Source organism: Aegilops tauschii, chromosome 7 (assembly GCF_002575655.3).
Source record: "Aegilops tauschii subsp. strangulata cultivar AL8/78 chromosome 7, Aet v6.0, whole genome shotgun sequence".
NCBI lineage: Eukaryota > Viridiplantae > Streptophyta > Magnoliopsida > Poales > Poaceae > Aegilops > Aegilops tauschii.
Genome location: NC_053041.3, coordinates 71,933,668 through 72,190,845, shown reverse-complemented (window position 1 = coordinate 72,190,845; position 257,178 = coordinate 71,933,668). Strand labels below are relative to the sequence as shown.

At 45.6% G+C, this 257,178-nt stretch overlaps 1 pseudogene; it reads right to left on the bottom strand.

Moving 5' to 3' along the window:
• Positions 1–24,014: 24,014 nt before the first annotated feature.
• Positions 24,015–202,242, bottom strand: LOC109753290 (very-long-chain 3-oxoacyl-CoA reductase 1-like; annotated as a pseudogene).
• Positions 202,243–257,178: the final 54,936 nt, after the last annotated feature.

Below are 257,178 nucleotides of genomic sequence, written 5' to 3'. Positions count from 1 at the left end.
AGCCACCTTAAGTTAACCATTAATTAACAATCTCACATCTGTCATGGATACACTCAAACCCAATGCACGTCTACGAGCATAACATAGCAGTATTAAGCATAACGTTGAAGTAACTCCCAAGGGTTTGGTAATAAACATGACAATAGGTACTACCTCATCTACTTCCCAAAACCCACATGTTAATCAGATCCTAACCATGCAATTATTTGAGGGTAAAACTAATGAATAAAAATTGGGCATGAAAGGGATATGATCAAAGTGTGAACTTGCATGTACTATTGATGAAGATGAATTGCACTCAATTCCTGATAGTTCTATTAGTCACACTCTGTTCAATCTATCGTAAGCAAACAATAGTAACCACACCTAAGCAATCACTCAAAAGATCGGAAAGAACGAACACAACAATTCGGAAAACTTGCAACCGAAAACAATTTCTAACAGTACCAAAATTAAGTGAATTTGGCCTTATCAGAAAGTTTAGGTCAAGAGCTTCGATTTGCAAAAAGAATCAACTCAAACGGAGCTACGAAACTCAAGTGACGATCAAAAGAAGATTCAAATACAAATCTATTTGAATTCAAATTTTAAGACATTCAAAAACAGATTTGAGATTGATTACTGGATAGAGGGGATCATAACGAAGAAGTGGGCGTTGGTTTCGTTTAATTCCGACTAACGAGCAAAAATTAGTGTTCGTTTTAAAACTAGGGACTAATCTGTAAATAAAATAACTGCAACTAGGCCCCTGGCTACGTGGCAGAAATCTATTGGTTAAAAACCGTTCACTGCGAAGGCAAAGCAGTGAACGTTCACTAAGTAAAGAAAAACGATTCGAATAAAATAAAAATAAAAATGAAAAACTAATCTAATCCTATCCATCTAACCTAGATTGGATGGACGAGGAGCACCGGCGGCTTACCGCGGCGGCGATGGCGAAGAACAGTGGCGGCGGGGCATCTGGTCATGGTCGGGGCGGCTTCTCCGGAGGTCCTCCGGCTCAGGCGAACCCACGGGGAGGCGCGGCGCGACGAGGGGACTACGGTGGTGGTGGCGGCGTCGGGCGTAGGCGGCGGTGGAGCACGAGGCAACGGCGGCAGATCTCGGCGGAGCTCGCGAACTCCAGCGAGTACGCGTGGGGCGTGGGGAGGCGAGGGCGGCTGCGTTTCGAGGCGAAAACGGGGCCGGGGTTGAGGGTTTAAATAGGGGGGATCGCCTTGGGCGAGGGGCAAGGCGAGGGAGGCGTCCGGTTTGAGCACGGCGTCGGCCGGCGGAGCGTGCGCGTGCGGGACTCCGGCGAGAGGTCGGGGATGAACCCGACAGGTGGGTCCCACCTGTCGGTGGCTGAGCGAGGCGGCGGCCGATCGCAGGCACGAGCGGGCGAGCGGAGCGGAGCGGCTTCGGGCGCGGCTGGGCTTCGGCTGGGCATTGGGCCGTGGCCTGGCCTGAGAGCTGGGCCGGCCCAGTTCGGCAGAAGGGATTTTTTTTCTTAAAAAAAAACATCTTTCCAGACAAACAAAAGTAATAAAACCAAACAAATAAAACTATTATATAGGCATATAATATATCAAAATTTTCAGAAAAAGATTTCCTACAAGATGAACATCTATTATATATAAAAAGTACTTGGCGGGTTATCCAAAAGAAAGAGAATTATGCTAAAAAATCCACGTTAGTCAGAAAATATTGACCCTCGATCGGATAGATCAGTTATTATTTTTATTAATCTCTATCCGTTTGATCTGCTTACCATAATATGGTGGTCCAAACCAAGTTGACACGCATATAGATTCATGCCCATGATTTAGATCTTTCACATGCATGCTCGTTAAAAAAATATCCCACCGCAAAAAAGATACCAACTTGGTCATGTTTACTCATCCATGCACGTAAAAAAAGAGCGATAACCTAAAGAATCGTGACCAATTTTGGCAGGTCAACTCATGCAAGCACGTCACCCCACAAAAAAAACTCATGCATGCACGTCAAAGAAAAAAAAGGATCTGTGACCTAAAAAAGGATAACCAACTTGCACGTTAACTACCTCTTCCACATATTTCGCATGCATGCATATTTTTTTGACACATTTATGTATTCAAAGAAAATAAATATCTTACCCGGAGAAAATAGCCAAGAATTTTTTGGACAGGGATCCTGCATGTGTGATCGACTCCAAGAATTTTTCATCAATATTTTCCCACATAAAAACATTTCATCAACAGATGGTGCTTGACTGCTTCGGCAAGTCTATTTCGATCAATACTCCCACGTACATAAGGCATCAGAAAATAAATTAAAATCACAAATACCTCATGTCACGAACGCTTTCCTGCTCGACATGCTAACATTATATTCCGTCCTATGAGGCACGACAACCAATAGCAGCGGCATAGTGTACTATGTCCACGAGCCATGTACATGTTAGAAACCAGCACCGTCTAGGCGTGCGACTAGCATCGAGAGCCGGAACATAGATAAGGCATGCGGTGCACTCCAGAAAAAAGAGAAATAGGCTAGAAAATCCCATAAAAATTTAGAGAAATCCAACCATTCAATTTCTGGAATAAAATATGAGGGCCGTTAGATTAGTTTTAAGTGGAAAAATTACCTACCAATTCCATTAAAAAAAGAAACCATTTCATTCACGTTTCCCTATAATAAAGAGAACTAGCATGGGAACAACTAACACGGGACTGTTCTCTCAAAAAAACTAGCATGGATCTACTATACAATAGAAAAAACAACAGCATGAAAAAAATACTAGGGTCGAACTTTTCCTATTCGATAGAAAAAAAGTGGGACTCTCCCTAGAAATAGCTAGCGTGGAATCTTTCCTCAAAAGAAAAAACTAGCATGGAACTACATGAAAAAAAAAACATCGTGGTACTAGGATGTGCTACTAAAACAACTAGGGTACTAGGCGGGCAAATGCATTCAACTAGCGTGGGACTCTTTCCTCGAAAATGCATAGCGTGGGACTCCACGCAAAGAAAAAATAGATAGCATGGGACTAGGACGAGATGGTAAAAATATAGGTACTATGTGGGAAGATACCATGATGTATATGCATGCATGTATTCTCCCATGAAATATGGACGCATGAAAAAAAAGCAGGCATCATGTTCCATTATTCCTTGGGCCCTATTGCCTATTAAGAGCTACATCTTTCTAACATCTAGCGGAACGACCAAACTAAAAGTACGCGCTCGTGTGACCAGGCCAAAACCTACTAAGAGGAACTGACTAATTGGCCCCACGTCCTTTCTCCTTGTGACATATTCCATGGAAAGGAATGTGCCAAGCAACACACAGTTTGGCCTCATGGGGGTTGAAAGGCAAAGTATGTAGTGTCAACAATAACCACAAGTTGAAGCACCTGCTTGATCTATTCTAAAATCATCTAGGACTCCCATCATTGCATCTTATCCTTGCATGTGCATGCCTTCCTTTTAGTATTTAGTCAAGAGGACACATGAGTAAAGGTTGATATACAATGCCTACTCGAATCACATGTTTACGCACCGACATGAACTTCCATTTCATAGACAAAAAAGTTAATGGTATCATTGTAGGTAAAAAACTAAATCCGTTTTCGAGGGAAAACTATTGGTTTCTACCACATGGTACCCATAAAATGAGACGAAAGGCGAATCAACATGAGCACAAAAATATTGGTTCCTGCTTGAGTAATTAATGATGGACTTAGCAACCCATAAAGTTGATTGGTTCCACAAATATTTATTATGATTAACCTGTTTGGCTTTATTCCATTGTAGATGGCTGTAAACAATGGTGGTTCATGCTATGGAGCAGGATCGAGAGACATAAGAAGATAAAGTGAAATGTGGATGAATCACAGAGTAATCATTGGAAGATAAAGTTTCCACAGTATTGCGTCATATATGTATCATGGTGCGATGCCGCCAATAAATAAGTCAACTTTTTCTTGTGCCATGGTGACTTGAGGCGATGAGTGAGGTTTCAATATCTGATGGAGGCGGAGCCAGATAGTTCATTTCCTTGATAAGAAAAAAAAAACAAATAAGAGCGTATTTGTTTGTTTTTAGCTGCATTGTACTCTGTGCGCCCTATTGGTTGATTTGGAGCACTCAAATGAATCATGGTGAGCACTTGCATATAAAGCTTAACATGAGTTGTTGCCCCCCATATTATTTACAACTTCAAGTAGTTTTCCCTTTCCTATGTTTGCTTATCTAGACTATATGTGTTTTGTAAGTGAGTTATCCTTTTCCGGTATCTTGATTGTTTGCTTCCGAATACTGGACAATGGACATCTCATTGTGCTTGCACTCCCAATATATCCAATAATGTACAGATAAAAAATCTACGAAAATGTGCATACCAGCATGCCGTTTGAATGCCCTTACTAAAAAGGCTTGATAAAAGTTGATATGGCTTTGTTGGCATGGTACATATTGCATACGTATTGTTTTCAATGTGCAGACATTTACATTTATTCGGCTAAGCTAATATTCACTATCTTTTAATTCCATTACTCATGAATAGAATATTCAAGTACCTAGGTATTACAACGTTTAGTTTTCATTTAGGAATTGTCTCTTCCTATGTTTACTAATATATAAGCATTATTTGAGAAGTTAAAAATTTCATATCTTCTTTTAGTTATTTTCTTACTCTCACTAAAAACAGGTCATGTTAGTTATTCTTTGGCTTCTCAAATTGACAAAAGAGGACCGACATAATTGGCGAATATTATACATACACAAATGTTCAACTAAAATATAATATGTAAATCCTACACAACATTAGAAAATATACATATCACTATCTTGGTTTAAATAAAATAATTAGAAAAATAAACAAGATGAAAAGGCAACAAAATGATACGCATATGTACTGCAAAATAGAACAAACTATGATAAGTTAGTATATCATACATAACAAGTAGATATATGCATGCTTAATTCATAAGATATATATGTATATACCAATAAGAATACCAAACATACCTAAGGCACAACTATGTTAGCAAAAGTCTCATATTTTTTAATATGAACATTTGGTTGCAATAATTTCTTTAGAAAATCAAATTAAATGTTCTCAACTTTATAAAATTCTAGCCCGTGCATCGAGCAGGCCATTCTGCTAGTTTTTCTAAAGTCAAATAAAATCCACAAAAATTCTAATAATTCAAACAATGCTACTGCTACAATAAAACCCAATAAAAATTATTTTTAAAATACCAAAATTAATTCATATTTATTTCTCTCCAATTTTCTGATGTAGGGAATCATTTTACCCTAATTTCTATATATTTTATTTTTGGAGAAATATAATTTGAATAAAATCCAAATAACTCCAAATTGAAAATAATTTCCAAAAGGACTTTAAATTTGATCCTTTTAAACTCCCAACTCATATTTCATATGTTTTGAAGAAGTCATTTTATCTTCTCTCATGAAAATCATTGAGTTGCATAAAGTTTCTGAATTTGAAATAGTTCCAAATAAAATTCAAATATTTTCAAATACCCTTTTCATTTAATTAAATGGAAGAAGTCATATCATCTTCACTCAAGGGTTTTGTGATGAAAAGAATTTGAATTCATGGAGATCATAAAAGAAAGATGAAAGTTTGAAAAAGTCCATTTATTCCCTCTCATTTAACTTTCAACAGTTTCAAATCTCACTCAACTTCACACAATCAATCAAACAATCAACCAAAACTATCTATATAATATAACATTCCAAAATTTAGAATTTTGGGATGTTCCAATATTTTCAACAAACTTTGTAGTTAAATAAAATATATTTCTTTGTTGTAGGGAAAAACTGGCTTTATGGAAAAAAAAACTTAGAGCTTTCCACCAGCCAAATATGCATGTAGTGATAGCTATTATTCATTATTTATCCTATGGTGTGAATTTGCCGGTACATTCAATGTACTGACCCTTTGTGGCTGCAACGTCTCATGTTGCAGGATTCTTACGACGAGTAAGTGATATGTTAGGGTTACGATTCCTACACTCAACTTTGCCGTTGGTGTTGATGGGAATCCACGACCTTGTTACTTCCGCTATTTGGATTGAGGTAATAGTATTTACGTTACTTTATACATGTGATTTACCTCTGTTATAAATACTCGAGTACTGTGTGTGTCAGCATACCGATCCAGGGATGACACTTAAACACAGAGACTTGACCGTCTGAGGTCGGGTCGCTACAAGGTCAAGATATTCCATTCCAACCACATAAAACTTGATCTCTAGCCTTCCCCAAGTTGCTTTCCACTCAAATCATCTTTCCACCAAATCCAATTCTATGAGAGAGAGTTGAGTGTTGGGGAGACTATCATTTGAAGCACAAGAGCAAGGAGTTCATCATCAACACACCATTTATTACCTTTTGGAGAGTGGCGTCTCCAAGATTGGTTAGGTGTCACTTGGGAACCTCCGTCAAGATTGTGGAGTTGAACCAAGGAGTTTGTAAGGGCAAGGAGATCGCCTACTTCATGAAGATCTACCCGAGTGAGGCAAGTCCTTCGTGGGCGACGACCATGGTGGGATAGACAAGGTTGCTTCTTCGTGTACCCTTCATGGATGGAGCCCTCCGTGGACTCGCGCAACCGTTACCCTTCGTGGGTTGAAGTCTCCATCAATGTGGATGTACGATAGCACCACCTATCGGAACCACGGATAAAAAATCTCCATCTCATCATTGCGTTTGCTCCCTCCAAAATCCTCCCTTTACCTTCATATGCAATTGTTTTACATTCCGCAGCTATACTCTTAGAATTGCATGTGTAGGTTGATTGCTTGACTTGTGCAAAGTTGCTAAAATCTGTCAAGAATTAAAATTGGAAAAATGCTAGATTTTTATTTGGTCAAGTAGTCTAATCACCCCCCCTCTAGACATACTTTCGTCCTACAACACGACGCATTCTGTTGCGTCCCCATGAACACGACGACGACGCAGTTTCTTCGTTCTGACCCAGCCATGTACACGAGCCCTGGCCATACGTATGCGTGAGTAGGTGTTCGAGACCCCTCCCGTATGTACGTATGTGGACGTATTTTCTTTCTTGCACACTGACCGTTGTACGTATGTGTATATGCTACGTGCGCGTCTCTACTACGACACGTGCGCGCCTCTACATCGACCAGTATTTACGTACACGTTCGCGACCAGAATGAGAACGCTACGTACGCTTCGACCAGGTGGGTCCCGACTGTCAGGCACTTCCTTCCGCGCGAAGATGTAGGTAGTGGGTCCCAACAGTCAGGGGGCGAATCATTTTTTTTGCCCGGACGCACTTCCCAACTAGTGGACCCAGCTGTCAGCCTCTCCACGCATAGTCTACTTCCGATGGTGTCGTTTGTTGACCATGTTCACCACTCCGTGCCGAGCGCATCCAAGGTGGTGGACGACGGCGAGGCCCCAGACAACAACGAGCCGGCGATGGGAAGACACGGGAGTAGAGTCGCAGACGGAGAGGTGTACGAGGGTTAACTGGTTCTGGTGCGGTGTGGTTCAGCAGTCGGTGGAGAAGAACAGGAGGTGTGGAGGGGTGGAGGGATGGCCTGGCCAACGGTGGAGTAGTGCTTCACAGCGAAGCGTGCTAAGCAGAGCTGCTAGCAGCAGGAGGCGGGAGCAGGTGGTCCCGGCGGCGCTGGAGGAAGATGACGAGAGATTGAAGATGGATGCCGGTCGTTGGATGTAAATCCAATGGCTAACCATGTCAGAATCATTTGTTGACTAAGTTGACAACGACTTGCGTTGGCTTCGACCTATTGGCCCACATTTCAGCCTCCAAAAATATGGCACATATTCAACCCATTTTTCAGAATTTACAGTCTTTTTTTTTGCGGGGTAGAACAGTCAATTTGATATTTTTTTGAATTACAGTCCATTAGCTGGGCTGGGTGAACAAATAATGTAGCGTCCATGCGGCCCATTTATGTTTTTCCTAAAAAATTACAGGCCATTTGCACTTTCTCGGAATACACGATTTTGCTGGGTTGATTCTAATTATAATGTTGGGGTGGGTGCAGCAATGTTATCAAAAAATAAACAGGGGTTGAGCATTTTGTTATATATATATATTTAAATAATAAGTGATTTATTATTACATTGGTCCTTAAATCTTACCAAGCTTTTATACACAATCACCAGGATTTTCGTTGCCAAAAAAATCCAGGATTTTATTGTTAAGAAATTATTTTTATAAGTTAATAAGATGTGGGATATTGTTTTCTTACATATGTAAGTATCTGTTAAATATATGATGACAATAACAATAATATATAATAACATATAAAACAATTTAAATATATATAATATAGTTAGAAGGGAAACATAAGTTGGACCAGGCGTTCCTATTTTTATATAGAAAAATAGAACAAACCTCTACGTTTTCTTCAGAAAAAACATAAATTGGGCTGCCGATGTTTCAGAAAAAATAAAACCTCGGATGGGAGGTCCATAGGCTGGTTGATACATGACGGTCCTCAAGAAAATACAAACAGGCCTATGGACCTCCCAGCCGAGGTCGTGGGCTGCGCATGTTAAAAAAGAAAGCCTAGACGGGGCAGCCCAAAACCCAGCTGATACTTGCTGCCCCATTGATAATAAATGATACCTTCCAGCTCCCCGGCTTCGTTGTGAATTTATCTCCTATAGTAACTACGTTGAAGCACCTAAAAAAATATAACTATGTTGACAAACCCATGGGCCCCAACGTCAGTGTAGCATTAGGAGGAAGTATTTTTTTCGATGAGGCACTTGCTTGCGTACGGCCAAAGACCTGGTGGGTCCCGACTGTCCGCCTCTCCACTTACAGTCCTCTCCAGATTCCTCTCGTTTGTTCAGCATGTTCACAACGGCAGACAGCGGCGTCGCGGCAAGCGCACAAAGGCACAGGAGGAGATCCGACCACCTGAGGAAGTGCCTTATTAGTAACAAAACAACTGAACTAGCCTAGTGGCCGAGTGACACTACCCGACAGCTGTTCCGTCCGGGTTCAATTCCACCTGTGCAGAGAAAATATCTCCAAATTTTTTGCTTCTTCCTTTATTGACATGTGGGTCCCAATTGTCATCTACTCACACCACGTCCAACACTTGCCAAAACTTCGTTTCTCGTTTTCTCTGTTTTTCGCACACTCGACATTGTGTGGGCATTTTGAAAATAGCATATCTTTTTGACTGTGCATCATATGAAGATGTGCTATGCATGAATATTGATCAGCATGATGTTAATTGGCTGGTAGTTCCAGTTTTAACCATGAATAAAACTTCCAACATGATCTTAACACTGTTTGAAAAGGCCGTGTTAATATAAATGCTTTGCCTCTGAAAGTTGCAGTTTCTTTTCTGAAACTGAAATTGGAGTTTCTTATCTGAAACTGAAACTTGCAGTTTCTTCTCTGAGAATCACATTGTCTGCACTTTTATACTCCTATGAAACTAAATTTTTAAGTGCTAAAAATAGATCTCTAGAATTCATAAAATACTTCATATGCTCAATACTGCAAATCTGAAATTCAAAAGACATTCATATCTGAAAGTACTCTCAAAATACACAACGCAAAACACAATTCACAACCTGCAAATACTGACAACCCCAAGCTCCTCCTGACAATTCACAACCTGCCCGACTACTGGGCTGGGGGGGGGGCAGTCCCTCCTATTCCTTGGCGGCAGACAGCCGCCCCGTGAGACGATGTGAACGAGGAGAGAGAGGATGGTGGGGAAGCATCGTCGGACCAACTATTTTTCTCCTCTTGCAGTTGGGTTCGGTCGACGAAGACTCCACCGGCTCGCTCTAGCATGACACCCTCATAAACGGCACCCTATAGATGCTCGATCCTTCAATCTCTGGTGGATGCTCCATCTGGGATCGATACTCCCACCACCGCTCCCTCACGATCCGATTCGATGAATCTGTTTGCTCCATGGCGCCGAGGAGCAGCTCTATGTACTCCCGCGTCACTCCCTCCGGGAGTATCGCCACCTTTTCGCTCTGTTGCAGATATTTGGCCATGGATGTCGCCGTCGCCGCTAGTTGGTCCTTGTTGTCACACCAAGACTGTATCTCCAACATCCTAGCTAGCTTCACAGGGTCGCCGTCGCCGCTAGTTGGTCCTTGTTGTCAAACCAAGACTGTATCTCCAACATCCTAGCTAGCTTCACAGGGTTGCCGTCTGCGATCCTCACGTATCGGTTGTACTCCTCCATCGAGCTACTTCTCCACAGCACCTTCACTCGCCGGCCGTGGTTTTTGAATGGAAGAGGAGAGGAGCAGCGCTGGTTTTGGATTAGAACGGGAGAGGAGCGACGCTGGTTTTGGATTGGAACAGGAGAGGAGGGGCGGTGGTTTTGAATGGAAGAGGAGAGGAGTGGTGCTGGATTTAGATTGGAACAAGAAAGGAGCGGCGGTGGTTTAAGAGGAGAAGAGTGGAAGAGCGGCGCTGGTCTTGGAAGTATTTTTTTTTATTTTGTGTATTTTGGGTCAAAGTTTGACCACGTACTGTATTTGACAAGCAAAATGTGAATGCATGTCACCAAAAATTGTATCGTTTGGTTCGTATCTGAATGTACTTTCAAATTATATTATTTTTGCAACGTATAACATATATTTTATTTGCCAAAATCATGGTCAATTATGACCCAGAATAAAAGGGAGACTAGTTAATGTGGGGTCGCTTTCTTAATTGAAGGGTAAATTGATTTTGATTTTGATCTAGTCACAGCGCGCCGGCCCTCTTGTCCAATCCTAAATCGTTGCCGCACGCTCCTCTCCATCTTCTCCATTGCAAAACCACCTCCTCTCCTCTCCATCATCTCCATTCAAAAACCACCGTCTCGCCTCTCCCTCTTCTCCATTTCAAAACCACCTCCTCTCCTCTCCATCATCTCCATTCCAAAACCATCGTGTCGCCTCTCCCTCTTCTCCATTGCAAAACCACCTCCTCTCCTCTCCATCATCTCCATTCCAAAAACACTGTCTCGCCTCTCCCTATTCCCTATTGCAAGACCAACATCTCTCCTCCCATCTTCCAAAGCTAGCACCAGACCACTTAGAAGGACATTTATGGAGAGGATGCAGCAGCGAATCAGGCAGATCGCCGGCGGCGTCCAGGCAAAGTTAGCCATGTTGAAGGAGATCCTTCTTTGGTTTGACAATGAGTGGGAGATTTCGAGGACGGTGAGGGACATGTGGCAATGTATGCGAAAGAGCGAGACGGCGACGATGAGGGCGGTGATGTACATGTACTCCTCGGCGGCAGTCACGCTGCAGTCCTTCGAGTTCATCGAGTATCTCCTCTGGGCGATGGAGCAGACAGATTCGCCTGAGGCGAAAGTCAGGCGGAGGTGGTGGGCGTACATGTCGAAGGTTGAGCACCCAGAGGATAACGAATCGATCAAATACGGTGTGCCGTTCGTGAGGGTGCAGAGCCAGCCGGAGCCACAGGAGTATTCGTTCTCCCACCGCAAGAGGAGGTCGGATGGCGTGACGTCGCTTCCCCGCCGTTCTCCACGGTTCCCTCGACGCTCGCCTCGTTTCAACGATGGTGGTAGGGTTTAAGGTAAGCTTCGCACTAACCTAATCTTCCACCTGCTCATGCTTACAATCAGTGTGACAGCTAATGAAAATCATGCTTACAATCAGTCTCCGAGTACTACGCCAATCTCCATTAAATAGCTCGGACCTTTGGGTCAAAGTTGTGACACTGTGTACCAATAAAGAAAAATAGATTGGTGCTTCTTTCAGAAAAGAGTACTCCCTAGAAAACTGCCAATATAAGCTACTAGTATTTGGTTAGAGGATTTGCTGCCGAGAAAGATGCGTCCACAGAGAGCGCCACACATCCCATTGGTGGTGGTGGATGCCAATGTGTGCATGGAGCATGGTTGGTGTCGGTAATTTTTACTTGGCACACCTTGCACTCTGCATATATGCCGGTTTCATCCGCACATTTGTGCAGTTCCACCAAAATGCAGCTGAATAACCCTGTTTGCACAGATAATGAAAAAGCGTGATTACATCATTGTGGCACTAGTTGATGAAACATGCAAAATAAATAGAAGAAAATATTGCGATAGTATCATAGTATGCCATGCTGCGAGGGCGAGCTGGGCCCTGCGACGCCTCATACTAGAAATCGTCCCAAGTCTTCCCGATACACCTTCTGCCAGTGATGAACATCAGTGTACAGCGGTAGTACAAGGAGGGTCCTTGAGACATTCAAATCTCTATTTTTGTGCAGATCAACTAAAATTAAGCACCCTAGTTTGCAGAAACGCTTAAACATTAACAATGGCACTAGTTGATGAAACATACATTAAAAAAGAGAAGCACTTTCTTTATCTACATTGGAAATGAAATGATAGAGAGGACACTCGCTCTATTTTAATTGTATCATTACTTCATTTTATCAGTGACACTAGGGTCGAGCAGGTGGCAAACAAGGTGTACCGTGCGTCGTAAGGATGAAGGCCGGGGGTGCTTAGACTGGGATGTTGAAGCTGGCTCTTTCAGTCGCTATCTTTCCCCTGATGTTTCTGTGGTAGCATTTGGATTGTAATCCAAACTTGGTCGAGCTGGTGTTGCGTCCCCCTACATGCCAAGCTTATGTGGCGAACTTGTCTCCTGCTAGTACTCAGTCCGTTCTAGTAGTAGTTGCATAACTGCCCATTTACACTGAGATGTTGTCGGATAATGGTTCTCTATTGTTGGGTTTCTTTAATGAAATCAGAGGGAACCCCCTATTTCGATATATAAAAAAACAGTGGCACTAGCGGTGCCAAAACATTGCCTCAAATTAATAGTGCCACTAGATTAAGGTGCCAAATAATAACATTACTGCTTTATCATGGCAGTGCCAAAACAGTAGCAAAAGAGCAGGATCAACATGCAGGATCTTTGGCAAACGGTCAGATGAAAAAAGGAACATAACTCGTGATGGGAACCATATCTGCAGTGAACGCCATCGTAGAAGGGATGACACCAGTCACCAACATGGATGATTCAATTCATGGGACCTTTTGGTGCAGTTCACCTAAAATGAAGCAATGTCCCATGAGCTAGCAGCTTCTTCTTCTTCTTCTTTAAGAAAAGGGCTCCAGCCCCAGTTCCATTTCCATCAGAAAACGAAACCCAGAGAGCTTCTTCTTCATTAGTTGAAATAAAATTGACCAACATCAAGGTTGGTCTTGAAGCTCCTAGAATGTTCAACTATAATTTTGATATCATTTGTGCAGCTCAACTAAGATCAAGCGTGAAATGTATATCTCTGTTTGCACAAAAAAAGGTGGAAAGGAGGGTGACTAACAAGTGATGAAACATGCATCAAATGAAAAAAGCATGTTCCTTATCTGAATGACAATCGTACAGGGACAATAGCAATTTCTAGCAGCATTGCTAGATATTAGTGTGGGCATTAGGATTAACTATGACAACCATTAAATACGACATTACTTTAATGGTGTCATGGCTTCATTTTACCAGCAACATTACATTAACAGCTGCTACAGAGTCGGTATTTGGGCACGGGAGAGTAGGCGGACCAGGACAGTTGCATCTCTAACGAAAAGAAGCAACTTATCTTAATGAGAAATTTAGCAGGACATGAAAAAAGTGCCATTGATTCATATTACTGGAGGTATTACATTGAAAACAACATTGGTTTAACGTGTCCTTACTTTTAACAATGCGACTGCTACATTTTACCAGTGGCATTACATAAGAGCGGCTCAGGGCAACAAACATCAGAAGTGGATATCTGGGTTGGTCCCATTTTTGTTCGCTATATAGCCACCTTATACTGTGTGAGGCTAGCAAATCTAGTGCTGGACTTACTCTGTTGACTGGTCCCCCAGTCTCCACTTTCTTTCCTTTTTCAACCAATAGATCGGGTTTATATTGAGTTTGTACCGCGTTCCCTTTATTTCCCTATTAGACCTAGAGACCAGTTGGATAGCCAGTCTCTGCTACTTTTTGCCCCCATTATTTCCTCTTTCGACCAAGTCCTAGATTCAGGTAACAAATCTTCCCCCACCCCCACCCCCTTTCTTCCTTGTTTGAACCAAGTAGTACTAGATTCGAGTGCATGAACTAGTTTTACCTCTTAACAGTAAAAAATTAGTTGGTTTTCGAACAGCCGATCGATCCTATCTACGAGGGGGGCCAGAGAAATAGTAAAAGATACAAATGCAGCGACGTCAGGAGCTCGGGAAGTAGAGCAAGGCCAGTTTCGAAGAAATTTATACCTGAGGGTTGCCGGGATGTCGCTAGGTGCGGGCGGGAGGCCGGATCTGCCCACACTACGGCATCGAGGAAGAAGGGGTGGGAGGCCCTCCCTCGCCAGCGATGCTTGGGAGAGAACGGCAAGGCACGCTGATCGGGACGCGCCGGCAGTGGGTAAGAGCCGTCGCCGAGGACAACCGCGTGAATGTTGCACCTTCTCACCTTCCCCGGCGGAGAGGATCCGACTAGATCTGTGACCAGCGGTGAGCAGAGAGAGAGAGAGTGTGTGTGGCTGAGGGAGTCCTGAACTAAGGGGTCCTCGGGCGTCCGACCTGTTAGCCATGGGCTGGACTAATGGGCTGTGAAGATACGAATACCGAAGACCGCATCCGTGTCCGGATGGGACTCTCCTTGGCGTGGAAGGCAAGCTTGACGACCAAATATGTAGATTCCCTTTCTTGTAACCGACCTTGTGTAACCCTAAATCATCCCGGTTCCTATATAAACCGGCGGACTTAGTCCGGAGAGAGAGATACTCATTACCATAGTCATACAGGCTAGATTTCTAGGGTTTAGCCATTACGATCTCATGGTAAATCAACTCTTGTAGTACTCATATGCATCAAGATCAATCAAGCAGGAAGTAGAGTATTACCTCCATAGAGAGGGCCCGAACCTGGATAAACATCGTGTCCCCTGTCTCCTGTTACCATCAACCCTAGACAACAGATCTACAGGGCAACAACCTTACATTCATCTAATGTCAGCTAAACTGCCAGATCTCCAGGGACAGAGACGAATCGAACATGAAACAGGGCAACAGCCTTACATTCATCTAATGTCGTCGTCGCTGCCGACTCGCCGCTGTTGTTTGTGGTAGTCCAGAGCTTGGAGTTCGACGCCTTGGTTGGCCATCTCGCAGGCGTCGATCCAGTCATGGTAGACGTCGACGGGCTCGGTGAGATAGTGCGCGGTGGTGTGGTAGACCTCCTGGCAGACGTAGCAGACGGCGGTGATGACGTAGAGCTTGAGGTCGATGGTGCAGGCGACGCTGTCGGGGTGGTTGCAGAAGGGGCAGCAGTCCTCGACGCCATCTTGGAGCTCATCGACTTGCGCTTCGCCATCTTCTTCGATCACCACCAGATCTCAGGTGGATTCTTGTGGCAGCACAACTTGCGATCACGAGAGGATGTGTGTTGGTAGGGAAAGCGTTGGGCGTGCTTATAAAGGATGTGCCAACTCCGACTCCGGCTCCCCGTCGGCGGCAGCAATGCATATGCATATGCATTGCGTGGTGTGGCGGACTGGCGGTGCAATGAAGCCATTAACGAGTCGGAGCCGGATTCTGGCGCCCAGTCGAAATGGCCGCAGTCTGCCTGAGCTACGCACGGTACGTATTGTCAGCGGTGGGAAAACTAGGCGCTTTTTTTTCCTTTCTTGTTTTGGGGGAAAACAAATCAAATGATTTAAAACCACATGCGTCCTCAAGGTAGTTCTTAAATATTTGGGAAACGCTTGCTTCCGTTGACCTGCTTACTTTTCGGCCAGTCGCACTGCTCCACTCATCGCGCAGGTAGTGTCCACATGGGTTCATAAAAAATACACTTTGGTTCCTGGTTGTATATACATCTTATATAGAATTTTTTAATAATTAAACAGAAAGTCAAAATAGTGAAGAACTATTTTTAAAATAAATTTGACTTACTTGCGCACTAGTATACAAATTTTCACAAAAAAAAAACCAACGTTGACTTCACAGCGGAAAGGACAAAATTTATTTGCTATTATAAGTCACTATTCACGCTATTTTGACAAAAAATTTATCTTTTTTGAAAAGAAGTCAAAGAGGAATTTTCTTTTTTGGAACTTTTCCCATGAGTACAATGGAATGTCAAGTTTATTTCAAAAATATTTTCAGAAATTTTTGACTTTTTTGTTGAATTACTAACTTTTTTGCATATAGGATACATATGTACCTATAGACTAAACGTCCGTGTCCATGGGTCGAAGCACTAGTTGAGGTCTCTAGTCCACTCGTACTCTTCGCGTATCCTCTCTTATCCTCTAATTCCTCTGCCTCTGGTCACTTCATCCGAGCTCCTTTTTCTTCCATCCCTGCCTTTTTATTCGATCACCGCCGATGAGCTGTTGTCTCCCCTACATCGAGCGCGCCATGAGCCCACCCCACCCTGGTTTCACTCCGGCTAGCCGGCGTTACCCAGTACCAGTTTGTTTCTAGCCATCCCACCTGCCATGGCTACACACCGCGAGTGGTGGAAATCATGGCGGCGCCCTATGCTGAGACGGTTCGCAAGGGAGTTGCGACGGGGCGGTGCCTGGTGCTGCAACCGGCGATGCTTCAATCAGCAGGCAATCTGCTACAACCGATGGAGATATTTTGCTACAACCAGCTCAATTGTGAAATCTGCTACAACTAATGGCAGCACACGGCGGAGCTGCATCCGTGATGCAAAAATGCTAGGACTGGCACTTTTTTTGCTGGAACCGGTCAAGCGTTGGCCACAAGCGTCGACGCATCGGAGCTGCATGCACGACGGATTTTTGTTTGCAATTTGCTACAATCGGTGTTTTGGTTGGCTGGAACCAGCTCCTATTTTTGCTACAACCGTCGTTTCTGCTTTGATGGAAGAATGCCCAATTTTGCATTTTTGCTACCAATGGCGTTTTGGTTTGCTGGAACCCACTTCAATTTTTGCTACCATCGCGATTTCAGTTTTTTCTAGAACATCGCCCTATTTTGCATTTTTGCTTCCACTGTTTTTGGTTTTGTTGGAACCAGCACAAAAGTTTGCTACCACCGCTATTAGCTGCAAGCCATGGCGGTGTCGCCATTGAATCTGTAGGGGGGCGAGGGTGAAGGAAATATGCCTTAGAGGCAATAATAAAGTTGTTATTTATATTTCCTTACATCATGATAAATGTTTATTATTCACGTTAGAATTATATTAACCGGAAACTTAGTACATGTGTGAATACATAGACAAACACACTGTCACTAGCACTAGTAGAAAAAGGGTCAAATGTGAAGCACATTAGTCCCGGTTTGTAACAGAACCGGCACTAATGTGACCATTAGTGCCGGTTCAAATGGCTAGGCGGGCGGAGATCTATAGTACCGGTTCGTGGCGAACGTATAGTACCGGTTCATCCCACGAACCGGTACTAAAGAGGCTGTGGCCCCACCGTCCCCCTTTAGTGCCGGTTCGTGCTACGAACCGGTACTGAAGAGGTTGTGCCAGGCTGTTTTTAGTCCCACCTCGCTCTCTTAACAAGGTTTTTACCACCTTAAATATGTTACTTCTCAAACTATCGCAAGCACTTGGTCTTCATTGAACTCTATGTGTAGAATTTTTGACCGCAATGTAAGTCTTCACCAGTTTACAAACCGTTAAGGACTCATATTGACAATTCAGATTGTACACAAAAAGATCATTGATGATCAAAGTATTTTCGATGTATTTCTCTGTAAAAATATAAGATCATGATCTAAATGCTCTTATAGTTTCTTTACAGAGGGGTATATTTTTACATGTTTACACATAGCATTTAGATCAATGTATTTTTGATGTATATTTTTATATGTTTACATAATCTGTTTCGAAGTATTAGGGTTTAGAACGAAAACGCATCTGTTATAGACAAAGGCATGGCATCATCGTTTCACCCACATAGCATGTGCAAAAAAGTAGCGATGGTTACGACAAAAACTGGATGCACTTCGTGTACAAACTGGACAATCTCTTTCGGAGTATCAGGGTTTCGGACGAGAACTCATCTGTTACATGGGCACTTCATTTTTCTATACTTATTTGAACTCTAGACTTTTTTGCGTTCCGTATGCACCATTCAAAGCGACGTCATCAATTTTCAACCCATTCTGACATCATTTGCTATTTTTCGGTCATTTATCGATTTGTTTAGAGAGCTAAATGACTGTGAAATTGAAAATCACTACAAAATGAACTCTGAAAATGTTGAAATTTGGCATGGTATCATCGTTTCACCCACATAGCATGTGCAAAAAAGTAGAGAGGGTTACGGCAAAAACTGGATGCACTTTGTGTACAAACTGGACAATCTCTTTCAGAGTATCAGGGTTTCGGACGAGAACTCATCTGTCACACGGGCACTTTATTTTTCTAAACTTATTTGAACTCCGGAATTTTTTGCGTTCTGTATGCACCATTCAAAGCGACGTCATCATTTTTCAACACTTTCTGACATCATTTGCTATTTTTCACTCATTTACCGATTTGTTTAGAGAGCTAAATGACCGTGAAATTGAAAAACACTACAAAATGAACTCTGAAAATGTTGAAATTTGGCATGGTATCATCATTTCACCCACATAGCATGTGCAAAAAAGTAGAGAGGGTTACGGCAAAAAGTGGATGCACTTCGTGTACAAACTGGACAATCTCTTTCGGAGTATCAGGGTTTCGGACGAGAACTCATCTGTTACATGAGCACTTCATTTTTCTATAATTATTTGAACTCTAGACTTTTTTTGCGTTTCGTATGCACCATTCAAAGCGACGTCATCAATTTTCAACACTTTTTGACATCATTTGCTATTTTTCAGTCATTTACCGTTTTGTTTAGAGAGCTAAATGACTGTGAAATTGAAAATCACTACAAAATGAACTCTGAAAATGTTAAAATTTGGCATGGTATCATCGTTTCACCCACATAGCATGTGCAAAAAAGTAGAGAGGGTTACTGCAAAAACTGGATGCACTTTGTGTACAAAGTGGACAATCTCTTTCAGAGTATCAGGGTTTCGGACGAGAACTCATCTGTTACACGAGCACTTCATTTTTCTAAACTTATTTGAACTCCGGACTTTTTTGCGTTCCGTATGCACCATTCAAAGCGACGTCATCAATTTTCAACACTTTCTGACATCATTTGCTATTTTTCAGTCATTTACCGATTTGTTTAGAGAGCTAAATGACCGCGAAATTGAAAAACACTACAAAATGAACAAAGAAAATGTTGAAATTTGGCATGGTATCATCATTTCACCCACATAGCATGTGCAAAAAAGTAGAGAGGGTTACGGCAAAAACTGGATGCACTTCGTGTACAAACTGGACAATCTCTTTCGGAGTATCAGGGTTTCGGACGAGAACTCATCTGTTACACGGGCACTTCATTTTTCTAAATTTATTTGAACTCCAGACTTTTTTTGTGTTTCGTATGCACCATTCAAAGCGACGTCATCAATTTTCAACACTTTTTGACATCATTTGCTATTTTTCAGTCATTTACCATTTTGTTTAGAGAGCTAAATGACCGTGAAATTGAAAATCACTACAAATGAACTCTAAAAATGTTGAAATTTGGCATGATATCATCGTTTCACCCACATAGTATGTGCAAAAAAGTAGAGAGGGTTACGGCAAAAACTGAATGCACTTTGTGTACAAACTGGACAATCTCTTTCAGAGTATCAGGGTTTCGGACGAGAACCCATCTGTTACACGGGCACTTCATTTTTCTAAACTTATTTGAACTCCGGACTTTTTTGCGTTCCGTATGCACCATTCAAAGCGACGTCATCAATTTTCAACACTTTCTGACATCATTTGCTATTTTTCAGTCATTTACCGATTTGTTTAGAGAGCTAAATGACCGTGAAATTGAAAATCACTACAAAATGAACTCTGAAAATGTTGAAATTTGGCATGGTATCATCATTTCACCCACATAGCATGTGCAAAAAAGTAGAGAGGGTTACGACAAAAACTGGATGCACTTCGTGTACAAACTGGACAATCTCTTTCGAAGTATCAGGGTTTCGGATGAGAACTCATCTGTTACACGGGCACTTCATTTTTCTAAACTTATTTGAACTCCAGACTTTTTTTGTGTTTCGTATGCACCATTCAAAGCGACGTCATCAATTTTCGACACTTTCTGACATCATTTGCTATTTTTCAGTCATTTACCATTTTGTTTAGAGAGCTAAATGACCGTGAAATTTAAAATCACTACAAAATGAACTCTGAAAATGTTGAAACTTGGCATGGTATCATCATTTCACCCACATAGCATGTGCAAAAAAGTAGAGTGGGTTACGGCAAAAATTGAATGCACTTCGTGTACAAACTGAACAATCTCTTTCGGAGTATCATTGTTTCGGACGAGAATTTATTTGTTACACGGGCACTTTATTTTTCTAAACTTATTTGAACTCCAGACCTTTTTTGCGTTTCGTATGCACCATTCAAAGCGACGTCATCAATTTCCAACACTTTCTGACATCATTTGCTATTTTTCAGTCATTTGCTATTTTTCAGACATTTTCTTCTTGACATCACAGCGCGCCTTTAGTACCGGTTTGTGGCTCTAACCGGTATTTAAGGGTGGACTTTAGTACCGGTTGGAGCCACCAACCGGTACTAAAGGTGGCCGCTTCCTGCCGCTTGGCCTGGCCAAAATAGACCTTTAGTACCGGCTGGTGGCTCCAACCGGTATTAAAAGCACTTCCTGTATATATAGCACTTACGAAAAATTTAGTTTCATCTTCCCATCTCCAACCTCTTCGCGACATTGCCGCCGCTCCCGTCCCGCGCCGTCGCAAATCGCTGTCTCGCCCTCACCGCCCGTCGTCGCCGTCCCCGTCGTCGCCGTCTCGTGCCGCCGCCCCATACGCCGCCGCCCGTCGTTGCCGTCCTCGTCGTCGCGTCTCGCGCCGCCGCCCCGTACGTCCTCGTCTCGCCCCCGCCGCCCGTACGCCCCCCCCCCCGTACGCCGCCGCCCCCGCTCGTACACACACACACATACACACACACACACAAACACGTACACGCGCGCGCACATGCACACTTTTTTTTACTTATTTTCCGTTTTCTGTTTTTTTATTAATGCATGTCAAATTGTTAATTACATGATCGACTTGGACGAATTACCTTGATAAGAATGTTAGATTAATGTCGAATGTTAGATGAATTAGATAGAAAAGTTAAATATTAATGTCAATTGTTAGATGAATTAGCTATATATTAATTAGTGTTAATTAGATGAGTTAGTTTTTTATACTTATACTTAAAGATGAATTAGCTATATCAATGTTAGATGAATTAGTAAGTGCTTAGTTGAATAGTAAGAAAATTAATAAGTGCTTAGTTGAATTAGTAAGTGTTTAGTTGAATTAGTAAGAAAATTAATAGAACTAGTTTATTTTTAGTAAGAAAATTTAGGTATATGAGATTTGATGAGCTAATTAAAATATTACTATATAGAACTAGCTACTTTATATATTTTAGTAAATGCTTAGTTGAATTAATAGAACTAGTTTATTTTTAGTAAGAATATTTAGGTATCTGAGATTTGATGATCTAATTAAAATATTAACATATAGAACTAGCTATTTTATTTTTATAAGAAAATTAATAAAACTAGTTTATTTTTAGTAAATGCTTAGTTGAATTAGTTGAATTAATAGACTAATTTATTTAGTTGAATTAATAGAACTAGTAGGTGTTTAATGTTTCACCCATGCATATGAACATAGGAAATGTCGTTTGACGACGAAAAAGATTTCATTATGTGCGAATACTGTGAAGACCAGCGCGGCCTGTGCGACAGAAATTTCCTTGTTGATGATAGGCGCTTCAGCATCAAGCTAGATGAGACCTTTGAAGTGGATACAGTAAGTCACAACGACAAGTCTTTTTTCGTAATTAAGCATGACTTATGCTTAATTTGCTTGAACTTATAATTTTAAATTTTCACTATTCTACTAGCGTATCCCCTGCCATCCAAGATTTTTTGTCTTGGATAAGATAGGTTTCAGTGCTAAGGAAACTATGGAGGTAAAGAGAGTTTACTTGAAGACCGAGCATGGTTATACTTTCGACGTCAAATTATACAATCCAGACACATACACCTATTTTGAATGCAAAGCTTGGCAAGCACTATGCAAGGCTTATGCATTTGAGCCTGATATGGTTATCACCTTTGATATTCGTCCGGAAGATGATATTGAAGGTAATAGAGACATCTGGGCCGATGTGCAGACGCCTCCAGTTCTACCATTATGTGAGTTTCTCAACCATATTTATGTCTGCGATATTGTTTATTCAAAAATAGTTGACAACTAATTTCTATGGACAACTTATTTTCATTCAAGCAAACATGTCCGGCGCTTGGTAGACAGGACCGTCCACTGTCCTGGGGCTGAACTAAACTGCGAGGAGATAAGTCATTATGTTTCATGGCTTGAGGATCTTGATGCTATCAAGAGAAATTATTTTCCTGAATTTGAAAATCTTAGTGCTCAAAACGTGCGACCAATAGTGATCGTATTGAACTACGGTCACATCTATTTAGGAAAGATGGTAAGATTTTTATTATTTGTCCTCAGTGCATATTTTGCATTCATTATTTTTAAGCTAAATTAAACTTTCATTGCTAAGTATATTACTATACAATGTTCTTCAACAGGGACTCCCGATGACAGTTGTGCCTCAGTGGATCGAGACTAAAGGTCGCATGTCAATGGTTAGCTTACGTCCAAGACATCGTACATTGCACATGAGTGCATTCATGATTTCTAAAAGCGAGGAATGATTAATAGTGAAAGATTGGAGCAAAATTGTTAACAATCGCATAGAAGTATTAGGGGGCACCAAGAAGAAGCGCAGCCCATGATTAGGAGACAGGTTCATCTGCATGCTCCAATATGATGATTGAGGAGAGCTATACATGTTCTATGCTATTTTACCCGAGAGAGCAGCAGGAGTGATTAGCTAGTTCATGCTCTTAGTATTTGTCCTCTCATGTCCGTGTTCTTCATCCTGAACTTAATCTCAAAGAGTGATTTTCTTTTGTGGTGTTATGAATGCTTATAATATCATGACCATGTTGAACTCGATGATATCTTTGCTTCTGGTACAAGTGAATGTTTCTTTCTTAAGCTAGTGTTGGTGGTGATTAGATAGCGGTAATGACTATGATGATTAAATAGTGGTAATGACGACTATATATGATGATTTTTAGTTAGCATTATACTGTTGTTGGTGATGATATGATGCAAGAGTTTTTATACTAATATGATGATGATGAGTTATTATATCATTTATGAAAGAAACCGCAGATTAGTTTCAACTGAATGGATCCTAGCTAAGTGATCAAGTATATGACATATCCATATTACCTTGATCACCTAATTAAGTGATCAAGTAATATGGATATATGGCATATACTTGATCACTTAGCTAGCTAGGATCCACATGCATCCAGTCGAAACTAATATGCGGTACTTTCACCTAATGATTTAACAACTCATTATAATGATCCTAACTAAATTAAAGGAAAAACAAAAAATAAAACTAACCCCCCAAACATTTAGTACCGTTTGGTGTTACCAACCGGCACTAATGGTCTACCCGCACCCGGGCCTGTCTCGTGCCACGTGGTGGCACTTTAGCGCCCGTTCGTGCCGAACCGGTACTAAAGGGGGGGGGGGGTTTAGTCCCCACCCTTTAGTGCCGGTTACAGAACCGGCACTAAAGGCCCTTACGAACCGGCGCTAGAGCCCGATTCTGCACTAGTGAATTAGTAGCTTACCATTATAATTTCCATCTCGAAATTTTCAATGTGGCGCTTGATCAAATTATTGTTGAGTTGAATTGTCATTTTGCTACGAGATGTTCTCAGCTGAGGTGCATATCTTGATCCGAAAAATCTTTTGCCAACTATGACAATGACAAATTAACGGAACTTGCAAGTGTATATTATTGAGAAGGGCGTTGGAGTTCAGCCATGTTCATCATGCCCAAATCCTGGGTCCGCCGCTACACGCACGCAGCCATTCAGCACTCAACTGAGGCAGGCGCTAGTGCATGTGTAGCTTACTAGGACGTCCCGAATCCCGGCTGGGGCACGCGGCAACGCACTCATCCTCCGTAGTTCCTTCCTCTGCCAGAGGTGCTCACTCAAGAGGAGCCCCTCGAGCAACCAGTCGGGCACGACGTAGGCTATGAACCACACGATCTGGTGCATCAAGTTGGGCACACAGAGCGCTCCGTGGCCGATCCAGCGCACCGCTGCGCGCGCATAGTCGTCGGGCGTCGGTGTCAACGGCTCGAATAGCTTGGCCTCGGAGAAGCCCGACGCCATCACGGCGGTCACGAAGAACGGTGCCTACACATAGGATTGTTATTAGCGGCACCGTGGCAGTGCATGGGAGGTGAATTTACTTTACCTGGCATTGCACATCGATTCCTTTGCTTCTATACTCGACGTGTAGACACTTGGAGAACCGAGCAACGCAGCTGCATGGTATGGGAACGAGTGAAACAAAGTCGCTTCATGAGTACTCTTCTGCCATGGAGTACGTACGTGCATATGCTTAGCTAGTTCTACTTGGCAGTTGGCGCACCGTACCGTTTAGTGGCGGCGTACATGGTGTAGAGTGGCAAGGAGGGGAGGGCCTCCGATGACATCGAGCCGAAGTTCACCACAGCTCCCCTCCCACGCTCCACCATGCCCGGAATCACCGCCGCCGTCACCTCGGTCAGCGCCAGCAGGTTCACCCGTATCATGTTCACCCACGCCTCCACGCCGGCGCCGTGCAGGAACGCCGCGGGGGGCTCCAGCACCCCGGCGTTGTTCACCAGCACGCCCACGTCCAGCTCCTCCACGGTCTGCCGTAGCCGCCGCATCGCCTCGTCGCCTGCCGGATATTCATTTTAGTAGTACATCAGATGAGCTTAGATGAGTGATGGATGCATGCATTCTTGTGTGCGTAGTGTTAATTTCTCACCCTGAGCGGTGGAGACGAGCGACAAGTTGAACATGACGGTCTTGGTCTGGACGGCGGGAGCGGCCTTGGATATCGCCGCGGAGATGTCCCGGAGCTTGGCCGGGTTGCGGCCGACGAGGACGAGGTTCATCCCCCTATTGGAATTAACCACGACGTCCTAGTCCGGCTTGGTCAGGAAATAGTCACCGAGTAGGTTTGTATAGGGGCAGGGTAGCTTCTTTATATACCTATGTAACCCACGCTGTAAATCACCAGATCAAAGCAATACAAAGTAAAGCAAGGCTCGATACGAGCCTCTGGCCAGCGATCAGTTTTTCTGTTCACTAAAGCTACGTCGAGACGTTCCGCCGAGGCCGCCGGCCAGGACAAGTTCACGTATACGTCTAGTGAGGTGCTTGAGAATCAATCAAGCTGCCTGCTTGTCTAGCTAGCTTTGCACTACACGTGCACAGTTCCTGGGTGGTTTTGATCTAGCCAGTTTAAAAACCAACAATTGGTATGTAGTACACTCCGGTGAGTATGCGATGTTCTCCTGTGAGACCCTCGAAGAGGACAGATCCTTGCCCGCAAATCTCCACATCCGAACCATCACCGAACTTGACCGAGCCTTGAACATCATATTCCAGCTCGAGGAATTTCTCCTTGCACCCCGTCATGTAGTTACTGGCACCCGTGTCTAGATACCACGACACGTTCTGGCTCCCGGATAACTTTGGTGTTACCTTTTCCTCATGAAGTAGCACCTTCCGGTTTGGTTTCACAACCTCTGTTTGGACGAGATCACAAACTTCGGCCATCAGAAGACCTGGACGTTCGTCTTCCTGCTTCGCCAAATTTGCTTTGATCTCCCGCTTGTTAGGCTCCGGACAATTCTTCGCAAAGTGACAGAGACAACGATGCGCACGACACGGGTGGAGATCTCGACAACGAGGTGCATAGTGACGATGACAATCAAGATGATGGTCACAGTCACGACGACTATGCCGACGACGAGGATGCCAACGATCCGGCATCTACCACGCCCGAGACTCAACGGTCTTCCTCAAGTGCATCAACGCCGACACAATTTGTGTCGCCCCCTTCGCAAGCCACAACGGATTCTTCCGGGCCTCGTCGCTACAAGCCCCTCAAGAAAGTCTACAAGTACGCAAAGCCAGTTACACTCGAGTACTCCGATTTGTGTTTACGCGGAGTTGAGGAGCTGGCGAACTTCGTAGAGGCGGGCAAAAGTTCAAGTTGGATGCACGCCATGGATGAGGAGATGAAGGCGATCTAGAGCAATGGCACGTGGACTTTGGTAACCCGACCTCCAAACCAAAAGGCCATAGGTTTGAAGTGGGTTTACAAGTTAAAGAAGGACACAAAGGGTGCCATTGTGAAGCACAAGGCAAGACTCGTCGCAAAGGGCTACGTACAATGTCAAGGAGTTGACTATGAGGAGGTGTTTGCACCAGTTGCTCGAATCGAGACGGTGAGAGTGCTACTAGCTTTGGCAGCACAAGAGGATTGGAAGGTTCATCATATGGATGTGAGACCCGCTTTCCTCAATGGTGACCTCAAAGAAGAAGTGTTCGTGGAACAACCCCTCGGTTACGAGAAGAAAGACGAAGAAGGGAAAGTTTACAAGCTCAAGAAGGCACTTTACGGGCTGAAGCAAGCGCCAAGAGCTTGGAACGCAAAGTTAGACCGAAGTTTGTTCTTGCTCGGGTTCAAGAGATGTCCCCTCGAGCACGCGGTCTATACAAAGAACTCCAAAGGATCAAACCTGCAAGTTGGAGTTTATGTGGACGATCTGATTATCACCGGAGATAGCGCGCAAGAAATTGAATGTTTCAAGGCGCAGATGAAGAAAAAGTTTAGTATGAGCGATCTGGGATTACTCAGCTATTACTTGGGCATCGAAGTGAAGCAAAGCTCCGGAGAGATTTCCCTATGTCAATCGGCTTATGCGGTCAAGTTATTGGACAAGTGTGGCATGACAGATTGCTACGAGACACAAGCTCCAATGGACCAACGACACAAGTTAAGCAAGCGTAGCTCAAATCCGCCGGTGGACACCACAATGTATCGAAGCGTTGTGGGCAGCCTAAGATATTTGGTGCATACCCGACCTGACTTGGCTTATTCAGTCGGGATCGTGAGTCGTTTTATGGAGAATCTGACAACCGAACACATGAGTGCGGTCAAGCAAATCTTGCGCTATGTGAAAGGCACTATTAATCTTGGCTGCACGTACCGAAAGGGAAAGGAAGGATTGATCCTTCGTGGATACTCAGATAGCGACATGGCAGGTGATGTGGATGACCGGAAAAGCACAACGGGCATGATATTCTATCTTGGCCCAAATCCTATCAGCTGGAATTCTCAGAAGCGAAAGGTGGTTGCTCCAGGGCCGTGGACCGCCCCATGCCGGATGTTGGCCCGGTGATGACGGCCCACGCGCCGTAGCGGCGTCGGAGGTCCTTGGGCCGGCTCAGGCAGAGGGGGAGGTGCGAGAGGAGGGGAACGCCAAGGCAGCTACTACGTGGAGGGCGCCAAGAAGGGCGAGTGAGGCGAACCATGCCATCCCTCTCTCGACTCTCGACCTCGAATGAGGACCAGCTCGTCCCTCAACTCCTCGTCTCAATTGGAGACACAGCACCTGCCTTATAGTACGTCCCGCCAACAAGCCATGGTACTCCTATATATAAGTCATAAAAAGAAAACATGGTAGTACATACCTCAACCATTTATTAGGTTTGATTCTATATGACCGACAACCCTCACCAATAAGCAAGACCTATTAACTGTATGGCATTCTCAGACGATATTAATTGGAATTCTAGTACAATTGGATCTTTATTAAGGTCTTTAGTTTTCTTAGGGCACCTACAATGCGGGCACTTAGGCAAGGGCCGTAGGGATTAAATCCTGGTCGTTTTGGCAGTCTTCGCGTTGTATCAACTCTTTGATTAAATCCTGAGCAGGTCAGCATGCACAAACGTCCGGCGCTAACAGCTATATTTTGTAGGCATTTTTTAAAGCTTCAACTCCTTCAAGGGCCGTAGAGGCCAATGATGTTGCACACCTGGCTAATGTGACAAAAATTATGAACCTGAATGTATGGGTAGAAAACGCACCCCTTTCACCTACTAACTTTGATTGGTAATGAATTGTGATGGAAGGTCTCACATCATCTTACTTATTGATTGTGACATAGTTCTTTATCTCCGCATTTCCAAATGGTTAGCGACGGGTCTTTTGTTTTCTGGGCGAGCTGCAGAGGTACTTTAAGTTCTAAAAAAGGCTTTAGTTACCGATCTGAACCGAGCATAGTTCTCAATTTTCACCACAACCTGTCGGTGTCATGCGAGGGCATCATGTGAAGTTTCATGCTTTTCGGACTTCGTTTGCATTTTTTGAAATGAAAAAAAAACAATAAACTCCATTTTCTGGGTTGACTCTTGAGATCCTTATGTTTGAAATTCCTTTTATTTTCTTGGATAAGGCCTAAACATGGACTCAAGAACACAAATATGATTTATCAACCCAATTTTACCAATCTTTTCTTGCATTTGATGTTAAAATTAATATTATATTCACTAACAATCTAGTCATACACTTAATGTCTTATAACTATAAAAAAAGGAGCATGAAAGATGCCAAATTTTGACATGGATCATGTAATGACGTGTCCTGCGTGTATTTTTCTAAGGTCAATAGATGAATTATCGGTTGTATCGCCTTGAACCCAACTCATTCCCTCTTGAAACCATGTCTCTTGAAGGTGGTCCTGTTTTTTAGCAGTGTACGTCACAACTTTTGCAAAATCTTCTCAATTTTTACCATAGCCTTTAGGTGTCGTGCGAGAGAACCATATCAAATTTCATGCTTTTTGGACTTTATTTGTATTTTTTGAAATTAAAAAACTAATATACTCCATTTCCTGGTTGAGTCTTGGCATCCTCATGTTTGAAGTTCCTTTCCTTTTCTTGGATAGGGCCTAAACATGGACTCAAGAACACAAATATGATTTATTAACCCAATTTCGGCCAATTCAAATTTTAATTATATTCACTAAATGTCTTATGTCTACAAAGTTCACTTAATGCCTATAAAAGAAGATAGGGAGGTTGGAAGAAAGTAAAATAAATGATGTAGAAAGAACAAAACATAGAGAAAAAATAATGCACAAAAGAAAAGAAAACAAAAAAAAAGAAGTGTTTGCCTAGTGAAAAAAGGCACTTGCCAAAGAGAAAGAAGAAGAAAAAGAGAGAGAAAATAAGCATTTGCTGAGTGCAAAAATAACGACACCCGGTAATGCAAAAAACAAAATAAGACTCTCAGCAAAGAATTTTATGCCGAGTGCGAAAAAAATGCACTCGATAAAGAGTTGTTTGCCGAGTGAAATGTTTACCTACTAGTGCCCGATGAACTGCACTCGGGAAACAACCTGATAGTACTGGGCAACGTTTCAAATTCTGGTTAATCAAAGATGGTTAAGTTTACTAGCCATGGACAAGAGTTGTCATTTGATGAACGGGATCACATCATTAGAGAATGATGTGATTGACTTGACCCATCCGTTAGCTTAGCACTATGATCGTTTAGTTTATTGCTAATGCTTTCTTCATAACCTATACATGTTTCTATGACTATGTGATTATGCAACTCCTGAATACCGGAGGAACACTTAGTGTGCTATCAAACATCACAACGTAACTGGGTGATTATAAAGATGCTCTACAGGTGTCTCCGATGGTGTTTGTTGAGTTGGCATAGATCGAGATTAGGATTTGTCACTCCGATTGTCGGAGAGGTATCTCTGGGCCCTCTCGGTAATGCACATCACTATAAGCCTTGCAAGCAATGTAACTAATGAGTTAGTTATGGGATGATGCATTATGGAACGAGTAAAGAGACTTGCCGGTAACGAGATTGAACTAGGTATTGAGATACCGATGATCGAATCTCGGGCAAGTAACATACCGATGACAAAGGGAACAACGTATGTTGTTATGCGGTTTGACCGATAAAGATCTTCGTAGAATATGTGGGAGCCAATATGAGCATCCAGGTTCCGCTATTGGTTATTGACCGGAGATGAGTCTCGTCATGTCTACATAGTTCTCGAACCCGTAGGGTCCGCACGCTTAACGTTCGTTGACGATCTGTATTATGAGTTTATGTGTTTTGATGTACCGAAGGTTGTTTGGAGTCCCGGATGTGATCACGGACATGACGAGGAATCTCGAAATGGTCGAGACATAAATATTGATATATTGGATGACTATATTCCGACACCATATTAGTTCCGAAAGTCACCGGATATATATCGGAGTGCCGGAAGGGTTATCGGAACCACAGGAGAAGTAATGGGCCTTATTGGGCCTAGGGGAGAGAGAGAGAGAGGGGCTGCCAAGGGCTGGCAGCGTGCCCCCCCATGGGCCTAGTCCGAATTGGACTAGGGGGAGGGGCGGCGCCCCTCCTTCCTTCTCTCCCCCCTCCTTCCTTCTTCTCCTAGTAGGACTAGGAAAGGGGGGAGTCCTACTCCTACTAGGAGGAGGATTCCTCCCCCCTTGACGCGCCTATGAGGGTCGGCCGGCCTCCCCCTTCCTCCTTTATATACGTGGCGAGGGGGCACCCTAGAACACATCAAAGTTGATTCTTAGCTGTGTGCGGTGCCCCCCTCCACATATTTCCACCTCGGTCATATTGTCGCGGTGCTTAGGCGAAGCCCTGCGTCGGTAACTTCATCATCACCGTCACCACGCCGTCGTGCTGACGAAACTCTCCCTCGAACTTAGCTGGATCTAGAGTTCGTGGGATGTCACCGAGTTGAACGTGTGCAGATCGCGGAGGTGCCATGCGTTCGGTACTTGGATCGGTTGGATCGCAAAGACGTTCGACTACATCAACCGCGTTACTAAACGCCTCCGTTTTCGGTCTACGAGGGTACGTGGACACACTCTCCCCACTCGTTGCTATGCATCTCCTAGATAGATCTTGCCTGATCGTAGGAATTTTTTTGAAATACTGCATTCCCCAATAATGGCATCCGAGCCAGGTCTATGCGTAGATGTTATATGCATGAGTAGAACACAAAGAGTTGTGGGCGATAATAGTCATACTACTTACCAGCATGTTATACTTTGATTCGGCGGTATTGTTGGATGAAGCGCCTCAGACCGACATTACGCGTACGCTGACGCGAGGCTGGTTCTACCAGCGTGCCTCGCACACAGGTGGCTAGTAGCACTACGAAAAAAGACACATCCGTGACATTTTGGGCCGAATGAATGTTTTTTCTGTCATACTTATGACACTTCTATGACGATAATTGTGACAAAAGCTGGTATCATCATAGATGTGGTGGACTCCTACTTCTATGACAAAAAATCATGACAGAAAGTGGGCTTTTCGTCCTGGGCGGGCCGGAGACACAGCTGCATGACATTCTTTGGGCCGTCCATGACGAAAAAACCGTGGTAGAAGCGAGGGCTAGGAAAATATCGGGGTGTTCCCTGTTACGGTGGGTGGTCGGGGCCGAGCGATGCACGTTTCTCTCGTACACGCACGCGCGTGGGTGCGAGGCGTTGGGCTCTAACTGAACCCGAGCGAGGCGTTCGCCTACTGAACCCGAGCGATTGCACTGCAGGCTACGCGTTACTGAACTCGAGCGATCGATCGATGGCTGCTGACTGAAACCGATCGAGCGATTCCTTCGCTATTGCTGCTAACTAAAGCCGATCGATGCTGCCTCTGGATGAACAGTGAGCGTTGCTGGCGGGTTTGGATGAACAGTTCCCGGTGGGGGTGGATGAACAGGACCCGTGGTGTTGCCTCTGGATGAACAGGACCCCGATCGATGGAGCCGCTTGGGGCTGGATGAACAAGACCCCATGGAGTGCTGGATGAACAGGACCACCCTGTGGAGGGCTGGATGAACAGTAGATGGTGGAGGGCTAGATGAACATTAGCCCGTGGAGTGGTGGTTGAACAGGACCCCGTGGAGAGCGCTGGTTGAACAGTAGCCGGCGGAGTAGCGCGCGGTGGAGGCTGGATGAACAGGAGCCCGTGGATGAACAGTCACAGGTGGAGGCTGGAGGAGGTCGACGGTGGATGAACAGTAGCCTGTGGAGGCTGGAGGGGGTCGACGGTGGAGATGAACAGTATCCCGTGGAGTCCCGTTTTGCGGTATGCCACACCCCTCTCGATGAACAGGACCCCCGTTTCGACCATAGCGCTCCAACACAAGTCCGTTTCCTCTGTTTTGCGGTACACCACACCCCTCCCGATCAACAGGACCCCGTTTCGACCATAGGAGGTCCATTTCCTCCGTTTTACGGTACACCAGACCCCTCCCGAGGAACAGGATCCCGTTTTGAATGTGGCCGGTCGAACACAAGGCCGTTTCCTCCGTTCTGCGGTACGCCAGGCCTCGTTTCCATCGGCTGTTCCGTCCAAGCCGGTTGGCTCCCACGCGTTCCGTTGCCTCCCGATGAACACGTGAAAGTGCAACTATCCCTGGGTGGTTTTGGTAATTCCTAACAACATAGAGCTCATTGAGCTAATGCTATTTCAGGATAAACATTACAGGAAAGCTTAATGATTGGCATGGCAGGGGTTAAGAAAGTGGACCCCTCAAAATGCTAAGGACTAAAGGATTGGTTCAAGCTCAAAGCACAAGACTCTACATTTTATTTTTAGTGATCCAAGATCAGGTTGAGTCCATAGGAAAAGCCAATACTATTAAAAGGGGGTGAGGTGTTGCTTAATTAGTTTCTTGCTCAAAATGCTTAGTGATATGCTCCAAAGCCCTCAACCACTTATGTCCCAAACCAAAAGTCAAACTCGGCCCCACCGATTTGATCTATCCGGCGCCACCGAGTTCACTTTACATAGCCACTTCCACAAACCCTAGTCTTTTCGGTCTCACTGATAGGGATCTCGGTCTCACCGAGATGGGATTATAATCTCTCTGTTTCCCTTCGTAACGTTTTGGTCCAACCGAGATGAGCGATCGGTCCCACCGAGATTGCAATGCAAACTCTCTGTTTCCCTTTCGTAACGTTTCGGTCCAACCAAGATGAGCGCATCGGTCCCACCGAGTTTGCTTGACCAACTCTCTGGTTAGTCTATTACCAAAATCGGTCTCACCGAGTTTGTGTAATGGGTCTCACCGAGATTACGTTATGCCCTAACCCTAATGAAATCGGTCCCACCGAGTTGACATGTCGGTCCCACCGAAAATCCTAACGTTCACATTTTGAACTAAATCGATCTGACCGAGTTCTCTGAATCGGTCCCACCGAGTTTGGTAAATTCTGTGTAACGGTTAGATTTTGTGTGGAGGCTATATATACCCCTCCACCCACTCTTCATTCGTGGAGAGAGCCATCAGAACATGCCTACACTTCCAACATACATTTTCTGAGAGAGAACCACCTACACTTGTGTTGAGGTCAAGATATTCCATTCCAATCACATAAATCTTGATCTCTAGCCTTCCCAAGTTGCTTTCCACTCAAATCATCTTTCCACCAAATCCAATCCTATGAGAGAGAGTTGAGTGTTGGGGAGACTATCATTTGAAGCACAAGAGCAAGGAGTTCATCATCAACACACCATTTATTACCTTTTGGAGAGTGGTGTCTCCTAGATTAGTTAGGTGTCACTTGGGAGCCTCCGTCAAGATTGTGGAGTTGAACCAAGGAGTTTGTAAGGGCAAGGAGATCGCCTACTTCGTGAAGATCTACCTGAGTGAGGCAAGTCCTTCATGGGCGACGACCATGGTGGGATAGACAAGGTTGCTTCTTCGTGGACCCGTCGTGGGTGGAGCCCTCCGTGGACTCGCGCAACCGTTACCCTTCGTGGGTTGAAGTCTCCATCAACGTGGATGTACGATAGCACCACCTGTCGGAACCAGGGATAAAAAAACTCCGTGTCATCATTGCGATTGCTCCCTCCAAACTCCTCCCTTTACCTTCATATGCAATTGTTTTACATTCCGCTGCTATACTCTTAGAATCGCATGTGTAGGTTGATTGCTTGACTTGTTCAAAGTTGCTAAAATCTGCCAAGAATTAAAATTGGGAAAAGGCTAGATTTTTATTTGGTCAAGTAGTCTAATCGCCCCCCTCTAGACATACTTTCAATCCTACAAGTGGTATCAGAGCTTTGGTCTCATTTGCTTTGATTTACATAGCTTTTGGTGATCATAGCCTTGGTTTCACAACCTAGGAGAGTATGGCGTCTAGCAAGGGAAATTACCACCGTAGAGGTCCTTACTTTGATGGTACAAATTTTGCTAGTTGGAAGCATAAGATGAAAATGCATATCCTTGGACATAACTCCGCCGTTTGGGCTATTGTGTGTATTGGCTTGCAAGGTGAATTCTTTGATGGGAGAGAACCGAACCGTGAAGCTACCGCGGAAGAGTTGAAGATGCTGCAATACAATGCTCAAGCTTGTGATATTCTCTTCAACGGATTGTGTCCCAAAGAATTCAATAAAATCAACCGTCTTGAGAATGGAAAGGAAATTTGGGATACTTAAATTGATATGCACGAAGGTACCGACTCCGTCAAGGAATCCAAATTGGATGTGCTTCAAAGTCAACTTGACAAGTTCAAAATGAAGGATGCTGAAGGTGTCCCTGAAATGTAATCTAGGCTTGCTCTCATCACAAATGAGATTGCCGGCTTAGGAAGTGAAGAGATGACCGATAGATTCATCATCAAGAAGATCCTAAGAGCCTTGGATGGAAAAGATGATACCGTGTGCACATTGATCAAAATGATGCCCAACTACAAAGATCTCAAGCTAACGGAAGTCATTGGAAGAATTGTTGCTCATGAGATGTCACTCAAGGATAAGGAAGAGCTCCACAACAAGTCAAGTGGTGCTTACAAAGCCTCATGTGAAGCTCCCACGTCATCAAGTGAGAAGCAAACCTTCAATGAAGAGTTGTGTCTAATGGTGAAGAACTCCAACAAATTCTACAAGAGTAGAAGCAAGGAAAGAAGCTCCAAGTCAAGGTCCTACAATGACAAAAGATCTTCTAGTCGTGAGCATAATTGCTACAATTGTGGAAGACCCGGACACTATTCCAATGAGTGTACGACTCCCTACAAAAGAAGAGAAGATTCTCCCAAAAGAAGGAGTAGGAGAGAAGAATCACCACCAAGAGAGAGAAGGAGTAGAGATGGTCGTTATGAACGAAGACCCTCTCGGAGAAGCAAGGATTCGGAAAGGAAGGGCAAGTCATCATGGAGCTACACAAAAAGAAGACATCGAGCTCATGTTGGTGAATGGGTATCCGGTTCCGACTCCGACCATCACTCCGAAACAAGTTATCACTCCGACTCCGAATATACTCAAGATGAAGGTGTTGCCGGTCTAGCACTTGTGTCAACCAACTCCTACGACATATTTGACTCACCAAATGAAGGAATTGGAAGATGCTTTATGGATAAAGGTCCAAAGGTAACACACCCCGAGTATGTTGATTTCAATAGTGATGAAGATGATTTGCTAGGAGATGATGATTTAGTTGTTGACAACTCTAGTTATGAAAACTATGATGAACTTGCTATTAATCATGATAATCAAGATAAAACGAATGATGATGATAAGAAGGAGATTGAGCGTCTAACTAAAGAACTAAACACTCTTAAGTTAGCTCATGAAACTACCTTGGAAGATCATCGAGAACTTTTAAAGACTCATGAGAAGCTATGCTTTGAAAAGCTTAACCTTGAGCAAGAGCATGAGTTCTTAAAAGCAATCAATGATGATCTTTGCAAGAAAAGTTCTTCTTACATTGCCAAGTGTTTACTCTTGTCTAGTTACATGCCACAAGTTAAATCTAGCAACAAGAACAAGAAAGATTCTTCCTCTAGTAGTAACAACAATCATGCAAAATCCAATATTGTTGCTTCTAGTAGTTCTCTTGATTCCACTAATGATTCTCTTAGCCAAGTTACACTTGAGCAAGAAAATAGCTTATTGAAGGGAATTATAGAGAAAGGTGTTTACAAGAGTCTTGCCGGAAGTAAGCAATTTGAGGAAATTGTACGCAAGCAAGGAAGACACCGGAAGAATCAAGGTGTTGGTTTTGAACGAAAGTTCAATGCCAATGGAGTTGAGTGGGAAGAAGATCAATACCCCAAGACGAAGTTTGTTCCTCAACAAGAGAAGTATGATCCTACTTCTTTCCAAGGAACACAAGCTCAAGATGATATTCCACCACAAGACCACAAGCAAAAAAGCAAGGACAAGCTTCAAGAGGAGATTGATGCATTTGAAGAAGCTCCTAAGGCCTTGGTCAAGTGGGTTCCCAAGACTACATCAAGTTCTACTTCATCAAGTACGACAACAACTCCAAGGATTCCCATCAAGATGGTGTGGATCCCAAAGAAGAAGAACTAGAGAGTTCTTGAGGGTGACTCCGCCAACATACTTCACTCTTATCATTTTGGCAATGACAAGTGCAAACAACTTCCATATCTTGCACTAGTTCAAGGAGTCACGAACCCTCTTGTTGGTAAGACAAGGGACAAGATAACCTAATGTTTTCATGGACATCATCTTGTGTGAACATCACTCTATGTCTATGGATATCCTTGTTTGTTCCTTGTGGGACTAACCCGTATAGGTATTGAAAGTGCAACTCACTCCAAAGGATTGCTCCGAATGATCCACATCAACATTGAGCACCAACATCTTCAACACCTACATGAAGTCATCATCGACAAAACCCAAGGTTAGTTCATCCCTCTTAGGGGGGATATCACATCTAGGGGGAGCTTTACTCTAATCAATTGAGCTAAAGCAACTCTAATGGTGTGAGCACAACAATGCTTTATGTAAAAGTGGTAACCCCACTTGTGCTTAAACGGTGAGTATGACCTATGATCAAATGTTCTCATTTGACTCCTAAGTCAATATACTCATATATAGATGACCTAGTCATCGCCAAATTGCTTGATAGATGCTAGAGTGTTTGTGCATGCTTTGTCACATATTTCATTTGGCATTTTATTGTGTGAGCATGTTGGATGCATATTTTACTCATTCGAGGACATCCATTTGTAGCTTTGATTGTTTGGCTTTTTCTCTTTTGCCAAATGGATGGACAAAAATGCCTAAGAACTCCCTCTAGCTATCTATGCTTTCCTCGTCTCAAACTCTATTCATGCTACATCACAAAGTTTGATCAAGTCAGATTCGAACCACTCTGTGTGAGGAGCACTCGGAGTCCCCGATTCATCATAGACTTAAACTTCCAAAACATCTTTGTGCATTTCGGTTTGACCGATTCATCCTTTTCGGTCATACCGAGATCACTAAGTTGATCTAGGTTGTCAATCTCGGTGCAACTGATTAGAACTCTTCGGTCACACCGAGTTGCAGTAACTGCTCGCAGTTTTGCATCTCGGTGCCACCGAGTTGTTCCACTCGGTCACACCGACAGGGTCAGGTTATATATTCTGACGGGTCAAATTTTGGAAATTTTTCCAAAACCTTTCACCCGCGCGTGACCTACTCTGCCTCCTCGGGTCTCCGGATCGTCCTCTCACCGCCAGCGACCTCCTGCCGCTGGTCTCCGCCGCCGTCAATGGCAATCTGCCCCGCCGTTGCCGCCGTAGCAAGTTCACCGCCGAACTAGGGTACAAACTTGATCTTTGTGCTATTCCTTAACTCTAATTCTTAGCACATTGCTTTTCCATGATTCTTGCCATGTATGAAATCACTCTATCCACTGAAAATATCCCGTAGATTAGATTTGATTTGGAAATTTAGGGTTAGGTCTCCGCCGAACTCATCTCGGACCGACCGAGTTGTAGAAATCGGTCTCACCGATTTGGCTTACGCCATTGCACATGTGTTTTCGGTCTGACCAAAAATCGCAAATCGGTGTGACCGAGTTCGATTCTCTGTGAAACCCTAGCAGTCTCGGTGCCACCGAACTGTGACTCGGTCTGACCGAGCTCACTAGTTTAGGTTCTAAAAGGTGCTTCGGTATCACCGAGTTTACAAATCGGTAGATCCGAAATGCTTTCTGTGAAGAACTAAAACTATGTTTTTAAGTCATTTGTTTTGCAAAAACTCTGCACTTTGTGATGCTCATCCACTCTACCTCATCTATATCTGTTCACAGGGTCTGCTGCCAGTTAGTTTGCAGAGATGTCTGATCAAAGTGACAGCCAGAATAAGTCTGAAGAGCAGGTTCAGTTGAGTGAGGGCACTAGTCCCTCCAGCAGCTATGATGAGGGCAGCAGGAGCACACCTAGTAACTTGCCAAAGGCAGCCACCAGGACAAGGAAGAAGAGAACCTTAGATTCTGAGGATGAGGATTATGTGGCTGTTGAGGATGAGGGCACTTCAAGGAAAAAGGTGCTGAAAAAGGAGTATGGCACAACTGCTGCAACAAAGCCTGGAATGAAAACAAAGGCTCCAGCAAGAAGAGTTCCTATGTCTAAGGCCAGAGCCTCTACTCAAGAGACAATGGAGTTCACTCTTGAACCCAAAGAAGGAGGTGAAGGCAAGAAGAGGAAAGAAAGTGTCAAGAAGACCATTGCCAGAGTTATTGAAAAGCCCTCCATGATGAGAAATGATGATGAAGAGGAAGAGGATGCTGCACCAGCACCCAAAGCTCAGAAGCTTATGGGAGATGCAATCAGATCATGGGCTGCTCCATCTAAGCCCAAGTCTGCTCCCAAAGCTCCAGCTCAAAAGTCTGCACCCAAGAGGAGGACCAGGAACATCCCTGCTGAGGAGAAGAACAAGGCCCCAGTGCCTGAAGCTGCTGATGATGAGGAAGATGATTCACTTGTTTTAAGAAAGTTGAAGCCCAAGATCCCTGACCATAATGATGCACATCCTGTTGCAGAAGATATGAGGATCAGGAAGGATTCAGGACTGAGATTGTGGAGACAGTCTGATCCATATGCTGTCAGGAGGAGAACCGCTGTGGATTACAGGTTCCACACAAAGGAACAACAAGATTTCTATGAGACTATCCTGCTTGACAAGAAGCCCATTGTCTCTGACATGAGATGGGTTGACTGGGAATACATTAAAGAAAATGAAGATCATTTTCCAGGAGTTTATGATAGCTTCAAGGCTTGTGAGGTTGACAAGTTTGTTGGCCAAAAGCTCACCAAGTGGAATGATGAGCTGATCATGCAATTCTATTCGACTGCTTATTTCTATCCAGATGGAAGGATTGTATGGATGTCAGAGGGTAAAAGGTACCAATCTACAGTTGATGAGTGGGCTAGTTTGATCAATGCTCCAGAAGCTCATGAAGATGATTTGGATGTCTATGCCAAGAAGAAGAAGGATCACAACTCTATGGCACACATGTACAAGGAGATTCCTGATGCAGACCTTGAGACTCACATGTTTGGTTCTGTAAAGCACTTGCTGTCAGGCCTGCCTACAATCAATTGGATCCTAAGGCACACATTGCTACCAAAGTCAGGTGATCATAGGATGATCAGAGGACACTCCATCAACTTGCTGCATATATTTGATGTTCCTCAAAAGTTCAATGTGATGAGTCTGATTGTGGAAACAATCAAGAGGACAGCTGCAGATCAGAAGAGATCTTGTGGGTATGCTCCACAAATTCAGGAGCTCATCAACTCCAAGATGGGCACAGGCAAATATCTATTGGACAAAGAGCATTTACCCCTCAGGCTAGACTTTGAGGACAACATTGTTGTCATGACTGAGGAAGATCCATCTTCAGTGCAGGCACATGAGAAGAGAGAGAAGGCAAGGGCAGAGAAAGCTACAAAGATGCCAACTGCTGAAGAGGCATCTCAAATGTTCTTGAAGAGCAAGCAAGACCAGCTTGCATATCTGACCCAGTCTACACTGAGGATTGAGAAGGGCTTGGCCACCTTGACTCAAAACCAGGAGAGCTTGGAGAGGATCATTGAGCAGAAATTCTATGATGTTGATGTCAAGGTAACTGAGATTCAGACAGCAGTTGAGCAGCTCCAGGAGGAAGCAGAGGAGAAGAGGGCAAGACAACTAATGATGCATTTGAGCGAGTGCCTAGAGGACAGAGGTCTGCTGCAGTGCCAGTGAGAGATTCTAGAGCTGCAGCTTCAGCACCAGCAGCTACAGCTCCAGTGCTACCTCCAGCAGCCACTCCACCAGCTCTAACTACATCCACACATGCCTTTGTCCTTGGAGTTCTATCTACACCACCTCCCGAAGATCAAGCCTGAGAGACGTTTAGCACTATGCATTTTTGAACTTTTCGGTAACTTGTTGCCAAAGGGGGAGAAAAATGTATAGATCATAGGCTTCGAGAGGGAGTGTTGCTTTTTATCTCTCGTGCTATTTTGGTTGAACCTTTTTATTGTGTGCTTGTGTGAGATACTTTATGTCCTTATGAGATACTTGCCTGATCATGTGTTTGATCATATGCTACCTTAATGCTTGTTTGGATGATACTATTTTTTACACCTCATATATGATCATTCACTTGCTTGGTGATGAGCGGATGCTTTTAATTTCTATCATTTTGAGCGCTCCACCATGATGTATGTGACATGGAAGAGTAACTCATGATCCTAATCGATTGTGCATTTGCATTCAAAAGAAAATCTTAAGTAATCCACAAATTTAGGGGGAGCTCTTGCTTATCACATACTCCTCAAAATGCTAAGGACAAAAGGATTGGCTCAAGCTCAAAGCACAAGGCTCTACATTTTATTTTTAGTGACCCAAGATCACATTGAGTCCATAGGAAAAGCCAATACTATTAAGAGGGGGTGAGGTGTTTCTTAATGAGTTTCTTGCTCAAAATGCTTAGTGATATGCGCCAAAGCCCTCAACTACTTTCTCATATCCACTTATGTCCCAAACCAAAAGTCAAACTCGGCCCCACCGATTTGATCTATCCGGCGCCACGGAGTTCACTTGACATAGCCACTGCCATAAACCCTAGTCTTTTCGGTCTCGCCGATAGGGATCTCGGTCTCACCGAGATGGGATTGTAATCTCTCTGTTTCCCTTCGTAACATTTTGGTCCAACCGAGATGAGCGATCGGTCCCGCCGAGATTGCAATGCAAACTCTCTGTTTCCCTTTCGTAACGTTTCGGTCCAACCGAGATGAGCGAATCGGTCCCACCGAGTTTGCCTGACCAACTCTCTGGTTAGTCTATTACCAAATTCGGTCTGACCGAGTATGTGTAATCGGTCTCACCGAGATTACGTTTTGCCCTAACCCTAACGAAATCGGTCCCACCGAGTTGACATGTCGGTCCAACCGAAAATCCTAACGTCCACATTTTGAACTAAATCGGTCTGACCGAGTTCTCTGAATCGGTCCCACCGAGTTTGGTAAATTGTGTGTAACGGTTAGATTTTGTGTGGAGGCTATATATACCCCTCCACCCACTCTTCATTCGTGGAGAGAGCCGTCAGAACATGCCGGCACTTCCAACATACATTTTCTGAGAGAGAACCACCTACACTTGTGTTGAGGTCTGTAGCGACCCGACCTCAGACGATCAAGTCTCTGTGTTTAAGTGTCATGCCTGGATCGGTATGCTGACACACACAGTACTCGAGGATTTATAACAGAGGTAAATCACATGTATAAAGTAACATAAATACTCTTACCTCAATCCAAAGAGCGAAAGTAACAAGGTTGTGGATTCCCATCAACACCAACGGCAAAGTTGAGTGTAGGAATCATAACCCTAACATATCACTCACTCATCGTAAGAATCTTGCAACATGAGACATTGCAGCCACAAAGGGTCAGTACATTGAATGTACTGGCAAATTCACACCATAGGATAAATGATGAATAATAGCTATCACTACATGCATATTTGGCTGGTGGAAAGATCTCAGTTTATTTTTGCATAAAGCCAATTTTTTCCTACAACAAAGGAATATATTTTATTTAACTACAAAGTTTGTTGAAAATATTGAGAAGGTAAACCCCAACTCAATCCCAATTAAAAGTTAACAACCCAACAAATTAATTAAGTAACATGATGAGATCAACATGATAATTCAAGAAACTAGATACTAAAAACGTCCATAACCGGGGACACGGCTAACCATGATTAGTTTGTACACTCTGCAGAGGTTTGCACACTTTTCCTCACAAGACTCGATCTCCTCCATTGGATTTCTCGCACTACATGGTGTTTGAGAAACGGATGACCGAGACACACTCTTGCAGAAGCGTTAGCACCTTACGATGGGTAGACAGTACCACCTACATCCCCTACATCTGCTAGTCTACCACTATAAGAGTTCACACGACTTAATCAACTATGCTAGAGCCCATAATAGCTTGTGGCTGCACACGGAAGTTTCTAGCATGAATAATCTTATGATCCCTTTGAGCCTGGGTGGCGGTCCGTAGGAAAATCACACGGAACCCCGGGATTTCCAAAAAAACAGGCAACACTGGATTCCCCAGGTGCCTCAGTCCACCCAGATGTTTATTAAAGTAGCCACCTTAAGTTAACCATTAATTAACAATCTCACATCTGTCATGGATACACTCAAACCCAATCCACGTCTACGAGCATATCATAGCAGTATTAAGTGTTGGGAATCGTAGCATAATTTAAAATTTTCCTACGCTCACCAAGATGCATCTATGGAGTCTACTAGCAACGAGGGGAAGGGTGTGCATCTACATACCCTTGTAGATCGCGAGCGGAAGCGTTCCAATGAACGTGGATGACGGAGTCGTACTCGCCGTGATCCAAATCACCGATGACCGAGTGCCGAACGGACGGCACCTCCGCGTTCAACACACATACAGTGCAGCGACGTCTCCTCCTTCTTGATCCAGCAAGGGGGAAGGAGAGGTTGATGGAGATCCAGCAGCACGACGGCGTGGTGGTGGATGTAGCGGGTCTCTGGCAGGGCTACGCCGAGCTTCTGCGAGACGGAGAGGTGTAACAGGGGGAGAGGGAGGCGCCCAAGGCTATTGTGTTGCTGCCCTCCCCCCCTTTATATAGGCCCCCTGGGGGGGCGCCGGCCCTGGAGATATGATCCAAAGGGGGGGCGGCGGCCAAGTGGGGGGGAAGGGGTGCCTTGCCCCCCAAGGCAAGGGGAAGCTCCCCCCCTAGGGTTCCCAACCCTAGGCGCAGGGGGAGGCCCAAGGGGGGCGCCCCAGCCCACTAGGGGCTGGTTCCCTTCCACTTTCAGCCCACGGGGCCCTTCGGGATAGGTGGCCCCACCCGGTGGACCCCCGGGACCCTTCCGGTGGTCCCGGTACAATACCAGTAACCCCCGAAACTTTCCCGGTGGCCGAAACTGGACTTCCTATATATAATTCTTCACCTCTGGACCATTCCGGAACCTCTCGTGACGTCCGGGATCTCATCCGGGACTCCGAACAACTTTCGGGTTTCCGCATACATATATCTCTACAACCCTAGCGTCACCGGACCTTAAGTGTGTAGACCCTACGGGTTCGGGAGACATGCAGACATGACCGAGACGCCTCTCCGGTCAATAACCAACAGCGGGATCTGGATACCCATGTTGGCTCCCACATGTTCCACGATGATCTCATCGGATGAACCACGGTGTCGAGGATTCAATCAATCCGTATGCAATTCCCTTTGTCAATCGGTATGTTACTTGCCCGAGATTCGATCGTTGGTATCCCAATACCTTGTTCAATCTCGTTACCGGCAAGTCTCTTTACTCGTACCGCAATGCATGATCCCGTGACTAACGCCTTAGTCACATCGAGCTCATTATGATGATGCATTACCGAGTGGGCCCAGAGATACCTCTCCGTCACACGGAGTGACAAATCCCAGTCTTGATCCGTGCCAACCCAACAGACACTTTCGGAGATACCCGTAATGCACCTTTATAGTCACCCAGTTACGTTGTGACGTTTGGCACACCCAAAGCACTCCTACGGTATCCGGGAGTTGCACGATCTCATGGTCTAAGGAAAAGATACTTGACATTGGAAAAGCTCTAGCAAACAAAACTACACGATCTTTTATGCTATGCTTAGGATTGGGTCTTGTCCATCACATCATTCTCCTAATGATGTGATCCCATTATCAATGACATCCAATGTCCATAGTCAGGAAACCATGACTATCTGTTGATCAACGAGCTAGTCAACTAGAGGCTTACTAGGGACACTTTGTGGTCTATGTATTCACACATGTATTATGATTTCCGGACAATACAATTATAGCATGAATAATAGACAATTACCATGAACAAAGAAATATAATAATAACCATTTATTATTGCCTCTAGGGCATATTTCCAACAGTCTCCCACTTGCACTAGAGTCAATAATCTAGTTACATTGTGATGAATCGAACACCCATTGCGTCCTGGTGTTGATCATGTTTTGCCCTAGGGAGAGGTTTAGTCAACGGATCTGCTACATTCAGGTCCGTGTGTACTTTACAAATATCTATGTCTCCATTTTAAACACTTTCACGAATGGAGTTGAAGCGACGCTTGAGATGCCTGGTCTTCCTGTGAAACCTGGGCTCCTTCGCAGGGGCAATAGCTCCAGTGTTGTCACAGAAGAGAGTCATCGGGCCCGACGCATTGGGAATCACCCCTAGGTCGGTAATGAACTCCTTCATCCAGACTGCTTCCTGTGCTGCCTCCGAGGCTGCCATGTACTCCGCTTCACATGTAGATCCCGCCACGACATTTTGCTTGCAACTGCACCAGCTTACTGCTCCTCCATTCAAAATATACACGTATCCGGTTTGTGACTTCGAGTCATCCAGATCTGTGTCGAAGCTAGCGTCGACGTAACCCTTTACGACGAGCTCTTCGTCACCTCCATAAACGAGAAACATATCCTTAGTCCTCTTCAGGTACTTCAGGATATTCTTGACCGTTGTCCAGTGTTCCTTGCCGGGATTACTTTGGTACCTTCCTACCAAACTTACGGCAAGGTTTACATCAGGTCTGGTACACAGCATGGCATACATAATAGACCCTATGGCCGAGGCATAGGGGATGACACTCATCTCTTCTATATCTTCTGCTGTGGTCGGGCATTGAGCCGTGCTCAATTGCACACCTTGCAATACAGGCAAGAACCTCTTCTTGGACTGATCCATACTGAACTTCTTCAATATCTTGTCAAGGTATGTACTCTGTGAAAGACCAATGAGGCGTCTTGATCTATCTCTATAGATCTTGATGCCTAATATATAAGCAGCTTCTCCAAGGTCCTTCATTGAAAAACACTTATTCAAATAGGCCTTTATACTTTCCAAGAATTCTATATCATTTCCCATCAATAGTATGTCATCCACATATAATATGAGAAATGCTACGGAGCTCCCACTCACTTTCTTGTAAACACAGGCTTCTCCATAAGTCTGTGTAAACCCAAACGCTTTGATCATCTCATCAAAGCGAATGTTCCAACTCCGAGATGCTTGCACCAGCCCATAGATTGAGCGCTGGAGCTTGCATACTTTGTTAGCATTCTTAGGATCGACAAAACCTTCCGGCTGCATCATATACAACTCTTCCTTAAGGAAGCCATTAAGGAATGCCGTTTTGACGTCCATCTGCCATATCTCATAATCATAGTATGCGGCAATTGCTAACATGATTCGGACGGACTTCAGCTTCGCTACGGGTGAGAAAGTCTCATCGTAGTCAACCCCTTAAACTTGTCGATAACCCTTAGCGACAAGTCGAGCCTTATAGATGGTCACATTACCATCCGCGTATGTCTTCTTCTTAAAGATCCATTTGTTTTCTATGGCTCGCCGCTCATCGGGCAAGTCAGTCAAAGTCCATACTTTGTTTTCATACATGGATTCTATCTCGGATTTCATGGCTTCTAGCCATTTGTCGGAATCCGGGCCCGCCATCGCTTCTTCATAGTTCGAAGGTTCACCGTTGTCTAACAACATGATTTCCAGGACAGGGTTGCCGTACCACTCTGGTGCGGAACGTGTCCTTGTGGACCTACGAAGTTCAGTAACTTGATCTGAAGCTTCATGATCATCATCATTAACTTCCTCCCCAGTCGGTGTAGGCACCACAGGAACATCTTCCCGCGCTGCGCTACTTTCCGGTTTAGAAGGGGTGACTATCACCTCATCAAGTTCCACTTTCCTCCCACTCAATTCTTTCGAGAGAAACTCCTTCTCTAGAAAGGACCCGTTCTTGGCAACGAAGATCTTGCCTTCGGATCTGAGGTAGAAGGTGTACCCAATAGTTTCCTTAGGGTATCCTATGAAGACGCATTTTTCCGATTTGGGTTCGAGCTTTTCAGGTTGAAGTTTCTTGACATAAGCATCGCATCCCCAAACTTTTAGAAACGACAGCTTAGGTTTCTTCCCAAACCATAATTCATACGGTGTCGTCTCAACGGATTTCGACGGAGCCCTATTTAAAGTGAATGCGGCAGTCTCTAAAGCATAACCCCAAAATGAGAGCGGTAAATCGGTAAGAGACATCATAGATCGCACCATATCCAATAGAGTGCGATTACGACGTTCGGACACACCATTTCTCTGAGGTGTTCCAGGCGGCGTGAGTTGTGAAACTATTTCCTTAAGTGTGTACCAAATTCGTGACTTAAATATTCTCCACCACGATCTGATCGTAAGAATTTTATTTTCCTGTCACGTTGATTCTCAACTTCACTCTGAAATTCCTTGAACTTTTCAAAGGTTTCAGACTTGTGTTTCGTTAGGTAGACATACCCATATCTACTTAAATCATCAGTGAGAGTGAGAACATAACGATATCCTCCACGAGCCTCAACACTCATTGGACCGCACACATCGGTATGTATGATTTCCAATAAGTTGGTTGCTCGCTCCATTGTTCCGGAGAATGGAGTCTTGGTCATCTTACCCATGAGGCATGGTTCGCACGTGTCAAATGATTCGTAATCAAGAGACTCCAAAAGTCCATCTGCATGGAGCTTCTTCATGCGCTTGACACCAATGTGACCAAGGCGGCAGTGCCACAAGTATGTGGGACTATCGTTATCAACTTTACATCTTTTGGTATTCACACTATGATCATGTGTAACATTACGTTCGAGATTCATCAAAAATAAACCATTGACCAGCGGGGCATGACCATAAAACATATCTCTCAAATAAATAGAACAACCATTATTCTCAGATTTAAATGAGTAGCCATCTCGAATTAAACGAGATCCAGATACAATGTTCATGCTCAAAGCTGGCACTAAATAACAATTATTGAGGTTTAAAACTAATCCCGTGGGTAGATGCAGTGGTAGCGTGCGACGGCGATCACATCGACCTTGGAACCATTCCGGACGCGCATCGTCACCTCGTCCTTTGCCAGTCTCCGTTTATACCGTAGTTCCTGCTTTGAGTTACAAATATGAGCAACCGCACCGGTATCAAATACCCAGGAGCTACTACGAGTACTGGTAAGGTACACATCAATTACTTGTATATCACATATACCTTGGGTGTTGCCATCCTTCTTCTTGTCCGCTAAATATTTGGGGCAGTTCCGCTTCCAGTGACCACTTCCCTTGCAATAAAAGCACTCAGTCTCGGGCTTGGGTCCATTCTTTGACTTCTTCCCGGTAACTGGCTTACCGGGCGCGGCAACTCCCTTGCCGTCCTTCTTGAAGTTCTTCTTACCCTTGCCCTTCTTGAACTTAGTGGTTTTATTCACCATCAACACTTGATGTTCTTTTCTGATCTCTACCTCAGCTGATTTCAGCATTGAATATACCTCGGGAATGGTCTTTTCCATCCCCTGCATATTGTAGTTCATCACAAAGCTCTTGTAGCTTGGTGGAAGCGACTGGAGGATTCTGTCAATGACCGTGTCATCCGGGAGATTAACTCCCAGCTGAGACAAGCGGTTGTGCAACCCAGACATTCTGAGTATGTGCTCACTAACAGAACTGTTCTCCTCCATTTTACAGCTGAAGAACTTGTCGGAGACATCATATCTCTCGACCCGGGCATGAGCTTGAAAAACCAGTTTCAGCTTCTCGAACATCTCATATGCTCCATGTTTCTCAAAACGCTTTTGGAGACCCGGTTCTAAGCTGTAAAGCATGCCGCACTGAACGAGGGAGTAATCATCAGCACGTGTTTGCCAAGCGTTCATAACGTCTTGGTTCTCAGGGATTGGTGCTTCACCTAGCGGTGCTTCTAAGACATAATCTTTCTTGGCTACTATGAGGATGAGCCTCAGGTTCCGGACCCAGTCCGTATAATTGCTGCCATCATCTTTCAGCTTGGTTTTCTCTAGGAATGCGTTGAAATTGAGGACAACGTTGGCCATTTGATCTACAAGACATAGTGTAAAGATTTTAGACTAAGTTCATGATAATTAAGTTCATATAATCAAATTATTTAATGAACTCCCACTCAGATAGACATCCCTCTAGTCATCTAAGTGAAACATGATCCGAGTTCAACTAGGCCGTGTCCGATCATCACGTGAGACGCACTAGTCAAGATCGGTGAACATCTCCATGTTGATCGTATCTTCTATACGACTCATGCTCGACCTTTCGGTCCTCCGTGTTCCGAGGCCATGTCTGTACATGCTAGGCTCGTCAAGTCAACCTAAGTGTATTGCGTGTGTTCCGAGGCCATGTCTGTACATGCTAGGCTCGTCAACACCCGTTGTATTCGAACGTTAGAATCTATCACACCCGATCATCACATGGTGCTTCGAAACAACGAACCTTCGCAACGGTGCACAGTTAGGGCGAACACTTTCTTGAAATTATTATAAGGGATCATCCTACTTGCTACCGTCGTTCTAAGCAAATAAGATGCAAAAACATGATAAACATCACATGCAATCAAATAGTGACATGATATGGCCAATATCATCATGCTCCTATGATCTCCATCTTTGGGGCACCATTATCATCTTTGTCACCGGCATGACACCATGATCTCCATCATCATGATCTCCATCATTGTGTCTTCATGAAGTCGTCACGCCAACGATCACTTCTACTTCTATGGCTAATCCGTTTAGCAACAAAGTAAAGTAATTTACATGGCGTTATTCAATGACACGCAGGTCATACAAAATAATAAAGACAACTCCTATGGCTCCTGCCGGTTGTCATACTCATCGACATGCAAGTCGTGATTCCTATTACAAGAATATGATCAATCTCATACATCACATATCACATCTTCTGGCCATATCATATCACATATATCACTTGCTGCAAAAACAAGTTAGACGTCCTCTAATTGTTGTTGCAAGTTTTTACGTGGTTTGTAGATTTCTATCAAGAACGTTTCTTACCTACGTATGACCACAACGTGATTTGCCAATTTCTAATTACCCTTCATAAGGACCCTTTTCATCGAATCCGTTCCGACTAAAGTAGGAGAGACAGACACCCGCTAGCCACCTTATGCAACTAGTGCATGTCAGTCGGTGGAACCTGTCTCACGTAAGAGTACGTGTAAGGTCGGTCCGGGCCGCTTCATCCTACAATGCCGCCGAAACAAGAAACGACTAGTAGCGGCAAGAAGAATTGGCAAACTCAACGCCCACAACTGCTTTGTGTTCTACTCGTGCATAGTAACTACGCATAGCCTGGCTCATGATGCCACTGTTGGGAATCGTAGCATAATTTAAAATTTTCCTACGCTCACCAAGATGCATCTATGGAGTCTACTAGCAATGAGGGGAAGGGAGTGCATCTACATACCCTTGTAGATCGCGAGCGGAAGCGTTCCAATGAACGTGGATGACGGAGTCGTACTCGCCGTGATCCAAATCACCGATGACCGAGTGCCGAACGGACGACACCTCCGCGTTCAACACACGTACGGTGCAGCGACGTCTCCTCCTTCTTGATCCAGCAAGGGGGAAGGAGAGGTTGATGGAGATCCAGCAACACGAGGGCGTGGTGGTGGATGTAGCGGGTCTCTGGCAGGGCTACGCCGAGCTTCTGTGAGACGGAGAGGTGTAACAGGGGGAGAGGGAGGCGCCCAAGGCTGTTGTGTTGCTGCCCTCCCTCCCCCTTTATATAGGCCCCCTGGGGGGGGGGCGCCGGCCCTGGAGATCAGATCCAAAGGGGGGGCGACGGCCAAGTGGGGGGGAAGGGGTGCCTTGCCCCCCAAGGCAAGGGTGAAGCTCCCCCCCTAGGGTTCCCAACCCTAGGCGCAGGGGGGAGGCCCAAGGGGGGCGCCCCAGCCCACTAGGGGCTGGTTCCCTTCCACTTTCAGCCCACGGGGCCCTCCGGGACAGGTGGCCCCACCCGGTGGACCCCGGGACCCTTCCGGTGGTCCCGGTACAATACCGGTAACCCCCGAAACTTTCCCGGTGGCCGAAACTGGACTTCCTATATATAATTCTTCACCTCCGGACCATTCCGAAACCTCTCGTGACATCCGGGATCTCATCCGGGACTCCGAACAACTTTCGTGTTTCCGCATGCATATATCTCTACAACCCTAGCGTCACCGGACCTTAAGTGTGTAGACCCTACGGGTTCGGGAGACATGCAGACATGACCGAGACGCCTCTCTGGTCAATAACCAACAGCGGGATCTGGATACCCATGTTGGCTCCCACATGTTCCACGATGATCTCATCGGATGAACCACGGTGTCGAGGATTCAATCAATCCGTATGCAATTCCCTTTGTCAATCGGTATGTTACTTGCCCGAGATTCGATCGTCGGTATCCCAATACCTTGTTCAATCTCGTTACTGGCAAGTCTCTTTACTCGTACCGCAATGCATGATCCCGTGACTAACGCCTTAGTCACATTGAGCTCATTATGATGATGCATTACCGAGTGGGCCCAGAGATACCTCTCCGTCACACGGAGTGACAAATCCCAGTCTTGATCCGTGCCAACCCAACAGACACTTTCGGAGATACCCGTAATGCACCTTTATAGTCACCCAGTTACGTTGTGACGTTTGGCACACCCAAAGCACTCCTACGGTATCCGGGAGTTGCACGATCTCATGGTCTAAGGAAAAGATACTTGACATTGGAAAAGCTCTAGCAAACGAAACTACACGATCTTTTATGCTATGCTTAGGATTGGGTCTTGTCCATCACATCATTCTCCTAATGATGTGATCCCGTTATCAATGACATCCAATGTCCATAGTCAGGAAACCATGACTATCTGTTGATCAACGAGCTAGTCAACTAGAGGCTTACTAGGGACACTTTGTGGTCTATGTATTCACACATGTATTACAATTTCCGGACAATACAATTATAGCATGAATAATAGACAATTACCATGAACAAAGAAATATAATAATAACCATTTATTATTGCCTCTAGGGCATATTTCCAACATTAAGCATAACATTGAAGTATCTCACAAGAGTTTGGTACTAAACCGGAAAATAGGTACTACCTCATCTACTTCCCAAAACCCACATGTTAATCAGATCCTAACCATGCAATTGTTTGAGGGTAAAACTAATGCATAAAAACTGGGTATGACAGGGATATGATCAAAGTGTGAACTTGCCTCTACTGTTGATGAAGATGATTTGCACTCAATTCATGATAGTTATATTCGTCACACTCCGTTCAATCTATCGTAAGAAAACAATAGTAACCACACATAAGCAATCACTCAAAAGATCGGAAAGAACGAACAAAACAATTCGGAAAACTTCAAAACCAAGAAAATGACTCTAGCAACCGAAAACAATTTCTAACAGTACCAACATTAAGTGAATTTGGCCTTATCAGAAAGTTTAGGTCAAGAGCTTCGATTTCCAAAAAGAATCAACTCAAACGGAGCTACGAAACTCACGTTACAATCAAAAGAAGATTCAAATTCAAATCTGTTTGAATTCAAATTGTAAAACTTTCAAAAACTGGTTTGAGACGGATTACTGGATAGAGGGGTTCATAACGAAGAAGTGGGCGTTGGTTTCGTTTGATTCTGACTAACGAGCAAAAAGTAGTGTTCTTTTTAAAACTAGGGACTAATTTGTAAATAAAATAACTGCAACTAGGTCCCTGGCTACGTGGCAGAAATCTATTGGTTAAAAACCGTTCGCTGCAAAGGGAAAGCAGTGAATGTTCACTAAGTAAAGCAAAACGATTCGAATAAAATAAAAATAAAAATGAAAAACTAATCTAATCCTATCCATCTAACCTAGATCGGACGGACGAGGAGCACCGGCGGCTTACCGTGGCGGCGGTGGCGAAGAACAGCGGCGGTGGGGCGTCTGGTCATGGTCGGGGTGGCTTCTTCGGAGGTCCTCCGGCTCAGGCGAACCCACGGGGAGGCGCGACGCGACGACGGGACTACGGTGGTGGTGGCGGCGTCGGGCGTAGGCGGCGGTGGAGCGCGGGGCAACGGCGGCAGGTCTCGGCGGAGCTCGCGAACTCCGGCGAGTTCGCGTGGGGCGTGGGGAGGCGAGGGCGGCTGAGTTTCGAGGCAAAAACGGGGCCGGGTTGAGGGTTTAAATAGGGGGGTCGCCTTGGGCGAGGGGCAAGACGAGGGAGGCGTCCGGATTGAGCACGGCGTCGGCCGGCGGAGCGTGCGCGTGCGGGACTCCGGCGAGAGGTCGGGGATGAACCCGACAGGTGGGTCCCACCTGTCGGTGGCTGAGCGAGGCGGCGTCCGATCGCAGGCGCGAGCGGGCGAGCAGAGCGGAGCGGCTTTGGGCGCGGCTGGGCTTCTGCTGGGCACTGGGCCGTGGCCTGGCCTGGGAGCTGGGCCGGCCCAGTTCGGCAGAAGGGATTTTTTTTCTTAAAAAAAACATCTTTCCAGACAATCAAAAGTAATGAAAACCAAACAAATAAAACTATTATATATGCATATAATATATCGGGATTTTCAGAAAAAGATTTCCTACAGGATGAACATTTTTCTAAAGTCAAATAAAATCCACAAAAATTCTAATAATTCAAACAGTGCTAGTCCTACAATAAAACCCAATAAAAATCATTTTAAAAATACCAAAATTTATTCAAATTTATTTCTCTCCATTTTTCTGATGTAGGGAATCATTTTACCCTAATTTTTGTATATTTTATTTTTGGAGAAAAATAATTTGAATAAAATCCAAATAACTCCAAATTGAAAATAATTTCCAAAATGACTTTAAATTTGATCCTTGTAAACTCCCAACTCATATTTCATATGTTTTGAAGAAGTCATTTTATCTTCTCTCATGAAAATCATTGAGTTACATAAAGTTTCTGAATTTGAAATAGTTCCAAATAAAATTCAAATATTTTCAAATACCCTTTTCATTTAATTAAATGGAAGAAGTCATATCATCTTCACTCAAGGGTTTTGTGATGAAAAGAATTTGAGTTCATGGAGATCATAAAAGCAAGATGAAAGTTTGGGAAAGTCCTTTTATTCCCTCTCATTTAACTTTCAAAAGTTTCAAATCTCACTCAACTTCACACAATCAATCAAACAATCAATCAAAACTATCTATATAATATAACATTCCAAAATTTAGAATTTTGGGCTGTTACAAACCTACCACCCTTAAAATGAATCTCATCCTCGAGATTCGGAAAGGCTAGCAAGAATTAGGTTAGGTTTGGGGTCTTCTCAAAATCCATCAATCATCTCCGGGTTCTCGGGTGCTACCAACCTTAGAAGCATGGTTACGGTTCCATCAAAACTCATATACTCCGTCCTTATTGCTGACAGTGGCGGTCTTCTCAGATCTTTAGGATAATTCCTTCTCTGGGCTCTTCCGGTAGTGGAATTACCTTTTCCCTCAATTCTTCTGTCCTTTCATCTTGGTACGGTTATTCCGAGACCGGGTCTTCTTAGCTGACGGGTCTGGCGCCAATACTAAACAACTATCGATATCTCATGGTGGTCAACAATTTATTGTTTTTCCTGCAGAAAACGGGTCTGGGTTAAACCTCACCGTATGTCCTACGATTGGCAACAACTGCCTTGTACAAGGAAAAATTTGTGATACCATTCTAAGGTTCAAACAAGGTCTTGATCGTCGTCTCTCTACTATGGGTAAGTCACTCAGATTTACCACCACATATAACAAGACGAATAATAAGAGTAAGTCGGTATGGTGATCAATCCATCTCGCACCCAAATCATTATCTTGTATATGGTTTAGCGAATCTCGCATTCTATCTCTCGGTCATCCTCACAAACATTGCAGAATTTCTCTTGTCAACGAACCAAGTTCGGGTAAATCCATTGACTCTGCAAGCCAAACAAACATCTATTGGTTCTTCACAACTCTCAGGTTTTGCCTTGCTCCTATAAAATCGTCTATTAATAAATTCATAACTTCGCCCAGGGTTTTTTCCTTCAGCAAGAATGTGCTTGCTTCTTGGCAGGTCCTGGAGCCTGTGGGTTATGGCCCATCTCATCACTTGTAAATCTTGAACTCTTCTTCGGGGGCAACTGATCATTAATCCAACATCTAGCTTCCTAGCATTCTTAAATCCATCCAATTGTACTATCTCCCTTCCTTCTATTGGTACCAAACTAAGACATGATTACTCAGACTCATCATGGAGTTACAATTGCTCCATATTTCCAACGTCATACCTCCTTTATATCCAATTGTACTTCATCCCTTCATATTCTCGGGGTATCCCACATATCGAGATAAAACTTGTACTTACTTTGTCCGAAGTCCACTCCGAACATCATTATCTTTTCCCATGGGTCAAGTGTCCTCACAGGGTTCTACCACCCTTGAAATACACAAATTCTTCCATAGACCATATTTCTCATATCATCGAAAATGGTCAAAATCTTCCTTCATAGTCACTACTCATAAAATCCAAATCAGTAACGATGATGCTAACTTTATTGATTCTCAAATACTTACAATCTCCATTACTTCTGACAAGTCTCGAGGTTTCCTTATGATTACATAGCCTCTTTGGGTCCTCATCTACCTTTTTGGGCAACCACTGAAGTAGTGCCCTGACTCCTTGCACCTTAAACAGGTGATATGGCTCAGGTCCTTCCTGGAATCCAATCTATTTCTCTTCCTGGACTTTCCCGTGCTAATCAGGGCTTCTATTCCATGTGGGTCATACTCTACTTCCTTTGTCGGGAATTCTACTAGATGCCCATTCAGACAATTTTGGGAGATGTGTCCTTCTCCACATAATAGAATGACTTGGTGCAAGGTTTAATTGGTTCTTCTTTGGGTGTGTCCTCTACCTCTTCCTTCATCACTGGCTCTTCTAAAATTTCCATGAGGGCTCCTTTCATTGCTTCTTTCTTTTGCTGGATGGTTCGTTGTACCATGGGGTAAATGTGACACTGAGCAGGGTAGTGGGTAGTCCCTTCACACAAGAAACAAGTAATCTGCCTAGTTGGGCATCCTTCAGCTGGGTGACTTCCTTCACAATTAGGGCATTCATCCTTGTGTTCTTTATGGTTGTGTCCCGTTTCTCCACAAAGCTTGCAGGCACAAGGTTTCTTCATATCATTTCCATAAAGCTTCAAATTCGGGGACATAAGACGAGATTTTAGCAAAGTTAACTTAAATTCCTTCCAAGTGGTTACTCCTTGCCATCCATTGATGGTTTGGTACATCCTCCACGAAGTAGCAGCACCTCTTTCAAAGCGCTCAAGAGCATGCTGGGCCATATCTTTTCCGGCTAAAGGGTTATTCTTCATGTGATCCTCCATGTTCTGAATCCATCGGCCCGTGTCCAATTGACTCGTCGGTCCAGAAAATATAAGCTCATCTCCATTCGTCCTCTATTGGGTCCATGGGTTTGGGGTGTGATAAGAGAGATAGAGAGGGATGCACACAATACAAACAAAAGTTTTGAAAAGGCAGATTTTATCTTGTGGCTGTCGGAAAACAACAAACAAATGACAGCTCACAAACGTCGCATCTAACGTGGGCATATAACAGGGGTTTGGTCTTCTAAAGGTCAATAAATCTTCAAAGTCGCCAAACTCTTCAACTCTTGTTCAGGTCTCCGCTGGCTTCTTCCGATCGTGCTTGTCCTTCTCAAGTTCTTTTGCCAGACCAACTCTGTTAACGCGAAGTCTCTCATGTCATCCTTTAATATTTTGGAGATGCGTTCCAAACTTCTGGGTTTCAACCTCCTTGGCATGAACCCTGGTCCTACTGTACTTTAGTTCCTGACGAATTCTTCGGTATCTTGAGGATTTGCTCCTCCAGCTTGGCTACTTTCAGCTTGTGGGTCCTGAGTTCTTCACGAAATGCTCCTTGTCAAATATAGCTTCCTGCAGGTCCATCTTAAGGTTCCGATGTAAATCTCCAGATCCTGGTGATACACCAGCTAAGGTTAAAACTCCAACATTTGCTGATAGATGCTCCATCAGCCTTCTACCATCCAATCCTTCCATGCATCTACATGCTTAACTCTGCGCGGTGACAATAGGATAAGCGTGCAATAACACCATGGTTAGTCGTGTCTATGCCCATGTTACTGCCAGGAGCTTTCATTCCATAATTGATATCTCCTGTCTTAGGGTTTTCTTGACAAAACTTTGTGTTCTAATGCTCTATGTTCCGGTCTTTCTCCAATACACCTTAATCTCGGGTATTGACAGCTTCATTAGTCTGCCAAGTTCCATAAGGGGTGCCTTCCTAGGTCATACAAATCTGGAAAATTCTACAGGGCCTTCAAATTGTCCTAGTCTTCGGAGTCTTCAACAGTTGTAGTTTCCATTATTATAATGCACGGTAAAATCCTCTTCATTCCGAAGTGGACTTAGTTGTCCGATATCTTGTACTTCTTGGAGTGGTCTTATCAGTCGTATCTTCGTATGGTCAAAAGGGGAAAGGGGTATGGTCTAACTAAAAGGGAATATTTGATAAATCTCATAAAAGAAGAGAGGTAAAAGATCTTTTTGAAAATAAAGTTTTTAGAGAAAATCTTTCCTATGGGCTTGCCAGTCTCTAGGGTCACGTCCTACAGTCAACATGTGCTCTGGTACCATCTTGTAGCGACCCGACCTCAGACGGTCAAGTCTTTGTGTTTAAGTGTCATCCCTGGATCGGTATGCTGACACATACAATACTCGAGGATTTATAACAGAGGTAAATCACATGTGTAAAGTAACGTAAATACTATTACCTCAATCCAAATAGCGGAAGTAACAAGGTTGTGGATTCCCATCAACACCAACGGCAAAGTTGAGAGTAGGAATCGTAACCCTAACGTATCACTTACTCGTCGTAGGAATCCTGCAACATGAGACGTTGCAGCCACAAAGGGTCAGTACATTGAATGTACTGGCAAATTCACACCATAGGATAAATGATGAATAATAGCTATCACTACATGCATATTTGGCTGGTGGAAAGCTCTAAGTTTATTTTTGCATAAAGCCAGTTTTTCCCTACGACAAAGGAATATATTTTATTTAACTATAAAGTTTGTTGAAAATATTGAGAAGGTAAACCCCAACTCAATCCCAATTAAAAGTTAACAACCCAACAAATTAATTAAGTAACATGATGAGATCAACATGATAATTCAAGAAACTAGATACTCAAAACGTCCATAACCGGGGACACGGCTAACCATGATTAGTTTGTACACTCTGCAGAGGTTGGCGCACTTTTCCCCACAAGACTCGATCTCCTCCGTTGTATTTCTCGCACTACATGGTGTTTGAGAAACTGATGACCAAGACACGGTCTTTCAGAAGCATTATCACCTTACGATGGGTAGACAGTACCACCTACATCCCCTACATCTGCTAGTCTACCACTGTAAGAGTTCACACGACTTAATCAACTATGCTAGAGCCCATAATAGCTTGTGGCTGCACACGGAAGTTTCTAGCATGAATAATCTTATGATCCCTTTGAGCCTGGGTGGCGGTCCATAGGAAAATCACACGGAACCCCGGGATTTCCAAAAAAACAGGCAACACTGGATTCCACAGGTGCCTCAATCCACCCAGATGTGTATTAAAGTAGCCACCTTAAGTTAACCATTAATTAACAATCTCACATCTGTCATTGATACACTCAAACCCAATCCACGTCTATGAGCATAGCATAGCAGTATTAAGCATAACGTTGAAGTAACTCCCAAGGGTTTGGTAATAAACATGACAATAGGTCCTACCTCATCTACTTCCCAAAACCCACATGTTAATCAGATCCTAACCATGCAATTGTTTGAGGGTAAAACTAATGAATAAGAACTGGGTATGAAAGGGATATGATCAAAGTGTGAACTTGCCTGTACTATTGATGAAGATGATTCGCACTCAATTCCTGATAGTTCTATTCGTCACACTCTGTTCAATCTATCGTAAGCAAACAATAGTAACCACACATAAGCAATCACTCAAAAGATCGAAAAGAACGAACAAAACAATTCGGAAAACTTGCAACCGAAAACAATTTCTAACAGTACCAAAATTAAGTGAATTTGGCCTTATCAGAAAGTTTAGGCCAAGAGCTTCGATTTGCAAAAAGAATCAACTCAAACGGAGCTACGAAACTCAAGTTACGATCAAAAGAAGATTCAAATTCAAATCTTTTTGAATTCAAATTTTAAGACTTTCAAAAACAGATTTGAGATGGATTACTGGATAGAGGGGATCAAACGAAGAAGTGGGCGTTGGTTTCGTTTAATTCCGACTAACGAGCAAAAAGTAGTGTTCGTTTTAAAACTAGGGACTAATCTGTAAATAAAATAACTGCAACTAGGTCCCTGGCTACGTGGCAGAAATCTATTGGTTAAAAACCATTCGCTGCGAAGGCAAAGCAGTGAACGTTCACTAAGTAAAGAAAAACGATTCGAATAAAATAAAAATAAAAATGAAAAACTAATCTAATCCTATCCATCTAACCTAGATCGGATGGACGAGGAGCACCGGCGGCTTACCGCGGTGGTGGCGGTGGCGAAGAACAGCGGCGGTGGGGCATCTGGTCGTAGTCGGGGCGCCTTCTCCGGAGGTCCTCCGGCTCAGGCGAACCCACGGGGAGGCGCGGCGCGACGAGGCGACTACGGTGGTGGCGGCGGCGTCGGGCGTAGGCGGTGGTGGAGCGCGGGGCAACGGCGGCAGATCTCGGCGGAGCTCGCGAGCTCCGGCGAGTACGCGTGGGGCGTGGGGAGGCGACGGCGGCTGCGTTTCGAGGCGAAAACGAGGCCGGGGTCGAGGGTTTAAATAGGGGGGTCGCCTTGGGCGAGGGGCAAGGCGAGGGAGGCGTCCGGGTTGAGCACGGCGTCGGCCGGCGGAGCGTGCGCGTGCGGGAGTCCGGCGAGAGGTCGGGGACGAACCCGACAGGTGGGTCCCACCTGTCGGTGGCTGAGTGAGGCGGCGGCCGATCGCAGGCACGAGCGGGCGAGCGGAGCGGAGCGGCTTTGGGCACGGCTGGGCTTCGGCTGGGCACTGGGCCGTGGCCTAGCCTGGGAGCTGGGCCGGCCCAGTTCGGCAGAAGGGATTTTTTTTCTTAAAAAAAACATCTTTCCAGAAAAACTAAAGTAATAAAACCAAACAAATAAAACTATTATATAGGCATATAATATATCAAAATTTTTAGAAAAAAATTCCTACAAGATGAACATCTATTATATATAAAAAGTACTTGACGGGTTATCCAAAAGAAAGAGAATTATGCTAAAAAATCCACGTTAATCAGAAAATATTTTTAATCTCTATCCGTTTGATCTGCGTACCATAATATGGTGGTCCAAACCAAGTTGACACGCATATAGATTCATGCCCATGATTTAGATCTTTCACATGCATGCACATTAAAAAAATATCCCACCTCAAAAAAGATACCAACTTGGTCACGTTTACTCATCCATGCACGTAAAAAAAGAGCGATAACCTAAAGAATCGTGACCAATTTTGGCAGGTTAACTCATGCAAGCACGTCACCCCACAAAAAAAAAACTCATGCATGCACGTCAAAGAAAAAAAAGGATCTGTGACCTAAAAAAGGATAACCAACTTGCACGTTAACTACCTCTTCCACATATTTTGCATGCATGCATATTTTTTTGACAAATGTATGTATTCAAAGAAAATAAATATCTTACCCGGAGAAAATACCCAAGAATTTTTTGGACAGGGATCCTGCATGTGTGATCGACTACAAGAATTTTTCATCAATATTTTCCCACATAAAAACATTTCATCAACAGATGGTGCTTGACTGCTTCGGCAAGTCTATTTCGATCAATACTCCCACGTACATAAGGCATCAGAAAATAAATTAAAAATCACAAATACCTCATGTCACGAACGCTTTCCTGCTCGATATGCTAACATTATATTCCGTCCTATGAGGCACGACAACCAATAGCAGGGGCATAGTATACTATGTCTACGAGCCATGTACATGTTAGAAACCAGCACCGTCTTGGCGTGCGACTAGCATCGGTAACATAGATAAGGCATGCGGTGCACTCCAGAAAAAAGAGAAATAGGCTAGAAAATCCCATAAAAATTTAGAGAAATCCAACCATTTAATTTCTGGAATAAAATATGAGGGCCGTTAGATTAGTTTTAAGTGGAAAAATTACCTACCAATTCCATTAAAAAAAGAAACCATTTCATTCACGTTTCCCTATAATAAAGAGAACTAGCATGGGAACAACTAACACGGGACTGTTCTCTCAAAAAAACTAGCATGGATCTACTATACAATAGAAAAAACAACAGCATGAAAAAAATACTAGGGTCGAACTTTTCCTATTCGATAGAAAAAAACGTGGGACTCTCCCAGAAATAGCTAGCTTGGAATCTTTCCTCAAAAGAAAAAACTAGCATGGAACTACATGAAAAAAATAAAACATCGTGGTACTAGGATGTGCTGCTAAAACAACTAGGGTACTAGGCGGGCAAATGCATTCAACTAGCGTGGGACTTTTTCCTCGAAAATGCATAGCGTGGGACTCCAGGCAAAGAAAAGATAGATAGCATGGGACTAGGACGAGATGGTAAAAATATAGGTACTATGTGGGAAGATACCATGATGTATATGCATGCATGTATTCTCCCATGAAATATGGACACATGAAACAAAAAGCAGGCATCATGTTCCATTATTCCTTGGGCCCTATTGCCTATTAAGAGCTACATCTTTCTAACATCTAGCGGAACGACCAAACTAAAAGTACGCGCTCGTGTGACCAGGCCAAAACCTACTAAGAGGAACTGACTAATTGGCCCCACGTCCTTTCTCCTTGTGACATATTCCATGGAAAGGAATGTGCCAAGCAAGGAATGATGCAACACACAGTTTGGCCTCATGGGGGTTGAAAGGCAAAGTATGTAGTGTCAACAACAACCACAAGTTGAAGCATCTGCTTGATCTATTCTAAAATCATCTAGGACTCCCATCATTGCATCTTATCCTTGCATGTGCATGCCTTCCTTTTAGTATTTAGTCAAGAGGACACATGAGTAAAGGTTGATATACAATGCCTACTTGAATCACATGTTTACGCACCGACATGAACTTCCATTTCATAGACAAAAAAGTTAATGGTATCATTGTAGGTAAAAAACTAAATCCGTTTTCGAGGGAAAACTATTGTTTTCTACCACATGGTACCCATAAAATGAGACGAAAGGCGAATCAACATGAGCACAAAAATATTGGTTCCTGCTTGAGTAATTAATGATGGACTTAGCAACCCATAAAGTTGATTGGTTCCACAAATATTTATTATGATTAACCTGTTTGGCTTTATTCCATTGTAGATGGCTGTAAACAATGGTGGCTCATGCTATGGAGCAGGATCGAGAGACATAAGAAGAAAAAGTGAAATGTGGATGAATCACAGAGTAATCATTGGAAGATAAAGTTTCCACAGTATTGTGTCATATATGTATCATGGTGCGATGCCGCCAATAAATAAGTCAACTTTTTCTTGTGCCATGGTGACTTGAGGCGATGAGTGAGGTTTCAAGATCTGATGGAGGCGGAGCCAGATAGTTCATTTCCTTGATAAGAAAAAAAACAAATAAGAGCGTATTTGTTTGTTTTTAGCTGCATTGTACTCTGTGCGCCCTATTGGTTGATTTGGAGCACTCAAATGAATCATGGTGAGCACTTTCATATAAAGCTTAGCATGAGTTGTTGCCCCCCATATTATTTACAACTTCAAGTAGTTTTCCCTTTCCTATGTTTGCTTATCTAGACTATATGTGTTTTGTAAGTGAGTTATCCTTTTCCTGTATCTTGATTGTTTGCTTCCAGAATACTGGACAATGGACATCTCATTGTGCCTGCACTCCCAATATATCCAATAATGTACAGATAAAAAATCTACGAAAATGTGCATACCAGCATGCCGTTTGAATGCCCTTACTAAAAAGGCTTGATAAAAGTTGATATGGCTTTGTTGGCATGGTACATATTGCATACGTATTGTTTTAAATGTGCAGACATTTACATTTATTCGGCTAAGCTAATATTCACTATCTTTTAATTCCATTACTCATGAATAGAATATTCAAGTACCTAGGTATTACAACGTTTAGTTTTCATTTAGGAATTGTCTCTTCCTATGCTTACTAATATATAAGCATTATTTGACAAGTTAAAAATTTCATATCTTCTTTTAGTTATTTTCTTACTCTCACTAAAAACAGGTCATGTTAGTTATTCTTTGGTTTCTCAAATTGATAAAAGAGGACCGACATAATTGGCGAATATTATACATACACAAATGTTCAACTAAAATACAATATGTAAATCCTACACAACATTAGAAAATATACATATCACTATCTTGGTTTAAATAAAATAATTAGAAAAATAAACAAGATAAAAAGGCAACAAAATGATACGCATATGTACTGCAAAATAGAACAAACTATGATAAGTTAGTATATCATACATAACAAGCAGATATATGCATGCTTAATTCATAAGATATATATGTATATACCAATAAGAATACCAAACATACCTAAGGCAAAACTATGTTAGCAAAAGTCTCATATTTTTTAATATGAACATTTGGTTGCAATAATTTCTTTAGAAAATCAAATTAAATGTTCACAACTTTATAAAATTCTAGCCCGTGCATCGAGCATGCCATTCTGCTAGTTTTTCTAAAGTGAAATAAAATCCACAAAAATTCTAATAACTCAAACAATGCTACTGCTACAATAAAACCCAATAAAAATCATTTTTAAAATACCAAAATTAATTCAAATTTATTTCTCTCCAATTTTCTGATGTAGGGAATCATTTTACCCTAATTTCTATATATTTTATTTTTGGAGAAATATAATTTGAATAAAATCCAAATAACTCCAAATTGAAAATAATTCCCAAAAGGACTTTAAATTTGATCCTTTTAAACTCCCAACTCATATTTCATATGTTGAAGAAGTCATTTTATCTTCTCTCATGAAAATCATTGAGTTGCATAAAGTTTCTGAATTTGAAATAGTTCCAAATAAAATTCAAATATTTTCAAATACCCTTTTCATTTAATTAAATGGAAGAAGTCATATCATCTTCACTCAAGGGTTTTGTGATGAAAAGAATTTGAATTCATGGAGATCATAAAAGCAAGATGAATGTTTGGGAAAGTCCTTTTATTCCCTCTCATTTAACTTCACACAATCAATCAAACAATCAACCAAAACTATCTATATAACATAACATTCCAAAATTTAGAATTTTGGGATGTTCCAATATTTTCAACAAACTTTGTAGTTAAATAAAATATATTTCTTTGTTGTAGGGAAAAACTGGCTTTATGCAAAAATAAACATAAAGCTTTCCACCAGCCAAATATGCATGTAGTGATAGCTATTATTCATTATTTATCCTATGGTGTGAATTTGCCAGTACATTCAATGTACTGACCCTTTGTGGCTGCAATGTCTCATGTTGCAGGATTCTTACGACGAGTAAGTGATACGTTAGGGTTACGATTCCTACACTCAACTTTGCCGTTGGTGTTGATGGGAATCCACGACCTTGTTACTTCCGCTATTTGGATTGAGGTAATAGTATTTACGTTACTTTATACATGTGATTTACCTCTGTTATAAATCCTCGAGTATTGTGTGTGTCAGCATACCGATCCAGGGATGACACTTAAACACAGAGACTTGACCGTCCGAGGTCGGGTCGCTACAAGGTCAAGATATTCCATTCCAACCACATAAAACTTGATCTCTAGCCTTCCCCAAGTTGCTTTCCACTCAAATCATCTTTCCACCAAATCCAATCCTATGAGAGAGAGTTGAGTGTTGGGGAGACTATCATTTGAAGCTCAAGAGCAAGGAGTTCATCATCCACCCACCATTTATTACCTTTTGGAGAGTGGTGTCTCCTAGATTGGTTAGGTGTCATTTGGGAGCCTCCGTCAAGATTGTGGAGTTGAACCAAGGAGTTTGTAAGGGCAAGGAGATCGCCTACTTCGTGAAGATCTACCCGAGTGAGGCAAGTCCTTCGTGGGCGACGATCATGGTGGGATAGACAAGGTTGCTTCTTCGTGGACCCTTCGTGGGTGGAACCCTCCGTGGACTTGCGCAACCGTTACCCTCGTGGGTTGAAGTCTCCATCAACGTGGATGTACGATAGCACCACCTATCAGAACCACGAATAAAAAATCTCCATCTCATCATTGCGTTTGCTCCCTCCAAAATCCTCCCTTTACCTTCATATGCAATTGTTTTACATTCCGCTGCTATACTCTTAGAATTGCATGTGTAGGTTGATTGCTTGACTTGTGCAAAGTTGCTAAAATCTGCCAAAATTAAAATTGGGAAAAGGCTAGATTTTTATTTGGTCAAGTAGTCTAATCACCCCCCCTCTAGACATACTTTCGATCCTACAACACGACGCATTCCGTTGCCTCCCCATGAACACGACGACGACGCAGTTTCTTCGTTCTGACCCAGCCATGTAGACGAGCCCTGGCCGTACGTATGCGCGAGTAGGTGTTCAAGACCCGTCCCGTATGTACGTATGTGGACGTATTTTGTTTCTTGCACACTGACCGTTGTACGTACGTGTATATGCTACGTGCGCGCCTCTACTACGACACGTGCGCGCCTCTACATCGGCCAGTATGTACGTACACGTTTGCAACCAGAATGACAACGCTACGTACGCTTCGACCAGGTGGGTCCCGACTGTCAGGCACTTCCTTCCGCGCGAAGATGTAGGTAGTGGGTCCCAGCAGTCAGGGGGGCAAAACATTTTTTTTGCCCGGACGCACTTCCCAACTAGTGGACCCAGCTGTCAGCCTCTCCACGCATAGTCGACTTCCAATGGTGTCGTTCGTTGACCATGTTCACCACTCCGTGCCGAGCGCATCCAAGGTGGTGGACGACGACGAGGCCCCAGACAGCAACGAGCCGGAGATGGGAAGACGCGGGAGTAGAGTCGCGGACGGAGAGGTGTACGAGGGTTAACTGGTTCTGGTGCGGTATGGTTCGGCAGTCGGTGGAGAAGAACAGGAGGTGTGGAGGGGTGGAGGGATGGCCTGGCCAACGGTGCAGTAGCGCTTTACAGCGAAGCGTGCTAAGCAGAGCTGCTAGCAGCAGGAGGCGGGAGCAGGTGGTCCCGGCGGCGCTGGAGGAAGATGACGAGAGATTGAAGATGGATGCCGGTCGTTGGATGTAAATCCAATGGCTAACGATGTCAGAATCATTTGTTGACTAAGTTGACAACGACTTGCGTTGACTAAGTTGATATTTTTTTGAATTACAGTCCATTAGCTGGGCTGGGTGAACAAATAATGTAGCGTCCATGCGGCCCATTTATATTTTTTCTAAAAAATTACAGGCCATTTGCACTTTCTCGGAATACACGATTTTGCTGGGCTGATTCTAATTATAATGTTGGGGTGGGTGCAGCAATGTTATCAAAAAATAAACAGGGGCTAAGCATTTTGTTATATATATATATATATATATATATATATATATATATATATATATATATATATATATATATATATTTAAATAATAAGTGATTTATAATTACATTGGTCCTTAAATCTTACCAGGCTTTTGTACACAATCACCAGGATTTTCGTTGCCAAAAAAATCCAGGATTTTATTGTTAAGAAATTATTTTTATAAGTTAATAAGATGTGGGATATTGTTTTCTTACATATGTAAGTATCTGTTAAATATATGATGACAATAACAATAATATATAATAACATATAAAACAATTTAAATATATATAATATAGTTAGAAGGGAAACATAAGTTGGACCAGGCGTTCCTATTTTTATATAGAAAAATAGAACAAACCTCTGCGTTTTCTTCAGAAAAAACATAAATTGGGCTGCCGATGTTTCGGGAAAAATAAAACCTCGGATGGGAGGTCCATAGGCCGGTCGATACATGATGGCCCTCAAGAAAATACAAACAGGGCTATGGACCTCCCAGCCGAGGTCGTGGGCTGCGCATGTTAAAAAAGAAAGCCTAGACGGGGCAGCCCAAAACCCAGCTGATACTTGCTGCCCCATTGATAATAAATGATACCTGCCAGCTCCCCGGCTTCGTTGTGAATTTATCTCCTATAGTAACTACGTTGAAGCACCTAAAAAAATGTAACTATGTTGACAAACACGTGGGCCCCAACGTCAGTATAGCATTAGGAGGAAGTATTTTTTCAATGAGGCACTTGCTTGCGTACGGCCATAGACCTGGTGGGTCCCGACTGTCCGCCTCTCCACTTACCCGAGCGCACAAAGGCACAGGAGGAGATCCGACCACCTGAGGAAGTGCCTTATTAGTAACGAAACAACTGAACTAGCCTAGTGGCCGAGTGACACTACCCGACAGCTGTTCCGTCCGGGTTCGATTCCACCTGTGTAGAGAAAATATCTCCAAATTTTTTGCTTCTTCCTTTATTGACATGTGGGTCCCAATTGTCACCTACGCACACCACGTCCAACACTTGCCAAAACTTCGTTCCTCGTTTTCTCTGTTTTTCGCGCACTCGACATTGTGTGGGCATTTTGAAAATAGCATATCTTTTTGACTGTGCATCATATGAAGATGTGCTATGCATGAATGTTGATCAGCATGATGTTAACTGGCTGGTAGTTCCAGTTTCGACCATGAATAAAACTTCCAACATGATGTTAACACTGTTTGAAATGGCCGTGTTAATATAAATGCTCTTCCTCTGAAAGTTGCAGTTTCTTATCTGAAACTGAAATTGGAGTTTCTTATCTGAATTTGAAACTTGCAGTTTCTTCTCTGAGAATCACATTGTCTGCACTTTTATACTCCTATGAAACTACATTTTTAAGTGCTAAAAATAGATCTCTAGAATTCATAAAATACTTAATATGATCAATACTGCAAATCTGAAATTCAAAAGACATTCATATCTGAAAGTACTCTCAAAATACACAACACAAAACACAATTCACAACCTGCAAATACTGACAACCCTAAGCTCCTCCTGACAATTCACAACCTGCCCGACTACTGGGCTGGGGGGGGCAGTCCCTCCTATTCCTTGACGGCAGACAGCCGCCCCGTGAGACGATGTGAACGACGAGGGAGAGGATGGTGGGGAAGCATCGTCAGACCAACTGTTTTTCTCCTCTTGCAGTTGGGTTCGGTCGATGAAGACTCCACCGGCTCGCTCTAGCATGACACCCTCCCAAACAGCACCCTATAGATGCTCGATCCTTCAATCTCTGGTGGATGCTCCATCTGGGATCGATACTCCCACCACCGCTCCCTCACGATCGGATTCGGTGAATCTGTTTGCTCCATGGCGCCGAGGAGCAGCTCTATGTACTCCCGCGCGACTCCCTCCGGGAATATCGCCGCCTTTGCGCTTTGTTGCAGATATTTGGCCATGGATGTCGCCGTCGCCGCTAGTTGGTCCTTGTTGTCAAACCAAGACTGTATCTCCAAAATCCTAGCTAGCTTCACAGGGTCGCCGTCTGCGATCCTCACGTATCGGTTGTACTCCTCCATTGATCTACTTCTCCACAGCACCTTCACTCGCCGGCGGTGGTTTTTGAATTGAAGAGGAGAGGAGCAGCGCTGGTTCTGGATTAGAACGGGAGAGGAGCGACGCTGGTTTTGGATTGGAATAGGAGAGGAGGGGCGGTGGTTTTGAAATGGAATTGGAGAGGAGCGGTGCTGGATTTAGATTGGAACAAGAGAGGAGCGGCGGTGGTTTAAGAGGAGAAGAGTGGAAGAGCGGCGCTGGTCTTGGAAGTATTTTTTTTGTTTTGTGTATTTTGGGTCAAAGTTTGACCACGTACTGTATTTGACAAGCAAAATGTGAACGCATGTCACCAAAAATTGTATCGTTTGGTTCGTATCTGAATGTACTTTCAAATTATATTATTTTTGCAATATATAACATATATTTTATTTGCGAAAATCATGGTCAATTATGACCCAGAATAAAAGGGAGACTAGTTAATGTGGGGTCGCTTTCTTAATTGAAGGGTAAATTGATTTTGATTTTGATCTAGTCACAGCGCGCCGGTCCTCTCGTCCAATCCTAAATCGTTGCCGCACGCTCCTCTCCATCTTCTCCATTGCAAAACCACCTCCTCTCCTCTCCATCATCTCCATTCAAAAACCACCGTCTCGCCTCTCCCTCTTCTCCATTGCAAAACCACCTCCTCTCCTCTCCATCATCTCCATTCCAAAACCACTGTGTCGCCTCTCCCTCTTCTCCATTGCAAAACCACCTCCTCTCCTCTCCATCATTTCCATTCCAAAACCACCGTCTCGCCTCTCCCTATTCTCTATTGCAAGACCAACGTCTCTCCTCCCATCTTCGAAAGCTTGCACCGGACCACTTAGAAGGACATTTATGGAGAGGATGCAGCACCGAATCAGGCAGATCGCCGGTGGCGTCCAGGCAAAGTTAGCCAGGTTGAAGGAGATCCTTACTTGGTTTGACAATGAGTGGGAGATTTCAAGGATGGTGAGGGCCATGCGGCAATGTATACGAAAGAGTGAGACGGCGATGATGAGGGCGGCGATGTACATGTACTCCTCGGCGGCAGTCACGCCGCAGTCCTTCAAATTCATCGAGTATCTCCTCTGGGCGATGGAGCAGACAGATTCGCCCGAGGCAAAATTCAAGCGGAGGTGGTGGGCGTACAGGTCAAAGGTCGAGCACCCATAGGATAACGAATCGATCGAATACGGTGTGCCATTCGTGAGGGTGCAGAGCCAGCCGGAGCCACAAGAGTATTCGTTCTCCCACCACAAGAGGAGGCCGGATGGCGTGACGTCGCTTCCTCGCCGTTCTCCACGGTTCCCTCGACACTCGCCTCGTTTCAACGACGGTGGTAGGGTTTAAGGTAAGCTTCACACTAACCTAATCTTCCACCTGCTCATGCTTACAATCAGTGTGACAGCTAATCAAAATCATGCTTACAATCAGTGTGACAGCTAATGAAAATCATGCTTACAATCAGTCTCCGAGTACTACGCCAATCTCCATTAAATAGCTCTAGACCTTTGGGTCAAAGTTGTGACACTGTGTACAAATAAAGAAAAATAGATTGGTGCTTCTTTCAGAAAAGAGTACTCCCTAGAAAACTGCCAATATAAGCTACTAGTATTTGGTTAGAGGATTTGCTGCCGAGAAAGATCCGTCCACAGAGAGCGCCACACATCCCATTGGTGGTGGTGGATGCCAATGCGTGCATGGAGCATGGTTGGTGTCGGTAATTTTTACTTGGCACACCTCGCACTCTGCATATATGCCGGTTCCATCCGCACATTTGTGCAGTTCCACCAAAATGCAGCTGAATAACCCTGTTTGCACAGATAATGAAAAAGCGTGATTACATTATAGTGGCACTAGTTGATGAAACACGCAAAATAAATATAAGAAAATATTGCGATAGTATCATAGTATGCCATGCTGCGAGGGCGAGATGGGCCCTATGACGCCTCATACTGGAAATCGTCCCAAGTCTCCGCGATACACCTTCTGCCAGTGATGAACATCAGTGTACAACGGTAGTACAAGGAGGGGCCTTGAGACATTCAAATCTCTATTTTTGTGCAGATCAACTAAAATTAAGCACCCTAGTTTGCAGAAACGCTTAAACATTAACAATGGGACTAGTTGATGAAACATACATTAACAAAGAGAAGCACTTTATTTATCTACCTTGGAAATGAAATGATAGAGAGGACACTCGCTCTATTTTAACTGTATTATTACTTCATTTTATCAGTGACTCTAGGGTCGAGCAGGTGGCAAACGAGGTGTACCGTGCGTCGCAAGGATGAAGGCCGGGGGTGCTTAGACTGGGATGCTGAAGCTGGCTCTTTCAGTCCCTATCTTTCCCCTGATGTTTCTGTGGTAGCATTTGGGTTGTAATCCAAACTTGGTCGAGCTGGTGCTGCGTCCCCCTACATGCCTAGCTTATGTGGCGAACTTGTCTCCTGCTAGTACTCAGTCCGTTCTAGTAGTACTTGCATAACTGCCCGTTTACACTGAGATGTTGTCGGATAATGGTTCGCTATGGTTGGGTTTCTTTAATGAAATCAGAGGGAATCCCCTATTTCGATATAAAAAAAAGTGGCACTAGCGGTGCCAAAACATTGCCTCAAATTAATAGTGCCACTAGATTAAGGTGCCAAATAATAACATTACTGCTTTATCATGGCAGTGCCAAAACAGTAGCAAAAGAGCAGGATCAACATGCAGGATCTTTGGCAAATGGTCAGACGAAAAAGGAACATACCTCATGATGCGAACCATATCTGCAGTGAATGCCATCGTAGAAGGGATGACACCAGTCACCAACATGGATGATTCAATTCATGGGACCTTTTGGTGCAGTTCACCTAAAATGAAGCAATGTCCCATGAGCTAGCAGCTTCTTCTTCTTCTTTTTTAAGAAAAGGGCTCCAGCCCCAGTTCCCTTTCCATCAGAAAACGAAACCCAGAGAGCTTCTTCTACATTAGTTGCAATAAAATTGAGCAACATCAAGGTTGATCTTGAAGCTCCTGGAATGTTCAACTTTAATTTGGATATCATTTGTGTAGTTCAACTAAGATCAAGCGTGAAATGTATATCTCTGTTTGCACAAAAAAGGTGGAAAGGAGGGTGACTAACAAGTGATGAAACATGCATCAAATGAAAAATAGCATGTTCCTTATCTGAATGGAAATTGTACAAGGACAGTAGCAATTTCTAGCAGCATTGCTAGATATTAGTGTGGGCATTAGGATTAACTATGACAACCATTAAATACGACATTACTTTAATGGTGCCATGGCTTCATTTTACCAGCAACATTACATTAACAGCTGCTACAGAGTCGGTATTTGGGCACGGGAGAGTAGGCGGACCAGGACAGTTGCATCTCTAACTAAAAGAAGCAACTTATCTTAATGGGAAATTTAGAAGGACATGAAAAAAGTGCCACTGATTCATATTACTGGAGGCATTACATTGAAAACAACATTGGTTTAACGTGTCCTTACTTTTAACAATGTGACAGCTACATTTTACCAGTGGCATTACATAAGAGCGGCTCAGGGCAACAAACATCAGAAGAGGATATCTGGGTTGGTCCCATTTTTGTTCGGTATATAGCCACCTTATACTGTGTGAGGCTAGCAAATCTAGTGTTGGACTTACTCTGTTGACTTGTCCCCCAGTCTCCACTTTCTTTCCTTTTTCAACCAATAGATCGGGTTTATATTGAGTTTGTACCGTGTTCCCTTTATTTCCCTATTAGACCTAGAGACCAGTTGGATAGCCAGTCTCTGCTACTTTTCGCCCCCATTATTTCCTCTTTCGACCAAGTCCTAGATTCAGGTAACAAATCTTCCCCCACCCCACCCCCTTTCTTCCTTGTTTGAACCAAGTAGTACTAGATTCGAGTGCATGAACTAGTTTTACCTCTTAACAGTAAAAAATTAGTTGGTTTTCAAATAGCCGATCGATCCTATCTACGAGGGGGACCTGAGAAATAGTAAAAGATACAAATGCAGCGACGTCAGGAGCTCGGGAAGTAGAGCAGGGCCAGTTTCGAAGGAAGTTATACCTGAGGGTCGCCGGGATGTCACAAGGTGCGCGGCGGGAGGCCTGATCTGCCCGCACTACGGCAGCGAGGAAGAAGGGGTGGGAGGCCCTCCCTCGCCATCGATGCTTGGGAGAGAACGGCAAGGCACGCTGATCGGGACGCGCCAGCAGTGAGTAAGAGCCGTCGCCGAGGACAACCGCGTGAACGTTGCACCTTCTCACCTTCCCCGGCGGAGAGGATCCGGCTGGATCTGTGACCAGCGGTGAGCAGAGAGAGAGTGTGGCTGAGGGAGTCCTGGACTAAGGGGTCCTCGGGCATCCAACCTGTTAGCCATGGGATGGACTGATGGGCTGTGAAGATACGAAGACCGAAGATCGCACCCGTGTCCAGATGGGACTCTCCTTGGCGTGGAAGGCAAGCTTGGCGACCAAATATGTAGATTCCCTTCCTTGTAACCGACCTTGGGTAGCCCTAGATCATCCCGGTGCCTATATAAACCGGAGGACTTAGTCCGGAGAGAGTGATACTCATTACCATAGTCATACAGGCTAGACTTCTAGGGTTTAGCCATTACGATCTAGTGGTAGATCAACTCTTGTAGTACTCATATTCATCAAGATCAATCAAGCAGGAAGTAGGGTATTACCTCCATAGAGAGGGCCCGAACCTAGGTAAACATCGTGTCCCCTGTGTCATGTTACCATCAACCTTAGACGCACAGTTCGGGACCCCCTACCCGAGATCCGCCGGTTTTGACACCAACATTGGTGCTTTCATTGAGAGTTCCACTATGCCGTCCTCAAGAGGTTTGATGGCCCCTCAATTGTCAACAACGATGCCGTCTAGGGAGAAACTTTCCTCCCCAGACATATCTTCATGTTCGCGGCTTCGCACTGCGGGCCAACTCGCTTGGCCATCTGGAGCAGATCGACAGCTACGCCCCTGGCCACCAGGTCGGATTAGGAAGCTTGAACTACATTACAGACATCCGTGGAGACTTGATCTTCGCTGGATTCGAGATCGCAGCAGCCGCTCCCTGTCACACCGATGCACACGATCTAAATCTGTCATCGGACCACACTCAGAAGATTGCTCCCGTAACTGCACTGGCCTTACATTCAGAGCAGATCATGCCATCTGAGGATGGGAAGCTCAAGCCCACCACGGAGGCCACGGATTCCACGGCATCATAGCCGCACACAGACTCCAACTCATGGGACATCCGCGTCACCGGAACTCCGGACTCGACTCCGGCTATAAATTCCGAACCATGTGCGCCCGCGGACGCCGAGCTTGATCGGCTATCGATCTTCGAGTTCAACGCCACAGATATCTTCCAGCACTCGCCGTTGGGCGATGTGCTAAACTCATTAAAGAGCCTATCCCTGGCGGGAGACTCACAGCCGAACTATGTCCGGTGCGAACTAGCGCCTGATGATAGAGAATTTTGCTTCCCACCCGCCACCCACTTCGTAGCCACTGTCGGGTATCTAACCGACATGCTTGACTACGACTCCGAAGACATCGACGGCATGGACGACGATGCCGATGAGGAGCAGGGCCAAAACCCTCCATTTACTGGACGCTGAACGACCACTTCTTCGTATGATGTGTACATGGTGGATACACCCAAAGCAACTAATGACGACTGCTACCTCTTGAGCATGCGTTAGTTTTCTCTTGAAGAGGAAAGGGTGATGCAGCAATGTAGCGTAAGTATTTCCCTCAGTTTTTGAGAACCAAGGTATCAATCCAGTAGGAGGCCACACGCAAGTCCCTCGTACCTACACAAACAAATAAGAACCTTGCGACCAACGCGATAAAGGGGTTGTCAATCCCTTCACGGCCACCTGCAAAAGTGAGATCCGATAGAGATGATAAGATAATATTTTTGGTATTTTTATGATAAAGATTAAAAGTAAAGATAGCAAAATAAACGGCGAAAGAAATAGCTTGTTGATGGGAGATTAATATGATAGAGAAATAGACACGGGGCCATAGGTTTCACTAGTGGCTTCTCTCAAGATAGCATAAGTATTACGGTGGGTGAACAAATTACTGTCGAGCAATTGATAGAAAAGTGCATAATTATGAGAATATCTAGGCATGATCATGTATATAGGCATCACGTCCACGACAAGTAGACCGACTCCTGCCTGCATCTACTACTATTACTCCACACATCGACCGCTATCCAGCATGCATCTAGAGTATTAAGTTCATAAGAACAGAGTAACGCATTAGGTAAGATGACATGATGTAGAGGGATAAACTCATGCAATATGACATAAACCCCATCTTTTTATCCTCGATGGCAACAATACAATACGTGTCGTTTCCCCTACTGTCACTTGGATCGAGCACCGCATGATTGAACCCAAAGCTAAGCACTTCTCCCATTGCAAGAAAGATCAATCTAGTAGGCCAAACCCAACTGATAATTCGACGAGACTTGCAAAGATAACCAATCATACATAAAAGAATTCAGAGAAGATTCAAATATTGTTCATAGATAATCTTGATCATAAACCCACAATTCATCGGATCTCGACAAACACATCGCAAAAAGAGTTACATCAAATAGATCTCCAAGAAGATCGAGGAGAACTTTGTATTGAGATCCAAAGAGAGAGAAGAAGCCATCTAGCTAATAACTATGGACCCGAAGGTCTGTGGTAAACTACTCACACATCATCGGAGAGGCTATGGTGTTGATGTAGAAGCCCTCCATGATTGATGCCCCCTCCAGAAGAGCGCCAGAAAAGGCCCCAAGATGGGATCTCACGGGTACAGAAGGTTGCGGTGGTGGAATTAGGTTTTCATGGTGCTCCTCGATGGTTTTGGGGTACGTAGGTATATATAGGAGGAAGAAGTAGGTCGGTGGAGCTACGAGGGGCCCACGAGGGTGGAGGGCGCGCGCAGGGGGGTAGGCGCGCCCCCCTGCCTCGTGGCCTCCTCGTATGTTTCTTGACATCCACTCCAAGTCCTCTGGATCACGTTTGTTCCAAAAATAACTCTCCCGAAGGTTTCATTCCATTTGGACTCCATTTGATATTCCTTTTCTGGAAACACTAAAATAGGCAAAAATAGCAATTTGCACAGGGCCTTGGGTTAATAGGTTAGTCCCAAAAATAATATAAAAGTGTATAAATAAGCCGATTAAACATCCAAAACAGAATATATAATAGCATGGAGCAATCAAAAATTATTGATACGTTGGAGACGTATCAACGACGACAAAGAAAATCCAGTTGAGAATAAACCTCCTAAGACACACCCCAAGCGCCGGCTTCCTTGGTGCCGCTCTAAGTCACGTCGTTCCAAAGACAGCAATACTGGCACCGGAGAAAATAATACTCCGGACGATGCCAAAAACAATGAAGACCCCGTCGAGGTAACCTCCGAACATGAGGAACGGGAAAATGGGCAAGTTAGCCCTGATGAACAGGCCATACATGACGATTCGGAGGACGATAATTATCTTACACTCTCCGACGATGAGGTAAGCCTCGGCGACGAGGATTTCATCGTGCCCGAGGAACCTCTCAAGCAGGAGCGCTTCAAGCGCAGGCTAATAGCCACTGCAAGGAGCCTAAAAAAGAAACAACAACAGCTTCAGGCTGACCAAGATCTGCTCCATGACAGATGGACTAATGTCCTGGCAGCCGAAGAATACAACCTCAAGCTCCCAGCCAGGAGTTACCCGAAGCGCAAACTGCTGCCCCAGTTTGATGAGGAGGCGCCAGAGCCCATACCTCACTCGCACAACGCGGCTGACCGACCACAGCGCGGTCGGGACAATGCAGCAGGCCGACCACAACTTGGTCGGGATAAAGAGGCAATTCAAGCCGAACAACAACCTGCCCCACTGCCATGTAAAAACAGAAACAACACAGCTCGGGGTGATACATACGACCTTCGGGAGGACCTGGACAGTAAAGCAGGACATACCAGATCGATCTACGGATCGCGGGGACGTACCGCGACACGCGGCGATGGCTATCTATTCGGGCGCGACAAACCTAGTCACGCCCGGGCCGAAAACTGCAGACGGACTCCATCGGAGCTACGTCGCAATGAGGCCCGATATAGAGGTGCCGCACACCCTCTTTGCTTAACTGATGGAGTAATGGATCACGAGTTCCCAGAAGGGTTTAAACCCGTAAATATTGAATCATACGACGGAACAACAGATCCCACGGTGTGGATTGAGGATTTTCTTCTCCATGTCCATATGGCCCGCAGAGACGACCTTCATGCCATCAAATACCTCCCGTTAAAACTCAAAGGACCAGCTCGGCACTGGTTAAATAGTCTGCCTGAAAACTCAATTGGCAGCTGGGACGTGTTGGAAGATGCCTTCCGCGATAACTTTCAAGGTACATATGTCCGGCCACCGGATGCCGATGACCTAAGTCACATTGTCCAGCAGACCGGAGAGTCCGCCAGAAAGCTCTGGACTAGGTTCTTAGTTAAAAAGAACCAAATTGTCGACTGTCCGGACGCCGAAGCCCTCGCGGCCTTCAAACACAGCGTCCGGGAAAAACCAAAGTCTATGTCAGCCCTTACCGCTCTGATGACCCGCTTTTGCGCGAGAGAAGACAGCTGGCTCGCCCATAGAAGCAATAGCGCCAGCGATCCGGGCACCTCCGAAGTGCGGGATGGTAATGGAAAGCCACGACGCAATAAAAACAAACGTCGCAATAATAATGAGGGCACGCAGGACATAGCGGTCAACACTGGATTCAGCGGCCCCACACCCGGCCAACGAAAAAAGCCATTTACGGCAAAGACAGACCGTCCAATTTAGACAAAATATTGGATAGGCCACCCCAATAAACCAGCTAATCACACCAACAGAAGCTGTTGGGTCTTCAAACAGGCCGGCAAGTTCAATGCCGAACACAAGGGGAAGAGGCCGCCCGGCGATAGCGACGACAAAGAGACTCACCAACCGAACAACGGGGGTCAGAAGCAGTTTCCCCCTGAAGCAAAACCAGTAAACATGGTATACGTGAAACACACCCCTAGAGGTGAGTGCACGGAACACTCCCTCCATACAGGAGATCATACTACTGCTACCTCAGCCGAACTACACAGCGGCCTTATCACGCTGCATACCACGTCGTCCATCACGCCGCCGGTCTCCATTCAACATGACCGATCAATGTCCATATTGGACTAGCAATTCGGCTTTCGCTTTTCGCCTAATACGCCATCGAAGTGGGTACCGCGCATACATAATTATGCACTTGAAATACCCTGGGCACTGGCGGAAGCACAATACGGGTGTGCCTGCAACCCCCCTACTTTTCTAACTGCCTTTTTTCCTTTTTATTATCCCCTCGACGGGTAGCTCAAGGGCCAGTCACCCCGAGGACTGTACCAGAGTTCGGGTTCATACAATCATCCAAGGGTTATTCCTGTCAAGGAATCCCTTAACCGAGGACAGGCGGCGCACACGCGCGACAGGAGGTCCAAAATAACTTTTTGTAGACCGCGCTCTCTATTCCGGGTCGATAAAGTGCCTTTTTCCTCAGCCTTGGACCCCTGGCATGTCAAATAGCTAGGGTTGCGGCTTTGTTATCTATATAATAATTGGCATATCACTCAGCTCCCAGTAAAAGTAACCAGTTTCCAGTATTGACTTTTTCCTAATCGATCCGAATTTTTGCTCCTGTGGTTGTTTTACACACACACCTCGGCATAACTCGCCAGGGGCTCGGTATGGGAACAAATGAGTTGCTGGCAAGTCCGAACAGCTTTATAGCATACTTCGGCGTCGCGAGTTTGGCCTTATATGCATCATCTCCGAATCATGTCTTGGGTCAATAGTTGGGTTGCCCGGCTCCTGTGCTTGCTACCCTATGTTCTGCTCTATCGGCTAGGGTAGTAAAGGCAGAACTACTGCGATTGTGCTTCCGGTTCATCTGGTCAAGCACCTCAGTAGAAAAATCCGAAAACTGACCGTCATGATGCGGCGAGAGCTGGTCAACCACTCGACGGCTTATCAGAATCTTTAGCGATTCTCTCTTTGTCATACAAAGGATCTTTTTCAGATCATTTTTGCAATGCATCATATTAAAAATAAGTCGCGTACACACCAGGGGCTATATCATAGACCCACCATAAAACTCCTATGGCTAAGTGAAAGTGTTAACGCCCTATAGTCTGATTGCCTGGTTCGCCGCATTGTCACCTCCTTCATGGACCAAGACGTTGGGTCAAGAGTGATCAAATGCTTTTCCAAACACCCCCGTACTTCCTACAAGGGGGCTGAAGCCGACGACTGGAAAACTTTCAGATTATATAAAAATGGCTGCACAGGAGGAACAAAAGCTTTCGAGCAAAACATAAAAATGGATTAAATATAAAATTGTCTTCTACAATTCCCATACACCTCACTCGAATATTATGTCTTTCGAGCATTGACCCTCTATCAAGCGGGCAACCTCTAAGACGTGCTGAAAATAATGCTCCGGTGCGTGATGGTCCTTTCCTTTGGGTGGACTCTTCGCCGCAACATCGATGGCCTTCATCTTCCCCCGGTATGTCTTGACACGGGCAAAAGCCATCCGTGCACCCTCAATGCATGTCGGCCGCTTAACTGCGTCGATACGTGGCACTGCATCAACAAGCCGCTGCACCAAGCCGAAGTAGCTATTCGGAATAGGCTCAGTCGGCCACAGCTGGATTATGACGTTCTTCATGGCAGTGCCGGATATCCTATGGAGCTCGGCCCATTGGGACATCTATTCATTCAGCAACAGAGGGCGCTTTGATGCGCCAAATTGTGACCATAAAAGATTCTCCGTTGCATACCCCTCTCGCGCTTTGTAAAACTGCGCCGCATCGGAAGAACTCTTCGGCAAGTCTAAAAACTCGTCTAGAGAACTCCACACCTGGTTAAGCTTAGCATAGTTTGGATCGCCGAACTTAGTCTGTAGCAAAAAGGGCTTACCAGCCGCAATCTCCCCAGCTTGCCGGATCTCCTCACGGGCTGCTCTGGATTCAGACCGCGCTTCTCTCGCCTCTCGCAAGGCCTTGTCAAGTTCAGTCGTTTTGGCTTCATTCTCCTTCTCAAGAAATTCACAGTGGCTAGTAGCATTTTTTAGTTCGACCACCATCGTGGATATTTTCTCCTCGTCTTGGCGCCGAGCAGCTTGTTCGGCCTTTAACTTAGCCGATGCCTTTTCGGCAGCCACATTACTAAACCAGGCCTACTCCTTGGCCCGGGCTAGCTCCTCCCGAAGAATCTCAGCGGCGGCGGCACCATCTGTAGTGCATATCCCTGTATGCAACTTTCAGCGTCACGCCTATTACAAACATGTATGTGTAAGGACTGCTCCGAATACATACCTTGCGACTTGTCAAGATGCATATTGATTAATGCAATGTCATCCCCTGCCACATCAAGCTTCCGCTGCAGCTCGGCAAAATCCGTAGTCAGGGAAGTAGCCAGGGGGGAAGCAGCCTGTGTTTCAATTAACCAGATTAGTGCTTGAGTGTTTCTTCTTGATCCTCCATTCGCCTCCCATGGGAAGCCAACCCAAGTCTTAGGGGCTACTACCTATACACAGGTGCATTTTTGCAAATAAAATATAGTTGAAAATATTACATCAAAAAGCTTGAAGCCTCTTAGCAGGCTCATGAAGGCTTCATTCAATCCGCTGTTCGTGGATAGAATCTTCTCAACCACTATACCCATCAAGGTATGCTGTTTCTCCGAGACAGATGCTTTTCGCAGCATATCCCTCAACATATCTGCCGCCGCCGGGTCTCCGGAAGCCGCTGTAGGAGCACGACCATCATTTGAAGGAACCTGTTCACCCGTCTCCAGAATCATCGTTGGCTGAAAACCGGATAGTCCGGGACCTTCATTGTTGGCCCACGAATCCCGGACGGTCGGAGGTTCACCTTCGGGTACTGCCTCTTTCATCGCCCGTGCCGCTTGTTGATCAAGAAAAACCCTCCGAGATGACACTTCGGAGTCGTCCGCATTATTGGGCGAGGAGGTCGGGGGAGGCGTCTCGCTTTCCATCATCTCTGGGAGGAGATCTCCCAAAGAAGAGGATTGCCCAGGAAAACTCTATGTCGAACTGTAAAAATACACAGGCACGTTACATGTCTCTTCGGTAACAGGAAAGGAATGGCATGCGATCAAAGCACCCCGGATTCACTTACGATTTGGTCGAGGGCTTGTCCTCACGACGGAGTTGTTCAACGGCGTCGCCTTCCAATCCTGAGGGGCCCGACGGTGGCATCTTGCCCCTCTTGGGAGACCGCCCCTCCCAACCTTCGGAGGCGGCCCTTTTCTTCCTGAATGGAGAAGGGATACTTGCTTCCCCTTCGCCTTTGTCTTCAAGCGAAGAAATGTCGATTTCCCTGGACGCGATATCTAATTTACCTCCGGAACGAAGGTCATCCTGGGTCTTCCCACTTTCCACCTTGCCCTCCTCTACCGGTGCCTGGTATGGTGCCGGTACCAGCATCCTTGTTAACACAGGGTCCGCTGAGTCTTCGGGAAGAGGGGCCGGACACCTAATCCGTTCCGCTTTCTTTATCCAGCCCTGGAAAAAGATTGTTTGCTTAGTGTCTTACCACATGATACCTGATTAGGAGGTGTTCGGCAGACGGATACTTACCGTGGTGTCCAGATGGTTACAGTCAAGGCCAATGTCTTTGGTAGTATCTTACCACTGTTTTCATTTCCCAAAAAATAATTTCCACATCCCTTTGTGCGTAGTGCCGAAGAAGTGTTGAAGTGTCCGCGGCCCTTCAGGATTAAACTCCCACAGGTGGAGAGGCCGCCTTTGGCACGGCAAGGTCCGACGAACTAGCATTACCTGAATAACGTTGACAAGATCAATATCCTTCTTAAGGAGGCTTCAGATGCGACTCTGTAGAGTCTGCACTTCATCAACCGATCCCCAGTCCAACCCCTTATTAATCCATGATGCAAGCTGAATTGGGGGGCTGGATCGGAACGCAGGCGCAGCTGCCCACTTGGAACCATGGGGCTCGGTGATATAGAACCACTCCTGCTGCCATAAGTCGGAATATTCTGTGAAGGATCCTTTTAGCCAAACAGTGCTGGTAAGCTTGCTCACTGAGGCACCACCGAACTCCGCCTGCTCCTCCTCTATCACTTGCGGCTTCACATTGAAGGTCTTGAGCCACAAGACGAAGTGTGGAGGAGTTCGGAGGAAGGATCCGCACGTGATGATAAACGTCGAGATGAGAAGAACAGAGTTCGGGGCGAGATCGTGAAAATCTAGTCCATAATAGAACATGAGTCCCCGGACGAATGGATTAAGGGCGAACCCTAATCCTCAGAGAAAGTGGGAAACGAACACGACCCTCTCGCCGGATCTGGGGGTAGGGATAACCTGCCCTTCCGTGGGAAGCCGATGGAGGATTTCTGCGGTCAGATATATTGCCGCCCGAAGCTTCGCAATATCCTCCTCTGTGACAGAAGACGCCACCTACCGGCCTTGACGGCTAGATCCGGACATGACTGAGGCTTGCGGCGATTGACACCTGAGTGTTGGAACTCGAGGTAGTAAGGGTTGAGGAAGAAGCAAGCGTGGAGAAGAAACACGGGTCTGTACCCCTTTATAAAGGCCGTGAATATCGAACGCCTCCTCCCGGGCCTTAAAGCTTGCATATTCCCAAGGAGTTGTACTCTAAAGACGGTTGGGTTACCCACGTCCGTGTCGATAAAGAATCCCTTAATAAGGGGACATGATCTCTGCTTGGATAAGACGTGCCAATGACAACCGCGTCTCAGAACGTGGGGCAGCAGGCGAAAAAACGGTTCGAAATATTGACCGGACTGATGTGATGCCATGTTGCCAGAGGATTGGACTTATAAATTATTATGCCCTCTATGGAAGTATATGCTACTTGTGTTGCAGAGCGGAACTCGATCGTCCGAAGACCATTGTGAAGTATCCGAAAAGGGGGGAACCCGCCTTGCAATGCCGAAGACAAATCTACGCGCCGGACTCCTCGTCATTGAAGCCAGGTTCAGGGGCTACTGAGGGAGTCCTGGACTAAGGGGTCCTCGGGCGTCCGGCCTGTTAGCCATGGGCCGGACTGATGGGCTATGAAGATACGAAGACCGAAGACCGCACCCGTGTCCGGATGGGACTCTCCTTGGCATGGAAGGCAAGCTTGGCGACCAAATATGTAGATTCCCTTCCTTGTAACCGACCATGTGTAACCCTAGATCCTCCCGGTGCCTATATAAACCGGAGGATTTAGTCCGGAGAGAGAGATACTCATTACCATAGTCATACAAACTAGACTTATAGGGTTTAGCCATTATGATCTCGTGGTAGATCAACTCTTGTAATACTCATATTCATCAAGATCAATCAAGTAGGAAGTAGGGTATTACCTCCATAGAGATGGCCCGAACCTGGGTAAACATCGTGTCCCCTGTCTCCTGTTACCATCAACCTTAGATGCACAGTTCGGGACCCCCTACCCGAGATCCGCTGGTTTTGACACCGACAGTGGCCGCCGCTGTCGTCTTTAGATCTGGAAAGGACGAGACAATGTGAAGAGAGCAACACTAGCAAGCAAGCGCGGAGGCTCCTACCTATATAGTGGAGTACTAGTTTTATTTTGTCTACCGGCCGGAGCCGGCTTGACCTCGGCAATGACTGTTGAGAAGTCTTCATGCACGTGCCCCGGAGGCGCAGTTGTCATCATTTTGATTTGAAGCACTGGATTATAACATATAACACGAAAAAATGCCACATGACAAGAAATCATAACCTCACTGCCCAAAGGAAACAAGATGAATCCCAACGGACAAACTAGACAAGGATGAAAGCTCAAATTAAAGATAAACTCGTAGAAAAGGGGTCCTTCGATAGATGTCCTAATTAACATAGCCGGCTTGACCTAGATGGCAGCCGAGTAGTCTTCGTGCATGTGCCCCCAATGACTAGCCCAACTCACTTGTCGCTGTTTAACCCTCGCAGTGATCCGTAGCACATGAAACCTAATTTTGCGAGATGACAAGAAAGCTTTTTTTAGATTTCTCACCAGAACTACAACCCTGTACAACACAGCCTGCACGATATGTAGACGATAGCCAATCTAGGCGTGTCTGCTGGAGTCTGGTCACATGCATGGACGAACTGATCTTCCGTGTCTTGCAGGGATCATCCAGGTACCAACGTATGTACTCCTACAACACTTCTCTAGTAGTACTATCGCTCGTCTCTCTCTTATATTAACTCACCCGACTTGCGGGGGCCGGGGAGTGTGCCTATTGTCGGTTCTCAATTGCGGTCCCACATGTCTGTGCAAACGCAATATGACGCGCGTTCCATTCGGAGAGCGGCGTGCCAGACCGACCGACCGTCTGGGGTGCGACGCGAACGCGATGGGCGTGTTGTATACTCCGTACATGTGTACCGCCGTTTTCTTGAGGCTTTGCTCCAGGGCGCAATCCATGGATACAAAATTAGTATACTGTACTATTTAAAAGTTGAGGGCGGGGCTTTTCCTGCGCGGTAGGCGGGGCAGTTCCGGCTAGTCGGTTCGACAGAGACGCGAGAAGATGAGGGAGTAGGTTGCTGCAAACGTAGGGCTGTGTGATTTGACAGCGAGCTACTGTTGGACAGGTGTGGCCCGTGATTTGACTTGCCATTATCATTTTAACTGCGGCACTACGACCGGCGTGAGTCTCCCAATTCCTGACCACCTCCATAAAGGTACCTCTCCCAATGCTCCACCATGTAGAGGCTGGCTCTTGCATGAGAGCCCACTCCTCCACTTTTTCCTTGCCTCTTTCCTCCACATATGCAAAAATGCCATGTAAAGCGGGCTTATAGCCCACTATTGTACAGTACTTACTTGCTCCTACAGGTGCTAAGCTTGCCACAGAGGCATAAAGTCTGATGTGGCAAGTTAATTAAGAAGAGAGAGACTAGTTTGGTGACCCAAGGAAGAAACGGTGCTAAGCGCGTGTACCTAGGTGAAAAGACAATTTGGAGTCTATAGTTAATTCAATGAAGCAAACTTAGCAACAAAAAACTAAGCACCTATGCATTGGGGACTTGATTGCTAAGCCATGTAATGCCCTTAGGACCTCATCTAAGCACCATTTCATTGAAAGAGGTCACTCCTTGGCAAATGCAATAAATACTATGAAGAAAGAGATAGAGAGAAGTAAAAAAATACTCTTATAGCCAACCTTATAGCTAACCTTGTTGTAGTACGAGTGACTAAGTGATGACTATGTATGACATCCAACATCAGATAGCCTAACGCACCCTGTTAAATCTCCAAGGGCACGACCGCGCGAGCGAGGCGACGGTCGTGGTAGGCGGCGCGACCATGATACGGGCTGCTGGCAGCCCTTGGATCTGAGATCGAACGGTCACATGCTAAGTTGCTGAAAATTTGCAGAATAACCCTCCAGGATAGGATATTCACCCATACGTCTAGAATCACGCCATGCAACCGTTCGATCTCAGATCCAAGGGCTCTCGGAAGCCCGTATCATGGGAGAATGGAAAGCTTCGTATCACCTGTAATTTTCCCGACGCTTGACATGACATCGAAAGCCATTTAATTGGGCGTCGAGTAGACATGACATCTAATTGGGCCCCCATAGCACTGTGCATGAAGCCATTTATCCAGCAGGCAAGCCACTACCCTACCGTTCACATGCCCCACGCAGCATTTTTACAATCGAAAAACCGGTGGCAGTTCCCTCCTACTCGTCCCCGGACGTCCTTTAACATTACGACAGTTCGCTCCTAGTCGTCCCATCCTTTCACATTACGACAGTTCCACTAATCCTAACCCTCCTCTCAAATTCATGGCGTCCCAAATTTCCATGATCGGCGGTGAGTACAAGGTTAGAACCATCACCGGCGATGAGTTCGACGTCATCTACACCCGTTCTTCTGCGACGGTGAAAGGATGCCTTGCTCGCTTTAGTCGCATGTTCGAAAACTCAAATGATGAGTGGGTCCCTGGGCTAGATGTTGAGTACACCACAGTCCTGGGACAAGAGAAGGATCTAAAGGAGGAAGAGAAGAAGAAGCCTGCCGTGATCCAGGTTTGCGTGCATGACTTATGCTTGGTTTACCACATATGCCATGCCGATGTTGAGTGCGAGGAATTTAAGAACTTCCTCAAGGGCGGCCTAGTCAAATTCGTTACTGTAGACTTTACTAACGACAAAAGAGTCCTGGGTCGGATAGGCCTCATTGTAGGCAACCCCTTTGACCTCTAGAAGAATCGGCTGCTGCCCTCCCATGGTCAGCCATCAATGCTAACCCTGGCAGGAGCCATGGTTCATCCTTCGTACAGTAAACTAGAGAAACCTCCGTACATGTTTCATCGTCATGCATGGCAGTGGAATGTACTAGATATAGACCACATCCACTACGCTGCAATGGATGGCTACCTTTGTTTCAATATCTACAAGGGTTGGATGAAGAGCAAGAGACAAGTGTGCGGTTCAAGCAAAGAAGTATCGGCCAAGAGGAAGAGGGACAAGGAAGAAGTCGAGGACGTGGACGAGGACTCCGAGTAAGGTGGCAGTGTCGGTTCTCATGGTTGTTCTAATGCAGTGTCTACCGGATTAGTTGCATAGTTTAATTTCAGGTGTGCTTAGTTTAATTTCAGGTGGTTGTGCTGAGCCCCCAGCAGAAGTGTGTTATGTTTCTTCTTGTTATATTTCGTACATTTCATCTTTTAGTTGGTATAGTACTACCACTCGTTTCTTCACATTATATATGCACAATATATATGGCCAACATCATATAGCCAGCAGTTTAGTTGTCAAAGAATTTCAGGGTGCTTAGTTTTGTCAAAGAATTCCAGGGTACTTAGTTTTATTTGAGGGGTGTGTTGTGCTGGACACCATTAACTTATCATTGTGAGAATCGGCTTATTTTCGTCCTGTAACATGGTCAATGGGTTTGACGTGAAAATTACAATGTCTAATGGCATTTCTGAGCAAACATCTAACATAACAATGGCATCTTTTAGATATCTAATTGCATTTTTAGCAGGCATCTCATGGATCGATGGCATTTTTGAGTAGTTGTAACTTCTAATGGCAAAAGTGAGTAGTGATACACAACTAGTGCCATAAATAATAGGAACCCAAGAATTAAATAGGTATGCTAATTTCTTTATTTCTTTATTTCTTTATACCTTTGTGTGTGAAACAATATACCCTGCCTCCCCCAGATTTTCTTTACAGAGGCAACATAGAACTATATGAGTGCCCTGTTAAATTTGGAATTATTCCGCGTTCGTATGGCCTTTTTTATACATTAATTGAGTTTCTGGACATTTAATGTGCATAATCCAAATTTGAACTGCAAGCACATGTTCCGGTGCACCAAAGTTGGTTGAAAAATCGCTTGTGTGTCCTTGGGTGAATTTCTAGGTCCCATGCAAGAAATGGGAATGAAATTCAAACATCTGGGCGTCGTGACTCGGCCGAGAACATCGAGAAACTTGGTTTTTAAATTCATGTAAATCCAAAACTCGCCTAGAAATCATGAAACTTGGCATGGTGTCATGTCATGGCACTAACATGCTGTGGTAAAAAATTGGGCCGATTTGGAACATGTGTTGGTATAAGCTTCTTGCAAACCGGAGCTTCTCTCAAGAAACCTTTGTGTGCATAATTCAAATTTTAAATACAAGCACATGCTCCAGTGCACCAAAGCTGGTTGAAAAATCACATGTGTGTCCTCGGGTAAATTTCTAGGTCCAATGCCAGAAATGGGAATGAAATTCAAACATCTGGGCGTCATGGCTCGGCTGGAAACATTGAGAAACTTGGTTTTTTAATTACTGTAAATCCGAAACAGGCATGAAAATCATGAACCTTGGCTTGGTGTCATTACATGGTACCAACATGCTGTGGTAATTTTGCTGTCTGATTTGCGAAGGCACACACATTAACAATCAACAAAGTCATTTTGGAACAAGTGCTGTCACGTTACAATCGGAAACACAAGTATTATTGAAACTGTGGGCGTTCTATTTACCATTTACGTGCCACCACGCGTCCCCTTTTTTTATTAGCTAGCAGGCGCCATGCAGGGTAGCTATTTGAGTACGGGAGGCGTGCGATCAGACCCCAGCGCGTGCTTATCAGGAGGAGAGCTCTTTGACCTCCATCTGTCGTCTACCCCTCTCCCAAGGTCTCCATTAATGGCGCCGACACTCTGTTTAATGGCGTGGCAATGTCTCACTCGACTGAGATTTAAGAGATAAAAAATAAAATCTAAAAAGAAATTTTTGCACAGATCTTCATGTAAGACCCGACGGACCTATATAGCATCTACTGCGACTTATAGCAAGACTGATGAATATGTATAAGGACGCCGAGAGTGGATAATAATTTTCTTACATAATTAGGAAGATAATTAAAAAGCCACATGGGGCTACGCCCAAAATACACAAGGGCAAAAGAAGAAGGAAGACACATACAACGATCTGGCTGGCTGATCTCTACTTTCTTTATGCGCTGCAGGTCGCGGAGACTAGTTCTCGTCCACCAGCCCGGTGCGCTCGATGCGGAGCATGGCATTCGCGTCCATAAGTTTCTTGATGATGACACCCGTCCTCTGCAACTAGGCAGCAGTCTCCTCCTCCTGCTTCGCCCTTCCAGCGATCTTCGCCCTCAGCAGGTCGCGCTCGCCCCGGAGCTTCGCATTGCCCTCCCCTGGTTGCCGGATGACGCCGGTAGCCTCGTCTTGCAACCTCGCCCAGCCGGAGATCTGATCCATCTGGCTATGGACCATCACATTTATGCGCCTGTAAGAGTCCTCGCCTGCCCGCGAGAAATTTTCCCAGGCCGTCGCGGTGCGGTGGGACCTCCGTGCTGCTTCGGTGGCGCGGCGGGACATCTCTGCTGCTTCTGCGGCGTGGCCGGACCACTCTGCTACATCGACGGCGCGGTGGGACCTCCGTGCTGCTTCGGCGGCACGGCGGGACCTCTGTGCTGCTACTGCTGCGCGGCTGGACATGTCGGCTGCTTTTGCGGCGAGGCGGGACATCTCTCGTGCTTCCTCTTCCATGCTCATGTCTCCTTGGTGTAAATCTCTCGACCCAGAACTCACACTGGCCATGGCTTGATTGACTTGATTATTTTTTGTGGATGAGGAGTTGAGGAGGAATGTGCAGTCATCTTAGCATAGTAGTATTTATAACCGAGTACTACTAATACGCTCCTAAGTGGGAAACCGTTTAGGTTGTGATCGGTGTGAACATGTTTGCAATTAAATATAGCATGGTAGTAGTAGTAATTTGGAATGTGACGAGACGCGCTCAAAATTTATTGACGGTTCTAGTTTCGAAGTGCGGCACTATTCCCGGATGGCGTAACGTCGGCACGTTTTCTCGGCCGTGGTGTAGCATATGACATGGTACTAGTTCTTTTTCTACTCCTGTGTACGTGCGAAAACCGGCACCGTCGGATACATATCTTACGCTTGGCGTTCGACAGGAATAGCCTCGCGGCGAGCTATAGACTAGTCTTTTTTTCAAACGCATTACACCTATCTCTCGGGACTTCTTGCACGCACCATCACTGCTCCCTAGGTCGATGCCACCCACATACACTTGTACTCTGAGAAGAGGTGCATGCACGCAGTCGTCCTCTCTCACACACGCATCTGTAGCTACAAATTGTAGTGTTCTCAACCGTCCGATTGGCTCTATCATAGGTTTCATGTTGCTCCTTGGCCTTGAGATTGAGAAGTTTAAAACGTGGAGGCTAAGATGGAGGCGTGAGGTTTTGGTTAATGTGCGGGCCGCACACGGCAACAACACGACACGAGCTTCGTCTGCCTGGTGCGCATGCAGTCGGGTGAGTTGTCCAAGTATAGACACAACCAGGCCCTCGTTGGTATCCGCGCCTCGACTTTGGCTGGTCATAGTGGAGAGTAACATAGACTAGTTACTAGTCTGTGTTACTAGTACCTTCATGGTGGGTAGTGTCATATATATATGCATAATTTGGCGACGAGCGCTCTCTATATGTACCAGCTTTTTTCTTTAATTTCATCTTGTTAGTTTTGCTCCATGGCGCAATCCATCGATACTACTACTGTACAAATGTATACATTTTTTAAAAGGCTAGAGGGCGGGGCAGTCTAGCTTGGTCCTTTTCACGAGAGGCGAGGGCCTTTGTGATTTGACGGCTCATTACTGCTGGAAGGCGGGGCCTTGTGATTTGACTGCTCGTATAAATGTGCCGACGACCTGAGGAGGAGCGAAGAACCGTGCGATATACTCAAGTTTTCCACTAGAGTATTACTACGGCGGAGGAGCATGAAACACGGAAGCCCAATGCCATATGGCGATAAAAAATGATCTAATTTGCTAGTCATCTCATTGTTAGCATTGTTCTATTCATGCCTCGCAGATAACATGACACGTGTGGCGAAACACCCGAAGCAAAAGAAGAAACACAGGGGCAAAAGAAGAAGGAAGATTATCACCCCAAATGATCTAATTCGCCGCGGAGTCGTAACTGCTTCTTCATCGCCTCCACGACCTCCATCTCCTTGCGCGTCTCCTCTGCCATCTTCTTCATTCTGTCCATGACGTGGGATTTCTCGACGCGAGCCTTCATCATCTGTTCCACGGCCGCATTACGTACCTTGACAGCAGCCGGGTGCTCGATGCGGAGCTTCGCCAACTCCTCCTTCTGTTCCATGACGAGGGCCTGCAGGATCTTCATCGAGGAACTACTACTCTCATGCAGCTTCTTCCAGTCGGCGTTCTTCCCCTTCAGCAGGTCGAGCTCATGGCAGAGCTTCGCCTTGTCCTCTTGAAGTTGCAGGATTTCGCCGGTCGCCTTCTTCTCCAAGGCAATGCTCTTCTTCGGCAGCATCACCAAGCTGGCGGTCAACTCCCCCTGCTTATTTAGCTCAGCGGGCATGTCGTCGAGGCTCTCCTTCAGCAGCTCCACCAAGCCGTGAATGGACTTCTTCTGCTTATTGAGGTGCTTATTGAGCTGATCGGGCATGCCGTCGAGGGATAAGAACTCCAGTGCCGCTAGCTCGGCATGTTTGCCTCCGCGGCTGTGGCGCTCCTGGGAGCCATCGCCAGCCCGTGAGAGATCTTTCGAGGTCTCTGCGTGGCAGCGAGCCCTCTCTTTTTTTCCGCAGCCTTGGTTGCCGCTCCCTTGTTACGAATAGTTCTCGACCTAGAGCTCTGCGCACCGGACATGGCAAGGACGAACGAAGAAGAAGCACTTATGAGGGGGAAAGGTAGAGTAATTTTCGGTTAGGTAGTTCCCCTTTTTATAACCTAAGTTCTAGCACTAGTACTAATACCTTCATAGTGGGAACATGTTCAGGTTTGGTACGTACTAGTAGGTGTGAGCAGGCTTGCACTTAATTCTTGCACTAGTACTTTCGAATGTGATGGTAACAAGGTAAAGATAAATTGATGGGTTTTGGTTTCGAGGCCCGAAACGGCTCTTGATGAGTTTAGTGGAACATAAATTTCAAGTAGACTACACTGGTCAGACGCGTAAATATTCTGTTACTGTAAAAAATTGGCACAAATACGAAGGAGACCAATGGAAGTACTACTAGCAACCCATGATTTAACTACTCACATGCGCGCAGTGGAGTAGTAATGTCTTTCTTCCGCCCTCATGTCCACTCAATTTGCATGCGCTGTATTAATTGACCATCAATGAAGTGAAGGACTTTACACGCGTCAAATTATAACATGAGGTGGATCTTGGTACAAAATTGCGTCCGCCCGTGTACCAGCATGGGCGTGCGAGGGAATGAGTGCGTGCGTGGCGTGCGTGCACATCTTCGCTTCGTGCATGTACTGCCAGTGTGGCTCAGGGAGGACGAGTACATTCTTCTGGAACCAGCAGCGGTCATTGTGATCAATCCACACAAGGATGTCGTGACAACGCCTCCACATGTGCCACGTGGCTTCATGAACTGTAAGAGAGACACTGTGTAGCGTGCCATTGTGTTTTGCACATACTCGAAGTACTAGTAAGGTACACGTGCATTGCACGCGTTGCAACCAAATTATGAATAAATACCACACTATAGCATGTAAGCTTTGAGTCATATATTCCTGATGTAGACCTTCGTTTAATTCTTATAGTTCATCTCATTCAAAATCAATTGGTTTTATAAAAAACCTAGGGCCTCTTTGATTCGTAGGATTTCCAAAACGCGGGAATAGGGAAAACATGGGATCAGAGTGGAATGTAGTCTTGAATCCTACAGGATTGTACGAGTGTTTGATTGTGCATAGAAAAAACGCAGAATTCTTTGAAAGAGGTTTGAGTGGATGGGATGTTTCCTATGAAATCTAGTGCAAATGAATCATATGGAAAAATTCCTATGGTTTACAATCCTACGAATCAAACAACCAAGATAGGAAAAATTCCCAAGGATTAGAATCCTCCAAAATTCCTTTGAGAATCCTTTGAATCAAAGAAGCCCTTAATCTATTTTATGATTCATGGAATTATGCGTTGTAAAGCATAAAGTAAAAACAAATAGTGGCAATTCAACTAGAAAAAAAGTTTGGGCAGTTATGATACGGAAGATTCTATAACAAAGGAGAACCACTGTTGTTTTGAGATTTGTGCATTATGCTTAAGTTCAACCATGGAGTCTGCTAGATTGTACATGTGGCCAAATCCGGTGGGGGGCTAGAAGATGGTGCGAGGGGCCCAGTGGAGGGAGACTATGAAGGAGTGCACAACTGCGAGATCGATATTTAGAGAGAGGGGGCGAGAACGCGCGCTGTTGCGCGCAATGGCGGAGCCATGAAAAATGTCCCATGAGCTAGGGGGCCAAGCATTGCTAATCCTTTACGAGGAGGGCCAATTCAGTAACTTAAACCATTTTTACCAGCAATTGTCTAATGATCACATTCATATTATCCTCGATATATAGTGATGTTAGGGGGGCAGGGCCCTTGCTGCCCGCTGTCTTCGCCATTGTGCGCGTGTCTGAGAGATGAAGCGGAAGGCATGGATGATGAGAGGGGGCCTTTGGATATATAATTAATGTGGGTGTATTAGCTATATATGTAATCCTATATAGAGAGGTATAGATTGATCTATGTGGACGTGGGAAAGAGGGTGAGACCTCACTAGATATATAGATTGATCGGTTTATGTGGAAAACTATGAAAGACCTAGTTATATACACACACACACATAGAGGAAGATCGACCGTTGCGCATGCACGTGAGAGATAAAGAATGCCCGATATGATGGAGAGGGGGATGTGTGTGTGTGCGTGTGTGCCTTAATGGGAGACCGACTTGAAGAAAAAGATTGCATGTGTGCGATGGATAATGCCGACTGGTAGTGTGTGTGCATGCATGTACGAGAGAAAGTTAGTGGTACAGTGATAAAGAGAAGACCAATGTGTGGGTGTAAAAGACTAGGTGAGGTCATAATCAATGTAAAGTTGAATTCAAATATTTGAATAAGAGATCATGATGTTTGAAACCCATGCATGCATGAATATAACGGAGATCTGCGCGGTGTGGTTTGGAAATGAGCATGTTGTAATGTATACACATTGAACAAGGTCAGACTAGTTTGAATTTAAGATACCAATGGCAGACATCGTTTGGCCACATTGCATCCGTGCATGGACACACTATTCTAATTGGAGATGATGGGTGGCTTTCGCATCACATATCTATATCTATACCCCTATATATATATATATTATATTTTTTATATATTGTGCGGATAACTTTAACTTTGAAAGATGGTCATTGGATGAGGCCAATCCGATGGTGCAGAGCTAGCAAATTTGAGCACTACTAGCCGTTGGATATCATCTTGATTCCACCAGATTTTGCCACATGTACAATCTAGAAGACTCTATAGTTGAACTTAAGCATAATGCACAAACCTCAAAACACAAACACTTATTCTTTGTTCTAGAATCTTCCGTATCAGAATTGCCCAAATGTTTTTCTACATGATTTGTTTTTACTTTATGCCTTACAACACACAATTCCATGAATCTTAAAATAGATTATCTTTCTTATAAAAACTAGATGATTTTGAATGAAATGAACTATAAGAATTAAACGAACATCTACATCATGCATATATGACTCAAAGTTTACATGCTATAATGTGGTATTTATTCATAATTTGGTTGCCAAATCTCATGCGTGCAATGCACGTGTACCTTACTAGTCTAAGTGGTGTCTGTGTGTGTGTTGTGCGTGTTAAACACAATGTACATAGTATATCATACTAGTCTAAATTGTCTTTTTTTTGGTACACGTTAAGCTTGTTCTCTCGAAATTTCAAGCCGCGCCTTGTTATGCCGAAATTTCAAGCTAGCGTCTCTGTCTATCTTGCTGTGAAACTCCTGCCTCTTCAACTCGCACCTTCTTACCCCGAAATATTTAACATAAATCTTTGTCTCATTGTGCTTCGACAACTCCCTCCATCTCAACCCGCGCCTTGCTATTCCAAAATTACAACGCGCGCGAAAACTCCCACCTCCTGTGAAATGCCGACACACGAAATGCCCGTGCTACCCCTGAACCGAAAGAACCGCCTCAAATCGGTGGGGGTACTTTCATAAATTACCCCACAATTCGGACAAGCGCGTCCCTAAGCCATGGTTCCCGACTCCCATCCCATCCGCCCACCCGTTCGTACACCGAGGCCGGGAAAACCCGCGAAGCCCCACACCCTCCTCCGTCCGCCACCCAGCCGGAGCCTCTTCCCCGACGACTTCGTCCATAGTAGCACCTCGACGTCCCTCATCCACCGTAGTGGATGAGGATCCATCGTCGATTTGGTCGTCCCGCCGGTTCAGCCACCCTGTCCTCCACCTCCAAGGAGATGTCCCGACGTTCCCCTCGTCTTTCGCGCCACCTCCATTCCCACACCACCGTCTTCACCTGCACCACCGGAAGAGCAGCATCATCACCGTTTCTTCGGATGAAGCTGCGGCCTAATTGGCGCCACCAAAGAGGTTGTACACTAATCACCGCATTTTCTTCTTTATTGGATCTCACGATGCTGCCGGCGCTTGGTCCCGAGCCGACACAACGCCACTCCATCCACAGCGGCGTCGCCAGCCACTTCCTCCACGGTGTTGCTCCCTCGGCGGCGACGTCCACATCAGTAGGAGCTGCTGCTGCTTTAGCTCACGCTCGCGCTGCTGCTCTGCTCTTGCTCTCGGTCCCCTGCCTGGTCTGCTCTTGCTCTTGCACTTGCTCGTGCTGCTGCTCTCGCTCTTGCTCTTGCTTGCGATGCTGCTCCAATTTAGCTACACTTCAGTCGACTAAATCAACTTTTGGGTTAGTCGATTTTCAGGGGGTTGGGGGGCTCGCCGGAGTTAAGGAAGAACCAGCCGCAGCGGGGAGGGGGCTCGCCAGAGAGGTACCCTACTATCTATCTTAGGGTTCAGGGTGGGGGCGGTGGTTGCCGGCGGTGGTGGGGCGGTTGGGTGGGGATCGCTGGAGAAAAAGCTCGACACGGGGGGCCTAGAGGGATGGCTGGGGCGGCGGTGGACTGGCGGCGGGGAGTGTTTTCGGGGTGTGCGGGGCGGCGCACCGCCGGCCGCGGGCGGCGAGGGGCGGCTGTTTGGCCGGTGGTGGCTGGCGGCTCAGGGGGTGGAGGTTGAAGATGAACTGCAGGCTCTTCATTTCGTATCCAATGGCGGCAAAATCGACTGACCAGAGATGAAAAAGTCAGTCGACTGACGTGTAGCCTCACCTCTACTGCGTTCAGCTTCGACAGTAAAATTCAGTCACGACAGCAAAATTCAGTTTCGACAGTTAAGTTCAGTTTCGACAGATAAATTTGATTTCGACAGTTAAGTTCAGAGATGAGCGGCTGATGTATTTTACATCTAGCACTTTGTGGTTATGTATTTTACGTCATCTATTGGAGATGCTATTAGAATTGCACTCAGGTTAACGTTGTCTCTCTTGTCCTGCTTCAGCCTCGGCGTCGTACAACTCACTGGAGCTGCTCCAACGACGAAACCCTCCATCATAGCGGAGCAGTACCTCGGGCTCCATCTCCAAACGCCTAAGATCTTCTTCCCCTCCTCCGACAGCCAAGTCAGCCGGAGCATCCTCACCGGCCAACCCAATCACGATGAGATCGACATGACTTCGCCAAAGAGGTTGTACACTTGTTGCATCTCTTTTTTACTCTACATGTTATATATATTGTCCACTGAGCACACGGAGTAACGGGAAATACGATTATTTTATCCTACTATATGACAAGCATTGAGGTACCTGGCAACTTAGCTATCCGTGATGGACTCTCTTGAACGCCATCTTTATTTATCTCTGCGTGTTTGAGCCGTGCATTTGTCGATGGCCCTGGGAGTTGAGCTAGTAGGGTAGTGGCCTGGGTCCAAAGTAATAGAAGTAGCACAAAAACATTTTTTTTAGTGTAGGATTTTCCTTGCTCAAGCCTGCCTACTAGAATCGCCAGTGCTTGAAAGGAAAAGTGAATGAAAAACATAGGAATTGGAAAGTTTCCTATGGTACTACTTTTCGTAAATTTGGTGCAAAGGAATGGAGCAAAGGAAAACTGTAGGATTTGTTCCTTTAGTGTCTCCTTGAAAGAAAAACCCTAGGAATTTTAATTTCCACTTGTCCTCCTTTTCAAATTCCTATTCATGAAGCAGAAGACTAAGAGATAGTAGCATAATAGCATTATAACCATACATTTTCTTGTGGTTTGACTTAATCTCACCATGCTTCTTTGCATCCTTTGATCTTCCAATTCTTGTGAACCAAACACCAAGATTGGCAGAAATCCTGTGTTTTTAAATTCTCTGTTTTGCACGTGCATTCCTATCCTATTCCTGTCTATTTCCTATCCCTGCATTGTTAGAATCCTCAAATTCAAACAAGCCCTTACACAATTACTTCTTCCCCGCTGCCGGCAGCCACGACAACTGCATTACCATCATCAACTGAGCAGATGACCTTGAGGACTACACGAGTACGCAAGTGAGGTCGCACTCTTCCGTGTCTGCTTACGTTATGCATCGCTGAATATGATGACATGCTACTTTATCGTCATGTTCACCTATTAGACTCCGAGTCAGGTCCAAACTTATGCTGAAACTTGAGTTTTTAAATGGTTGTGGGGTACATATTGGGGCAGCAATCAGTACTATCTGTCTACTACCTGGTTAATCTCGGGTGTCTACTATGAGTTTCATGTTGGGTGCAAAAAAACATTAAAGGAGCCATTATCTGTATTTTTTAACTAAAGCTATTATCTACCTGCTATCATTGGTTTTGGGTCTATCCACAGTTTGCTGCCAGAACACTCTGGATTTGTGCATGCACTCTTTACATAATCTCACTATGTTTTATTCCTATGCATGTCAGTTATTGTACACAATGGAACTGAACATGTAGAGCAAAAGAGACGAGCCTTGCGTGGCAATAAAATTTCATGCAGACGTCGCTCCATGGTGGGCGCAAAGGCAGCCCCCCTCCACCAATTTCGGATCGTAATCAAGAGGAAGATAACTGTTCTGAGGGGGATTCAGAAGCAGAAGACCACTCCTATTTACCCCATGAGGTATTCGCTCTAACTTGGCATGCTGATGTTGGTAATATCATGCATATGGTGCCTTGCATTGCTTACCGTATACATCAAAGATGTCATCTCCTTAGTTTAGACATGCTTTGTGTCAATGCCATATGTTTAGTTTCTTTATCGTATATGTGAATCGTGCAATGCCATCTTGTTTAGCCAGGCATCACATATGTGAATTTTGCAATGCCACCATGGTTAGCCAGTCATCTTATATGTGAATTATATCATGACATCATTTTTTTATTACGTGTTAAATTTGTCAACAATTTTAGTACATTCAGTTACTCTTCCTGTGCATCAGCCATTTGGCACGGTCATGGAAAACTCTGGAGTGGAAACAAGGTCTTCAGAGCAGACAGTGCTATCTGACGAAGCGCATGTCTTGCTAGTTACAGATAGCTCATCAGAGGAGGATTCAGAGACAGATGACCAGTCCTATCCCCCCCAGGTGCATGCTCTAACTTGGCAGGGTTATGTTGCATTGCTATGTCATTTGCTTAGTTTAGACATGGTTTGTGTGAATGCCACCTGTTTAGTGTCTAATTACCATACATGTGAATTATGCAATGCCATCTTGTTGCAAGACATTATATATGTGAATTATGCAATGCTATCTTGTTGCAAGGCATTATATATGTGAATTATGCAATGTCATGCTGTTTAGCCAAGCGTCATATATGTGAATTATATCATGCCATCCTTTTTTTGTATTTCTCATTGCTTTTGTCGATATTGTTTGTATATTCAACTGCTCTTCCTGTGCATCAGCCATTTGAATTGGTGATGGAGAAATCTGGAGTGAAAACAAGGTCTTCAGAGTAGACAATGCTACCTGCTGAAGCAGATATCTTGCTGGTTACAGATAGCTCTTCAAAGGAGGATTCAGAGGCAGATGACCAGTCCTATTATCCCCCTGAGTTGTATGCTCAAACTTGGCAGGGTTATATTACACATATCATGCATATGTTGTATTGCAATGCTTAGTTTTTACATCATATACAATGCCATCTCCTTAGTTGACACATCATATATGCGATTGCCCTCTGCTCACTTACTTAGTATATAAATCATATATTTGAATTATATAATGCCATGATGTTTACATAGACAGCATGTATCTGAATTATGGCATGCCAACCCATTTTCTAAAGACATAATATACTTATATCATCTTATCCTGTTTACATAGTCATCATATTTTGAATTATGTCATTCTATCCGTGAATTATATCATGCCATCATGTTTCCGTCGCCGGCATGTTTGTGATTATGGCATGCCAACCACTTTAATAAACACATCGTATAGTTATATCATGCCATCATGTTTACATAGTCATCATATTTTTGAAGTATGTCATTCTATCCTGTTTAGTTAGCCATCATACATGTGAAATTGTGTCATGCTATCCTATTTAATTAGCCATCATATATGTGAAATTATGTCCTGCTATTCTGTTTGGTTAGACAACATAAATGTGAATTATTTCATGCCCTGTTTTCTTCCCTACTATCCATTGCACCTGTCTATCTTACAATGTCTGTACATTCAATTACTTTTCTTATTTATCAGCGATTTCAATTGGAGGGGGTGATGGCAGTATCTGTAGGACTAAAAACACGGTCTTCAGAAAAGATCGTGCTACCCGTCGATGGAGATAGAACCACAGTTGTACTTGCCCAAGAACCAGCCCCACCACACATAACCCAGACTCACGCAGATTGTACCCCTACCCAGTTGGACAGAGAACTAGTTTTTCCTACTAATAATTCTAATTACTGTCTATGCTGCTTTGTCTTAAATAGATATGATTCGAACTATATCTATCTTGATTTGGCAACATAAACTAGAATTATATAGACCATACAGTGACCATACTACATAGATATATGCTTGTTTCATGTTGTTATCCTGTCCGCCTTACTACTGAACTGGTTTACCAAAATGAGTTTCATATACTATATTGTAAACCTGTGATGTGTTTGTTTTTTCTCTTTTAGAACACAGATAAAATATTGGCGAAGAGTACCCCGTTATGCAATGGTAAAGGAAGTAATGCAGATAAGGTTCAAGATAGTGAGATATCCCTGTTGGTCTCCAAGAAAGCTAATAAAAACTATATTGAAGACACTGAGACAACCCCAAAGTCCTGTCTTGATGTAGTGTTCGAGTTACTAGCTACTACTGCTGGCACCAGCTCTTCGAACTCGCTGCCTGAATCAGTTCGGCTTCTTGAGTCCCAACTTCAAGTTGAAAGACATCGATCAGATGTTATGCGACAGGAAGCCGAAGGACTGAGGAAGTCCCTGCAGAATTCAGATGCATACTTTCTGGTGCAACAACAAGTGCTGGAGGATTTAAGCGCCAAACAAGAGAAAGTTAATAAGCTTGCTAAGCATCTTGCCAGCATTATGGGTACCCAGGATATTGTTTCTTGAGCTCTTCTGAAGTGGTTTCAGTTCTGGACTTGTTTTGCTGCGGCGTTTATATGCTGCTTTGTTCCCTATATTTGCACTGGTGGCGAACTTTGATGCCCAGTGGATGTAATATGTGTAATAGCTGTGATAGCCTAGCGTAAGTTGCTTGCTTATTTATTTTCTTATTGTCTTGTTTATTTGTTTTCTTGTAGTCAGTGCAGTTCTTTTTGCGCAGTTTGCTAGTGGCTGCAATAACCTATTTTAAAAACTAGGCCACAATAACCATGGGCTGCATATTTACTATAGTTAACATGGGCCTCCTGAGGACCATAGAAACAATGCGCCTTCTAAGGGCCATAGAAACAATGGGCCTTCTGCGGCTACGGGCCGCAGACACATTGGGCCTTCTACGGGTCGTATCATCAATGGGCCTTCTACGGGCCGTATGATCGCTTGGCCAAACATGGGCGAATAACAGACCACATTATGGCCGTAAATGGGCTAGAGTTGAAATCGTCCGTTCATGGGCCGACCATAACGGGCCGTCGTTAATCGGCCGTATTTGATGACGCTATGAAAACGGCCCAACGTATTAACGGGCCACAAACGGGCCGACTGAAACCACGGGTTGAATTTGGCCCACAAGCAGAAAATGACAGTAATGGGCCGTAAGTAAACGAATGCTGGAAATGAGACCAAGAATAAATGGGCCCTGAGAAGGCCGAAAGATAACATGGGCTAGAAACCGCCCAATGGAATAATGGGCCATTAATGGGTATAAAGTGATACACTGTTCATTGCGGGTCAGTTTCACCACGTGCCGTTAATGGGTATAAAGTGATACACTGTTCATTACGGGCCAGTTTTACCACGGGCCGTTAATGGGCCGAGAGTTACTAAGGGCCTCATATGGGCCGAAAGATGTCATGGGCCATATATGGGTCGGAAGTTAAAGCGGGATGGAATTATATTGGACGGCCCAGATGACGCTACTGGGCCTAATTCGGACAGGCCGTAAACAGGCCCTGGGTTAGCGGGCTGTAAATGGGCTATATGCGAACAGGCCGTTAACAGGCTTGCCGTGGGCCGGCCCGCCACCTTTTAACCAAGTCAAACGGGCCAGCCTTTTCACAGGAATGGGCCTCTATTGGGCCGTGCCACGTGTTGATGTATCATAGACGCTTTGGGTCCAATGAGTGGATGACATCTGTCCCAACGGTGAGGCGACACGTGTTTCCTCCAGCCAATGATGATTTTACACGTGGAAAATCCCCATTGGTCGGGACTGTTAACGGGTTATCGAATCCAAAACCAGACCCGATAGCTTAACGGCGTTCCGTTACAGTGGATGCCACGTGTTAGTCACCCTTGATGAAAGCACTTCTGTGACGCGCGATTTATCATCATGAAAGTGGACACTTCGGTGATGATAATTTTGGTAATGTCATGGAACACTTCTACGATAGCACAGGCATGACTATCTTGATTCTGTCATAAATTTGTCATGGATGTACATGCATGACAGAAAACGTGACCAAGGTTGTGAGAATCGCGATTCTGTTATGCGATTCTATGACTTTACGATCCAAACTAACGCCTATGATTCTATGATTTTAGTTCATAGAATCTACGTTTCTACGATCTTGATAGTGAAGATTCTATGATTTGCGATCCTACCGTTGGAGCTCCGATCCGATTCAAAATCGCGATTCTGACAACCTTGACGAAAAATCGTTGTGGTTTTGATGCGTAGGTAAGAACGGTTCTTGCTAAGCCCATAGCAGCCACGTAAAACTTGCAACAACAAACTAGAGGACGTCTAACTTGTTTTTGCAGGGCATGTTGTGATGTGATATGGTCAAGACGTGATTATATAAATTGTTGTATGAGATGATCATGTTTTGTAACACAATTATCGGCAACTGGCATGAGCCATATGGTTGTCGCTTTATTGCTTTACTTTATCACTAAGCGGTAGCGATAGTCGTAGAAGCAATAGTTGGCGAGGTGACAATGATGCTTCGATGGAGATCAAGGTGTCAAGCCGGTGATGATGGTGATCATGACGGTGCTTTGGAGATGGAGATCAAAGGCACAAGATGATGATGGCCATACCATATCACTTATATTGATTGCATGTGATGTTTATCCTTTATGCATATTATTTTTCTTAGTACGGCGGTAGCATGATGACCCACAAGTATAGGGGATCTATCATAGTCCTTTCGATAAGTAAGGGTGTCGAACCCAACGAGGAGCAGAAGGAAATGACAAGCGGTTTTCAGTAAGATATTCTCTGCAAGCACTGAAATTATCGGTGACAGATAGTTTTGTGATAAGGTAATTTGTAACGGGTAACAAGTAACAAAAGTAAATAAAGTGCAGAAAGGTGGACCAATCCTTTTTGTAGCAAAGCACAAGCCTGGACAAACTCTTATATGAAGGAAAACGCTCCCAAGGACACATGGGATTTATCGTCAAGCTAGTTTTCATCACGCTCATATAATTCGCGTTTGTTACTTTGATAATTTGATATGTGGGTGGACCGGTGATTGGGTACTGCCCTTCCTTGGACAAGCATCCCACTTATGATTAACCCCCCTTGCAAGCATCCTCAACTACAAAAGAAGTATTAAGGTAAACCTAACCATAGCATGAACCATGTGGATCCAAATCTGCCCCTTACAAAGCAACGCATAAACTAGGGTTCAAGCTTCTGTCACTCTAGCAACCCATCATCTACTTATTACTTCCCAATGCCTTCCTCTAGGCCCAAATAATGCTGAAGTGTCATGTAGTCGACGTTCACATAACACCACTAGAGGAGAGACAACATACATCTCATCAAAATATCGAACGAATATCAAATTCACATCACTACTTATAGCAAGACTTCTCCCATGTCCTCAGGAACAAACGTAACTACTCATAAATCATATTCATGTTCATAATCAGAGGGGTACTAATATGCATAAAGGATCTGAACATATGATCTTCCACCAAATAAACCAACTAGCATCGACTACAAGGAGTAACCAACACTACTAGCAACCCACATGTACCAATCTCAGGTTTTGAGACAAAGATTGGATACAAGAGATGAACTGTCACGACCGGTTTTCCAATAAAACATTTATTGAGAAACCGATCCCTTTTACGGACCAGTAGAGAAGAATTCCTTCTTACTGGTAGACAATTTCTTGATTACAGAAATATCCAGGAGTACTAAATATAATACAAGGTTGAGCGGAGGCTGCTCAACAATTTATTACAAGCATGCCGATAATAAAGATAAAGGTGGATATGGTGGCATAACTACTGACTCGTAATAAAAGTGGTGGTGGATATGTCACAGTGAAGTGGGTGACATGACTCCTAAATCTTACAGCTCTTCGAGCGTCGGAGTGAGGCTCGAGGATTCTTATTGTGGGTGGCGGAAGCGTATATAATACAAGTGACCAATATCCAGGATCGCACGGGACTGATTGGGACTCCTCTAGGCGTCGGACTCACTATCAAACTCTTCATCCATGAGATCGCCTTCGTCAACATCTGGCCAAATCAACAAGCCAGGTGAGTACTATGAAAGTACTCGCAAGACAGTTTGGACATGAGATATAACAAATGTAAACATGATGCATATGAATAGATTAATAATGCGCACTCAGATAATGAGATAGTAATGCATGGGAAATAAAAAGGAAGTCGGGCGGTAGTCCTCCCAAAATCCCAAAGTAATACTGAAGGCCAATCGAGTGTCTGAATGACTCCTCGAAAGGAAACAAATAAATTAACAATGCCGCAGTCGGGCGTCAGGGCGACACCACATAAAGGGCTTATAATGGAATATAAGTGACAGTGCGTGCCGCAGTCGGACGTCTGAGCGACATCACATAAAGGGCTTATATTAAAAGTAAATGACAAGAGTGCCACAGTCGGACGTCTGAGCGACATCACATAAAGGGCTTATATCAAAAGTAAATAACGAGCGTGCCACAGTCGGACGTCTGAGCGACATCACATAAAGGGCTTATATTAAAAGTAAATGACAAAAGTGCCACAGTCGGACGTCTGAGCGACATCACATAAAGGGCTTATATCTCATAACTTGATATTTCAGTAGCTCATGAAGTTAAATCGTTTCAAGGAAATACTCAGGTATGATATAATAAAAAGGTTAGACCATCCACAGGAATAACGTTCAACCGGGTTTACCACTCAAGCTTGTTCACCGGGGATTTCCACGGAAACTGACACAGGGACTGACATGGATATGGATATGCTGGCCACGGTCTTTGACCATGGACACGATGACTCGGAAAGATTTGACTCTGCAGAGCTTGTACTATTTAACCACAGCCAACGGATTTCAGTAGTCACAAGGGACTAGTTCCGTTTACGGTGTTTTAGGAGAAACACGTCTAACCAGTACACACCCATTCAACATTCCGTTGCCAGGAATCACCCCAAGCAACGTTCAAGAAAAACCTTGAGACGGGGAGGCTACAACCTTGCGTAGCATGGGATCAAATTTATACCGCGTGCTCTAAGGGGTGCCCCCCTCTCGGTCCCAACCGGAAACACCCATGCCCCCTAACCGGATGACTGGCTTTAATCCAGGGCCATGGAACCCTCATCCCAGCCCCTCTATTTGGTGTGTACAAGGAAAGAGGTTAGCAACTTACTAAACCGTATTCTTTGCAGAAAACATGTGGCAGCACGAAAGGGGAAGAACGGTAACGTGTCTCAGTCCACGTTAGCGTCGGAGTTCATCAGATGACATAAGACTGGCATGCTACAACAATACCATCTTAATACCTCTCATGTCACCACATGATCAGGTCATCTCTCATCAAAGATCACAGTAAACTTCGAAGCACACGGTTAGTTGCCTTGCATGCAACGTAACACTCACCGATGCTCATATGCCATGCACAAACCATTCAAGCAAACATGAAAAACACTCATCATATCAAAGGTTCATACATGCTTGCCTGGTTCGGAGAAGTCGGAGTCTAGCTCGGCGAAGTTCGTGGCTCCGTCACCTCCTCCGGAACCTACGGTATAACGAAACCGCATACTAACGTGAAAACCGTTGCGTGTATAAAAATTGTTCCAAATTTTTTCCAAATAAATACTATAAAAAACTAGACAAAAATATAAGACTGATAGAAAAAGAATCAATCAAAAAGCATCTTTTGTTTAAAAGATATAAGGGTTTTAGTCCAAGGACTGATCTGTGATGAAACATAAAAGATCCAGGGACTTGTTTGAGAAAACAGAAAATGGTTCGGTAGGAAATACGTTAGCCCAGCGAGAAAACACATTTTGCCCGAAGGCGCTTTCAGAAAACGGTTCGAAGGGGGAAAGAAGAGTGGCTGGCGGGGGGTCCCACCCGTCAGGTTCAAAACTTCCAACGGAGCTCGCCGGCGCCCGAAGGCTGCGGTGGTCGCCGGCGTTGAACCACGGCGAGGCAGAGTGATCGGAGGGTACCTACGGGTTCAAGGTGTTCTTCCGCGTCGATGGGTGGTGAACTTGACCGTCGGGGAGCACCACGTCGACGGCGACCCTCTCTCCGGCGGACGGTGGTTCGGGCGATGGTGGAGTACTCCGGTGGGTGCTGCAAACTCCAAATTGATGCGCTGGTCAGAGAGGTGGATGCACCAGGAGACTACTGGCATGAGTTGAGAAGTAGAGGTGCACGCACGGGAGTGAATCGCGCTGGATCCCGAAGCGGGTCGAGGCGGCCGGAGTTGGGGAAGAGGACTTCCTCGGGGGCTGCCCAGTGGCTTAGCGTGGTACTAGTGGTGTGTAGAGATGGTGCGGGTCCGAGTTCGAGCTCGGGGCCTCCTTTTATAGGCGATCCGAGGGGGTGGCCGTGAACGGGATAACGCCGGCGAGAAATTACGGCGAGGCAGAGGTCGGGCAGGGGGTTTAGGTGGCTAGGCATCATCGTGGTGGATAACTGGCGCCGTTTCTCTGCTCAAACCTCGGTCGGGCTTGCGTAATGCACTGGCCCTCGACGGAACGGCCGTACGGGCACGGCGGCGGCAGGGAGCGCGCTCCACGCCTACCAGTTCACGACGACGGACCTGCAGCATGCACAGGTCCGTGGAGGGCCACGCGGTGGCCTCTGGTGGCTTGGGCGGCACTGGACGGCGCCGTCCGACGCTGCGCCTCTCTGGCACCCGCAAAGGGCGCTGCTGCCGTCGCTCACGGGGAGGAGCACCTCCACCTGCTCGTCGCCGACGCCCGCAAGCTTCCAGGCGATCGTGCGGCGTAGGGATAAGAAGGAGGCACAGGGCGCAAGGCGCCACCGCGGTCACTGGCGAGATCGAGGAGAGGTTCTGAAGAAAACGACAGCGGCTCACTGAAACTGTATACTGAACTTTCTGAACTTTACAGTAATAGTGCACGCCAGGTGTTTGATGATATGATTTGGCATGAGGAAAAAAATTTCTGGAGCTGGGGCTTGGTGAGGTGACCTCTCGATGCATCCAGAGGCTGCCTGAATTTACTCAGATTTTTAGGAGGAGAAAACAAATGAATTTCATCAAATTTGGCAAATGTGGTCCAAACTTGCAGCAAGCACAATTTGAAATATTTGAATTGGAGACCAGTGGATCTTCATGGATCTTGGTTGAGGGCTCTAAGGACTAGCCAGGGAAATTTGTTTGGAGGCAAAACTCAAAGTAGAAATGGTAGTTCCTTTGTAAACCTCCAAGGATCAAAATAGAAGGCAGAAAATATTTTTGATAAGAAATAAATGGAAACAAAAACATGGGGGAGTTCAACTTGATGGATTTGAAGTTTATTTTGACACAAAGATGGGGAATGGCTTTTGGGAGGGGATTTCCACTTAGGTCATGGCAAGAGGAGATTTTGAAAGGGGAAAGGATCACTCCAAATGCCATAGGGCTATTTTAAAAAGAAAGATATTTTCAAAAAATTTTCCAAGGAAAAACACTTGTGTTGAGCCAACATAAGATGAACAACCTCCAAGACCAAAGATCAAGTCTTGGGTGAAACCAAACAAAATACTTGTCATAAAAGAATTTTTTTGAGAAGGAGAGTCCTTTAGAAGAAAATTTTAAATAACCTCCCTCAAATAAAATAAAAGTTTGATAAAGCCAAATAAAAGTTTTGGGTGTCACAACACCTACCCCCTTAGGAAAAATCTCGTCCCCGAGATTTCAGCTGATCCTCAAATGGATGTGGGTACTCTGCCTGAAGAAAATCCTCTCTTTCCCATGTTGCTTCATCCTCGGTGTGATTGCTCCACTGAACCTTGAAAAAATTAATCGTTTTCTGACGGGTCCTCCTTTCAGACTCTTCCAATATTTTTACCGGTCGCTCTCCGTAGGTGAGGTCTGGCTGCACGTCAATGCCCTCATGAGATACGTGCTTTTCCGGGTTGCTCACACATATCCTCAACTGTGAGATGTGGAACACGTCTTGGACGTCTGACAGCTCTTTGGGTAGGTCTAGCTGGTAGGCTACTGTGCCTCTTCGTGCAACTATACAAAAGGGTCCAATAAATCTTGGGGCTAGCTTCCCTTTAATTTTGAACCGTTGCAGGCCCCTCATAGGAGACACTCGTAGGTACACATATTCACCGGGTTCAAAGCTGACCTCACGATGTTTTTGATCGTAATAGCTCTTTTGTCGGCTTTGAGCTGTCTTGAGTCTGTCCCTGATCGGTTTAACTTTCTCCTCGGCTTCCTTGAGCATGTCTGGGCCGAAGATACGACTGTCACCTATTTCTGACCAATTTTGTGGGGTACGACATCTCCGTCCGTACAATGCTTCAAAAGGTGCCAGTTGTAGGCTGGCTTGGTAACTGTTGTTGTATGCAAACTCGGCATACGGCAAACTTTCTTCCCAACTGGATCCATAGGTGAGAACACAGGCTCTCAGCATGTCTTCTAGGATTTGATTCACGCGTTCCGTTTGTCCATCCGTCTTGGGGTGGTACGCTGTACTGAAAGCTAGTTGTGTGCCCAGAGCTTGTTGTAAGTGATCCCAAAATTTAGACACAAATTGAGTGCCTCGGTCGGATATTATAGTCTTTGGGACTCCATGCAGACAAACTATACGGGAGAGATAAAGCTTAGCAAGCCTTTGAGTGGAGTAGGTCGTCTTCACGGGAATGAAATGTGCTACCTTGGTTAGCCTATCTGTGATGACCCATATAGCATCATTTCCGCATTGTGATCGAGGTAGTCCGACGATAAAATCCATTCCAATTTCGTCCCATTTCCACTCAGGTATTCTGTTTGGTTGTAGCAGCCCTGCTGGTTTTCGATGCTCAACCTTAATGCACTGACACGAATCACAACAAGCAATGAATGCGGCTATATCCCTCTTCATGCCGTGCCACCAAAATCTTTCCTGAATGTCTTTGTACATTTTGGTTCCTCCAGGGTGGATCGAATATGGGGCGGTGTGGCTTTCGGTTAGGATTTGTTGCTTGAGTTCCTCAATATTTGGTACGCAAAGTCTGTCCCCGTACCATAATATTCCCTCATTGTCTGTGACGAACTCTGAAGCCTTGCCAAGGCTCATTTTTCACTTTATACCTTCGACGCTGGGGTGTCCATGCTGAGCCTTCTTAATTTGTTCCATTAGGGTGGGCTGTATCTCTAGATTTGATACGTTGCCCTCAGAGACTATCACCATGTTGAGTTTAGCGAACTCCTGCTGAAACTCAGGCCTCAAGTTCGGTGGACTGTCGTTGCCCGAGCTGGGGTTCCGACCAAGAGCATCTACCACTACATTTGCTTTCCCTGGATGGTAGTGAATGCCGACATCATAGTCCTTGACTAATTCCAACCAGCGTCGTTGTCGCAAGTTGAGTTCTGGTTATGTGAAAATATATTTAAGGCTTTTATGGTCCTTATATATTTCACAACAATTTCCCAGCAGAAAGTTCCTCCACTCTTTGAGTGCATGGATGACTGCTGCTAGCTCCAAGTCATGAGTAGGATAATTTTCCTCATGCTTCCGTAGTTGCCTGGAAGCATAGGCGACAACTTTGCCGTCCTGCATCAATACGCACCCGAGGCCCTTTCGGGATGCGTCACAATACACTTCAAAACTCTTGTGTATGTCCGGCACAACCAAAACCTGTGTTGTTGTTAGTTTCTTTTTGAGCTCTTGGAAGCTTTTCTCGCACTCTTCAGTCCATACAAATTTCTTGTCTTTCTTGAGCAACTGTGTCATTGGTTTTGCCACAGTGGAGAATCCTTCAATAAACCTTCGGTAATATCCAGCCATTCCTAGGAAACTCCGTACATCTGTTACGTTGGCTGGTGGTTTCCAGTCAAGTATGGCTTTGACTTTTTCTGGGTCTACGGCCACGCCTTCTTGGGTTAATATATGGCCTAGAAAACCAACTTGTCTTAGCCAAAATTCACACTTGCTAAATTTGGCGTACAATTGATGTTTCCTTAATTCTCCCAATACAATTCTGAGATGTTCAGCATGTTCTTCTGGTGTCCTTGAGTATACCAGAATATCATCAATGAACACCACAACAAATTTGTCCATAAATTTCATAAACACTTTGTTCATGAGGTGGACGAAATATGCGAGGGCGTTCGTCAGTCCAAACGGCATTACTGTGAACTGATATAATCCATATCTGGAGGTGAATGCTATCTTAGGGATATCTTCTGTCCGTACTTTTAATTGATGATATCCCGATCTTAAATCAATTTTTGAGAACACCTTGGCTTGTGCGAGCTGTTCAAACAAATCATTTATCCGTGGCATCGGATATTTGTTTTTGATGGTAACCATATTGAGAGCTCGATAGTCTATACACAATCTCACTGTCCCATCCTTTTTCTTGGCGAATAATACTGGTGAACCCCAAGGTGAGGAGCTGGCTCGAATAAATCCTTTGTCCAGTAATTCTTTTATTTGCTTCTTCAATTCCACCAACTCGGAGGGTGCCATTCTATAAGGTTTCTTATAAATGGGGGTGGTGCCAGGTGCTAGTTCAATGCTGAACTCTATCTCTCGGTCTGGTGGCATGCCTGGTAGTTCTTCAGGAAATACGTCGGGAAACTCGCACACCACTGGAACTTTTCTCAATTCTGAAATGTCCACTTTGTTCAACTTTGGTTGCCGTGACCGTGGTCTCTCTTGAGCTGTAACTTTTATTGTCTTGCCGTGATGGTGATTGAGGATTACAGTCCGATTGAAGCAGTCAATAAATCCCTTGTTGGTGGCTAGTCCATTCCTAGGATAACATCCAGTCCTTTATTTTCCAACACGATGAGATTTGCCTGAAACTTTAGTCCTTCAAACTCAATAATCACTCCTTGGCAGTAACTCTGAGTGATCTGCTTATTTTCGGGGGACTTGATGATCATAGACTTTTCCAAATAAAGTATCGGAAAACCATGTTGCAAAACAAAACTCTTCGAAATGAACGAGTGAGAAGCTCCAGAATCAAACAAAACCGTGGCAGGTATTGTGTTGACAGGGAACGTACCGAGTACGATGTCTGGGGCATTCTGTGCTTCTCCCTTGGTCACATGGTTCAGGTGACCCTTCCTGTGATTGTTGTTGGGATTGAAATTGTTACGCTTGGGGGCTGGATTAATTCCACCATTGTTCGGCTTGGGGGCCGAGTTCCTCGGCTTTGGGCACTGCTTGGCATAGTGCCCTTCCTATCCACAAGCATAGCAAGTGACCCCTGGACAGTATGTAAAGTCCTTGTCCCTTGAATGAAACTTTCTGGTTGGCCTTAGAGCAATAGTCGTGGATTTTCTTGCTTCATTCCTCTGAACATCAGTCTTGCTCCGGTTGTTGCGAGCAAGAGTCGTCTTGTCCCTTTTTCGCTTACGAATATCCTCCAGACTGCGGCGCTCATTCTCCAACGTAATGGCCTTGTCAACCAGAGTTTTGAAATCTGGGAAAGTGTGTACAACCAGTTGGCATTTTAGTGTTGGCGCCAGGCCGTCCAAATTTTTTTCCATCCTTTTATTCTTAGTCATATGCTCGTCATAGGCATAACGAGATAGTTGAGTAAACTGACTGTTGTATTCAGTCACTGTCATGCCTCTTTGCTTGAGGTCATCAAACTCCCTTTTCTTGATCTTTATGATGCTCCTAGGGATGTGTGCCCCACGAAAGCCTTCCTTAATCTCTTCCCAGGTTATGTTATGTTCACTAGGGTGCATGTGTAGGAAATTTTCCCACCATGCGGCAGCTGCTCCAGTGAGGTAGTGAGGTGCATAAAGCACCTTCTCATGATCCGACCATTGAGCAATAATAACCTTCCTTTCGATGTCTCGAAGCCAATCATCGGCTTCAAGCGGCCTATCAGTGTGAGCGAACGTTGGAGGGCGTGTCTTCTGTAGTTCAGACAACTTGGAGTGTGGTTGGTATGGCTCACGGTGATTTCCCATATTGATGACGTGATTCATCATTTCTTGGTGTTGCTGTTGGCTTTGTTTGAAAAGGCGGCATACTTGAGATAATGCTGCCTCGCTATCCTGCTGACTAGACTGCCCCTGTGTGAAGTTGTTGCTTGTCTGTGTTCCATAAACTTCTTCTGGTGGATTTGGCATGGAACGAGTCCACGGACAAGACATTTTCCACTCTGGGGTATTATTTTGCAAAACTCATGAGAAGAACTGTGTGGCACAAGGAAAATTTTGCAAAGGCAAAAATTTAAAAGACCTCAAGATTTTTCAAGAAAATATTTGATTGCGCACGGAGAAGGACTGCTCAGTACATATCTTACACACGATACGTAATCATACGATACAGCACTCAGGATGTGCGTACACATTCCTGACATGTTATTTAGGCTAGTGCACTTCTCCGGGTCCTACATGATGCGCACACAAACTACTACAAACCTATGTACATATAAAACATATCATACAAGTGGGTACATCACACGGCTGCTAGGCGCACTCAGTCGGAGATGGTGAGGATGTCCTTCTGCCTGCCGAGGATAAGACCCAGCGGCGCAGGAGACTCAACCTCCACCTCCTCCCTAATAGGCTCTAGGCGCGTAGCACTGTGCTGAGGAGAAGGCGCGGGTGCGACAGGCGGTGTAGCTTTGACTGGAGTGGGAGCAATGACCTGGTCGAACTCCTCAGTGGTAGGCAGACGGTGAGCGGTGGTCAAAATGGTAGGTGAATAGGATGCTGAGGACGAGACGAAAGTCAGTGGCGGTGCCCTGTGGAGAAGCTCCCTCCTGTTGGCAGAACAGCCCCGAACTAAGTCCATGCAGGCAGCCACAAGATCGTCCACGAGGTTGTCGAAAGCTGCCTCCACAGCTTTGAGATACTCAACAAGCATCTCGATAGCTTCATCCCTCTCTCCCCTATGGCAGGCGAATGCATAGTGACAAGTATATGGCACATGGCATGGGAGGTAGCGGTAGCGACGAGTCTTCATCGTAGGAAGAATATCCCGAAGGCGAGCTATTGCCTCACGGGCGGCCATCTGCATGGAATGCCTCTCCGTAGGCATGGCCCTTCCCACAAAACGGAAGTGGCGAGATGCAGAACGTCCTCCCTTGAATTGCACCACGGCCTGGTGCATAGACACGTCGTCGCTGAGCTTGTGCTGGTAAAGCGTGAACTCCGGACGAGTCGCTGGCCCGATCGTGAGCATGGTGATGGAGATGAGGAGTTTGAGAAACCCCTCGGGCACATTAGTGAACACCCGAGTCTCGCAGTCGCTGCCAGCCATCTACAAAAGTAGGCAAAAATTCTGAGTAGTCAAATCATAAATTTATGATGACCAATAGAAAATAGCTACATTTGCAAAATGCTGAAAAAGCACTAAAAACGCTAATAACCGATTAGCGATCGCACCTAGTGGCTTCCTACAGTCAGCCTGGCTCTGATACCAAGCTTGTCATGACCGGTTTTCCAATAAAACATTTATTGAGAAATCGATCCCTTTTACGGACCAGTAGAGAAGAATTCCTTCTTACTGGTAGACAATTTCTTGATTACAGAAATATCCAGGAGTACTAAATATAATACAAGGTTGAGCGGAGGCTGCTCAACTATTTATTACAAGCACGCCGATAATAAAGATAAAGGTGGATATGGTGGCATAACTACTGACTCGTAATAAAACTGGTGGTGGATATGTCACAGTGAAGTGGGTGACATGACTCCTAAATCTTACAGCTCTTCGAGCGTCGGAGTGAGGCTCGAGGATTCTTATTGTGGGTGGCAGAAGCGTATATAATACAAGTGACCAATATCCAGGATCGCACGGGACTGACTGGGACTCCGTTAGGCGTCGGACTCACTATCAAACTCTTCATCCATGAGATCGCCTTCGTCAACATCTGGCCAAATCAACAAGCCAGGTGAGTACTATGAAAGTACTCGCAAGACAGTTTGGACATGAGATATAACAAATGTAAACATGATGCATATGAACAAATTAATAATGCGCACTCAGATAATGAGATTGTAATGCATGGGAAATAAAAAGGAAGTCGGGCGGTAGTCCTCCCGAAATCCCAAAGTAATACTGAAGGCCAATCGAGTGTCTGAATGACTCCTCGAAAGGAAACAAATAAATTAACAATGCCGCAGTCGGGCGTCAGGGCGACACCACATAAAGGGCTTATAATGGAATATAAGTGACAGTGCGTGCCATAGTCGGACGTCTGAGCGACATCACATAAAGGGCTTATATTAAAAGTAAATGACAAGAGTGCCACAGTCGGACGTCTGAGCGACATCACATAAAGGGCTTATATCAAAAGTAAATAACGAGCGTGCCACAGTCAGACGTCTGAGCGACATCACATAAAGGGCTTATATTAAAAGTAAATGACAATAGTGCCACAGTCGGACGTCTGAGCGACATCACAAAAAGGGCTTATATCTCATAACTTGATATTTCAGTAGCTCATGAAGTTAAATCGTTTCAAGGAAATACTCAGGTATGATATAATAAAAAGGTTAGTCCATCCACAGGAATAACGTTCAACCGGGTTTACCACTCAAGCTTGTTCACCGGGGATTTCCACGGAAACTGACACAGGGACTGACATGGATATGGATATGCTGGCCACTGTCTTTGACCATGGACACGATGACTCGGAACGATTTGACTCTGCAGAGCTTGTACTATTTAACCACAGCCAACAGATTTCAGTAGTCACAAGGGACTAGTTCCGTTTACGGTGTTTTAGGAGAAACACGTCTAACCAGTACACACCCATTCAACATTCCGTTGCCAGGAATCACCCCAAGCAACGTTCAAGAAAAACCTTGAGACGGGGAGGCTACAACCTCGCGTAGCATGGGATCAAATTTATACCGCGCGCTCTAAGGGATGCCCCCCTCTCGGTCCCAACCAGAAACACCCATGCCCCCTGACCGGATGACTGGCTTTAATCCAGGGCCATGGAACCCTCATCCCGGCCCCTCTATTTGGTGTGTACAAGGAAAGAGGTTAGCAACTTACTAAACCGTATTCTTTGCAGAAAACATGTGGCAGCACGAAAGGGGAAGAACGGTAATGTGGCTCAGTCCACGTTAGCGTCGGAGTTCATCAGATGACATAAGGCTGGCATGCTACAACAATACCATCTTAATACCTCTCATGTCACCACATGATCAGGTCATCTCTCATCAAAGATCACAGTAAACTTCGAAGCACACGGTTAGTTGCCTTGCATGCAACGTAACACTCACCGATGCTCATATGCCATGCACAAACCATTCAAGCAAACATGCAAAACACTCATCATATCAAAGGTTCAACCATGCTTTCCTGGTTTGGAGAAGTTGGAGTCTAGCTCGGCGAAGTTCGCGGCTCCGTCACCTCCTCCGGAACCTACGGTATAACGAAACCGCATACTAACGTGAAAACCGTTGCGTGTATAAAACTTGTTCCAAAATTTTTCCAAATAAATACTATAAAAAACTACACAAAAATATAAGACTGACAAAAAAAGAATCAATCAAAAAACATCTTTTGTTTAAAAGATATAAGGGTTTTAGTCCAAGGACTGATATGTGATGAAACAGAAAAGATCCAGGGACTTGTTTGAGAAAACAGAAAACGGTTCGGTAGGAAATACGTTAGCCCAGCGAGAAAACATATTTTGCCCGAAGGCGCTTTCAGAAAACGGTTCGAAGGGGGAAAGAAGAGAGGCTGACGGGGGGTCCCACCCGTCAGGTTCAAAACTTCCAACGGAGCTCGCCGGCGCCCGAAGGCTGCGGTGGTCGCCAGTGTTGAACCACGGCGAGGCAGAGTGATCGGAGGGTACCTACGGGTTCAGGGTGTTCTTTCGCGTCGGTGGGTGGTGGACTTGACCGTCGGGGAGCACCACATCGACGACGACCCTCTCTCCGGCGGACGGTGGTTCGGGCGATGGTGGAGTACTCCGGTGGGTGCTGCAAACTCCAAATTGATGCGCGGGTCAGAGAGGTGGATGCCCTCGGAGACTACTGGCATGAGCTGAGAGGTGAGGTGCACACACGGGAGTGAATCGTGCTGGATCCCGAAGCGGGTCGAGGCCGCCGGAGTTGGGGAAGAAGACTTCCTCGGGGGCTGCCCAGTGGCTTGGCGTGGTACTAGTGGTGCGGGTCCGAGTTCGAGCTCGGGGCCTCCTTTTATAGGCGATCCGAGGGGGTGGCCGTGAACGGGATAACGCCGGCGAGAAATTACGGCGAGGCAGAGGTCGGGCAGGGGGTTTAGGTGGCTAGGCATCATCGTGGTGGATCACTGGCGCCGTTTCTCTGCTCAAACCTCGGTCGGGCTTGCGTAATGCACTGGCCCTCGACGGAACGGCCGTACGGGCACGGCGGCGGCAGGGAGCGCGCTCCGTGCCTACCAGTTCACGACGACGGACCTGCAGCGTGCACAGGTGAGTGGAGGGCCACGCGGTGGCCTCTGGTGGCTTGGGCGGCGCTGGACGGCGCCGTTCGACGCTGCGCCTCTCTGGCAGCCGCAAAGGGCGCTGCTGCCGTCGCTCACGGGGAGGAGCACCTCCACCTGCTCGTCGCCGACGCCCGCAAGCTTCCAGGCGATCGTGCGGCGCAGGGATAAGAAGGAGGCACAGGGCGCAAGGCGCCACCGCGGTCACTGGCGAGATCGAGGAGAGGTTCTGAAGAAAACGACAGCGGCTCACTGAAACTGTATACTGAACTTTCTGAACTTGACAGTAACAATACACGCCAGGTGTTTGATGATATGATTTGGCATGAGGGAAAAAATTTCTGGAGCTGGGGCTTGGTGAGGTGACCTCTCGATGCATCCAGAGGCTGCCTGAATTTACTCAGATTTTTAGGAGGAGAAAACAAATGAATTTCATCAAATTTGGCAAATGTGGTCCAAACTTGCAGCAAGCACAATTTGAAATATTTGAATTGGAGACCAGTGGATCTTCATGGATCTTGGTTGAGGGCTCTAAGGACTAGCCAGGGAAATTTGTTTGGAGGCAAAACTCAAAGTAGAAATGGTAGTTCCTTTGTAAACCTCCAAGGATCAAAATAGAAGGCAGAAAATATTTTTGATAAGAAATAAATGGAAACAAAAACATGGGGGAGTTCAACTTGCTGGATTTGAAGTTTATTTTGACACAAAGATGGGGAATGGCTTTTGGGAGGGGATTTCCACTTAGGGCGTGGCAAGAGGAGATTTTGAAAGGGGAAAGGATCACTCCAAATGCCATAGGGCTATTTTAAAAAGAAAATGAAATTCAAAAAATTTTCCAAGGAAAAACACTTGTGTTGAGCCAACATAAGATGAACAACCTCCAAGACCAAAGATCAAGTCTTGGGTGAAACCAAACAAAATACTTGTCATAAAAGAAATTTTTTGAGAAGGAGAGTCCTTTAGAAGAAAATTTTAAATAACCTCCCTCAAATCAAATAAAAGTTTGATAAAGCCAAATAAAATTTTTCGGTGTCACATGAACTAGGGTTTGAGAGGAGATGGTGCTGGTGAGGATGTTGATGGAGATTGACCCCCTCCCGATGAGAGGATCAATGGTGATGACGATGGTGATGATTTCACCCTCCCGGAGGGATGTTTCCCCTGCAGAACAGCTCCGCCAGAGCCCTAGATTGGTTTCGCCAGGTTCCGCCTCGTGGCGGCGGTGCTTCGTCCCGAAAGCTTCCTCCTTATTTTTCTAGGACGAAAGACTTCATATAGCAGAAGATGGGCACCGGTGGCCTGCCAGGGGGCCCACGAGACAAGGGGGCGCGCCCAGGGGGTAGGGCGCGCCCGCACCCTCGTGGCTAGGGTGGGGGGCCCCTCTCGTTGATTCTTTCTCCAGTATTTTCTATATATTCCAAAACATGCCTCCGTGAAGTTTCAGGACTTTTGGACTTGTGCAGAATAGGTCTCTAATATTTTCTCCTTATCCAACCCAGAATTCCAGCTGCCGGCATTCTCCCTCTTCATGTAAACCTTGTAAAATAAGAGAGAATAGGCATAAGTATTGTGACATAATGTGTAATAACAGCCCATAATTCAATAAATATCGACATAAAAGCATGATGCAAAATGGACGTATCAACTCCCCCAAGCTTAGACCTCGCTTGTCCTCAAGCGGAAGCCGATAACGAAAAATATGTCCACATGTTTAGAGATAGAGGTGTCTATAAAATAAAATACAGACATGAGGGCATCATGATCATTCTTATAACAGAAACACACACACACACACACACATATATATATATATATATTGTCATATGATTTCTTATGCTAAAGTAACAATCTATTCACAATGTAAAGTATGAATCAGAAACTTCATTGAAAACTAACAAACTATGATCTCGGTCATTGAGGCAATTGCAATTTAGCATAACATAGGTAAGAGTCAATATAAGAGCTTTTCAGAAAGTCCACATACTCAACTATCATTTAGTCTTTCACAATTGCTAACACTCATGCAATACTTATGGTTATGGAGTTTTAATCAGACACAGAAAGATAGGGGCTTATAGTGTTGCCTCCCAACCTTTTACCTCAAGGGTAATGCCAACAATAATAGTTCATGCTAACTTACATCCAATTGGATATATATATATATATCAGGATTTTTCCAACACAATGTGCTTGCCAAAGGATAAAATATAAAAAAAGGAAAGGTGAAGATCACCATGACTCTTGCATAAGGTATAAGACAAAAGCAAAAGATAGGCTCTTCGCAGAGGGAAGTAGAGGTTGTCATGTGCTTTTATGGTTGGATGCACGAAATCTTAATGCCAAAGAACGTCACTTTATATTGCCACTTGTGATATGGACCTTTATTATGCATTCTGTCGATTTTATTGCGTCCACATCAAGAGATCTTATAAAGATTATTTTCTCCACACTAAGAAATCATACATATTTAGAGAGCAATTTTCATTGCATGCAACGATGACAACTTACCTGAAGGATCTTACTCAATCCGTAGGTAGATATGGTGGACTCTCATGGCAAAACCGGGTTTAAGGATATTTGGAAGCACAAGTAGTATCTCTACTTGGTGCAAAAAAATTGGCTAGCATGAGGGGGAAAGGCAAACCCAACATGTTGGACGATCCATGACAATATACTTTATTTCGGATATAAGAAAACATAACCCATTACGGTTGTCTTCCTTGTCCAACATCAACTTTTTAGCATGTCATATTTTAATGAGTGCCCACAATCATAAAATATGTCCAAGATAGTATATTTATATGTGAAAACCTCTCTTTCTTTATTACTTCCTATTAATTGCAACGATGAACAAAACTATGTTTGCCAACTCTCAACAACTTTTATTCATCATACTCTTTTATATGTGAAGTCATTACTCTCCATAAGATCAATATGTTCTTTTTATTTCTTTTTGTTCTTTCTTTTATTTTTATTCCCTCAAGATGATAGCTATATAACCAAGCCCTTGACTCAAAACTAATCTTTATTATATATAGCTCATGGACTCGATTACATAGAAGGATCGTAAAGCAAAACTCAAAACTAGATCATACTAAAACTTTATTCTACTAGATCAAGATATTACCAAAAGGATCAAAGTAAGAAAAATGGTAAAGATAGGAGTGTGATGGTGATACGATACCGGTGCACCTCCCCCAAGCTTGGCAGTTGCCAAGGGGAGTGCCCATACCGGATACTCAGTTCTCCTTTGCTAGTGAAGAAGATGATGGTGATGATGGATAGTTGCACATCAAGCGTAGGAGATCCTCAAATTTGCGGATAATGCCCTTGAGTGCGGTGATATGTTCCTTCAACAAAATATTTTCAAGTGTGAGATACTTATTTTGTATGCGAGCTAACTCAACATCTTGAAAGCTTTAATCTCCGTTGGGGTAAGAAGATTGTAATGAGGTTCAAGGATGTCTTCGTCTTCTACTGTCGGAGCTTGATCCTCCACGGCCTTCTTGATCCCATCATCCTTGTTGATCTCCCCGGGTTCTTCTCTCTTCAGCTCTATCTTCATTAGCCAAGCACCGTTGCCCTCATTGTTGGAGGAGGGGGATGACATGATGCCTGGCCTTGACAACTCTGGCAGAAAACAGCTCGAAACAAAAACAGAGGATATTTGTGTGGAAGGTTGGTCAAAACCTTCGGGAGATTATATAATCAATTTTTACCGACCAAAAGAAGTATCGTGCAAGAAAACGGAGTCCGAAGAGCACACGAGGTGCCCACGAGGCAGGGGGGCGTGCCTAGGGGGTAGGGCGCTCCCTCCACCCTCGTGGACGCCTCGTGTCCTTCCCGGACTACTTCTTATTTTCCTATTTTCTTAAATATTCTAAAACAGAGAAAAATTGCTATTAGAACTGTTTTTGGAGTCGGTTTACTTACCGTACCACATACCTATTCCTTTTCGGAGTCTGAAACATTCTGGAAAGTGTCCCTTTATGTACTCCTCCGGGGTTACGGTATCAGTAACATTAGTTCCAACATTTATGGGATTACCTGAGATATAATGTTTGATTCTTTGACAGTTTACCACCTTCGGATTTGTGCCTTTGAAGTTATTGATTTTTATGGCACCGGAACGATAGACCTCCTCAATAACGTAAGGACCTTCCCATTTAGAGAGAAGTTTTCCTGCACAAAATCTTAAACGAGAGTTGTATAGCAAAACATAATCACCTACATTAAACTCACGCTTCTGTATCCTTTTGTCATGCCATCTTTTAACTTTTTCTTTAAACAGTTTGGCATTCTCATAGGCCTGGGTTCTCCATTCGTCTAGTGAGCTAATGTCAAATAGTCTCTTCTCACCGGCAAGTTTGAAATCATAATTGAGCTCTTTAATGGCCCAATATGCCTTATGTTCTAGTTCGAGAGGTAAGTGACATGCTTTTCCACAAACCATTTTATACGGAGATAAACCCATAGGATTTTTGTATGCAGTTCTATAGGCCCATAATGGATCATCAAGTTTCTTGTACCAATTCTTTCTAGATCTGTTAACAGTCTTTTGCAAATTAATTTGAGCTCTCTATTACTAAGTTCAACTTGACCACTAGACTGCGGGTGATATGGAGATGCAATTCTACGATTGACATCATACTTAGCAAGCATTTTACGAAAAGCACCATGAATAAAATGTGAACCACCATCAGTCATTAAATATCTAGGGACTCCAAACCTCAGAAAAATAACTTCCTTAAGCATCTTAATAGAGGTGTTATGATCAGCAGTACTAGTTGGAATAGCTTCTACCCACTTAGTAACGTAATCAACAGCAACTAAAATATGTGTATACCCATTAGAGGAAGGAACTGTCCCATATAATCAAAGCTACAAACATCAAATGTGTAACGCCCACGATGCGGCTATATCTCCCACGTGTCGAGGCACGACTTAGAGGCATAACCGCATAGTGGTTTTGTCGCAAGAAGGGTCATCTTCACACAATCCCATGTAATGAACAAGAATGGGATAAAGAGTTGGCTTACAATCGCCACTTCACACAATACATAAATATTAAACATACATCATCCAAAATACAATCATATAGACCGACTACGGTCAAAATCCAGATGAAAATAAGACAACCCCAAATGCTAGATCCCTGATCGTCCCAACTGGGCTCCACTACTGATCATCAGGAAAAGACACATAGTAACGGCCACGTTCCTCGTCGAACTCCCACTTGAGATCGACCCCATCGTCTGCACTGGCATGGTCGGCACCTGCAACTGTTTTGGTAGAGTCTGTGAGTCACGAGGACTCAGCAATCTCACACCCGCGAGATCAAGACTATTTAAGCTAGTAGGAAAGGATGGTGTAATGAGGTGGAGTTGCAGCGGCAAAAGCATATATGGTGGCTAACTTGCGCAAAAGAGAGCGAGAAGAGAAGCAACGGAACGGACGTCATCTAGCAATGACCAAGAAATGATCCTGAACACCTACTTACGTCATACATAACTCAGACCGTGTTCATTTCCCGGACTCCGCCGAGAAGAGACCATCACGGCTACACACGCAGTTGATGTATTTTAATTGGGTCAAGTGACAAATTCTCTACAACCGGACATTAACAAATTCCCATCTGCCTCATGACCGCGGGCACGGCTTTCGAAAGATAAAACCCTGCAGGGGTGTCCCAACTTAGCCCATCATAAGCTCTCACGGTCAACGAAGGATAAACCTTCTCCCGGAAAGACCCGATCAGTCTCGGAATCCCGGTTTACAAGACATCTCGACAATGGTAAAACAAGACCAGCAAAGCCACCCGAATGTGCCGACAAATCCCGATAGGAGCTGCACATATCTCGTTCTCAGGGCACACCGGATGAGACATCCTACGAGTAAAACCAGACCTCGAGTTTCCAGGAGGGGGCCCCGCAGTGTGCTCAGTTCGGACCAACACTCGAAGGAGCACTGGCCCGGGGGGGTTAAAATAAGATGACCCTCGGGCTCACGAAAACCCGGGGGAAAAAGGCTTAGGTAGGAACTGGTAAAACCAAGGTTGGGCCTTGCTGGAGGAGTTTTATTCAAGGCGAACTGTCAAGGGGGTCCCATAAATCACCCGACCGCGTAAGGAACGCAAACTCAAGGAACATAATCCCGGTATATCAGTAACTAGGGCGGCAAGAGTGGAACAAAACACCAGGCATAAGGCCGAGCCTTCCACTCTTTACCAAATATATTGATGCATTAATTAAATAAGAGATATTTTGATATCCCAACATATCCATGATCCAACATGGAACAAACTTCAACTTCACCTGCAACTAGCAACGCTATAAGAGGGGCTGAGCAAAAGCGGTAACTTAGCCAAACAATGGTTTGCTAGGAAAGGATGGTTAGAGGCTGACATGGCAATATGGGAGACATGATATAGCAAGTGATAGGTAGCGGAGCATGGCAATAGAGCGAACAACTAGCAAAGCAAAGATAGAAGTGATTTCGAGGGGTGGTCATCTTGCCTGCAAGGTTCTCAGAGTTGTCAAAAGCTTGATCCTCGTAAGCGTACTCGACAGGTTCCTCGTTCACGAACTCGTCTCCCGGCTCTACCCAAGACAAGAACACAAACAAACGGAACCACAATCAACCACGAGAAATGCACAAGCAACATGATGCAAAACATGTATGATATGCGAGATATGTTATGCGATGCATATGCGTGCTCCGGAAGGAAAATGATGAATATGGCAGTAACTTGGCAAACCAAGCATGCCACTGGAAAGATGAGATGATTTCGGTCGAAATCGATATAAAGATCACCGGGAACGGATGCACGGTTTGCAAATGGCAAGCAAAACAAGAATGACATGAATCTGCGATAAACAGCAAGATAGCACTTAAAATGCAACAAGCAACAATGCTACAGCACCGCAACATAGCAACAAAGCACATGGAAGTAATCTACAGGAGATGCTTGACAAAAGAAGAACACTGAGCTATGGCTAGTTCACAACATATCAAGCTCAAACAAGCATGGCAAAAGTGCAAAAGATAACAGGATCACAGACTTGATGAAAAACTGGACATGGCAGTAAACAGCATCACGTAGCAATGTTTAGAGCACGAAATCAACATGCTACAGGAACTTAAAATAGCAAAACAAGGCATGGCAGTGATCTACTAAATGCACATGACAAAAGTCCCTTACTGACCATAAGCCAAAAAGGATCAGAAGATATGATGGCAAGCATGTAAACATAGCAAGTTTCGATATGATGGCAGAAAACAGAGCATGGCAGAAATAATAGTATGTAAGCCACTTTGTGAGCTTGATGCACTCCCTACAGAGCAATGCATGACAAACCAAGCATACCTACAGCAAGATAGAATATTTATGAAGCTATCCATGGCAAGAACAAATACATAGCATGTATGGATCAACGACAATAAGCTTGGCAAAATTGCATATCATGTTAAGAATCTGCCAGAAATATTTTATAGCAAAAGTAGAGCAAGCTTGAGTCATTCTATGTCACTCCATAATTTCAAACAATTGCAGGAATGGATCAATTACAGCTATAGCTACAAAACATCCTTAAAGAACATCTCCAAAATATGCATGGATCTCTCTGTAGCACCAAGTTTACATGGCAACAAAATTACAGCAGACAAGGACTTAAAAACACATGTAGATCTCATGCCCATAAGATGCACAGATTAAATGATTCAAAAATGACAAATCTCCAAGTTCTGATAAGAACCAGAGAATAACAGCAACTAGCCCTCTTCCAACGGAGATTTGGGCATCAAGATGACCTCTAATGAACATGGTGCAATTGAACAAAATGAAGAGCATTACGAGACGAACAATTTTACATATTACACACGCGAATCGGAGCTACACGCAAGGAGTTATGGAGCTATGAACATGGCAAGATGCTGAGAAAATCCAACACTTGGAAAATATTTCCGGGGGGTACGAGGAGAAAGTCAACGGGGCTACCTTACGGGATCGATCGGATCTGGCCGGGCTCGATGGCGCTCGGGTGCTCGCCGGCCGGAGAGGAAGGAGGGAGAGGGATGGCGGCGCCGGCGAAGGAGAGGGTGGCCGGAGGGCGGCGGTCGCCGGCGGAGGGAGGCGGGCGCCGGAGGGCGCGGGCGCCGGCGGGCGCAGCGGGGCCGGCGGCGATGCCCACGGCGGCGGCGGCGGCGAGCAAGGCGGCGGCGGCGCGGACGCGGAGGAGGCGGTAGGCGCGGGGCGCGGGGCCCGAGCGGCGGCGCGGGAGGAGGCGGGCCTGGAGGGCCCGCGGCGGGCTGCCCGGGCCGCGGCGGCGGCGGGGTACGACCCGTGACGTGGCGCGGGCTGATTCGCCGGGCGCGGGCGGACGTTTTCCGGCGGCGCGATGTGGAAGATGCTAGGGTTTAGACTGCGATTTCGTTTTCGGGGGAGATGCAAATAAATAGGCAGAGGGAGCTAGGAGGCTCCAAATGAGGTGCGGTTTTCGCCCACACGATCGTGATCGAACGACCTAGAGCATGGAAGAGAGTTTGGTGGGTTTTGGGCTGGTTTTAGAGCGGGGTTTTGCTGGACACTCAAATGGACATTGCGGATGCCCGGTTAACCGTTGGAGTACCAAACGACCTCCGAATGGAACGAAACTTGACCGGTAGTCTCCGGGTGGTATATTAAGACCACTTGACAAGCCTCGGTCCATTCCGAGAAAGTTTGACACACGCACACGAAAGAAAACAAGAGGGGTGCACCGGAGGAGATAGGAGCGCCGGATTGGAAAACGGACAACGGGGAAAATGCTCGGATGCATGAGACGAACACGTATGCAAATGCAATGCACATGATGACATGATAAGAAAATGCATGACATGACAAAATACAAAACAAAAGACAAAACCCGACAACGGAGGGAAAATCATATCACAAAGCCGAAAATGGCAAGAGTCGGAGTTACAAATATGGCAAGTTACATCCGGGGTGTTACAACACTCCACCACTACGAGAGGATCTCGTCCCGAGATCTAGGACTGAAAGAACTCCGGATATTCAGAACAGAGATGGTCCTCGCGTTCCCAGGTGGCTTCCCGATCGGAATGGTGCGACCACTTCACTTTCAGAAATTTGATTGACTTGTTGCGAGTCTTGCGCTTAGTTTCTTCAAGAATAGCAACGGGGTGCTCATGATAAGACAAATCTTCTTGGAGGTCAATCTCTTCGAAGTTGATAGTGCGCTCAGGCATCTTGAAGCACTTGCGGAGCTGTGACACGTGGAACACATCGTGCACGTTCGCGAAGTTGGAAGGAAGCTCAAGTTGATAGGCGAGGTCGCCTCTTTTACCAATGATCTTGAAAGGACCCACGTATCTAGGGGCAAGCTTCCCTTTGATACCGAAGCGATGAGTGCCTTTCATTGGAGAGACGCGGAGGTAGACATGGTCTCCGATCTCGAAAGCCAAATCACGATGCTTACTATCATAGTAGCTCTTCTGACGCGATTGGGCGGCTTTGAGATTTTCACGGATGACTTTACACATTTCTTCAGCTTCAGTGATTAAGTCATTGCCAAGAAGTTGGCGTTCACCAGTCTCTGACCAATTGAGAGGAGTACGACACTTTCTGCCATAGAGAATCTCGAATGGGGCCTTGCCCGAACTCGCTTAGAAGCTGTTGTTGTAGGAGAATTCAGCATATGGAAGACAATCTTCCCATTTCATGCCAAAGGAAATGACACAAGCCCTGAGCATATCTTCAAGAATTTGATTGACTCGCTCGACTTGGCCACTAGTTTGAGGATGGAAAGCTGTGCTGAAGCGAATGTTTGTGCCCATGGCCTTCTGGAAGGAGTCCCAGAACTTAGAGGTGAAGATGCTTCCACGATCTGAAGAAATCAATTGTGGAATGCCGTGCAAAGAGACAATTCTGGAGGTGTAAAGCTCTGCCAGCTGAGCTGCTGTGATGGATTCTTTGATTGGGAGGAAATGAGCCACTTTAGAGAGCTTGTCAATGACAACGAAGATAGCATCATTTCCACGCTTGGACTTGGGAAAACCAGTCACGAAGTCCAGTTCGATATGATCAAACTTCCATTCCGGGATAGCAAGAGGTTGGAGGAGACCAGCTGGTCGTTGGTGTTCTGCTTTCACTCTTCGGCAGACATCACATTCATTCACGAACTGAGCAATTTCTCGCTTCATTCGAGTCCACCAATACGACTGCTTGAGGTCATGATACATCTTCGTACTTCCAGGATGAATGGACAGGAGAGAATTGTGCGCCTCGTTCATAATGACTTTCCTTAGATCACCTTTAGGAACCACAATCCGATCCTCGAAGAATAAAGTGTCTCTATCATCAATGCGATAGCACTTGTATTTGGAAAGACCCTTGTCGATACCACGTTTCACCTTCTTCACCATGGCATCAAGGAGTTGTGCCTCACGAATTTGATCTTCCAAAGTAGGAGATACTATGAGGTTGGCAAGAAAGCCTTGAGGAACAACATGGAGATTCAGCTTGCGGAAAGCTTCACAAAGATCCGGTTGGAAAGGCTTGAGAATTAAGCTGTTGCAATAAGCCTTCCTGCTTAAAGCATCTGCAATGACATTGGCCTTGCCTGGAGTATATTCAATACTCGGATTGTACTCTTGAATCATTTCGACCCATCGAGTCTGCCTGAGGTTGAGGTTGGGCTGAGTGAAGATATACTTGAGACTCTTGTGATCGGTGAAAATGTCCACTTGTCTTCCCAACAAGAGATGTCTCCACGTTATTAATGCATGGACAACTGCCGACAAATCAAGATCGTGAGTGGGGTAGTTCTTCTCGTTGGGCTTCAACTGACGAGAGGTATAGGCCACAACTTTCTTCTCTTGCATTAACACAGCACCGAGACCTTGGAGAGAAGCATCACAGAAAACTTCAAACGGCTTGGATTCATCAGGAGGAGTCAAGACAGGAGCTGTGACTAGTTTCTCTTTGAGAGTGTTGAAAGCAACGTCACACTCAGGAGACCAGACATATTTCACATGCTTCTGAAGGAGGTTGGAAAGGGGCTTTGCAATCTTGGAGAAATTCTCAACGAATCTTCGGCAATAGCTTGCAAGACCAAGAAAACTGTGGAGCTGCTTGACATTTTGAGGAGGTTCCCAATCCACAACTGCGGACACTTTCTCGGGGTTAACAGCGATGCCCTTGGCAGAGATGATGTGACCAAGGAAAAGAACTTCATCGAGCCAAAACTCACATTTAGAGAACTTCGCATAGAATTGATACTCTCTGAGCTTGTCGAGCACCAATCGCAAATGTTTGGCATGATCCTGCTTATTCTTGGAGAAGACCAAGATATCATCGAGATACACCAGGACGAATTCATTGGTATAGGGGTTGAAGATGTAATTCATCATCCGAGAGAACACCGGAGGAGCATTGACAAGGCCGAAAGACACGACAGTATATTCATAAGAACCAAAGCTTGTTCTGAATGCTGTCTTGGGAATATCTTCTTCACGAATGCGAATCTGATGATAACCCATACGAAGGTCAAGCTTCGAGAATACTTTAGCACCTTTGAGTTGCTCAAATAGCTCATTGATGTTGGGAAGTGGGTACTTGTTCTTGATTGTCTTCTTGTTCAATGGACGGTAGTCGACACAAAGTCGGTCCGTGCCATCCTTCTTCTTAACAAAAAGACCACCACAACCCCATGGAGAAGAACTCGGTCTGATCAAACCCAGACGCTCTTGTTCATCGAGCTGGTTCTTCAATTCCTTCAGCTCGTTAGGTCAAAGCTTGTATGGATGCTTGCAAACAGGTTCAGTGCCAGGCTCTAGTTCGATAACGAACTCAACTGGCGATGAGGAGGCATACCCGGAAGCTCTTCTGGAAAGACATCTTGATACTCGCAAACGACTGGAATTTGAGAGATGGCATTCAATTCGCCCTTCTCATTGAGAGAGAAAAACCGAATGGTTTCATCACGAGCGGCAAAAATAATCACATCCTCAGAAGAGTGTGTCAATTGAATTTCCCTGGCAGCACAATCAAGTTGAGCCTTGTGCTTAGAAAGCCAGTCCATCCCGAGAATAAGATCAATATCCGAGTCACCAAGAACAATTGGAGAAGACTGAAATTCATAGTCGCCCATCTTGATGGAAACATCGGGAGCAACCAAACTAGAAGACAAAAGCTTACCCGGAGAAGCAACTTGCATAACTTTGGATAAAATCTCTGTGTCAACATTGTGCTTCGATGCAAATGGGTATGACAAGAAAGAATGCGATGCACCAGTATCAAAAAGAACTTTTGCAGGAATATCATTAACTGAGAGATTACCCATTATCACATCAGTAGATTCCTCCGCTTGAGCTGCATTCATCATGTTCACCTTAGCAGGCTTTGGATTATGCTTGACCACTGCATTGCTGGAAGATCTGACAGGAGGAGGAGGAAGACGCCTTTGGTTGAAGCACTTGTTAGCATAGTGACCTTTCTGCTGACATTTGTTGCAAGTCACCTCTGAGAGTGGACGGTGATAAGGAGCATTGGACTTTGGAGCTTGATTCTGAGACTTGTTCTGATAGCCAGAGTTGGAAGAACCATGGCCACCTTTGTTCTTCTGCTGATAAGGCTGACAAAACGGAGGAGGAGGAGGCAACCAGAACTTCTGTTGCTTAGCTGTCACAAGTGAGGAAGAAGAAGACTGAACTCCGTCTCTGACTCTCTTCTTTGAAGCCTCACACTTGAGCTGAGCAGCCTCTTGCTTCAGTGCCATATTGTAGAATTGATCAAACTGAGTAGGCTCAACAAGAACGAGAGCTAACTGCAGATCCTCTTTAAGGCCACCTCTGAAGTGATAGATCATGCTTCTCTCATCAGGAACGTCTTGTTTAGCGAAGCGAGCAAGTTTCTGAAACTGAATGTTGTATTGATACACAGACATGTTGCCTTGCTTGAGATTGCGGAACTCCTCACGCTTGCTCTCAACAACACTTTGTGGAATGTGGTGCGCTTTGAAGTCCCGACAGAAGTCAGTCCAAGTGATCACACGACCTCCTCTGGAATCTTTGTATTGTTGAAACCAATCAGCAGCTTGGTCCTTGAGCTGGAAAGAAGCGAACTTGACATAGTCCTCAGGCCTGACATTGCTACATTCAAAATGCTTGTTGATGTCCACGAGCCAATCATCGGCATCCGTGGCCTCGGCACAGTAGCTGAAAGACTTGGGCTGATTTGCGAGAAACTGGTTGAGGGTGGCAAAGTGAAACTGATTGTTGCCTTGACCTTGATTGCCTTGATTGCCTTGCCCTTGAGTACGTTCTTGCAAGAGTTGCAGAATCATCTGAGCATTGGCGTTGGTGGCTGCCATGATTGCTTGCCATGCCTCCGGAGGTGGAGGTGGTGGCGGAGGGTTCGCTTGACTCCCTTCATTGCGATCCGGATTCTGACGCGTTGGCAGAGCCATCCTGAAGAGGGTGACATCCGTTAGCATCTTGATAGACAAATAGATAAGTAGAATCAACGGATAGAAATTGCAACATATAGTCCTCACAATAAACATTCGAACGAAGATGAACGAATGAATTCCGTAGTAAATCATCACACTTCCATAAGTTGAGAAGCCACTTGAAAGAGATATGGAATGAACATATGAATTCGAAGCAACTCGAATACCACAATACAAAACAAAACAAGTATTGGCTTGCAGAATAAGCCGGAACACACATATGATAGAGGTTTCGTCCGAAGTTTTCGTGGTGGGGCCCACACGGGCTCAATCGTACAGCACCATCATGTACAAGGCTGTGCACATGACATACGAAGCGTCCCCGAGTCGGCATAGCCATGGACTCTTTAAGACACTACGATACCACTGTAAAATCAACCGTGTACAGGCGGACCACTAGACGTCGAACCCCAATCTTATATCATGCGTCTGTCGGAAAGATATCCTAAGGCTACTTGAATTCCCACTTATAAACTCCCGAAACTTTCTGGTTATGCAATCTGGTGTAGGGGATACAGGGGACACAAAATATATCACCCAAACTAGCAATCCCTAGATCCAGCTATATCCATCCGTCAACACATAACCAACAAATCTTCGGAAATGGTTTACCTCAACCTTCGAAAAACATCCGTTATACAAGTTATGGCAATACTCCCGAACTCCCACCCCAGTACTGGGTGGCGTCGAGGTGATCGCACCAACCACTGCATAAAAGAGATTTCGATGTCGGCGAAACTCAGGTATTCCAGAACTGCAACGATAAAATTGTGACGACAACACCTCGGAGCTCAACTCCCCGGGACACTGCCACAACCCCTAAATGTCAGGAGGCACCAAGAACAATGTTCTCGTCACAAAACCATCGGAACGATTCCAAGATACCCGCGTGATCCTAAAAAAAAATTAGTGAAATTTGAGGAGAGAATAGTCAAAACTTCTACGTCAGGAGACCTCACCAGAGCGACGAAGGGACTGAGGAGTAAAAAGAATCCTACTCTCCGATATATATAATCCTAAGACTCAAAACATTTTGTTCTAGACTCAACAACGCCAGCGATTCGATCAAGCAGGGGGCTCCTAAGTCGGGCAAGGCTCAGATTACCAACTTGTAACGCCCACGATGCGGCTATATCTCCCACGTGTCGAGGCACGACTTAGAGGCATAACCGCATAGTGGTTTTGTCGCAAGAAGGGTCATCTTCACACAATCCCATGTAATGAACAAGAATGGGATAAAGAGTTGGCTTACAATCGCCACTTCACACAATACATAAATATTAAACATACATCATCCAAAATACAATCATATAGACCGGCTACGGTCAAAATCCAGATGAAAATAAGACAACCCCAAATGCTAGATCCCCGATCGTCCCAACTGGGCTCCACTACTGATCATCAGGAAAAGACACATAGTAACAACCACGTTCCTCGTCGAACTCCCACTTGAGATCGACCCCATCGTCTGCACTGGCATCGTCGGCACCTGCAACTGTTTTGGTAGAATCTGTGAGTCACGAGGACTCAGCAATCTCACACCCGCGAGGTCAAGACTATTTAAGCTAGTAGGAAAGGATGGTGTAATGAGGTGGAGCTGCAGCGGCAAAAGCATATATGGTGGCTAACTTGCGCAAAAGAGAGCGAGGAGAGAAGCAACGGAACGGACGTCATCTAGCAATGACCAAGAAATGATCCTGAACACCTACTTACGTCATACATAACTCAGACTGTGTTCACTTCCCGGACTCCGCCGAGAAGAGACCATCACGGCTACACACGCAGTTGATGTATTTTAATTGGGTCAAGTGACAAATTCTCTACAACCGGACATTAACAAATTCCCATCTGCCTCATAACCGCGGGCACGGCTTTCGAAAGATAAAACCCTGCAGGGGTGTCCCAACTTAGCCCATCATAAGCTCTCACGGTCAACGAAGGATAAACCTTCTCCCGGAAAGACCCGATCAGTCTCGGTATCCCGGTTTACAAGACATCTCGACAATGGTAAAACAAGACCAGCAAAGCCACCCGAATGTGCCGACAAATCCCGATAGGAGCTACACATATCTCGTCCTCAGGGCACACCGGATGAGACATCCTACGAGTAAAACCAGACCCCGAGTTTCCAGGAGGGGGCCCTGCAGTCTGCTCAGTTCGGACCAACACTCGAAGGAGCACTGGCCCGGGGGGGTTAAAATAAGATGACCCTCGGGCTCGCGAAAATCCGGGGGAAAAAGGCTTAGGTAGCAACTGGTAAAACCAAGGTTGGGCCTTGCTGGAGGAGTTTTATTCAAGGCGAACTGTCAAGGGGGTCCCATAAATCACCCGACCGCGTAAGGAACGCAAACTCAAGGAACATAATCCCGGTATATCAGTAACTAGGGCGGCAAGACTGGAACAAAACACCAGGCATAAGGCCGAGCCTTCCACCCTTTACCAAATATATAGATGCATTAATTAAAAAAGAGATATTGTGATATCCCAACATATCCATGATCCAACATGGAACAAACTTCAACTTCACCTGCAACTAGCAACGCTATAAGAGGGGCTGAGCAAAAGCGGTAACTTAGCCAAACAACGGTTTGCTAGGAAAGGATGGTTAGAGGCTGACATGGCAATATGGGAGACATGATATAGCAAGTGATAGGTAGCGGAGCATGGCAATAGAGCGAACAACTAGCAAAGCAAAGATAGAAGTGATTTCGAGGGGTGGTCATCTTGCCTGCAAGGTTCTCAGAGTTGTCAAAAGCTTGATCCTCGTAAGCGTACTCGACAGGTTCCTCGTTCACGAACTCGTCTCCCGGCTCTACCCAAGACAAGAACACAAACAAACGGAACCACAATCAACCACGAGAAATGCACAAGCAACATGAGGCAAAACATGTATGATATGCGAGATATGTTATGCGATGCATATGCGTGCTCCGGAAGGAAAATGATGAACATGGCAGTAACTTGGCAAACCAAGCATGCCACTAGAAAGATGAGATGATTTCGGTCGAAATCGATATAAAGATCACTGGGAACGGATGCACGGTTTGCAAATGGCAAGCAAAACAAGAATGACACGAATCTGCGATAAACAGCAAGATAGCACTTAAAATGCAACAAGCAACAATGCTACAGCACTCCAACATAGCAACAAAGCACATGGCGGTAATCTACAGGAGATGCTTGACAAAACAAGAACACTGAGCTACGGCTAGTTCACAACATAGCATGTATGGATCAACTACAATAAGCTTGACAAAATTGCATATCATGTTAAGAATCTGCCAGAAATATTTTATAGCAAAAGTAGAGCAAGATTGAGTCATGCTATGTCACTTCATAATTTCAAACAATTATAGGAATGGATCAATTACAGCTATAGCTACAAAACATCCTTACTGAACATCTCCAAAATATGCATGGATCTCTCTGTAGCACCAAGTTTACATGGCAACAAAATTACAGCAGACAAGTACTTAAAAACACATGTAGATCTCATGCCCATAAGATGCACAGATTAAATGATTCAAAAATGACAAATCTCCAAGTTCTGATAAGAACCAGAGAATAACAGCAACTAGCCCTCTTCCAACAGAGATTTGGGCATCAAGATGACCTCTAATGAACATGGTGCAATTGAACAAAATGAAGAGCATCACGAGACGAACAATTTTACATATTACACGCGCAAATCGGAGCTAGATGCAAGGAGTTATGGAGCTATGAACATGGCAAGATGCTGAGAAAATCCAACACTTAGAAAATATTTTCGGGGGGTACGAGGAGAAAGTCAACGGGGCTACCTTACGGGATCGATCGGATCTGGCCGGGCTCGACGGCGCTCGGGTGCTCGCCGGCCGGAGAGGAAGGAGGGAGAGGGATGGCGGCGCCGGCGGAGGAGAGGGAGGCCGGAGGACGGCGGTCGCCGGCGGAGGGAGGCGGGCGCCGGAGGGCGCGGGCGCCGGCGGGCGCAACGGGGCCGGCGGCGATGCCCGCGGCGGCGGCGGCGAGCAAGGCGGCGGCGGCGCGGACGCGGAGGAGGCGGCAGGCGCGGGGCGCGGGGCCCGAGCGGCGGCGCGGGAGGAGGCGGGCCTGGAGGGCTGATTCGCCGGGCACGGGCTGATTCGCCGGGCACGGGCGCGGGCTGATTCGCCGGGCACGGGCGGACGTTGTCCGGCGGCGCGAGGTGGAAGGCGCAAGGGTTTAGACTGCGATTTCGTTTTCGGGGGAGATGCAAATAAATAGGTAGAGGGAGCTAGGAGGCTCCAAATGAGGTGCGGTTTTCGCCCACACGATTGTGATCGAACGACCTAGAGCATGGAAGAGAGTTTGGTGGGTTTTGGGCTGGTTTTAGAGGGGTTTTTGCTGGACACTCAAATGGACATTGCGGATGCCCGGTTAACCATTGGAGTACCAAACGACCTCCGAAAGGAACGAAACTTGACCGGTAGTCTCCGGGTGGTGTATTAAGGCCACTTGACAAGCCTCGGTCCATTCTGAGAAAGTTTGACACACGCACAGGAAAGAAAACAAGAGGGGTGCACCGGAGGAGATAGGAGCGCCGGATTGGAAAACGGACAACGGGGAAAATGCTCGGATGCATGAGACGAACACGTATGCAAATGCAATGCACATGATGACATGATAAGAAAATGCATGACATGACAAAATACAAAACGAAAGACAAAACCCGACAACGGAGGGAAAATCATATCACAAAGCCAAAAATGGCAAGAGTCGGAGTTACAAATATGGCAAGTTACATCCGGGGTGTTACAAAATGGTTCAATGACAAGTGAATAGTTCATAGGCATTTCATGACGTCTACTAATATTACCAATTCTTTGACATTCATCACAAGACAAGACAAACTTACGGGCATCTTTGAAGAGAGTAGGCCAATAGAAACCGGATTGCAATACCTTATGTGCAGTTGTATCTCCAGCTTGGTGTCCTCCATATGCCTCGGAGTGACACTTGCATAGGATCTGTTCCTGTTCATTCTCAAGTACACAACGTCTAGTAACACCATCTACTCCTTCTTTATAAACTTTGGGTCATCCCAGAAGTAATGTCTTAAATCATAGAAAAACTTTTTCTTTTGCTGGTATGTGAAACTAGGTGGTATAAAATTAGCAACAATATAATTAGCATAATCATCATACCATGGAGCAGTACGAGAAGCATTTATGACAGCTAATTGTTCATCAGGAAAGCTATCATCAATTGGTGGTGGGTCACCAAGAACATTCTCTAACCTAGACAAGTTGTCTACAACGGGGTTCTCAACTCCCTTTCTATCAATAATATGCAAATCAAATTCTTGTAGCAAGAGAACCCATCTAATAAGTCTAGGTTTAGCATCTTTCTTTTCCATAAGATATTTAATAGCAGCATGATCAATGTGAACTGTTACTTTAGAATCAACAATGTAAGGTCTGAACTTGTCACAAGCAAATACAACTGCTAAAAATTCTTTTTTAGTAGTAGCGTAATTTCTCTGGCACTGTCTAGAGTTTTACTAGAATATTGGATAGCATTTAATTTCTTATCAACTCTTTGTCCTAGAGCAGCACCTACACCATAATCACTAGCATCACACATAATTTCAAAGGGTAAATTCCAATCAGGTGGTTGAACAATAGGTGTAGAAATCAACACTACTGGAATCAGCTAATTTGCCATCTGCCAGCTCTTTGCCGTCTGCTAGCTGACGGCAAAGAAGCTCTTTGCCGTCTGCCAGCTCTTTGCCATCAGCTACCCCAAAGCAGACGGCAAAGAAGCTCTTTGCCGTCTGCCAGCTCTTTGCCGTCGGCCAGCTGACGGCAAAGAATCTTTGCCGTCCGCTGGCGGACGGCAAAGAGTGAGGTGGCCCCCACCCCCCGCCCGTTTTTGAAAAACTTAACGGGCCACCTCTTTGCCGTCCGCTAGCAGACGGCAAAGAGGCAAAAAAGCGGACGGCAAAGCGGGGCGGACGGCAAAGAGCCTACTACCTAACGGCCCGTACCCCCGCCCGTTACTCGCTTCTTCCCTCTCCCTCCCACGCCGCCGTTTCTCTCCTCCCACGCCGCCGCCCGCCGCGCGCCGCCGCCGCCCCGTCGCCCCCGCCGCCCCGGCTCGCCGTCGCCCCGGGGCCCCGTCGCCCTCACCGCCCCGGCCCCCCGCCGCCCCGCGCCCCCCGCCGCCCCGTCGCCCCTGCCGTCCCGGCTCGCCGCCGCCCCGGGGCCCCGTCGCCCTCACCGCCCCGGCCCCCCGCCGCCCCGCGCCCCCCGCGCCCCCCGCCGCCCCGTCGCCCCCCGCCGCCCCGGCTCGCCGCCGCCCCCAGACCGCCTCCTCCACCGCCCCGCCCCCTCCTCCACCGGCCTCCTCCACCCCCCAGGTGAGCCCCCATTTTTCAGTTTTTTTCTGTTTTTTTCTTTTTTTTCCTTTTTACTTTTAGTTTTGCTTTAGATTTAGTTTTAGTTGTAGTTTTAGGTTTAGTTTTAGGTTTAGGTTTAGTTTTAGGTTTAGGTTGTAGAAGAAAAAAGAAGAAGAGGAAGAAGAAGAAGAAGAGAAAAAGAGGAGAGGAGGAGAAGAAGAAGAGGAAAAAGGAAAGGAAGAAGAAGAAGAGGAGGAGGAGAAGAAAAAAGAAGAAGAGGAAGAAGAAGAAGAAAAAAGAGGAGAGGAGGAGAAGAAGAAGAGGAAAAACGAAAGGAAGAAGAAGAAGAGGAGGAGGAGAAGAAAAAAGAAGAAGAGGAAGAAGAAGAAGAAAAAAGAGGAGAGGAGGAGAAGAAGAAGAGGAAAAACGAAAGGAAGAAGAAGAAGAGGAGGAGGAGAAGAAAAAAGAAGAAGAGGAAGAAGAAGAAGAAAAAAGAGGAGAGGAGGAGAAGAAGAAGAGGAAAAAGGAAAGGAAGAAGAAGAAGAGGAGGAGGAGAAGAAAAAAGAAGAAGAGGAAGAAAAGGAAGAATAGGAAGAAGAAGAAAAGGAAAAAAGAGGAAAAAACCCCGACCCGACACGGCACCCCGACCCCAACCCGGCACCCCGACACGACACGCCGACCCCTAGACCCCGACCCCGACACCCCGACCCCGAGCCTGACCCGACACCCCGACCCCGACACCGACACGGCACCCCGACCCCGACCCCGACCCCGACACCCCGACCCCGACCCCAACACCCCGACCCCGAGCCTGACCCGACACCCCGACCCCGAGCCTGACCCGACATCCCGACCCTGACACGGCACCCCGACCCCGACCCGGCACCCCGACCCGACACCCCGACCCCGAGACCCCGACCCCGACACCGACACGACACCACGACACCGACACCCTGACACCACACCCACCCTTACCCCGACACCGACACGGCACCCCGACCCCGACCCGGCACCCCGACCCGACACCCCGAACCCGAGACGGCACCCCGACCCGACACCCCGACCCGACACCCCGACCCGGCACCCCGACCCGACACCCCGACCCCGAGACCCCGACCCCGAGCCTGACCCGACACCCCGACCCCGACACCGACACGGCACCCCGACCCCGACCCGGCACCCCGACAAGACACCCCGACCCCGAGCCTGACCCGACACCCCGACCCCGACACCGACACGGCACCCCGACCCCGACCCGGCTCCCCGACCCGACACCCCGACCCCGAGACCCCGACCCCGACACCGACACGACACCCCGACACCGACACCCTGACATCACACCCACCCTTACCCCGACACCGACATGGCACCCCGACCCCGACCCGGCACCCCGACCCGGCACCCCGACCCCGATACGGCACCCCGACCCGACACCCCGACCCGACACCCCGACCCGGCACCCCGACCCGACACCCCGACCCCGAGACCCCGACCCCGAGCCTGACCCGACACCCCGACCCCGAGACCCCGACCCCGAGCCTGACCCGACACCCCGACCCTGACACCGACATGGCACCCCGACCCCGACCCGGCACCCCGACAAGACACCCCGACCCCGAGCCTGACCCGACACCCCGACCCCGACACCGACACGGCACCCCGACCCCGACCCGGCACCCCGACCCCGAGACCCCGACCACGATACCCCGACCCGGACCCCGACCCCGACACCCCGACCCCGAGCCTGACCCGACACCCCGACCCCGACACCGACACGGCACACCGACCCCGACCCGGCACCCCGACCCGACACCCCGACCCGACACCCCGACCCCGAGATCCCGACGCCGACCCCGACACGGCACCCCGAGACCGACACGACACCCCGACCCCCGACACCTCCCGAAAAGGTGTTCTTTGGCCTTCCAAAAGCCGACGGGGTCATATATTTGTGAATTATTAGTTAGGTCATATATCTTTCGATTTTGTTATGAAAAACATCATATATAATTGTGTTGATCTTGTAATTTTAAATGTGCAGTTGTTTCATCGCTGCGAGGTTTGGTGTTCGACGACATCACCGTGCGTTTGACGAGCTCTGCCCCTTCGTTCGTGGGTGAGCACAAATGACATGTCCTCCTCCCCCATTAATTATTTGATCTATTCGGATGAAACTTGATAGCTAGCTACATATGTGTCTTGAATCATCAGTATGCGTAACCAATATGTGTCTCCCGTTCGAAAGCGTCATAGTTATAAATATGCATGCATTTGCATATTTATAACCTTGATTCTTTCGAATTGTCCAACGCTATCCATGGACAGCCCGAGTATGTTTAGATTGGGTTCCTTTTCCCATATGCTTTGCTCCGGATCCGACGCATAAATTTCGTCAGTGCCTCCCCTGTTGTTCTCCGGGTACACATCCTCTCTGTTTATTGCAGAGACGTGTATCAGGAGAACAGCGGGGAGGTGCTGCCGAAATTTTGCGTAGGATCCGGAGCATAGCATGGGAAAATGAACCCAATCTAAACATACTCGGGTGGGATTAGGACCTATCATTACCTATTAGAGTGTAGGTTGCATGGACGTAATAAAATTGACAAAGTAGATCAACTGATGAATACATACATGGTGAATTATATATATATATATATTTGTTGTGTGTCTAGTAGCTCTGAAAGTCAAGATGAGTGATCGTGCGTGGATGTACACCGGTCACACTGGTCAGAACAAATGGAGCATTGAATGGTTCACAAAAACCAAGGGGTTTGTGCGAGCCGCATTTGCAAATGGCCAGAGGAAAACCTGGTGCCCCTGTTTACGGTTGGGCAATTGGGAAAAGAGGACAGAGGCTGAAATGGGCAAACACCTGCAGAAGAGTGGTTTTACGCCCGATTATACGGTGTGGACATTTCATGGTGAGTCTGCCCAACGTGACCGAGCTGAGGTGGATCGTCGTCGCACCGACGAGCATGGTACCGGGATGGAAAACATGGTGCAAGACTTTGATGATGCTCGGGATTCGGACGAGGAGATGGAGGAATCTGCAAAGGCCTTCAATGAAATGTTGGAGTCTTCAAAACGTCCGCTCCATGAGCACACTGAGCTTTGTCAGTTGGATGCCATCTCACAAGTAATGGCTCTGAAGGCTCAGTTCAACTTGGGCAGAGAATGCTACGATGCAATGATGACAGTATTTGGACGCTTTCTACCCAAAGGCCATGTAATGCCTGCAAACCTATACCAGTCGGACAAAATCCTCCGTGCACTGAAGATGCCCTATGATAAGATACATGCCTGTGAGAAAGGATGTGTCTTGTTTAGGCTTGACTATGCGGACTTGAACTATTGTCCCATTTGCAAGTCTTCCAGGTATGTTGTGGTAGACAACGGTATGGGTGAGAAGACACAGACCAAAATCCCCGTTAGTGTTCTTAGGTATATGCCAATCGTACCAAGACTTCAACGTCTTTTCATGGTCGAAGAGACGGCCAGACAGATGACATGGCACAAAACGGGCAAAAGAACCGAACTAGATGCAGATGGGAATCTGATGATTGTACACACATCGGATGGTGTTGCGTGGAAAAAGTTTGATGAATTACATGGTGACAAAGCGGCAGATCCGAGGCATCCTCGAGTCGGTATCAGCACGGATGGGTTCAGTGTGTTTGGTATGACGGCAACCCAATACAGTTGTTGGCCCGTATTTGTCTTTCCACTCAATCTCCCCCCCGGACAGATTATGCAAAGAAAGAACATTTTCCTGACGTTGATAATTCCAGGGCCCAACTATCCGGGGAAAAATATGAATGTGTACATGCAACCGCTTAAGGACGAATTGCAAGAAGCCTGTGATAATGGGTTCAAGACATACGATGCCTATAGCAAACGGAACTTCATAATGCGTGTCTGGTACATGTACTCGACGCATGACTTGCCGGCGTATGCGCTATTCGTTGGCTGGTGTGTGCATGGAAGGTTCCCGTGCCCCACATGCAAGGGAGCTCTTGAGTTTCGGTGGCTTCAGGCCGGTCGCAAGTTTTCTTGCTTCGACATGCATAGAGAGTTCCTGAATCCTCGCCATAAGTTCAGGAAAGACAAGAAGAACGTCATCAGAGGTAGAGTTGTCAAAAACTCTGCACCACATGCATTGACAGGCCAACAGACCCTGGATCAGTTAAACGCTCTCGAGCCAGATCCCGAGCGTCCAGGGTACTTCAAGGGGTATAATTCTAAGCACGCCTGGACTCACAAAACATGCTTATGGGATCTGCCTTACTTCAAAGACCTCCTTTGCCCACACAACATCGACGTGATGCACACTGAGAAGAATATCGCCGAGGCACTTTTTGGTACATTGTTCGGCATAGATGGGAAGTCAAAGGATAATACTAAGGCTAGAGTCGATCTGGAGGCGCTATGTGATAGGCCGTTACAAAACATGAAAGAACCGAAAGGAAAGCAGAACTGGACGAAGCCAAAGGCATGGTTCAATCTTGGAAGGCCGGCTATGAGGGAAATTATCTTGTGGGTGAAAATGCAGTTGATGTTCCCCGATGGGTATGCAGCGAATCTACAGAGGGGAGCCAGTCTTGATAAATTGAAGATATTTGGTCTCAAGAGTCATGATTGGCACATATGGATTGAGCGGGTAATGCCGGTGATGTTGCGTGGCTTCATCCCTGAGGATGAATGGCTAGTACTAGCAGAACTCAGCTATTTCTTCCGTGTTCTTTGTGAGAAAGAACTATCGCCTGGCGTGCTAGAAGAAATGGAAGAGTTGGCGCCGGAGTTGATCTGCAAGTTAGAGAAGATCTTTCCACCGGGCTTCTTTAATCCAATGCAACATTTGATTTTGCATCTCCCGACCGAGGCAAGATTGGGGGGGCCCGTGCAAAATCGTTGGTGCTACCCAACTGAGAGGATGCAGAAGACGCTTCGACAAAAATGTAAAAATAAACGTAGAATTGAAGCATCGATGGCTGAGGCATTCATCACTGAGGAGGCGGCAAACTTCGTGACAGCACACTACGAAGCCAAAAGTCGTCATTTGCATAATCCGAAGCCTCGGTACAATGCTGACGACCCTAAAAAGGGTGGATCCAACCTCAGCCTATTCAAAGGGAATCTCGCACCAGCCAGTGTTTCAAATCCAGTATCTTTGGATAACGAACAATGGCGGACCATTTCGTTGTATATCTTCAACAACCTGATAGAAGTGCGGCCGTACATCGAGTAAGTTCTCGGTACATAGTTTCGCAACTTCTATTTCCTTTGAACTGCTCTTATTCCTGGATATTTCATACAGTCGATACGTCGCCTTATTCTCGTATGGAGCGGTGATCCAAAAGGATTCTGTCGAAGAGTATGAGCTTCTCGCAAAGCAAGGTGGCGGCTATCCCGGTTTCATCTCTTGGTTCAAACAAATGGTAATTTCTATTAGACTTGTAGGCTAATTTGTAGGCGGCTATCCCGGTTTCATTCGCTAATTTGTGCGTAATGCAACAATCCTTTCATATTAAACTTGTAGGCTAATTCAGAGTCTATGGACGCCGAATTGAGACAAGTCGCTAATGGTTTTGACTATAAGGTCCGTTCATTTGACAAATACGACATCAACGGGTATCGCTTTCGTACCTATGGCAAAGAGCTATCTATGGCCGACCGAAAGTCTACAAATTGTTGTGTATCTGCTATCGGCGAAGGAGGTACCGAGTATTATGGGAGAGTTGAAGCAATTTATGAACTTCTATTCTATGGTGAAAACCCACCGAATGTCGTAGTCTTCAAATGTTATTGGTTTCAGCCGAAGGAGACTAGAAGAACTTATGAACATATAGGGCTAGTTGAAATCAACCAAAGCACCCATTTAGATGTTCCTGATGTCTATATTACGGCTCAACAGGCGACCCAAGTATTCTATCTACCGTGGGCCTGCCAAACTAATCCAAATCTGAAAGGTTGGGATGTCGTTTATGAAGTGCCGCCACGTGCTAGACTATCTCCCCCAAAGGAAGAGGATTATGAACCTCACATTAACCCAGACACATATGAAGGAGAATTCTTCCAAGAGACACGTCTTTCCAAAAAGCGTTTCAAGAACCGCTAAACTTCACCCCAAAACATTGAAGTAGACAGCGACAGTGAATCCGACATCACCCCAGAGGAGGAACAAGAAGAGCCGGAACAAGAAGAGGTTACTGCTGCGGATGACCTGTCATTGCTTGACCGATTACGTCAAGGTGGCCTTGCACATGTTGATGCCACTGAACCCTATGAGCCCGTCATTGATTATAGTGATGATGATGATTATGCATTTATTGATGATACTGATCGAGATTATTAGTAGTGTCAGGTATTAAATTTTTTAATGTTGTACTTGATGATGATACACTTAAGTGATACACATATTATTATTCATGTCGGTCTTTTTTTTATGTTGTACTAATTTCGTTTACTGTTTGTCATGGCAGGTGTTGAAAGATGGTGGGCGCTGGTCGGGAGCGCGCCAAGGCCCCTTCTTCCTCGGCGCGTGGTCTGAGGTCTTCGATTCCAGACGTACCTCTTCGCCGAGCGTTGCTGGACAGTATGTCCACACCGCCGGGCCCTTCTTCGTCCACCGCGGTGCCCAGCAGGGGACGAGGTAGGAAGAGAGGAGGTGGGGCACGTGGTCGCGAGAGAGGAGGTAGGGTGACTCCTAGGGCGCCTTCCTCGCCGCCACCCCCAGCTGTTTCACCCGAGCACGTGACTGCTAGGGTGGACTCATCCGAGGAGGAGGCTACACGGACTCCGGTCCACGAGCCTCCGGTCCACGGGTCTTGGGCCCACGAGCCTCGGGTCGACTGGCCTTCGGCCCATGAGAGTTCGGCCCCCGAGACCCCGGAGGAGCACACGTCCGGATGGGGTACCTGGCTGGATCAGCCCGAGGAGCCGAATGGCCATGCTGATGATGGCGGGGAGCCGACTGATCTTGAGGAGGAGGGTGGCACCGTCTACCAGCGTGGTGCTACACGGCTCCCGTCCGTGCCGGCGACCCGCGAGCAGAGGTGGTTGATCTTCCCTGATGGGGAGAGGTACGTAAGTGCATTTAATATTTTTGTACCTTCTGCATTCACGTTTCTTCAAATAACTAATGCGTTGGCCTTGTCATGCTGCAGGGGTTGGGACCACCATCATAGTGTCCGCCGGCCCAACTCCGTCCTTGGAGTTCTTTGCCGGCAAAACTTCCCGGGGTTTGTCACGTTGCCTGGTGAGGGTCGGCTTCCAGAGCTTGGGTTGAGCTGGGAGCACTACGTGGCTGCCCCGGCCCCGCCGGATGTCATTATTGACGGTGTCGTGTGCGACACAAGGGCAGACATGGTGATCAGGACGTTCTGGGTAATTTCTCCTTTACACATTTCAAAATCTTCAACTAGCTAGTTATTAATTGTACTAATCAATATTGTCTCATTTGATTGCAGAAATTCTACAGGTGTGAGGAGGGATACGAGGAGGACTGCGCAAATGTTATCCAGAATGTCTGCAAGCGCCTACTCCAGAACTTACGGCACGAGGCTCGGGTGCAGGCTGTTCGAGACTACTACGCCTTGCGTGGTATCAAGAAGACCAAGCCGGCGTGCCGCGATAAGTTCCTGAGTAAGGAGCAGTACATGAAGGTAATTCTTAAGGCCTTCTACTTAAGTTCCTTCATTTAGTAATTCTTAGCCGTAGCGCTCAAGTTTCTATTTGCTAACTTAGGCGCCTCCGAGATGGTGTGCGGATCGGATGGATTGTTGGGAGGTGTTGGTCAATGAGTGGTGCTCACAAGAATGGCTAGCCCTCCACAACTAGGCCAAGGACAAACGTGCCCAAATGGAAGGTGTGCCACACCATCAAGGCAGCTCCAACTTATATCAGTTCGGGCGCAACTGGGTATGTGGTTTGCTTCATGATTCATGCAATTCATTCATCATTCTAGCTTGAGCCCTTTAATTACTAATTTTCATTGTTTCTCTCTTTCAGGCACGCCACAATAAGGCGGATAAGGTGCCAGAGGTGTACGACCTGTATGCCATGGCCCACACTGGCTCTTACAAGAAAGTCAAGGCTTTCTCTCAGTCTGACCTCGATGATGCAAACAACTTCACCAACATCTCCTCCCACAACAAGCTCGTGAGATATAGAGATGAGGGGAAGGCGAGGACTTTAACCCGAGCCAGGGTCCCATTGATCCAGAGCTGGTGATGATATCTGGTGGCGGGAGGTCCCATGGCTCTATAGCCATTGGAGATGGACTTATCCGTTGTCCTAGCACTCTCCCAGAGATCAAGGCGCGCCAGTCGAGCTCCGCTCCTGAGATAAGGCCTCGTGAACGGCCAGTGCAACTCGCCATCAAGGTTAGTGATACGTACTCAGTTATCTTTCTCCATTACATTGTGTGCGCTTCCATCAATGATTACAAATGGTCATGTGAGTGGTGTTGCAGGCTGCTATACAGACTGAGAGAGATAGAACGGAGAAACTTCTGGCGGAGGCGGCGGAGAGGCAGCGGGAGATGGAGGAGAGGACGGGAAAGATGATGGAGGAGGAGAGGGCACGGAATGACATGCAGGCAAGGGCCATGTACGAGCTCCTTGTGGTAAGTTTCTTCTGCAGATTACTTGCTAGTCTTAACATTTGAGTCTCATTACTAACTAGTATGAGTCTGTTCTGAAAACCAAATGTGCAGTCTGTGTGCGAGAAGTCCGGTCAGCCCGCTCCGCCGATGCCAGTGATTGCTCCTGGGAGCACGGTGAGTTTAGTTTGAATGGACATTACTTGGTAGTCTTAACATTTGAGTGTCTTAATGCTAACGAGACATTGGAAATGATCTTTGGTGCAGCTTAACTCCAGAAACGCATCGCACGATCCTTCTCCAGGTAGCGGCACTAGCCACCCCGCTCCTACACCTCCCTGATCACGGTAAGTTTCTCTAGTGTTTTGCTTAACAAATGCATAAAGACCTAGACTTAGCTTTATTTCCTCCAATATGCTTACCATAATGACCTAGAGTTAGCTTATTTTCCTCCAAAATGACCCATTTTATCTAGGTAAGCTTATAAATGATGCAGTTCATCCAAGTTAGCTCAGAAATGACCCATTTTACCTACATTAGCTCCTAAATGATCCATTTTACCTACGTTAGCTTTAAAATGGCCCATTTCACCTAGGTTAACTCCAAAATGACCCATCTTACCTAGGTTATCTCATAAACGATCCATTTCAACTAATTTAGCTCATAAACGATCCATTTGACCTAAGTGAGCTAAAAAACGATCCATTTCACCTAAATTAGCTCTTAAATGATCCATTTCACGTAAGTTAGCTCAAAAAGATCCATTTCAACTAAATTAGCTCTAAAATGATCCATTTCAACAAAGTTAGCTCAAAACCGATCCATTTCAACTAAGTTAGCTCAAAAACGATCCATTTGACCTAAGTGAGCTAAAAAAGATCCATTTCACCTTAGTTACCTCAAAAACGATCCATTTCACCTTAGTTACGTCAAAAACGATCCATTTCTAACTTTCTTATTTTGCCATTTTGCAGATTTCATTATGTGCTGGATGGAGTGCTTGTTCTACTCTTCTTCTTCTTGACTTCTCATTCTTGTCTTCTCATTCTAGTCACCTTAGCTATGGAGTGCTACTTTATGTATGGATGGAACTTCTTTATGTATGAAATGATGGATGGAACTCGTTTATGTATGAAATGATGGATGGACCTCGTTTATGTATGAAATGATGTATGAACTTGTTTATGTGATGAATGCATGTTAAATATATCTATATGTCATATATATTTTCTGTGCAAATTGTGGGATTTAACAAAAAACAGAAAAAATAGACAATATGCAGGCTCTTTGTCGTCTGCCACCGACGGCAAAGAGCTCTTTGCCGTCTGCCGCGGACGGCAAAGAAGCCACGTGGCAGCCAACTGTGCTTCCTGGGAGCTGACCCATTTGGTCAGTTTGCCTACAGTGGCAGACGGCAAAGACTTTGCTGTCCGTGGCAGACGGGAAAGAACCTGCACTTTGCCATCAGTGGCAGACGGCAAAGAACCTGCCATCTAGTGACGTGTAGATGACATCATAAGGCGGACGGCAAAGACCAAAGGCTCTTTGCCGTCTGCGGCGGACGGCAAAGGTCTGCCGTTAGCCACTTAACGGACTGACAGCGCAATTGTTGCCGTCCGCCCTCTTTGCCGTCCGCCGCAGACGGCAAAGAGCCTTTGCCGTCCGCCGCCAGGAAGCAGACGGCAAAGGAGCTGTTTACCGTAGCGTTCTTTGCCGGAGCCTTTTGCCGTCCGCGGCTGACGGCAAAGGTCTTTGCCGTCCGCGGCTGACGGCAAAGGTCTTTGCCGTCCGCCTTTCGAGCCTTTGCCGTCCGCCATGGCAGACGGCAAAGTAGTTGTTTCCTGTAGTGCAAGGCTCTCTTAAGTATTTCAAATGCTTCTACACAGTCATCATCAAAGACAAAAGGAACATCTTTTTGTGAGAGATTAGTCAGAGGCCTAGAAATTTTAGAGAAGTCATTAATGAACCTCCTATAAAAACCGGCATGACCAAGGGAACTTCTTATACCTTTAATGTCCTTAGGTACGACATTTTTTCAATAGCATCAACTTTGGCTTTATCCACTTCAATACCTCTTTCAGAAATTTTATGCCCCAAGACAATACCTTCATTAACCATAAAGTGGCACTTCTCCCAATTCAAGACAAGATTAGTTTCTTCGCATCTCTGCAAAACTCGACCAATGTTGCTTAAGCAATCATCAAAAGAAGTTCCATATACGGAGAAATCATCCATGAAAAGCTCAACAATCTTTTCACAAAAGTAAGAGGCTTTTCACAAAAGTAAGAGAATATAGCAGTCATACATCTTTGAAAGGTAGCAGGTGCATTGAATAAACCAAAAGGCATACGTCTATAAGCAAAGGTACCTAAAGGGCAAGTAAAAGTGGTTTTTTCTTGATCCTCTTTTGACACAGGTATTTGAGAGAAACCAGAATAACCGTCTAGAAAGCAAAAATGTGTATGTTTGGATAATATTTCTACCATTTGATCAATAAAAGGTAAAGGGTAATGATCCTTTTTAGTAGCTTTATTTACTTTGCGGAAATCAATTACCATTCTATAACCTGTAACAATTCTTTGTGGGATCAATTCATCTTTACCATTAGGAACAATAGTAATACCTCCCTTCTAGGGACACAATGGACAGGACTTACCCACTGACTGTCAGCAACAGGATAAATTATACCTGCCTCCAGGAGCTTTAGTATTTCTTTTCTTACCACTTCTTTCATCTTAGGATATAACCGTCATTGGTGATCAACAACTGGTTTAGCGTCATTCTCCAATTTTATTTTGTGCTGGCATAGAGTGGGATTAATGCCCTTAAGATCATCAAGAGTATATCCAATAGCAGCACGGTGCTTCTTTAGAGTTTTCAATAATTTCTCTTCTTCTGGCTCTAAAAATTTAGCACTAATAATAACAGGATATATCTTCTTTTCATCAAGATAAGCATATTTAAGAGTATCAGGTAATGGTTTAAGCTCAAACACGGGATCACCCTTGGGTGGAAGAGGATCCCCTAGAATTTCAACAGGCAAGTTGTGTTTCAAGATAGGTCCTTGTTTAAAGAATACTTCATCTATTTCCCTTCTTTCATTCATAAACATGTCATTTTCATGGTATAGCAAATATTGCTCTAAAGGATCATTAGGAGGCACGGCAATAGAAGCAAGACCAATAATTTCATCTTTACTAGGCAATTCTTTATCATGGGGTTGTCTAAGATATTTAGCAAAATTAAACTCATGAGACATATCCCCTAAACCAATAGTAACAACATCCTTTTTGCAATCTATCTTAGCATTAACAGTATTCGAGAAGGGCCTACCAAATATAATGGGACAAAAGTCATCTTGTGGGGAACCAAGAACAAGAAAATCAGTAGGATATTTAACTTTCCCACACAAGACTTCAACATCTCTAACAATCCCAATTGGTGAAATAGTATCTATATTGGCAAGCTTAATTGTAACATCTATCTCTTCTATCTCAGCAGGTGCAATATCATGCATAATTTCTTTGTATAAGGAATGATGTATTGCACTTGCACTAGCACCCATCTCACACAAGCCATGATAACTATGATCTCCTATTTTAACAGAAATAACAGGCATGCCAACAACAGGTCTATGTTTACCCTTAGTATCGGGTCTAGCAATTCTAGTAGCTTCATCATAGAAGTAAATAACATGCCCATCAATATTATCAGCCAAGAGATCTTTAACCATAGCAATACTAGGTTCAACTTTAATTTGCTCAGGGGGTGTAGGTGTCACTACAAAACCACAATTGAAGCTTTAGCATGAACCTTTATTCTAACAGGGAAAGGTGGTTTCTCGATATAAGCGGTAGGAACAATAGGATCAACATTATAAGTGATAGTATTTTCTTCAACTTTAATAGGTTCAACTACTTTTACTTCAATGGGAGCATGATATTTAAACCACTTCTCCTCAGGGATGTCAACATGAGTATCAAAGGATTCACAGAAAGAAGCTACTATCTCAGAGTCAAGTACATATTTAGTGCCAAATTCACGGAAAACATCGGTATTCATAAAAGATTTAACACAATCAAACTTAGGTGTTATACGTGACTCCTTACCTTCATCGAGATCCCAGTCTTCAGAGTTGCCTTTAATTCTTTCCAATAAATCCCATTTGAATTAAATAGACTTCATCATAAAGGAACCAGTACAAGAAGTATCGAGCATGGAGCGATTATTGAGAGAAAGCCGAGCATAAATTTTTTGAATAATAATTTCTCTTGAGAGCTCATGATTGGGGCATGAATATAACATTGACTTAAGCCTCCCCCAAGCTTGAGTGATGCTTTCTCCTTCGCGAGGCCAAAAATTATATATATAATTACGATCACGATGAACAAGATGCATAGGCTAAAACTTCTGATGAAATTCCAATTTCAATCGGTTGTAGTTCCATGATCCCATATCATCACACAGCCTAAACCATGTCAATGACTTTCCCTTCAAAGTGAAAGGGAAGACCTTCTTCTTGATAACATCCTCGGGCATACCTGCAAGCTTAAATAATCCACCAACTTCATCCACATAGATTAGGTGCAAATCGGGATCTAATGTTCCATCTCCTGTAAAAGGATTAGCTAGCAGTTTCTCTATCATACCCGAAGGAATTTCAAAGAAAACATTTTCAGTAGGTTCAGTAGGTTGAGGAGCAACTCTTTGCCCTACTGGTCGGGGTGAAGATACCTCGAACAAGTCCCTCAAAGGATTACTTTCCATAGTAACAAGTGACAGTAAATTTCAGCACACTATATAAGTTTTTTCCTTACCAAAGGCGCTTCACTCCCCGACAACGGCGCCAGAAAAGAGTCTTGATGACCCATGATGACCGACAAGTATAGGGGACCTATCTTAGTCCTTTCGATAAGTAAGAGTGTCGAACCCAACGAGGAGCAGAAGGAAATGACAAGCGGTTTTCAGTAAGGTATTCTCTGCAAGCACTGAAATTATCGGTAACAGATAGTTTTGTGATAAGGTAATTTGTAACGAGTAACGAGTAATGAAAGTAAATAAGGTGCAGCAAGATGGCCCAATCCTTTTTGTAAGAAAGGACAAGCCTGGACAAACTCTTATATAGAGAAAAGCGCTCCCGAGGACACATGGGAATTATCGTCAAGCTAGTTTTCATCACGCTCATATGATTCGCGTTCATTACTTTGATAATTTGGTATGTGGGTGGACCGGTGCTTGGGTACTTCCCTTTCTTGGACAAGCATCCCACTTATGATTAACCCCTATTGCAAGCATACGCAACTACAAAAGCAGTATTAAGGTTAACCTAACCATAGCATGAAATATATGGATCCAAATCAGCCCCTTACGAAGCAACTCATAAACTTTGGTTTAACCTTCTGTCACTCTAGCAACCCATCATCTACTTATTACTTCCCAATGCCTTCCTCAAGGCCCAAACAATGGTGAAGTGTCATGTAGTCGACGTTCACATAACACCACTAGAGGAGAGACAACATACATCTCATCAAATATCGAACGAATACCAAATTCACATGACTACTTATAGCAAGACTTCTCCCATGTCCTCAGGAACAAACGTAACTACTGACAAATCATATTCATGTTCATAATCAGAGGGGTATTAATATGCATAATGGATCTGAACATATGATCTTCCACCAAATAAACCAACTAGCATCAATTACAAGGAGTAATCAGCACTACTAGCAACCCACAGGTACCAATCTGAGGTTTTGGGACAAAGATTGGATACAAGAGATGAACTAGGGTTTGAGAGGAGATGGTGCTGGTGAAGATGTTGATGAAGATTGACACCCTCCCGATGAGAGGATCATTGGTGATGACGATGGTGATGATTTCCCCCTCCCGGAGGGATGTTTCCCCGGCAGAACAGCTCCGCCGAAGCCCTAGATTGGCTCCGCCAAGGTTCCGCCTCGTGGCAGCGGTGTTTCGTCCCAAAAGCTTGTTTATGATTTTTTCCAGGGTAAAAGACTTCATATAGCAAAAGATGGGCACCGGGAGCCTGCCAGGGGGCCCACGAGGCAGGGGGCGCGCCCAGGGGGTAGGGCGCTGATACGTCCATTTTGCATCATGCTTTTATATCAATATTTATTGCATTATGGGTTATTATTACACATTATATCTCAATACTTATGGCTATTCTCTCTTATTTTACAAGGTTCACCATGAAGAGGGGGAATGCCGGCAGCTGGAATACTGGCTGGAAAAGGAGCACATATTGGAAACCTATTCTGCACTGCTCCAAAATTCCTGAAACTCCATGAAACCTCTTTTTGGAATTTATAAGAATTATTGAGCGGAAGAAATACATCAGGGGGCCCACACCCTGGCCAGATAGGTGGGGGCGCGCCCACCCCTACTGGGCGCGCCCCCTGTCCCCTGGGCCCCCTGGTGGCCCCCCGGTGTCCATCTTCTGCTATATTGGGGCTTTTACCCTGGAAAAAATCGTGGGCAAGCTTACGAGACGAAACTCCGCCGCCACGAGGCGGAACCCTGGCGGAACCAATCTAGGGCTCTCGCGGAGCTGTTCTGCAGGGGACACTTCCATCCGGGAGGGGGAAATCATCACCATCGTCATCACCAACGATCCTCTCATCGGGACGGGGTCAATCTCCATCAACATCTTCACCAGCACCATCTCCTCTCAAAACCCGAGTTCATCTCTTGTATCCAATCTTGTATCCAAACCACAAATTGGTACCTGTGGGTTGCTGGTAGTGTTGATTACTCCTTGTAGTTGATGCTAATTGGTTTACTTGGTGAAAGATCATATGTTCAGATCCTTAATGCATATTATTACTAATCTGATTATGAACATGAATATGCTTGAGTAGTTACATTTGTTCCTGAGGACATGGGTGAAGTCTTGCCATTAGTATTCATGTGAATTTGGTATTCGTTCGATATTTTGATGAGATGTATGTTGTCTTTTCCTCTAGTGGTGTTATGTGAAAGTCGACTACATGACACTTCACCATTATTTGGGCCTAGAGGAAGGCACTGGGAAGTAATAAGTAGATGATGGGTTGCTAGAGTGACAGAAGCTTAAACCCTAGTTTATGCGTTGCTTCGTTAGGGGCTGATTTGGATCCATACATTTAATGTTGTGGTTAGGTTTACCTTAATACTTCTTTTGTAGTTGCGGACGCATGCAATAGGGGTTAATCATAAGTGGGATGCTTGTCCAAGTAAGGGCAGTACCCAAGCACTGGTCCACCCACATATCAAATTATCAAAGTACCGAACGCGAACCATATGAACGTGATGAAAACTAGCTTGACGATAATTCCCATGTGTCCTCGGGAGCTCCTTTCTCATTATTAGAAATTGTACAGGCTTATCCTTTGCTACATAAAGGATTGGGCCACCTTGCTGCACTTTATTTACATTCATTCTTTGTTACTCATTACAATTCATCTTATCACAAAACTATCTATTACCTACAATTTCAGTTCTTGCAGAGAAAACGTTACTGAAACCCGCTTATCATTTCCTTCTGCTCCTCGTTGGGTTCGACACTCTTACTTATCGAAAGGACTACGATAGATACCCTACACTTGTGGGTCATCAAGACTCTTTTCTGGTGCCGTTGCCGGGGAGTGTAGCCCTTTTGGTGAGTGGAACTTGGTAAGGAAACATTCATATATTGTGCTGAAATTTTCTGTTACTTGTCACTATGGAAACTAATCCTTTGAGGGGCTTGTTCGGGGTATCTTCACCCCAACCAGAAGAGCAAAGAGTTGCTCCTCAACCTACTGAACTTTATGAAAATATTTACTTTGAGATTCCTTCGGGTATGATAGAGAAACTGCTAGCTAATCCATTTGCAGGAGATGGAACATTGCATCCCGATTTACACCTTATCTTTGTGGATGAAGTTTGTGGATTATTTAAGCTTGCAGGTATTCCCGATGATGTTGTCAAAAGGAAGGTCTTTCCTTTATCTTTGAAGGGAGATGCATTGACATGGTATAGGCTATGTGATGATACGAGATCTTGGAATTATAAGCGATTGAAATTGGAATTTCACCAGAAGTTCTATCCTATGCATCCTGTTCATCGTGATCGTAATTACATATATAATTTCTGGCCTCACGAAGGAGAAAGCATCGCTCAAGCTTGGGGGAGGCTTAAATCAATGTTATATTCATGCCCCAATCATGAGCTCTCCCGGGAAATGATTATTCAAAAATTTTATTCTCGGCTTTCTCTCAATAATCGCAACATGCTCGATACTTCCTGTGCTGGTTCTTATATGCTGAAGACTATTGATTTCAAATGGGACTTATTGGAAATAATTAAACACAACTCTGAAGATTGGGGTTCCGACGATGGTAAGGAGTCAGGTATGGCACCTAAGTTCGATTGTGTTAAATCTTTTATGGATACCGATGCTTTTCGTGGATTTAGCGCCAAGTATGGACTTGACTCTGAGATAGTAGCTTCTTTCTGTGAATCTTTTGCTACTCACGTTGATCTCCCTAAAGGGAAGTGGTTTAAATATAATCCTCCTATTGATGTGAAAGTAGTTGCACCTATTACAGTTGAAGAAAAGACTATCACTTATAGTGATCCTATTGTTCCTACTACTTATGTTGAGAAACCTCCTTTTCCTGTTAGGATAAAGGATCATGCTAAAACTTCGACTGTTGTTCGTAAGAGTAATACTAGGACTTATACACCTCTTGAGCAAATCAATGTTGAACCTAGTATTGCTATGGTTAAAGATCTCTTGGATGATGATTTAGATGGGCATGTTATTTATTTCTGTGATGAAACTACTAATATTGCTAGACCAGATACTAAGATACATAGACCTGTCGTAGGCATGCCTGTTATTTCTGTTAAAATAGGAGATCATCGTTATCATGGCTTATGTGATACGGGTGCTAGTGCTAGTGCAATACCATATACCTTATATAAAGAAATTATGCATGACATTGCACCCGTTGAATTAGAAGACATTGATGTTACTATTAAGCTTGCTAATAGGGATACCATTAAACCAGTTGGGATTGTTAGAGATGTTGAAGTCTTGTGTGGGAAGGTTAAATATCCTGCTGATTTTCTTGTTCTTGGTTCCCCACAAGATGATTTTTGTACCATTATTTTTGGTAGACCCTTCCTGAATACAGCTAGTGCTAAGATTGATTGTGAAAAAGATACTGTCACCATTGGCTTAGATGGTATGTCTCATGAGTTTAATTTTGCTAAGTTTCGTAGACAACCTCGTGATAGGAAACCACGTAGTAAGGATGAGATTATTGGTCTTGCTTCCATTGCTATGCCTCCTACTGATCCGTTAGAACAATATTTGCTAGACCATGAAAATGATATGTTTATGAAGGAAAGAAGGGAAATAGATGAAGTGTTCCTTAAACAGGAACCTGTGCTGAAACATAACCTTCCCGTTGAAATTCTTGGGGATCCCCCTCCACCCAAGGGTGATCCCGTGTTTGAACTCAAACCACTACCTAATAATCTTAAGTGTGCTTATCTTGATGAAAAGAAAATATATCATGTTATTATTAGCGCTAACCTTTCAGAGCAAGAAGAAGAAAGGTTATTGCAAACTCTGAAGAAGCACCGAGCTGCTATTGGATATACTCTGGATGATCTTAAGGGCATTAGTCCCACGTTATGCCAACACAAAATTTCAGTGGAGAAAGATGCCAAACCAGTTAGAGATCCTCAACGACGACTGAATCCCAAAATGAAAGAAGTGGTAAGAAAGGAGATACTAAAGCTCCTTGAGGCAGGTATATTTATCCCGTTGCTGATAGTGATTGGGCAAGCCCTGTCCATTGTGTTCCTAAAAAGGGAGGCATTACCGTTGTTCCTAATGATAAAGATGAATTGATCCCGCAAAGAATTATTACACGTTATAGGATGGTAATTGATTTCCGTAAATTAAATAAGGCTACTAAGAAATATCATTACCCATTACCTTTTATTGATCAAATGCTAGAAATACTATCCAAACACACACATTCTGCTTTCTAGATGGCTATTCTGGTTTCCCTCAGATACCTGTGTCAGCAGGGGATCAATCAAAAACTACTTTTACTTGCCCTTTCGGTACTTTTGCTTATAGACGTATGCCTTTTGGTTTATGTAATGCACCTGCTACCTTTCAAAGATGCATGGTGGCTATATTCTCCGATTTTTGTGAAAAGATTTGTGAGGTATTCATGGATGACTTCTCCGTTTATGGATCCTCTTTTGATGATTGTTTGAGCAACATTGATCGAGTTTTGCAGAGATGCGAAGACACTAGTCTCGTCCTGAATTGGGAAAAGTGTCACTTTATGGTTAATGAAGGCATTGTCTTGGGGCACAAGATTTCCGAGAGAGGTATTGAAGTTGATAAAGCTAGAGTTCATGCTATTGAGAAGATGCCATGCCCCAAGGACATAAAAGGTATAAGAAGTTTCCTTGGTCATGCCGGTTTTTATAGGAGGTTAATTAAGGATTTTTCTAAAATCTCTAGGCCTCTGACTAATTTATTGCAAAAAGATATTCCTTTTGTCTTTGATGATGATTGTGTAGAAGCTTTTGATATACTTAAGAAAGCTTTGATCACTGCACCTATTGTTCAGCCACCTGATTGGAATTTACCTTTTGAAATTATGTGTGATGCTAGTGATTATGCTGTAGGTGCTGTGCTAGGGCAAAGAGTTGATAAGAAATTGAATGTTATCCAGTATGCTAGTAAGACTCTTGATACTGCCCAGAGAAAGTATGCTACTATTGAAAAAGAATTCTTAGCAGTTGTGTTTGCATGTGATAAGTTTAGACCTTATATTGTTGATTCCAAAGTTACTATTCACACTGATCATGATGCTATTAAATATCTTATGGAAAAGAAAGATGCTAAGCCTATACTCATTAGATGGGTTCTCTTGCTCCAAGAATTTTATTTACATATTATTGATAGAAAGGGAGCTGAGAACCCCGTTGCAGACAACTTGTCTATGTTAGAGAATGTTCTTGATGACCCACTGCCTATTGATGATAGCTTTCCTGATGAACAATTAGCGGTCATTAATGCTTCTCATAATGCTCCTTGGTATGCTAATTATGCTAATTACATTGTTGCTAAGTTTATACCGCCTATTTTCACATACCAGCAAAAGAAAAAGTTCTTTTATGATTTAAGACATTACTTCTGGGATGATCCACACCTTTATAAAGAAGGAGTAGATGGTGTTATTAGATGTTGTGTGCCAAAGCATGAACAGGAACAGATCCTACGCAAGTGTAACTCTGAATCCTATGGAGGACACCACGCTGGAGATAGAACTACACACAAGGTACTGCAATCTGGTTTTTATTGGCCTACTCTCTTCAAAGATGCTCGTAAGTTTGTCTTATCTTGTGATGAATGCCAAAGAATTGGTAATATTAATAGATGTCAAGAAATGCCTATGAATTATTCTCTTGTTATTGAACCATTTGACGTTTGGGGCTTTGATTATATGGGACCTTTTCGTGCCTCTAATGGTTATACACATATTTTAGTTGCTGTTGATTACGTTACTAAGTGGGTAGAAGCTATTCCAACTAGTAGTGCTGATCACAATACTTCTATTAAAATGCTTAAAGAAGTTATTTTTCCAAGGTTTGGAGTCCCTAGATATCTTATGACTGATGGTGGTTCACATTTTATTCATGGTGCTTTCCGTAAGATGCTTGCTAAGTATGATGTTAATCATAGAATCGCATCTCCTTATCATCCGCAGTCTAGTGGTCAAGTAGAGTTGAGCAATAGGGAACTCAAATTAATTTTGCAAAAGACTGTCAATAGATCTAGAAAGAATTGGTTCAAAAAACTTGATGATGCATTATGGGCCTATAGAACTGCATACAAAAATCCTATGGGTATGTCTCCATATAAGATGGTCTATGGAAAAGCTTGTCATTTACCTCTTGAACTTGAACATAAAGCATATTGGGCTATTAAAGAGCTCAATTATGACTTCAAACTTGCCGGTGAGAAGAGGTTTTTTGATATTAGCTCAATTCATGAATGGAGAACGCAAGCCTATGAGAATGCCAAGCTATTCAAAGAAAAAGTCAAACGCTGGCATGACAAAAGGATACAAAAGCGTGAGTTTAACGTAGGAGATTATGTGTTATTATTCAAGTCTCGTTTAAGATTTTTTGCAAGAAAAATTCTCTCTAAATGGGAAGGTCCTTACGTTATCGAGGAGGTCTATCGTTCTGGTGCCATAAAAATCAACAACTTCGAAGGCACAAGTCCGAGGGTGGTAAACGGTCAAAGAATTAAACATTATATTTCAGGTAATCCCATCAATGCTGAAACCAATATTATTGAAACCGTAACCCCGGAGGAATACATAAGGGACACCTTCCAGAACGTTCCAGACTCTGAAAAGGAATAGGTATGTGGTACAGTAAGTAAACCGACTCCAAAACAACTACAATGGCAATTTTTATCAGTTTTGGAATATTTAAGAATTTTAGGAAGAAAGAAGTAGTCCGAAAGGGACACGAGGCCCCCACGAGAGTGGAGGGCGCACCCACCCTTACTGGGCGCGCCCCCCTGTCTCGTGGACACCTCGTGTGCCTCCCGGACTCCGTTTTCTTGCACATTACGTATTTTGGTCGATAAAAATTCATTATATATACTCCCGAAGGTTTTGACCACCGTATCACGCAAATATCCTCTGTTTTCGTTTCGAGCTGTTTCTGTTACAGGCCTGGAGCAATATGTCGTCCCAGGACTCGGAGGGAGAAAGCTATGTGGCTGATTTCCTTGTGGACCCTAGGGTCTACGGGGACTTGGAACATGGTGGCTGGACCACTTAGGAAGAGGAGGACTATGAGCCTAAGGGAAAGGAGGAAACTAGTTCAGACGAAGACGAAGCCCCATTACCTCAACCTAGGGACATGCATGTGGAGTTTAAAAAGTCAAGCCTACCTGATAGAGCCAAGAAGCCAAAGATCGAGTTTATCCCTTTTCGTCTCTTGTAGGAAAATAAACAGGAATTGTGCAAAAGAGTATTAAGCCTTGAGCGGGAGATCGAGGACCTTAAAGAGGAAAACGCTACACTCAAGCGTAAGTTGAGGAAGAAGCGTACATCATCAACAACTCCTACTTCACCACCCCCGAGGACATAATTACATGGGTATGGGCACTCCCCTTGGCAACTGCCAAGCTTGGGGGAGGTGCCCCAGTATCGTATCACCATCACACTCCTATCTTTGCCGTTTTATTTAGTTCAATCCTTTTAGTAGTATCTTCATCTAGTAAATTGAAGTTTTGATATCAAGTAGTTTTGAGTTTTGCTTTGTGATGTCTTTTTGTAATCGATTTCGTGGCTATCCATAATAAAGATTAGTGTTGAGTCAAGGGCTTTGCTATGTTGCTATGATCCTAAGAAAGTAGAAAGAATAAAAGAGTTCATATTGATCTTATGGTTAGTGATGACTTCACACATAGAAAGATTGAGGCATAAAAATTGTTGAGAGTTGATAAACGTAGTTTTGGTCATCGTTGCAATTAATAGGAAGTGATAAGGAAAGAGAGGTTCACATATAAATATATTATCTTGGACACCTTTTATGATTGGGAGCACTCATTAAGTATGACATGCTAAAAGAGTTGACGTTGGACAAGGAAGACAACGTAATGGTTTATGTTTTCTCACATCTCAGTTAAAGTATATTGTCATTGACCTTCCAAACATGTTGAGCTTGCCTTTCCCCCTCATGCTAGCCAAATTCCATGCACCAAGTAGAGATACTACTTGTGCTTCCAATTATCCTTAAACCCAGTTTTGCCATGAGAGTCCACCATACCTACCTATGGATTGAGTAAGATCCTTCAAGTAAGTTGTCATGTTGTAGGCAATAAAAATTGCTATCTAAATATGTATGTCTTATTAGTGCAGAGAAAATAAGCTTTGTACGATCTTGTTGTGGACGTAATAAAAGCGATGGACTGCATAATAAAGGTCCACATACAAGGGGCAATATAAGGTGACGTTCTTTTGCATTAAGATTTTGTGCATCCAACCCTAAACGCACATGACAACCTCTGCTTCCCTCAGCGAAGGGGCTATCTTTTACCTTATGGTTTTACTTTATGCTTGAGTCAAGGTGATCCTCACCTTTCCCTTTTTCATTTTATCCTTTGGCAAGCTCCTCGTGTTTGAAAGATCATGATATATATATCCAATTGGATGTAAGTTAGCATGGATTATTATTGTTGACATCACCTAAAGGTGAATACGTTGGGAGGCAACACAATAAGCCCCTATCTTTCTCAGTGTCTGGCTGAAACTCCATAACCACAATTATTGCGTGAGTGTTAGCAATTGTAGAAGACTACAAGTTAGTTGAGTATGTGGACTTGCTGAAAAGCTCTATTGTTGACTCTTTCTGATGTTATGATAAATTGCAATTGCTTCAATGACTGGGATTATAGTTTGTTAGTTCTAAATGAAGTTTTTGAACCATACTTGACATTGTGAATTCATTGTTACTTGAGCATAAGAAATCATATGATAAAATCTATATATGTTGTTGTTATAATAATGATCATGATGCCCTCATGTCCGTATTTTATTTTTATCGACACCTCTATCTCTAAACATGTGGACATATTTTTCGATGTCGGCTTCCGCTTGAGGACAAGCGAGGTCTAAGCTTGGGGGAGTTGATACGTCCATTTTGCATCATGCTTTTATATCAATATTTATTGCATTATGGGCTATTATTACACATTATATCTCAATACTTATGGCTATTCTCTCTTATTTACAAGGTTCACCATGAAGAGGGGGAATGCCGGCAGTTGGAATTCTGGCTGGAAAAGGAGCAAATATTGGAAACATATTCTGCACTGCTCCAAAAATCCTGAAACTCCACGAAACGTGTTTTTGGAATTTATAAGAATTATTGAGCGAAAGAAATACATCAGGGGGCCCACACCCTGGCCAGGAGGGTGGGGGCGCGCCCACCCCTACTGGGCGCGCCCCCTGTCTCCTGGGCCCCCTGGTGGCCCCCCGGTGTCCATCTTCTGCTATATTGGGGCTTTTACCCTGGAAAAAATCGTGGGCAAGCTTACGGGACGAACTCCGCCGCCATGAGGCGGAACCTTGGTGGAACCAATCTAGGGCTCTCACGGAGCTGTTCTGCCGGGGACACTTCCCTCCGGGAGGGGGAAATCATCACCAACGATCCTCTCATCGGGAGGGGGTCAATCTCCATCAACATCTTCACCAGCACCATCTCCTCTCAAAACCCTAGTTCATCTCTTGTATCCAATCTTGTATCCAAACCACAAATTGGTACCTGTGGGTTGCTAGTAGTGTTGATTACTCCTTGTAGTTGATGCTAATTAGTTTACTTGGTGAAAGATCATATGTTCAGATCCATAATGCATATTATTACTCCTCTGATTACGAACATGAATATGCTTTGTGAAAGATCATATGTTCAGATCCTTAATGCATATTATTACTCCTCTGATTACGAACATGAATATGCTTTGTGAAAGATCATATGTTCAGATCCTTAATGCATATTATTACTCCTCTGATTACGAACATGAATATGCTTTGTGAGTAGTTACGTTTGTTCCTGAGGACATGGGTGAAGTCTTGCTATTAGTAGTCATGTGAATTTGGTATTCGTTCGATATTTTGATGAGATGTATGTTGTCTTTTCCTCTAGTGGTGTTATGTGAACGTCGACTACATGACACTTCACCATTATTTGGGCCTAGAGGAAGGCATTGGGAAGTAATAAGTAGATGATGGGTTGCTAGAGTGACAGAAGCTTAAACCCTAGTTTATGCGTTGCTTCGTTAGGGGCTGATTTGGATCCAAACGTTTAATGTTGTGGTTAGGTTTACCTTAATACTTATTTTGTAGTTACGGATGCTTGCAATAGGGGTTAATCATAAGTGGGATGCTTGTCCAAGTAAGGGCAGTACCCAAGCACCGGTCCACCCACATATCAAATTATCAAAGTACCGAACGCGAATCATATGAACGTGATGAAAACTAGCTTGACGATAATTCCCATGTGTCCTCGGGAGCTCCTTTCTCATTATTAGAAATTGTCCAGGCTTATCCTTTGCTACATAAAGGATTGGGCCACCTTGCTGCACTTTATTTACTTTCATTGCATGTTACTCGTTACAATTCATCTTATCACAAAACTATCTATTACCTACAATTTCAGTGGTTGCAGAGAAAACCTTACTGAAAACCGCTTATCATTTCCTTCTGCTCCTCGTTGGGTTCGACACTCTTACTTACCGAAAGGACTACGATAGATCCCCTACACTTGTGGGTCATCAGGCGCGCCCCCACCCTCGTGGCCATGGTGTGGGCCCCCTCTGGCTGATTCTTTCGCCAGTATCTTTTATATATTCCAAAACGTGCCTTCGTGAAGTTTCAGGACTTTTGGAGTTGTGAAGAATAGGTATCTAATATTTGCTCCTTTTCCAGCCCAGAATTCCATTTGTTGGCATTCTCCCTCTTCATGTAAACCTTGTAAAATAAGAGAGAAAAGGCATAAGTATTGTGACATAACGTGTAATAACAGCCCATAATGCAATAAATATCGATATAAAAGCATGATGCAAAATGGACGTATCAACTCCCCCAAGCTTAGACCTCGCTTGTTCTCAAGCGGAAGCCGATATCGAAAAATATGTCCACATGTTTAGAGATAGAGGTGTCGATAAAATAAAATACGGACATGAGGGCATCGTGATCATTCTTATAGCAGAAACATATATGTATTGTCATATGTTTTCTTATTCTCAACTAATAATCTATTCACAATGTAAAGTATGAATCAGAAACTTCATTGTAAACTAACAAATTATGATCTCGGTCATTGAAGCACTTGCAATTTATCATAACATCGGAAAGAGTCATTATAAGAGCTTTTCAGCAAGTCCACATACTCAACTATCATTTAGTCTTTCACAATTGCTAACACTCACGCAATACTTGTGGTTATCGAGTTTTAATCAGACATAGAGAAAGATAGGGGCTTATAGTGTTGCCTCCCAACCTTTTACCTCTAGGGTAATGGCAACAATAATAGTTCATGCTAACTTACATCCAATTGGATATATATATCAGGATCTTTCCAACAGAATGTGCTTGCCAAAGGATAAAATGTAAAAAGGGAAGGTGAAGATCACCATGACTCTTGTATAAGGTATAAGACAAAAGTAAAAGATAGGCCCTTCGCAGAGGGAAGTAGAGGTTGTCATGTGCTTTTATGGTTGGATGCACGAAATCTTAATGCCAAAGAATGTCACTTTATATTGCCACTTGTGATCTGGACCTTTATTATGCAGTCTATCACTTTTATTGCTTCCACATGACAAGATCATATAAAGCTTATTTTCTCCACACTAATAAATCATACATATTTAAAGAGCAATTTTTATTGCATGCAACACGACAACTTACTTGAAGGATCTTACTCAATCCATAGGTAGATATGGTGGACTCTCATGGCAAAACTAGGTTTAAGGATATTCGAAAGCACAAGTAGTATCTCTAATTGGTGCAAAGAATTTGGCTAGCATGAGGGGGAAAGGGAAGCTCAACATGTTGGATGATCCATGACAATATACTTTATTTCGGATATAAGAAAACATTACCCATTACGTTGTCTTCCTTGTCCAACATCAACTCTTTAGCATGTCATATTTTAATGAGTGCTCACAATCATAAAAGATGTCCAAGATAGTATATTTGTATGTGAAAACCTCTCTTTCTTTATTACTTCCTATTAATTGCAACGCTGACCAAAACTATGTTTGTCAACTCTCAACAACTTTTATTCATCATACTCTTTATATGTGAAGTCATTAGTCTCCATAAGATCAATATGATCTCTTTATTTCTTTTTATTCTTTCTTTTATTCCCTCAAGATCATAGCAAGATAATCAAGCCCTTGACTCAACACTAATATTTATTATATATAGCTCACGGACTCGATTGCATAGAAGGATCATAAGGCAAAACTCAAAACTAGATCATACTAAAACTTTATTCTACTAGATCAAGATATTACTAAAAGAATCGAACTAAGAAAAAGGGTAAAGATAGGAGTGTGATGGTGATACGATACCGGGGCAGCTCCCCCAAGCTTGGCACTTGCCAAGGGAAGTGCTCATACCGATGTGTTTACATCTCTTTCCTCGGAGGTGGTGATGATGGAGTTGTTGATGATGTAGGCTTGTCGTCCCGCTTCCAAGGCATAGGCTCACCATCATAGAAGGATGATCGAGTTTCCGGGATCCTTAAATCTGCAGCCAAACTCATCCTCTTGAATCTATATTCATACTCATAGTTTTGGTTTTGCAGGTCATAGATCTGGGCTTGGAGGTGCTCGATTTTCTCGTGAAGCTTGAAGATGGCCTCCCTAATGTCCTTGGCGTCCAGCTTGTGGTTGTTGGTGAACTCCGTGATCATTATGTGATTGGCGTTGAGTCCACGCTCCACCATCTCTTGACACTCAAAAACTTGTTGCTCCATTGCTTCAAGCCTTGTCTCCACACTTCCGGTCCTCCTTGGTCCCTCAAAATCGCGGATGTGCAGCAACCCCTCACACATCTCAATGGTTTGAGGATGTTGCAGCACTTCCATGAGGTAGGGGTTGATGACCTTCTCGAAGAACTTGTCCTTGGGGGCACTTGGAGATCTCATGGTGATCTACATCTGTCAGAAAAATAGCTCGAAACAAAAACAGAGGATATTTCCGTGGTACAGTGGTCAAAACCTTCGGGAGATTATATATTGAATTTTTACCGACCAAAAGATGTATCGTGCAAGAAAACGGAGTCCGGAGAGCACACGAGGTGCCCACGAGGTAGGGGGCGTGCCCAGGGGGTAGGGCGCACCCTCCACCCTCGTGGACGCCTCGTGTCCTTCCCGGACTACTTCTTATTTTCCTATTTTCTTAAATATTCCAAAACGGAGAAAAATTGCTATTAGAACTGTTTTGGAGTCGGTTTACTTACCGTACCACATACCTATTCCTTTTCGGAGTCTGAAGTGTTCTGGAAAGTGTCCCTTATGTATTCCTCCGGGGTTATGGTTTCAATAACATTGTTTTCAACATTTATGGGATTACCTGAGATATAATGTTTGATTCTTTGACCGTTCACCACCTCCGGATTTGTGGCTTCGAAGTCGTTGATTTTTATGGCACTGGAACGATAGACCTCCTCGATAACGTAAGGACCTTCCCATTTAGAGAGAAGTTTTCCTGCAAAAAATCTTAAACGAGATTTGAATAGCAACACATAATCACCTACATTAAACTCACGCTTTTGTATCCTTTTGTCATGCCATCTTTTAATTTTTTCTTTAAACAGTTTGGCATTCTCATAGGCCTGGGTTCTCCATTCATCAAGTGAGCTAATGTCAAATAGTATCTTCTCACCGGCAAGTTTGAAATCATAATTGAGCTCTTTAATGGCCCAATATGCCTTATGTTCTAGTTCGAGAGGTAAGTAACATGCTTTCCCATAAACCATTTTATACGGAGACATACCCATAGAATTTTTATATGCAGTTCTATAGGCCCATAATGCATCATCAAGTTTCTTGGACCAATTCTTTCTAGATCTATTAACAGTCTTTTGCAGAATTAATTTGAGCTCTCTATTACTAAGTTGTACTTGACCACTAGACTGCGGGTGATACGGAGATGCAATTCTATGATTAACATCATACTTAGCAAGCATTTTACAAAAAGCACCATGAATAAAATGTGAACCACCATCAGTCATTAAATATCTAGGGACTCCAAACCTCGGAAAAATAACTTCTTTAAGCATTTTAATAGAGGTGTTATGATCAGGACTACAAGTTGGAATAGCTTCTACCCACTTAGTAACGTAATCAACTAAAATATGTGTATACCCGTTAGAGGAAGGAAACGGTCCCATATAATCAAAGCCCCAAACATCAAATGGTTCAATAACAAGTGAGTAGTTCATAGGCATTTCTTGACGTCTACTAATATTACCAATTCTTTGACATTCATCACAAGACAAGACAAACTTACGGGCATCTTTGAAGAGAGTAGGCCAATAAAAACCGGATTGCAATACCTTATGTGCAGTTCTATCTCCAGCGTGGTGTCCTCCATAAGCCTCGGAGTGACACTTGCGTAGGATCTGTTCCTGTTCATGCTCAGGTACACAACGTCTAATAACACCATCAACTCCTTCTGTATAAAGGTGTGTGTCATCCCAGAAGTAATGTCTTAAATCATAGAAAAACTTTTTCTTTTGCTGGTATGTGAAACTAGGTGGTATACATTTAGCAACAATGTAATTAGCGTACTCAGCATACCATGGAGCAGTACGAGAAGCATTTATGACAGCTAATTGTTCATCAGGAAAGCTATCATCAATAGGTGGTGGGTCATCAAGAACATTCTCTAACCTAGACAAGTTGTCTGCAACGGTTTTCTCAACTCCCTTTCTATCAATAATATGCAAATCAAATTCTTGTAGCAAGAGAACCCATCTAATATGTCTAGGTTTAGCATCTTTCTTTTCCATAAGATATTTAATAGCAGCATGATCAGTGTGAACCATTACTTTAGAATCAATGTAAGGTCTGAACTTGTCACAAGCAAATACAGCTGCTAAAAATTCTTTTTCAGTAGTAGCGTAATTTCTCTGGGCATTGTCTAGAGTTTTACTAGCATATTGGATAAAATTTAATTTCTTATCAACTCTTTGTCCTAGAACAGCACCTACAGCATAATCACTAGCATCACACATAATTTCAAAGGGTAAATTCCAATCAGGTGGCTGAACAATAGGTGCAGAAATCAAGGCTCTCTTAAGGATTGCAAACGCTTCTACACAATCATCATCAAAGACAAAAGGAACATCTTTTTGTAAGAGATTAGTCAGAGGCCTAGAAATTTTAGAGAAGTCCTTATTGAACCTCCTATAAAAACCGGCATGAGCAAGGAAACTCTTATACCTTTAATGTCCGTAGGACACGGCATCTTTTCAATAGCATCAACTTTGGCTTTATCAACTTCAATACCTCTTTCAGAAATTTTATGCCGCAAGACATTTGCCGGTGTCAAAACCAGCGGATCTCGGGTAGGGGGTCCCGAACTGTGCGTCTAAGGCTAATGGTAACAGGAGGCGGGGGACACGATGTTTACCCAGGTTCGGGCCTTCTCTATGGAGGTAATACCCTACTTCCTGCTTGATTGATCTTGATGATATGAGTATTACAAGAGTTGATCTACCATGAGATCGTAGAGGCTAACCCTAGAAGCTAGCCTATGATTCTGATTGTTCTTGTCCTAAGGACTAAACCCTTAGGTTTATATAGACACCGGAGGGGGCTAGGGTTACACAGAGTCGGTTACAGAGAAGGGAATCTACATATCCGAATTGCCAAGCTTGCCTTCCACGCAAAGGAGAGTCCCACCCGGACACGGGACGAAGTCTTCAATCTTGTATCTTCATAGTCCAACAGTCCGGCATAAGTATATAGTCCGGCTGTCCGAGGACCCCCTAATCCAGGACTCCCTCAGTAGCCCCTGAACCAGGCTTCAATGACGATGAGTCTGGCGCGCAGATTGTCTTCGGCATTGCAAGGCGGGTTCCTTCTCCAAATACTTCAAGGTAGATTCTGAACACATGAATCGTGTCCGGCTCTGCAAAACAAATTCCACGTACCACCGTAGAGAGAACAATATTCCACGTGTCTAATCTGCTGACAACTTTTTCCTAGCATGACATCACGCCGCGGCCCGGTTTTTATTCAAACCATTTTTCCCAACCTGGCACTACACGTCTTGCGAGGCGGTTTTATTGGCACGTCTTGTTGAAGTAGAGATCGTGTCCCCCTTATCACGGGATTCTCATCAATACGGGCGTGGGTAACCCAACCGCTCCATTAGTACGACTCCTGAGTTTAGGCAAGTTCCAAACGGCCGCGCGGAGGACGCTTGACATTCCTGTATAGAAAGAGGTCAAGACCTGTCCTTTTCTTTCCACGCCCGATCCTTCCCTTCCCCTACCTCGAGTTCCAACACCCAAGGTCCAGTCCAAGCACTCCGGACCTTCAATCATGTCCGGATCCAACCTTCAAGGCCGGTGGATGGCCTCTTCTGTAACAGAGGAGGACATCAAGAAGCTTAGGGAGGCTAGGTATCTGACCGCCGAAATCCTTCACAGGCTTCCTGCTCATGGGCAGGTTATTCCTGCTCCCAAACCCAACAAGAGCGTTATATTCGTCTCCCACTTCCTCCGAGGGCTAGGCTTCGGTCTTCATCCCTTTGTTAGAGGGCTCATGTTCTATTATGGGCTAGATTTTCATGATCTAGCTCCAGATTCCTTCCTTCACATCTCAGCGTTCATTGTTGTGTGTGAGGCCTTCCTCCGTATTACCCCACACTTCGGGTTATGGCTCAAGACCTTCAATGTGAAGCCGAGGATGATCAACAAGCGACACATGGAGTGCGGAGGCGCTATAATAAGCAAAGGCGTCAATGCTTTATGGCCAAAGGGTTCTTTCCAGGAAGTTTCTGACCTATGGCAACGAGAGTGGTTTTACATCACAGCTCCTCGAGGCAGGAAGTGGGCGGCCGCCCCAGCCTTCCGCTCTGCCCCTCTGCCACAACTTGCATCATGGGTCAACAAGGGGCTGGACTGGGGATCGGTTGATGACGTGCGGATATTGCAAAGCCGCATTCGGGATCTCCTTAAGAAGGATATCAGTCTTGTCAAAGTAATTCAAGTAATGCTAGTTCGTCTGGTCTTGCCGTACCAACGTCGACCTCTCCGTATGTGGGAGTTCAACCTGGAAGGACTGCAAACTGTTCAGCACTTCTTCGGCAGGACGCTCGAAGGAATGTATCAGTTATTCTTCGGATCACGAATAAAGTGTCCGATCACCACAGAGGATGCGGGCCTCGACTGCAACTGCCTAGATACCCATGTAAGTAATTCCGCGACCGAACATGCTGTCATTATATTTTCACAACATTATTTTGAAAAACCACCCTCGGCCAGGACTGGATAAGAAAGGCGGAGAGGATCAGGTGTTCGGCCCCTCTTCCCGAAGATTCGCCGGATCCTGTACTAACCAGGATGCTGGCTCGCGCACCTTATCAAGTGCCATTAGGGGAGGACAAGGAGAGGAGTGGGGAAGCCAAAGGTGGACCTCATGCTGGAGGTACATTACGCATCCTAACCAGAGAAATTAGTACCCCCATGTCCGGGGATGAACGGGAAGGAGAGTCTAGCATTCCCCCTTCCCACGGGAAGAAAAGGACCGCCTCTGAAGACTTGGAAGCTGAGGTCTCCAAACGAGGGAAGAAACCTTCATCAGGGGGCCCTGCCCCGGAGGGCAACATTGCTGCACAACGCCCACAGGGGGGCCAGCCGCTAACCGAGCCGTAAGTGAACAAAGGTGTTTAGTAAGCATACCCCGTTCTTTTCCTGAGAATAACGACCGAGGCATATGTTTTGCAGTTCGGCTCATAGCCTCCCTCCACAAGGTTCATCCTCGAGGGATCTTCTTCCGGAGATGATGGAGAGCGAAACACCTCCTCATACTTCTCCGCCTCATGAGGCGGACGATCCTGAGGTGTCATCCCGGAGGATCTCTCCCGATTTGCAAAGACCAGAAGGTAACTCTTCGGCCGTCCGAAGTCCGAGGCTTTCGGCTCCGAGAGAGACCAACAGGAAAAGCCCCGAACTGTCCGATATACCACCGGACACATTGACGGGTCTTCTGCAGCAAGCGACTATCTCAGAGGCACATTGTACCTTAATGGTACGGTGGTTGAGAAGATATCATCCGCAAAAAGCGGGTTGAATGAGGCTTTTACGAGCTTGCTAAGCGGCTTTGAGGTACGCAAAGTGGTTTTCCTTGATTGTACCATAAACGCAAGGTGCACTTTGTATAGGTAGTAGCCCCTGAGACTCTGGTTGCCATCCGGACAAGGCGAGCAGAGGATCATAGTCTCTGATAATTACGGTGCCAATTTTGTGTGCACTCGGCTGCAGCTCCGGTGGCTGACCGGACTGCTCAATTTGCCGAACTGAGGCTGCAACTTGACGCGACGGATGCAGACATCACGCTTGTGAACAAGCGGCTTGACGAGGCACAGGGTATGTATATTTGGGTGGTCAGCAGATATTAATAAGAGCATGATGCTAGGATTTACTATATGCTTTGACTGCATATGGTGCTGCCGCCGTGGAGACACTTCGGGCAGAGCTCGCCCGGGCCAAGGAGCAAGCCAGGAAAAGCGATGCGGCCGCCGTGAAGGCAGCTGATGAATTAAAAGCCGAACAGGCTGCTCATCGCTGAAGCGAGGGTAAAATAGCCAACATGGCTCTTGAGCTACAAAATGCCGCCAGCCGATATGAGCTTCTCGAAAGGGAAAACCAAACGAAAACGGCTGACCTAGAGAAGGCATTACAAGCAGCAAAGGAGACACGCTCTGAGATCAGAGCGGCTCGGGAGGAGCTTCGGCAAGCCGGTGATATCGCGGCTGGGAAGCCCTTTTTATTGCGAACGAAATTCGGCCATCCAAAGTATTCCCCTCTTGATCAATTGTGGAGTTCTTCAGACGCATACTTCGATTTGGCAAAGAGTGTTGCTGATGCGACGCAGTATTTCAAAGATCGAGAAGATCATGAGGTGGAAAGATTGTTCTGGTCGCAGTTCAGTAGCCCAAGGCGTCCGCTGCTGTTGAATGAGCAAATGGCCGAATGGGCCGAGCTCCATAGGTTATCCGGGCTTGCCATGAAGGCCGTCGTTGATCACTTGTGGCCGAAGGAACCAAGTCTGGATAGTTATTTTGGTTTGGTGCAACGATTTATTCGTGTTGTGCTGCATATCGACGCTTTCAAGAGGTCGGCGTGCATAGAGGGTGCGCGGATGGCTCTTACCCGTGTTAAGACATATTGGGCGAAGATGGAGGCCGCCGATATTGCAACCAGGGGTCCGCGCGGGGGCCAGGACTCGCCCGAGCACTATTTTGAAAAAGTCTTAGAAGGTGCCCGTTTAATAGAGGCTCAGTGCTCAAAGAATACCATGTTCGAATGACATGTATCTTGATTGTAAAAACAATGCTTTTGATAATAAAGGCTATATTTATACTTTTGCCCGTAAAGTATTGTAGTGCCTCCTGTGCGGCCGCTTATGTATATATGTATATAACCCAAAAGTTTGCAGTCGTCGGCTTCAGCCCCCTCGCATATAATGCGGGGGTGTTCGGCAAAGTGCGTAATCACACTTGATCCAACGTCTTGGTCCGTTAAGGAGGTGATAGCACGGTGAACGAGGCAATCGGACTATATAGCTTTAACACTTTCACTTAGCCATAGGAGTTTGACGGTGGGGCTACTATACAGCCCCTGGTATGTCCGCGTTCATCCGAACACGGTGCGTCTACATACGTGACCGGGAAACCGGTCCTTCGTTAATGCGGAGGAATCGCGAAGATTCCGCTGAGTCATCGAGTGGTTGACCAGTCTCTCGCTTTATCATGACAGTCAGCTTTCGGCTTTCTCTACTGAGGTGCTCATCCGGATGAACCAGGGCACAATCGCAGTAGTTCTCCCGGTGCCACCTTAGCCGATAGAGCGGAATGTAAGGTAGCAAAACACGGGAGCCGGGCAAACCCAACTATTGACCAAAGACATGATTCGGAGCTGATGCATATAAGGCCAAACTTGCGACGCTGAATACTCCTGAAGGTATTCGGACTTTACAACATGTATTGGGCTAAGTACAGCCCTCGATAATGAGCCCTAAATTTCTAGGTACGTGCATTAATCAGGTGTGACGAAGGGGGGCTGTGGTGAGAGCATAGATCCCAAAAACACATTGGTTGCTGCCCCTATAACGTCTATTTTAGATCGGTGAATCATAAGCTTGCCAATAACGCCGGTATCCCTCTTGGTCATTTTAAGTACCAGGAGGGTGTGGGCCAACAAGACACAATAAAAAAGGTTTACACAGGGTCTTAATCTAAAAAGAAACCTTTGAACGGGGCCCTGCTGCACGTCTGCGCCTTTGTCTCCGTTTTGCCGTATCCTGGAAGGGTATAGCACGATGGTCATCTATAAAAAGAAATAAAAACTCAGGTGAAAGAATCTGGTGTGACCAGGCGTGAAGTCGGTTATTCTTAATGAACCGTGAAAATTTGATCTCTTGAGTGTAAATAGGGTCGGGCCGAACTACGGGCCTTTTACATGCGGGCAGCCCCTAGCACCAATATGGGGGCATAGCAATTAATCAAGCTCAGGTTTGTCTGGGCTGCTATAACTAGGTGTGCGGCGAACACGTCTAGCCGTGTCCGTGGTCTCGAAAACCGGTGAGTTACTCGGGTTGGAGGGGTCGTTCAGTGGTTCGGCTGCTAGAGCCGCCACGTAATCTTCCACACGAAGAGAACGCTCTGTGTTTCCGCTGATAGTGATGACGCCGCGTGGACCAGGCATCTTAAGTTTGAGATAAGTGTAATGCGGTACTGCATTGAAACGAGCGAAGGCCACTCTTCCGAGTAGTGCATGATAGCCGCTTCGGAACGGAGAGATGTCGAAGATTAGTTCTTCGCTTCAGAAGTTGCCGGGAGAACCGAATACAACCTCTAACGTCAAAGAGCCTGTGCAGCGGGCCTCTACGCCTGGTATTACTCCTTTAAAGGTTGTACTGCTTTGCTTGATTCTTGACGGGTCTATCCCCATCTTGCAGACAGTGTCCTGATATATCAGATTAAGACTACTGCCGCCGTCCATGAGGACTCGGGTGAGATGGTATCCGTCAATTATTGGGTCGAGCACCAAGTCGGCCGAACCTCCATGCCGGATACTAGTCGGATGATCCCTGCGATCGAAAGTGATCGGGCAGGCCGACCATGGATTGAATTTGGGGGCGACTGGTTCTACAGCGTATACGTCTCGGAGTATGCGTTTGCGCTTCCTCTTTGGTACGTGGGTGGCGTAGATCATGTTCACTGTTTTGACCTCCGGTGGAAATTTTTTCTGTCCCCCAGTGTTCGGCTGGCGAGGCTCGTCCTCATCTTCACTTGGCAGCTCCCTCCCTTTGTGTTCGGCGTTTAGCTTGCCGGCCTGCTTAAAGACCCAGCATTCTCTGTTGGTGTGATTCGCAGGTTTCTCGGGGGTGCCATGAATTTGACAGGACCTGTCTAGAATTTTATTAAGGCTTGACGGACCATCTCTACTGCCTTTAAATGGCTTTTTCCGTTGACCGGGTCAAGAGCCCCTAAATCTGGCGTTTACCGCTGTATTGTCTGGCCTGTCTTCATTATTTCGATGCTTGTTTTTATCGCGTCACGGTTTTCCATTGCCATCCCTGATTTCGGATGTGCCTGGATCGCTGGTGCCGCTGCGGGCCAACCAACTGTCCTCGCCCGCGTAAAAGCGGGTCATAAGAGTTGTTAGGGCTGCCATTGTCCTTGGCTTTTCCTGGCCGAGGTGTCTGGCTAGCCATTCGTCCCGGACACTGTGTTTGAAAGCTTCTAGGGCTTCGGCGTCCGGACAGTCGACGATTTGGTTCTTCTTGGTGAGAAATCTGTTCCAAAGCTTACGGGCTGACTCTCTAGGTTGTTGAATTTTGTGACTTAAATCGTCTGCATCTGGAGGTCGGACATATGTCCCTTGAAAATTAGCCTTGAAAGCGTCCTTGAGCTCCTCCCAGCTTCCAATGGAATTTTCGGGGAGGCTTTTCAACCAGTGTCGAGCTGGTCCTTTCAACTTGAGGGGCAGGTATTTGATGGCATGGAAATCGTCTCCGCGAGCCATATGGGTGTGAAGAATAAAGTCCTCGATCCAGACTGCAGGGTCTGTCATTCTGTCGTATGCCTCGATGTTTACGGGTTTAAACCCCTCTGGAAATTCATGATCCAGCACCTCATCGGTGAAACACAGGGGGTGTGCGGCACCCCTGTACTTGGATGTGTCGTGGCGTTGGCCCGACGGCTATAGTGTTCGGTGTTGATTCCGAGCTGGTAGTCGATCAGTATAGTCGGTTTCGTGGCCGTGATCCTGCATAGGAACATGTTTCCTGGATCGGTAGATGGATCTGGTCATGCCAGCTTTTTTGTCCAGGTGCTCACGTAGATCATGTGCTGACTTGTGTGCGGCGTCATTAGCCGCTCTGTCTCGGCCACGGGGTGGTCGGTCCGGCAGATCGGCCGTATTGTTTTTTGGCGGAATGGGCGCTACAGCCTCGTCGTCGAATTCGGGCAGCAGCTTGCGTTTTGGGCAGCTCTTTGTGCGATCACCGCCGTATATTTTGTCAGTGTCGAGCACTTTGTTCCATCTTTGGTTGAGCGTATTATGCATGGCTTTAAGTCGTTGCTTCTGCTTCTTCAAGCTCCTCGTGGTGGCAATAAGCCTTTTGTGGAGGTGCTCTTGTTCCAGCTGTTTTTCCGGGATGATGTGTGCATCACCGTCTGGACTGTTCCCCTCTCCGGAGACAGGTTTATAAGTTTTGTCTTCGGCGTCGCTGTGGTCGGGCAATGGCCCCGGACTGTGTTCGCCGTCTCCTTGCCCGTCCTGCTTCATCGCTGGGTCTGTGGGGTCATCGTCTTCAGCTTCGTCTGGGGTGTTATTCTTTCTTGTACTAGTGTCGCTGTTTTTGCTATGGCGGGGTTTAGAGCGGTGCCGCTGACATCGGTGCTTTGGATGCTTCTGAGGAGTTGTTGCATCCTTCTACTCCTCACCATTGTTTTCTTTGGGTGTATCCACCATGTATATGTCATATGATGAGGTGGCTGTCCAGGGCCCTGTGGGCGGTGATTCCTGTTCTTCTCCGGCATCGTAGTCTATACCGTCGATGTCCTCGGAGTCGAAATCAAGCATGTCGGTTAAGTCGTCGACAGTGGCTATTAAGTGGGTGGTGGGTGGGTAACGAATTCCTTCGTCGCCCGCTTCCCACTCAAGCCGGACATAGTTTGGCCAAGAGTCTCCTGACAGGGAGAGATATTTTAGCGAGTTTAGCACATCGCCCAAGGGTGAGTGCTGAAAGATATCCGTGGAGCTAAACTCCATGGTTGGTGCCCAGTTAGATCCGATGGGCACGGATGCATGCGGTTCGGAGCCTATGGCCAGAGACGAGTCCGAGGGTCCGATGACACAGACCTCCTTAGAAGTGAAATCTGTGTTCGGCTCTATCGCTGCTGTGTGTGCGGCCTCCGTGGCGGGGTCCATCCTCCCGTCCTCGGATGGCATGATATGCACTGGATTTACAGCCAGGACAGCTACAGGTGTGATCTCTTGAACACCGTCCGACGGCATATCTAGGTCATGCTTGTCGCGACTGTAGGGTGCACCTATCACGGGGTCGAATCCGTCGAAGATCAAGTCTCCGCGGATGTCGGCAGTGTAATTTAGGCTTCCAAACCTGACCTAATGGCCAGGGGCGTAGCTATCGATCTGCTCCAGATGGCCAAGCGAGTTGGCCCGCAGTGCGAAGCCGCCGAATACGAAGATCTGTCCGGGGAGGAAAACCTCACCCTGGACCGCATCGTTGTAGATGATCGAAGGGGCCATCAGGCCTTATGGTGACGACACAGTGGAACTCTCAATGAAAGCACCAATGTCGGTGTCAAAACCGGCGGATCTCGGGTAGGGGGTCCCGAACTGTGCATCTAAGGCTAATGGTAACAGGAGGCGGGGGACACGATGTTTACCCAGGTTCGGGCCCTCTCTATGGAGGTAATACCCTACTTCCTGCTTGATTGATCTTGATGATCTGAGTATTACAAGAGTTGATCTACAACGAGATCATAGAGGCTAACCCTAGAAGCTAGCCTATGATTCTGATTGTTCTTGTCCTACGGACTAAACCCTCCGGTTTATATAGACATCGGAGGGGGCTAGGGTTACACAGAGTCGGTCACAAAGAAGGGAATCTACATATCCGAATTGCCAAGCTTGCCTTCCATGCAAAAGAGAGTCCCACCCGGACACGGTACGAAGTCTTCAATCTTGTATCTTCATAGTCCAACAGTCCGGCATAAGTATATAGTCCGGCTGTTCGAGGACCCCCTAATCCAGGACTCCGTCAACAATACCTTCATTAACCATAAAGTGGCACTTCTCCCAATTCAATACAAGATTATTTTCTTCACATCTCTGCAAAACTCGATCAAGGTTGCTTAAGCAATCATCAAAAGAAGTTCCATATACGGAGAAATCATCCATGAAAACCTCAACAATCTTTTCACAAAAGTAAGAGTCTTTTCACAAAAGTAAGAGAATATAGCAGTCATACAACTTTGAAAGGTAGCATGTGCATTGCATAAACCAAAAGGCATACGTCTATAAGAAAAGGTACCGAAAGGGCAAGTAAAAGTGGTCTTTTCTTGATCCTCTTTTGACACAGGTATTTGAGAGAAACCATAATAACCGTCTAGAAAGCAAAAATGTGTATGTTTGGATAATGTTTCTAGCATTTAATCAATAAAAGGTAAAGGGTAATGATCCTTTTTAGTAGCTTTATTTAATTTGCAGATATCAATTACCATTCTATAACCTGTAATAATTCCTTGTGGGATTAATTCATCTTTATAATTAGGAACAACGGTAATACCTCCCTTTTTAGGGACACAATGGACAGGACTTACTCACTGACTATCAGCAACGGGATAAATTATACCTGCCTCCAGAAGCTTTAGTATTTCTTTTCTTACCACTTCTTTCATCTTAGGATTTAACCGTTGGTGATCAACAACTGGTTTAGCGTCTTTCTCCAATTTTATTTTGTGCTAGCATAAAGTGGGACTAATGCCCTTAAGATCATCAAGAATATATCCAATAGCAGCACAGTGCTTCTTTCGAGTTCTCAATAAAAAATTTCTTCAAGCTCTGAAAGGTTAGCACTAATAATAACAGGATATATCTTCTTCTCATCAAGATAAGCATATTTGAGAGTATCAGGTAATGGTTTAAGCTCAAACACGGGATCACCCTTGGGTGGAGGAGGATCCCCTAGGATTTCAACAGGCAAGTTGTGTTTCAAAATAGGTCCCTGTTTAAAGAATACTTCATCTATTTCCCTTCTTTCATTCATAAACATATCATTTTCATGGTCGAGCAAATATTGTTCTAAAGGATCATTAGGGGGCACGGCAATAGAGGCAAGACCAATAATTTCATCTTTACTAGGTAATTCTTTATCATGGGGTTGTCTACGAAATTTAGCAAAATTAAACTCATGAGACATATCCCCCAAACCAATAGTAACATCCTTTTTGCAGTCTATCCTAGCATTAACAGTATTCAATAAGGCTCTACCAAATATAATGGGACAAAAGTTATCTTGTGGAGAACCAAGAACAAGAGAATCAGCAGGATATTTAACTTTCCCACACAAGACTTCAACATCTCTAACAATCCCAACTGGTGAAATAGTGTATCTATTGGCAAGCTTAATTGTAAGATGAATTTCTTCTATCTCAGCAGGTGCAATAGCATGCATAATTTCTTTGTATAAGGAATGAGGTATTGCACTTGCACTAGCACCCATATCACATAAGCCATGATAGCAATGATCTCCTATTTTAATAGAAATAACATGCATGCCTACAACAGGTCTATGTTTATTTTTAGTATCAGGTCTAGCAATTCTAGCAGCTTCATCACAGAAGTAAATAACATGCCCATCAATATTATCAGCCAAGAGATCTTTAACCATAGCAACACTAGGTTCAACTTTAATTCTCAGGGGGTGTAGGTGTCACTACAAAAAAAGACACATTCGTGACATTTTGGGCCGAACGAAAAAAAATTCTGTCATACTTATGACACTTCTATGACGATAATTGTGACAAAACCTGGTATCATCATAGATGTGGTGGGCTCCTACTTCTATGAAAAAAAATCATGACAGAAAATGGGCTTTTCGTCCTGGGTGGGCCGGAGACGCAGCTGCATGACATTCTTTGGGTCGTCCATGACGGAAAAAACCATGGTAGAAGCGAGGGCGAGGAAAATTTCGGGGAGTTCCCGGTTACGGTGGGTTGTCGGGGGCCGAGCGATGCGTGTTTCTCTCGTACATGTACGCGCATGCGTGCGAGGCGTTGGGCTCTAACTGAACCCGAGTGAGGCGTCGCCTAACTGAACCCGAGCGGTTGCACTGTAGGCTACGCATTACTGAACCCGAGCGATCGAGCGATTCCTTCGCTACTGCTGCTAACTGAAGCCGATTGATGCTGCCTCTGGATGAACAGTGAGCGTTGCAGGGGGGTTTGGATGAACAGTGAGCATAGCGGGGGGGTTGGATGAACAGTGAGTGGTGGGGGTGGATGAACAGGACCCCGTGGCATTGCCTCTGGATCAGGACCCCGATCGATCGAGCCGGTTGGGGCTGGATGAACAGGACCCCGTGGAGGGCTGGATGAACAGGACGACCCCGTGGAGGGCTGGATGAACAGTAGACGGTGGAGGGGTGGATGAACAGTAGCCCGTGGAGGGGTGGTTGCACAGGAGCCCGTGGAGAGGGGTGGTTGAACAGGAGCCCGTGGAGAGGGGTGGTTGAACAGTATCCGGTGGAGTAGCGCGCGGTGGAGGCTGGATGAACAGTCGCAGGTGGACGCTGGAGGAGGTCGACGATGGATGAACAGTAGCGTGGAGGCTGGAGGAGGTCGACGGTGGAGATGAACAGTATCCCGTGGAGTCCCGTTTTGCGGTACGCCACACCCCTCCCGATGAACAGGAACCCCGTTTCGACCTTAACGCTCCAACACAAGTCCGTTTCGTCCGTTTTGTGGTACGCCACACCCCTCCCGATCAACAGGACCCCCGTTTCAACCGTAGGAGGTCCGTTTCCTCCGTTTTGTGGTACGCCAGACCCCTCCCGATGAACAGGATCCCGTTTCGAACGTGGCCAGTCGAACACAAGGCCGTTTCCTCCGTTCTGCGGTACGCCAGGCCTCGTTTCCATCGCCTGTTCCGTCCAAGCCGGTTGGCTCCCACGCGTTCCGTTGCCTCCCGATGAACATGACGCATTCCGTTACCTCCCGATGAATATGACGTATTTCGTTGCCTCCCCATGAACACGACGACGACACAGTTTCTCCATTCCGACCCAGCCATGTACATGAGCCCTGGCCGTACGTATGCGTGAGTAGGCGTTCGAGACCCCGCCCGTATGTACGTATGTGGCCGTATTTTCTTTCTTGCACCCTGGCCATTGTATGTACGTGTACATGCTACGTGTGTGCCTCTACTACGACACGTGCGCGCCTCTACATCGACCAGTATGTACATACACGTTCGCGACCAGAATGACAAAGCTACGTATGCTTCGACCAGGTGGGTCCCGACTGTAAGTCACTTCCTTGTGTGCGAAGATGTAGCTGGTGGGTCCCAGCAGTCAGGGGGGCGAATCATTTTTTTTTGCCCGGACGCACTTCCTTGCGTGCGAAGATGTAGCTGGTGGGTCCCAGCAGTCAGGGGGGAAACATTTTTTCAAGAAATACGGTGGCCCGTTCGGTGGGTCCCTGCTGTCAGGTGGAGGAATAATTATTTTGCGCGTAATAAGGAGGCACTTCCTTGCGGCCGCCGTGGGCCCAGCTGTCAGTCTCTCCACGTACAGTACTCTTCCGATGGAAGTCGTTCCTTGACCACGTTGACCACGCCGCGCCGAGAGCACCAGGGCGGTGGACGACGGCGAGGCCTAGGAAGGGGACGACACGGAGCCGGGGAAGACACGGCAGTGGAAGCCCGCGCGGAGAGGAGTACGAGGGTTCACTAGTTCGGCTGCGGTGTGAGGCTACCGTCGCCGCAGAATAACAGGGGGTGTGGGTGAGTAGAGGGATGGCCTGGCCAGCGGTGGGAGTAGTAGGGGCGGTGAGGCCTCCGCGGCATCACAGCCGGCCACGGGAGGCAGGAGCACGCGGCACGACCAGCGCTGGTTTGGGCGGCTGGAGCAAGAAGACCAGAGGTTGAAGAAGCACTACGGCCGTTGGATGGACATCGTACGGTCACTCGAGCTAGAATCTTTCATATTGACTAAGTTGACAAAGCCCTCCATCCCCGTCAACTTAGTTGGACCACAAGTCATCCTCCCACTATGGTGGGTCCCAGCTAGCAGGGGGTATTCATTTTTTTGTGCGTAATAAGGAGGCACTCCCTTGCGTGTGAAGATATAGCTGGTGGGTCCGACCTGTCAGCGGGGGGAACGTTTTTTCACAAAATACAGAGGCCCTTCCGGTGGGTCCCAGCTGTCAGGTGGAGGAATCATTATTTTGCGCGTAATAAGGAGGCATTTCCTTGTGTGCGGCCGTGGACCCAGCTGTCAGCCTCTCCACGTACAGTCCACGTCTGATGGATGTCGTTAGTTGACCATGTTGACCAGGCCGCGCCGAGAGCACCATGGCGGTGGACGACGGCGAGGCCTAGGAAGGGAACGACATGGAGCCGGGGAAGACTCGACAATGGTAGCCCACGCGGTGGGGAGTACGAGGGTTTACTGGTCCGGCTGCCGTCGCCAGAAAATAACAGGAGGTGTGGGTGAGTAGAGGAATGGCCTGGCCAGCAATGAAGTAGGGTGGGGCGGTGCGGCCTGTGCGGCAGCACAGCCGGCCACGGGAGGCGGGAGCAGGTAGTCCCACCGGAGCTGGTTTGGGCGGCTGGAGCAAGAATATCAGATATTGAAGAAGCAGCACGGCCGTTGGATTAACATCCAACGGTCACTGCTGCTAGAATCGTTTGTGGACTAAGTTGACAAAGCCAAAGTACACGTCAACCTAGTAGACCCACAAGTCAGCCTCCAAATCTATCCCAAACAGCATACAACCCGAAATTTCTAGCCAGATTTAAATTAATTTTAAATCTAAATATACCTTAATTTAAATTCAATGAAATTTTACCCGCACAAAAACAATGAAATTGAAAATATCAAAATCTGAAAGAAAACAATATTTTGGAACTAATTGCCTGTTTGCTGTATTTTTTTCATTTTACAGCCCATTTATTATTACTTATAGCCCATTTCTTATTACTTATAGCCCATTTTCTGGCAAAATGCATACCTCCTCGTCTTGAAAGATTTAAGGCCCAGCAGGGCATAGAAAAGCAAGTAGGCCTATGTTGGTTATTCTGCAAAAAACAAAATAGCTGGCTAGCCATTTTCAGAAAGGAAAAGAACAAACTGGGCTGGTCATGTGCTAAACATATGAAATAAAAGCCTGGGATAGACGGGCCACGGATCCCGCACAACCCAGTTGATACCCTTCTCCGTCCCGAAAAAACAAATTTACTGCACGCGCTGCTATGTCCCTACTGTCATCCTCACCATGTACAGTCATCTCCTTATTCCTCTCGGTTGTTGACCATGTTGACAACACCGGAGGGCGGCGCCGCGGCGAGTGAACCAAGGCGGAGGACGATGGTGAGGCCTCGGACGGGAATGAACAGGAGCCGGGGAAGATGCGCAGAGTTTTAGGGTGCGATGTGGCCACGATGCGTGCGCGGCAGCACAGCCAGCCGTGGGAGGCGGGAGCAGGCGGTCCCGCCGGCGCTGGTTTGGCTTTGGCGGCTCGAGGAAGAAGAGACTGAAGAAACACGATAGACGTTGAATGTCAATCTAACGGTCAAGGTTGGCACAATCGTTTGTTGACTAAGCCGACACCAAGTAGCATACTTTTTTATATATAGGAAGAAAAGAAAAACTGGGCTCACTGGCCTGATAACATTCCCGAAACTGCGACCGTTCGATCTTGTGTTGCAACTAAAACTGCAAGGACAATGCGTTCGTCTGCCGTCCTCCTCCCAGGGAACGTTCGCTACATAAGTGACTAGCACCCTTGGTTTTCAACCGAGAGGTCTTGGGTTCGAGTACCAAGAACTCTCAATTTTGTCCTCCTTCCTTCCTCGCGAAAAAATGGAAAGAAAATCAAAGACTTGGGAAGGCGTACAGAACAAGCTAGTGTACCAGTAAAGAGACGTTGCCGAGTTTTAGAAAAAAGAGAGATGTGCTCCTGTAGCTGGTTCGAATCCAAACCTAGACTACGACTATATATGGTGCTAAGCTACTTCGCAAGTAATGAAACTGACATATCCAACGTTCGCTTCACCTCTTCTCTACTTACTCTGCCTAGCATCAGAAGCTCTGGCCGCAGCAACCATGTCCGATGGCTGCTCGTCCACCTGCTCTTCAGCAGGCAACAACCAGATATGCGCCAAGTCGCCACCCGTACCATCGCGTGTGGGTCTCATCACACCCCCGTCGGCACGCGCACTGCAGCTGATTGCTCATCGCAACCCGCTGCCGTTGGTGTGGTGCCACTACTGCAAATCACGCAGAGTCATCGGTCGCGTCTCAACCACAATCCTCAACCCTGGCCGAGTCTTCTACAAATGCCCGAATCATGGGGTAATAATATGTTTAAGTGTTGTTCTACTGCTTTCAGTTGCTGATTTTTTTAATAGTTTGGTTGATGATCTTCCAATTTGATTCATGCAAAAAAGGGAAGATTCGTGTGATTTGTATTTCTGGGTAGTTGCTGATGTGGGGGAATGCAACTACGCTGATTATTTGGTTAGCTGAGGAATCCCAATACCAGCAGGTTGGGGTGTTGAACAAGTAACTGAAGGAACGGCAGAAGAGGAAGATGCAGAGCAGAAGGTTAAAGATGCAGTTCCTCTGATCATGGCCAGGCAACAGCTGCTGAACGGCCTTGACAGCAATGAGGAGATGAAAGAGCATGTGAAGATAATGGGAAAATCGATGTGCTCTGTAGGATGATTGTCTCTTTATTTGCAGTGTATGTAGCACTCGTGATGTATTCAGTGGCTATGACATGAGCACTTTGCTAAAACTAGTAATGAATGAAACCTGTGTAGCAGGCTGGGCGTAGTGTTGTGAACATCTAATGATTTCTATTAACGGAAATCACGGGGTATCCCCTTTTGCTCATAAATAAATAAATAGCAGAGGCCCTGTCGGGCCAGCTTTGTTCTCATTCGAAGACGTCGAGCAAATTGCAGTCCAACAGCAAACTATGTCATCAAATTCAAGTTTCACAGCCAAATATGAGTACAACTAAGCAACAATGTCATCATGTTTTAGTTGTCATACAATCACCAAACACAAATCAGCATACATAACAAGTGATGTTCTCACAGCAAAATACTAAACAACATGTTCATCAGGTTTCAGTTGTCATAGCAAACACAATTTCACATAGTAGATAAAAAAAACGTCTTCTGACAGGCAAATACGACAAAAGCAATGTAATCATCATCCGCAGCAGCAGCGTCAACATCTTCGCCATGTGTATCAGTCTGAATCATAATTCCCCACAGTGTCATCTTCTTCTTCGTCCTCAACGTCCTCGAACGTTGGCTTCTTCTTGATCAACTCTTGTATGTCCACAGCACGACAGGCAATCTTTTCGCCGGCATCATTGACGTGATGGTTCTCAAAGATATTAGGAACATCTGTGTTATCTTGTACATCAGGAGCAGTGTAAGCATTATCTTGTTGTGCAACTTCATTAAACGAATTCCTCTACTCAAACCTTTGCAATACTCTCCAGTCATCGCTACGTGCAAATGTGTCTTCCAAGAAAAATATCTATGTTGCTTGAATTGCCAAAATAAAAGGCTCGTTGGTCTGGTACGCCGCCTTGACATTGATGGATTTGAAATAATCATCAGCTCTGGGTTTTGCGATCCTGGAAAACAGGTTATACCAACGGCAGCACAACAGAACCACACATCGATGATCCTCGAAATTGGAGATATACTGCAACTGAACAATGTCTGTTATGTTAGCATACATTTCAGTTGTCTCTTTGTCATACCTATCCATGCTCATAATGTCTAACCCGAGTATCAGGACCAATTGCTAGTGAGTAAAGGGCATCATCAACTGCCTGCCCATCCTCCCGCATCTTCTTAACCTATGGTTAGAAAATAGACAAGCAGATCATCTTATGTACTCAATATATTAAAAAAACTGATAGTGCAATTCAAAAGCTTACATGGCTCTTGAACCATTTTTCAAATCCTGCCATAACCAGTTTGTCAATGTTTCTTTGATTTTGCGGCTGTAACTCCTTTTTGTAGATGCTGGACAACATAGTGATCGCGTCAAACATCTAAATATATAAGAATGTGCTGCAACTTTAGTAGATTACAATGTATAAGTTGCAGTACTGCACTTACTTGATATAAGGTAGTATCTTAGGACAGTTATTCAACACATAGCAAACCATTTTGTCCAAATCTTGAGGTTTGTCCTCTTGTCAACTCTTCCCTGTAACTCGAACACATTAATCGAAAACATTGAGCCCGGGATTGTCTTCACCCACCTCTTTGCTAAGCTGATCAGCTGTTTCAATGTATTTTGAGCAGAATGTCAACGCTTCTGTAGCAATGTAGGCCTCTGCAATGGAACCCTCGGGTCTAGCTCTGTTCCTAACATAGCCCTTGAAACTGCCTAGCCGCCTTTCAATAGGGTACATCCAGCCATACTGTACTGCACCTCTGAGTAGTGCCTCATCAGGTAGATGAACAGCCAAATGCACCATCACATCAAAGAAGGCTGGAGGATATATCTTCTCAAGGTCGCATAGGATAGTTGGTATCTTGTCTCTAAGACACTCCAAAGCATCTATCCTGATATTTCTACTGCAGAGTTCCCTAAAGAATTGTCCCAACTCTGCAACTGCTCTGTATAAGTCAGGGCGGCCCAATCCTCTAAGGATAACAGGTAAAACCATTTGAAGTAGGACGTGGCAGTCATGAGTTTTCAACCCTTGTACCTTGTTTCATCTGCACTGACTCTCCTTTCAGGGTTGGAAGCAAATCCGTGTGGGAATCTCACACGTGACAGGACCTCGCAGAATTCTTTTCTTTTTACCTTGTCCAAGACGTACACAGCTGGTGCCATATCCGGTGGTTTACCTTCATCTTGCACCTGCAAATCCTGTCTGATACCCAGGTGTGTCAAAATCAATCCTAGATTTTAAGGTATCTCTTGTCTTGCCTTCAATATTAAGAAGTGTGCCGATAATGTTGTCACATATATTTTTCTCGATGTGCATCACATCAAGATTATGCCGCAGATCAAAATCTTTCCAATACTCCAAGTCCCACAAAGTGGACCTGCGGGTAAACAATAATCTCTCTTCTTCCCTGCCATGCTTCCTTTTCCCGCTACCATTACCAGGATGGTTTCCTGGTGTAATATGCCTGACCTTCTCTAATTCCACTTGCAACTCATCGGCGGTGAGCCTCTTTGGCGCATCACGGTTTTCATGCTTTGCATTGAACACATGTCTTCGGTATTTTCTAGGATGCGGCTTGTCCTTGGCAAGGAAACGGCGGTGTCCAATCTAACAGATCTTGCTAAGTATTGCGTATGACAGCGGATTCCTATCACAACGAACACATGCATTATAACCATGTGTCGTTCACCCTGACATAGTGCCCAAAGCCGGATAATCATGGATGCACCAAATTATAACAACACGCAGAAAGAAATCAGCTGGTGGGATGCTATATAGGTCTCGAGTGAGAACACCCCTCCATAGTTGTTGAAGTTCCTCCATAAGAGGCTCCATGAACAAATCAAAATCCTTTCCTGGACTTTTTGGACCTGGGATGAGCAAGGCCATCATGTAGTTTGATTCTTTGGTGCAGACATTTGGAGGCATGTTGTAAGGGATAACAAGCACTGGCCACATGCCATATGTGGCGCTCTGGTGGCCAAATGGGTTAAACCCATCTGAAGCTAAGCCAAGTCTAATGTTTCTCGGGTCAGCAGCAAACTTTTTTTGTTTATGATTGAAGCTTTTCCACTCACTACCATGAGATGGATGGCTCATTACATTCTGATCTCTGTACTCCTGGTTCCTAGAATGCCACAGTACATCCTCTCTTGTTTCAGCATCATGAAACAACCTCTACAATCTTGGTATAATTGGAAAATGTCTCAGAACATTATGAGGAATCCTCTTCACAGCATCGCCATCTTTCCATCTTGATGATTTGCATTTCGGGCATTCACTTAAGTTGGCATAATCCTTCCAGAACAGAACACAATTATGCTTACAAACATGGATCATATCATATCCAATTCCAACTGCACGAAGGAAATTCTTCATTTTACTGTAGGTGTGTGGCAGCTCATACGCCTGGGAAAGATTTGCGGAAAGCAGCCAACATCGCATCGAATGATTTTTTGGTCATCCGCTCAGATGTCTTCACCTGAAGAAAGGTGACCATAGCTGAGAATACTGGCAGCTCATTTCCTGGGGTGACAGCCACGTTGCATTGTTCCAACATGCGGGCCCACCATTTTTCTTCTACATGGGAAAGTTCACGGAATGCACGAGCATTTCGTAGCATTGTTTCAATGTTGGTCAAACTCACTGGCTCCGCCACCACCACCTCCTCCTCCTCTTCCACCTGAGCATCAGGCAGATCAAGATGGTGATCTGCTGCTTCCACGTAGTCAATAACACTGACGTTCACAGTTTCACCATGATGAACCCACCTAGTATATGTGACTGACATCCCATACAAGTGTAGATGACTTTGCACAGTTGACTGGGGTCTTGTAACTGAATTCATACAACTGCTACACGGGTAGAGCTCATCTGATTTCGGACCACCGTACTCAGCTCTGATAAAGTTCATGAAGTTTTCAACCCCCTCGACATATGCAGCGGAGAATCATCGAGCAGAAGTTATCCAAGTCATGTCCATCTGTTAGACATCCAAATTAGTTCTTCTACTATATATTATAGGAAAAACATATATGCTTTTTTATGAAGTCCAGAAAAAATACCTAGGTCGATGTTTAAAGCTATGGCAAGATATTTGGACGAGCAGATCTAAGTAACGAAATATATGTAAAGCTAATTCAGCAAACATATTTGAGTGCTAAATTATGGCAGGCTGTTTCAGCAGTCAATGAGGCCGAGCACACAGCCATCGAACTATCGAAGGGCATCGCAGCAACAAAGATCGAGTATAAAACGGTGTAGAGCTATTTCACCTAACAGATTGGCTACTAGACCATGGCAATCTACGTCACAATAAATATATGGCAGGATATTTTAGCAACTAATCCGCCTTGGCAAGGAAGCTTCTTAAGCAGAGCATATTGACTGTAAACTACTTCGGCAAACAGTGAGATTAACAGCGTCTATCAGCTAACATTCGGCGCTACACCGACATTAACGGGGCCTCAATATAGAATGTGCGTACCGTGGGAGAAGCTGACCGCTGTGCGTCTCCACACGAACGTCGCCAGCGGTGGCGGCGCTGACCGCCGTGCGCCTCCACAAGAACGTAGCCAGCGGTGGCGGCGTGGCTAGAGGATGGCAGTCTACGAGAGCGTACTATGGGAGCGGGAGGATCGCCGTGCGTCCCCTCGATGAACCGCGGCGCCGACGTATCGGCATGGTGGGGAGGGCGGCTTTGGCGGAGCGAATGGAGTGGAGGGGGACGTGGGGGAGGGGGGTTTGGGGAATATTATTGGCTAGTTGGCCGAAGGGCGGTTGAATCGGATTTGGGGGGAATTTTTGGGTGGGAGGGGGAGGATTTTTGCGCGGTGGGCGGGGGGAGTTTGGCGCATGGTCGGTTTCTCCAAGTGCAGGCCCACGTGTCAGTGAAGAGGCAAGCCGAAGCGCGTTCCGTTTGCGTGAGCCATGTGCAGGACCGAACGTGTGTGGGGTGCAATGCGACCGTGACACGAGTGCTGTGAGTGTACCGCCTTTTTTCCTTTTAAAGTATATGCTTCGCCCCCTCAAAAAAAATTGTTGCTTCGCGCGTTCCATCGATAATACTACTAGTAATCCGGTAATCCCGACTAAAATGGTGTGGCCGGGTCTTTTCCCGCGCGATATGCTGGTAGGTTGGCTTAGTTGGGTTTTTAGGACGAGTAATGCTACACCTACGTAATCCCAATTGCGTAATTAACGTAATGTGAAACGTGTGAGCTGTTGATTGTAGATTGGGGGAGGGAGGGGCCCACCACCATAAAAATCAGGGGAGAGAGAGAGAGGCAATTTACGTTAACCCTTTCGTAGGTTCCCGTATATGTAGAAAGATGTGAAATGCGTGAATGTGTAGTGGACGTACTATTGGAGTGCCTAAGATAAATTGTGTATGTATAGACCCTATGTGTTTATTTTACTTCGCATGTTAGATTTGTCTCGGTTCAATAAAAAGCAGAGTTGGTGATGATGGTGTGCCTGTCATCCTGCAATATAGGCCGTCCGATCTATATCTACCGGATAGGAAGGAAACTATGACAATTTACCCGCACTCCTCTCCACATTTGCAGATAAGGCTTTCCCTCGTTCATCCTTTTCCCCCACAAGATCTTGACCTTCCATGCAACGCACAAGCATCTTGCTAGTACTCCTTCTGACAGCCTGATTTTTGGTCCTTTCTTTTTCTTTTGTTTTCCCGAGGTTTTTGCCTGAGTTTTTTTTTTCATGGCTTTGTGGTCTGGAAACTGAAGAAGATGCCCTCTTCTTTGTTTCCAGAGTGGCTTTTCATTCCAAAGTCTTTCCCTGGACCCTGTCATTTTCATCCTAGCCCAAATCCCTATATTCTTTTTATTGGGAATATTCCTTTTCTATTAAAGGAATAACTCAAATTGCCCTAGGTTGTGAAGCAACCTATATTTCCCTCACTCCTAAAATTCCAAAATAATTCTCATAAATTGTTTGGGTCATATCTTGCTCAAAAATGGCAAAACTTTACATTGCCATGTTCAAAAATAATCCTCCAATAATTCATTTCCTATTCTGCCCTAAATGGCACATTGTGAAGCAAGTGCCATTTCCCTTTGCCCAATTGACCGCAAACTCCTTGGACATCTTTTCATGTCCATATAATTGTGACATGCCAAAATGCAACCTCATTTGCCTAGTAATTATTTAATTATGATTTTCCAAAGTTTCTGTCCAGAAAGAAGCTTTGTGAAGGAGGTCCAAGCTAGGCATATCCATATGAGTTTCCATTTTGCATGATCCCTCATATCATCATATCATAGTCCTCCACCAAAGTTAAGCTCATGTCATGCCTCCATGTGAGCTCATCTTCAATTCTTTGATTCTGCCCAAAATTTTAGTTTGTAAAGCAAGTATATTTTATCTTGCTCCATTATGGCTGTAAATGTTTCTAGACCTTCTAGTATCCTTATATCTTCCCTCCACCAAGTTGTGGCTCAATCCCTTTGACCATTGGCCCTGTGGAATTTTTCCAAGTTTCTGGTCAGAATACATCTTTCCAAACCAAGTGCTATTTTGGTTCATCCAAATGGCATGAAACTCCTTTGGCATCTTAATATCTTCAAATCATTTGGCCATAACCATTTTCAGCTCAATTGATGCAACTATGTGAGTGCATCATCCAAATTCTCATTTCTGACCAGTGGGTCACTTTCTACAGCAACCACCCTCTAAACTCCTCCTCTTAAGCTGAGTTCTTGTGATCTTAGTCACCTTAGAGTTTGATCATCACCAGAAAAAATATATAACACGTTACCAAGCTGGTTTAATCACGTTAGAGTGCAAATCTCTTCTTTGCCCCTGGACCGATTTATTTCTTCAGTTGGACTACGGGCACCAAGGTCCATCCACTAGACATGGTTGGCTACGCCAAGGAGTGCCGCTTGCGCCAGTGCGTGTGGTGATCACGCTTGCGTCATGGCTGCAGGCGTGCTCTGGCTTGTTCCGGCCACTATGCTCGTCTCCTCCCTCCTCGTATCGACCTTAAACCTTGTCCAGGAGCTCGCCCGTGCTCGACTGCGCCTCCCTGCATCGTTTGCTCGTCGTGGTTCGCCATAAATGCGCCGCTAGCTCCATGCCCGTGTCGTGCCCCGCCTCTGTCCTCCATTAGAGCACTGCTCAAGCTCGTTTGTGATGCTCCAGAGCCTTCCCCGTGCCTATATAAGGGACCCCCCGACCTCCTCCGCAGCTCACAGCTCCCTCCCCCGCCTCATTTGCCCTGTGGAATCGCCGCATCTCGCCGCTGTTCGCCGTCACCCTCCATGGCCGCCTCGGCCTCGGCTTGGGTCCGGCCACCACAAGCCTCCCCACGCCTCTCCTCCACGTCCATCGACCTCCCCTCGTCCCACTCAGCCGCCCCACCCCCTTGCCCCCTCGCCGGAGCGGCCGCATCGCCGAAGAACCCCGTCACCCGAAGCTCTCTGCCTCTCCCATGGCGCCGCCTCTCCCCTCCGTCCCGTGCCTCCCCGGCAGCCGGCTTTCCTCTGGATGGGTGCGTCTGGCCGCTGCAGTCCCGCCGGTGGCCGCGCCATGGCTGGGGATCGCCGGAGCTGGCCGGCCCCTTGGCCTCTTCCCTCCCCTGCCGCTACTCTGCTTGACGCGAGGCACAGGCGCGGGAGGAAGGAGACGAGTGCCCGTGCCCCCTCGCCCTACGCCTGGGACCCACGCGCCAGTGGCCCAGGGCCCAGGTCCACATGGCAAGTGGAAGCATATTTTCGGGAGTACGTCTCCTCTTTTCTGAAAGCGTATTATAGTTCTACTTCTGCCTGAAGTACGTTTTCCAAATCAGAAAGCGTATTTTCTCAAATCTGTTTCTGCCTTATCCACTCAGGGACCCGTTGGTGATAATTTTTTTCACAGCTTAGTCCCTGTTCTTCCAACCTTCACAACTTTTCAACCGTAACTCCAATGAGGTGATTCCAAAGCCTATTTCTTCGTTTCGTCGAGCCCGTTCTGTTGATTTCATTTTCACTATGGTTTGACACTGTGAAAATGACCTTTTTGCCCTTGCGCGTAAACAGCCCCTTTGAGAGAGAACTGTTTTCGGCAAATCTTTCCGCGGCTTCACCGCACTTCTCCCCGGTGACTTCTTCCACCCCAGGCAAGCCACAATACCCACTTGCATGATAGTCATGCAGTAGCCATGGTTTTCAACTTGAATCTTTATTAAATGTTTGCTTGTTGTAAAGATGGTTATCGTTGTTCCGGTGATGTTTAGATTTGCATGTTCACTTTTGTGCTAGGTTCTCTTGTACTCCATTATCATGTTCTACCTGCTAGTATTTCCTCTCATATATTTATGCTTGCTAGTAGTACATGTTGATGTACTGGTGATGTTCATGCTAGTCAGTATGTCGTGCTCAGTGGATATGATTCATTGTTGATATGGTGGATAGTATGTGATACCGTCATGATTATGTTGATATCATGTCCATGCATTGTAATTTGCATTATGTTATTTTATCATGGCTCAGCATATTTGCATTCAAGTAAACTGGATTAAATTGAACTTGAACAACTGTTGGCTGAGTCATGGTGCCGCTGAATCAATGTTGACCAGTGCAACCACGCTTACCGGTATGGGACGGTCCTAACTGGGTCTATTGTTGTGCCTCTCGCCGGTGCCTCCAACGAGGGAACGTTATGGGTGCGCGCTACCCTAATCAGGTAGGGGGACATAACCTTGTGTGCCCGTTATTGAGTTATTTTTGGATCCGTGTCCCCGTGTGGGACGGGCCACGACGGTGGTCGTTGTGTCTTGAGGTAGACACGGGGCCACCCATGACTTAGCCCAGAGGGGAGTGAGTCGGAGCGGCCGGGAGAGTGTCATGGCAGTAGATCGGTTTTGTCGAAACGCTGTTGGTCCACCCGAATGAGAGTGTGAGGCCATGGATTCCATAGTGTGGGTACAGTGTACTAACCTCTGCAGAGTGTATATTAAATCTATCGATAGCCGCGCCCGCGGATAAGGGCCCAGGTCGAAAGTAGGTCACACCATGAGTCAACAGTAATAAGAATAACTTGATTAATGACAACTCATGGTTGTGATCGCCGTAAGGATCACGGGCCATTTATTGGTCGGGTTGTGATCGCCGTAAGGATCACGGGCCAGTTATTGGTCGGGTTGTGATCGCCGTAAGGATCACGGTTTGAGACCAAGTGTTGGTCGTGGTTGTGGTCGCCGTAAGGATCACAGTGGTATCAAGGATACCGAGTCGTTGTATATTCAAGATGTTGTGCGAGAATCGTGGGTAAAGATCAAGCTCCTTGTGTTCATTCAATGATCGCTACGGTATTGTTTATACCAAGCTTGATTTGATCCTGAGATGATCGTGTGGTGTCTGAGGTTGGTAAGTGATGCATGTGTTGGTTACAAGGTAACCTGAGCAGAATAAGTGGTGCATATAGTGTCATCATGTTGCATGCTAATATTGTTGGATTAATATGTTAATGATGTACTAGCTGTATCATGCTTATGTTGGTCATGCCATGTTATTCTAACGATCTCATGATAATTCCTGTTTAACCTGTAATTGCCATGCTGTTGTTTGCCTTGAATGCTTCTGGTTATTGTGAGCTTGCAAGTACATTCAATGTACTGACCTGGCATGTCATGCCAGTTTGCAGGTCATGCCGGATTTGATTGCTTGCTTGTCGTGGTTTTCGTTCGTGCGAGCTAGGATAAGCGTTCCAGCCAGAGTTCACCACTGTCGTCGTTGTTCCGCTGCTAGAGTTATTCCGCTGCTTCGAGTTGTTCTGCTGCTTGCATAGAGCAACTGAGGATGGCGTAGTGTCGCCGTACCGATGTTACTCATTGTAATATCGGAGACCTTGTACTCATATTCGTGTAATAATAAAGAGCTGGTTTGTTCTATGCTAAGCAGTGCCGTATTCCAGAAGACTTCTCCTCGATCTCTGGTGAGTGTAGTTGGCATCGGTTCGGATCCACTATAGCTCAACCTTTGCATTTCTCTAGTTCCTTTTTCTTTCGGTGTTTGGTTTCATTTCCGTCCCAGCAGAGTAATGCCAAGTGATCCCAACACTGTTTGCAAAAATGGTGCTCAGGTATCGCACCGATGTCTTTCCTTCAGTCCCGCCTATCATTTCGGTGATGGACATGCGTCTATCCCGGATCGTTCTTTTATTTTGTCGTGTTGGCAACCCTTAATGATCTCAGTTATCAGGAAAGGGCAATGACAGCAGCCTCAGCTTTTCCCCGCTATCCTATTTCTTGGACGAGTACGGATCTTTTTCTGTCCGCTTGATAATAATGTGGTTGCGACTTTCGTGTCCCACTGCATGATTACCAAGTACATCGTTGCCTCCGAGCTAGTTCAGGTTGCCACCTGGCTAAGCTAGCACTCGGTGTAGCGCTTTTTACACCAATTCTTCCACACATTTATTCGTCCTCATGCACCTCGTCACAGCATGCTAGATCGTAATACCGGAGATTCCACGAAATTTGTGTGCTTAAGTAGGCATGCATATTGTGTGAGTAGCAGTAATATGTGATGATTGCTTGATTAATTATATTAGTAGTATGCTTGTGCATTTTCGTTTTAGTCGTTTCTTTTGTTCCTTTCTTTGGGCCTTTAGTGTTAAAAAAATTCCCTATTAAAGTTGCTCGTCAGCCAACCTGGACCCGAAGAGTCAGCAAGAAATGCATATATTTGGAAACTCAGCTAAACATAATGGAATTGTCAGCAGACTGCAGTGAAATTGGGAATATCTTGTCTGGATGCAAAAGAAATCCTGGATGGACAGTCAGTATAAAGTTTGCATTAGCGTGCACTCATCACAACAAGATAATTAAATCGAGCAAGCAGATAAATTGTGTGCAAGGTTGGCAGAAGATTATCAAAGGTATGGCTTAGATACAAGTTTAATTTTTCGTTGAGGATGATTTTGGAACTCGATGTACCTGGAAGCAAGCAAAAATATGGCATATACTCAGAAAGGAGGATAGTCCTGCAAAACCCCGTTTCATGCAAGAAATCAATAGAAAAAATATTCAGATGGTTATATATGTGGAAATCGGTCCGCATATCTCAATAAGAAGCTTCTGGTGTAAGCAACTCAATCTTTCCTTGCAAGATACCCGATAAGCTTCCAAGGCAAGATTCATCTATCTTCCTCTGTACGATACATGGATGATTTTCCGAACAAGGTACCCTGTCTTCTTCTGTAAGCAACCGTGAAGATTTCCGGCGTAAGGTACTGAGTCTTTCCCCGGCAAAGTCTTTAAGGGGGTAAGCTTCTGAAGCATGATATTCAGTCTTCTTCAGCAAGCTGTCCGATGAATGTTTCGAGCACAAGCCAGCCAATCTTCCTCAGTAAGACATTGGTAAAAGGTAGTACGCTATGAATTGACAGCATATGGCAGTGAATCCCAAGAATCAGATCCGCAACATTTTGGTCAGAAGCAAGAATCAGTCAGAATACACGTCTGTCTCGGGAGTCAAGTCCTCATATATATGCAATGAGCATACCACCAATATCTTACAAGTCACTCGGATGAGGATCTGATAACCACGTGAGGATGGTTAATAGAAGAAAGCCAGTATACACCGCAGTGTGACAAAGGGATTATGAGGATTGACGACATCAATGAGCTCAATACAAGTACCCGTGAACCTGGAAAATGATCCTGATGAGCCCTTGTCCCCTTTTTCTCCAATGACGGCACCACGCCTGTGATCTGAGCTGTTTCTAGCTATCCGGGGTGGATGCCGATTTTTGTTTCTCTCTTCAACAACTGTCACGAGTCTGAGCTGCTTTTCGGTCGTCTCGTACAGCTGTTGAGTTTCTTTTTGTGACAGTAGCCCTATAGCTGCTTTTTGGCTATTTTAGGGAGCTGCCACCTTCTTCTTATCGACCCGGTCTCATGCTCTGAGCTGTGTTTCGGCTTCCTGAGCCGTGGTTGAGTTATTTCAGTAATGTCCCAGATCTGAGTGGTAAAGACCTTTCTGGTGGCTACTGATTTATTTCCGATTTCTTGCAAGGGTTTCGGATGATCATTTCCCAACGATCAGAACTTGAGAGGTGTTGAACCTGCCATTTAATGGGTTACCCTATCAGAAAAATGAGGATAAGCTACGATTGCCGAAAAATTGCACCGACAGTACCTATGGTCATACAAAGAAACAATATGGCTCAGCTCTTTCATCCAATGATCCAGACCAAGAAAACAAAAATGAAGGAGCAAGACCAGCGATGCAGGTATGAAAATTCTTGCATAACCCCCATGGTGCAGATCCCCCGGACAGTCTAAGTCAGTATTGATCCACATGGATATGCCTACAGCATGAGTAATCGGCATGAGGAATATTAGTCTGGAAGCCTGAGTCCTCACTAATATGAATCATCATGGATAGCCTGTCGTGAACAATATTTTTTCCGTCAGAAGCACCGTCAGCCAAGTCTGCAGATATTATCATACAGGCCAAACCCTTTATGCTGGCCGCGACAGGAGACAATCAAGTATTTGGTACGGATCCGATACTCACGACAATGGAACCAGTTATGATGATTCGGATACTTCTGCCATGAGTCAGAATCTGTCAGGAAACGGTTATGTTTTAACTCACTGCTTGGAACCCAAAGGACTTGCATTTAGTGGAGAAACCCAATGCAAGGACACAGAGCTTGAGTTTTCATCAGAAAAATCTGATCATAATTACATGAAAGGTTGTCAGTGCCGGGTGGCACACCCAGCGGAAATCACTTTTGGATTTGTGAGACGGACATATATTTCAGTCATGATAATCAAATCACAGTCAGCTAGTCAGCAGATCTAGAAAGAAATTGGAGCCTATATAAGCATAAGCAAGCCAGGTAATGTCTGTCAGAATGTAGATACAGTGAATCAAACCACCCCTGGGCCAGTCGGATAAAATTTAGTGGGAACATCAATAAAGGAAAAAGGATACCCGAGTTGGAAACGGTTTCCTTAAGTCCGAATATTCATACTTGTTCCGTGAGCAACCAAATCTCGAGGATGAGATTTCTTTAAGGTGGTAAGGTTTGTGACAGCCTGACTTTTGGCCCTTTCTTTTTCTTTTGTTTTTCCGAGGTTTTTGCATGAGTTTTTCTTTTTCATGGCATTGTGGTCTGGAAACTGAAGAAGATGCCCTCTTCTTTGTTTCCAGAGTGCCTTGTCATTCCCAAATCTTTCCCTGGACCCTGTCATTTTCATCCTAGCCCAGATCCCTATATTCTTTTTATTGGGAATATTCCTTTTCTGTTAAAGGAATAACTCAAATTGCCCTAGGTTGTGAAACAACCGATATTTCCCTCACTCCTAAAATTCCCAAATAATTCTCATAAATTTTTTGGGTCATATCTTGCTCAAAAATGGCAAAACTTTTCATTGCCATGTTCAAAAATAATCCTCCAATAATTCATTTCCTATTCTGCCCTAAATGGCACATTGTGAAGCAAGTGCCATTTTACTTTTCCCAATTGACCTAAAACTCCTTGGACATATTTTCATGTCCATATCATTGCCACATGCCAAAATGCAACCTCATTTCCCTAGTAATTATTTAATTATGATTTTCCAAAGTTTCTGTCCAGAAAGAAGCTTTGTGAAGGAGGTACAAGCTAGGAATATCCAAATGAGTTGCCATTTTGCATGATCCCTTATATCATCATATCATAGCCCTCCACCAAAGTTTAGCTCATTTCATGCCTCCATGTGAGCTCATCTTCAATTCTTTGATTCTGCCCAAAATTTCAGTTTGTGAAGCAAGTATATTTTATCTTGATCCATTATGGATGTAAAGTTTTCTAGACCTTCTAGTATCCTTATATCTTCCCTCCTCCAAGTTGTGGCTCAATCCCTTTGACCATTTGCCCTGTGGAATCTTTCCAAGTTTCTGGTCAGAATAAATCTTTCCAAAGCAAGTGCTATTTTGGTTCATCCAAATGGCATGAAACTCCTTGGGCATCTTAATATCTTCAAATAATTGGGCCATAACCATTTTCAGCTCAATTGATGCAACTATGTGAGTGCATCATCCAAATTCTCATTTCTGACCAGTGGGTCACTTACTACAGAAACCACCCTCTAAACTCCTCCTCTTAAGCTGATTTCTTGTGATCTTAGTCACCTTAGAGGGTGATCATCACCAGACAAAATATTTACCACGTTACCAAGCTGGTTTAACCACAGCAAGTTACAAACACCTTCTTACTGATTTACTTTTGGAGCTAAGTGCAAATCTCTTCTTTGCCGCTGGACCGATTTATTTCTTCAGTTAGACTAAGGGCACCAAGTTACATACATTAGACATGGCCGTCCACGCCAAGGAGCGACGATTGCGCCAGTGCGCGTGGTGATCATGCTTGCGCCATGGCTGCGGGCGTGCTCTCGCTTGTTCCGGCCACTATGCTCGTCTCCTCCCTCCTCGTATCGACCTCAAACCTTGTCCAGGAGCTCGCCCGTGCTCGAATGCGTCTCCATGTATCGGTTGCTCGTAGTGGTTCGGCATAAATGCGCCGCTAGCTCCATGCCCATGTCGTGCCCCGCCTCTGTCCTCCATTAGAGCAGTGCTCAAGCTCGTTTGTGATGCTCCAGAGCCTTCCCCGTGCCTATATAAGGGACCCCCAACCTCCTCCGCAGCTCACACCTTCCTCCCCGCCTCATTTTCCCTCTGGAATCACCGCATCTCGCCGTTGTTCGCCGTCACCCTCCATGGCCGCCTCGGCCTCGGCTTGGGTCCGGCCACCACAGGCGTCCCCACGCCTCTCATCCACGTACATCGACCTCCCCTCGTCCCATTCAGCCGCCCCACCCCCTTGCCCCCTCGCCAGAGCGGCCGCATCGCCGAAGAACCCCATCACCCGAAGCTCTCTGCCTCTCCCATGGCGCCGCCTCTCCCCTCCGTCCCGTGCCTCCCCGGGAGCCGCCTTTCCTCAGGATGGGTGCGGCTGGCCGCTGCGGTGCCGCCGGTGGCCGCGCCACAGCCGGGGATCGCCGGAGCCGGCCGGCCCCTTGGCCTCTTCCCTCCCCTGCCGCTGCTCTGCTTCACGCGAGGCACAGGCGCGGGTAGAAGGAGACGAGCGCCCGTGCCCCCTCGCCCTGCGCCTGGGACCCACGCGCCAGTGGCCCAGGGCCCAGGTCCACGTGGCAAGTGGAAGCGTATTCTCGGGAGTACATCTCATCTTTTCTGAAAGCATATTCAATTTCTACTTCGGCCTGAAGTTCGTTTGCCGGGTCAGAAACCGTATTTTATCAAATCCGTTTCTGCCTTATCCACTCAGGGACCCGTTGGTGATAATTATTTTTCACAGATTAGTCCCTGTTCTTCCAACCTTCACAACTTTTCAACCATAACTCCAAATGAGGTGATTCCAAAGCCTATTTCCTCGTTTCGTCGGGCCCGTTCTATTGGTTTCATTTTCGCTATGGTTTGACACTCTGAAAATGACCTTATTGCCCTTGCGCGTAAACAGCCCCTCCGAGAGAGAACTGTTTCCGGTAAATCTTTCCGCGGCTTAACCGCACTTCTCCCCGGTGACTTCTTCCACCCCAGGCAAGCCACAATACCCACTTGCATGATAGTCATGCAGTAGCCATGGTTTTCAACTTGAATCTTTATTAAATGATTGCTTATTGTAAAGATGGTTATCGTTGTTCCGGTGATGTTTAGATTTGCATGTTCACTTTTGTGCTAGGTTGTCTTGTACTCTGTTATCATGTTCTACCTGCTAGTATTTCCTTTCATATATTTATGCTTGCTAGTAGTACATGTTGATGTACTGGTGATGTTCATGCTAGTCAGTATGTCATGCTCAGTGGATATGATTCATTGTTGATATGGTGGATAGTATGTGATACCATCATTATTATGTTGATATCATGTCCATGCATTGTAATTTGCATCATGTTATTTTATCATGGCTCAGCATATTTGCATTCAAGTTAACCGGATTAAATTGAACTTGAACAACTGTTGGCTGAGTCATGGTGCCGCTGAATCGATGCTGACCAGTGCAACCACGCTTACCGGTATGGGACGGTCCTAACTGGGTCTATTGTTGTGCCTCTCGCCGGTGCCTCCAACGAGGGAAGGTTATGGGCGCGCGCTACCCTGATCAGGTAGGCGGACATAACCTTGTGTGCCCGTTGTTGAGTTATTTTTGGATCCGTGTCCCCGTGTGGGACGGGCCGCGACGGTGGTCGTTGTGTCTTGAGGTAGACACGGGGCCACCCATGACTTAGCCCAGAGGGGAGTGAGTCGGAGTGGCCGGGAGAGTGTCATGGCAGTAGATCGGTTTTGTCGGAACGCTGTTGGTCCACCCGAATGGGAGTGCGAGGCCATGGGTTCCGTAGTGTGGGTACAGTGTACTAACCTCTGCAGAGTGTATATTAAATCTATCGATAGCCGCGCCCGTGGATAAGGGTCAAGGTCGAAAGTAGGTCACACCATGAGTCAACAGTAATAAGAATAACTTGATTAATGACAACTCGTGGTTGTGATCGCCGTAAGGATCACGGACCATTTATTGGTCGGGTTGTGATCGCCGTAAGGATCACGGTTTGAGACCAAGTGTTGGTCGTGGTTGTGATCGCCGTAAGGATCACGGTGGTATCAAGGATACCGAGTCGTTGTATATTCATGATGTTGTGCGAGAATCGTGGGTAAAGATCAAGCTCCTTGTGGTCATTCAATGATCGCTACGGTATTGTTTATACCAAGCTTGATTTGATCCTGAGATGATCGTGTGATGTCTGAGGTTGGTAAGTGATGCATGTGTTGGTTACAAGGTAGCCTGAGCAGAAAAAGTGGTGCATATAGTGTCATCATGTTGCATGCTAATATTGTCGGATTAATATGTTAATGATGTACTAGCTGTATCATGTTTATGTTGGTCATGCCATGTTATTCTAACGATCTCATGATAATTCCTGTTTAACCTCTAATTGCCATGCTGTTGTTTGCCTTGAATGCTTCTGGTTATTGTGAGCTTGCAAGTACATTCAATGTACTGACCTGGCGTGTCATGCCAGTTTGCAGGTCATGCCGGATTTGATTGCTTGCTTGTCGTGGTTTTCGTTCGTGCGAGCTAGGATAAGCGTTCCAGCCAGAGTCCCTGCGGATTGGAGTTCACCACCGTCGTCGTTGTTCCGCTGCTAGAGTTATTCCGCTGCTTCGAGTTGTTCTGCTGCTTGCATAGAGCAACTAAGGATGGCGGAGTGTCGCCGTATCGATGTTATTCATTGTAATATCGGAGACCTTGTACTCATATTCGTGTAATAATAAAGAGCTTGTTTGTTCTATGCTAAGAAGTGTCGTATTCCAGAAGACTTCTCCTCGATCTCTGGGCTGGAATACTTGGCGTTCCGGTTTTCTGTGAGCCGGGGTGCCACAGGCTTGGTATCAGAGCAGGTCTGGCTGTAGGACGCCCTAGACCGCGCGAACGTTAGAAATCGGTAGTATAGACCCCAGTTTGTTTGTTGCACTTGATTGCTGCATTTGTTTGTCGCATAGCATGCATATAGATTATTATTTTGTTACTAACGGTTTATCTGGTGAGTGTAGCTGGCATCGGTTTGGATCCACTACAGCTCAACCTTTGCATTTCTCTAGTTCCTTTTTCTTTCGGTGTTTGGTGTCATTTCCGTCCCAACAGATTAATGCCAAGTGATCCCGACACTGTTTGCCAAAATGGTGCTCAGGTATCGCACCGATGTCTTTCCTTCAGTCCGGCCTATCATTTCGGTGATGGACATGCGTCTATCCTGGATCGTTCTTTTATTTTGTCGTGTTGGCAACCCTTAATGATCTCAGTTATCAGGAAAGGGCAATGACAGCAGCCTCAGCTTTTCCCCGCTATCCTATTTCTTGGACGAGTACGGATCTTTTTCCGTCCGCTTGATAATAATGTGGTTGCGACCTTCGTGTCCCACTGCATGATTACCAAGTACGTCGTTGCCTCCGAGCTAGTTCAGGTTGCCACCTGGCTAAGCTAGCACTTGGTGTAGCGCTGTTTACACCAGTTCTTCCACCCATATATTCGTCCTCATGCACATCGTCACAGGATGCTAGATCGTAATACCGGAGATTCCGCGAAATTTGTGTGCTTAGGTAGGCATGCATATTGTGTGAGTAGCAGTAATATGTGATGATTGCTTGATTAATTATATTAGTAGTATGCTTGTGCGTTTTCGTTTTAGTCGTTTCTTTTGTTCCTTTCTTTGGGCCTTTAGTGTTAAAAAAAATTCCCTATTAAAGTTGCTCGTCAGCCGACACTGGACCCGAAGAGTCAGCAAGAAATGCATATATTTGGAAACTCAACTAAACAGAATGGAATTGTCAGCAGACTGCAGTGAAATTGGGAATATCTTGTCTGGATGCAAAAGAAATCCTGGATGGACTGTCAGTATAAAGTTTGCATTAGCGTGCACTCATCACAACAAGATAATTAAATCAGCAAGAAGATAAATTGTGTGCAAGGTTGGCAGAAGATTATCAAAGGTATGGCTTAGATACAAGTTTAATTTTTCGTTGAGGATGATTTTGGAACTCGATGTACCTGGAAGCAAGCAAAAATATGGCATATACTCAGAAAGGAGGATTGTCCTGCAAAACCCCGTTTCATGCAAGAAATCAATAGAAAAAATATTCAGATGGTTATATATGTGGAAATCGGTCCGCATATCTCAATAAGAAGCTTCTGGTGTAAGCAACTCAATCTTTCCTCGCAAGATACCCGAGAAGCTTCCAAGGCAAGATTCATCTATCTTCCTCTGTACGATACATGGATGATTTTCCGAACAAGGTACCCTGTCTTCTTCTGTAAGCAACCGTGAAGACTTCCTGCGTAAGGTACTGAGTCTTTCCCCGGCAAAGTCTTTAAGGGGGTAAGCTTCTGAAGCATGATATTCAGTCTTCTTCAGCAAGCTGTCCGATGAAAGTTTCGAGCACAAGCCAGCCAATCTTCCTCAGTAAGACATTGGTAAAAGGTAGTACGCTATGAATTGACAGCATATGGCAGTGAATCCCAAGAATCAGATCCGCAACATTTTGGTCAGAAGCAAGAATCAGTCAGAATACACGTCTGTTTTGGGAGTCAGGTCCTCATATATATGCAATGAGCATACCACCAATATCTTACAAGTCACTCGGATGAGGATCTGATAACCACGTGAGGATGGTTAATAGAAGAAAGCCAGTATACACCGCAGTGTGACAAAGGGATTATGAGGATTGACGACATCAATGAGCTCAATACAAGTACCCGTGAACCTGGAAAATGATCCTGATGAGCCCTTGTCCCCTTTTTCTCCAATGACGGCACCACGCCTGTGAACTGATCTGTTTCTAGCTATCCGGGGTGGATGCCAATTTTTGTTTCTCTCTTCAACAACTGTCACGAGTCTGAGCTGCTTTTCGGCCGTCTCGTACAGCTGTTGAGTTTCTTTTTGTGACAGTAGCCCTATAGCTGCTTTTTGGCTATTTTAGGGAGCTGCCACCTTCTTCTTATCAACCCGGTCTCATGCTCTGAGCAGTGTTTCGGCTTCCTGAGCCGTGGTTGAGTTATTTCAGTAATGTCCCAGATCTGAGTGGTAAAGACCTTTCTGGTGGCTACTGATTTATTTCCGATTTCTTGCAAGGGTTTCGGATGATCATTTCCCAACGATCAGAACTTGAGAGGTGTTGAACCTGCCATTTAATGGGTTACCCTGTCAGAAAAATGAGGATAAGCTACGATTGCTGAAAAATTGCACCGACAGTACCTATGGTCATACAAAGAAACAATATGGCTCAGCTCTTTCATCCAAAGATCCAGACCAAGAAAACAAAAATGAAGGAGCAAGACCAGCGATGCAGGTGTGAAAATTCTTGCATAACCCCCATGGTGCAGATCCCCCGGACAGTCTAAGTCAGTATTGATCCACATGGATATGCCTACAACATGAGTAATCGGCATGAGGAATATTAGTCTGGAAGCCTGAGTCCTCACTAATATGAATCATCATGGATAGCCTGTCGTGAACAAAATTTTTCCATCAGAAGCAACGTCAGCCAAGTCTACAGATATTATCATACAGGCCAAACCCTTTATGCTGGCCGCGACAGGAGACAATCAAATATTTGGTACGGATCCGATACTCACGACAATGGAACCAGTTATGATGATTCAGAAACTTCTGCCATGAGTCAGAATCTGTCAGGAAACGGTTATGTTTTAACTCACTGCTTGGAACCCAAAGGACTTGCATTTAGTGGAGAAACCCAATGCAAGGACACAGAGCTTGAGTTTTCATCAGAAAAATCTGATCATAATTACCTGAAAGGTTGTCAGTGCCGGGTGGCACACCCAGCGGAAATCACTTTTGGATTTGTGAGACGGACATATATTTCAGTCGTGATAATCAAATCACAGTCAGCTAGTCAGCAGATCTAAAAAGAAATTGGAGCCTATATAAGCATGAGCAAGCCAAGTAACGTCTGTCAGAATGTAGATACAGTGAATCAAACCACCCCAGGGCCAGTCGGATAAAATTTAGTGGGAACATCAATAAAGGAAAAAGGATACCCGAGTTGGAAACGGTTTCCTTAAGTCAGAATATTCATACTTGTTCTGTGAGCAACCAAATCTCGAGGACGAGATTTCTTTAAGGGGGTAAGGTTTGTGAGAGCCTGATTTTTGGCCCTTTCTTTTTCTTTTGTTTTTCCGAGGTTTTTGCATGAGTTTTTCTTTTTCATGGCTTTGTGGTCTAGAAACTGAAGAAGATGCCCTCTTCTTTGTTTCCAGAGTGGCTTGTCATTCCCAAATCTTTCCCTGGACCCTGCCATTTTCATCCTAGCCCAAATCCCTATATTCTTTTATTTGGAATATTCCTTTTCTATTAAAGGAATAACTCAAATTGCCCTAGCTTGTGAAGCAACCTATATTTCCCTCACTCCTAAAATTCCCAAATAATTCTCATAAATTTTTTGGGTCATATCTTGCTCAAAAATGGCAAAACTTTTCATTGCCATGTTCAAAAATAATCCTCCAATAATTCATTTCCTATTCTGCCCTAAATGGCACATTCTGAAGCAAGTGCCATTTTCCTTTGCCCAATTGACCTCAAACTCCTTGGACATATTTTCATGTCCATATCATTGCCACATGCCAAAATGCAACCTCATTTGCCTAGTAATTATTTAATTATGATTTTCCAAATTTTTGTCCAGAAAGAAGCTTTGTGAAGGAGGTACAAGCTAGGCATATCCAAATGAGTTGCCATTTTGCATGATCCCTCATATCATCATATCATATCCCTCCACCAAAGTTGAGCTCATTTCATGCCTCCATGTGAGCTCATCTTCAATTCTTTGATTCTGCCCAAAATTTCAGTTTGTGAAGCAAGTATATTTTATCTTGATCCATTATGGCTGTAAAGTTTTCTAGACCTTCTAGTATCCTTATATCTTCCCTCCTCCAAGTTCTGGCTCAATCCCTTTGACCATTTGCCCTGTGGAATGTTTCGAAGTTTCTGGTCAGAATAAATCTTTCCAAAGCAAGTGCTATTTTGGTTCATCCAAATGGCATGAAACTCCTTGGGAATCTTAATATCTTCAAATAATTAGGCCATAAACATTTTCAGCTCAATTGATGCAACTATGTGAGTGCATCATCCAAATTCTCATTTCTGACCAGTGGGTCACTTTCTACAGAAACCACCCTCTAAACTCCTCCTCTTAATCTGATTTCTTGTGATCTTAGTCACCTTACAGTGTGATCATCACCAGACAAAACATTTACCACGTTACCAAGCTGGTTTAACCACAGCAAGTTACAAACACCTTCTTACTGATTTACTTTTGGAGCTAAGTGCAAATCTCTTCTTTGCCCCTGGACCAATTTATTTCCTCAGTTAGACTAAGGGCACCAAGGTACATACACTGGACATGGCTGGCCACGCCAAGGAGCGCCGCTTGCGCCAGTGTGCGTGGTGATCACGCTTGCGTCATGGCTGCAGGCGTGCTCTGGCTTGTTCCGGCCACTATGCTCGTCTCCTCCCTCCTCGTATCGACCTCAAACCTTGTCCAGCAGCTCGCCCGTGCTCGACTGCGTCTCCATGTATCGGTTTCTAGTAGTGGGTCGGCATAAATGCGCCGCTAGCTCCATGCCCGTGTCGTGCCCCGCCTCTGTCCTCCATTAGAGCACTGCTCAAGGTCGTTTGTGATGCTCCAGAGCCTTCCCCGTGCCTATATAAAGGACCCCCGACCTCCTCCTCAGCTCACACCTCCCTCCCCCGCCGCATTTTCCCTTTGGAATCGCCGCATCTCGCCGTTGTTCGCCGTCACCCTCCATGGCAGCCTCGGCCTCGGCTTGGGTCCGGCCACCACAGGCGTCCCCACGCCTCTCATCCACGTACATCGACCTCCCCTCGTCCCACTCAGCCGCCCCACCCCCTTGCCCCCTCGCGGGAGCGGCCGCATCGCCGAAGAACCCCGTCACCCGAAGCTCTCTGCCTCTCCCATGGCGCCGCCTCTCCCCTCCGTCTCGTGCCTCCCCGGCAGCCGCCTTTCCTCCGGATGGGTGCGGCTGGCCGCTGCGGTCCCGCCGGTGGCCACGCCACAGCCGGGGATCGCCGGAGCCGGCCGGCCCCTTGGCCTCTGCCCTCCCCTGCCGCTGCTCTACTTCACGCGAGGCACCGGCGCGGGAAGAAGGAGACGAGCGCCCGTGCCCCTCGCCCTGCGCCTGGGACCCACGCGCCAGTGGCCCAGGGCCCAGGTCCACGTGGCAAGTGGAAGCGTATTTTCGGGAGTACATCTCTTTTCTGAAAGCATATTCAATTTCTACTTCGGCATGAAGTACGTTTTCCATGTCAGAAAGCGTATTTTAGCAAATCTGTTTCTGCCTTATCCACTCAGGGACCCGTTGATGATAATTGTTTTTCACAGATTAGTCCCTGTTCTTCCAACCTTCACAACTTTTCAACCATAACTCCAAATGAGGTGATTCCAAAGCCTATTTCTTCGTTTCTTCGAGCCCGTTCTATTGGTTTCATTTTCACTATGGTTTGACACTGTGAAAATGACCTTATTGCCCTTGCGCGTAAACAGCCCCTCCGAGAGAGAACTATTTCCGGTAAATCTTTCCGCGACTTCGCCGCACTTCTCCCCGGTGACTTCTTCCACCCCAGGCAAGCCACAATACCCACTTGCATGATAGTCATGCAGTAGCCATGGTTTTCAACTTGAATCTTTATTAAATGTTTGCTTGTTGTAAAGATGGTTATCGTTGTTCCGGTGATGTTTAGATTTGCATGTTCACTTTTATGCTAGGTTGTCTTGTACTCTGTTATCATGTTCTACCTGCTAGTATTTCCTTTCATATATTTATGCTTGCAAGTAGTACATGTTGATGTACTGGTGATGTTCATGCTAGTCAGTATGTCATGCTCAGTGGATATGATTCATTGTTGATATGGTGGATAGTATGTGATACCGTCATTATTATGTTGATATCATGTCCATGCATTGTAATTTGCATCATGTTATCTTATCATGGCTCAGCATATTTGCATTCAAGTTACCCGGATTAAATTGAACTTGAACAACTGTTGGCTGAGTCATGGTGCCGCTGAATCGATGCTGACCAGTGCAACCACGCTTACCGGTATGGGACGGTCCTAACTGGGTCTATTGTTGTGCCTCTCGCCGGTGCCTCCTACGAGGGAAGGTTATGGGCGCGCGCTACCCTGATCAGGTAAGCGGACATAACCTTGTGTGCCCGTTGTTGAGTTATTTTTGGATCCGTGTCCCCGTGTGGGACGGGCCGCGACGGTGGTCGTTGTGTCTTGAGGTAGACACGGGGCCACCCATGACTTAGCCCAAAGGGGAGTGAGTCGGAGTGGCCAGGAGAGTGTCATGGCAGTAGATCGGTTTTGTCGGAACGCTGTTGGTCCACCGAATGGGAGTGCGAGGCCATGGGTTCCGTAGTGTGGGTACAGTGTACTAACCTCTGCAGAGTGTATATTAAATCTATCGATAGCCGCGCCCGCGGATAAGGGCCCAGGTCGAAAGTAGGTCACACCATGAGTCAACAGTAATAAGAATAACTTGATTAATGACAACTCGTGGTTGTGATCGCCGTAAGGATCATGGGCCATTTATTGGTCGGGTTGTGATCACCGTAAGGATCACGGTTTGAGACCAAGTGTTGGTCGTGGTTGTGATCGCCGTAAGGATCACGGTGGTATCAAGGATACCGAGTCGTTGTATATTCGTGATGTTGTGCGAGAATCGTGGGTAAAGATCAAGCTCCTTGTGGTCATTCAATGATCGCTACGGTATTGTTTATACCAAGCTTGATTTGATCCTGAGATGATCGTGTGATGTCTGAGGTTGGTAAGTGATGCATGTGTTGGTTACAAGGTAACCTGAGCAGAATAAGTGGTGCATATAGTGTCATCATGTTGCATGCTAATATTGTCGGATTAATATGTTAATGATGTACTAGCTGTATCATGTTTATGTTGGTCATGCCATGTTATTCTAACGATCTCATGATAATTCCTGTTTAACCTGTAATTGCCATGTTGTTGTTTGCCTTGAATGCTTCTGGTTATTGTGAGCTTGCAAGTACATTCAATGTACTGACCTGGCGTGTCATGCCAGTTTGCAGGTCATGCCGGATTTGATTGCTTGCTTGTCGTGGTTTTCGTTCGTGCGAGCTAGGATAAGCGTTCCAGCTAGAGTCCCTGCGGATTGGAGTTCACCACCGTCGTCGTTGTTCCGCTGCTAGAGTTATTCCGCTGCTTCGAGTTGTTCTGCTGCTTGCATAGAGCAACTAAGGATGGCGTAGTGTCGCCGTACCGATGTTATTCATTGTAATATCGGAGACCTTGTACTCATATTCGTGTAATAATAAAGAGCTGGTTTGTTCTATGCTAAGCAGTGTCGTATTCCAGAAGACTTCTCCTCGATCTCTAGGCTGGAATACTTGGCGTTCCAGTTTTCTGTGAGCCGGGGTGCCACAGGCTTGGTATCAGAGCAGGTCTGGCTGTAGGACGCCCTAGACCGCGCGAACTTTAGAAAGCGGTATTATAGACCCCAGTTTGTTTGTTGCACTTGAATGCTGCATTTGTTTGTCGCATAACATGCATATAGATTATTATTTTGTTACTAACGGTTTATCTGGTGAGTGTAGCTGGCATCGGTTCGGATCCACTACAGCTCAACCTTTGCATTTCTCTAGTTCCTTTTTCTTTCGGTGTTTGGTGTCATTTCAGTCCCAGCAGAGTAATGCCAAGTGATCCCGACACTGTTTGCAAAAATGGTGCTCAGGTATCGCACCGATGTCTTTCCTTCAGTCCCGCCTATCATTTCGGTGATGGACATGCGTCTATCCCGGATCGTTCTTTTATTTTGTCGTGTTGGCAACCCTTAATGATCTCGGTTATCAGGAAAGGGCAATGACAGCAGCCTCAGCTTTTCCCCGTTATCCTATTTCTTGGACGAGTACGGATCTTTTTCCGTCCGCTTGATAATAATGTGGTTGCGAGCTTCGTGTCGCACTGCATGATTACCAAGTACGTCCTTGCCTCCGAGCTAGTTCAGGTTGCCACCTGGCTAAGCTAGCACTTGGTGTAGCGCTGTTTACACCAATTCTTCCACACATTTATTCGTCCTCGTGCACATCGTCACAGCATGCTAGATCGTAATACCGGAGATTCCGAGAAATTTGTGTGCTTAAGTAGGCATGCATATTGTGTGAGTAGCAGTAATATGTGATGATTGCTTGATTAATTATATTAGTAGTATGCTTGTGCGTTTTCGTTTTAGTCGTTTCTTTTGTTCCTTTCTTTGGGCCTTCAGTGTTACAATTTTTTTCCCCTATTAAAGTTGCTCGTCAGCCGACACTGGACCCGAAGAGTCAGCAAGTAATGCATATATTTGGAAATTCAGCTAAACATAATGGAATTGTCAGCAGACTGCAGTGAAATTGGGAATATCTTGTCTGGATGCAAAAGAAATCCTGGATGGACTGTCAGTATAAAGTTCTCATTAGCGTGCACTCATCACAACAAGATAATTAAATCAGCAAGAAGATAAATTGTGTGCAAGGTTGGCAGAAGATTATCAAAGGTATGGCTCAGATACAAGTTAATTTTTCGTTGAGGATGATTTTGGAACTCGATGTACCTGGAAGCATGCAAAATTATGGCATATACTCAGAAAGGAGGATAGTCCTGCAAAACCCCGTTTCATGCAAGAAATCAATAGCAAAAATATTCAGATGGTTATATATGTGGAAATCGGTCCGCATATCTCAATACGAAGCTTCTGGTGTAAGCAACCCAATCTTTCCTCGCAAGATACCCGAGAAGCTTCCAAGGCAACATTGATCTATCTTCCTCAGTACAATACATGGATGATTTTCCAAACAAGGTACCCTGTCTTCTTCAGTAAGCAACCGTGAAGACTTCCGGCGTAAGGTACTGAGTCTTTCCCCGGCAAAGTCTTTAAGGGGGTAAGTGTTGGGGATCGTAGCAGAAATTTAAAATTTTCTATGCATCACCAAGATCAATCTATGGAGTCATCTAGCAACGAGGGAGAGGAGTGCATCTACATACCCTTGTAGATCGCGAGCGGAAGCGTTCAAGTGAACAGGGTTGATGGAGTCGTACTCGTCGTGATCCAAATCACCGATGACCGAGCGCCGAACGGACGGCACCTCCGCGTTCAACACACGTACGGAGCAGCGATGTCTCCTCCTTCTTTATCCAGCAAGGGGGAAGGAGAGGTTGATGGAGATCCAGCAGCACGACGGCGTGGTGGTGGAAGTAGCGGGGATCTCGGCAGGGCTTCGCCAAGCTCAGCGAGAGGGAGAGGTGTCACGGGAGGGAGAGGGAGGCGCCAGGGGCTGTCGTACGCCTGCCCTCCCTCCCCTCCACTATATATAGGGGCCCTGGGGAGGCGCCGGCCCCTGGGAGATCCAATCTCCAGGGGGGCGGCGGCCAAGGGGGTAGTTTCCCCCCCAAGCCAAGTGGGGGGCGCCCCCACCCCTAGGGTTTCCAACCCTAGGCGCAGGGGAGGCCCAATGGGGGGCGCACCAGCCCACCAGGGGCTGGTTCCCATCCCACTTCAGCCCATGGGGCCCTCCAGTATAAGTGGCCCCACCCGGTGGACCCCCGGGACCCTTCCGGTTGTCCCGGTACAATACCGGTGACCCCCGAAACTTTCCTGGTGGCCGAAACTGGACTTCCTATATTTAATTCTTCACCTCCGGACCATTCCGGAACTCCTCGTGACGTCCGGGATCTCATCCGGGACTCCGAACAACTTTCGGGTTACCGCATACTAATATCTCTACAACCCTAGCGTCACCAAACCTTAAGTGTGTAGACCCTACGGGTTCGGGAGACACGCAGACATGATCGAGACGACTCTCCGGTCAATAACCAACAGCGGGATCTAGATACCCATGTTGGCTCCCACATGTTCCACGATGATCTCATCGGATGAACCACGATGTCGAGGATTCAATCAATCCCGTATACAATTCCCTTTGTCAATCGGTACGTTACTTGCCCGAGATTCGATCGTCGGTAACCCAATACCTCGTTCAATCTCGTTACCGGCAAGTCACTTTACTCGTACCATAATGCATGATCCCATGACCAACCACTTGGTCACTTTGAGCTCATTCTGATGATGCATTACCGAGTGGGCCCAGAGATACCTCTCCGTCATACGGAGTGACAAATCCCAGTCTCGATCCGTGTCAACCCAACAAACACTTTCAGAGATACCTGTAGTGTACCTTTATAGTCACCCAGTTACGTTGTGACGTTTGGTACACCCAAAGCACTCCTACGGCATCCGGGAGTTACACGATCTCATGGTCTAGGGAAATGATACTTGACATTGGAAAAGCTCTAGCAAACGAACTACATGATCTTTGTGCTATGCTTAGGATTGGGTCTTGTCCATCACATCATTCTCCTAATGATGTGATCCCGTTATCAATGACATCCAATGTCCATAGTCAGGAAACCATGACTATCTGTTGATCAACGAGCTAGTCAACTAGAGGCTCACTAGGGACATGTTGTGGTCTATGTATTCACACATGTATTACGATTTCCGGATAACACAATTATAGCATGAACAATAGACAATTATCATGAACAAGGAAATATAATAATAACCATTTTATTATTGCCTCTAGGGCATATTTTCAACAGTCTCCCACTTGCACTAGAGTCAATAATCTAGTTACATTGTGATGAATCGAACACCCATAGAGTTCTGGTGTTGATCATGTTTTGCTCTAGGGAGAGGTTTAGTCAACGGATCTGCTACATTCAGGTCCGTATGTACTTTACAAATATCTATGTCTCCATTTTGAACATTTTCACAAATGGAGTTGAAGCGACGCTTGATATGCCTGGTCTTCCTATGAAACCTGGGCTCCTTGGCAAGGGCAATAGCTCCAGTGTTGTCACAGAAGAGAGTCATCGGGCCCGACGCATTGGGAATCACCCCTAGGTCGGTAATGAACTCCTTTATCCAGATTGCTTCTCTGTGCTGCCTCTGAGGCCGCCATGTACTCCGCTTCACATATAGATCCTGCCACGATGCTTTGCTTGCAACTGCACCAGCTTACTGCCCCACCATTCAAAATATACACGTATCCGGTTTGTGACTTACAGTCATCCAGATCTATGTCGAAGCTAGCGTCGACGTAACCCTTTACGACGAGCTCTTCGTCACCTCCATATACGAGAAACATATCCTTAGTCCTTTTTAGGTACTTCAGGATATTCTTGACCGCTGTCCAGTGTTCCATGCCGGGATTACTTTGGTACCTTCCTACCAAACTTATGGCAAGGTTTACATCAGGTCTGGTACATAGCATGGCATACATAATAGACCCTATGGCCGAGGCATAGGGGACGACACTCATCTTTTCTCTATCTTCTGCCGTGGTCGGGCATTGACCCGTGCTCAACTGCACACCTTGCAATACAGGCAAGAACCCCTTCTTGGACTGATCCATATTGAACTTCTTCAATATCTTGTCAAGGTACGTACTTTGTGAAAGACCAATGAGGCGTCTTGATCTATCTCTATAGATCTTGATGCCTAATATATAAGCAGCTTCTCCAAGGTCCTTCATTGAAAAACACTTATTCAAATAGGCCTTTATACTTTCCAAGAATTCTATATCATTTCCCATCAATAGTATGTCATCCACATATAATATGAGAAATGCTACAGAGCTCCCACTCACTTTCTTGTAAACACAGTCTGTGTAAACCCAAACGCTTTGATCATCTCATCAAAGCGAATGTTCCAACTCCGAGATGCTTGCACCAGCCCATAGATGGAGCACTGGAGCTTGCATACCTTGTTAGCATTCTTAGGATCGACAAAACCTTCCGGCTGCATCATATACAATTCTTCCTTAAGAAAGCCGTTAAGGAATGCCGTTTTGACGTCCATTTGCCATATCTCATAATCATAGAATGCGGCAATTGCTAACATGATTCGGACGGACTTCAGCTTCGCTACGGGTGAGAAAGTCTCATCGTAGTCAACCCCTTGAACTTGTCGATAACCCTTAGCGACAAGTCGAGCGTTATAGATGGTCACATTACCATCCGCGTCTGTCTTCTTCTTAAAGATCCATTTATTTTCTATGGCTCGCCGATCATCGGGCAAGTCAGTCAAAGTCCATACTTCGTTTTCATACATGGATCCTATCTCGGATTTCATGGCTTCTAGCCATTTGTCGGAATCTGGGCCTGCCATTGCTTCTTCATAGTTTGAAGGTTCACCGTTGTCTAACAACATGATTTCCAAGACAGGGTTGCCGTACCACTCTGGCGCGGAACGTGTCCTTGTGGACTTACGAAGTTCAGTAGGAGCTTGATCCGAAGTACCTTGATCATCATCATCATTAACTTCCTCTCTAGTCGGTGCATGCACCACAGGAACATTTTCCTGAGCTGCGCTACTTTCCGGTTCAAGAGGTAGTACTTCATCAAGTTCCACTTTCCTCCCACTTACTTCTTTCGAGAGAAACTCTTTCTCCAGAAAGGACCCGTTCTTGGCAACAAAGATATTGCCTTCGGATCTGAGGTAGAAGGTATACCCAATGGTTTCCTTAGGGTATCCTATGAAGACACATTTTTCCGACTTGGGTTCGAGCTTTTCAGGTCGAAGCTTCTTGACATAAGCATCGCATGCCCAAACTTTTAGAAATGACAACTTAGGTTTCTTCCCAAACCATAATTCATATGGTGTCGTCTCAACGGATTTCGACGGAGCCCTATTTAAAGTGAATGCGGCAGTCTCTAAAGCATAGCCCCAAAATGAGAGCGGTAGATCGGTAAGAGACATCATAGATCGCACCATATCCAATAGAGTGCGATTACGACGTTCAGACACACCGTTACGCTGAGGTGTTCCAGGCGGCGTGAGTTGTGAAATGATTCCACATTTCCTTAAGTGCGTACCAAATTCGTGACTTAAATATTCTCCCCCACGATCTGATCATAAGAACTTTATCTTTCGGTCACTTTGATTCTCAACCTCACTCTGAAATTCCTTGAACTTTTCAAAGGTCTCAGACTTGTGTTTCATTAGGTATACATACCCATATCTACTCAAGTCATCAGTGAGAGTGAGCACATAACGATAGCCACCGCGAGCCTCAACACTCATTGGACCGCACACATCGGTATGTATGATTTCCAATAAGTTGGTTGCTCGCTCCATTGTTCCGGAGAACGGAGTCTTGGTCATCTTACCCATGAGGCATGGTTCGCACGTGTCAAATGATTCGTAATCAAGAGACTCCAAAAGTCCATTTGCATGGAGCTTCTTCATGCGCTTGACACCAATGTGACCAAGGCGGCAGTGCCACAAGTATGTGGGACTATCGTTATCAACTTTACATGTTTTGGTATTCACACTATGAATATGTGTAACATCACGTTCGAGATTCATTAAGAATAAACCATTGACCAGCGGGGCATGACCATAAAACATATCTCTCATATAAATAGAACAACCATTATTCTCGGATTTAAATGAGTAGCCATCTCGCATTAAACGAGATCCTGATACAATGTTCATGCTCAAAGCTGGCACTAAATAATAATTATTGAGGTTTAAAACTAATCCCGTAGGTAAATGTAGAGGTAGCGTGCCGACGGCGATCACATCGACCTTGGAACCATTCCCGATGCGCATCGTCACCTCATCCTTCGCCAGTCTCCGCTTATTCCGCAGCTCCTGTTTTGAGTTACAAATATGAGCAACCGCACCGGTATCAAATACCCAGGAGCTACTACGAGTACTGGTGAGGTACACATCAATTACATGTATATCACATATACCTTTGGTGTTACCGGCCTACTTGTCCGCTAAGTATTTGGGGCAGTTCCGCTTCCAGTGACCACTTCCCTTGCAATAAAAGCACTCAGTCTCAGGCTTGGGTCCATTCTTTGGCTTCTTCCCGGCAACTGGCTTACCGGGCGCGGAAACTCCCTTGCCGTCCTTCTTGAAGTTCTTCTTACCATTGCCTTTCTTGAACTTAGTGGTTTTATTCACCATCAACACTTGATGTTCCTTTCTGATCTCCACCTCCGCTGATTTCAGCATTGAATATACCTCAGGAATGGTCTTTTCCATCCCCTACATATTGAAGTTCATCACAAAGCTCTTGTAGCTTGGTGGAAGCGACTGAAGGATTCTGTCAATGACCGCGTCATCTGGGAGATTAACTCCTAGCTGAGTCAAGCGGTTGTGCAACCCAGACATTTTGAGTATGTGCTCACTGACAGAACTATTTTCCTCCATCTTACAACTGAAGAACTTGTCGGAGACTTCATATCTCTCGACCCGGGCATGAGCTTGGAAAACCATTTTCAGCTCTTCGAACATCTCAAATGCTCCGTGTTGCTCAAAACGCTTTTGGAGCCCCGGTTCTAAGCTGTAAAGCATGCCGCACTGAACGAGGGAGTAATCATCAGCACGTGATTGCCAAGCGTTCATAACGTCTTGGTTCTCTGGGATGGGTGCGTCACCTAGCGGTGCTTCTAGGACATAATCTTTCTTGGCAGCTATGAGGATGATCCTCAGGTTCCGGACCCAGTCCGTATAGTTGCTGCCATCATCTTTCAGCTTGGTTTTCTCTAGGAACGCGTTGACGTTGAGGGCAACGTGGGCCATTTGATCTACAAGACATATTGTAAAGATTTTAGACTAAGTTCATGATAATTAAGTTAATCTAATCAAATTATTCAATGAACTCCCACTCAGATAGACATCCCTCTAGTCATCTAAGTGAAACATGATCCGAGTCAACTAGGCCTTGTCCGATCATCACGTGAGATGGACTAGTCAACATTGGTGAACATCTTCATGTTGATCGTATCTTCTATACGACTCATGCTCGACCTTTCGGTCTTCCGTGTTCCGAGGCCATGTCTGTACATGCTAGGCTCGTCAAGTCAACCTAAGTGTATTGCGTGTGTAAATCTGGCTTACACCCATTGTATTCGAACGTTAGAATCTATCACACCCGATCATCACATGGTGCTTCAAAACAACGAACCATCGCAATGGTGCACAGTTAGGGGGAACACTTTCTTGAAATTATTATAAGGGATCATCTTACTTACTACCGTCGATCTAAGCAAATAAGATGTAAAACATGATAAACATCACATGCAATCAAATAGTGACATGATATGGCCAATATCATTTTGCTCCTTTGATCTCCATCTTCGGGGCGCCATGATCATCTTCGTCACCGGCATGACACCATGATCTCCATCATCATGATCTCCATCATCGTGCCTTCATGAAGTTGTCACGCCAACGATTACTTCTACTTCTATGGCTAACGTGTTTAGCAATAAAGTAAAGTAATTTACATGGCGTTATTCAATGACATGCAGGTCATAAAAAAAATAAAGACAACTCCTATGGCTCCTACCGGTTGTCATACTCATCGACATGCAAGTCGTGATTCCTATTACAAGAACATGATCAATCTCATACATCACATATATTTCATTCATCACATCCTTTTTGGCCATATCACATCACACGGCATATGCTGCAAAAACAAGTTAGACGTCCTCTAATTGTTGTTGCAAGTTTTTATGTGGCTGCTATAGGTTTCTTAGCAAGAACGTTTCTTACCTACGCCAAAACCACAACGTGATATGCCAATTTCTATTTACCCTTCATAAGGACCCTTTTCATCGAATCCGTTCCGACTAAAGTGGGAGAGACAGACACCCGCTAGCCACCTTATGCAACTAGTGCATGTCAGTCGGTGGAACCTGTCTCAGGTAAGCGTACGTGTAAGGTCGGTCCGGGCCGCTTCATCCCACGATGCCGCCGAAACAAGGTAAGACTAGTAGTGGCAAGAAAATTGACAACATCTACGCCCACAACAAGTTTGTGTTCTACTCGTGCATAGAAACTACACATAGACCTAGCTCATGATGCCACTGTTGGGGATCGTAGCAGAAATTTAAAATTTTCTACGCACAACCAAGATCAATATATGGAGTCATCTAGCAACGAGGGAGAGGAGTGCATCTACATACCCTTGTAGATCGCGAGCGGAAGCGTTCAAGTGAACGGGGTTGATGGAGTCGTACTCGTCGTGATCCAAATCACCGATGACCGAGCGCCGAACGGACGGCACCTCCGCGTTCAACACATGTACGGAGCAGCGACGTCTCCTCCTTCTTGATCCAGCAAGGGGGAAGGAGAGGTTGATGGAGATCCAGCAGCACGGCGGCGTGGTGGTGGAAGTAGCGGGGATCTCGGCAGGGCTTCGCCAAGCTCAGCGAGAGGGAGAGGTGTCACGGGAGGGAGAGGGAGGCGCCAGGGGCTGTCGTACGTCTGCCCTCCCTCCCCTCTACTATATATAGGGGCCCTGGGGGGGCACCGGCCCCTGGGAGATCCAATCTCCAGGGGGGGCGGCGGCCAAGGGGGTAGCTTCCCCCCAAGCCAAGTGGGGGCGCCCCCACCCCTAGGGTTTCCAACCCTAGGCGCAGGGGAGGCCCAAAGGGGGGGCGCACCAGCCCACCAAGGGCTGGTTCCCCTCCCACTTCAGCCCATGGTGCCCTCCGGGATAGGTGGCCCCACCCGGTGGACCCCCGGGACCCTTCCGATGGTCCCGGTACAATACCGGTGACCCCCGAAACTTTCCCGGTGGCCGAAACTGGAGTTCATATATATAATTCTTCACCTCCAGACCATTCCGGAACTCCTCGTGACGTCCGGGATCTCATCCGGGACTCCGAACAACTTTCGGGTTAACGCATACTAATATCTCTACAACCCTAGCGTCACCGAACCTTAAGTGTGTAGACCCTACTGGTTCGGGAGACACGCAGACATGACCGAGACGACTCTCCGGTCAATAACCAATAGCAGGATCTGGATACCCATGTTGGCTCCCACATGTTCCACGATGATCTCATCGGATGAACCACGATGTCGAGGATTCAATCAATCCCGTATACAATTCCCTTTGTCAATCGGTACGTTACTTACCCGAGATTCGACCGTCGGTAACCCAATACCTCGGTCAATCTCGTTACCAGCAAGTCACTTTACTCGTACCGTAATGCATCATCCCGTGACCAACCACTTGGTCACTTTGAGCTCATTATGATGATGCATTACCGAGTGGGCCCAGAGATACCTCTCCGTCATACGGAGTGACAAATCCCAGTCTCGATCCATGTCAACCCAACAGACACTTTCAGAGATACCTGTAGTGTACCTTTATAGTCACCCAGTTACGTTGTGACGTTTGGTACACCCAAAGCACTCCTACGGCATCCGGGAGTTACACGATCTCATGGTCTAAGGAAATGATACTTGACATTGGAAAAGCTCTAGCAAACGAACTACACGATCTTTGTGGTATGCTTAGGATTGGGTCTTGTCCATCACATCATTCTCCTAATAATGTGATCCCGTTATCAATGACATCCAATGTCCATAGTCAGGAAACCATGACTATCTGTTGATCAACGAGCTAGTCAAGTAGAGGCTCACTAGGGACATGTTGTGGTCTATGTATTCACACATGTATTACGATTTCCGGATAACACAATTATAGCATGAACAATAGACAATTATCATGAACAAGGAAATATAATAATAACCATTTTATTATTGCCTCTAGGGCATATTTCCAACAGTAAGCTTCTGAAGCATGATATTCAATCTTCTTCAGCAAGCTGTCCGATGAAAGTTTCGAGCACAAGCCAGCCAATCTTTCTCAGTAAGACATTGGTAAAAGGTAGTACGCTGTGAATTGACAGCATATGGCAGCGAATCCCCAGAATCAGATCCGCAACATTTTGGTCAGAAGCAAGAATCAGTCAGAATACACGTCCGTCTCGGGAGTCAGGTCCTCATATATATGCAATGAGCATACCACCAAGATCTTACAAGTCACTCGCATGAGGATCTGATAACCACGTGAGGATGGTTAATAGAAGAAAGCCAGTATACACCGCAGTGTGACAAAGGGATTATGAGGATTGACGACATCAATGAGCTCAATACAAGTACCCGTGAACCTGGAAAATCATCCTGATGAGCCCTTGTCCCCTTTTTCTCCAATGACGGCACCACGCCTGTGATCTGAGCTGTTTCTAGCTATCCGGGGTGGATGCCGATTTTTGTTTCTCTCTTCAACGACTGTCACGAGTCTGAGCTGGTTTTCGGTTGTCTCGTACAACTGTTGAGTCTCTTTTTGTGATAGTAGCCCTATAGCTGCTTTTTGGCTATTTTAGGGACCTGCCACCTTCTTCTTATCGACCCGGTCTCATGCTCTGAGCTGTTTTTCGGCTGTCCTGAGCTGTGGTTGAGTTATTTCAGTAATGTCCCAGATCTGAGTGGTAAAGACCGTTCTGGTGGCTACTGATTTATTTGCCGATTTCTTGCAAGGGTTTCGGATGATCATTTCCCAACGATCAGAACTTGAGAGGTGTTGAACCTGCCATTTAATGGGTTACCCTGTCAGAAAAATGAGGATAAGCTATGATTGCCGAAAAATTGCACCGACAGTACCTATGGTCATACAAAGAAACAATATGGCCCAGCTCTTTCATCCAAAGATCCAGACCAAGAAAACAAAAATGAAGCAGCAAGACCAGCGGTGCAGGTATGAAAATTGTTGCATAACCCCCATGGTGCAGATCCCCCGGACAGTCTAAGTCTGTATTGATCCACATGGATATGCCTACATCATGAGTAATCGGCATGAGGAATAATAGTCTGGAAGCCTGAGTCCTCACTAATATGAATCATCATGGATAGCCTGTCGTGAACAAATTTTTTTCCGTCAGAAGCACCGTCAGCCAAGTCTACAGATATTATCATACAGGCCAAACCCTTTATGTTGGCCGCGACAGGAGACAATCAAATATTTGGTACGGATCCGATACTCACGACAGTGGAACCAGTTATGATGATTCGGAAACTTCTGCGATGAGTGAGAATCTGTCAGGAAACGGTTATGTTTTAACTCACTGTTTGGAACCAAAAGGACTTGCATTTAGTGGAGAAACCCAATGCAAGGACTCAGAGCTTGAGTTTTCATCAGAAAAATATGATCATCATTACATGAAAGCTTGTCAGTGCCGGGTGGTACACCCAGCGGAAATCACTTTTGGATTTGTGAGACGAACATATATTCAAGTCGTGATAATCAAATCACACTCAGCTAGTCAGCAGATCTAAAAAGAAATTGGAGCCTATATAAGCATGAGCAAGCCAGGTAACGTCTGTCAGAATGTAGATACAGTGAATCAGACCACCCCAGGGCTAGTCGGATAAAATTTAGTGGGAACATCAATAAAGGAAAAAGGATACCCGAGTTGGAAACGGTGTCCTTAAGTCAGAATATTCATACTTGTTCCGTGAGCAACCAAATCTCGAGGACGAGATTTCTTTAAGGGGGTAAGGTATGTGACAACCTGATTTTTGGCCCTTTCTTTTTCTTTTGTTTTTCCGAGGTTTTTGCCTGAGTTTTTCTTTTTCGTGGCTTTGTGGTCTGGAAACTGAAGAAGATGCCCTCTTCTTTGTTTCCAGAGTGGCTTGTCATTCCCAAATCTTTCCCTGGACCCTGTCATTTTCATCCTAGCCCAAATCCCTATATTCTTTTTGTTGTGAATATTCCTTTTCTATTAAAGGAATAACTCAAATTGCCCTAGGTTGTGAAGCAACCTATATTTCCCTCACTCCTAAAATTCTCAAAAAATTCTCATAATTTTTTTGGGTCATGTCTTGCTCAAAAATGGCAAAACATTTCATTGCCATGTTCAAAAATAATCCTCCAATAATTCATTTCCTATTCTGCCTTAAATGGCACATTGTGAAGCAAGTGCATTTTCCTTTGCCCAATTGACCTCAAACTCCTTGGACGTCTTTTCATGTCTATATCATTGCCACATGCCAAAATGCAACCTCAGTTGCCTAGTAATTTTTTAATTATGATTTTCCAAAGTTTCTGTCCAGAAAGAAGCTTTGTGAAGGAGGTACAAGCTAGGCATATCCAAATGAGTTTCCATTTTTCATGATCCCTCATATCATCATATCATATCCCTCCACCAAAGTTGAGCTCATTTCATGCCTCCATGTGAGCTCATCTTCAATTCTTTGATTCTGCCCAAAATTTCAGTTTGTGAAGCAAGTATATTTTATCTTGCTCCATTACGGCTATAAACTTTTCTAGACCTTCTAGTATCCTTATATCTTCCCTCCTCCAAGTTGTGGCTCAATCCCTTTGACCATTTGCCCTGTGGAACGTCTCCAAGTTTCTGGTCAGAATAAATCTTTCCAAAGCAAGTGCTATTTTGGTTCATCCAAATGGCATGAAACTCCTTGGGAATCTTAATATCTTTAAATCATTGGTCCATAACCATTTTCAGCTCAATTGATGCAACTATGTGAGTGCATCATCCAAATTCACATTTCTGACCAGTGGGTCACTTTCTACAGCAACCACCCTCTAAACTCCTCCTCTTAAGCTGATTTCTTGTTCTCTTAGTCACCTTAGAGTATGATCATCACCAGACAAATATTTACCACGTTACGAAGCTGGTTTATCCACAGCAAGTTACAAACACCTTCTTACTGATTTACTTTTGGAGCTAAGTGCAAATCTCTTCTTTGCCCCTGGACCGATTTATTTCTTCAGTTAGACTACGGGAACCAAGGTCCATCCAATGGACATGGTTGTCCACGCCAAGGGGCGCCGCTTGCGCCAGTGCGCGTGGTGATCACGCTTGCGTCATGGCTGCAGGCGTGCTCTGGCTTGTTCCGGCCACTATGCTCGTCTCCTCCCTCCTCGGCTCGACCTCAAACCTTGTCCAGGAGCTCGCCCGTGCTCGAATGCGTCCCTGCATCGGTTTCTCGTCGTGGTTCGCCATAAATGCGCCGCTAGCTCCATGCCCGTGTCGAGCCCCGCCTCTGTCCTCCATTAGAGCACTGCTCAAGCTCGTTTGTGATGCTCCAGAGCCTTCCCCGTGCCTATATAAGGGACCCCCGACCTCCTCCGCAGCTCACAGCTCCCTCCCCCGCCTCATTTTCCCTCTGGAATCGCTGCATCTCGCCGTTGTTCGCCGTCACCCTCCATGGCCGCCTCGGCCTCGGCTTGGGTCCGGCCACCACAGGCCTCCCCACGCCTCTCCACCACGTCCATCGACCTCCCCTCGTCCCAATCAGCCGCCCCACCCCCTTTCCCCCTCGCCGGAGCGGCCGCATCGCCGAAGAACCCCGTCACTCGAAGCTCTCTGCCTCTCCCATGGCGCCACCTCTCCCCTCCGTCCCGTGCCTCCCCGGCAGCCGCCTTTCCTCTGGATGGGTGCGTCTGGCCGCTGTGTTCCCGTCGGTGGCCGCGCCACGGCTGGGGATCGCCGGAGCCGGCCGGCCCCTTGGCCTCTTCCCTCCCCTGCCGCTGCTCTGCTTCACGCGAGGCACAGGCGCGGGAGGAAGGAGACGAGCGCCCGTGCCCCCTCGCCCTGCGCCTGGGACCCACGCGCCAGTGGCCGAGGGCCCAGGTCCACGTGGCAAGTGGAAGCGTATTTTCGGGAGTACGTCTCCTCTTTTCTGAAAGCGTATTCAATGTCTGCTTCGGCCAGAAGTACATTTTCCAATAAGAAAGCGTATTTAGTGAAATCTGTTTATGCCTTATCCACTCAGGGACCCGTTGGTGATAATTGTTTTTCACAGATTAGTCCCTGTTCTTCCAACCTTCACAACTTTTCAACCATAACTCCAAATGAGGTGATTCCAAAGCCTATTTCTACGTTTCGTCGACCCCGTTCTGTTGGTTTCATTTTCACTATGGTTCGACACTGTGAAAATGACCTTTTTGCCCTTGCGCCTAAACAGCCCCTCCGAGAGAGAACTGTTTCCGGCAAATCTTTCCGCGGGTTAACCGCACTTCTCCCCGGTGACTTCTTCCACCCTAGGCAAGCCACAATACCCACTCGCATGATAGTCATGCAGTAGCCATGGTTTTCAACTTGAATCTTTATTAAATGTTTGCTTGTTGTAAAGATGGTTATCATTGTTCCGGTGATGTTTAGATTTGCATGTTCACTTTTGTGCTAGGTTGTCTTGTACTCTGTTATCATGTTCTACCTGCTAGTATTTCCTTTCATATATTTATGCTTGCTAGTAGTACATGTTGATGTACTGGTGATGTTCATGCTAGTCAGTATGTCGTGCTCAGTGGATATGATTCATTGTTGATATGGTGGATAGGATGTGATAACGTCATGATTATGTTGATATCATGTCGATGCATTGTAATTTGCATCATGTTATTTTATCATGGCTCAGCATATTTGCATTCAAGTTAACCGGATTAAATTTAACTTGAACAACTGTTGGCTGAGTCATGGTGCCGCTGAATCCATGCTGACCAGTGCAACCACGCTTACCGGTATGGGACGGTCCTAACTGGGTCTATTGTTGTGCCTCTCGCCGGTGCCTCCAACGAGGGAAGGTTATGGGCGCGCGCTACCCTGATCATGTAGGCGGACATAACCTTGTGTGCCCGTTGTTGAGTTATTTTCGGATCCGTGTCCCCGTGTGGGACAGGCCACGACAGTGGTCGTTGTGTCTTGAGGTAGACACGGGGCCACCCATGACTTAGCCCAGAGGGGAGTGAGTCGGAGTGGCCGGGAGAGTGTCATGGCAGTAGATCGGTTTTGTCGGAACGCTGTTGGTCCACCCGAATGGGAGTGCGATGCCATGGGTTCCGTAGTGTGGGTACAGTGTACTAACCTCTGCAGAGTGTATATTAAATCTATCGATAGCCGCGCCCGCGGATAAGGGCCTAGGTCGAAAGTAGGTCACACCATGAGTCAACAGTAATAAGAATAACTTGATTAATGACAACTCGTGGTTGTGATCGCCGTAAGGATCACGGGCCATTTATTGGTCGGGTTGTGATCGCCGTAAGGATCACGGTTTGAGACCAAGTGTTGGTCGTGGTTGTGATCGCCGTAAGGATCACGGTGGTATCAAGGATACCGAGTCGTTGTATATTCGTGATGTTGTGCGAGAATCGTGGGTAAAGATCAAGCTCCTTGTGTTCATTCAATGATCGCTACGGTATTGTTTATACCAAGCTTGATTTGATCCTGAGATGATCGTGTGATGTCTGAGGTTGGTAAGTGATGCATGTGTTGGTTACAAGGTAACCTGAGCAGAATAAGTGGTGCATATAGTATCATCATGTTGCATGCTAATATTGTCGGATTAATATGTTAATGATGTATTAGCTGTATCATGTTTATGTTGGTCATGCCATGTTATTCTAACGATCTCATGATAATTCCTGTTTAACCTATAATTGCCATGTTGTTGTTTGCCTTGAATGCTTCTGGTTATTGTGAGCTTGCAAGTACATTCAATGTACTGACCTGGCGTGTCATGCCAGTTTGTAGGTCATGCCGGATTTGATTGCTTGCTTGTCGTGGTTTTCGTTCGTGCGAGCTAGGATAAGCGTTCCAGCCAGAGTCCCTGCGGATTGGAGTTCACCACCGTCGTCGTTGTTCCGCTGCTAGAGTTATTCCGCTGCTTCGAGTTGTTCTGCTGCTTGCATAGAGCAACTGAGGATGGTGTAGTGTCGCCGTACCGATGTTATTCATTGTAATATCGGAGACCTTGTACTCATATTCGTGTAATAATAAAGAGCTGGTTTGTTCTATGCTAAGCAGTGCCATATTCCAGAAGACTTCTCCTCGATCTCTGGGCTAGAATACAGGGTGTTCCGGTTTTCTCTGAGCCAGGGTGCCACACTCCTACAATATACTATATTATTGTGAAAGTTCATATACACCGGCCGAGATTAATGCAAACACGGCAGATTTTCATTACATTTCGAACTTTTCACTACTGGAATCAGCTAATTTGCCATCTGCCAGCTCTTTGCCGTCTGCAAGCTGACGGCAAAGAAGCTCTTTGCCATCAGCTACACATAAACAGACGGCAAAGAAAAGGCTGACGGCAAAGAAGCTCTTTGCCATCTGCCAGCTCTTTGCCGTCTGCCAGCGGACGGCAAAGAATCTTTGCCGTCCGTTGGCGGACGGCAAAGAGTGTGGTGGCCCCCACCCCCCGCTCGTTTGAAAAAATCCTAACGGCCCACCTCTTTGCCGTCCGCTAGCGGACGGCAAAGAGGCAGAAAGGCGGACGGCAAAGGCTGGCGGACGGCAAAGGCTGGCGGACGGCAAAGAGGGCACTTGCCTAACGGCAGGTACCCCCCGCCCGTTACTCACTTCGTCCTCGCCTCGCCCTTCTCCTCCCACCCCGCCGCCGCCGCCGCCGCCCGCCGCGCGCCGCCGCCCCGTCGCCCCCGCCGCCCCGTCGCCCCGCCGCCCCGGCTCCCCGCCGCCCCACCGCCCCGTCGCCCCCCCGCCCCGGCCCCCCGCCGCCCCGCGCCCCACCGCCGCCACGGCCCCCCGCCGCCCCGCGCCCCCCGCCGCCTCCTCCACTGCCCCGCCCCGGCCCCCCGCCCCCATCCCCCTCGCCGCCCCGGCCCCCCGCCGGCCGGGCTCCCGACGCCCCGCCTCCTCCACCGCCCCGCCCCGGCCCCCCGCCGGCCGGGCCCCCGCCGCCCCGCCTCCTCCACCGCCCCGCCCCGGCCCTCCGTCGCCGGCCCCGCCCCGGCCCTCCCCCACAGTGAGCCCCTCCTCCCTCTTTTTTTCTGTTTTTTTGTTTTTTTTTGTTTTTTTTGTTTTTTTCTGTTTAAGTTTAGGTTTAATTAGTTTAAATAGTTTAGTTTTAATTAGTTTAGGTTTTTAGTTTAGGTTTAGGTTAAGTAGAAGGGGGAAGAAGAAGAAGAAGAAGAAGAAGAAGAAGAAGAAGAAGAAGAAGAAGAAGAAGAAGAAGAAGAAGAAGAAGAAGAAGAGGAGGAGGAGGAGGAGAAGGAGAAGGAGAAGAAGAAGAAGAAGAAGAAGAAGAAGAAGAAGAAGAAGAAGAAGAAGAAGAAGAAGAAGAAGAAGAAGAAGAAGAAGAAGAAGAAGAAGAAGAGGAGGAGGAGGAGGAGAAGGAGAAGAAGAAGAAGAAGAAGAAGAAGAAGAAGAAGAAGAAGAAGAAGAAGAAGAAGAAGAAGAAGAAGAGGAGGAGGAGGAGGAGGAGGAGGAGGAGGAGGAGGTGGAGGAGAAAGAAGAAGAAGAAGAAGAAGGAGGAGGAGAAGAAGAGGAGGAGACACCCCGAAGCCCCGACCCCGAAACAGCACCCCGACCCCGACACGGCACCCCGACACCGACACGGCACCCCGACACCTACACGACACCCCGACCCCCGACACGACACCCCCGACACCCCGACCCCGAGAACCCGACCCCGACCCCGACCCCCGACACGACACCCCCGACACCCCGACCCCGAGAACCCGACCCCGACCCCGACCCCGACCCCGACACCCCGACCCCGAGCCTGACCCGACACCCCGACCCCGACACCGACACGGCACCCCGACCCGGCACCCCGACCCCCGACACCGACACGACACCCCGACCCCCGACACATTGTTGTGTATCTGCTATCGGCGAAGGAGGTACCGAGTATTATGGGAGAGTTGAAGCAATTTATGAACTTCTATTCTATGGTGAAAACCCACCGAATGTCGTAGTCTTCAAATGTTATTGGTTTCAGCCGAAGGAGACTAGAAGAACTCATGAACATATAGGGCTAGTTGAAATCAACCAAAGCACCCATTTAGATGTTCCTGATGTCTATATTACGGCTCAACAGGCGACCCAAGTATTCTATCTACCGTGGGCCTGCCAAACTAATCCAAATCTGAAAGGTTGGGATGTCGTTTATGAAGTGCCGCCACGTGCTAGACTATCTCCCCCAAAGGACGAGGATTATGAACCTCACATTAACCCAGACACATATGAAGGAGAATTCTTCCAAGAGACACGTCTTTTCAAGAACCGCTATACTTCACCCCAAAACATTGAAGTAGACAGCGACAGTGAATCCGACATCACCCCAGAGGAGGAACAAGAAGAGCCGGAACAAGAAGAGGTTACTGCTGCGGATGACCTGTCATTGCTTGACCGATTACGTCAAGGTGGCCTTGCACATGTTGATGCCACTGAACCCTATGAGCCCGTCATTGATTATAGTGATGATGATGATTATGCATTTATTGATGATACTGATCGAGATTATTAGTAGTGTCAGGTATTAAATTTTTTAATGTTGTACTTGATGATGATACACTTAAGTGATACACATATTATTATTCATGTCGGTCTTTTTTTTATGTTGTACTAATTTCGTTTACTGTTTGTCATGGCAGGTGTTGAAAGATGGTGGGCGCTGGTCGGGAGCGCGCCAAGGCCCCTTCTTCCTCGGCGCGTGGTCTGAGGTCTTTGATTCCAGACGTACCTCTTCGCCGAGCGTTGCTGGACAGTATGTCCACACCGCCGGGCCCTTCTTCGTCCACCGCGGTGCCCAGCAGGGGACGAGGTAGGAAGAGAGGAGGTGGGGCACGTGGTCGCGGGAGAGGAGGTAGGGTGACTCCTAGGGCGCCTTCCTCGCCACCACCCCCAGCTGTTTCACCCGAGCACGTGACTGCTAGAGTGGACTCGTCCGAGGAGGAGGCTACACGGACTCCGGTCCACGAGCCTCCGGTCCACGGGTCTTGGGCCCACGAGCCTCGGGTCGACTGGCCTTCGGCCCACGAGAGTTCGGCCCACGAGACCCCGGAGGAGCACACGTCCGGATGGGGTACCTGGCCGGATCAGCCCGAGGAGCCGAGTGGCCATGCTGATGATGGCGGGGAGCCGACTGATCTTGAGGAGGAGGGTGGCACCGTCTACCAGCGTGGTGCTACACGGCTCCCGTCCGTGCCGGCGACCCGCGAGCAGAGGTGGTTGATCTTCCCTGATGGGGAGAGGTACGTAAGTGCATTTAATATTTTTGTACCTTCTGCATTCACGTTTCTTCAAATAACTAATGCGTTGGCCTTGTCATGCTGCAGGGGTTGGGACCACCATCATAGTGTCCGCCGGCCCAACTCCGTCCTTGGAGTTCTTTGCCGGCAAAACTTCCCGGGGTTTGTCACGTTGCCTGGTGAGGGTCGGCTTCCAGAGCTTGGGTTGAGCTGGGAGCACTACGTGGCTGCCCCGGCCCCGCCGGATGTCATTATCGACGATGTCGTGTGCGACACGAGGGCAGACATGGTGATCAGGACGTTCTGGTTAATTTCTCCTTTACACATTTCAAAATCTTCAACTAGCTAGTTATTAATTGTACTAATCAATATTGTCTCATTTGATTGCAGACATTCTACAGGTGTGAGGAGGGTTACGAGGAGGACTGCGCAAATGTTATCCAGAACGTCTGCAAGCGCCTACTCCAGAACTTACGGCACGAGGCTCGGGTGCAGGCTGTTCGAGACTACTACGCCTTGCGTGGTATCAAGAAGACCGAGCCGGCATGCCGCGATAAGTTCCTGAGTAAGGAGCAGTACATGAAGGTAATTCTTAAGGCCTTCTACTTAAGTTCCTTCATTTAGTAATTCTTAGCCGTAGCGCTCAAGTTTCTATTTGCTAACTTAGGCGCCTCCGAGATGGTGTGCGGATCGGATGGATTGTTGGGAGGTGTTGGTCGATGAGTGGTGCTCACAAGAATGGCTAGCCCTCCACAACCAGGCCAAGGACAAACGTGCCCAAATGGAAGGTGTGCCACACCATCAAGGCAGCTCCAACTTATATCAGTTCGGGCGCAACTGGGTATGTGGTTTGCTTCATGATTCATGCAATTCATTCATCATGCTAGCTTGAGCCCTTTAATTACTAATTTTCATTGTTTCTCTCTTTCAGGCACGCCACAATAAGGCGGATAAGGTGCCAGAGGTGTACGACCTGTATGCCATGGCCCACACTGGCTCTTACAAGAAAGTCAAGGCTTTCTCTCAGTCTGACCTCGATGATGCAAACAACTTCACCAACATCTCCTCCCACAACAAGCTCGTGAGATATAGAGATGAGGGGAAGGCAAGGAAAGGGGAGGACTTTAACCCGAGCCAGGGTCCCATTGATCCAGAGCTGGTGATGATATCTGGTGGCGGGAGGTCCCATGGCTCCATAGCCATTGGAGATGGACTTCTCCGTTGTCCTAGCACTCTCCCGGAGATCAAGGCGCGCCAGTCGAGCTCCGCTCCTGAGATAAGGCCTCGTGAACGGCCAGTGCAACTCGCCATCAAGGTTAGTGATACGTACTCAGTTATCTTTCTCCATTACATTGTGTGCGCTTCCATCAATGATTACAAATGGTCATGTGAGTGGTGTTGCAGGCTGCTATACAGACTGAGAGAGATAGAACGGAGAAACTTCTGGCGGAGGCGGCGGAGAGGCAGCGGGAGATGGAGGAGAGGACGAGAAAGATGATGGAGGAGGAGAGGGCACGGAATGACATGCAGGCAAGGGCCATGTACGAGCTCCTTGTGGTAAGTTTCTTCTGCAGATTACTTGCTAGTCTTAACATTTGAGTCTCATTACTAACTAGTATGACTCTGTTCTGAAAACCAAATGTGCAGTCTGTGTGCGAGAAGTCCGGTCATCCCGCTCCGCCGATGCCAGTGATTGCTCCTGGGAGCACGGTGAGTTTAGTTTGAATAGACATTACTTGGTAGTCTTAACATTTGAGTGTCGTAATGCTAACGAGACATTGGAAATGATCTTTGGTGCAGCTTAACTCCAGAAACGCATCGCACGATCCTTCTCCAGGTAGCGGCACTAGCCACCCCGCTCCTACACCTCCCTGATCACGGTAAGTTTCTCTAGTATTTTGCTTAACAAATGCATAAAGACCTAGACTTAGCTTTATTTCCTCCAATATGCTTACCATAATGACCTAGAGTTAGCTTATTTTCCTCCAAAATGACCCATTTTACCTAGGTTAGCTTATAAATGATGCAGTTCATCCAAGTTAGCTCAAAAATGACCCATTTTACCTACATTAGCTCCTAAATGATCCATTTTACTTACGTTAGCTTTAAAATGGCCCATTTCACCTAGGTTAACTCCAAAATGCCCCATCTTACCTAGGTTATCTCATAAACGATCCATTTCAACTAATTTAGCTCATAAACGATCCATTTGACCTAAGTGAGCTAAAAAACGATCCATTTCACCTAAATTAGCTCTTAAATGATCCATTTCACGTAAGTTAGCTCAAAAAGATCCATTTCAACTAAATTAGCTCTAAAATGACCCATTTTACGTAGATGAGCTCCTAAATGATCCATTTTACCTACGTTAGCTTTAAAATGACCCATTTCACCTAGGTTAGCTCCAAAATGACCCATTTCACCTAGGTTAGCTCCAAAATGACCCATTTCACCTTACTTAGCTCAAAAACGATGCCCTTCACCTTAGTTAGCTCATAAACGACCCATTTCAACTAAGTTAGCTCATAAACGATCCATTTGAACTAAGTTAGCTCATAAACAACCCATTTCAACTTAGTTAGCTCATAAACGATCCATTTCACCTAAGTTAGCTCATAAATGACATATACTTCTTGTTCTAGTCTTCTTCTTGTTCTAGTCTTCTTCTTGTTCTAGTCACCTATTTCTAACTTTCTTATTTACCATTTTGCAGATTTCATTCACTTGATGGAAGCTAGCTTGCTATGATGGAGTGCTTGCTTTTCCTTTGATGAAACTTTGCATCGTATCTAGCTTGCTATCTTCATGACACTTTACATTGTAATATATATATGGATGGAACAATGTGTATGGATGGAACTTCCTTATGTATGAACAATGTGATATGTGCTGGATATGTGATATGTGATATGTGCTGGATATGTGATATGTGCTAGATATGTGATATGTTATATATGTGATATGTGATATGTGCTAGATATGTGATATGTTATATATGTGATATGTGCTGCAAATTGTGGGATTTAATAAAAAACAGAAAAAACAGACAATATGCAGGCTCTTTGCCGTCTGCCACCGACGGCAAAGAGCCTTTGCCGTCTGCCGCGGACGGCAAAGAAGCCACGTTGCAGCCAACTGTGCTTCCTGGGAGCTGACCCATTTGGTCAGTTTGCCTACAGTGGCAGACGGCAAAGACTTTGCCGTCCGTGGCAGACGACAAAGACTTTGCCGTCCGTGGCAGACGGCAAAGAACCTGCACTTTGCCATCAGTGGCAGACGGCAAAGAACCTGCCATCTAGTGACGTGTAGATGACATCATAAGGCGGACGGCAAAGACCAAAGGCTCTTTGCCGTCTGCGGCGGACGGCAAAGGACTGCCGTTAGCCACTTAACGGACTGACAGCGCAATTGTTGCCGTCCGCCCTCTTTGCCGTCCGCCGCAGACGGCAAAGAGCCTTTGCCGTCCGCCGCCAGGAAGCAGACGGCAAAGGAGCTGTTTACCGTAGTGTTCTTTGCCGGAGCCTTTTGCCGTCCGCGGCTGACGGCAACGGTCTTTGCCGTCCGCCTTTCGAGCCTTTGCCGTCCGCTATGGCAGACGGCAAAGTAGCTGTTTCCTGTAGTGTTTATAGGACAGAAAAATAAAAGAAACCCGACCCTAAACCTATTCTACGGCGGCGACCGACGTCCTCCATCTGCGATCTCTATGTACGGGGGCAGGGTTCAAGACCCGTGAAGTGAAGGTGCGGTCTCCGGCGAGGAAGAGTAGAACACGGGATACGGACCGGCCAGTTGGCACAGCATGCCCTGCCGCCTCCCATGCCCTACTCATCCTCGGAGGAGTCCCCGACCTCGGCGGTGCGGGACGTTGGACGGCGGCAAGTAGGACGCGTGGCTGACGGTGCTCCCGTCGTCGGCCGCCAACGTGGCCACCGCTTGTGCGGTCGCGTCCGCGTCAGGCTACGCCGCTATTGCGTCGCGAGAGGCGACTTGAGCTAGGGCGGCGACCTCGAGCTTCATCTCCGAAGACAAGCTTCACACTTGCGGTCATGGCGGATGTGGTGCCAGGTAGGAGGACGATGCGCTATGGTGTGGAGGTTAGCTGGGCGTTGCCGCTTTAAGTAGCGCATTCCGGTGAGGCCAAGCGTCCGGGTGCGTCATTAAGTCGCTGGAGTTGGTTCCTCGGGCACTGAGCCTCTTAACGACGACATACGAATGGACGACATGAATGCGGGCAGCTGGCGCCGGCTGGGAACGCACCGCACAATGGTGCGAGCGACGAGGGTTTTGGTGTGCCAGGGTAGTCAGCTGCGGTCGTGGCAACGTTGGAGATGCGCTTTGCTCACATGTGATCCCCGCATGTCATTGAAAAAGCAAGATGACCCGGCATGGTCTCAGGTCCTGAGGATGCAGTTCGCCGCACTACACTACTCCGCGGACGCGTCACGGCGCCCCGTGCATCCTCGACGAGCCGGGTGTTGGGGTGTGTTTGGATTGTGGCCAAAGTGCACCTTACCAAAATTTTGGTCATGACCCAAAGATTGGTCTTTGTTTGGATGGTTGCCATTTTTTTGGCATGCCAATGAACTCTAGCCAACTCTAGTTCATTTTTCTTGCCAATGTCGGCCAAATCATGGGCAACCAATACCTCAACCAAAATTTTGGCAACCCAATGCTTTGATGGGGCAACCTTGGGCACAAACCAAACATACTATTGGTCGTGCCACAGCACTAACGCCACCCTCGGCACACTGAAACCGACCGTGTATAGCGACGATATGAGCGTGTCGCTCACCGCGGTCGCCGTGTCCAGAGGCGGTGCCGGAGCTGCGCCACATTGTTGGCCCCAACGACCCACATGAACGGTTGTCAGTGGCGAGGAGGTCGTGGGCCAGCTCCTCCATTGGACTAGTCTGCGCTACATCGTCCCGACGGGTGTGCCCCACATGTCGGTTTCCCTGTTTTCCCGGCCATATTCGAGCATCAGTGCTCCGTGTTGCGCATTAGGCCTTTCACTATGTAGGCCAAGCGAGACAACTTATTGTTTATTTGAGCCGTTCAAGTATAATCATGTGGCGTTTGCTTATTTCTCATTCCTCTCCAATCCTCTTCTCCATTGATCATGTCGACCTCCGGTCGAGTCCACCCTCCTGCATGCCTCATTTGAACATTCCGCCGAGTATCATTCGCATGTACCCACCCTAGTCCTCTTTCAATTGATCTCCGGACCCCGAGATGAAATCGAGAGAGAACGAGTGGGGGCACGTGATACCTAAGGCGGATTCAAAATTTTGAACCGGTGATCATAGCATCCGCAAATCATATATAAAGGGTATTCAATGTTCATTTCGTTTTTAACGTACAATATACTCCCTCCTATCCTTTCTAGTTTACATATAAGTTTTATGTGTAGTCAAAGTATCTCTTCTTTGATAAAAAAAAAGTATCAACATTCAACAACGCCCAATCAATATTGTTAGATTCATACGTACTCCTAGATTTGTACTTGAGATGGTTTCCAATTTGTTTTCAACCACGTGAATATGCTTGTTCTCGCGCATGCTCTTCCTACTAGGATTTCGCCACGTATAGCCAGTCCAATAGTAACTTTTTTAAGCTCCCTGTCCAATAGTACACGTGGAGTACTGACAACATCTATACTCCCTCCTTCCATTTATATAGGGCCTATGTGGAGGAGAGAGATGTGAAAAAGTAAGGGGAGTGAGCTCTCATGCAAGAGCCTTAGCTATATACGCATTCCTAGTTAAATAGTATAATAAATATGAAGAAAGAGATAGAGAGGAGATGGAAAAAAGTACTAATACAATAGCCAACCTTATATTTTTTTTGCGGGAAATAGCCAACCTTATAGCCCACACTACCGTATGAGTGCATATAATAGATGATGGCTATAGATGACATGGCAGTCCCTCATAGCCATCGACTGGCTATATTATTAACCATGCTCTAATGCGTTTTTAAAACCGCATTTGACTATTGACAAGATTAATAGTACATGAGATGTATAATGTGAAAATTATATCGTTGGAAACTCCTTTCACATACGAATTTGACCGTATGCTTTGTGTAAGTTGCATGTCATATATTATTACTCTAATATTTGGTCAAAGTTAGCCTCGAAAAACGCATTAGGACCTGTATAGTAAATGGAAGGAGGGACTAGTAGTGGAAGTGGATCCTCTGACGTAGGTATCCCTGCCTTACCCTCCCTTTCGGTCAATTACTGGAGGACCCCATGCTTGCCAGGCCCTGCATGTCTGTTACTCAATGGGTTCGGCCACGTCAGGGGATCCTCATCCGTAGTATACTCCCTATGTTTTTATTTACTCTGCATAAAATGAAGGGAGTGGCAGTATAACAAATGACGCGGGCGGGGGAGGGGGAGGGACGTCGGTTTGCTCTCAACTGCGGTCCCACAAGCGAGTGAAAACGCAAGACGAAGCGCATTCCGTTTGGTGAGCGACGTGAAGGGTCCAGCGTGCCGGGCTGCAACGCGAACACGACAAGAGCGATGTATAGTCAAAACCGATTGACCGGTCGTCACCGGAACCACTATTCACACCAGAACCTTCGCTGCTCGGCCTACGCCAACCACTGCCCTAAAACCACACCTAATCTCCAGCCCATTCCCCCACCTTTCGATCCCCTAGCCCGCATCAAGCGTCCCCTAGTTCGCTGGAAAGCCATGGTGCGCCGCAAGATCACTTACTACAAGATGCTGACGCCGGAGCGCCGCGCAGAAATCGCGGCGGCGGTCAGCGCCACAGACCACCGTTCCCAAGCTCGCTTTGCGGCGGGCCAATCCCCGAGTTCTCTGGAGCCAAGCTACGAGGAGGAGGAAGCCGATCCAATGTTCATGGCGGAGGTCGCGGCGCAGAAGGCCCCCGATGGGTATGAGACGATGGATGTCGACTTCGTGCCGGCGTCCGAGTCCCCCATTGGTCAGGCGGACTAGCGGTTCAACATGGCGATACTAAAGGAGGACCGGGAGGCAGAGGCTCAACTTGACGCGGAGCGCGCGCATGCCGCTGCCATCGAGGCTCTCCTGCAGGCGGAACCGGATGTCGTGGATGTGAACCGGGCGGCGGAGGCTCAACTTGAGGCGGAGCGCGTGGATGCCGCTGCCATCGAGGCCCTCCTGCAGGCGGAACCGGACGTCCTGGACTTGAACCGGGCGGCAGAGGCTTGACTCGACGCAGAGCGCGCGGATGCCGCTCTCATCGACGCCCTCCTGCAGGCGGAACCGGACGTCCTGGACTTGAACCGGGCGGCAGAGGCTCGACTCGACGCGGAGCGCGCGGATGCCGCTGCCATCGAGGCCCTCCTGTAGGCAGAACCGGACGTCCTCGACGTGAACCGGGTTGTGCTCTCGTCCGTGCAGAGCGCCCGCACGCTCCGCGTGAACGAGTTGCTGGAGGCCGAGGACAACCACAATGCGGAGACACACGTCGGCAGCTACGGCTGGTTCGTGCCGGCAGCCAAAGACAACGAGGCCGTCTCATTCTGCGAGCAGTGATAGTTTTTCTTTATGTTGTTGTTTTTATGGATCTTTTGCTGTGTAAAAACATATATTTGTTATGCAAGTCGCCTGACTTGGGTCAGTCTACCATTCCAGGCGGTTGGATGAATATCCTACGTCTCCTAACCCTTCTTTCCTTCTTCCTCACCTCTTTTTCTTCCCCAATAGACCACCGCACGGGCCGTACGGATACTCCCCAACATGCGGTTGGATAAACATACTATATGAACGAAAATTATGTGTCAGCCGTAGGATGGCTGCGTTTGGTTTGCTCACATGCGACAGCACGTGTCAGTGAGGGTGCGTTCCCTTGGTTCGGTTTGCGGCGTGCAGGAGTGACCGTGTGAGGGTGCGGTGCGACCGCGGCGTGCAGGAGCGACCGTGTGAGGGTGCGGTGCGACCGCGACAGCCGTGCGCAAGTGTACCTCCTTCTTATTTTGAAGACTTTAGGCAAGCTTGGCAAAAATGTGTGGCGAAGTTTGGCAATGCAAGGCCTAGACCCAATCAGGATAAGTACGTACGTACTAGGAGTGCTAGTGTTAAAAAAGAAAGGCGGGGTTTTCCTTCGCGGGATTTAATCGATACAAGTCCTCGTTTCACATGTCAATTAATGCATATTTTTTTCTCCAAAGACCAAAGAGCTAACCATCTCACTCCTCATTGCTTGATTAATGCAGCGCCATGCAAACCAACCTTCTAATTTCCTCATGCATGCAGGGGATATTAATGTCCTTGGTTGCTAGTACGAGGCAAACCCCATCAATTTTGCCTGATTAGTGTTAGTGGCCTTTTGCAAATTGTAATTTTGATATACTGGCCTTGTGTACAAAAAAATGGAGGTAGTAACTATATTTGACTTCCTTCCCCATTGCGGTGACGTCGACAATATCTTTTTTTGTGGTTTGGCGAAGTGCGTTCGACGGAGAACACCATTGAGGGAGACCACGGTAAGTCGTTCGCAAGTGCCGCCTGCAAGCCGAGGCAACCGCCTTATTTGCATCCAGGAAGTCCGTTGAACCAAAGGACTAGTACTACTAGGAGTACACAATAGCGTCATCCGTCCAGCTTTGTGCGGTGAGATGGTTTCTCGAAGAAGACGATGGAGAAGCGGAGTCAGCGAAGAGTGAAATGATGGTTGCTTCGTCCATGCTTTTGTGATTTGACGCCTCACTGCTTTGTTTTGTGATAGAAGGGACAGGGGAGTAGACTCTGTGCTCTATACTGTACTACATGCACCCAAGCATGGGAGAAAGAGGAGAGACGTTGCATTTTTCTATTCCTTCAATCAATCAATCAGGGAGCTTACGTTCCATCTTTTTGGCTTTGGCAACACCGTCCACAATGGTTCCCACGATGCCAAAAGCTATTTTCACATTTGGCTACACATTGTGGATGCCCTTAACCGTACCACTTGGTTTTGCTCCTGTGTGCTATCTATACAAATCTCAATTATCTTGATCTAAAAAATTATAGAATCAAGATTAGTAAAAAAGAGGTGATTTTGCCGCACGGATGGCTGGCGGTTTGCTAACATGCGGTCCCATGTGTCAGTGCTTTACCAAGCCGATCCGCATCCCACATGAGGCAGAACAACGGCAGAAGCAACACGTGGTTAAGTTGAAGAAGATGAGGGAGAAGCGGATTCAGCAACGAGTGAAATGATGGTTGCTTTGTCCCTCCAACTTCTTTTTCTAGCATTATTACTTCGTCCCTCCAACTTAACTGCGGGAAAGGTGCAGCTTTGTGATTTGACGCCTGATTGCTCATTACTACGCCGGCGCCATGACTGGGGTGCTTCACCCCGGTTGCTCTGCACTGTATTCCAGTATGGCACGTGGACCCGATAGCTTGATGTTCCACATGTCGGCGAAAGGGACTAGAAGATTTATGAAAGCGAGCGCTCCACTCTTACGACGGAGGAGTACACGACACGACGGCCCAGTGAACTGTCACTTGTACTGTATAGTACTATAGTTTTGCTGTTTCGCATGATCCATCGATACAAACCCGATTAAACAGGAAAGGGCGAGATTTTTCCCGCGCGTTAGATGATACTGGCCATACATTTCAAAGGCAATTTTAATGTATGCAAACTGAATAATTAAGGCCTTTCGCAGTGCTCCACGGTGTACAGGTGCTAAGGATGCCACATAGGAAGAAAAATGATGTGGCAAAGCAATTAAAGTGGAGAGAGAGGATTATGGTGACCCCAACACGAACCAATGCTAAGCACGTGAACCTAGACAAAAAGACTACCAACCAATACATGAAGGATTTTTATTACTAAACAATTAAATAGAGAAGGCTTAGCTACAAAACCTAAGCACCGATGCATTGGGGACATTAGTTGCTAAGCATTTTAATGCACTTAGCACCCCACTTTGGCACCAATGCATTGGGAGAGGTCTAAGTAACAATATGATATCTAGTAAAACTAAAAACACATATGATTTATTGTGTTAGAGTGTAGTAGTAGTGTTGTATTGCATAGTTGTTAGATGTAACATGCGAGAACGTGTAGAGATGTAGTTTTGGAGGGCCTACAGAGAGAAAAGCTGATTACGGTCACTATAGACGTTTTGCGGTGATTATACGGTCACTTGCTCACGGTTCAGCATTGGATTGCACTCTGTTGACCGGCCAAATAGTCTGCGTGGCGCCATGTTGACTAGTCAAATTGACGACGTTCCTTGTGGGTCCCACCTGTCAGTTTGCATAGGGAAAAGGTCAGATAAACACAAATTTACGCAGGCGCGACAAGACTCCAACCCGTGCGCGGGAATCACCTGGTTGTGTATGTGTCTGTCAGGGCCTGATGTGTGCGCATGCACGTGTAGGTTGAGCACTTGAGCGTGAGAGTGTATGTTGGTCGTGTGGTGTACTGGTGTGTGCATGTGGGTGTTGCGTGCGTGCGTGGCTGCGTGTGTACGTGTGTGTTGCGTGCGTGCGTGAGTGCATGTGTTTGTGTGAGTGTTGCGTGCATGCAGTTCATGTGCATGCGTGCGTGTGTGTATAATCACCACACCAGCTCCTATGTGTTAAAACAGACAGCTCAGCATACCAATACAAGGCCACCTTGTCCGCTGTGCCCGCGGTCATGACTTCGAACCACCGTCCAAATATTTTTTTGTCGTTTGTTTTCATTCTTACTAGCAAGATGCCCGTGTGTTGCACGTAACATCAAGATGCATTTGTATGACTAGTTTATCTTGTGAGAGAAAAGGATGAACGAGGGAAGGCCTTATTTGCAAACGTGGAGAGGTGTGTGGGTACCTTTTTGCAAAATTGCCATAGTTTCTTTCCTATCCGTCAGATATAAATCAGACGACCTATATTACAGGATGGCAGGCACACCATCATCACCTCTGTTTTTTATAAGAGTGTATTTTATTTATGTATTTTATAAGAGTGTAGATGTAGAGTAGATACAAGCCAACAGGTGGGCACGATGGTAGTGAGATAGTGTGATGCAACACTAGAGGTGCCACGTGGAGCGTTTAACTGGTCAACTAGTCATGTCTTGAGCAAATACAGAGTTGTACGGTGAGCCCGTGACTGTATAATAACCACTAAACATAACTGGTGACCATGATGAGTGGATTCTGAAGTCCAATGTACGTATCGTGCTTTCGCTTCAAATACAATGATCGTCATTGCATATATCGCGAGAGAAAGATGAAACATGCGTGAATTTTCTGGGGGCTTACTTATAGAGGACCTGGAGATAGTTTGGTGTGCATACGTGAAAGGGTCGTACAGGGGGGTATGCGGTGGAGAGAGAGATGCTCTTTGTTTCTCTTTATTATGACTAACTTTGTATATAGTATAAAAATATACAAATTGACAGTGCGGAATAAATATCATTGTGGGCACCATGAAATGCAAATTAGCGTTCGTACTCCTCCATATAACTTTGTAATGTTGTATTAAGGTAGAAACTCTAAAATAATTTTTTGGCCACACTTTATTCAAAAGGAATGTTGTATGCGAAATAAACGTGAAGAGAGGGCTTTTTAGATCAATGGGGTACGTGATGTAACAGGTGTGAATGTGTAGTTGATGCATTTGGCGGGGCCTAGAGAGGTATGTGTGTGTATTACGTATTCGAGAGACGCATGGATAGAGGGACCGGCGGGGGGGTGGGGGGCGTGGGAGAGATAGCACGAGAAATGAGAGTGGTCTAGAGAGAGAGAGACGAATATGACATCACGACGAGAGATTCCCTTCCCTTGAGTGTGTATATGCAAGGGGGGAGGGCAAGGGGGGAGGGAATAGAGGCACCAAGAGCATTTTTGTGTGTGTGTGGTGTTTGTGTTGGTATGTGTGCGTGTGAGAAGATAATGAGACGTGGGGGCAGAGGGTGTGTCACCGTGTGAGGTCCGGTGGGTCGAGGTGAGGCCCTTCGTTCGGTTTCGTCCTGGGCCACATTGGTCGGCCGGTGACGCATTTAGGAAGACCCATGGATGACTAGTCGTACAAGACAAAGATAGCAGAATTGTGAAGGACTCTGTCTCCACTGACAAAGCCGGCTAGGATTTGTAACCCTAGGTTCTCGGACTAAGGTAACCCCTTTATCTCTGATATTACTATTCATCCAACCTAACTTTAAGTGGCATCCTACAGAATGCTCTGCTAGAATCATACTCGTCGATTAGGAAGAGAGGTGTGAGACAATGTGTGAGAGACAGGCCTAAAGATAATGTGCGTACATGAGACACGTAGGCAGGTCCATGTATATAGAAAGGGTCGATGGGGATTGTGCGTGTGTATGCTTGCGAGAGGAAGAGTGCTTGTGATAAAGGTTAGTGAAAACAGTTGTAAATGGTTACGAGAGGGAGGGAGGGTTATATCTAGAGCATGTGTGCGAGAAAGACACCTCGGGAGAGAGTGTGTGAGCATGTGTGATAGACCACCGATGGAGAGTGAAACTACACGTAAAAGACTGCTGTACACATTGATTAAAGGTATAAATTGTATCCAAATATTAGGATGGGATCATGATATTTGCAATTCGCGTAAGGAGCGGTCATTGATCCATCAGACATCTAGATTCTATCGAATTTTAGCATGTCTATGTTATTATTCGACATAATTGATCCACATAGTTAGTATTTTGAACTCCAGGCAATGCATCGCTTTAGCAATCGAATATAAACGTGAGTATAGTTCATGTTGTGTGTGTAAAGCACATTATACATAAAGTTACACAATGAACATTATAAATAGCTACCTATGAACTAGCATACATTTGAATTCAACTTAAGGTGGTTTAAAAAATCGAATTCAACATGAAGTCCATTCAATTATTTGAATTTGATATCATGGCATTTGTAAATCATACCTAAATTATGGGGGCACCAATCTTTGCTCTGATTTTGTACATAATAGCATATGTAGTCGTGTACAAAATAGATTCAAATTGAGCTCCTCCATTCCAAAATAATTGTAGTTATAGGATTTTCAAGTGTCAAAATTTCAAAAAGAAGCGGATAATTTAATGAGGTTTTCAAACATACAAGGTCAAATATAACATTGTCTATTTAGGTCAATCCTCATAGTTCAAGAGTACTCTAAACGTGAATGCTTGTGTTTCAAAAATTCGAACAAAGCGCCAAAAGAGCCTCTACTCGCCCGAAACCGCGTGAGACCAATGTTTGGTAGTATAAGGAAATTGCTTTTCTAATAACTCCGACCCGTGAAACCTACCGGCCCGACGTCCAAAGATCTAAACCGGGGTAGGTTTGTAGCTTCATCTAGACGCCACGCAACCGCCTCCGAAAAACATTCATACACAATGCCCGCTTAAGCACACATGCGCGCGGCCAAAATCGCTCCCACCCACTATTTGGGACACCTGGGATTACCATCCTACCTCCGACCCGCAGTAGGTCCAAAATTTAAGAGGGGGCAAAGTTTGTACTTTCCTCAAATTTAAAACAAGCGCGTCCCATCTTCTTTTCAAAAAAGCCAAAAACAAGCGCATCCCAGACCGAAACATGGTTCCCCCCACCCGTCCGATTCCCCATTCATACTCCGTGGGCGCCAAAACTACCTCTCCACCAGACGCGAAACCCCGGCGTCCTCCGTCCGCCACCCCATCCCACCCATCAACCACCACCCTCCTCCATCACGCCGGAGCCGATACCCCGACGTCATCGTCCACCGCAACCTCAGCTGCAACGCCCTCCACGGCTAGTAGTTGAAGCTGAGGCTGAGCCGTCCGTACCCGAGCCAGTTCAACCACGCCGTCCTGTGCCTCACCGCTGCCGCTCCAACTTCGCCACCGTCCACCACGCCGGAGCTGTTCCTACTAAGCCGTCCTTCGCCTCCTCGGATCTGCTTCCCCTTTGCCGATATACGGCCACGGCAACACAGTCAACAATTTGGCCATGGGTTTGTCCAAGGATCCACGGCTCTCCAAAACTGTAACATCCCAAATTTTCAATTTGGAATGTTATACATAGATCATCATTTGCATATCATGTTTTATCGCATTTGGACAAATCCTCGATAAATCCTACGCAACTCAAGGACCCTCGGAGAGAGTTGGGGATTTTCTCGAATTTTCTTATTTGATTTTTTTTCAAACGAGGATTGGGATTTTAATTATTTTCTCTTCGGAAAAATATTTCAATTTATAAATAAACGAGAGGAGAAAATATGACTTCTTCAAAACAATTGAAATACTGGAGGAAAAATGTTAAAATCATTATTTGGAATTTATTGGATTTTATTTGCAATTTTTATTGCATTTAAAAATATGCATGTTTCCAAATTATTTATGTTTGATTTTAAAAATGTTCACCCTATTCTAGATTTTCTAACTAGAAGGGGAAAATTTATTTCATATTTTTCTGATTTTTATTTATTTTTCTACGCAATATTTCCCGCGGAACTTATTTAAAAAAAAAACAAACGCGCGACGTCCGACTGGGCCGAAGCCCAGCCGAACGCCGGCTGGCCCGCCCGCGCTCTCCTCTCTCCCCACGACGCCGAGCCGCCGCCGGACTCCCGCCGCCGCACGCCGCCCGGTGCCCCCTCCCCCAAGCCGCCACCTCTCCCCCCTCCTTAAATACCCCCCTCTCTCTCTTCTCCTCAACCCGCGCCGCCGCCGCACTCGCCGCCGCCGTCGCCGCCCGCACGCGCAGCCGCCGCCGCCGCCGTTGCCGCTGCCCCGCCGCCCCCTCGCCGGAGCCGCCGCCCCGAGCCCCGCCGCCTCTAGCCCCCCCCCCCCCCCCGAGCGCCGAGCCCCGCCGCCGGAGCCCCTCGTCGTCGGAGCCCCGCCGAGGTACTGCCGCCGGCCGCTTTCAACGTTGACCGGTTTTTTTGTAAAAGAAAAACCTTTTGTTTAAAAAAAAACCCTAGGACGGTTTTTTTTCGGTTTTCTTATTCTACGAGCGTTCACCGAACCGTTCATTTTAACGAACGCGTTCATCGGTTTTTCTCTGTTAACGAACGTCCGTTATTTAACCGTTCGTCCATTTTTCTTTTTCATCGGATTTTCTCGTTATTTTCTCAGATTCGATTTCTGATCGAATTTTCGAATCTGTTTAACTTCTCGCTCGTTTATCGGAATCAGGCGATTCAAGCGCCTAGAGTTTCGTCTCGAAATTCTCTTTCCGATTAATCTACTCAAACAAGTTTTTGCTACAGTAAAATTTGAACTAGATCTAGATTAGCAAACGAAGTTTCTTTCTTTCGCCGTTTGACTTTCGTTGTTTCTTTCGAGTTGATTCTTTTTGCAAACCGGAGTTCTTACGTTGAACTTTCTGGTTGGATCTTTCATTCGAGTTTTATCTGTGCATTAGTTGAGTACTGATTGTATGCTTGTTTGTTTGCGATAGAGTACCCGGAGTGTGCCGCTTGTTACTTCGAATCGCTAGGTTTTGCGGATCATCAGCAAGACAAGTAACACTTTGATCATACCCCATTCATACCCAGTTTTATTGCATTAGATCTGTTTTCCTCAAACACATTGCATGATTAGGATCTAATAAACTGAGGGTATTGGGAAGTAGTTGAGGTAGTACCTATTACCTGTTTTATTATCAAACCCTTGGGAGTTACTTCTACGTTGCTATTATATTGCCATGCTATGCTCGTAGACGTGGATTGGGTTTGAGTGATATTCATGACAGATGTGAGATGTTAATAATGGTTCAACTTAAGGTGGCAACTAAAACTCACATCTGGGTGGATTGAGGCACCTGGAGAACCCAGTGTTGTCTGATTTTATAAGGTCCGCCACCCAGGCTCAAAGGGATCATAAGATTATTCATGCTAGAAACTTCTGTGTGCAGCCACAAGCTATTATGGGCTCTAGCATAGCTGAGTAGGTTACAGGATCTCTTGAAGAGGTGGACTAGCAGATGTAGGGGAAAGTAGGTGTACCTGTCCATCCAGAGTAGAGAGTGATTGTTTCTGAAAGACTGTGTCTCGGTCATCCGTTTCTCAAACATCATGCAGTGCGAGAATCAAGCGGAGGCGATCGAGTCTTGTGGGGAAAAGTGCACAAACCTCTGCAGAGTGTACAAACTGATCATGATTAGCCGTGTCCCCGGTTATGGACATCTTGAGTATCTAGTACCTGGATTATCGTTTGAATCTCATCACTGTGATACTTTAATTAAATTTGTTGGGTTAATGATGATACTTAATTGGGATTGAGTTGGAGGTACCTTCTCAATGTTTCAACCACCATGATAGTTAAATAAAATTTATTTCCTTTGAAGTAGGATAAAATTGGCTTTTCGCAAAACTGTAACCATAGAGCTTTCCACCAGCCATATATGCATATAGTATAGCATTGTCATTGTTCATTGCTCTCTATGTGTTATTTTGCCAGCATATTCTATGTGCTGATCCGTTTTCGGGCTGCAACGTTTCATGTTGCAGACTTTTCAGACGATGAGTAAGGTGCCTTAGGTCGTGGTCTTATACTCAGTGATGCCGCTGGAGTTGATGGACTCACTTATCTTCCAAGTCTTCCGCTGTTATCGTTATTAGATGGCCTTAAGCCATGTTTATCATACTTAATCTCTTTGGAGATACTCGATGTAATAAGTGTGTGATTGCTACTCTGTTATAAATCCTCCATTTGTACTGTGCGTTTCAGCATTACTGATCCAGGGATGACACTGGTGCACAGCAGCACAGGCCATTTGAGGTCTGGTCGCTACAAAGTTGGTATCAGACCACACGCTGACTATAGGACACGACCACTAACCTTAAGCCCTAGAAAACTTCTCTCTTCTCATTTCTGACTCCTCTCCACTTTCTACTCTTTTAGGAATGGCGAATGCAAGGAGCAAGTTCATGCAACCAGATGAAGACACGCCGTTTGGACGACATTTGAAGGAAGTCACCATGTACTTGAACATAGGAATACCAAGCGTCACCGGAACCTACAACGCCACATTACCTGAAGAGGAGAGCTGGAAGATTCAAGTTATCATTCCAGGAAGAACGTTTGCGCCAATTACGGAACCCATGAGATTGGTTTTCGAAGCACCAACTTGGAGTTTAGGGAAGAGCATGGCCGCACACAGCGCCATGGGACGCATTGGAGAAGTCTACCACCAGGAGCTTAAGGATACAATTTACCAGATTTGTGGACGTCGAGACGCGCAATGCGAGATGATCAAGACCAAGAAGGATGGATCAATTGCAGCTTTCATCCAGGAGCAGAACCAACATATTCGTCGCCAGGAGAACCAGATGTGCACGGACAAGGAGGAACTGAAGAAGGCATTCACGAAGATCAAGGAACTCCAAGAAGAACTCAAGGTTACACGAGAAGATTACTTGGAGGAAATCAACGCACTAGTCGGGAAGATTGATGACCTGGAGAATAAGATTGGAGCATTCGTGGGAAATCCAGTGCCAAAAGTAGAAGATGACGAATGCACTTGTCCGGATAACTACATCATCATCGACGACACCAACTCGGAACCAAGTGAAGACGAATGGATTGATGAAGCTGGAGCAGACATCATGGAGTCTTCAACAGATCAGAATTTTTAGCAGACTGCCACATCAGTAGTAGTTTTCCCCCATTTAGTAGTATAGCTCAAGCACTTTGTAACGCTAGTTAGATCGATTGTTTTGCCTTGTTTGGATTGATTGAGTGATATTGATTGAATTTGTCTCATGAGCATATGGGTAGTGTTTTCTCTCTAGACCTCATTCTTTTCTCAATTCTCATCTTTTCTAAACCTATCAGATGCCTCCGAGACGCGACACCGGATTTGTTTTTCCGCCAGAGATCACCCAGTTGATTCAGCGGCAGAATGCCCTGATGCAAGCGTTAGTTCAGAACCAAGGCAACAACAACAACAACAACCCACCGCCGCCACCACCTGTTGACCACCTAGCCCGTTTCTTAAGGCTAAACCCGCCGGTGTTTTCCAGTAGCACCGAGCCGATAGTAGCAGATGATTGGCTCCGCAAAGTTGGAAGGGAGTTGACCACTGCAGGATGCACAGATGCGGAAAGAGTGCGTTTTGCCGCACATCAGCTTGATGGACCTGCAACATCATGGTGGGAGAATTACACAGCCACGCATCCTATTGACACTGTCACATGGGACCAATTTCAGCAAGCCTTCCGTACAGCTCATGTTTCAGCAGGAGCTATTTCTATGAAGAAGCGTGAGTTTCGCAACCTACGCCAAGGAGGACGCACCGTAGGCCAGTATGTGGATGAATTCAGTAAGCTAGCACGTTATGCACCAGATGACGTTGCTACAGATGCTGGCAAGCAGGAGAAATTTCTGGAAGGATTGAATGATGAGCTGAGTATGCAGTTGATGGTAGCAACTTTCAACAACTACCAGGAACTGGTAGATAGAGCTCTCATGATTGGAGGGAAGCAACAGCAGATTGAAAACCGTAAAAGGAAGTATGGACAAGGGAAGTACAATTCTGGAGCCCAGCAGAAGCCACGATTTACCCCGAAGCCGGGAGGACAGTTTCAGCATACCCATGGAGGAGGTAGTTCGCACAACCACAATGGCTCCAAGAATGGTAATGGGAATGGAGGAGGAAACGGACAGAACCGCACCAACCCATCTACCCCAACCAAGAGAGATCTAAGTCACATCGCTTGTTTCAAGTGACAGAAGACGGGACATTACGCTACCGAATGTACCGAAGCCCAAAATGGAAATGGCAATGGAAGCTCTGGGAAGAAGCCGAACCCGTTCAACAAAGGACATGTGAACCACGTGAGCGTGGAGGAGGTTGAAGCTCAGCCTGATGCAGTAATAGGTAAGTTTTTGGTTAAGTCATTTACTGCAACTGTTCTTTTCGATACTGGTGCATCACATTCATACATATCAAGGGGATTCGTGAATAAGTTTAAGATGTCCACCAAAGTCCTCAGAAGCCCTATGTTAGTAACCTCGCCAGGAGCAGAGTATATGGCCACCCAAGGATGTTTTCAGATACCATTGGCCATTGGTAGGCATGTTTTCCCCTCAGACCTCATTGTTTTGGAATCGCAAGGTTTGGATGTGATTCTGGGAATGGATTGGCTATCGTTGTATGGAGGAAACATCGATTGTGCCAGCAAGACGATTTTGCTTACCACCCCGGAAGGAAAAAGGATCAAGTATGCATCCAGGCATATGCCGAAGAGGACTCAAGTGAATTCCTTATCAGGAGTTGTACAGGAGGAAGTTCCAATGGTGAAGGATTATCCGGATGTATTTCCAGAAGAGTTGCCAGGCATGCCACCGGATAGAGACATTGAGTTCTTAATTGAACTTTTGCCAGGCACAGGGCCAATATCTAAGAGACCGTACAGGATGCCTGCAAAGGATTTGGAGGAAATTAAGAAGCAGATCAAGGAGTTACTGGATAATGGCTATACTCGCCCAAGTTCGTCACCTTGGGGATCACCAGTACTTCTAGTGGAGAAGAAAGATGGATCGCTGAGGATGGTTGTTGATTACCAAGGATTGAATGAAGTGACCATCAAAAACAAGTACCCACTGCCGATGATCAATGATTTGTTTGACCGCCTGCAAGGAGCTAAAGTATTTTCCAAGATCGATCTACGATCAGGGTACCATCAGTTAAAGATTCGAGAGCAAGATATACGCAAGACGGCATTTACCACCAGATATGGATTGTATGAGTATACCGTTATGTCATTTGGACTGACCAACGCACCGGCCTATTTCATGAACCTGATGAACAAAGTATTTATGGAGTTTTTGGATAAGTTCGTCGTGGTGTTCATTGATGATATTCTAGTCTTTTCCAAGGATGAGGAAGAGCATGAGGAGCATTTGCGATTGGTACTTGAGAAGCTCAGAGAACATCAATTATATGCCAAGTTCAGCAAATGTGAGTTTTGGTTGAAGGAAGTTGGATTCCTTGGACATGTTATTTCTGGAGAAGGAATAGCAGTAGACCCTACCAAGGTTGACACAGTGACAAGTTGGGAATCACCCACGACAGTTGGAGAAATCCGGAGTTTTCTTGGACTTGCAGGATACTACCGGAGATTCATCGAGAATTTCTCAAGGATTGCTAAGCCCATGACTGAACTATTGAAGAAGGACACCAAATTCAATTGGACTGAGGAATGTGAGGCTAGTTTCCAAGAGTTGAAGAAACGATTGGTTACCTCACCAGTGTTGATTCTGCCAGATCAACGCAAGGACTATGAAGTTTATTGCGACGCTTCTCGTCGAGGACTTGGAGCAGTGCTTATGCAGGAAGGAAGAGTTGTTTCGTATGCTTCACGACAACTTAAACCGCATGAGAAGAATTATGCTACGCATGATTTCGAATTAGCAGCCGTGGTGCATGCATTGAAGACATGGAGACATTTTCTCATCGGAAACCATTGTGAGGTGTACACGGATCACAAGAGTTTGAAGTACATTTTCACGCAGAAGGAGTTAAATCTCAGACAGAGGAGATGGTTGGAGCTCATTAAAAACTATGATATGAGATTGCATTATCACCCTGGAAAGGCTAACGTAGTAGCAGACGCGTTAAGCCGCAAGAGTCATGTCAACACCCTCATGACAGGAGAGTTACCTCAGGAGTTAGCCAAGGACCTACGCGAGCTATGTTTGGAGATAGTCCCAAGAGGCTATTTAGCGACATTGGAGGTTCAGTCTACCTTGATGGAAAGGATCAGAGAAGCTCAGAAGACAGACAAGGAGATTAAAGAGATAAAAGAGAAGATGAGCAAAGGAAAAGCCAAGGGATTTCGTGAGGATGAACACGATACCTTATGGTTTGAGGACCGTGTATATGTGCCAAATGATCCAGAGATCAGGAAGTTGATTTTGCAAGAAGCCCATGATTCACCAGACTCGATTCACCCAGGGAATACCAAGATGTATTTGGATTTGAAGAATACTTTCTGGTGGACCGGAATGAAGAAGGATATTGCGGAGTATGTAGCAGTTTGTGATGTATGTCAGAGAGTGAAGGCAGAGCATTAGAAGCCAGCAGGATTGCTGCAACCATTGCCGATACCCGAATGGAAGTGGGATAAAATAGGCATGGATTTTATCACAGGATTACCCCGGACTCGTTCAGGCTATGACTCAATATGGGTTGTAGTTGATCGATTGACGAAAGTGGCTCATTTCATTCCAGTGAAGACCACTTACACCAGTGCTAAGTTGGCTAAGATATACATGACCAGGATAGTATGTTTGCATGGAGTTCCGAGGACCATTGTATCAGACAGAGGAACCCAATTTACCTCGAAGTTTTGGAAGCAGCTACATGAAACATTGGGAACCAGGCTGGAATTTAGTACAGCATTTCACCCACAGACAGATGGGCAGACCGAGAGAGTCAACCAGATTTTGGAGGACATGTTGAGAGCTTGCGCACTAGATTATGGATCTAGTTGGGACGACAATTTACCATATGCGGAGTTTTCATATAACAACAGTTATCAAACCAGTTTGAAGATGGCCCCTTTCGAAGCTTTATACGGAAGGAGGTGTAGAACACCATTGTTATGGGACGAAGTTGGAGACCGTCAGTTGTTTGGACCAGATTTGATTAAGGAGTCTGAACAGAAAGTGAGGTTGATTGCGATAGGCTCAAAGTAGCCCAGTCCAGGCAGAAGAGTTATGCGGATTCTAAACGCAAGGAGACCGTTCACGAAGTCGGAGACAGAGTATATCTTCGAGTATCACCCCTTCAAGGAGTGAAGCGCTTTGGAGTTATGGGAAAGTTAGCGCCCCGTTTTATCGGACCATACAGAATATTGGAACGTATGGGAGAAGTTGCCTACAAGTTGGAATTGCCCGAAGGATTGTTTGAAGTACATGATGTATTTCACGTTTCGCAATTGAAGAAGTGCCACGCAGAGATGCCTGAGATACCACTGAGAGATACTGTGCCACTGGAAGCGATTCAGTTGGAAAGTGATTTGACCTATGAGGAGAAGCCGGTTAAGATTCTCGAGTATGCCAGCCGAGTTACCCGCAGCAAGGTTATCAAGTTTTGCAAAGTTCAGTGGAGTCACCACATGGAAGATGAGGCCACCTGGGAGCGAGAGGAAGATCTACGGAAAAACCACTCCCACCTGTTTTCTAGCCAACCCGAATCTCGAGGGCGAGATTCATCTTAAGGGGGGTAGGTTTGTAACATCCCAAATTTTCAATTTGGAATGTTATACATAGATCATCATTTGCATATCATGTTTTATTGCATTTGGACAAATCCTCGATAAATCCTACGCAACTCAAGGACCCTCGGAGAGAGTTGGGGATTTTCTCGAATTTTCTTATTTGATTTTTTTTCAAACGAGGATTGGGATTTTAATTATTTTCTCTCCGGAAAAATATTTCAATTTATAAATAAACGAGAGGAGAAAATATGACTTCTTCAAAACAATTGAAATACTGGAGGAAAAATGTTAAAATCATTATTTGGAATTTATTGGATTTTATTTGCAATTTTTATTGCATTTAAAAATATGCATGTTCTCAAAATATTTATTTTTGATTTTAAGAATGTTCACCCTATTCTAGATTTTCTAACTAGATGGGGAAAATTTATTTCATATTTTTCTGATTTTTATTTATTTTTCTACGCAATATTTCCCGCGGAACTTATTTAAAAAAAAAACAAACGCGCGACGTCCGACTGGGCCGAAGCCCAGCCGAACGCCGGCCGGCCCGCCCGCGCTCTCCTCTCTCACCACGACGCCGAGCCGTCGCCGGACTCCCGCCGTCGCACGCCGCCCGGTGCCCCCTCCCCCAAGCCGCCACCTCTCCTCCCCCCTCCTTAAATACCCCCCTCTCTCTCTTCTCCTCAACCCGCGCCGCCGCCGTCGCCGCCCGCACGCGCAGCCGCCGTTGCCGCCGCCCCGCCGCCCCCTCGCCGGAGCCGCCGCCTCTAGCCGCCCCCCCCCCCCGAGCGCCGAGCCCCGCTGCCGGAGCCCCTCGTCGCCGGAGCCCCGCCGAGGTACTGCCGCCGGCCGCTTTCAACGTTGACCGTTTTTTTGTAAAAAAAAACCTTTTGTTTAAAAAAAACCCTAGATCGGTTTTTTTCGGTGTTCTTATTCTACGAGCGTTCACCGAACCGTTCATTTTAACGAACGCGTTCATCGGTTTTTCTCTGTGAACGAACGTCCGTTATTTAACCGTTCGTCCGTTTTTCTTTTTCGTCGGATTTTCTCGTTATTTTCTCAGATTCGATTCTGATCAAATTTTCGAATCTGTTTAACTTCTCGCTCGTTTATCGGAATCAGGCGATTCAAGCGCCTAGAGTTTCGTCTCGAAATTCTCTTTCCGATTAACCTACTCAAACAAGTTTTTGCTACAGTAAAATTGGACCTAGATCCAGATTAGCAAACGAAGTTTCTTTCTTTCGCCGTTTGACTTTCGTTGTTTCTTTCGAGTTGATTCTTTTTGCAAACCGGAGTTCTTAAGTTGAACTTTCTGGTTGGATCTTTCATTCGAGTTTTATCTGTGCATTAGTTGAGTACTGATTGTATGCTTGTTTGTTTGCGATAGAGTACCCGGAGTGTGCCGCTTGTTACTTCGAATCACTAGGTTTTGCGGATCATCAGCAAGGCAAGTAACACTTTGATCATACCCCGTTCATACCCAGTTTTATTGCATTAGATCTGTTTTCCTCAAACACATTGCATGATTAGGATATAATAAACTGAGGGTATTGGGAAGTAGTTGAGGTAGTACCTATTACCTGTTTTATTATCAAACCCTTGGGAGTTACTACTACGTTGCTATTATATTGCCATGCTATGCTCGTAGACGTGGATTGGGTTTGAGTGATATTCATGACAGATGTGAGATGTTAATAATGGTTCAACTTCAGGTGGCAACTAAAACTCACATCTGGGTGGATTGAGGCACCTGGAGAACCCAGTGTTGTCTGATTTTATAAGGTCCGCCACCCAGGCTCAAAGGGATCATAAGATTATTCATGCTAAAAACTTCCGTGTGCAGCCACAAGCTATTATGGGCTCTAGCATAGCTGAATAGGTTACAGGATCTCTTGAAGAGGTGGACTAGCAGATGTAGGGGAAAGTAGGTGTACCTGTCCATCCAGAGTAGAGAGTGGTTGTTTCTGAAATACTGTGTCTCGGTCATCCGTTTCTGAAACATCATGCAGGGCGATCGAGTCTTGTGGGGAAAAGTGCACAAACCTCTGCAGAGTGTACAAACTGATCATGATTAGCCGTGTCCCCGGTTATGGACATCTTGAGTATCTAGTACCTGGAGTATCGTTTGAATCTCATCACTGTGATACTTTAATTAAATTTGTTGGGTTAATGATGATACTTAATTGGGATTGAGTTGGAGGTACCTTCTCAATGTTTCAACCACCATGATAGTTAAATAAAATTTATTTCCTTTGAAGTAGGATAAAATTGGCTTTTCGCAAAACTGTAACCATAGAGCTTTCCACCAGCCATATATGCATATAGTATAGCATTATCATTGTTCATTGCTCTCTATGTGTTATTTTGCCAGCATATTCTATGTGCTGACCCGTTTTCGGGCTGCAACGTTTCATGTTGCAAACTTTTCAGATGACGAGTAAGGTGCCTTAGGTCGTGGTCTTATACTCAGTGATGCCGCTGGAGTTGATGGACTCACTTATCTTCCAAGTCTTCCGCTGTTATCGTTATTAGATGGCCTTAAGCCATGTTTATCATACTTAATCTCTTTGGAGATACTCGATGTAATAAGTGTGTGATTGCTACTCTGTTATAAATCCTCCATTTGTACTGTGCGTGTCAGCATTACTGATCCAGGGATGACACTGGTGCACAGCAGCACAGGCCATTTGAGGTCTGGTCGCTACAAAAACATTGGTTCCCCCGGGAAAAACAAGAAGATCGCCGCGACAAATCGACACCACACTGGCAACCGATAAGGGTACTCCTCTTCCCTTATTCGTGCAAATCTTGCGTGTCTGCTTGCACGGTATTCATCCCACAGATGACACTAGTTGACCGCTTCTTCTTCATACTAGATGTTCCTAGTAACTCGCGATGCACAAGGTTTCTCCTCATATACTATTTCACCTTAGCTAGAGGTCTGTCGCCCCCCTGAATTTCAATTTTTGGCCAGTTGATTCCGAATTAACGGAAGCATTCCCCGGCGTAACAGGCGCTAGTACGCCTATTACGCCGGGGAAGCAGCGCCTTGGTGTTTATCTTAGGGGCGTGTGCGGCCTAGAGCTACTGGCGCCCGATCTGGAGGTCGGCCGGGATTAAAGGGATGGCCCGGGGGCGCTGCCAAGCAAGGCGGTGGTGTGAGGTCGAGGGGAGGGTGGGGCGGCGGAGGCAGGGGTCTGGGCCGGTGGTCGCTGGCGGTTCGAGAAAGATTGTCAACAGTGACTGGCGGGAGGTAGAGGAAGGCCATATGCCCGTTCCTTATAGATCGGACGGTTCATTAAAAAAATCGACTGACCTATTTACTTTCAGTCGACTGTTATCTTAGATATGATCACATGTGGTGGTGTGCTGGAGGAGTACCTGCATTTCCTGTGCTCATATATTACAAAATCATACGGAGTAGAATCTAATTTTCTTTGCCATGCAATGTTGTAGAGCTATCATATGTGTCCTGTCATTTATTTTTCAGCCAGCTGCTATCTGCTACTTTTACAGTGCACTAGTTCTGCACACACTTCACCCATACTCTCACTATTGTGTTTTTATGCAAGGGTATTTCAGAGTCTGCCTCGAGAGAAGCAAAAAAGATAAGAGAGAAGTTGAGCCAGCTTTCTTTGCGGTTTGGCATGACAAGTTACATCGCTATAAAGGGTGAAGTGTCAGCAGATGGAGACGGTAAATGTAGCTCTAGAGTTGATGACCTCGCTCGCAATGAACCACCATCCTAGGTGCTTACTTTAACTTCGCGGTGTCATATGTGGTTGCATGTTCCATATGGTATCTAGCTTGTATTCGAAAGGCCGAGGTCGGTCTTTGCGGCTGTTTGGTTCTAGGCCTAGCATTGCCACACTTTGCCACATACTTTTGCCAAGCTTGCCTAAGGTTAGTTCATCAAAATGAAAGCCACAAGTTGGCAAGCCTAAGGGAATCTTGCCACATTTTTTGTGTGTATGCCATGTGGGGTCCAAGTGTGGCTTGCCTAAGGTGTGGCTTGAACCAAACACTCACCTAAGTTAGTCAAACTTGCCAAGCTTTAGGTGTGGCAACATTTGGCAAAGTTAGTCACAAACCAAACAACCCCTTTATTAAGATAAGGAAAGATATTTTTTTACATGAACCACCATCTCGTGAGCACCAGAAGACAAATAGCTAGTCAGGGCACTGGCCGAGCCAGTGACAAGCCCAGCAAAGATAGGCATCACCTGGAAGCCAACTAAAAAGCTGCGATGGTGGCGAAGCAGCCCGCCTCCCACCAGGCTCTCACGTCCTAGATGATCATGCTCAGCACTCCAGCCAGATGTCTAGCTTGTATTGCTTCCAATTTGGTTAAATTGCATTTGCTTAGCTTACACATTATACCTTTGAATATGACATGTCTTTCTGTTTTTGGTACATACTAGTACATCTGTGTATTAACCATGTTCTTACATCAAACTAATGTTCTTGTGTATCCCTCATCAATCACTTATGATGAGGCAGGCAGGCAAGGGGACTACTCCTCATTGAAAGAATGCAGTGTCAGCCTCCCGACATGATTCTCAAGAAACATCAATGCTAGATGAAGATAGTGAACGTAGCTCTGTAGTTGATTACATCATTTCCCCTCCACTAGCATCACAGGTGATTGCTCTAACTTGGCAGCGTGATATGTGGTTGCATGTTGCATATGGTGTCTAGATTGTAATTCTTCCAATCTGGTTAAACTGCATGTGCTAGTCTGCTTAGCTTATACATTTTACCTGTTAATGTGACATGCCTTCCTGTATTTAGTACATAGTAAATCTGTCTATTAAGCATGTCCTTACATAGAACTATTGTTTTTTTTGTATCCCGCATCAATCAATATGACGAGACACCTTTAGTATATGCAGTGCGATATTAGTTGCATCCTTCATATGATTTATAGCATGCGCTGCTTCTAATTTGTTGAAATTCCATTTATGATGGGATGCTTTTAACTTGGCAGAGTCATATTGGTTGCATCTTTCATGTGGTGTCTAGCGTGCATTGCTTCTTATTTGTTGGAATGGTTTCTGCTTAGTTTACACAAACAGTTGTGAACATGCCGTGCCGTCCTGTTTTTCGTACATATTCCATCCTGGTATCATGTGTTTGCCTTACGTCAAAGTAGTGATTGTCAGTATCATGCATGAATGAGTTCTGAAGAGAGAATTTTATTGCTTTTTCTTGTCGGTTTTACTTGACAATTCAAAATCAATAAAGCGGAAGGAAGTTAGCAAGGCAGCGGATAAAGGTGCTCCTTCCGAACGGAGGGCCTCTACAGTTTCTACTGCTCCACACCCCCAAGATGATTTCCATGACAACACATGCATAGACACTCAACAAAGCTGTGTTTATGATGAGCACGTCTCCCCTAGTGCACCATCACCGGTGCTCCCTCTAACTTGGCACTGTTATATGTGGTTGCATGTTATGTGTGATGTCTAGCTTGTATTGCTTATAATTTTGTTAAATTTCATCTGCTTACTTTACACATTATGCTTGAATAAGACACATGTTCCTGTTTCTAGAACATACAATATCTGTCTATCACACCATGTTCTTACATGAAATTACTACTGTTGTGTAACCTGCAACAATCACTTATCATAAGACACGTTTGACTTCGGAGTGTGATATAGGTTACATCTCGCATTCTATTCTAGCTTGTACTACTAATTTGTAGAAATGGCACTTATGACGAGACGGTTTTAACTTGGTAGAGTGATATTTGTTGCATCTTTCATATGGTGTCTAGCTTTCATTGCTTCTAATTTGTTGAAATGCCTTCTCCTTAGTTTACACATCATAAGCTGTGAATATGAAATGCTGTGAATATGCAATGGCACTAATGACGAGAGACCTCTAACATGGTAGTGTGATGTTGTTTGCATCTTGCATATGATTTATTTCTTGTACTGCTTCACATTTGTTTAAACACCATTTATGATGAGACACTGTTAACTTGGCAGAGCGATATTTGTAGCATCTTTCATATGGTGTCTACCTTCCATTGCATTGCTTCTAATTTGGTGAAATGTCTTCTTCTTAGTTTACACATCATAGTTCTGGTTATCTCTTCCGTCCTGTTTTTCATACATATTACATCCTCCTATCGTGTGGTTGTCTAACATCAAAGTTCAGTTCGTCTACATCACGCATCAATTTGTTCTGAAGAACTAAATTTTTATTCATTTTTCTTGTCAGTTTGACTTATAATGGCACAGAGAAAGAGGAAGAAAAACAGAATGACAGGGAATGAGAAGCTGATGAATCCTGCAGATTCTGCTGGTACTGATGGTGCAATAGAAGGTCAAAGTCCAGCGGAAAATCCTACAAACACGGCATCCCATGCTACACGAGCCGCAAAAAAAGCCAAACAGAAACAAATAGCTGCTACCAAACAAGCAGAGACAACCCTAGTTCTTGCAACACCTACCACAGTACTACCAGCTGCACGAGTTACTCGTGCGTCAACTGAGCTAGCAGCACGTTACCAAGCTCCCTTGCCACCTGACACTACTTCCCAAGCACTCTTGACACAAGACAAGTTGGCAATATCAGATGAACCTTGTGAGCTTCAACAGCAAGAAGGTAGTTGCCGGAGTCAAGTTACATTTGCATGCTTCTTTATATGTAGTCTCACAGTTTGATGTACACTAACACTTCCTATGTTCGTTGTTGGACTAGCACCTAGGCGCAAGAGGAAACAAACATCAGGGATAATGCTCGATAGGTTAACTAAATCTAGAGGAGGAAGAATGGAGATCCGTTTTGAGTTAGGTTTAAAAAGGCCATGTGATGCTACAGAGTCAGCCAAGTTAGTATCAGAGGCAGCGGTTGCCGTTAGGTGTCATGTACGTATCCTCCCAACATGGATTCAGTACAGGAATGACAAAGATGAAACCCAGTTCAACACCTTCCTTGACCATTTATCTGTAAGTATGGTTATGTATGGAAACTAGTAATATCGTCTTGCTCTGTCCCATAGTTTCTAGGTTGCTGATAATGAGACTCCCAAAATTTTCAGCAGATGAGGTTCAAGTTGAATAGCCAAGATGATGCACCCAGACAAGCTTGCACCCATGTTTTCAAGTCTGCTCCGCGACAGTATAGGTATAACTTGAGAAAAACTCACTTTGAAGGCAAGGCTAATAGTGAACTTTCCCAAACATCTCTAGTGGAAAATATATCGGATGAAGAATGGAGGGGCCTTGTTAAACACTGGTCTGATCCGAAGTATCAGGTACATTATATATATGTGATCAGATCACATGTTGAAGTCCTATTTACGCATGTGCCACACAAATCTATCTTCTTGTAGGTGAACGGTTCAAAGAACAAGGCCAACCGTATCAAAGTGAAATTGCAATAGACGACATGATCTCGTAGCTATATTGCACACTGTGAGGCTCTTGTAATTAGCTGCTGTTTCACTCTTTTCGCTGTACCATATTATCAGATCTATATTGACTTGTTCAAAATGCAGAGGAAAGGCCGCAAGGACCAAAAAGTACTTGAACCAAATGCTGTGAAAATCTTCAAGGACTGTCACACCAGCAAGAAGAAGGGCATGACTACACCAGTCAAAGCCGCTGTTGTAAGTCCTTAATCCTCATGCCTTTTAACTACTACTTACTCTGACTTGTGCCTTGAACTGCATGGTTTGCAGCCAATGTCTATTACTCTTTTCAATTTTATACACAGTTGTCTTAGCGTATCATTGCACCTTACAAGGTTTAAAAGAGAGGAGTGATGTTCCTTTGATCTTGACTCGTAATCTAGTTCCGTGCTGGACTTGCCCACACAACGTGACAATTGCCTGTTTGTCTGTTCTCAGTTGTTTTGTGATATGAATGATGTCATACTATGCTTACCGTATTATAAACTTCATGTCTTTATCCTTAGCCGTCAATACTAGCGATGGTACATGGTCATATGTTTGGTACCTACTTTTATTATGTACTTTGCAATAAAATACAACTAATATTTTACATGGGTTCGCCAGAATAAGTTATGTATATAGACCAAAGCTATTTTGTTTGGTTTTGCTGCCTCATTAATATCTTCTGTTCTGGTACTACTAATGTAAAAACTCAACTTTTCAGCGAGCTATGGAAAAAATGGTGGAACTACCACCTTCTGAAGGTGGCGAGGCAACTATAACCGCAATGTCAGCTCTTGCTGCAGTGGGTCAGTACCTGTCCACTAACAGTGCCAAAAGCACGTTCCTGCGTAATACTGGGTTGGTTGTTAAGGCAATATCGTCCAAACCGCCTCATGATCAAGATATGCAAGCTCAAAGCAATGCTGTATCTGCGCTCCAGACACAAGTCCGTTCCCTAACAGAGACCCTTTGTGAAACAAGGAAAGACATTGTTCGATGTCGTCAAGATATGCATGGTTTTGAAACCAGACTATCAGACATTTGCTATGTTGTTCAGGAGCCTAGGGGAAATGAAGGCGAGGGTTATGGTTCTCATCGGACAATACAGCATGAAAAGGTAACAGTCAGGTCAAATGAACTGAGCTTCTGAACTTCTGGTGGTGCATTTATCTGCTAGACTATTAAGTTTTATGCCAACCTTCCTTTTGTTATATAGTTGTAATTTTTTTGGTGCGATACAAAATTTATTCTTAACGTGCAGCCACCGGCTGAAGAAAATAGCAAGCCATTTTTGTATAGTGTAGAGTGTTCCCTATATTTGCACTGGTGGCGATCTTTGATGCCAAGTGGATGTAATGTGTGCAATCGCCTTAATAGCCTAGCGTTAGTTTCGGCCTTATTTATTTCCTAGTCTTCTTTTTCCCTGGTTTGCTAGTGGCCGCAACAACCATGGGCCATATACGGGCCGTAGGATCCATGGGTCTCCTACGGGCCTTAGGATCCATGGGTCTCCTATGGGCCATCGATAAATGGGCCTCCAACAGGGCCGTAGAATCGGTGGGCCTCAGGCCGTCGGATAAATGGGTCTACATGGGCCGTAAACGGGCGTAATTGGTACCGGCCCAGCACGGTAATGGGCCGTTAACAGGCCATAGGACAGCAAAGGCTTAATTCTATCACAGGCATAACGGGTCGTTAATGGGCCAGAATATAGGACGGACTGGAAATGGCGCAACAGGTTAACAGGCCAGAAACGGGCCGACTCTTGCCATGGGCCGAATTTGGCCCATTAGGGGAACAGGCCAGTAACGGGCCGACTCTTGCCATGGGCCGAATTTGGCCCATTAGGTGAACAGGCCAGTAACGGTCTAGAAGTAATCGAGGGCCGAAAAGGAGCCCAAGAACATATGGGCCGTCAATAGTTCGAAAGCTAACACGGGTTGGAAACGACCCATGTAAATCACGGGCCGTTAACGGGTACAAAGAAAATTACTGTTCATTATGGGCTAGAGTCACCGTGGGCTTGTAAAGGGCCTAAAGATACGAAGGCCTCATATGGGCCGAAAGACGTCGTGGGCCATACATGGGCCGAAAGTGAAATGGGCTGGTGTTATATTCGACGGCCCACATGACGTTGTTGGGCTGATTTCCTTTAGGGCCTAACAGGCCGTGAGTTACTGGGCCGTAAAATGGGCTATTTGCGAAGAGACTATTAACAGGCTTTTCATGGGCCAGCCCGTTAACTTTTGACCAAGTCAAACGGGCTGGCTTTGTAAGCTAAATGGGCCAGTGGCAGGTCGTGGCACGTGTCGACATATCATAGGCGCCTATCTGACCCACTGACGAGCTGACATGTGTTTCGTCCGGCCAATAAGAATTTTACACGTGGAAATTTCCCATTGGTCGGGGCTGTTAACGGGTTATCCGATCCAAAACCCGACCCGATAGCTTAACGGCGTTCCGTTACGGTGGATGCCACGTGTCGGTCACCCTTGACGAAAGCACTTCTGTGACGCGCGATTTATCGTCATGGAAGTGGACACTTCCATGATGATAATTTTGGTAATGTCATGGAACACTTCTACGACAGCATAGGTATGACTATCTTGATTCTGTCATAAAATCGTCATGGATGTACATGCATGACAAAAAACGCAACCTACTGTGACAAACACGTATCATCACAGAAGTGTATTTTTTTGTAGTGTGTTCTTGTGTTACTCTTACGAACCATAGTTGAAGCTTTAGCATGATCCTTTATTCTAAGAGGGAAAGGTGGTTCCTCAATATAAGCAGTAGGAACAACAGGATCATCATTATAAGTGATAGTCTTTTCTTCAACTTTAATAGGTGCAACTACTTTTACTTCAATGGGAGGATTATATTTAAACCATTTCTCCTTAGGGAGATCAACATGAGTAGCAAAGGATTCAGAGAAAGAAGCTACTATCTCAGAGTCAAGTCCATATTAAGTGCTAAATTCATGGAAAACATCGGTGTCCATAAAAGATTTAACACAATC